Raw genomic sequence first — 288,358 nt, forward strand, 5'->3', positions numbered from 1 at the left:
TAGGAACGCGTGGCACTGCGCCGTCACCATTGGCGGCTATGCAGTGTTTGCGAACTTCCGCGCAAAGAATGAACATATTCTTTCTTTGCGCGTAACAATTTCAGCGGCAGAATTGTCCGCCAATGAAATTCCACAGTGTGAACAGGCTAGGTTCAAACTACGGAACCTGCGGGCAGAAAATTTTCGCCTGGAGATTCCGAGTGCGGCCAGCGCTGACTGAATCAGTTTTTTCCGCCTGAAGAAAGAGCAATGCCATTCTTCAGGCAGAAATTTCCAAGCGGATTTTCCGTTCACAAATTCCACTTCACAAATTCCGAAGTGTGAATTTGGTAGACAGATAAAACAGGAAAAAGCCGGTTTTGCGGAGGCGCTGCACAAGAACATGAAGCGAGGACTCGAGCAGCACAGGACAATAAAATGTTTTTATTGGCGTATTGGGGACAACGCATTTCGGCATGAACTCATGCCTTTTACAGTGCTAAAAGGGTACAGACATGTATACAAATAAATATAGAAAAGAAAACATTTTTGTACGGAATAAAAACTAAAAATCCGAATGATGCTGGATAAGGAGGTTTGTTTGTATATAGATGGTGGTATATATAGATAATTAGGCACAGTCATTTTGACAGATGGAGCGGAATTACATAGTGCTGGATGTTCTTAATGATATATATATATAGATTGTTGCAGGGAAAATGTATGGGTAGGAATATTAAAAACGTTACCCTAATGATAATTGGGGGGGTGGGTCCCTAGTTAGAGAGTGGGGGGATGCATAAAATTGCTTGTAAAAACAATAACAACAATAGTAGGATTCTTACTGGTCTTATTAAAATATATGGATAAATTCTCCATGTGACAGTTGTACTGGTAGGGGGTTACATTGGTATTAGTGAACAAATGGTACTTACCCCAAGGGAATGCTTGTTGTGGTACTGTAGAGCTATGGGGTGGATAGAGTGAGGTTTAGTATGTAAAGATTAGTGGGCAGGGGATGGAGGATTCTGCTCGTTTCTAAGGGTAGTACTTTACCTGGGTAGAGGTCCTGTATGCGTCTGTGCTGCCGCCGGACTGGGGCAGCTAGCCTGGAGTGCGCGTATTTGGCCGGGAGAACAGCCGATACGTCATTTCCGGCGGATATCGACATGGTAACCGAGGACTCCGCGGAGGTGGCGTGTAGGCCATGTGTATGGGCGGCGCGTTGTAGCGATGGTTGAATTTTGAATTCAAGTGAATGGAAGTGTGAATTTGTGAATGGAAACCCATTCACTACACTATACATTTTAGCAAACGGAATTTCCGCCTGCAATTTCAAAGCAGAATTGCAGGCGGAAATTCCGTAGTCTCAACCTAGGGGTATGTTCACACTGGTTAAGGTGTGAGCGGAATGTTCGCTTAAAAAATCAGCTCAAAAACGCAATTTTTTTTCTGCGCGGAATGCGCGCGGAATTCGTGCGGAATTCACGCTGAATTCCGCGCAGAATTCCACTTTGATTTCCTTGCGGAAATGAAAGAGGATAGGACACATAGTAATGCGTGAATTCTGCGCAAATTTCAAACAAATTCTGTGCAAATTCTGCGCGAAAGCGTGGCAGACTGCCAAAAATGTTTACATTGACTTCTATGGAATTACGAGCCGAATTCCGAATGAAAAAAGAACATGTTCATTCTTCAGCGGAATTTCCTCAGTGTGAACTGAGGAGAGGAAAGTTAACTAAATATTATGGGGTATGGCACTGCTGAATGAACTGGAGAGGAATAAGCGAGCAGAATTAGGCTAGGTTCAGACTGCGGAATTTCCGCCGGAATTTTAGCTTTGAAATTTCCGGCAGAAATTCCGCTTACTATAATGCATAGTGTAGTGAATGGTTTTCCGTTCACAAATTCACACTTTGGGAATTTGTGAAGCGGAAAATCCGGATGAAAAATCAGCTAGAAAATTTCCACCTGAAGAAAGGGGTTGCTCTTTCTTCAGGCGGAAATCCTAGCGGAACACATAGCAGTCTATTGGAGACTGCAGTGTCCGCACGGTCCTAGCGCCGACTAATTCAGCCGGCGCAGGCGGAACTTGGAATCTCCGGGCGGAAATGTTCTGCCCGAGAGATTCCGTAGTCTGAACCTAGCCTTACTCGTGGAAATTCCTCTCCAATTCCACAGTGTGAACTAGAGATGAGCGAACTTACAGTAAATTCGATTCGTCACAAACTTCTCGGCTCGGCAGTTGATGACTTTTCCTGCGTAAATTAGTTCAGCCTTCAGGTGCTCCGGTGGGCTGGAAAAGGTGGATACAGTCCTAGGAAAGAGTCTCCTAGCACTGTATCCACCTTTTCCAGCCCACCGGAGCACCGGAAAGCTGAACTAATGTATGCAGGAAAAGCCATCAACTGCCGAGCCGAGAAGTTCGTGACGAATCGAATTTACTGTAAGTTCGCTCATCTCTAGTGTGAACATACCCTAAATAGCCTCCTCCTTCATTCCGCATGGAAATTCCGCTTGTGTAGAAGGCAACAATTTTCTGACCGAAATTATTCCTCATGAATTTCTCAGTGTGAACGCACCCTAAACCAGAGTTTCCCAATAAGGGTGCCTCCAGCTGTTACTAAACTACAACTCCCAGCATGCCCGGACAGCCTTCGGCTGTCCGGGCATGCTGGGAGTTGTAGTTTTGCAACAGCTGGAGGCACCCTGGTTGATAAACACTGCTGCACACAATAGAGCGCTCTAACCTGGGGTGACAGGTCCCATCACTAATGACAAGTTCCCCAGCAATCTTCCATGTAAACCAATGAGAGCAGAGTAGGCGTGGCCTGTGCTGTAGCCCCGCCTCCTTCTCCCGGCCGCGCTGGGATCCCCGTTCTCTATGTTGTAGCTGCTCCCGTGTCGCCACATCCCGGTCGGGCACCCTGGCATACAGTGAGCGGGCGCAGGTGGCATGGCTGGAGGCGGGCAGGAGCAGTGACACGGCTGTGCTGCGGCGTCTCGGTGCGGATCCTTCCCAGTCCATGGGAGTGCGGAGGACATCTTCTCTGTACAGTCACCAGCACAAGGCGAATTAGCTATTACCGACAGCGGCTCCAGCGAGAAGAAGGCGGCAGCCATGCCCGCAGTGAGCACCGAGCCCGAGTGTGCCCTCAGCTACCAGGTAACTAGCCTCCGGTGCCACGCTGACCCCCCTGCCAGGATGCCCTCCTCTGTAGCAGACGAGCTGGAGGGGTGGAACCAGGGAGAGATGCTGCCAATGTGTCCCCAGCCCATGCATCATCCTGCCTGGCACTAATAGATGGGGCATGTTGGCACGGCTGGTAAATGCCAATGCCACGGCAGGTGATGCTGATCCTGTATTGAGCAGCAGTAACTTACTGCAGTGCAGACACGGTGTGTGGCCATGACAAGTGCAGATGCAATGGTGTGGGACCTTTTCAGATGGCATCAGAGATGCCAACCAGCTTGACCCATTCCTGCCAGTGCAATCCATTTATCTTTTTGCTTCCAGCCTTGGGAAAGTGATGTAGAGCAGCTCTATGGAAAGCATAGCCTGGTTTCCTAATGGTCATGTTTGTAGATGGGTTTGCTGAAAGGACATGGCACATATTGTGTAGCTGCAATGGGTATGATGCCAGGGATGAGCTTGGGTGGCATGCTGTTGTGTACATGGCAGCCTGTGTGTGTCCCCCTATGTAATGTCACCTTGTGTGGAGGTCATTGGAGAGCTGCTATCTTGAAGCTCCATGGAGCGTGCTGGATGAGACGTTTCTTTACAGACGGAGACTTTAGGTGCTGGGCATTGGCATTTAGTATTTGTATGCTAGATAGTCCAGGGTTTATCATGATGGTGGTGGTAGTCCTTTTAGGCCAGATTGTTTATCTCATATACCATGCCACATGTATCCGTGCTTTAGTCAAGTGTTTCTTAACCAGCGTGCCCCCAGCTGTTGCAAAACGACAACTCCCAGCATGCCCGGACAGCATTCGGCTGTCCGGGTATGCTGGGAGTTGTCGTTTTGCAACAGCTGGAGGCACACTGGTTGTAAAACACTGCTTTAGTCTGCTGTTATGCTGTATACTCCGATCCATTGTGTTCTGTATATAAGATCATGGTGGCACAGGGCACATGAAAAAGGCTTCTTGTTTCTATCGGCTTTGTTTATTGGCCACTTCAGGAATCTTATGCCTTTCTTTTATTTCTCCATTTCCAGTTACAAGGTAACAATGACAATTGTCTTAATTTGCTTTAGTTGGAATAAAATACATAGTGCACAGAGTCAGCTACAGAGCGATGAAAAAGTGAATAATATCTCCAGGTGATACATAGTGCTCAGGGTCATCTACAGAGCGATGAAATAGTGAGTAATAGTTCTCAGGGTCAGCTACAGAGCGATGAAATAGTGAGTAATAGTGCTCAGGGTCAGCTACAGAGCGATGAAATAGTGAATAATCTCTCCAGGTGATACATAGTGCTCAGGGTCAGCTACAGAGCGATGAAATAGTGAATAATCTCTCCAGGTGATACATAGTGCTCAGGGTCAGCTACAGAGCGATGAAATAGTGAGTAATAGTGCTCAGGGTCAGCTACAGAGCAATGAAATAGTGAGTAATAATGCTCAGGGTCAGCTACAGAGCGATGAAATAGTGAGTAATAGTGCTCAGGGTCAGCCACAGAGCGATGAAATAGGGAATATTATCTCTAGGTGATAAATAGTGCCCAGGGTCAGCCACAGAGCGATGAAATAGTGAATATTATCTCCAGGTGATAAATAGTGCTCAGGGTCAGTCACAGAGCGATGAAATATTGAATATTATCTCCAGGTGATCAGGGCTGTGGAGTCGGACAAAATTTTGGGTACCTGGAGTCGGGAAACAATGCACCTACTCCGACTCCTACAAAATTTAGATTGGAATAAAATAAAAAAAAGCAAGTTTAAATGTCCCAATTCACAAAAAGTTATAATTAATGACTTCTCTACTTTAAGAATAAAGACCAATGCATGCAGTGCCTCATGTAACCGCAAAACAAACACGTTAAGTGACCGTGAAGAAGCATGCTTTTCATGTGCTTTACTATATGGCACGCAACGCACAATTAGGAACCGGCAATACTTATACTTTCCATAGTGTTGTGTTCTGCTGTTACAGGGAACCCATGGGTAACCTAGCCTCTCACTGATAAGGGGTTAAGGAAATATGTTTTTGCAGGACTAGAGACACTTGTATAAGTGAAGGGAATGGAGGGTCAATAGTTCAAGACTGAAGCTGTAAACCATTGGAAAAACTGCTGCCATTCAGCTAAGGCTATAAAAACTTGTTAACTCGATTGTTAGCTTAAAGGGGTACTCTACCCCTAGACATCTTATCCCCTATCCTTTGGATAGGGGATAAGATGTCAGATTGCCGGGGTCCCGCTGCTGGGGACCCCCGGGATTGCCGCTGCTGCACCGCGCTATCATTACTGCACAGAGTGAGTTCGCTCTGTGCGTAATGACGGGTGATACAGGGGCTGGAGCATCGTTACATCACGGCTCCGCCCCTCGTGATGTCACGGCCAGCCCCCTCAATACAAGTCTATGGGAGGGGGCGTGGTGGTTGTTACGCCCCCTGCCATAGACTTGCATTAAGGGGGTGGGCCATGATGTCATGAGGGGCGGAGCCATGACATAACGCCGCTCCGTCCCCTGTATCGCCCGTCATTACGCACAGACCGAACTTGCTCTGTGTAGTAATGACAGCGGGGTGCTGCAGCGGCGATCCTGGGGGTCCCCAGCAGTGGGACCCCGGCGATCTCACATCTTATCCCCAATCCTTTGGATAGGGGATAAGATGTCTAGGGGCGGAGTACCCCTTTAAACATGACTATGGGGTTCTACTAAGGAAATCATGTTTTATAATAAATGCCCCTTCCTGGATCCTCCCACTGCCCTATCTTCAGCAGCAGATCAGCACACAAACTGTTCAATACAGTAGACTGTTGGCTTCCCAGCCAGTAGTCTTGTGGTAATGACAGGTATGTTGCCTTTCTTTCCTTTCTTCCTATAAAATACATTCGCATATTAATACAGAGGAGTCAAAGTCGGAGTTGGAAGTACAGAAAACTCCGGAGTCGGAGTCAGAACATTTATCTACCGACTTCACAGCCCTGCAGGTGATACATAGTGCTCAGGGTCAGCCACAGAGCGATTTAATAGTGAATATTATCTCCAGGTTATAGATAGTGCTCAGGGTCAGCCACAGAGCGATGAAATAGTGAATAATATCTCCAGGTTATAGATAGTTCTAAGGGTCAGCCACAGAGCGATGAAATAGTGAATAATATCTCCAGGTTATAGATAGTTCTAAGGGTCAGCCACAGAGCGATGAAATAGTGAATAATATCTCCAGGTTATAGATAGTTCTAAGGGTCAGCCACAGAGCGATGAAATAGTGAATAATATCTCCAGGTTATAGATAGTTCTAAGGGTCAGCCACAGAGCGATGAAATAGTGAATAATATCTCCAGGTTATAGATAGTTCTAAGGGTCAGCCACAGAGCGATGAAATAGTGAATAATATCTCCAGGTTATACATAGTGCTCAGGGTCAGCCACAGTGCGATTAAGTAATGAATAATATCTCCAGGTGATACATAGTGCTCAGGGTCAGCCACAGAGCGATGAAATAGTGAATATTATCTCCAGGTGATACATAGTGCTCAGGGTCAGCCACAGAGCGATGAAATAGTGAATAATATCTCCAGGTGATACATAGTGCTCAGGGTCAGCCACAGAGCGATGAAATAGTGAATAATATCTCCAAGTGATACATAGTGCTCAGGGTCAGCCACAGAGCGATGAAATAGTGAATATTATCTCTAGGTGATAAATAGTGCTCAGGGTCAGCTACAGAGCGATGAAATAGTGAATAATATCTCCAGGTGATACATAATGCTCAGGGTCAGCCACAGAGCGGCGATGACACTACGCGTGAACTATTTTCTCTTTTCGGACCCTTTATGTTAACCGATGGACAAAATACTCTGTGTTTCTGATGTCAAATGGCAATAAAATGTCTTTGCAGTGGCGCCAATGTTTGTTTACTTGCTGCAAAATGCAATAATTTGGTGCATAGAGTCATGTGACCTCAGCTCTGTTAAATGGTGTACAGAAAGGGTATATACTGTATAACTAAGCTATTTTAAAGCCTGGACAGCGTAACGAAAGCCAACAATCCGCCAATTCTGGCCCGGTACTACTGACTCAAATATGAGAGTTATAACACTATACAAATATAAACTGATCTGGGCAATGATGATCCCACTATGGATCTTTTCTGTGACCGCTCATAGACATCGTTAAAGCTTATAGACCAGTGTTTTGCCAACCAGGGTGCCTCCAACTGTTGCAAAACTGCAACTCCCAGCATACCCGGCATGCTGGGGGTTGTAGTTTTGCAACAGCTGGAGGCACCCTGGTTGGGAAACACTGTCATAGACCATAGTTTTGTGACTTCCATGACACTAAAACACTATCAAACACATTTTACACCCTGGTGGGGTGTCCGACTGCTGGGACTCCCCGCAATCTTCTGTATGTGGCCCTGGCTCTTTCTGCACAAAGCAGCGGTCGACATGCCCCCCTCCATATATCTCTTTGTGATAGTCCAATGGCTCTGCCATGGCGATATATGGAGGGGGTGTGTTGGCCGCCACTTTGTGCGGGGGAGTCGGCACACTCCATTCCTGGGAGAAGCAGGAGGCCTGTGCATGAGATCAAGGGGGTTCCCAGTGGTTGGACCCCCCGGGATCTAAAACGTATCCCCTATCCTGAGGATAGGGGACAAGTTTTTGGGTATAATGGGGGAGATTTATCAAAACCTGTCCAGAGGAAAAGTTGCCCATAGCAACCAATCAGGTCGCTTCTTTCATTTTGTAAAGGCCTTGTTAAAAATGAAAGAAGCGATCTGATTGGTTGCTATGGGCAACTCAGCAACTTTTCCTCTGGACATATTTTGATGAATCTCCCCCAATATGTATTTCCTTTAGGGTCTATTCACACTTACAGTATTCTGCGCAGATTTTATGTGCAGGATTTGATGCAGGGATTTTCTGCTGCAGATTCCAATGCAAACTAAATGACTGAGCACAGCTTCTAATCTGCAGTTACAAATCCTACGCATCAAATCTGCGCAGGATCCTGTACGTGTGAACGTACCCTAAAGGGTAAAGGGGGGGCAATAGTTCTTGAAGAAAGGGACTCCTTGGGGAAACTTTGATCAGAAGGTGAAGAAGGGGTGGGGGTCAGCTGATGTCTAGTAACATGATTGTTTATGCTGTTTGCACAAGGTGACATGTATGGCTCACGTGTCTGGCTCAGTGAACCCCAGCCTAAACTCGCTGTGAATGATGCTACAAATGTGGATGAGTTGTTTATTGCTGGACAGGCGAATGCAAGATGTGTTCCCTTATCCGGCGCCCATGCGGTGCATTCCTCTGTTCTTCGGTCCCTATAAACAATATGATCATTTGATAAACAAGCATTTTTGCATAGACTTCTATGCAGAGAAATGTATGAATCTCCCAGCCATGTTGCCCTCTTCCCTGGCTAATAACAATTGCAGCAGGTCTCAGGAGTGAGACCCGATGTGATCATCAACTTTTGACATGTATGATCAACATGTCAAAAGTTGTTTTTAATGGCAGTAACACTTTAAGAGATGCTCAGGCACATAAATTACAGGCCCAGGCAGACACAACCCTTTTACATTTATTAAAAAAGACATTGGGGGAGATTTATCAAAACCTGTACAAAGGAAAAGTTGCCCAGTTGCCCATAGCAACCAATCAGATGGCTTCTTTCATTTTTCAGAGGCCTTGTTAAAAATGAAAGAAGCAAGCTGATTGGTTGCTATGGGCAACTTTTCCTATGGACAGGTTTTGAGAAATCTCCCCCAGTATGACCACTGGATGAGATTAAACTTTTTTGTTGTCTTTCAAGGCAGTGTGAAGCCGTTATTTTAGGATCGAGAAAAGCTGGGGGAAAAATTTGCTTGCACCGTCTTTTTCTCTGGTTTTTCTTTCCAAAAATAACGGCTGCTTTTGAATACAATGGGGTCAAATGGGACCCATTATTTGCTGGTATGCTCCAGCAAAATTACAGCTGGCAAAAATGAAAAAAATATATATATATAAAGAGGGAGTCTGACGACCAAATTTACCGGAGCATACTGACAGTGTGAAAGGGGCCTAACATGGAGACACAAATTTCCAGGAGAGCTGTAGACAAAAATGGCAAACGTTTAGTAGATACTATTTCCAAAGTTTTTTTTTTTTTTTAAATAGTCTTCGCCGCAACACATCTGGATTATTTATAGAAAGTAACTGCTGCCTAAAATAATGACACTGTACTCTCACTACTCACCAATGCTCCGCCCTGCACTGGTCCTTGCGGTGACTTCACCTGATGAAGTGCTGTCCCACCTCTCCTGAAGACTTCCCAAACACGTAGCCACCAATATCTAAGGCCAGTCATCGAGACTAATGTGGGTTCAGATTCTCACCAGCAGTAACCACAGGGATTAGGGTTGGCAGTATAGTTTAGTCTGTTGCTTTATAGCCCTAGTAGTTAGATTTTAATAAAGTTGGTTGGTTAACCTCTTTAACACTCTTTGCTCTGTTGCAACATGCATCACCCAGAACATTTTTTTCACAGATTTTGTATTGATGGAATGATAAATGCGTCCAAAATGTCTCTGTCCACCTGTGCATTTACTATTGAGGTAGTGATTGTCATCTCCTCCTGTGACCAAATGACGCCTGAAAAAAGTTATTACCGTATATACTTGAGTATAAGCCGACCCGAATAGAAGCCGAGGCCCCTAATTTCACCCCAGGAAAAGTTATTGACCCGACTATTAGCCTAGGGTGGGAAATAAATCATCCCCCCCATGTCATCATTCCCCCATGTCATCATCCAGACCCCCGTCATCATCCCCCCCCCCCCCCCCTTCATCATCACCGCCTGTCAATCCCTTCATCAGTGGTCTTCAACCTGCGGACCTCCAGATGTTGCAAAACTACAACTCCCAGCATGCCTGGACAGCCATCGGCTGTCCGGGCATGCTGCGAGTTGTAGTTTTGAAATCTCTGGAGGTCCACTTGTTGAAGACCACTGCGGCCTTCGTCATCATCCAGATCCCCTTCCCTTTAGTTTTCTACTCGCCTCCCCTCGGTGGGAAGGGTGAGCTGGTCCGTGCCATCTATGCTGCTGGGACTGTCCGGTGGGGAGGGTTAGTCGTTCCGCAGGGAGGCTGAGTCCCTGTGCGGTGTCGTCAAGGCAACATCACTAGTCCTGGGCAGGCCCGGAGCATGGAGAAGAGGGACCCCCCGGTGAAAATGGACAGTCCAGAACGACTATCCCTCCCCATCGGACGGTCCCTGCAGCATAGATGGCCCGGACCAGCTCACCCTTCCTTCCCACCGAGGGGAGGTGAGTAGAAAACTAAAAGGGGGGGGGGGGGGGTCTGGATGATGACGAAGGCCGCAGTGGACTTCAACCTGCGGACCTCCAGAGGTTTCTAAACTACAACTCCCAGGATGCATGGACAGCCAATGGCTGTCCGGGCATGCTGGGAGTTGTAATTTTGCAACATCTGGAGGTCCGCAGGTTGAAGACCACTGAGAAGGGATTGATAGGCGGAGTGTTCACTCCTGCTGAAAAATTCGGCTTATACTCGAGTATATACGGTATTTCTTTATGATACAGTAATATTATTTTTTAAAAAAAGTGTTCAAACCATTACTTTATATGTTTATTAGAACTGCTACAAACAATCCTCTTCTTGGCCTATTCAGATTTGTGATTCATCGCTGAAAATACCGTAATTTTTCATCCCTTCCACCGCACTCCATTATCTCTTCTCTTTAACACACTGTAACCTTGTTTTTCTTCTGTTCATGTGTAAGCGCTCGTTCTAATTTTGCTTTTCTCTATAGAAATGCCATTTCATTAATATGAAGGGCCCATTCTCACTACAGAATTTTCTTCAATTCTGTCTTCAGTGGGCGCCACTGAAATCAGTTGGCACTATGACTACGTGAAATTCCCCTGAAAGAATGAACATATTCACTCTTTCAACAGAGTCCAGAATCTGGAATTCCCACTGCAAAAATTCTACTGTGCAGCAGGATCCAATCGAAAGCAATCGGAGGCTGCTGCTTCAGAATTTTCGAGTGGAATATCTGAGCTGAATTCCATTAAAAAATTTGGTATAGTTCTGTCATTTAATTTCTCGTTTATTTAGGTGGTGCATTTTCTATTATCAAAGCATAGAGGGTGAAATAAATAAAACTGCCTGCACTACCTGCCAAAACTGACATCAAATTTCAATATGTTTAAAGGAAATTTCTTATAATCGAAAACTTATCCCCTATCCGTCTGAACGTTAGATCGCGAGTGGTCTGAACGATGGGGCCCCCCGCTATCTTCTGTTTGGAGTCCCGGTGCACCTGCCTGAAGCGGAGGCAGCCACACCCCCTCCATATAGCTCTATGGGAGAGCCTAAGATTGCCGAATGGCTCTCCCATAGAACTATGCGGAGGGGGCGTGGCGGCCTCTGCTTCAGGTTGGGGTTGTGACGCGCTCCTGTGCTAGTGCATCGGGGCTCCGTTCCTTTGGATAGGGGATACGTTTTTGTCCATGAGACTTGTCCTTTAACACACTTTTGTGCCTCTCTCAAAATGTAGGTGTGACCGGAAAGTGGGCCCGACCTCACTAAAAGGGGGTGTCTTAGATACAGCATATTGTGGTGCACATTTTATTAGACATCTTTTATTTATCTCTTGCAGTGTCTTATGTTTTCTTCTCCCTTGGTCTACCTGTTTGTTTTTCATTAATAACCTTTTAATTTTGCTCATACTCTCACCAAATTGTACATCCATCTGACTGGGAACAACCAACATCTCTTTTTTCACAATCTTTGATGGATTTCAATCTTGAAGGAGTTTTTTTTTTTTAATCCTTTCTGTTTTTTGTTTATTTAACCTGACAGCTTTCTTATTGTGGCTGTATTTTCTTTCCATCCCTCTAGTCTACAGCTTGGTAAGATCTGTCAACACTTATTTTTCCTTCAACTGCAGAACAATTTCCATCAACAAATTATAAGGGGGAGGCGTTGCGTTTTCCCCCTCTTTGTACAAATATACTGTTACCTCAAGCAAATGAAAGTAAATTATTTTTATGTTTCAAGAAGCCAGAATGTTCCGCTATTAAAAGCCAATATCTCGTATTGTATCTGTGATTTGTGTATTTTCTATACACAAATAAAAAGGTGAGATAACAGCCTGGATGTTATCATTTTATACGTGTATAATAAATGTAGTAACCTTTATTTTATTTTCTTACATTTACCGTCTGTTTTGTGAATTTATTAGCATGTATGTAGTATGACAGGCACCTTCCATGTGTTGCCATGATGCTGTGAAGAGATGGGAACCCAGGGATCTCCATCAGAAATGTGACCTTCCTTTACCCTGGGATGATAGCTTACTTGCTTAGAATAATAAGTATGATGAATATATTCTAATACATTCCCATGAGCTGCTTTTTAGATGTCACTTACAGATACATTATCAGTTTCCCCGCTTACTGTAAATCATTGTTAACCCACTAAGTGTAGCCATAGAAGCCGGATCACAACAAAGCTGCCTGGCTTATTGTACAATATGGAGGGAAGGATTATACTGTATGTGTATCAAGTAACACTGTTAGGTGTTAGAGGAGACACATATAATGCAAGCTTTGGCTATTTTGTAGTGTTGTATTGCATACTGTATAGCTTAGGGGTTTGACTAGTAATTCCTCTTAAAGGGGTTCTCCACCATAAGGTGATTTTTAGTACGTACCTGGCAGGCAGTAACGGACATGCTTAGGAAGGATCTGCGCTTGTCTTGGGGCTAAATGGCAATGTCATGAGATTACCATAACACTGTGGCTAGCTGTTTTTGAACTAGTAATTCCTGTTTGACTTTTTTTTTTTTTTACTACAAATCCCACAATTCCATTTTCCTCCCTCCCACACCAGCCACCCCACCCATTGAAACATAAATGACCCATTGATTCAAAAGACCTGTGCTTTTCAATCAGGGTGCCTACAGCTGTTGCATTAGTTGCAGATTGATCTTTCCCACCAAGTGATCCCTCCACCCATTGAAGCAGACAGGCTCCCTGTCATCAGCTGACTAGTGAGTCAGGTCTCGGCCGCATTGCAAGCTGGGAAAAATCTGAGACAACAGTCATTTTGTATGCTGGTAAAAATAAATATTGGAGTGAAAATCACAGAAGAATTGTGAGGAAACTGTCAAACACAGGAACAGACACTATATTATGAACTACACTAACTTTACAGCCCCTGTAGCATAGTCAAATAAAAAAAAAATCCTGGAATACCCCTTTAATTCTTTTTTTTTTTTTTTCCCTATAGTGTTTGTTTTTGTGCTGAAGGTTCACAGTTACATTAGGTTCTTTTCAGCCAAGGAGATGTTACAAAGCAGATCATAACAAATAAGTCATATTCATACTATGATGCTAGTGGCATCGTAATCTTGGGCCCTATTTACATGCTTCTCTCAACCAGTCACAGCTCAGCTTTCATTTTACCAGAGTTTGTTAACATATGAAAGCTGAGCTGTGATTGGTTGCTGTGGGCAAAACCAGACAGTTTTGTGTTTTTTTTTTTTCTTCTGACAAACGGATTACTACTTTAAGGCTACATTCACACTACCTAGTCTGCCGCTTTTTTTTTGGGGCTGGTAAAATATAACTGATATGGTGCAAAAATGAGCCGACTGGAGGCACAATCTGATTCTGGCCGGGCTCATTTAAGTGAATGGGATGCGCTGGGCCGGTGGGGATATGGCAATGTCCGGTTTTAAAATTTTTCCCTGTCAGGTCCTGCAGCTGTATGCCCAAAACATAGTGTAAATGCAATAATATGAAAGAGAAAGTAGAGGGAGGCACTCACCAGGCTTCGATAAAAGATGAGCTTTATTTTTCATATTTGCAAATACAGCAGCATGGTCAGAAGCAGACGCCGGGGCGTCTGCTTCTGAACATGCTGCTGTATTTGCACGTATGAAAAATAAAGCTCATCTTTTATCGAAGCCTGGTGAGTGCCTCCCGCTACTTTCTCTTTCATATTTTTGGATTTCTTTGCCTCTGGGGATATGAGCACCACTGTTCAGCTTCAAACACCTGCCTGCCACAAATCCTCCTAGGTATTTTCCTGGCTCATATACAGGACTATATTGCAGCTAGTGCCGATACCTGTTTCTAATCATATGATAGTGTGAATGCACCCTTACAAATAAGTAAAACACATTTTTGTCATGGGTCAGGTGAGGGAGTCATACCCAGCTGGTACTGGCTGATACCTGCCCAGAAAGACAGACATCAGGGATCACTCAGGCCATTATTTAACTGTTGCATTTAAATGGAACAAGTACCTGGTGGTCCATTGGTCTATTCCCCCCCGCCCTGTGATGTAATCACGGGATGCCGATTGGTTGTCAGGCTAGCCTGAGGCCTGTATCAGGCCGCATTGTAGGCTGTGTCTTAGTTCTTGATACAACCTGACTATGTAAGGCAGTATTAATGGAGCGCCGATCTCCTAGATCAATGTAAATCTTATGCATTGCATTGGTCTATGTAAGTAACCCAATCATTGCTTAAAATAGGCTCCTAGAAAGGCCAAAAAAGTGTTACAATAAAAAAAAAAAAAAAATCCCATTTAATAAAACTCGCCCCTGCTTTTCCCAAATAAAAAATAAATAAATAAACATATTTGGTATTCCCATGTGCAGAATTGCTTAAACTACCATAATAAATGATCACATTCCTGATTCTGCACAGTCATCTGTGAAAATTTCTAAAAAATGTAATTGGTTCAGATTTTTTATTAATATTATTATTTTTTTTTTTTTGTAAAAATTTTATATACTTTTATTTTAAATCCATACATACTTATGTGGCTCCAAGATTCAAAACACATCTTTCAAGTCCTGTACTAAAAAAAGTATATTTGATCTCTGTGTTACTGATGCATTATTTCTGTAAAAAAAATAAAGTAAAAAGTAAAGTACTCCCCGAGCATGTCAAGTAACTAAAATTTTTAGCCTTAACTCATTTGATTATTCTTAACAAAAAGTGACATCTTTGTGGAACTTTAAAAAAATAATACTGTAAATACCTATATTGATCCATTTATGGGCCATTCTCTTTTATTCCCATAAAATGAAAGCTAACCAACTACTTCAGCACTGAGATGTACAGTATATCAGTTTCAATGAAGCCCACACATCAGAAAATGCCATGCACTGCTCACTGGGTCAGACTGGGCAACTAGGGCATCTACCAGTGGACCTATGGGCTTATTTACACTAATGATTTATGACTGTGATATGGTAGCTATAGTGCTGCCATACAATTCTGTATACTATAGGAAGAATGTGTCTACACAATGGTTCCACCAGAGCTTGTAGTTCACAGAGGCTGTATTGCCTAATGGTCTTTGCATACAGGATGTCTGAACATGTCCTAAAACTGCACCTATTGTATAGCTGTAACCTAACGCTGGAATGCTCATGTCCAAAACTGTGTGTATCCTCAAAGGGACCTCAGGTGTAAACCCCTTTTTATTATAACCCCCCTTAAAAAATATTATTTATTGATATTCCTATAAAAAAATATCTTGGTTTCCTAAATAGATACTTAAACTATATAGGCGCTACAGGGCTACATTTTATTGAAATCCTTTACTCAATTAGATGTGCTTGTATAGGTGCACGTACAGCACCCACTCAATCAGGAATTTAGAAAAAATTACACGTTAGCCTTCCCTACATGTTTCATGGCACCAGCCTTGTCATCAGGGGTAGGAGACTTACTGATTTTCAGGATCCACACTAATCCTGGAATCACACATGTAATTGTTCTGGTGTAGTGTTTTTTCATTTTTTTAATCTTTTTAAAGGTAAAGCTACGAGGGCATTCAAAAGGAATAAGAAATATAAAGAAAGGACTTGTACTTATTTTTCTTCTTTGATCCACCCCTGGAGTTGGCTTAAAAAAAACTAAAAAAAAAAAAAAAAACTTGAAAGATTACACCTTAAAATGACATGTATGTTTCCAACCTAAGGCTCGTTTCACACTAGCGACGTTTTTTGTGCCTCCAGCTGTTGCAAAACTACAACTCCCAGCCGTCCGTTGTAGTTTTGCAACAGCTGGAGGCACCCTGGGTGGGAAACACTGGCCTACTCTCTAGTAGAGTGTACCAGTGCATGCACTGCAGATAACCATTAAAAGGGTACTCCGGTGGAAAACTTTTTTTTTTTTTTTTTAAATGAACTGGTGCCAGAAAGTTAAACAGATTTGTAAATTACTTCTATTAAAAATCTTAATCCTTTTAGTACTTTTAAGCAGCTGTATGATACAGAGGAAATTCTTTACTTTTTGAATTTCTTTTTGTCTTGTCCACAGTGCTCTCTGCTGACACCTCTGTCTGTGTCAGGAACTATCCAGAGTAGCATAGGTTTGCTATGGGGATTTTCTCCTGCTCTGGACAGTTCCTTATACGGGCATCAGGTGTCAGCAGAGAGCACTGTGGACAACACAAAAAAGAAATAAGAAAAAATATTTTCATCTGTAGCAAACAGCTGCTAAAAGGTCCTGAAAGGATTAAGATTTTTTAATAGAAGTAATTTACAAATCTGTTTAACTTTCTGTCACCAGTTCATTTAAAAAAAAAGTTTTCCACCGGAGTATCCCTTTAATCTGGAGCCACTAAAGACATCCAACCCCCCCTCCCCTCCTCCACCAAGGGCATGCTGGGAGTTGTCGTTTTGCAACAGCTGGAGGAACCCTGGTTGGGAAACACTGCACTAGCGTAACACACACGCATTTTATGTGCCCATAATATAGCAGGGTCTGATGACGCAAGTTGTTTGATGACTGCTGTCCGTTCTGGTCTTCACACCAGCAGTCAGGCTGGGGCTTGCGGCTGTAATACAGATTTAAAAAAATGTGTACGTATTATGCTAGTATGAAAACAGCCCAAAGCTGGGTTATTTTTTCGATAAGTCATACACCATTCACATCTGCACTTTCTCTTCTCTAGGCTGAAGATAATCGGTTAAAGGGGTTGTCCAGAAATAGAAAACCAGAACTAATTTCTATCAAAAACAGCGCCACCCCTGTCCTCAGGTTGTGTGTGGTATGACAGTATGTCTCTATTCAATGGAACTGAGCTGTAATACCACACACAACCTGAGGACAGGTGTGGTGCTGTTTTTGAAAAAATTTGCTCTGGTTTTCTATTCCTGGACAATTCCATTGAAGGAAATCTGTCATCTGTGTCACCTGCAGTTACCTGTCATTACAGACAGGTAATACAGGGGACACTGAAGACAACCATACTTACCTGGTCCCCTTCAGTATCCTCTTCAGTATCTTCCGCTCCGAGCCCGTCATGGATCAGGGGCGGAGCTTAGTGACATCATAGCTGCTGGTTGCTAGCAGTGGGACCCCGCAGAGAACAGCAACGGTGATGTCACTAAGTTCCGCCCATGCTCCAAGTCGGGCCCGGAAAGGAAGATACCAAAGAGGATAGCCGGAGAACTATAGCACAGAACGGGACCAGGTAAGTATGGTTGTCATCAGTGTCGCCTGCACTACCTGTCTGTACTGACAGGTTAGTGCAGGTGACACTGATGACAGATTTCCTTTAAACCTTTTGCAGCCCAAAACAAATCTACTAAATAGTGTAGGAGAAAGGTGCTACCGCCCTCTGCCAGGAGCATGGTTACAGTGAAATGGGAGGAGGGACATAAAACATAAAGGAGTACTGTGGTGCCGTACAACTTTTCTCCTATCCAAAGGGGGGTCCGACTGCTCTGACTCCTGCATGGCTCTCCCCAGGAACTGAGCGTGGATTAAGATTTTTTTTTTTTTATAAAAGTAATTTACAAATCTATTTAACTTTTCTGTCATCAGTTGATTAAAAAAAAAAAAAAAAAAAAAAATGATTTCCAGTGTAGTACCTTTAAGATAGGGGAAAAATTGTACGGCACCACAGTACTCCTTTAAGACCTTTACTGATTCTCTTCTCTTTGTAGAATTGTCACTTTATGTTGAAGGGCAGGGATTCTTTACTTGAGATAAAGTGAACAGCCACAGAAGCTTCTGAAAAGGACACACAGGAGCTACAGCCATATCTGGAATGATTAGTCAGCGAGAATGTCACTTTTCAGCTCTACTGTCTGTTTCTTGTCATAGCTAAGAACCAAATATAGTAAAGGCCCTTTATCCCTGAAAGACATGGAATCCTAGTAAGATTACCTGATAGTGTTCCAGTTGTCACCCCCTTGGTGGAGGGGGGGCTTTGGATGTCTTAAAGGGGTAGTCCAGTGCTGAAAAACTAAGCTAAGGATAGGGGATAAGTTTCAGATCGCGGGGGTCCGACCGCTGGGGCCCCCCCTGCGATCTCCTGTACAGGGCCCTGGCAGCCCGCAGGAAGGGCCGTGTTGACCACCACACAAAGCGGAAGCTGACGTGCCCCCTCAATACATCGCTATGGCAGAGCCGGAGATTGCCGAAGGCAGTGCTCCGGCTCTGCCTTAGAGTTGTATTGAGGGGGCGTGTCAGCCGCCGCTTTGTGCGGTGGTCAACACTCCCCTTCCTGCGGGCTGCCGGGGCCCTGTACAGGAGATCGCAGGGGGGGCCCTAGCGGTCAGACCCCCTCGCGATCTGAAACTCGCCCCCTATCCTTAGGAAAGGGGATACATTTTTCACCACTGGATATCTCCTTTAAGTGGCTCCAGAAGATTAATGGTTATCTCCAGTGCACGCATTGGTACGCTCTACTAGGGAGTAGGCCAATGTTTTCCAACCAGGGTGCCTCCAGCTGTTGCAAAACGACAACTTCCAGCATGTTGGCTGTCCGGGCAGGCTGGGAGTTGTAGTTTTGCAACAGCTGGAGGCACCCTGGTTGGGAAACAATGGAGTTAGTAAAATATGGACCCAATTCTCCATCCTGTTTAAGATAGAGCAAACAAAGCAGCATTCATATTTTAAACAGGGTTTTACTTACCGTACCATTGACTACAATGCACATCTGTCTGCTAAGTGATCGCAGCAGCTATTGCTTTACTTATATACAGATGAGCACTTGTGATGAGTTATCTGATGACAGTGCCCACCTAGTGCCCATATAGTACCCACAATGCATTAATCACTCTATGCAGTATATATGTTCACAGTGTGCCACATGAGCAGCCCTCCATGTCTACTTAACCAATCGGATTACTGGTATAGATAATGAAATAAAGGCCATCATTACACTGGATTTCCAGGCTTTCCTTTCACTTCACTGATCATAGCTGGGTTCTCTAATGGACACAGAGCTAAAAAAGTGATCCGCAGCTGTCACTGAAGAAAATTGCATTTAAGCTTCCCCTCCCCCCCAATGCTAGAGAGTTCTGGATGAAATATTTAAGTTAGTGTAGTTCATACTATAGTGTCTTTACCTGTGTTTCATGATGGTCTCTGAATTCTTATGTGATCTTTGCCCCGATATTTATTTTTAGCAGAATATAAAATGAGTGTCGTCCCAGGTTTTCCCAGGTTGCAGTGTGGCCTGAGACATTACATCACTAGTCAGGTGTTCAGAGCTAGCCTGTCTTTGCTTCAATGGGTGGAGCGACTGCTGGCTGGGAGGGGGCGAGGGCTATCATTCTCCACAGCTTTTCAGGGAATTGTAGCTCAGATGTGCTGCAAAGGGTGTGGTGTCTGATGTGTGGGAGGGAGAAAAGTGACCTCACACTTACAAACAAGGAAACCTGGGACTTGTAGTTTGAGGGAGAGAACTCCAACAGGAAATAGCCTTTTGACAAAAAGAAAGCAGCAGTGTCTGGCAGATAAGTACTAACATCACATTATGGTGGATAACCCCTTTAACCCCTTCCCGACCCATCACATATGTACGTCATGGGTCTGTGGGCGGATATGACGGGGGCCCGCTTGTCGGGTCCGCGTCATGACTGGGAGACATCTGCCAGTAATGACTGACATTGGAGATCGCTCCAATGTCCGTCATTTAACTGGTTAAATACCTTGATCTAGATCTTGGCATTTAAACATTAACCCCTTAAGGACTCAGCCCATTTTGGCCTTAAGGACTCAGACAATTTAATTTTTACGTTTTCATTTTTTCCTCCTCGCCTTCTAAAAATCATAACTCTTTTATATTTTCATCCACAGACTAGTATGAGGGCTTGTTTTTTGCGCGACCAGTTGTCCTTTGTAATGACATCACTCATTATATCATAAAATGTATGGCGCAACCAAAAAACACTATTTTTGTGGGGAAATTAAAACGAAAAACGCAATTTTGCTAATTTTGGAAGGTTTTGTTTTCACGCCGTACAATTTCTGGTAAAAATGACATGTGTTCTTTATTCTGAGGGTCAATATGATTAAAATGATACCCATTATTATATACTTTTATATTATTGTTGCGCTTAAAAAAAATCACAAACTTTTTAACCGAATTAGTACGTTTATAATCCCTTTATTTTGATGACCTATAACTTTTTTATTTTTCCGTATAAGCGGCGGTATGGGGGCTCATTTTTTGCGCCATGATCTGTACTTTTTTTTTGATACCACATTTGTATATAAAAAACTTTTAATACATTTTTTATAATTTTTTTTTTAATAAAATGTATTAAAAAAGTAGGAATTTTGGACTTTTTAAATTTTTTTTCGTTCACGCCGTTCACCGTACGGGATCATTAACATTTTATTTTAATAGTTCGGACATTTACGCACGCGGCGATACCAAATATGTCTATAAAAAATGTTTTTTACGCTTTTTGGGGGTAAAATAGGAAAAAACGGACGTTTTACTTTTTTATTGGGGGAGGGGATTTTTCACTTTTTTTTTACTTTTACTTTTACATTTTTTTACATTTTTTTACATTTTTTTTTACACTTGAATAGTCCCCATAGGGGACTATTCATAGCAATACCATGATTGCTAATACTGATCTGTTCTATGTATAGGACATAGAACAGATCAGTATTATCGGTCATCTTCTGCTCTGGTCTGCTCGATCACAGACCAGAGCAGGAGACGCCGGGAGCCGCACGGAGGAAGGAGAGGGGACCTCCGTGCGGCGTTATGAATGATCGGATCCCCGCAGCAGCGCTGCGGGCGATCCGATCGTTCATTTTAATCGCGAACTGACGCAGATGCCGGGATCTGTATTGATCCCGGCACCTGAGGGGTTAATGGCGGACGCCCGCGAGATCGCGGGCGTCGGCCATTGCCGGCGGGTCCCTGGCTGCGATCAGCAGCCGGGATCAGCCGCGCATGACACGGGCATCGCTCCGATGCCCGCGGTTATGCTTAGGACGTAAATGTACGTCCTGGTGCGTTAAGTACCACCTCACCAGGACGTACATTTACGTCCTGCGTCCTTAAGGGGTTAAAGGGATACTCCGGTGGGAAACCTTTTTTTGTTTTAAATGAACTGGTGCCAGAAAGTTAAACAGATTTGTAAATTACTTCTATTAAAAAATCTTAATCCTTTCAGTACTTTTTAGCAGCTGTTTGCTACAGAGGAAAATCTTTATTTTTTTTATTTATTTTTTGTGTTGTCCACAGTGCTCTCTGCTGACGCCTGATTGCCCGTATCAGGAACTGTCCAGAGCAGGAGGAAATCCCCATAGCAAACCTATGCTGCTCTGGACAGTTCCTGACACTGACAGAGGTGTCAGCAGAGAGAAATGTGGACAAGACAAAAAAGAAATTCAAAAAGTAAGGAATTTCCTCTGTAGCATACAGCTGCTAAAAAGTACTCAAAGGATTAAGATTTTTTAATAGAAGTAATTTACAAATCTCGAAGCTCGAGCACCGAGCGAAACAGAGTCTGTCGCCAGACAGTGAATACCCCCCACTGTGATCCCTCTCTCCCACCTTTTGTATCAACTTTTTTATATGTGAGTATGCAATAAAGAAATTACCCTGGAAAAGAAGTTTATGGTGAGTCTGCCGACTTTTTCTACCATTCCTCTTTGCTTCATAATTTACAAATCTGTTTAACTTTCTGGCACCAGTTAATAAAAAAAAAAAAGGTTTTCCACCGGAGTACCCCTTTAAATGCCGCTATTTTCTGGTGTCTAGTGGTCCCATAGCCCCCCCCCCGCGATGTAAGCCCCGGGAAGCCTGAGGCCTTACCATGTCCTCGGTGTCTTTCCTGGCTCTGATATTGCTTAGGGCTCCCTTTGGCAGCCCTAAGCAATCGAGCACAGATTTCATATCAATGTAATGCAATAGCATTACGTTGATCTATGTAAGGCAAAAGTAAAAAAACTATTTTTAAAAATGTGTTAAAAATCCCTACCCTAATAAAAATTCAAATCATCCCCCTTTTTCAATTTTTTTTTAAATATAAAACACTGTACAAACAAACAAAAATACATAAATTTGGTATTGCCACGTGCGTGATTGTCCAAACTATTAAATTATTATGTTTCTGATCCTGCATGGTGAACGGCGTAAACGCAAAAAATTCCAAACACCAAAATTGCTGATTTTTGGTTACATTACATCCCTCAAAAAAATTTACTGAAAAAGTGATCGCAACGCCATAACTACACAAATGTCCCCTCCCATACACTTGCATTGAGGGGGCGAGGCGGGACGTCACATGGGGGCGGAGTCATGACGTCACAACACTCCGGCCCCGTGGCCGTCACGCTACACACTCGGAGCCTCCAGCTCTGCGGAGAGCTCACAAAGGTGGGCGCGCAATGACAGATTGCAGGGGCCCCCAGCGGTGGGACCCCGGCAATATGTATTCGGGCCGGAGTACCCTTTTTAAGCAGGATAAGTCCTCCAGAGTTAGCAATGTTTTTTGTGAACACTCTCAACTGCGGCCAAAGGATGAGGATTCACATGTCAGTAAATGTAATTGTAACATTGTCTCTATCCAGCTATATTTTGGTATAATATGTTTTGTTTTTCTATGATTTCGTTGTTCAGAACATATCAACATGGCCTTGATGGTTACACAAGGTAACTTGTTTGTGTCCGTACACAATATATTCTGATTGTTTTCTCTGTAAAACTGAAGTAATTGCAAAGTTGGGGCCGTAAACATCAGTAGGTGCTATCATTTTTCTCATAAACATTTTTCAACAAGGGAAATAATTACCGTTTGTAATATAAACCATTCATTATTAATAAAGGGGTTATCCAGGGTTATAAAACGTACAGTTATGGCCGTAAATGTTGGCACCCCTGAAATTAAAGTTTTTATCACAGAAAAGGATTGCAGTAACACATGTTTTGGCCAATCTAGATCTCTGGAGATGGACTTGTAACCTTGACATTGTTGATATTTTTCCACAAATTTGGTTCTCAAGTCCTCAGACAGTTTTCTCCTCTTTTTGTTGCCCATGCTTAGTGTTGCACACACAGACACACAGTGCAAAGACTAAGTGAACTTCTCTCCTTTTTATCTGCTTTCAGATGGGATTTTTATATTGCCCACACCTCTTACTTTCCCCAGGTGAGTATAAAGGAGCATCACATGCTTGAAACAATCTTATTTTTCTACAATTTTGAAAGGGTGCCAATAATTTTGTCCAGCCCATTTTTGGAGTTTGGTGTGACATTATGTCCAATTTGCTTTTTTTCCTCCCTTTTTTGGTCTAGTTCCAATACATACAAAGGGAATAAACATGTGTATGGCAAAACATGTCTTCAAAAATGTCTTCAAGGGTGCCAACATTTATGGTCATGACTGAAGCTAGTTTAATCAACAAACCTTGTCACTAGTCCTCAGATTGTGTGCAACATTGTAGCTCAATTTCATTGAAGTGAATGGAGCCAAGCTGTAATACAACACACAACCTAATGACAGGTGTGCTGCTGTTTCTGGGGGAAAGCAACTATGTTTTTCTAATCTTGAATAACCCTAAACAACTAGAAAGGTTTGCCTACTGCCTTCCGATGCATTAAAACAATAAGAGTGCATACTAACCTCCCTTGCCCCCCTACTTCTTTTGGTCCCAGCTGCGCTCCAATTCTGCCAGCTTTTGATGGTGTCCCACTTTCTATAGTAAATAGCATAGTAAAAAGTGATTCAGCACCCAGTTAATGCATCTTGCAGTTTATATAAGCCTCACACTTGTTTCACAGGTTAAAACATTGCCATTTTTTATATGTTGCTTATGTAAGTGCAAGATGCATTGACTGGGTGCTGGATCACTTTTTTATTATGCAATCAAGTCTGCTGGAAGAAAGCCCATCTGGTGATAGGATATATTAGGCAGCAAGTCAGCCAGTGGTTAAAATGTACCATGCTGTTATTTGTGTAACATTTCGGTGTCTAGATTTGCACAATCATAGTATATCCTGATAACCCAGTTTTTAGTGCCACCGTTTCTTACTGTTCACCGGTTTTGCTTGGTCATGAGCCAGTCTGAGAAGCTGCCAGCACTGCTCCATCTTGTACTTCCTTGCCCTCACTTTCCTTATTGTATAGTCTTTGTAGCTTACAAAGTATAGCCCCAAAGTAAAGCATTCAATAAGTGTATAATCATGCTAAAAACTATGGCAAAGACACATGACACATAACATACTTTACAGAATAAAAAAGTCAATTTTAGGACAAGTGAAAAGTCTATTGAACAGATACACTGATAAAGTCTAACCCACGTATTAAGGTCTAATGCTGCAGGGATCAATCCAGAAGAAGCCATTACAGTTTGCTAACAAATACAGTTATGTCACCATGCAATTAGAATACATACAGTAATATCGCGGACAAGCTGCAAATAACAGGCGCTGGCAGAAAATGCATACTGGCGCTAAGACCACTCAGAAATATGCAGTCTTCATACACAGCAATACATTTCTGAGCAGATTCTGCCAAAAGAATTGGCATGTCAATTTTTTTTCGAAGGGGCCGGAATCAGGATTTCGGGAAACATCTGCTGCAGAAATTCCGGCGTGTGCACAGCTCAGCAGAATCCCATTGAAAGCAGTGGGACTTTGCTGCAACAGAATTTCCAAGCTGAATTTTTCCTCCAGATTCTGCTAGGAAATTGTGAACTTGGCCTAATTCATACGCTGCATGTGTGCAGTGCAGGAATAATAAGCACAGTGATTTCTCTGACATACATACAGTGATGTCAGAGTAATGCATGCAGTGATATCACACTATAGGTAAATAGACAGTGATATCACATAAATCCATATATTGATGTCACAGTACATGAATGATGCACACAGTGATATCACAGTAACACATACAATATTGTCACAGTACATGAATGATGCACACAGTGATATCACAGTAACACACACAATATTGTCACAGTGCAGGTATTATACACACAGTGATATCACAGTAATGCATCCAGTATTGTCACAGTACAGGTATTATACACAGTGATATCACAATAACACATACAATATTGTCACAGTACAGGTATTATACGCACAGTGATATCACAGTAACACATACAATATTGTCACAGTACAGGTATTATACACACAGTGATATCACAGTAACACATACAATATTGTCACAGTACAGGTATTATACACAGTGATATCACAGTAACACATACAATATTGTCACAGTACAGGTATTATACACACAGTGATATCACAGTAACACATACAATATTGTCACAGTACAGGTATTATACACACAGTGATATCACAGTAACACATACAATATTGTCACAGTGCAGGTATTATACACAGTGATATCACAGTAACACATACAATATTGTCACAGTACAGGTATTATACACAGTGATATCACAGTAACACATACAATATTGTAACAGTACAGGTATTATACACAGTGATATCACAGTAACACATATAATATTGTCACAGTACAGGTATTATACACACAGTGATATCACAGTAACACATACAATATTGTCACAGTACAGGTATTATACACAGTGATATCACAGTAACACATACAATAGTGTCACAGTACAGGTATTATACACACAGTGATATCACAGTAACACATACAATATTGTCACAGTACAGGTATTATACACACAGTGATATCACAGTAACACATACAATATTGTCACAGTACAGGTATTATACACAGTGATATCACAGTAACACATACAATATTGTCACAGTACAGGTATTATACACAGTGATATCACAGTAACACATACAATATTGTCACAGTACAGGTATTATACACAGTGATATCACAGTAACACTTACAATATTGTCACAGTACAGGTATTATACACACAGTGATATCACAGTAACACATACAATATTGTCACAGTACAGGTATTATACACAGTGATATCACAGTACCTCATACAATATTGTCACAGTACAGGTATTATACACAGTGATATCACAGTAACACATACAATATTGTCACAGTGCAGGTATTATACACACAGTGATATCACAGTAACACATACAATATTGTCACATTACAGGTATTATACACAGTGATATCACAGTACCTCATACAATATTGTCACAGTGCAGGTATTATACACAGTGATATCACAGTAACACATACAATATTGTCACATTACAGGTATTATACACAGTGATATCACAGTAACACATACAATATTGTCACAGTGCAGGTATTATACACAGTGATATCACAGTAATGCATACAATATTGTCACAGTGCAGGTATTATACACAGTGATATCACAGTAACATACAATATTGTCACAGTGCAGGTATTATACACAGTGATATCACAGTACCTCATACAATATTGTCACAGTGCAGGTATTATACACACAGTGATATCACAGTACCTCATACAATATTGTCACAGTGCAGGTATTATACACAGTGATATCACAGTAATGCATACAATATTGTCACAGTGCAGGTATTATACACAGTGATATCACAGTACCTCATACAATATTGTCACAGTGCAGGTATTATACACAGTGATATCACAGTAACACATACAATATTGTCACAGTGCAGGTATTATACACACAGTGATATCACAGTAACACATACAATATTGTCACAGTACAGGTATTATACACAGTGATATCACAGTAACACATCCAATATTGTCACAGTACAGGTATTATACACACAGTGATATCACAGTAACACATACAATATTGTCACAGTACAGGTATTATACACACAGTGATATCACAGTAACACATACAATATTGTCACATTACAGGTATTATACACAGTGATATCACAGTAACACATACAATATTGTCACAGTACAGGTATTATACACAGTGATATCACAGTAACACATACAATATTGTCACAGTACAGGTATTATACACAGTGATATCACAGTAACACATACAATATTGTCACATTACAGGTATTATACACAGTGATATCACAGTACCTCATACAATATTGTCACAGTGCAGGTATTATACACAGTGATATCACAGTAATGCATACAATATTGTCACAGTGCAGGTATTATACACAGTGATATCACAGTAACATACAATATTGTCACAGTGCAGGTATTATACACAGTGATATCACAGTACCTCATACAATATTGTCACAGTGCAGGTATTATACACACAGTGATATCACAGTACCTCATACAATATTGTCACAGTGCAGGTATTATACACAGTGATATCACAGTACCTCATACAATATTGTCACAGTGCAGGTATTATACACAGTGATATCACAGTTATGCATCCGATATTGTCCCAGTTCAGAAATAGTACACACAGTAATGCATAAACTAATGTTACAATGTAGGTATAATACACACAGGAATAATACATACGGTAAGTTTACAGCAAAGGTTTAATACACACAGCAATATCCCATATAGCTTTCCCCCAAAAATGACAGATTTTCTTTAAAAGTCAGGCATCAGTGTCACCCGCACTTACCTGTTGGTACGGACAGGTAGTGTTGGTGACACTGATGACAAGGATACCTGGTCCCGTTCCATGCTGTGGTTCTCAGTCTATCCTCTTCGGTATCTTCTGGGCCCGACTTGGAGCATGGGCGGAGCTTAGCGATGTCACCACTGCTGTTTGCTTACAGTGGGACCCAGCAGACAACAGCAGGGGTGATGTCATGGAGCTCTGCCCATGCTCCAAGTTGGGCCCGGAGCTGAAAATACCACAGAGGATAGACTGAGAACCACAGCACGGAATGGGACCAGGTAAGTACCGTTGTCATCAGTGTCACCTGCACTACCTCTCTGTTTTGACAGGTAAGTGCGGGTGACACTGAAGTAAGATTTCCTTAAAGAAAAAGCAAACTCTGTATGCATCTTTCCTTTAATCTTTAATGATTAACACATACTATAAAAGTACCCCCTTACTCCACCCCCTTATGTTATTTTTTTTTTCCTACTGACTTAGGACAGGTGGATGCCATAGACCAGGGGTACTCAACTACTTTTAGTAGGGGTCCGCTTTTCCACGTCTGCCATCCAGTGAAGGTCTGAGCTAAACGCTAAGATCTGGTTCACACCCAGTGGCCACAGTGCCATGCCAGAAATAGGCGCTGCCTGTTGTAGAACATAATGAGAACTTAATAAGTCATAATTGTTCCCCAACTGCCACACACTTGGCCCCTGGCATAATACTGCTGCAAACACTGTGCCCCTGGTATAATACTGCCACACACTGTGCCCCTGAATATATTACTGCCACACACTGTGCCCCTGAATATATAACTGCCACATACTGTGCCCCTTGTATAATACTGTCACATGCTGTATACCTAAATAGAATGCTGCCAAAAACTGTGCCCCACATGATAATGCTGCCTCACACTGTGCCCTCCCCCCCAAATATTATATTGCCACTGTGCCCTGAAGCAAATTATACCTCTGTGTCTCTTTAAAACAATGAATAAGGTTCCCCCCCCCCTCCATATGAACTCTCCAGCTGTTGCAAAACTAAAACTGCCATCATGCAGACAGAAGAGCACAATGGCAGTTTTAGTTTTGAAACAACTGTAGAGTTAAAGGTTGGAAAATTCCTGTTCTACACATACTTCCAGGGCCGGACTGGGAGCAAAAATAGGTCCGAGCATATTAGACTATGCAGCCCATTTTATTATTTTTTTTTTTACGGTTGGTGTTGCAGAAGTCAGACACCCATTAAAATAAAATAGGCTGCATACTCTAAAATCACCTCAGTTTAACCCCTTAAGGACCGGGGTTTTTTCCGTTTTTGCATTTTCGTTTTTTGCTCCTTGCCTTTAAAAAATCATAACTCTTTCAATTTTGCACCTAAAAATCCATATGATGGCTTATTTTTTGCGCCACCAATTCTAATTTGTAATGACGTCAGTCATTTTGCCCAAAAATCTACGGTGAAACGGAAAAAAAAATCATTGTGCGACAAAATTGAAAAAAAAACGCAGTTTTGTAACTTTTGGGGGCTTCCGTTTCTACGTAGTACATTTTTCGGTAAAAATGACACCTTATCTTTATTCTGTAGGTCCATACGATTAAAATGATACCCTACTTATATAGGTTTGATTTTGTCGGACTTCTGGAAAAAATCATAACTACATGCAGGAAAATTAATACGTTTAAAATTGTCATCTTCTGACCCCTATAACTTTTTTATTTTTCCGTGTATGGGGCGGTATGAGGGCTCATTTTTTGCGCCGTGATCTGAAGTTTTTAACGGTACAATTTTTGCATTGATAGGACTTATTGATCGCTTTTTATTCATTTTTAAATTATATAAAAAGTGACCAAAAAAGCACTATTTTGGACTTTGGAATTTTTTTGCGCGCACGCCATTGACCGAGCGGTTTAATTAATGATATATTTTTATAATTCGGACATTTCCGCACGCGGTGATACCATATATGTTCATTTTTCTTTTTATTTACACTGTGTTTTTTTTTTTATTGGAAAAGGGGGGTGATTCAAACTTTTAATAGGGGAGGAGTTAAATGATATTTATTCACTTTTTTTTTTCACTTTTTTTTGCAGTGTTATAGGTCCCATAGGGACCTATAACACTGCACACACTGATCTTCTATGCTGATCACTGGTTTCTCATAAGAAACCAGTGATCAACGATTCTGCCGCATGACTGCTCATGCCTGGATCTCAGGCACTGAGCAGTCATTCGGCGATCGGACAGCGAGGAGGCAGGTAGGGGCCCTCCCGCTGTCCTGTCAGCTGTTCGGGATGCCGCGATTAGCCGCGGCTATCCCGAACAGCCCGACTGAGCTAGCCGGGAACTTTCGGTTTCACTTTTAGCCGCGCGGCTCAGCTCTGAGCGCGCGGCTAAAGGGTTAATAGCGCGCGGTGCCGCGATCGGCACTGCGCGCTATTAGAGGCGGGTCCCGGCTTCACTATGACGCCGGGCCCGCCGCGATATGACGCGGGGTTACTGTGTAACCCCGCGTTATATCAGGAGAGCAGGACCAAGGGCGTACCTGTACGCCCTTGGTCCTTAAGGGGTTAAGTTGCTCTCCAGCTGTTGCAAAGCCTCAGACATTGTGGGAGTTGTACTTTTGTAACAGTTGGACAACCACAGATTGGGGTACAGTGTCACCCATCATCACTGCAGAAATTGACTACAGCTCTGATGGGACAGTCAGGAGAATACACAATTGTATAATCACTCACAGGAGACATCTTCTCTGTTGTCTTTCCTTTTCTTCTTCATCTGGTCCTTGTCTTCTTTCAGCTCCATCTTCTCTGGTTTGACACCCTCACATCATTGGTTACTTTATTAGTAGATCCTCATCCTCTCTATAAAGGCAATAATCATTATAACCCTGCCAGACATCATGACCCCTAAAATAATACTGCCAGAAACTGTTTCTTCTGTTTGTCAGAATCCCAACCTAGTACTCCCCCAGACCCATTTTTCCCCTCCTCCTGCAGACCCCTAAGGGATTCTACACACTGTGGACATTAAGGGTATGTTCACACTGCGGAATTCCCGCAGAATTCCGTGAGCGGAATTTGCGAGTAGAATTCTGTGCTGTGAACATTATCATCAGTGTGAATGGGTTTTGCGCGAGACATGGCTTAGTCTTCTTCTGATGAGGAAGACAGCACCAGATACAGCCTTTAACATTGAGAAGGCACAAAGCCCTTTCTTTTAACCCGGTCAGAGGACCTGTAGAATGCCATGAGGGACACTGACAAGTCGACTGTAGCAGGTCGTCATGAACCTCATTCCTTGGCAAGTTCATTTTTCCTCTTATGAGAAAGAGCACCAGACTTAGCCTTTAACATTGAGAAAGTACCAAGCTCGTTCAAACTATCTTGTCACAAAACCTGTAGACCGCCCATAAGCATCTTGACAAGACCACTTTTAGGGGATCTAGGGCTTTCTAAGTAGACGTATCTATGATAGCTCTGATGCCCTCAAAATACAAGGCTCCTGTCATTAGGAGATAGTTTGAGCAAGAACTTCCTGGCAAGTGTCCCCAAAGTGGATGTGGCCATAGCCAACCTGTCTAAAAGGTCCATCCTATAATCTCAAGGTTCTCATGGACAAAAAAGGCCAAATTTGCCTTTCTGAGCGGTTACCAAACAGCTAGGTCAACCCAGCGTTTTGGCACACTGCCTTTGAGCATTACTTAAAGGGATACTCCCCTGGAAAACATTTTTTTTTTAAAGTCAACTGATGCCGGAAAGTTGAACAGATTTGTAAATTACATCTTAACCCTTCCAGCACTTATCAGCTGCTGTATGTTCCAGAGGAAGTTCTTTTCTTTTTGAATTTCCTTTCTGTCTGACCACAGTGCTCTCTACAGTAGCTGATAAGTACTGGAAGGATTAAGATTATAAGTAATTTACAAATCTGTTTAACTCTCTGGCACCCATTGATTTAAAAAAAGAAAATGTTTTCTTCTGACCACAGACCACAGACCACAGCGCAAAAATGAGCCCTCAAACATCACCGTATTCGAGAAAAAAAAAGTTATAGGGATCAGAAAAGGACAATTTTAAGCATACTTATTTTCGTACAAAAAGTTAAAAATTTTTTAAGGTTACATAGTTAGTACGGTCGAAAAAAGACATATGTCCATCAAGTTCAACCAGGGAATTAAGGGGTAGGGGTGTGGTGCGATATTGGGGAAGGGATGGGATTTTATATTTCTTCATAAGCATTAATGTTATTTTGTTCCAGGAATGTATCTAATCCTGTTTTAAAGCTGTTAATTTTTCCTGCTGTGACCAGTTCCTGAGGTAGACTGTTCCATAAGTTCACAGTTCTCATGGTAAAGAAGGCGTGTCGCCCCTTGAGACTAAACTTTTTCTTCTCCAGACGGAGGGAGTGCCCCCTCGTCCTTTGGGGGGGTTAACCTGGAACAGTTTTTCTCCATATTTTTTGTATGGGCCATTAATATACTTATATACGTTTATCATATCCCCCCTTAAACGTCTCTTCTCAAGACTAAACAATTGTAACTCCTTTAATCGCTCCTCATAGCTAAGATGTTCCATGCCTCATATTAGTTTAGTCGCACGTCTCTGCACCCTTTCCAACTCCGCAGTGTCCCTTTTATGTACAGGAGACCAAAACTGAACAGCATATTCCAGGTGAGGCCGTACCAATGCTTTATAAAGGGGGAGTATTATGTCCCTGCCCCTCGAGTCCATGCCTCTTTTTATACATGACAATATCCTGCCGGCTTTGGAAGCAGCAGCCTGACATTGCATGCTATTCTGTAGTCTGTGATCTACAAGTACACCCAGATCCTTCTCTACCAGTGACTCTGCCAGTTTAATCCCCCCTAAGACATACGATGCATGCATGTTCTTAGTACCCAGATGCATAACTTTACATTTATCCACATTGAACCTCATTTGCCAAGTGGATGCCCAGACACTTAGTCTATCCAAGTCATCTTGTAACTTATACACATCCTGTATAGACTGTACCGTGCTACAAAGCTTGGTGTCATCTGCAAAGATAGAAACAGAGCTGTTAATACCATCCTCTATATCATTGATAAATAATTTAAACAACAGCGGTCCCAGTACAGAACCTTGGGGTACACCACTAATTACCGGGGACCAATCAGAGTACGAATCATTGACCACCACTCTCTGGGTACGATCCATGAGCCAGTGTTCAATCCAGTTACAAACTAAAATTTCCAAAGCCAAAGACCTTAACTTACTTGTCAGACGTCTATGAGGGACAGTATCAAACGCTTTAGCAAAATCCAGAAACACTATATCCACAGCCATTCCTCTGTCAAGGCCTCTACTCACCTCTTCATAAAAGCAAATTAGATTGGTTTGACAACTTCTATCCTTAGTAAACCCATGCTGGCTATCACTCATAATACAATTATCCCCTATGTATTCCTGTATGTAATCCCTTATAAGTCCTTCAAACAATTTACCCACAATGCACGTTAAAATCAAATTAAAAATGTGTATTTCTGGACCATTTAAAGGTGTACCCCTTTAAGCCCACAGTGACTTTCCATTTGACCCCACGCCTTGTTGCTAGCAAGGTGCAAAAGTGTCTAAAAAGTCTCTCAGGGTGCGTTCCCACACGGAGTATATGCAACGTATTTCACGCTGCGCAAAATTTACGGCAGCAGCAGGAAATACGCTGCGTATTCCTCGCTCACTATACACACAGGGCTTTCCGGCGGCAGCCCTATGTGTGCAGTGAGTTTTGGAGGCGGAGCCACGCGTCACAGTAACGCCAGCACACAGCCCCGCCTCTAAAACTCACTACACACATAGAGCTGCCGCCGCAAAGCCCTATGTGTATAGTGAGCGAGGAATACGCAGTGTATTTCCCACTGCTGCCGTAAATTTTGTGCAGCGTGAAATACGCTGCGTATACGCCAGGTGGGAAAGCACCCTCAAACACATAAAGAAACCTGGTGCAAGTCATGGAAATCCAGTTTTATGGTGCAGGCAGTTTTATTTACGGCCCCCAGAATGCCTCTTCATCTTCTGTTGGCTTGACTTAAGATTTTTTCTTTAGGCTCCTTAACTTTTGTAAATTTTTATACCTGCAAATAGAATGCAGATTGTGCGAACTACAACTCCCAGCATAAGTGCACAATTGCAAGTCAGTCCCGGATGGATTGTATCCCTCCAGCATTAATCCTGGCTGTCACTGTAGAGTAAATATTGTTGTAGCAATGCATACGTGATCGCACGCAGAGCCGCAGCGTGCCATATGCTGTGCTCCGCCAGTGCAGCCTAGCTGTTTAACATTCTCTAGCTGCATCAGAATTATGGTAATGTGAGGACGCATTGTACGACTACTCTTAGTATCCATTATTGTGGGCCATTAATTGGCTGTCAGGATAAGGAGCAGAAAGCGTTCTTCGTGAGCAGAAGTGACTATAACAGCTGGCCGCACGTCTTTATTGGCGGAGGGTGTTGCTAGGCAGAACTGCATCTTACTTGGAAGAATTCTACAGTAGATCCACCTTGTGGTGTATTTTAGGTGAGCGTTGAATAATTGTACGATACGCATATGTTTTTCTTTCCCTTGTAGTAGTTGCCGCACACTATGATTAAATATTTTATTATTCTGCTATACCTTTTATATTCTCTGTAGGGTTGGGCCATGTAGCAGGATGTGCAGCGTTTGTATATCTGGGGATCAGGGCAGCAAAAAATAAAGGTATTAATGACTTAATAAAATATCCAGGTGAAAACTATATTAATATACAAGGAGGGCAGCATAGCTTTCAACTGGAACATTCTTTACTGTAGCTGGATTCTTTTACAGTCAAAGTTATATGATCACAATCACTGTAAATAAAGTTTATTTTTTGTCGTTTTACAGTTTTCCATTCAGCTCAGGTCAAAAGTTTTGATCGACCAGGGTTTCAGTGTTGCGACCTCCTCCTCCGTCACGCACCTGGGACTATAAAGCGAGCTCAGGAGCTGATTTCACTGATCAATGCTATGAGTATAAGCAATCAAAGTATTCCCTATTAAAGGGGTATTCCGGGTTTATACATCTTATCCCCTATCCAAAGGATGGGGGATAAGATGTATGATCGCAAGGGTACCGCTGCTGGGGACCCCCACCATCTCAGTGCAGCCCCTGGAATTCTGTGTCGGGTGCTGCTTCCAAGACGGGGATGTCACATTCACACCCCCTCATGATGTCACGCCATGCCCCCTCCATTCATGACTATGGGAGGGGGCATGACGGCCACCACGCCCCCTCCCATAGACATGGCATTACATCACGAGGGGGCGTGACTCTGACATCACTTCCCCATCTCAGAAGCAGCACCCGACACAGAATGCCGGGGGCTGCACTGAGATCGTGGGGGTCCCCAGCGCCGGGACCCCCACGATCATACATCTTATCCCCTATCCTTTTGGATAGGGGATAAGATGATTCAACTTGGAATACCCCTTTAATGCCCCCTAGAGGACTTAAAATGTGAAAATAAAATAAATAAATAGTCCCCTCCCCTATTGAATATTAAAATCACCCCCTTCCTATTTTTCAAAGAAAAGAATGTAAACAAAAAAATAAACATATTTGGTATCACAATGTGGGGAATTATCTGAACTATTAAAATATCAAGCTTATGATGTATTATGTGATATGGTTAGATACATTATTTTACATGCTATACAGTACACAAATGCTTTCTTCTCAACATTTCCATAAATCAGTTTGCTAGTTTCTCAGGGTCATTTGAAGGACATGATTTGTTTTTTTTCTCTGTTTATTAAAGTTTACAAATTTTTCCATAACAAAATACGGTGCACTTCAGTCGAAAAAAGGAGAATGAAGGACATTATTTATAGGTGCTCTACATCATTGTGCCGTATAGTAATGGCTGCTCCATTAGACATGAAAATGAAGCGTTGGTTATGTGGTTTTTTCACTATACTGCAGACTGAAGGCTGTGATTCAGAGAACAAGTATTTGTATTAATTTATATTTTATTTATTTTTTAGTGTTAAAGGGGTACTCCGGTGGAAAACTTTTTTTTTTTTTTTCTTTATCAACTGGTGCCAGAAAGTTAAACAGATTTGTAAATTACTTCTGTTAAAAAATCTTATTCCTTCCAGTACTTATTAGCTGCTGAATACTACAGAGGAAATTCTTTTCTTTTTGGAACACAGAGCTGTCTGCTGACATCACGAGCACAGTGCTCTCTGCTGACATCTCTGTCCATTTTAAGAACTGTCCAGAGCAGCATATGTTTTCTATGAGGATTTTCTCCTACTCTGGACAGTTCTTAAAATGGACAGAGGTGTCAGCAGAGAGCACTGTGGTCATGATGTTAGCAAAGAACTCTGTGTTCCAAAAAGAAAATAATTTTTCTCTGTAGTATTCAGCAGTTAATAAGTACTGGAAGGATTAAGATTTTATAATAGAAGTAATGTTCAAATCTTTTTTAATAGAAGTCATTTTCAAATCTGTTTAACTTTAAAGTTTTCCACCAGAGTACCCCTTTAAATCATTTTAGTGACACAGGGCGAGATTTATCCAGAGGAAAAGTTGCCCAGTCACCCATAGCAACCAATCAGATCGCTTCTTTCATTTTGCAGAGGCCTTGTTAAAAATGAAAGAAGTGATCTGATTGGTTGTTATGGGCAACTGGGCAACTTTTCCTCTGGACAGGTTTTGATAAATCTCCCCCAGAATGCTCTCTAACAATGTGTCACTGTTGCCCATAGTAACCATTGTCACATGACTGGTATGAGTTTTAGATATATTATTGAATGAAATGGTAGAATGTGTCTGTATTGTGGGCATCACGTCTGTGTACGCAGAAGTCAAAGCCTTTTTTCAAGATCCTGAAGCACTTGGCAATAGGGCAGCTGGGGTTAAAAAGGAATGCCCCATTATTAGATATATTTATTGTAAAAAACATAAGAAATAAGCAGTTTGCCATTTACTTGCTATGAAAAATTGTCCATGTGAAGAGTTACGCCATTTATTGCTCCCTCTGATGTTCAAAGTGTATAACAATCTGCAAATCTGCTTGATGGGCTGAGTGCTCACTCACTCCTCCACTCACTCCTCCACTCAGATCTCTGCATACAGATCATCGGTCACTGGTGTTTGTCAGGGAAGGACCAGAACCCCTGCAGTAGCATTGCAGTATAGCTGAGAAGACTGCTACTCCGGGGAAAATAGGAAGGGACTATATTGTAAGCCAGTGTTTCCTAACCAGGGTGCCTCCAGCTGTTGCAAAACTACAATTCCCAGCATGCCCGGACAGCCGCTGGCTGTCTGTCTGTATTGTTTGTCTGTATTGGAACTAAACCAAAAAAAGAAAAAAAGCAAATTGGACATAATGTCACATCAAACTCCAAAATGGTCTGGACACCCTTTGGAAAAAAATAACTGAAATCAGTCTCTTCCTATAACCATCAATAAGCTTCTTACACCTCTCAGTCGGAATGTTGGACCTCTCTCCCTTTGCAAACTGCTCCAGGGCTCTCTTATTGGAAGGGCGCCTTTTCCCAACAGCAATTATAAAATCTCTCCACAGGTGTTCAATGGGATTTAGATCTGGACTCATTGCTGGCCACATCAGAAATCTCCAGCACTTTGTTGCCATCCATTTCTGGGTGCTTTTTGATGTATGTTTGGGGTCATTGTCCTGCTGGAAGACCCAAGTTCTGGGACACAAACCCAGCTTTCTGACACTGGGCTGTACATTGCGACCCAAAATCCATTGGTAATCCTCAGATTTCACGATACATGGAACACATTCAAAGCACCCAGTGCCAGAGGCAGCAAAACAACCCCAAAACATCATTGACCCTCCACCATATTTCACTATAGGTACTGTGTTCTTTTCTTTGTAGGTCTCATTCCATTTTCGGTAAACAGTAGAGTTATGTGCTTTACCAAAAAGCTCTATCTTAGTCTCATCTGTCCACAAGACGTTTTTCCAGAAGGATTTTGGCTTACTCAAGTTCATTTTGGCAAAATGTAGTCTTGCTTTTTTATGTCTATGTGTCAGCAGTGGGGTCCTCCTGGGTCTCCTGCCATAGCGTTTCATTTCATTTAAATGTCGACAGATAGTTCGTGCTGACACTGATGCTCCCCTGAGCGGGCAGGACAGCTTGAATATCTTTGGAACTTGTTTGGGGCTGCTTATCCACCATCCGCTTGCGTTGACACCTTTCATCAATTTTTCTCTTCAGTCCATGCCCAGGTAGATTAGCTACAGTGCCATGAGTTGCAAACTTCTTGATAATGTTACACACTGTGGACAAAGGCAAATCTAGATCTCTGGAGATGGTCTTGTAACCTTGAGATTGTTGATATGTTTTCCCAATTTTGGTTCTCAAGTCCTCAGACAGTTCTTTTCTGCTCTTTCTGTTGTCCATGCTTAGTGTGGCACACACAGACACACAATGCAAAGACTAAGTGAACTTCTCTCCTTTTTATCTGCTTTTAGGTGTGACTTTTATATTGCCCACACCGGTTACTTGCCCCAGGTGAGTATAAAGGAGCATCACATGCTCAAAATAATCTTGTTTTTCCACAATTTTGGAAGAGTGGCAATAATTTTGTCCAGACCTTTTTCGGAGTTTGGTGTGACATTATGTCCAATTAGCTTTTTTTCCTCCCTTTTTTGGTCTAGTTCCAATATACACAAAGGGAATAAACATGTGTATAGCAAAACATGTGTTACTGCAATCCTTTTCTGTGAGAAATACTTAATTTTCCTGAAAAATGTCAGGGGTGCCAACATTTACGGCCATGACTGTATACTTTCTTTAATGAGAAAGTGTTTTTTATGTTGGGTGGTCTTGAAGACCCTAAATGAATCTTCTCCTTTTAACACCATATAATTGTCCACTGATTAACATGTCAATATGTGTTAAAAGTGTCAGAATACTGTGCATAGAGATACAGTTCAATAGATACATTCAGAAATTGGGTTCACTCTAGGGCGAGCTTGCTGCATACAGTTTTGGCTTTAATGAATAGACAGTAAGGGCTTAAAGGGGTATTCCGGGCAAAAACATTTTATCCCCTATCGGCCGTCACGCCCCCTCCCATAGACACGTCACGTCCCCAGTCCTGGAAACCCGGAGGTTTCCGAGACTGGAGATTGAGCACCTGCATAGAATGCGGGTGCTGCAGGGAGATCGCGGGGGGGGGGTCTCAGCAGCGGGCCCCCCGCTATCAGCCATTTTATCCCCTATCCTTTGGATAGGGGATAAAATGTTTTTGCCCGGAATACCCCTTTAAGCTCCTTCTAATGTGGAAAACATGGTAAAATGGTGTGGAAACTGATTAGATGGTAGTAATGCATAAAATTCCTAAATTAAAGAGGTTATATATCTATGTGATGTGTATGGCCTGTACTCTGAATAGGTCATGAGTATTAGATCAGCCAGGGTCTGACTCCAGGTACCCCGCCAATCAGTTTGTAGAGGCCATAGTTACTATGGTAATGTTATAGGCTCTTAAAGGGACACTGGCAAACAACGCACTTTACCTGGTAAAAAGCAACGGAAGCGGCCTCCTGCCTTCTGAACAATACCCCGGCATTGCCGAAGAATGAGAAGACTCCTCCATTGCTCAGAATTTTTTTTTTGCATAGGAACAGCTGAATGGATTTTTTCCAGGTAAAGTGCTTTTTAATTATCATCACTCGCACTATTAACCAGTGTATTCAGATTAGTACGGTACTGCAGTGTGGTCCAGTTCACTTGAATAGGACAATTACTGTATATACTCGAGTATAAGCCGAGTTTTTCAGCACTATTTTTTGTGCTGAAAACACCCCCCTCGGCTTATACTCGAGTGAACTCTCCGCCCTCAGTGGTCTTCAACCTGCGGACCTCCAGATGTTTCAAAACTACAAGGCTGTCCGGGCATGCTGGGAGTTGTAGTTTTGAAACATCTGGAGGTCCGCAGGTTGAAGACCACTGCGACCTTCGTCATCATCCAGACCAGACCATCCATCCAGACCATCCATCCAGATGACGGGGATGATGACAGGCGGTGATGATGAAGGGGGGATGATGACAGGGTAATGATGAAGGGGGGGGATGATGACAGGGTAATGATGAAGGGGGGATAATGACAGGGTGATGATGATGAGGGTGTTAATGACGGGGGTCTGGATGATGACAGGGGGGATGATGTATTTCCCACCCTAGGCTTATAGTCAATAACTTTTCCTGGTTTTTTGGTGTGAAATTAGGGGCTTTGGCTTATATTCGGGTCGGCTTATACGAGTATATACGGTACTAAACGTATGGAAATGCAAGTACAAGCAACAGTAAGTAATAATGATGCTCCTGTGAGTGCCAGGGCCCCTCTAAAGAGCTGACCAGCAGGGATACCAGTAGTACAGTATATATTATATAATATACAGTAGATGGCCTAGGACACGGGTGTCAAACACAAGGCCCGCGGGCCCGCCAGACCTCGTCATGTGACCCGCGTAGCCACCGTCGGCCGCCAGTCTTCACCTTTTTTTCTCGTTTTTTGTTTTTTTTTTAAGTTTTTTTTTTTTTTTTTTGACACAAGAAAGCCGCTTCTTCAGCGCATGTGCGTCAGCCTACAAGCCAGAGAACGTCTGCCCTCTAGCGATCCTCCTTCGGTCCTCCTGGTCCTCCGCCTCTATGGTTGTACGCACGGGACGTCAGTGACGTCCCGTGCGTACAACCATAGAGAGTATGGTGTACAACCATACAACCGCCTCTTCAGCGCATGTGCGTCAGCCTACAAGCCAGAGAACGTCTGCCCTCTAGCGATCCTCCTTCGGTCCTCCTGGTCCTCCGCCTATATGGTTGTACGCACGGGACGTCAGTGACGTCCCGTGCGTACAACCATAGAGAGTGACGTCCCGTGCGTACAACCATAGGGAGGACCAGGAGGACGGCACGATCATCGCAGGATGCGCGTCGGCCGGGGCCTGTTAAGTGACCGGCGGCGCGTTATCTTCTTCAGTGTTCCGATCATCGCTCGACCGGTCCTGGCACCTACTGCTATGGTCCATAGGCCATAGCAGTAGATTGTGACCCCGGGCCGGAGGAGCGGTGACCGGATCACAGTGGGGGCAGCACACAGACATACAGCCTCCAGCCATACACTGTATATGGCTGGAGGCTGTATGTCTGTGGGGAGGGAGGGAGGGGGGGTGCTGCCAACCTAATGTGGGGGGAACTATACTGCCAACTAATGTGGGGGAACATGCTGCCTATCTAATGTGGGGGGGAACTATACTGCCTACCTAATGTGGGGGGAACTATACTGCCAACCTAATGTGGGGGAACATGCTGCCTACTAATGTGGGGGAACATGCTGCCTACCTAATGTGGGGGGGAACTATACTGCCTACCTAATGTGGGGGGAACTATACTGCCAACCCTATGTGGGGGAACATGCTGCCAACTAATGTTGGGGAACATGCTGCCTACCTAATGTGGGGGGAACTATACTGCCTACCTAATGTGGGGGGAACTATACTGCCAACCTAATGTGGGGGAACATGCTGCCTACTAATGTGGGGGAACATGCTGCCTACCTAATGTGGGGGGAACTATATCGCCTACCTAATGTGGGGGGAACTATACTGCCAACCTAATGTGGGGGGAATTATACTGCCAACCTAATGTGGGGGGAACTATACTGCCAACCTAATGTGGGGGGGGAACTATACTGCCAACCTAATGTGGGGGAACATGCTGCCTACCTAATGTGGGGGGAACTATACTGCCAACCTAATGTGGGGGAACATGCTGCCTACTAATGTGGGTGGAACATGCTACCTACCTAATGTGGGGGGGAACTACAAGGTACTGTACATTGCGGTAGGAGGGGTAGTCTTATATGGCGAGTATATCCCAAACTCTACATTTTAACTTTAAAAGTTGGGGGTCGTCTTATACACCCAGTCATCTTATACGCCGGCATATACGGTATGTGTGGTGGGGGGGGGGGGGGGTGAGGGGTCCTACAGATACAAACGGCCCTTTGAGGGTGACCAAACTGCTGATGCGGCCCCCGATGAATTTGAGTTTGACACCCCTGGCCTAGGATAAGTCATCCATTTAAATTGGCTACATGTTTTGGTACTGGATCAGTGCCGGCTCAAGGCCATAATACATGTATAGCAAACATCAGGGATTTAAATGCATAATAGGACAGAGGAAATGACATTGTAAGATGGGGTCACAGGTCATAACATTGCAGAATGGGAAAAAAAATGATGTGTAGTAGACAAACAGTACATGCAACCAGAATGCTAATAGGGAAGCTACGGAAGCTGTAGTGGACCTAAATTGAGCAACTGTCAGAGCAAATAAGGACAGTTCTGGTATGCGCTGAAGGAGATAGCCGTTTGGTAACTATGACAACCGGAACACTTGTGAGCAAAGAACAGAAGCCAGAATGGAACTACTGCGGAGTTGTCTGAAGCTGAAAATAGATATGGGGACAAAATAGGGCAACGAGCAAGAAATTTGTGGTGACTGTACCTAAGACTGTAGTGGCAGGGCTCCAAAAGGGGGTTATTAGACATCACTACACGCAGATAGCATTATAGAACATGAACACTGTAGTAATTCATTGTGCATTACATATACAATGCACAGGTTATTGAGAAAGCAGTTTCTATTGCCTGGTTTAGTCCATGAGGGTGACAGCATGGTATTAAAAAAAAAAACAAAGGCCACCTGCTCTTTCAGATTTTTGAATCTGCTCTGAGCCTCTACGGGAATTTGTTTTATTGGTAAATGGGTATGAAGTCACATATTAGTTACTGCTGTACAGTACAATGTAATGATGAAGATGGATGATATATTTGGAGCTGGATTCTATCGAGAAACAAAATAAATGTCCCGGTCTTATGTATTATATTGTGGCAACAGTTGCAGCATCCCTTTCCTTACTTATAGAATCCAGGTAATAAAGGAACCATATTTAGAGGTTTTACAATATGATCCTTGAACAATGAGCATGTTTCGCATTATATGTGGTTATTTTAAATTATACCGTATGCCATCATTACATTGATAAGTTTGGCGCATTCACAGAATGACCAGACAGGGCAAACTTGGACAAAGTTTAGACCAGCTGTCAATTGGCTTGGTTATTGGACAAATGCCGCTTCCAGATGTTAGCTTTGGCATTTTTCCTCTTTTAGACTTCTGTTGGGTGAAATAAAAGTCAGGAAAAACACATGTATGATTTGTGACGGATGCTAGAGTCACCCTACCTACTTGGATGGACTTTAGGATATCACGATTTGTACCCCTCAGTTTTTGTTGTCCAGTGACATAAAGCCGAGAGTTAAAATACTTTTATTTACTGTTTTCATACACTTTCTGTGCACAATACACCTTTTGCACTCAAGGCACTGAATAGGGAGAGCCAATTACCTTTGTTGGATTATCTCCCAGACTATCTGTCACCTGTATTTCCTTTATTGGATTATCTCCCAGACTACCTGTCACCTGTATTACCTTTGTTGGATTATCTCACAGACTACCTGTCACCTGTATTGTATTTACTGACCCTTCCCCTGTGATGTCCTTCCTATAAAAGAAGACACTTGTTCCACAATAAACAGTTCTGATTTTATACCTTAAGACTGGTGTTGCCTGGTTCTTTGGGTACAAGGATGCAATAATCTCTAGTTCTGCCTGGGAATATTGCCTGGGTTAGGCTGGGGCTTGTCATCCGGAAGGAGAAGTCACTTTTGGCAGAGTCAGTCCATCACAAGTGGTGGCAACGGTGGGATCTGACTTCTCCAGGATCGACACTGAGACCAGCCCAGCTGGGGGAGATACAGCCGCTGGCTTGACCCCGGTCTCAGCAACTTACCCTGGCGAGGAAGAGCCTGTAAGGATGGAGGATTTCCGAAGAGAGGTGCAATGGTTCCTGGGCCTCTTCAAAGATCCTCCACGAGAGAGTGTGAACAGGGTCCTTACCCAGCTGACACAACTCCGTATAGCGAAGCTGCAGTATGCCATGGAAGAGATGTCCATGCAAGAGAGAGAGCCTTAATTTGCTTGCAGATTTGGGAAGTTGTTCTTGAGGAGTTGGTGGGAAGCCGAGCACAAGTCCTGCCCACCCCAGAACAGCGCTTCAGGGAACAGGTCCACTTGCGGTTTCGCTACCTCAGAGAGCAACCCACGGGCAGTGAAATGGTTGAGTTGCACAGATTGGTGCCGAAAGAAATGGAGCTCGAGGCTCATTACCGTGCCCTGTACTGGTGGGCAAGCTGCAGGCAGTCGGAGCTAAACACAGCCTGTTCTCCGGAAGGGACAGACTTCGGTTGGCCTGGTCTATTGTGGGATGCATTCGAGGAGCGGTACGACTTTGGCCGTACCGAGGCATACAGACTCTGGGACATCCAGGACAAGCGGAGAGAGATGCTGCCGCAGTCGGAGGTGCCAGACCTGGAACCAGATCTATCTTGGCTGACGTATCAGGAATGGTACCTCGAGGAAGACTACCTGTCCTTGTTTGAGGGGGATTTCTACGATCACGAGCCATGTACAGCAGAGGAAACCAGCACAGATGAGATGGCTGGTCTCTGTCTTCCCCTTCCCCTGGATTGCACACCGGACCGTGACGCTCTAGCAGTATCCGGTTAGGACACCAGGGTGGAAGCCCTGGCATTATAGCGGAGTTCTGCTACACTATGTCCAGCATCAGACACCAGTGCCAGCTCTACAGCTACAGAGGGGTCAGTGATCCCTGTACCAGTCCGCCCTGGATCGCAGGCAGTTGGCCTGGATCCACAGAGACTGTTTAACAGCACAGGAGCAAGCACAGACGGTGCGGCTCCCCAGATGGAGAATTTTACGCCAGGAGATGGAGCGGTCTGCTCATCTCCCCAGCGCAAGAGGTTGCAACCAGATGAGGAGGCAGTTGACCTCCCTCTCCACCTACTGAGCACAGCCCCGGCTGAAGCGCCGGCTTCAGGGCAGAGTCCTACTATACTCTGCTCAACAACGAATACTGCAGCTACAGAGGGAACCGTGATCCCTACACTGGTACAGCCGGGATCGCAGGCAGTCGGCCTGGATCCCCAGCGGCTGTTTAACGGTACTGGTGAAAGCACAGTTGGTGCAGCTCCCCCGCTGCAGAATTCCATATTGGGAGATGGAGTGGTCGGTTTACCTCCCCAGTGCCAGACATTGCAAACAGGTGAGAAGGCAGTCGACCTTCCTCTCCACCTAGTGATCACTTCTCCGGCTGAAGTGCCAGCATCAAGGCAGAGTTTTGCTACAATCTGCCTAGCACTGAAGACTGCCAGCAGGTCTGCAGTTACAGATGGGACTGTGGCCCCTGCATCGGTCCAGTCAGGATCCCAGACGGTTGATCCGGATCCCCAGCGGCTGTGGAACAGTACAGGGGTTGGCACAGTTGGTGCGGCTCCTCAGTGGCAGATATTGCAACCGAGTGAGGAAGCAGTCAGCCCCCTGCCCCTTCAACTGGTGACAGATGGAGTTTTCCTTTGGGAAATGTTGCTTGGGAGGGGCTCGGAAGCTAGCCTCCTTCCCACAGACTACAGGCCAGGCCAGGCCTTCCACCTCCCCTGGCCGGGGAGGGGGGGGAAGTCAGAAACATTTTCTGAGGGGAGCCCCAGTAAGCTTCATACAGGGTTTGCTGGTGTTGGATTACATTGTTGCCGCACACCCCAAACAAGAAGAGGACCAGGACAACTGGGTCTGGTGGTTGAAGCCCGGACAGCCCCAAGTGAATCCGTTGGGATCGCACCGGGTCTGCTGTTTTAAAAGGGGGAGCACTGTGACGGATCCTAGAGTCACCCTACCTACTTGGATGGACTTTAGGACATCACTATTTGTACCCCCCAGTTTATGTTGTCCAGTGACATAAAGCTCAGAGTTAAAATACTTTTATTTACTGTTTTCATACACTTTCTGTGCACAATACACCTTTTGCACTCAAGGCACTGAATAGGGAGAGCCAATTACCTTTGTTGGATAATCTCCCAGACTGTCACCTGTATTGCCTTTATTGGATTATCTCCCAGACTACCAGTCACCTGTATTACCTTTGTTGGATTATCTCCCAGACTACTTGTCACCTGTATTGTCTTTACTGACCCTTCCCCTGTGATGTCCTTCCTATAAAAGAAGACACTTGTTCCACAATAAACAGTTCTGATTTTATACCTGAAGACTGGTGTTGCCTGGTTCTTTAGGTACAAGGATGCAATAATCTCTAGTTCTGCCTGGGGATATTGCCTGGGATATGCTGGGGCTTGTCATCCGGAAGGAGAAGTCACTTTTGGCGGAGTCAGTCCGTCACATGGCTGATATGTGGGAGGGAGAAAAGTGTCCTCACACTTGCAAACAAGGAATCATGGGACTTGTAGTTGGAGAGAGGGAACTCCAAAAGGAAGTAGCCATTTCACAAATAGATAGTAGCAATGTTATGGGAGACTCAGAATACAGCCACTTAGCTTCAAGACAAGCACAGATCCTACCTAAGCATGTCCATTACTGTCTGGCAGGTCAGTTCTGTTAACCCATTTACACCACACCATGTTTATATTGGTCACCAGGGATGGCCTGTCACACTCTGTGACTGATTTACATGTACACAGGAGCATGACTGATATACAGTACACAGCAGTCTATCCCTGAAGTTTAACCCCTTACATAGAACAAGCATAATACACTGTTATACAAAAGTATTACGTGACCTGCAACAAAATGTTAAAATTTTTTAAGTGCTGTTTTACTATGCTGTTACATAAGTATTGCTGTGTGTTATGGGAGCAATAACATAACTGCACAGTTAATTCCCCTAGAAAAGGAATAATAAATAATAATAATAATAATAATAAAGGAAATGTGAACAAAGTTAAATAAAATGTTCAAAAATATAATTATGTAATAAAAAATGTGGTCATTTAATCTGTTCCAGAAATGCTGTTTTAAAAAAAAGCCACATTTGTTTTGCTTGTTCTTTAAAAAGTTGCAATAAAAATTGCAATAAAAATAGCAAAAAACTATCAAAAAGTCATATGTAATCCAAAATACTATGGCACCAAAGAAAATGTTAACTAATCCTGAAAAGAATCAAGGCCCAGAATATGATGACATAAAAACAAAATGATTCAAAAAGTTTTTCTAGTACTGTAGTAAAAACTAAGTAGTAAGTAGTAAAACAAAACTCATACAGAATTTATATTGGCATAATCCTACTGATCCTTGGAATAAAGATGACTTGCCATTTATGTTGCACAGTGAATACAATAAAAACAAGACCAAAAAATTGCAAGGAGTATTTGATTTTTTTTTTCTTGAACTGTGCTTAGAGCGCAGTTTAATAGAAAAAAATACCTATACTTACCCCCCTCACTGCCCCGCCACACTCCACTTTTATGTGTTTGTGTCACACTAGGACCTGCAGTGTTCCATCTCAGCCTTGACTGGCTGATCAGGACGGCATAGTGTTGTGGGGCATCGATGCTGATATAGCAGGCGTGGCAGGGGAGGTAAGGAGGTAAGTATAGGGTTTTTCAATTTAACTGTACCCTAAGCCCAGTAAAATAGAAAAAAAAAACTCACTGAAATATGCCTTTATTGTTTTCAGAGAGCAGAGAAAAAGACGTATAGATAGGATTGCTGTTACAGGAAGAACGAGACATTGAAATTTCCTTGCTGTAAATATAGTGAATGCTTTGAAGATCCCAGCGCCAGATTCCTCATTATCAATATTTAACCATAAAAGCAGAAAATTGTGTCATCCAAGCCTCGCAGCCATCTCATAATACTGTTGCGTGGCTGAGCTCTTTGGAAACTGAAAGGTCTTCTTCAAAGAATTTTGAAGACAATTGCGGTGTGTTCTAGCTCTCTGGTGTGCACAATGCAGATTGGGGAATTTAAAGGCTCATGTTGCTTGGAGTTGACGTCTGGTCTATATGCAGGCTGTGTTCGCTAAGGATAATAATTGTCTTGCGTAGGACGAATTCCTAATCTTCTTAGTGACCAACTGCTTAACACTTAAATGTGAATGTGTCATGAGACTTGTTCCGTATGGTTTAATGACATCTTTTAGATGCCCTTTAGTAGTACTTATAATATTAAGATTATCAAAAGCATATAATGGGAGTACAGAAGTCATTTGGCTTCTGTGTGCTCACTGAGGATTCATTGCAGCATTGTTAAAAGACTTAACCAGCACAGTTTTTACACCTCTGTACCAATATTCCCCCCGAAAAAATCACATTTGCAATATTCTTGTCTTACTACCATATATACTCGAGTATAAGCTGACCCGAATATAAGCCGAGGCCCCTAATTTCACCCCAAAAACCTAGGAAAGGTTATTGACTCGACTATAAGCCTAGGATGGGAAATACATCATCCCCCCCATGTCATCATCCACACCCCCGTCATCATCACCCCCATCATCATCACCCCCATCATCATCACCCCCGTCATCATCACCCCCGTCATCATCACCCCCCGTCATCATCACCCCCCGTCATCATCACCCCCCGTCATCATCACCCCCCGTCATCATCACCCCCCGTCATCATCACCCCCCGTCATCATCACCCCCGTCATCATCACCCCCGTCATCATCACCCCCGTCATCATCACCCCCGTCATCATCACCCCCGTCATCATCACCCCCGTCATCATCACCCCCGTCATCATCACCCCCGTCATCATCACCCCCGTCATCATCACCCCCGTCATCATCACCCCCCTTCATCATCACCCCCCTTCATCATCACCGCCTGTCAATCCCTTCTTCAGTGGTCTTCAACCTGTGGACCACTGCGGCCTTCGTCATCATCCAGAACCCATTTTAGTTTTCTACTCACCTCCCCTCGGTGGGAAGGAAGGGTGAGCTGGTCCGGGCCATCTATGCTGCAGGGGCCGTCCAGTGGGGAGGGTTAGTGGTTCCGGGCTGTCCATTTTCACCGGGGGGCCCTCTTCTCCGCTCCGCTGACGTTGCCTTGATGACGACGCACAGGGACATTCATGCGCAGGGACGTCCCTGTGCGTCGTCGTCAAGGCAACGTCACTAGGCCGGGGCCTGCCCGGAGCGGAGAAGAGGGCCTCCCGGTGAAAATGGATAGCCTGGAACAACTAACCCTCCCCACCGGATGGTCCCTGCAGCATAAATGGCCCGGACCAACTCACCCTTCCTTCCCAATGAGGGGAGGTGAGTAGAAAACTAAAGGGGGGTCTGGATGATGACGAAGGCCGCAGTGGTCTTCAACCTGCGGACCTCCAGATGTTTAAAAACTACAACTCCCAGCATGCCCGGACAGCCAATGGCTGTCCGGGCATGCTGGGAGTTGTAGTTTTGCAACATCTGGAGGTCCGCAGGTTGAAGACTACTGAGAAGGGATTGACAGGCAGAGATTACACTCGAGTATAAGCCGAGGGGGGCGTTTTCAGCACGAAAAATCGTGCTGAAAAACTCGGCTTATACTCGAGTATATACGGTAATACTTTACGGATTTTCAGTGTGTCTGCTGCAGTGATGGAGGTCATGTGATGTTCAGCAGTGTGTTGTCCCTCCCATAGTGTGCATTGGTCCCTTGGTAAGCTTTCTTCATTCCACAGCCCCTATGTGACAAAATAGCAAGAACACCCAGTTTATTTAGTTTTTGAACCTGACAGATTTCCAAAGGGGAGTTATTATTTGTGTACGCCTAATAGGGGTGTCTAGCACCCGAGTTAATGGGTGTGTGAAGGTCTACGGTATCATTGGTCACATATCAGAATACTTGCACAAAACACCTGGAGTGAGAAGTTGCTGTGGTTAAAAGTCAAAGTTTGATGCTTGGGACACAAGCCCCTTATTAACCCTTTCATTGATAATGGTGCCCTTATACTTGCATTTAACAGTCATTGGAGGGGCCATGTGTTTTGTTGTCTGCAGTTCGATGAAGTGCTGTTCTGTTCCTTACATCAAGCTTCAGCTTTTGACCGCAGCTGCTTCTGTCTGGAGATGTCTGGCTGGTCCTTGCATATGGAGATTCTATCAAGAAAACAGTAGACCTTAAAGGGGTAATCCGGTGGAAAACCTATTTTTTTTATGCTGCTAAAGGCAGCATAAATGCTCTAGGCAGCCGTCACAATGCCCCCCTCCCCCAGCTACTTAAAACCACCCACCCATCTATGACTGTGCAGTTAATTTTAACAATTTGGTCAAACTGTGCCTTATTGCATTATGCTTCCTGCCTAAGGGGGTTTAAAGGGGTACACCACTGGAAAACATTTTTTTTTTAAATCAACTGGTTCCAGAACATTAATCAGATTTGTAAAATACTTCTATTTAAATATCTGAATCCTTCCAGTACTTAACAGCTGTCTGGTTTCAGGGGTCCTGCTGCTGGGTCTCCCCCAGCACCCGGCATTCTGAACAAATGCCGGGTTCCTGTGGCAGTGGTTGTGACGGCACGGCCACGCCCCCTTCGTGATTCATGACATCACGATCACAGCCTCTGGCTCTGGAGCACTGGAGTACCCCTTTAACTCTACTGTAAATTAACTTGGAAAATCTCTTTTCTAAAATAATGAATAAAGTTTCTTAAAATGTTGTTTGGGCTTGTATCATTCTCTCTGTCTCACAAACACATAGTAACAGTTGCCTTGGCATCCCCTACACCAGTTAACAAGTTGCTTACTCGCCTTCACACATTACACTTTTAAGCAATAAAAATGTCACGTAGTACATTAAGATCTCAGTAATAGGACTATCTATACACATTTGCATCTTCAGCAGCAGAAACAAGAAGGATGTACCTAATGGAATAACAGTACTGCAAAATGTATATAGCTTCCCCTCCATTGATTCCGATTCCACCACATCCTCCCATTTCAAAATAGAAAGACTCAGCACAGATTTCTCTCTCCTTTTTTTTTTCCAATGTTTTTTTTTATTAAAAATATCTGTACGTTTTCCAAACAAATATAGAAGTATCACACAATGAAGATATGGGGCGGAACTGCTATATGAATGTCCACCATCTGTTACCTGCTAATTGTAGAGGTGCCGGGTTATTAGAGCTGTTGCAACCCCAAATCCAGTCTTTCGGTGCTCAGTGGCCCTAGCACAAGATCCACGTGTCAAACAATTGAAAGAAGAAATGCTCACGGCACTCGATGCGCTGCCATAAAAGGTGCTTCTTAAAGGGGTATTCCAGGCAAAAACATTTTTTTATATATCAACTGGCTCCAGAAAGTTAAACAGATTTGTAAATTACTTCTATTAAGAAATCTTAATCCTTCTAATAGTTATTAGCTTCTGAAGTTGAGTTGTTGTTTTCTGTCTAACTGTTCTCTGATGACTCACGTCCCAGGAGCTGTGCAATTCCTATGGGGATATTCTCCCATCATGCACAGCTCCCGGGATGTGACATCATCATTGAGCAGTTAGACAGAAAACTTCAGAAGCTAATAACTATTGGAAGGATTAAGATTTTTTAATAGAAGTAATTTACAAATCTGTTTAACTTTCCGGAGCCAGTTGAGATATATATATAAAAAAAGGTTTTGCCTGGAATACCCCTTTAATTTCAAACCAAAGGATTCACAAACATCGGGAGTGGAGACAAGAGGGACAGGTCAACGACTGTTCCACCGCTCCTGCGGCTTCTACTGGACCAAATATAGAAGTATAAAATTAAAAAGTATAAAACAATAAAAAAGTATAGAAGTAAAAAACAATCAAAGGGGTCATCCTAAGATTAAAGCTTATCACTAATCCCTTTTCTTATAATCATAGGGGGCCCAGTGGTTGGAACACTACCAATCTAAGTAATATCTCAATTGTTTATATTATTATTATAATAGGTCCTCTTAAATCTTAGGTAGCCATGTCATTGAGCCTAACAAATGTGATAATGTGTGATATTGACAGTAGGTGAATTGTACAAAATGACTGAAAAGTGAAGAGGATATCTTTCTTTTTCTTTTTATGCCGTTTATACCGAATACCGAAATTTTTGTGCTGCACGATATGAATTTTAACCCATACCGCAATACCGGTTGGGCCCCTCCCCCTCAGGAATGAATGAATCAGCCCAGCGCTGCGCTGTCCCCTACATCACTGAACTAATCCTATGTGACCTGCGAGCGCTGTTCTGCCCCCCCCCCCCCCCCCCCAATTAGTTATTAGCCCAGCCCAGCGCTGTCCCCATCAGGGTACTACTCACATGTCACCCGCATGCGCTGCCCTCCTTATCCTGTTTGTTGCGGCCGCCAGCGTTGACACTCTATACCAGTGGTCTCCAACCTGCGGACCTCCAGATGTTGCAAAACTACAACTCCCAGCATGCCCTGACAGCCGTTGGCTGTCCGGGCATGCTGGGAGTTGTAGTTTTGCAACATCTGGAGGTCCACAGGTTGAAGACCACTGCTCTATACTGTGCGGTATCCCTATGCTCTGGCTGCAAAAAATAAACAAAATAAACTTTTACTCAGCTCCTGTTGGTCCGGTACCGGCCTCACTTGTTTCCTGGAGACGGGAACGCCGGACAGCCGTCAGCCTATCACCGGCCGCAGCCATGTTCCGCCTCGGCTGGTGTTAGGCTGAGCCCAATGTCATGTAAGAAGCCGGCGGAACATCGCTGCGGCCAGTGATAGGCTGACGGCTGTCCGACGTTCCCGTCCCCAGCGTAAGGCTGACGTAGGTGAGTTAAAGTTTATTTTGTTTACCTTTTGCAGCCCGGGCATAGGGATACCGCACAGTATAGAGTGTCAGCACCGGCGGCCACAACAAACAGGACGAGGAGGGCAGCGCTTGCGGGTGACATGTGAGTATTTTCCCCCGATGGGGATGTGGGCTGATAATTAATATGGGGGGGGGGGGGGGGGGCTAGGAAATACCGTTATATACCGTGGAACCGCCAAAAGTTTAAAAAATACTGTGATACACACATTTGGTCATACCGCCCAGCCCTACATTTGTATATATTTTATCGTGGAACAGAAAAGTAAAGCTTATTCTCTCTCTTTTCCAGTGTTTTGGACCCTGATGAGTTTCAGAACACTGCTTAGTTATATACTGTACCAGTATATATCAGTGTAATGGCTGCCTCCCTTGTACACGTCATCATGTGTAAAAATGGCTGTGAGTAATAGTAAATGGTAGAAGGAATTAGATTCACCTAACAAAATGACAATGTGTATAGCTAAATGTGCTAGTCCAGATCAAATCAGAGAAGCCATATTAATGGTGTGTAGGGCCCCCGCAGGAAATATTGACTGACTTTTATTTTAAACAAAAATTGACTGACTGTCCTTTGGTGAACCTTGTCCCTTTATTTCACCTTTTAGAGCTGTTATATCATTTTTAAGAGCCCTTATGGTTTGGACCATTCCACCTCACTTTCTCTTTGTGATAAGTGGAGCTTAAACTGCTGGATAGCAAATCATGAAAAATGTTGACTTTATTATCAAACGTATCAAGTTTAATAGAAAAATAAAAAACAACATATACAACTAACATAAAGCAAATGGGGTCTCCAAACAGGGATATCATAGACAATAGTGGTAAAAACATAGTACAAATAGTACAAATCAAGAACAATAAGAAACAAAATGCAAGGGGGGGGGGGGGGGGGGGGGCAGGGGATAGGTGGTATAGTCTAAAGTACCCTACATACAACACATTATCATCATGTAGAAAAATATACAGTAAAGAAGACAATATACAATTACAAAGATAGGTAATAAGTCATTTCTGTATCATGGGGCGAGTCTAACCACGGGCACCAGACTTTGTAGAAAAGGTCCATGGCGTCTTCTCTGATGGCTGAAATCTTTTTGGCTAAAAATGTTGACTTTAAGATGGTCGTGAAAGGCACACTTCCATCTACTATCCGTCTGTTCTCCAGTCATACAATACAATTAGATCTTGCTCTTTATTCACTCTAAGCTAATGGTGAGAATTTAGCTAAATAGAGTTGTATATTGTGTGTGTGTGTATATATATATATATATATATATATATATATATATATATATATATATATAAAACGAATAGGCAACAGCACTCCTGTATAGTGCAAATAAAATGGTCCTTTATTCACAACAACGTGGTGGCAACGTTTCGGCTGGCTCACCCAGCCATTGTCAAGCAACAAAATGTGCATACATGTGAGAATATATGGCCACGCAGGGCCCATCAATTAGTGACATCACAGTGCATATTTAAAACAAACATATAATATTCTGCATGTACTAAAGTGCTCAATATCCATATAGACATTTATACGGCGTCCCCCTATAGGGATGCAAGGTGCGATTGCATGTACATACAGTAAAGTGCATACTAAAGTTAAAATTCGTTAAGTAGTGTCCATGTGCAAGTGGTGTTTACTAATTACCTGGGCGGAGACACGGGCACTCTATAGGTTGGTATGGGAGACAGCAAGGTAAACAAAGTCCATGTGTATTCAGTTCCGCAACGCCCCTCTCCTCAGTGCGTAGTCCGGATGCCAGAAGTGGCGTCATAGTCGGTCACGAATATATAGAAACTATGACGCCACTTCCGGCATCCGGACTGCGCGCCGAGCAGAGGGGCGTTGCGGAACTGAATACACGTGGACTTTGTTTACCTTGCTGTTTCCCATACCAACCTATAGAGCGCCCGTGTCTCCCCCTAGGTATTAGTAAACGCCACTTGCACATGGACACTAATTAACGAATTTTAACTTTAGTATGCACTTTACTGTATGTACATGCAATCGCACCTTGCATCCCTATAGGGGGATGCCGTATAAATGTCTATATGGATATTGAGTACATGCAGAATATTATATGTTTGTTTTAAATATGCACTGTGATGTCACTAATTGATGGGGCCTGCGTGGCCATATATTCTCACATGTATGCACATTGTGTTGCTTGACAATGGCTGGGTGAGCCAGCCGAAACGTTGCCACCACGTTGTTGTGAATAAAGGACCATTTTATTTGCACTATACGGGAGTGCTGTTGCCTATTCGTTTACTGTTGGGAAGGATCTGTTACCAAGATTTTATGCAACTGTTTGCACCCCATCATCTATTCATTGCTATATAGGAGTGCTGCTCTCTTGGGATCTTGTGTGTGTGTGTGTGTATATATATATATATATATATATATATATATATATATATATATAGACCAGAATTACCTTTTATAGGGGGTCTTTGAAACACTGTACACTGAATCTGTGCCCTGTTCAATTAGGGCAAATTGAGTCATTCTCAAACTATATTTCCCTTCTTTTTTGGAATGTTTGGCTATTTTTTCCTCTAGTATGCTAAGAATTGTTTTCCATTGGGTAATGTACAGTACACAATGTACGATGAGTGGCAGCAGTACTGTGTTCTAAATGTTTGGACCAATAAATAATGTATTAAAGGTCTCTGCTGGCACACTGTAGGACACAGTCAGATTTTATGAGGGCAGCATTATGCCCGGGGGGCTTTTCATCATCATTTTGGCAGACGGATTTGTTTACCGAGCGGTTTCTGCAGCTTTGTTAGATGAAGACTTGAGGGTGAGTTGTCTTTGTTAGAGCACAATGTTCAATGTATCTGTGGAATCACAGTCGTGTGAAAATGTTAGGACAGCCCATTTTTATTTCTTAAGGTTATGTAACTTTTTATTGTTAAAATAGTTTTAGTTTTTTTTTTGCCAACTAATAAGATTATCCATTTTCATATTCTGACTACTGGAATACCACATGGAAATAATGGCCCTAATGTACTAAGAGTGTCGGGTTTTTACTAGTGTGAAATGTTGTTTCTGACTTGCAGGATTCCTCTTTATTTACTATGGCGATTCATAGATTTACAAGCTGGGAAAATTTTCTGACCATCTTTTTCAGCCATTTATTCACAGAATTTTCTGTGAATTCAATAGTAAATAGAACAAGTCCACAAAAGAAATACAGTTGGCACTGCCTCTCTTGCTCTATGACATGCAGGATGGACGCAGGCTTGCCAGTGCTCATAAGTTCCTTGCTCCTGTCGGTGCTCAGTGGTGAAAAGACATAGCTTCAAGTATATATCTTGTGTAGAAAGAAACCACGGCACTCTATCCGGATGCAATTAAAAGTCTTTATTCCCGCTGGAGGTACATAGACATGTCAGGAGGGGGAGAAGAGACGGGACTACGTCCGTTTCCCAGATCACTCTGCTTCTACCGGTCCCTGTAGGGACCGGTAGAAGCAGAGTGATCTGTGAAACGGACGTGGTCACGTCTCTTCTCCCCCTCCTGACATGTCTATGTACCTCCAGCGGGAATAAAGACTTTTAATTGCATCCGGATCGAGTGCCTGGTCAATAATAAATAGGTTGGGTTGTGAAAACAACCACTCCCCTTTAAGACAGACCAAGCCCCCATTTCATCTTTTCACAATGCATTATCGGGTATGTTGGATTTTACCAATGCAGACATGTTGCAGGCACTATGCACCAAAATAACCCAACAAAAACTAGTAGTTTTAGCTTAGTAAATGCCCCATGATAATGACAAGGTCTTGTGAGGTGTTCCTGGTAGGCAATGGTTGGTACCTAACAAAAGTGGTTCAAGGTGGGACAAACTGTGAACTGTCATAAGTATCATGGGTGCCGAAGTCTCCTTGGGGAGTGAAGGCCGACTCTTTGAGTGTGATTCCTCCGAATCGTTACACATTTATGTGTCAGTATTACTTTCAAAGGTCCCAGCCTTACTGCAAGACCGGCAACCCAAATGGACTGCTGTACAAATGAGACCGGGACTTGTGATGGTAGCGCAGAGGCAAAAATATGGCTGTATTATGCCTGTGTGATAGGGCTATAAGCAACTTTATTCTAGTGCACTGCAGCTGTCACGCCATATTGAAAATGAATCAGTAGTGCTAACAAAATCTACACTACAGCCCTGACCTAAAATCAATTCATTCTGATGTTGGCCTATTTTTACTCCATGCAGAATTATCAGGGTTACCAGAGCATAAAGTGCCAAGCTAAATGCATTTTACTGCATTACAATTTGTATAAAGCAGTGACAGATTCTTTATTATAGTATTATTATTATTATTATTTTATTGCAGGCTCAATTTGTTTCCCTGCAGTTAATATACAAAATGAATAATGAGGAGTCACACTGATGTAAAGGTTTGTTAGGCGTAGAAATTCCCTAATTCTAATTGTAGGCTGAAAAGTGGTTTCAGTGCCCCCCCTATTTAGATGCTGCATGGTTAGCTTCTTATTGTACCAAAAGAAGCTATAGTAAAATGTCAATGATCTCCTAAGGTATTATCCTGGATGAGCTGCACTACCTGAGCCATTTGTGTGGGTTGTAGACTCCTTCTCATGCTACCACTTGAGTGAAAGCACCGCCAGCATTCAAAAGTGACCAAAACATCAGCCAGGAAGTATAGGAACTGAGAAGTGGTCTGTGGTCACCACTTGCAGAACCACTCCTTTATTGGGGGTGTCTTTCTAATTGCCTATAATTTCCACCTGTTGTCTGTTCCATTTACACAACAGCATGTGAAATTGATTGTCAATCAGTGTTGCTTCCTGAGTGGACAGGGAGATTTCACAGAAGTGTGATTGACTTGGAGTTACATTGTGTTGTTTAACCCCTTAAGGACCAAGGACGTATGAGTACTTCCTTGGTCCCGCTCCCGTGATATAACGCGGGGTCCCACGGTGACCCCGCATCATATCACGGCGGGCCCGGCGTCCTAGTGAAGCCGGGACCCGCCGCTAATAGCGCGCGGCACTGATCGCGGTGCCACGCGCTATTAACCCTTTAGCGCTCACGCGCTCAAAGCTGAGCCACGCAGCTAAAAGTGAAAGTAAAAAGTGCCGGTTAGCTCAGTGGGCTGTTCGTGATAGCCGCGGTGAAATCGCGGCATCCCGAACAGTTTACAGGACAGTCGGAGGGTCCCTACCTGCCTCCTCGCTGTCCGATCGCCGAATGACTGCTCAGTGCCTGAAATCCAGGCATGAGCAGTCAAGCGGCAGAATCATCGATCACTGGTTTCCTATGAGAAACCAGTGATCAATGATAAAGATCAGTGTGTGCAGTGTTATAGGTCCCTATGGGAGCTATATGACTGCAAAAAAAAAAGTGAATAAAGATCATTTAACCCCTCCCCTATTAAAAGTTTGATTCACCCCCCTTTTCCCATAAAAAAAAAAAAAACAGTGTAAATAAAAATAAACATATATGGTATCACCGCGTACGGAAATGTCCGAATTATAAAAATATATCCTTAATTAAACCGCACGGTCAATGGCGTACGCGCAAAAAATTCCAAAGTCCAAAATAGTGCATTTTTGGTCACTTTTTATATCAGGAAAAAATGAATAAAAAGCTATCAATAAGTCCTATCAATGCAAAATGGTACCGTTAAAAACTTCAGATCACGGCACAAAAAATGAGCCCTCATACCGCCCCATACGTGGAAAAATAAATAAGTTATAGGGGTCAGAAGATGACAATTTTAAACGTATTAAATTTCCTGCATGAAGTTATGATTTTTTCCAGAAGTACGACAAAATCAAACCTATATAAGTAGGGTATCATTTTAATCGTATGAACCTACAGAATAAAGATAAGGTGTCATTTCTACAGACAAATGTACTACGTAGAAACGGAAGCCCCCAAAAGTTACAAAACAGCAGGGTTTTTTTTTTCAATTTTGTCTCACAATGATTTTTTTTTCCATTTCACCGTAGATTTTTGGGCAAAATGACTGACGTTATTACAAAGTAGAATTGGTGGCGCAAAAAATAAGCAAGCATATGGATTTTTAGGTGCAAAATTGAAAGAGTTGTGATTTTTTAAAGGCAAGGAGCAAAAAAACGAAAGTGCAAAAACGGAAACCCCCCCCCCGGTTCTTAAGGGGTTAAGTGTTCCCTTTGCTGCAGCGGAATGTCCGTGCGGAACACTGAGGGTATGTTCACATGGGGGAATGTCCGTTCCCTGCATCACCTTCACATAGGCCAAACTTTTAAAATTGATGGCTTTTCCTTAGGAAAGACCATAAGTTATAAGTCTCACACAAGAAAAGAAGCTGTGATTTTAACACTTACCATAGAATGCAGTCCAAATAATCTGAAACTGGCTGCTCCCATACTGATGGTGCACTTTTAGATTACAAAAGAAGCATACAATGTATTCAAATAGAAAATGGCAAAATTTGCAGCACTCACCATGCGATGTTTGTTTATTCATAAAATCAGGACAGAGGAATGGAGTCAACAACTGTTTGAGAAGGCCTGATGAAGCTCTGAGTAGTGAAACGGCTGTTGCCTTAATTTCTCTGCCCTGATTTTATGAATAAAGATACACTGTATGGTGAGTGCCATCAATAATAAGTCCTGGCACCACCACTGATCAGTGGATAGAATAGGCTGTGGCACATGTGCAATCCCTTCAGCCACATCAATCTCTACATTGGCTTCAATCAAGTATTGCAGTGTTGACCCAATTAATTGGGAACGTTTTGAAATATAGTACCCTGCGCCCCCATTTAGTATATTACAGTGCCTATTGAAAGCAGTAGTAGGAATTTATGATCGCGAAACTCACACTTTTTTCCTCAGCTGTTCTGTTCCCTGCGCAAGTCAAACAGTTTAGTCTCCTCCCGGCCTGGCAGGAGACCAAACTCAGGAAATGTGTGCGGGGCATGACGGGGCACAGCTCTCGCAGGCTTCAGTGACGTTGCGCCTACTGGGGAAAGTCCACTTTCTCCTAGAGGTCACACAATGTGAGTGAGGGGAAAGGTATGATACAGAGCTTTTTAAAGCTCGGAAAAACATTTTAAGGGAGCGGAGTAAGGAGGGGTGTAAGGAGTAGTTAGGGAATATAATCTGAGTAAAGGTGGGTTCACACTACGTTTTCCCCCATACGGGAGCGCATACGGCAGGGGGGAGCTAAAACCTCGCGCTCCCGTATGCCTTCGTATGCGCTCCCGTATGTCATTCATTTCAATGAGCCGGCCGGAGTGAAACGTTTGGTCCGGTCGGCTCATTTTTGCGCCGTATGCGCTTTTACAACCGGACCTAAAACCGTGGTTGACCACAGTTTTAGGTCCGGTTGTAAAAGCGCATACGGCGCAAAAATGAGCCGACCGGACCGAATGTTTCACTCCGGCCGGCTCATTGAAATGAATTACATACGTATGGGAGAAAACGTAGTGTGAACCCACCCTTAGTTTAGAAAATATGGTTTGATGACAGGTACTCTTTAAAATCCAGTATACTGAGGCATGTTTTCTCTATGACCCAGGACCAATAGGGTTTTCCATGTAGACTTTGAATTGTCATAAGTCCCTGTTGACATCAGTTTGAAATGCCAAAATTCTATTATGTTTCTGTGTACTGTAGATTGAACGTGCGTTATGTAATATTTTTTTTGTCCATCGGACTTCACCTACCTTGATCCATCTTTGAAAGCTGATCTTATTTGACATCATATTAATTCATGGATATACATGCAAAATATCTGTTATAAATTTCCAGATCTGTAATTTATTATTTAATATCCTGTGAATCTTACTAGTTTTTTTTTGTATCAGAGCTGTTACGTAGAATAGTATTTTCTAGAGGTCACAAGAGCCGCATTACATAATGGGAATTGTATAGGGGACATTATTCAATCCTTTCTTCCTTCAGTTCAGATCTCTGTTCTTTTCAAAGCGTCTCCAGTTACATTTGTTTCCTTGAGTAAATAATACATGAACAAATTGTTCTTCTGTGCCCATCTAAATCTGAGCCCACTTCTTGGTCATGAGGAGGTAGGGTAATGTTACTTTAAGACATGCTCTCAAGATGCGTCTTTTGACCTGTTGCATCAATGTTTTATAAAATAACCACTCTCCTGTGATGGTGTTGCTATAACATGGAGGTTTCTAGGTGTTGTTTTTGTAGTATTTTCCCTGTAAAGTTGAGTGGAAATATAAAGAAAACTTAACTGGATGCTGATATTTTATTTTATGATTTTATATTTGTAGATTCAGACAGTGTAATACCTTGAAGTGACCATTTCTAGTCAAGACGTAGCATCCATGAAGATTTGTGTACAATATAGATTGTTTGCTTCTAAACACTGTTGACACTACATCCTTTCTTATGGGGTGGGGAGATTGAGTTAACTCTGGGCATTTATTTTTTATTTCACTGAAAACTACAGTCATTTTGTCTTCCTTGACTTATATATATTTTTATGTATCTTCAGCCCTGCAACAATGTATAACACAATTCCTATGATGATATTATACAGCCTCACAACAATTCTGTAACACCATTTATTTCAAATATATGCTGGAAGACCCAGTACCCTATTTTTACATTTCTGAATGGCATAGACAGTGTATTTTTTTTTACACACCGGATCCTTTTACGAATCTGCAGTTGTAGAATTCACAGTTCACAGATGTTACAATTTCAAATCCCCAACAGATTTTGTATGGGTAAATAAACCCTAAAGGAGTTATCCAGCCTCTGCATAGGTCATTGATATGTGGTTTCTGCCCTGCACTTTAAAATTATGCTTTCTTTAGTGCTGAGCACTGGGAGGTGTGTGCAACCGTAGCCAATCAGACACTGAACCTATCTCTGCTGATCAGAGCTGGAGGGTGGGGGCTGCTCTCAGAGTGAGCTGGCTGGCAGAGCAGAGCTGCACTGATTGCCGGGAGATGTAGGAAAGGAAAGGATGGCAAAGAATATCAGTCAGCCAGAAAAAAACAACCACAGGCCACAGGAGCCATGGATATCAGGAAGGATGGTTTTCAGTGAACATATCCACGTAGTGTGATGGCTTTGGGGCTTTTTTGTATATGTGTGTGTGTGTGTGTGTATATATATATATATATATATATATATATATATATATATATATATATATATCACACTTCCCTGGGGTACCCCTTTCCCAGTGGTGGCAACATGCTGAGGTTCCTATGGCTGGGGTGCCTTTGGATCGGATTGCAGAAGTTAGACACATGGCATTTCTTATTATTTGTGTTGAACATTGTATAGAATGCTTTTGTGCCATATGGCAACCTTGGAAAGAACACTTAGAGGGGTTTCCTAGGCATGTGCCTTCGTTTTGGGTTGGAAGTATGGTTTAAGCAAGAGTTTCTTCTTATCTTTTTGTCCTTTTTCTTTTCTTTCCTTGTCTCTCTGTGTTTTGTCTTATTTTTGTCGGAACCCGTGTGGTTAAACGGTTCTGACAGCTCTCTCTGTTTTGTTTTGATTTGGGCTAAGCCCAGCTGTCTGGGCTGGTCAGCAGACCTTTTGTGAGCGCCTGGTATAAGCTATATAAGCTGGCAATCTACTCCCAATCCTTGCCTGCTATAGAGCTTTGTGTACTCCTAGCTAGCATTTATATTGTATCAATTATATCTGGCATTTTGACCCTTTGGCTCCGCTCTCTGACTCTTGGTTTCAACTCAGACTGTGGACAGTGACTTATTATGTTTATGATTTAGTTATTTTTCTGTTAGTCTGAGTGATTCCATTCTGTGTCCCGACCTCCATCTGCATTATAGTTTATTATTTTGACTGGACTGCCCTCACTTATTTTAAGTAGGGACTGTCACTGTGGTTATGGACCTGCTAGCTAGGGGAAGTAGGCAGGGATAGGGGGGAGTGGGCGAGAATAGTTTGCACTCCTTCCCTGCCCAGACATGACACTTTTATTTTATATTCACTTCTGTGTCAACTGATTATTGCTAATTGACTTTTGTTTACTGTTTTTGAGTATTATGAGACAGGGATGTGTAAATCTTACCGCCCGACACCCGGGACAGTTCCAGGCGCCGGACAGCTGAATTTTGATGACATCTAGCCCTGCTTCGGGCCAGCATAGCCGGACAGACAACTCAGCGGCGCTCAGGGTGTATGAAGCAGGCTCCTGATTTCAGTAGCTGGGGATGCCGCTAGTAGCCCAGCATTCAGTGATTGCCCCAGCCGGCTATTAGCCCTTTAGGTCGCCGCTGTCAAAGTTGACAGCGGCGTCTAAAGGGACTTTTTAACCGACCAACCATGTTTAAAAAACACACACCATTTTCCATACAAAAAACATGTAAACATAATAAAAATAAACATATTTGGTATTGGCGCCTGTGTAATTGTCCCAACTATTAAAATATAACATTATATATCCCGTAGGTCAATGGTGTTATATACCAAACCACAGAATTCAGAATTGTGTTTTTTTTCATAACATCATATCCCCCCCAAAAAAACAAGTAAAAAGCGATCAAAAAGTCAGTAAAATACCAAAATTGTACCGATTCAAACAGCAGATTATGGGACAAAAAATATCCCTCATACAGCCCGGGATACAAAAAAAATTAAAATGTTATAGGGGTCAGAAAAGGGCAATTTAAAAGAAAAAATTTAAAAAGTTTAGAATTTTTTTATTTTATTTTTTTTATTTAAAGGTTTTTTATTTTCAAAGAATAAAAGGAACCGTACATCAGGGTACAACAAGCAGATGAGATAACACTTTTGTACAATAAGTAGAAGCCAGCGGTGCTGGGGATTGAGATCTGGTATCAACAAAAAGTCCAAAGTGAGCAGAAACGTTAAATGCTCAAGACATAACTAAAACTAAACATAATGGAGAGCGATTCCCCATTCGATAATAATGTGATGTAGCAATGCAAGTAGGCTAATATAAGTGTATAAATGGCATAATGGGAGATCAGCAGAAGAAAGTGTAGTAGAGAAAAAGAAGAGCAGAGGAACAAAAGAGGGAAAGAGGTAATAGAAAGAGGAGAAGAGAGGGAGGAAGAGGGGCAAAGAAAACAGAAGGGTGAAGAGGACAGGGTAAAGGCCAAGGAGAAAGACAGACAAAGTACACAAGAGGACAAACGGGGGAGCAACATAACAGACAAGCGCGTGTAAGACAGACATATGAGGGGAGGGTCCGACAGGGTGGGATGGAGGAAGGGGGCCCTAGTGGGAAAGAGGGTAGGGGGGGGGGGGGACCAGCCTAAGGGTCAGGTAGATCTCCAGGGGCGAGTAAACCTCGGAATCCAGGGGAAGACTGAAATGTCAACCAATCAAACCATGTCTTGATATATCGGTCGTGCTCTGCAGGCGTCAAAGCAAGCAATTCTTCCATGCGTTGAGTAAGAGCTATTTCCCCCATCCATTCACTAATAGGAGGAGGTGTTGTAGAATGCCACCTGTGGGGGACGACCGTGCATGAAAAAGTTTAGAATTTTAAATGAGTAAACCATGACAGAAACTTAACAAATTTGGTATTACTGTAATCAGGCCGACCTAAAGTATCAAAATACCATGTAAATCAGACCACAAGGTGAATTACGTCAAAAATAAAAAAAACAAATTTGCAAAATAGTTTTTTTTTTTTAACCTCACAAAATGTTTTTCTTTGTTTTGGAGCATATGTTATGGAAAAATGAAAGGTGTCATTACAAAGTACAATTGGTTCAGTAGAAAACAAGCCTTCATATGGGTCTTTAGATGGGAAAAATAAGGGTTATGGCTATTATAGGGCGAGGAGGAAAAAACGAACGTGCAAAACCAAATAAACTAATAAAGACCTCTTTTACAAACTATTTTGGTTAAAATTATTTTGTGTACCAGCACAAGTGGATCGTCTTGAGGGACAAGTAGATTTTGCTCCGTTTTAGTCCCTTGGACAAGAAGTTTTTTATAAAATTTCCACACCCCTGATGAGAGCTATAACCTTGGAGATTCACCTGGCAAGGTTTAAGGCTTGTTCATGTTGTACTGCCGCTCACTTCCAAGTTCTTCTGTGGTGACTATATGGGGTAATTTTGTGTGTTTGTGTGTACATGTATTTTTTTTGTTCTTTTCTTTTCCTACACCACCCAGCCAGTCACCTTCATTATTGCCATTTTTCTAGTGTGCCTTAAAGGGGTATTCTGGCTTTAGACTTTTTATCCCCATCCAAAGGTTATTCCCCCTCCCATAGACATGAAGGGAGGGGGCGTAATGTTATGTGGAGTTAAGTCACGTCTCCAGTCCCGAAAACTACTGGTTTCCGAGCCTGGAGATGCAGCTCCTCACATAATTGGGTGCTGCAGGGAGATCGTGGGGGGTCCCAGCAGCGGGCCCCCCTTTAATATCAGGTTCATGTGACCTGTGAGTGGACCTTGCTGTACAACTCATTACTATGTACCTGTAATTTGGGCTTCGCCTCTTCAGTGTTTTATTACTGCATATTTTTTATTGTGCAATAATGTCATATTGCTTTTTCTATATTTGTATGTTTATATTGGGAACTCTTTAAACAGTTTTACAAAGAATAGGACAATGCTAAAGTTCCTTGCACCACCGCTACACATAGTATTGGTTTTGCAAGGACAACTGCAAGTAAACATTAAGGAGGCTTAAGCGCTCATAGGCCAGTTGAACAACAAAGGTCTTCCAGGGTCAAAGGTGTTTCTTCATAGGCCAGTTGTGCACCTCTCATTAGTGTTAATGGAGGTTACGCAAATTGCCAAGCATCTTTGCAGCAGCAAACAGGCTGGAAGACTATCAACTCTGCAAAAAACTATTTTTTGGTGGCCATAGCTATGTATTTGAGGTTTTCATTTTCTAATTTTAGGTTGTATCGCCTAGTCCTACTCTGAAATTGTAGCTGCTTTTGGCTGCACCACAGTATTTCCTAATAGTGTACTTATTTGAGTTGTTTAACTCAGGAAATTATTTGAAGATCGCATGTATCCCATATCCATGGATGAAGATCCACGATGCCAATGGTGAATCCTGTACCATTTTGTATATTCCCCACTTATACCAGGTTCTCGCCTTGTGCTTTACAAACTATAGCGCAGATGAAGCTAAGTCATGTTTCACCCTCTATGCCTCCAACCTATGAGGCAAACAAGAAAACATATTGATCCTGATCATTGTTTTGTTGAGAGCAGAATTCTTATATTGTACATCCATTCTGCATATCCGCAAACACACTGGGTCTAAGAAAAAAACAAGTGTTTTCCCCCCAGCATCCATAGCTGGTTGCTATAGAAAGTACTGACACTTTTTGTCAGCCAGATGTTAGCTAAAAGTCAATAGGAATTGATGCAATGCTAAACGACCTGGCATTTTCCCCCTCGTCTTTGGTGTTTTTTTCTGTGATTTTGTGCTCAGTTGCAGTTTTCCAAAATCCCAGTATGGTGAGAATAAGGTGTTTTTTTTTTTTTCTGGCGAAAAGGCCATAGTTTCAGCATCTACAAAGATAAGTAGTATTGCACAGCATTGACTGGCCACACAGCAGAGCACTGTATTCTGTCCATGCTCTCAGCAGGTCTAAGCTGAGCTGAAGCTATACAGCCGCAGGTACAGCTGATGCCGGGCAGGAGATATTCATTGTATATCTCATGTCCAACAGAAATATACAGTAATCCTATATAGAGCGATGGTTTACTGTAATCCCTTACTGTAATCCCTTGCTATGCGCACGCAGGTGTGGGTTGGAGGGGGGGGGGTATCGAGGTTTGGGTTAGGGGGATACAGTATACATATATACAGTCATGGGTGTAAATGTTGGCACTACTGAAGTATTTCTCACAGAAAAGGATTGCAGTAACACATGTTTTGCTATACTTTGTGTGTATTGTTTATTCACTTTGTGGGTATTGGAACTAAACCAAAAAAGGGAGGAAAAAAAGCAAATTTGACATAACATCACAACAAACTCCAAAAATGGGCTGGACAAAATTATTGGCACCCATAACTTAATATTTGGTTGCACACCCTTTGGAAAAAATAACTGAAATAAGTTGCTTCCTATAACCATCAATAAGCTTCTTACACCTCTCAGCCGCAATGTTGGACCACTCTTACTTTGCAAACTGTTCCAGGTCTCTCTTATTGGAAGGGCGCCTTTTCCCAACAGCAATTTTATGATCTCTCCACAGGTGTTCAATGGAATTTAGATCTGGACTCATTGCTGGCCACTTCAGAGCTCTCCAGCGCTTTGTTGCCATCCATTTCTTGTGCTTTTTGACATATGTTTGGGGTCATTGTCCTGCTGGAAGACCCAAGATCTCGGACGCAAACCCAGCTTTCTGACACTGGGCTGTACAGTGCGACCTAAAATCCATTGGTAATCCTCCAATTAAATTATGCCTTGCACACATTCAAGGCACCCTGTCCCAGAGGCAGCAAAACATCCCCAAAACTTCATTGAACCTCCACCATATTTCACTGTAGGTACTGTGTTCTTTTCTTTGTAGGCCTCATTCCGTTTTCGGTAAACAGGAGAATGATGTGCTTTACCAAAAAGCTCTATCTTGGTCTCATCTGTCCATAAGACGTTTTTCCCAGAAGGAATTTGGTGTACTCAAGTTCATTTTGGCAAAATGTAGTCTTGCTTTTTTATGTCTCTGTGTCGGCAGTGGGGTCCTCCTGGGTCTCCTGCCATAGCATTTCATTTCATTTAAATGTCGACGGATAGTTTGCGCTGACACTGATGCTCCCTGAGCCTATAGGACAGCTTGAATATCTTTGAAACTTGTTTGGGGCTGCTTATCCACCATCAGGACTATCCTGCGTGGACACCTTTCATGAATTTTTCTCTTCCGTCCATGCCCAGGAAGATAAGCTACAGTGCCATGGGTTGCAAACTTCTTGATAATGTTGTGCACTGTGGACAAAGGCAAATCTAGATCTCTGGAGATGGACTTGTAACCTTGAGATTGTTGATATTTTTCCACAATTTTGGTTCTCAAGTCCTCAGACAGTTCTCTTTTCCTCTTTCTGTTGTCCATGCTTAGTGTGGCCCACACAGACACACAATACAAAGACTAAGAGAACTTCTCTCCTTTTTATCTGCATTCAGGTGTGATTTTTATGTTGCCCACACCTGTTACTTGCTCCAGGGGAGTTTAAAGGAGCATCACATGCTTGAAACAATCTTATTTTTCCACAATTTTGAAAGGGTGCCAATCATTTTGTCCAGCTTATTTTTGGAGTTTGGTGTGACATTATGTCCAATTTGCTTTTTTTCCTCCCTTTTTTGGTTTAGTTCCAATACACACAAAGGGAATAAACATGTGTATAGCAAAACATGTGTTACTGCAATCCTTTTCTGTGAGAAATACTTAATTTTCTGGAAAAATTTCAGGGGTGCCAACATTTACGGCCATGACTGTGTATGTGTGTATATCAGCCAGGCGGTGCTCTGAGTGTAGCATAACCACAATAGGTACAAGTAAAGCGGAATAAAGACTCAGTAACTCACCACTGCTGATCAACGTGTGGACTTTAATCCAAGAAGCAAATCATGACACAGTCCATGGCGGTGGAGGGAAGAGATGGAGGCTGGTGGTACAGGTGGAACAGCACGGTTTTGAACAGGCACTTCTTCAAGCGCCACAGACGTTCGCTCCACCTATACACCTAGCTAATAAGCCAGGTGAGTGGAAGGGCCGGAGCAGGGAGGGGGCAGGGCTACATACAATGTGAATACAACAAAGACATATAATAATACAATGAAAAGTGCAACAAAACATTACAGAAAGATACTCAAATCTTGTCTGTCATTGAGACCAGCTGGTCCCAAGGAAATAATCTTAATAATCCAGCGGGATTCTTTTTGTAACAATATGCAATGTCTATCTCCTCCCTTTTTCTGAACTTTCACAGCTTCTAGTCCAGCAAATCTGATACACCGGCCATTGCTCCTGTGGGCCTCTTGCATATGGGATATAAATCTTGGACCATGTCCCGTGACAAGGGAATGAAGGTTCTCTCTTACTCTTACATAAAGGCTTCTTTTTGTTTTCCCTATGTAAAAGAGTCCACAGGGGCAAATGAGGGCATATATAACATATGCTGTGCGGCAGGTGATAAAATAGATCAGCTGTTCATGACCACCAATGACTGTAACTCTACTATTAATATTTAGGGAGCAGAAGGAACAATGGCCACATGGTTTATTGCCTTTTGGAGCTGATTGGGTTAACCAGTTTTATTTTTTGTCAACACAAGAATCTGCCATTTTTAGTCTATCACCCAAAGTTATGTTCTTCCTGTAGGCTATAATAGGTTTGGTGGTTCCTAAATCCTTTAAATCAGGATCTGATTCCAAAATGAACCAGCTTTTTGAAAATGGCAGATTTTTTATAGTTTGATTCATGTTGGAATTAGAAAAGGAAAACATCAAACGATTATTACTTGTAGTGGGTTTTGCTTGTTTATATGAGAGATTACTGTGATCTACCTTCTTGGCTTTGCAAAAGGCTCTATCCACCACGTTATTAGGGTAACCACCTATCTTTAAATCTGTTTTTAATTAATCAGCCTGTTCTAAGTAATTAGTTTCATTACTGTTGTTATGTTTGAGTCTTACAAATTGAGAATAAGGGATACTGTTTTTACACTGCATAGGGTGGGAGCTAGAATAATGTAGGAGGGCATTTTTAGCTGTACTCTTTTGGTAATCGGATGTAGTGGTAGTAGTCTTGACAATGGAAATTCTAATGTCAAGGAATTCTAGGACGGGACCCCCAAAACTGTATGTAAACAACATGTTCTCTTTATTAATGGTGTTGAGGTGTGCAAAAAATTCTTTAAAGGTGCTCTCGGAACCCTCCCACACAGCATGCACCTCATCTACGTAACAAATAAATAATTTGATGTTTTTGGTAAAGGGGTTGGATTCCGAGAACACCCATCTCCTCTCAAAGGTTGCGAGGAACAGGTTGGCATAGGTGCAGGAGACCGGCGTGCCCATGGCTGTGCCGGTCTCCTGCCCATAACATCTGTCCTTGAATCTAAAAGCATTGTGGGTTAGAATTAAACGCAAGGAGTGAGAGATGAAACTGACAAAGTCAGCCGACTTGTCTGTACTGGCGAGAACCTCCATGACAGCCTGTACATCCGCATCGTGTGTGATGCAGGTGTACAGGCTCTCAATATCTATGGAGGCCAAGCTATACGACTCCTGCCAGTGGAAGTCGCCTAGATGATGTAAAAGATTACCAATATCTTTAATGTAGATAGGTGTACATTTAAGTATGGGGCAAAGTAACCATTCAGTATACTTAGAGCCATATAGATGGCTGTATACTGTATATATATATATATATATATATATATATATATAGTGAGCAACTGTTCACTTACCCACTTACCATTCCTGAGTCGACTTGGTCTGGTGTAGCCACACCTCACTAGAGGTGGAGCTACAGACAGAAACAAGGCTCTGTTCATATTGTGCATTTTTAGCATGCCCTTTTGTTCAGCAGGGAGCGTTTCCCACACAGGCAGCACCCAGCCATCCTAAATGACAACTCCCAGCATTCCTATACAACCAAACTATGGGGGTTATAGCTTAGCATCAGCTGGAGGCTCCCTGTTTGGAAAACACTGTTTTATGCACTTTATGGGTTCTCTCTTATGGGCACTTTATGAGCACCCAAAATATACTAACCAATTTTTTTGTGGTTTTCTTTTCTCCTTGTTACAGATACATGTGTACAGTGCATCATGCCCAGTATGGTTGTATTCTGAATACCCCCCCCCCCAAGGAGTTATTTAGCGCTGCTCAGTAGCACAAGTAATTCTATCCTCGTTGGGCCGAAGCATATTGCCCAACCCAGCAAGTGATTACAGTAAACCAGCAATCTATACAGATGTACACATTACTGTATATTGTTTCTGAGAAGTCAGTATAGTGACAGGAGTTGAGGCTCCTGTATAGTATACCGTGGTGCGCTATTTACCGCTTATACTATACAGCCTGTGGAGGTAAGTGGTGATCCTATGCTTCTCTACTTACCTCCTTCACTCCATGGGCTGGGCGCTCTGCATCTGACTCACAAAGTGGTACCCTCAAGGCACTAAAAAACTGCCACAGGTAAAAAAAAAAAACACCTAAAAAACAAGTGAAAACCTAGCTTTAAATCTGTGTCATAAATAAGTTATCTAGAGTTTATTTTTAATTCAGAAATAGAACATGTTTTAAGTGTTTTGATGAGTCAAACAGTTCTCGGAAAACAAGAAAAAAAAAGACTGTATCATATCCTGATACTACATCATTTCAAATTTATTTGTTTACCTTATTGATCTTTACCTTCGTATTCTAATCCTCTGTTCCTCTTTCGTTTATTAATCTACTGCTCAGTAAATTGTCCTGGGAATTTGTACTTTAATTTTGAAGGAAGTTTTTAAGGGCTAAATACAAGGAATGTGTAGGTGAAATCTGACCCTTATTTAAACCTAATTATTTTATAGTTGTCAGTTATTTATTAATTAAGCTTATCAATCTGTTTTTTATAACTATGGTTTTCATACTGGCCAATAGAGCCCACGCACTATGTGGTTATTTTTTACTTTCTGTTTTTTTTTGTCCTTTTTAGCTTTGCAATATAATATTGGACAGAATTGTGAAGTTTGAGGGGATATTTCCATTATAGATATTTGTTGCATTTCCACAAGGTAAGGTGTGAGCTGTAGATATGCTGAAGACCACCTCTCCATTTATTCTACTTACCCCCCCCCCCCCCCCCCACATGCAGCCCCTTTAGTAAGGCACTGGTGTTTCACCAAACTTTGCATAAATCAATAGTACAAATGAATATTTGAAAGTATATGTATATATATATATATATATATATATATATATATATCTTAAAGTATATGTATATGTATCTTAATTGGGGGAAAAAAAGCTTTTTTCTCCTCTTAGCCCAGGACTTGATTTACAATTGTGCTGCTCAGTACTGGTCTATAATGACCTTCATGCTGCTGCTTTTAAAGTGGTATTTCGAGCAAAAACATTTTATCCCCTATCCAAAGGGAGCTGCATCTTCAGTTTCGGAAACCTCCGGGTTTCGGGGACTGGGGACGTGATGTCAGGCCACTCCCCCTCCATTCATGTCTATGGGAGTGGGCGTGACGGCCATCGCCCCCCTCCCATAGACATGAATGGAGGGGGCATGGTGTGACGTCACGTCCCCAGTCCCAGAAACCCGGAGGTTTCCGAAACGGAAGATGCAGCTCCCGCATAGAGTGCGGGTGCTGCAGGGAGATCGCAGGGGTTCCCAGCGACTTGCCCCCCGTGATCAGACATCTTATTCTCTATCCTTTGGATAGGGGGTAAAATGTTTTTGCCCAAAATACCCCTTTAAGTCTTAAGGTATGCTATAGAGAAATAGGAAAGCAAGATGTCCTTTTTTTGTGTGCAGTCTATAGGAGCAATCAGAGGGGTTGAGCTTCACCCTATAGCTCAGGGACCATTAAAATTACAGATAGAGTCTGCAGAGCAGAAATATGGTAAATTACCATATAAAAGTTATATAATTGCCAGAAATAAAACTTCTCACATGAATGCTTATTCTTAAAAGTTACTTGAAACGACAGATATGCTTTAATGCCAGCTTTGTTGTACTGATGAAAGTGTAGACAAGATAGAATAGCAGTAATATACATACAATTAAGGGTTTGTATGCAGCTCCCCTGTCTCTTCTATTTATCACTTTCAGGAAACTATAATAATGTATTAAAGATTTCTTATTTTCTTTGCAAATTTATCACACTTAAATGTTTCAAATCAAACAAATTTTAGTATTACACAAAGATAAATCATGAACACTAAAGTTTACAGTCTAATTTTTTTATGGGAAAATAAGCCATCTGAACCTTCAAAAGTAATTGCCCCCTCCCTTTTCCCATTACATTGTTTGGAAAGCGGAGTACAACTTTACTAGCCATGCCTAGGTCTGACTACTGGTCACTTAAAGGGGTAGTATGGTGGAAAACTTTTTTATTTTTTATTTTTTTTTATCAACTGGTGCCAGAAAGTTAAACATATTTGTAAATTACAGTACTTCTATTAAAAAATCTTAATCCTGTCCAGAGTAGGAGAAAATCCCCATAGCAAACATATGCTGCTCTGGACAGTTCCTAAAACACAGAAGCTCCAAGCTTCCGCCACTGCTACCGGCCCAGAGATTGCTGGGGTCCTGGGGTCCCCAATGATGGGACCCCCGTGATCAGACAGTTTGTCCCCTACCCTTTGGATAGGGGATAAGATGTTTGTCAGCGGAGTACTCCTTTCATGGTTTATGACTAAATGATAAGAAAGGTACTTTGCAAAAATGGCAAACTGTAACACAGCATTTCAGAAACATGAATTCTGCTCACTACCAAAAAAATCCTGAAGTAGAATGTCTGACCATAAGGGAGTGACCTAAGGCTAAGGTCACTCTAGCAAGTCCACCTCTGAGGACTAATAAAAAGGTTTTGTAGTGGCCTAGTCACTGGAGTCCAGGCTGGAATCCGATTTAGATGCTGTGGTATGACCTTAAAGAGGTACTCCGCCCCTAGACATCTTATCCTCTATCCAAAGGATAGGGGACAAGATGTCTGATTGAAGGGGGTTCAAGAGCAACGTCAAGGCTCATGACATCACGGCCATGCCCCCTCAATGCAAGTCTATGGGAGGGGGCATGACGGCCGTGACGTCAGGAGCCTACGCCACTGCAGCCAACTCTCTAAACGAACACCTGGTGCAGCAAGGAGTAATCAGACATCTTATCCCCTATGCTTTGGTTAGGGGATAAGACCTTGGATGTAAACGTACATCCTGGTGCAGCGGTACTTACGTTGTGTGTATGACCGCAAGCATCGGAGCGGTGCTCGCGTTATACTCTGCAGGTCCCAGCTACTATGTAATTGCCCACATCCGCGATTGTGCAGATGTCCACCATAAACCCCTCAGATGCCATGATCAATAAAGATCATGGCATCTGCGGCAATGCGCATGTTAAAATAGATGATCGGATCGCTCACAGCGCTGCCGCGGGGATCCCATCATCTGTAATGTCGGCCTTGAGGTCCCCTCACCAGCCTCTGGCTGTCTCCCGGCGTCTTCTGCACTGGTCTGAGATCGAGCAGACCAGAGCAGAAGATGACCAATAATACTGATCAGTGCTATGCCCTATGCATAGCACTGAACAGCATTAGCAATCAACGCATTGCTATTGATAGTCCCCTATGGGGACATAAAGTGTAAAAAAAAAAAAAGTTGAAAAATTTAAAAATAAAAAGTAAAAAGAAGGGAAAATCCCCTCCCCAAATAAAAACGAAAAGTGTCAGTTTTTCCCATTTTACCTCCAAAAAGCATAAAAAATATGCACAAAAATATAAAAGTATCTAGCCATGGGTATCATTTTAATCACATTGACCCACAGAATAAAGAACTCATGGCATGTTTACTGTAAAGTGTACAGTGCGAAAAAAGAAACCCTCCAAAGTGTGCAAAATTGTGGTTTTCATTTCAATTTCCTCCCTAAAAAAAGGATTCTTAAAATGAGAGGTTTCATTACAAAGCCCTTATATGGGTCTGTAGATGGAAATATAAAAGAGTTATGGATTTTAGAAGAGAAGGAAAAAACGAAAACTCAAAAATTTAATTGGCCTGGTCCTTAAATGGGCACTGTCCGATACAAAAACTTTTGATATGTTGTAAAGCATGCAAAACCAATAGGTTTTGCAATTGCTTTCATTAGAAAATTTTCAGTATTTCATACTGAACAAGCCAGTCAAACAACTGTCCCCCCAGCCTGCTTGAAAATAAACTTTTCCTGCTGTGTCCATGTGTCATCACCTATGTCATGGACACACTTCCTTGATTGAAAGCTGGAGGAAAAATCCTCCCACTGTCAGCTTGTGTCCCGCTACGGTCAGTGAGGACAAGCTGTGAGTTGTAGTTTTGCTAATGCTAGGGGAGATGTGAGCAGACCGCATACTGAGAGAGGGGGTGGAGACCTGCACAGTGAGGCCACGCCCCCTCCCTTTAAGAGGAATTCATAATAGTGAGCTAAATTTAAAGTGTAATAAAAAATAAAGGTGCTAGACACATACAAATTAGATGTATATGATCAGGATTACGTACTGAGTGATATAAAAAAATGTTTTTTGTTGGATCTGACGGGTACAGGTCAAAATGGGCTTGATCCTTAAGGGGGTAAAGAAGAGTGGGACAAGATCCTTCCACAGCGATGTAAAAGATTTATTATAGCAAACACTTGAAATTATTCTCTCTATAATAAATGAAATAATGACATGAAAACTGTATTGATGTTTACTTGGGTTATCTTTGTGTAATACTAAAGTTTGTTTGATGATCCGAAACATTTAAGTGTGACAAATGTCTCCCCCCAAAAAACAAGATAAGAAACCAGAAAGGGGCAAATCTTTTTTCACAGCATTGAACATTATTTCTACTGAGTTTCTTTATATTAACCCCTTAAGGACCGGAGGTTTTTCCGTTTTTGCATTTTCGTTTTTTGCTCCTTGCCTTTAAAAAATCATAACTCTTTCAAATTTACACCTAAAAATCCATATCATGACTTATTTTTTGCGCCACCAATTCTACTTTGTAATGACGTCAGTCATTTTGCCCAAAAATCTATGGTGAAGCGGGAAAAAAATCATTGTGCGACAAAATTGAAAAAAAAAACGCTGTTTTGTAACTTTTGGGGGCTTCCGTTTCTACGTAGTACATTTTTCGGTAAAAATGACACCTGATATGTATTCTGTAGGTCCATACGATTAAAATGATACCCTACTTATGTAGGTTTGATTTTGTCGGACTTTTGGAAAAAATCATAACTACATGCAGGAAAATTAATACGTTTAAAATTGTCATCTTCTGACCCCTATAACTTTTTTATTTTTCCGTGTATGGGGCGGTATGAGGGCTCATTTTTTGCGCCGTGATCTGAAGTTTTTAACGGTACCATTTTTGCATTGATAGGACTTATTGATCACTTTTTATTCATTTTTAAATGATATAAAAAGTGACCAAAAATGCACTATTTTGGACTTTGGAATTTTTTTGCGCGCACGCCATTGACCGAGCGGTTTAATTAATGATATATTTTTATAATTCGGACATTTCCGCACGCGGTGATACCACATATGTTTATTTTTATTTTTATTTACACTGTGTTTTTTTTTTTTATTGGAAAAGGGGGGTGATTCAAACTTTTAATAGGGGAGGAGTTAAATGATCTTTATTCACTTTTTTTTTTCACTTTTTTTTTGCAGTGTTATAGGTCCCATAGGGACCTATAACACTGCACACACTGATCTTCTATGTTGATCACTGGTTTCTCATAAGAAACCAGTGATCAACGATTCTGCCGCATGACTGCTCATGCCTGGATCTCAGGCACTGAGCAGTCATTCGGCGATCGGACAGCGAGGAGGCAGGAAGGGGCCCTCCCGCTGTCCTGTCAGCTGTTCGGGATGCCGCGATTAGCCGCGGCTATCCCGAACAGCCCGACTGAGCTAGCCGGGAACTTTCACTTTCACTTTTAGCCGCGCGGCTCAGCTTTGAGCGCGCGGCTAAAGGGTTAATAGCGCGCGGCGCCGCGATCGGCGCTGCGCGCTATTAGAGGCGGGTCCCGGCTTCACTATGACGCCGGGCCCGCCATGATATGACGCGGGGTTACTGTGTAACCCCGCGTTATATCAGAAGAGAAGGACCAATGACGTACCGGTACGTCCTTGGTCCTTAAGGGGTTAATGTAACTTTAATGAGATCCATGAGGCACCCCCTCTAAATGCTGATGTTTCTGGATTGTAGGTGGTTAATAAGGCAAAGCTTGAAGGAAAACCGGCAACACGATTCAGAATGTGACTTTAAATAAGATGAACGCATTTAGGAAATCATGTTCTGTAAACCATTTCAACATGCCCGAGATCTATCCCCAAGCTTATGGTGTGCAATACTAACTGTATTTCAGTAATATCCCTGCTAATCCCCACATTTAATCCACAGTGGCTCTTTTAGCTTAACAAAGAAGAAAAACTGATTAAAATACAGTTTTCTGATATTCATAAATGCATGTTGACCAAATCGGTAATCTCCCATTTTCTCTTTAATGGATAGATTGTCTTTAGGCAGTATGTTGCTGGATGTAAAACAGATGTTGTCATTTCCATGACTAGTAGAGAACAAAGATCTTGGGGACTGTATGTGACTGCCTCTATTTTATATGCAGCATTTTACCAAGATTCATAGACATCTTATCCCCTATTCAAAGGATAGGGAATAAGATGTTTGATCGCGGGAGTCCCGCCGCTGGGCACCCCAGACATCCGGTGCAGGGAGCGAACTTCACTCCTTGCCGGAGGACTGGCAATGTGGTGGTGGAGGTTTGTGACGTGATGGTCATGCCCCGCTCATGATGTCACGGCCACGCCCCCTCAATGCAAGTCTATGGGAGGGGGCATAGACTTGCATTGAGGGGGTGTGGCCGTGAAGTCACAAGCGGGGCACGGCCTGTTTGAGCCAAGGTCAGACACAAGATATCTGGCTAAATCATCAGACCTGAAACGGTAATACATTGGAGACTTTTTGAGATGATTCGGTAATCAAACACCTAGGTCTGAACTTTGGAGAACGAATGATGGTCCAGCACCCACCTGATCAATTCCGGGGGGAGGGAGTTAGACCCTCTGGACACAGCTTTATAATATAGATGCTGAGGAAATTTCTTTGTTACATCTTGGAAATATCTTGAGGAGATCTTTTTACCGACTGCAGAGAACTACTCCAACAAAGATCTCTCGTGTGGACCTTTATGCATTGCTGATCATATGTAAGGACTTTCTTGTGTTTGTTCCATATCATTTACTAAACTGTCTTGTTGCACTTATTATCTTTTTATAACCTGTATGTCATTTGTTCCTGTATTTATATGTTTACAAAAGGGTTAATTTAGTGATTTGCTGGGGCTAGCAGTAGGTACCCAGAGGTCTGGTGGCATTAACCCTTGCACTACCACTCTCTTCAGTGGCTGAGCTGGGTGTGATCATGACAGTTCCAATCATACTCGCTCAGTAAATGTATGTGGACACTGCTGGTGTAAACTCGCATGGACAGCTATTGCATGCTTTTGATGCCTTAAAGGGGTACTCCCCTGGAATACATTTTTTTTAAATCAACTGCTGCCAGAAAGTTAAACAGATTTTTAAAGTACTTCAATAAAAAAAATCCTAATCCTTCCAGTACTTACTGTTTCAGCTGCTTTATGCTCCACAGGAAGTAGGAAGTTCTTTTCTTTTTGAATTTCCTTTCTGTCTGACCACAGTGCTCTCTGCTGACACCTCTGTCCATTTTAGGAACTGTCCGGAGCAGGAGTGGCTTGCTATGGGGGTTTGCCTAAAATGGACAGAGGTGTCAGCAGAGAGCACTGTGGTAAGGCAGAAAGGAAATTCAAAAAGAAAAAAACTTCCTCTGCAACATACAGTAGCTGATAAGTACTGAAAGGATTAAGATTTTTAAATAGAAGTAATTTACAAATCTGTTTAACTTTATGGCACCAGTAGATTTAAAAAAAAAAAAATTAAAAAAATTCCAGTGGAGTACCCCTTTAACCCTTATACATGTATTGAGAGGCAGCTGTTCTCTGTGATTGCAGAAGACTAGTCCCAAAGTAGGTAATGGTAGAGAAGTCATACACTAATACGTGGAAAGAATGCTATGATCACTTACCGATCAAGGACATCGAATAGACAAGTATAGCAGCCCTAATTGCTAAGAGCAGAGCTTTAAACACTGGCCAAATACAATGCGAAAGTGTTTGAAATTACCTTGGCATATCAGTCCTGGACTTTTAGACGTACTGTTAAACAGAAAGTCACAATATAAAAGAGTGTTTTACTGAATAAAGAGGATTTTTATTTTACCACGTTTCTCTTAGGCCTGTGAACACAACATATTTCCATTCTGTATACCACTTTGGGATTTTCCACAGTTTTAGATGTGCACTAGCACCATACAGCGGGGCTAATCTGCACCCATGCTACCTGACACAGCTTTTGTAAACATTTTTGTGCTGTTCTATGTACAAGACCAAAATTAAAAGCAACAAAAAAAAAATAAATATTCAAAGGTGTCCAAGGTGTGTATATACTTTTTTTATGCTTTATTCTGTAAACATAAAAAAAACCTTTATTTTTGCTATGAAAAAGATAGCTAAAGTAAAAAAAAAATTAATAAATGAATTTGATACATATTTGCCATATCTGAAATATAGTATTGTGCAAAAGTTTTAGGCAGGTGTGGGAAAAATTTTAAATAGAATTATGAGTTTATTTTTTATCAATTCAGGCTACTTTCACACTGCCGCTGGGCTTTTTTTTTTTTTTTTTTTTATGCTGTTAGTGTGATGGAGCTCAATGGGAGGCATAATCGGCACAGAGGATCCCATTCACTTGAATGGTATTCTCTGATGTCTGTTATTGCGGCTGTTGTTCCACCGGAAGATAGCGGGAGAAAAAGACGTCACAAGCACAATTTTTTTTCCCGCCATCTTCTAACGGACCCGCTAATGACGGGCAGTAGCGGTAGTGTGAAAGGAGCCTAACAAGATGCAAAGGAGCCTAACAAAATGCAAATACAGTGATCCCTCAACTTACAATGGCCTCAACATACAATAGTTTCAACATACAATGTTTTTTTCTGGACCATTGTAACTTGATACCAGACTCAACATACAATGCTACAGACAGTCAAGATCTGTGAAATGTGTCACAACTGGAGGAACTGACCAATCAGAATGGGCATTTTACTGGTAAATCACCTGTATTACTAAGGTGCATGCACTGACTTGCTGTCTGGTAGCGCCCCCTACAGTACAGGGAGGAACTACAAGTTCTGTACTACTCCTTACCTGTGCCAGGGTTAGCTGCTCCTTTGGACACCAAGTAAGGGTGGCTCCATTTGGGACACTGTGTGTACTGTATAGGACCCTGAAGAAGCTCCTGTCCTCTACTTAAACCATTGTTTCCCAACCAGGGTGCCTCCAGCTGTTGCAAAACTACAACTCCCAGCATGCCCGGACAGCCAACGGCTGTCCGGGCATGCTGGGAGTTGTAGTTTTGCAACAGCTGGAGGCACCCTTATTGGGAAACACTGACATAGACAGTGATTTACAGTTCCCAGCAGATCTTTCTTACTTTTATATGTAAGGATTTGCTTTATCTATATTAGTTATTTACTTGTTTTTCTTTAATCCTCACTTTCTCCTATTTTTGGATGACATTTTGGTGGCTTCAGAACCAATTACCAGGTTTCCATAGAGTTATGGCCTCAACATACAATGGTTTCAACATACAATGGTCGCCCTGGAACCAATTAATATTGTAACTTGAGGGACCACTGTAGAACGCAAACCTAAATACAATTAATATTTGCCATTCACCTTTAAACCAGTATCAATTGTAATAGGCAATAGGAGTTAATTATCATTTTTATATGTTATAACTAAGGATGCACCGAAATTTCGGGCACCTAACATTATCGTCCGAAAATGCACTCAGGTAATAGCACTGCAGCCAGATGAACTGTAGGGGGCGATAGGACTGATCAGTGTTTCTCAACCAGGGTGCCTCCAGCTGTTGCAAAACTACAACTTCCAGTTTTGCAACAGCAAAACTGGGAGTTGTAGTTTTGCAACAGCTAGAGGCACCCTGTTTGAGAAACACTGCACTAAAATATCAGGGTCCAGTCTAATAGGCTTACTTCAAAATCAGAAGTTGTCCAGCAGTGCCATGAGCTCAAGAAAGTAGTGAAACCCAGGAACACCCATCTACTGTTTGAGAAGTATAGCCAGAAGTGGTCTTTATTGAAGTATTAAGCCAAAAGGCAATACCTTTAATATAAAACAAGGCCAAGCTATTCGACTATGGACTACAATATAGGAACAAAAAAAATATGTAACAAATGCTCTGGACTAATGAGTCAAAATTTTAAATATTTGGTTGTAAGTCTAGGATTTATTCAAGATTGATGGTGTCCTCAATTCTAAGAAATACAGCCAGATACTTATCCATCATGCAGGACCATTAAAGGACAACTGCACAACTAACAACTTATCCCCTATCCTGTAAATAGGGGATAAGTGTTTGATTGCGGGGGTTCCGACCGATCTCCCAAATGGGCCCCGGCATTTCCGCTCTGTGAGAGCGGCTAATGCGCGTAGCATTGACCTCAGTGAGGTCTACTGTACGCCTCCTCCCCATAAAGCTCTATGGGAGAGGCGGAGAGGCGGATGAGGCGTGTCGGCCGCGGCAAAGCCTGATTAGCTTCCAGTTTATTCTGCAGCAGAACAACGACCCCGAACTTATGGCCAAGGTCATTAAAAACTATCTTCTACATAAAGAACAAGGAGTCCTGGAAGTAATTATATGCCCCCCTAAAGAGCCCTGATCTCAACATCATCGAGTCTCTCTGGGATTACATGAAGAGACAGAAGGATCTGAACAAGCCTACATCCACTGAAGATCTGTGGTTGGCTCTCCAAGAGGTTTGGAATAACCTCTCTGAAGAGTTCCTTTAAACAATGTGTACAAGTCTACGTAGAAGAATTGATGGTGATTTGAATGCAAAGGGTGATCACACCAAATATTCATTTGATATAGATTTCTCTTTGGTTCATTTCCTTTGCATTTTGTTTATTGATAAAAATTAATTATTAATACTTAAATTTTTTTAAACATACTTATTTTGCAGCATTTTTCCCACTACTGTCTTAAACTTTTGCTTTTTTTTTATTCAAAAGCATGATACTTTATTATATTGTTCCACCAGTTTCCCCTAATTGGTTGTTTGTATAGTTTATAGTCATGGTTTCATATCCGTTAGAAGTTGTAGTTTATTTAGCACTATTTAAACTTATATACCGTGTAAATTTTACATGTGCTAATGGTTTCGCTAGGAGTCGTTGATCACCATTGAAATAAAGGGCGTAGAAAATAGTGTTGGGCTGGGGATTCCTAAAATTACTTACCATAACCAAATTATTCTTCACTAAGTGGAACTGCCTCTTCATTTTAGTTTTCAGTTAGTGTACCCGACCTTCACCATTGTAATCTTCTGAAAAGTCAGAAATATTTCATGTCATAAATCAACTTAAAGGACAACTGCAGCGGTATGACACTTATCCGACCGCTGGGACCCCCCGCCATCTCCCTAACGGGGCGCTGCCATTAGCGCTCATGGTGAGTGCTAAGGCGCGTAGCGTCGACCTAGAGGTCGACGGTGACGCCCCATCTCCTCCCCGTTCCCATACAGTTCTATGGGGGAGACGGGAAGGCACGAACGCTGCCTCCCCGCCTCTCCCATAGAGATGTATGGAGGAGGCGTGCCTGCTGCAACGTCATGCTGCGGCCGGCACGCCCCCTGCACGGGACAGCCGCAACCCCGTACAGGAGATCACAGGGGGTCCCAGCGGTCGGACCCCCCCACGATCAAACACTTATCCCCTATTCTGTGGATAGGGGATACGTGTTAATCACGCTGCAGATGTCCTTTAAAGAGAAACTTACAGTTTACCCACACTAAACCCAGTATACTGAGTTATAATATGGCTGAACTGCTTTAAAATAAATTGTCACTAACTTAAATCCGTTCGGGAACTGCAGAGTTATGTTGATAAATACCTTTATTCCTAATGCGCCACAGCGCACATTCGAGGCGGTGATCTGGCTGGCTGGGGCTCCCCTGCCTCATCTATATTCTGCCTGTGGTCCACCCCTGGCTTCATTATTCAAATTGTTTGCTCTCACGTCACTAGGACGTGAGAGCAGAGCACAGGCGCCAAAGCCTTGCTACACCCAGAAGTTAGAAATCAAATTCAGCTCTGAGCAGAGCGCTCACCTCCCCCTGATGGCACTCACATCTTAGTAACAAAAGAGCGAACAACTTGAATAATGAAGCAAGGGGTGGGCCTTGGGTAGAATATAGATGAGGCAGGGGAGCCCTGGCCAGCCGGCTCCCTTCCTCCAATGCACTCTGGGGCGCTTTCCAAATAAAGGTATTTACCAACATAACACTGCACATCCCGAACAGATTTAAGTGCGTGACCCATAATTTTAAAGTGGTTCACCTGCACTATAACCCAGTATTCTGGGTTTAGTGGAGGTGAACTTTTTGTCAATTTCTCTTTAAAGCGTAAGCGTCATTTAAAAAACTTTTGCCATGTTGTCCAGATATGTCAAAAGTTTAGATCACGCCTGGTCTCAATTCTGAGATCCTCTATGATTGTGAGTTGCAGTAAAGGAAAAAATAATTTTACCCCTGCTAATATTTTCCGTTTTTCCACTGACAAAGAAATGAGCAGTCTATAATTTTAATGGTAGGTATATTTGAACAGTGAGAGACAGAATAACAACAAAAAATCCAGAAAAAGCATTTCAAATAAGTTATGAATTGTTTTGCAATTTACTCAGTGATATTTGAAGTATTTGATTCGCTTTCAATCAGCAAGATTTCTAGATCACAGGTGTCTTTTAAACAGGTAACAAGCTGAGATTAGGAGCACTCCCTTTAAGAAAGTGTTCCTTAGCTCGGCTGTCCACTTAAGCAATGAATCCATCATGTTCCAAACTCTTCACCATGGCCAAGACCAAAAAGATGTTAAGTGAGCTACAAAATGATTGCCAAGCAGCTTGGTGAGAAGATTACAATAGTTGGTGCGATTATTCGCAAATGGAAGTAACACAAAATAACTGGCAATCTCCCTCTATTGGGGGCTCCATGCAAGATCTCACCTTGTAGAGTTTCAATGATCATGAGATTGGTGACAAATCAGTCCAGAACTACACGGGAGAATCTTGTCAATGATCTCAAGGCAGATTGGAAGTTTTTCAGTGTACCTCTAAATGATTCAGAGGAGAACAGGGTGAAAGTGTTGTGGTCAGATAAGACCATAATTGAGCCCTTTAGCATCAGCTCAACTCACAATGTTTGGAGGAGGAGGAGGAATACTGACCCCAAGAACACCATCCACACCATCAAACTTGGAGGTGAAAACATTATGCTTTAGGGGTGTTTTTCTGCTAAGGGGGCTGGACAACTTCTCCACATCAAAGAGACCATGGATAGGGCCATGAACTGTCAAATCTTAGGTGAGAATCTCCTTCCCTCAACCAGGGAATTGAAAATGGGTCTCCGATGGGTATTCTAGCATGACAATGACCCAAAACCTGTTGGCCATCTACAAGAAACATCTGACCTCTGTGATTGTGACAAGAGTTTCCCCACCAAGTACTAAGTCATGCGAAGGGGTCAAATACTTATTTTACTGAGTTAAATGCAAATCAATTTATACATTATTTGAAATGCATTTTTCTGGATATTTTTGTTATTTTACCATTAAAATTATACACTGACCATTCTTTGACAGTGGCAAACAAACAAAATAAAAATCAAATAGTTTTTTCCTTGACTTTATAAGCTTCTTGGCAATGCTCTTAACTTACCGGCGGTCAGTCAAATCCGACTCTTTCACTGCACTTGTCTATCCAGTCAGACAAAGTGGCCGGCCGCAAAGTGAAGAGATTTTCTGTGCACTTCAGGTTATACCTTGGGATTGCAGTGGGTCTCAGGACTGAGACCCGGTTCAATCTAAACTTTGGACAACATCAAATCTTTTTTTCTTCTTCAAATAACAGGAACACTTTAAGCTATAGGAAATATTAAGCTATTAATAAAGAAAAATATAGTTACTCTGCTGTAGATGGCAGCACTGAGATATAAGAAGCCTTCCCTTTATCATGTGAAAAGCAAAACGTACGTAAATGAAGATTTATGCATAAAAATAGAAAAATAAGTCTTTTTTTTTTTTTGGGGGGGGGGGTTTAAAATGGTTTTATTATATTTTTTATAAGCAAAAACATGAATAAACAACTGACAAGAACAGTATGGGAATAGACACATAAATACAGAAGGTATACAAAGTTTTATAAGCGTGGTAGAAGTAAAATGACATACATAGGTAATTTAGCTGTCTTGCCTAGCCATCAAGAATCTGATTGACCCTGGAACCCTAAACATGGAAAAAAAAAGTGATCTGGCATCTTGTAGACTGCAGCAGTCACTAACTAGTGGAAATCAATCAGTAACATTTAACAAGTCTTTATGTAACCCAGGCCTAAACTTGTTCACCAATCAAATTCTTTGCAGAGCTCTTAAGTCGGGTTCACACAACGGAATCTCTGGCAGGAATTTCTTCCGGAGATCCCATGGGCAGTGCTAGAACCGCAAGGACTGCATTGTATTTTTGAGCAGAGCCGCCAAAAGAATGTGTGTACCTGAACTTTCTTTTGCCGGATCAGCTCAGAAATGCATTGTTGTCTATGGGCGACGGTAATGCAGTCCTAGTGGCGTCCTGGAAATCTCAACCAGAAATTTCAGCTGGAAGTCCACACTGTCCACACTGCAAAAAATTCTGCCGCAGAATTCCGCTTGAAACTGAATTTTTGCCTAGGTGGAAATTCAGCAGTGAGGACAAATAATAGTGGATAAGATGTCTGATCGCGGGGGTCCAGCTGCTGGGGCAGTGGTCCCGCAGTACCTGGGTTCCTGCAGAAGTGGTTGTGACGTCACAGCCACGCCCTCTCGTGACATCACACCACACCCCCTCCATTCATGTCCATAGGAGGGGGCGTGTCGGTGATACACCCCCTCCCATAGACATAAAGGGAGAGGGCGTGGCATGACGACACGAGAGGCGTGGCCGTGACGGCTCGATCCCTGCCTCCTGCTCCGAGCGTTCAGAACAAAATGTTCAGAAATCTGGAGCACCGGAGTACCCCTTTAACACACCAATCTCCTACACACTATAATAGGTTTACGACTAAGGGATGACGGCTGTACTTTTTCAGTCTTTTCTCGCTAATAATGTAAAATGCCAAAATAGAGAATAAATAATCCCAGCTCTAATGTATTGATTTATAAGGCTGAACACTGTAATGTATGATTTTGCAGCTCGTCCCTAGAATTACTCAGATTAATCTTTTTTAAGTGCTTTTCATTAATTCAAAAACCTTCAAGGCTAAATGCTATAATAAAATCTGGGAGCCCGGCCAGATAGCCTATTAAATGAGTTAGTCATATATTGTAATTAAAGATCCATTTTGTTTTCAATTTTTTGGTTGTATTGTTTGTTGTTTTTTTTGTACTTTAATTGTCCTGTACCGTATGCGCTGACTGGAAACAGCAAAACAGAAATACTGCTCCATAAACCATCGCTTTTCTGTTTCATAGCTCAGTGCTAAATAACTAAAAAAAAATTCCACCTTTATACATCAATACTAATAAATGGACGGATTATGTAAAAACTGCATTCTGTGTTTACTTCTGTTGTTTTTTTCTTTTTAAAAGTGGATAATGTGTAACATTTATATGGGACAAAGTTGCAAAAATCTTAAGAAAATATTGGGGGGGGGGGGGGGGGGGGGCAAATACTTTTTTTTTTTTTTATGGCACAGTATATGTGTGTTCTTTTTTACCCAGTGAACAACAATTGCATCAATAAATACATGTCCCTTACTGATTATATGTCTGTCTAAAGGTCCCCAAGTGACCATCTTCAGTATCTGCTTATTTCAGAATTAGAAGCATTCTGGGATTTTTGTTTGCTCATTTACCGTATTTTTTGCCGTATAAGACGCACTTTTTCTTCCCCAAAACTGGGGGGAAAAAGTTGGTGCGTCTTATAAGGCGAATACACACCTATCGGGTCGGTCCCTGCGGCGATCAACGGCTGGGACCCTCGGCTAATACAGGACATCACCGATCGCGGTGATGCCCTGTATTAACCCTTCAGACGCGGCGATCAAAGCTGACCGCCGCGTCTGAAGCGAAAGTGACACTAATCCGGCTGCTCAGTCGGGCTGTTCGGGACCGCCGCGGTGAAATTGCGGCGTCCCGAACAGCTTACAGGACACCGGGAGGGACCTTACCTGCCTCCTCGGTGTCTGCTCCGTGCCGGGATCCCCTGGATGGCCGGCTCTCACCTTCGACGTCATCACGTCGTCGCGCACGCCGTCCCGTCATCCAATAGGAGCGGCGTGCGTAGCGACGTGATGATGGCAACGGAGAGCGTGGATCCCAGGGAAGAAGACGTCCGGAGCATCAGGGACACCATGGGGACGCGGCGACAGCGATGGAGCGACATCCAGGGCAGTGGTGACATGTGAGTACTACCTCCTATACCAGTGGTCTTCAACCTGCGGACCTCCAGATGTTGCAAAACTACATCTCCTAGCATGCCTGGACAGCCAAAGGCTGTCCGGGCATGCTGGGAGTTGTAGTTTTGCAACATCTGGAGGTCCGCAGGTTGAAGATCACTGTTGGGTTCAGAATCTTTTTTTTCTAGATTTTGCACCTTTAAAATTGGGTGCGTCTTATATGCCGGTGCGTCCTATAGGGCGAAAACTACGGTAGGTCATCATAAGCTATTATTAGAGAATAATGTAGAGGTTCCTGTGTATGCATTGTGCTTACCTGTTTTAGCCGATGTGACATGGGATTTCAGCCATATTGATTTCAAGTTTCCCACTGAAATAATTTTCTACTGTTGCCTACATTTCCCATGATGCATCAGGCTTAGCAGAGAGAGGGGTGGAGTCTCTTCACTGCAGTTCATCTAATCAGACCAACCTTATTAGGCTGCTGGGGTTGGAGTTCACTTAAGTGGATTGGCAGGTCAATTCACATTATGTGCAGTTTGAAATTACCGATAATCAAAATTGAGGTGTTTCATAAAGATTTGAAGTTTTTAGGCTGTGTTCACCTGTTAAAAATGTTTGTTTAGCTGTTTAGCCTTTTAGTTGTGTTTGAGCTACATATTTAATTTGTGCTTTTAAAAATTATGCATTTTTACAACAGTTTGTGCAATTGCGGTAAAATAATAGTTGATGATGTCATCCAGTAGTTCACAAAAAGCAGGCTAACCCAGGACAGACCACTTTCTTTGAAGCATAAATAGCAGCTGTAGTAATGAAACGTATTGATGCAGCTGTGCTGGAATGAAACAGATAGAGCTATTGGACTAGTAATGGTGTGTGAGTGATATGGACAAACACACCCTGAAGACCTAGAGTGCTTCTTTAAATCTGTTTCAGGTAAACTTGTGTTAAAATCATGAGACCAATAATACTGCGCGTACAGCTTCACACTTCTTTTATAGAAGTGGGAAAAAAAAGTTCTTCCCACAGTTTTTAATGGGCTTTTTTGTCAATGGAAGTTATTGCTTAGATGTACTTTGATTGTTCCCTCTTCTCTAGTTTTGCTGCCATAACAGGATACTATGCAAAGAACTGCCGCTTACTCCCTTTCAATGAATAGGGCGGAGTTGCAAAACTTGCATTGTGCCATGTTGATATTAAAGCTGTACAGAGTCAAAATTCTTGTTTACCCAGCTATCCCCGCCGCACCTATAATGAAGGGTTAAAGTGCCATTTGGATGAAATTTTGACTTTTTGCTGAGCTTTGTGAAAAGTTTACATTGCATGGGGTCTTAGCCCTAAGACCTGCTGCGATCACGAGTTATAAGCCTAGGAAGGGGACAGCAGCACGCTCTACTGCCTCCCTGGACTCCAAATCCGCTTTAAAATTTCCGCCTGAAGAATGGCGTTGCCCATTCTTCAGGTGGAAATACTTGCGGAACACATTGCAGTCTATTGGGGACTGTATTGTCCGTGCGGTTCTATCACACCGGCTGATTCAATCGGCGCTGGCAGCACTCGGAATATCTAGACGGAAATTTTCCATCTGGAGATTCCGCAGTGTGAACCTAGCCTAAAGGTCTATTCACAGGGCAGAATTTCAGCTAGCCGAAATTCAGAAGTGTGGATGGGAGTGCAGAATCCCATAGAAGTCTATGTGAATAGAAAGTGCGGCAAAAAAGAACCCTTGAAGCCGCCGCTGCGACTATTAGAAGTGGTAATGCTGTAATCCAGGTTATGGAGGAAGCAATAATGAAGTACAGGTAATAGTAAAGATCCTCAGCAGGATCATTTATTGAAAAAAACAATAAAGATAAAAGATTACGCTTTTCGGGAGGAGCCCTCCCTTCCTTCGATCAGGGTACACAAACAATGACATGCAGCGTTTATATAAGACACAAAATGGTTGCCAGGGTCAAGGGGAGTGCTTCACAGGTAAAAGACAGTTCTCATAATTTTACAAAAAATCATGTTAAAACCTTATAATACCATAGATATATGTATTACATAGTATCATATTGACTATCCTATAGAAATTAACCACTCTATATGATAGTCAATATGATATAAACTCTGCATGTCATTGTTTGTGTACCCTGATCTGAGGAAGGGAGGGCTCCTCACGAAACGCGTAATCTTTCATCTTTATTGGTTTTTTTCAATAAATGATCCTGCTGAGTTTCTTTACTATTACCTGGACTTCATTATTGCTTTCTCCATAACCTGGATTACAGCATTACCACTTCTAATAGTCGCAGTGCCGGGTTCAAGGGTTCTTTTTTGCCACACCTTCTACTCACATATCTACAGGATGACTTTGGTCGACTCCTGCAACCCACTGGCTTGATTAGTGGTACCCCATGCTTTTGGGGTTACATGCCTATTACTACGATCTTGAGGTGAGCGGCCATCTATAAGCCCTGTGGGATCATTCCCATCTCCCCCCACCTCCAACACATATATTGGGGTAATACACAAGGCGCCGCTCGTCGGTCCTTCTCTTTTTTTCTTTTTTTATACAGGTTCATAGAAGTCGATGAGCTGGAATTCCGCAAGCTGAAAATTCTGGTATGTGAACCTTAGGGGGAGATTTTTAATTGCTTTTAGAGCATTTTTTTTTGTCTATGTTTTGGCGCAGTTCAGGCGCAAGCAGCGACTATAATGCATCATTTGAAATAGACAGTTTCACTATTTTTCCCTACCCGTAGAACTTTTTCTTTTTGACCATGTAGGCGTGATAATCACTTCTACCTTCCGCAATTCAACCTTTAACCTCTTGTGGACGACAGCGCCCCACTCCCCTTCTATGACATGTGCTCAGGAGCTGAGCGCGGGTCATAGCTGGGTGGTCCTGGCGGCTGTCACTAGGACCCATCTCTAATGCCAAACATCACAGATCACGTTGATGACCGGCTTTAACTCCTTAGACACCGCAATCAAATTTGATTGTAGCGTCTAAAATGCAAGTAAAAATATCCTGGCAGCTCTGTGAAAGTAAGTAAAAACACCTAACCTACCAAATTCAGGACCCCGGATATTGTCTACTTCCCTCCCTCACAGGTGTCTAGAATAAGTGTATGTAGTATAGCTTTTCCCACCACAGCAGAGCTGTGCAAAATTCATCATCCTGCTGCACCTTCTTGATAAATAAGATGTGCGCTAGTCAAACCCACCACTCAAATAAACGTGGGAAAATAGCTCTACCGTAGGCATTCTTTGATAAATCTGGGCCATAGTTTTTCGTGAGATACCTGAAGTGCCTGGAGAAATTAGGTCTGTCTTGAATAAGTCGAGTTTCAGTGACAGCCAGGGAGTGAGCCATGAACTTCACCTACCTGGGATCTAAACTTTTGATATGTCTGGGCAACATATGAAAAGTTGTTACACATGACAGTAATACTTTAAAGTTGTATTCTCATAAAGACAACACATTTTTATATGGAAGCCGACCAGATGATCACGTTGTGTATGGCTACTCTAACCCCTATGTTGTATATGGCTTCTCGAACCCCCATGTTTTGTATGGCTTCTCTGACCCCCATGTTGTGTATGGTTTCTCTGACCCCCATGTTGTGTATGGTTTCTCTGACCCCCATGTTGTGTATGGTTTCTCTGACCCCCATGTTGTGTATGGTTTCTCTGACCCCCATGTTGTGTATGGTTTCTCTGACCCCATGTTGTGTATGGCTTCTCTGACCCCCATGTTTTGTATTGCTTCTCTGACCCCCATGTTGTGTATGGCTTCTCTGACCCTGTGTTGTGTATGGCTTCTCTGACCCTCATGTTGTGTATGGCTTCTCTGACCCTCATGTTGTGTATGGCTTCTCTGACCCCCATGTTGTGTATGGCTTCCCTGTCCCCCATGTTGTGTATGGCTTCTCTGACCCCCATGTTGTGTATGGCTTCTCTGACCCCCATGTTGTGTATGGCTTCTCTGACCCCCATGTTGTGTATGGCTTCTCTGACCCCCATGTTGTGTATGGCTTCTCAGACCCCCATGTTGTGTATGGCTTCTCTTACCCCCATGTTGTGTATGGCTTCTCTGACCCCCATGTTTTGTATGGCTTCTCTGACCCCCATGTTGTATATGGCTTCTCTGACCCCCGTGATGTATATGGCTTCTCTGACCCCCATGTTGTGTATGGCTTCTCCAACCCCCATGTTGTGTATGGCTTCTCTAACCCCCATGTTGTGTATGGCTTCTCTAATCCCCATGTTGTGTATGGCTTCTCTAATCCCCATGTTGTGTATGGCTTCTCTAATCCCCATGTTGTGTATGGCTTCTCCAACCCCCATGTTGTGTATGGCTTCTCCAACCCCTATGTTGTGTATGGCTTCTCTAATCCCCATGTTGTGTATGGCTTCTCCAACCCCCATGTTGTGTATGGCTTTTCTAACCCCCTTGGTTGTCAGCCGGTATCTCTAGGAACCCATGCCACACTTTATTTTACTGTAGCACCCTAATTAGAATATTCAGCCCTTCTTGCTTGCCTGCTTGTTCATTTTCCCAATAATTCACTGCCATACATTCACATACCTGGAATGTATCGCCAGCTACATCTATGTGTAATGTACAGAGACACAATAAGTGATCATTTGTCATGTGTCTGGTGACAGATGCTGTAGTCATTTTAGAAGGCAATCCTTGCTGTAGAACTCAATTACCAAACATGCGGCCATATTTGATGCTAAGCAGGCCTTGCCTTTTCCTGGACTGTTAGTTTTTTTTTTTTTTTTTTTTTTAAGCTCTTTTACGTCATACTCTCTCATGCTGCTAAAAACAGAGACCATTTAAGACATGTCTCTTTTTATTATTAATGGTGTAATGCCTGCCAATATGACAGCTAGTCCCCTGGGAAGGGAAGAAGATATCATTTCTGCATGATATTAGGCGCAGCAGAGACCAGTTTGTATATTGTTTGTATATACGGTAGTTTTTATGCATACACATCTTTTTGAGCAGTGGCTTACCTATAACTCTATAGAAAACCATATCTCAAGGATTTTTTTTTCTCTTTGACATTTTATACTACACATGATGGTGGTAAAGATTCCCTTTAACTAGTGAACTTCCATGCTAGTCTCGTGGAGAATACCCAATGTAATTGCTGTAATTATCGGAGTGCTGCATCCTTGCATGCTATTAGAGCGTCTTTTTTTGGCGATCATTGTACTATATCTAAATTTACTTTAGGGATAATTATGTAGCGCTCCCCGGGGTTACAGCAAATCCTTCTTGCTATCAGGAACGCTGTCAAATTGTCTGCTGCTCCTGATCATTAAGCAAACCTTATATTTACTCTTTGACAAATTACTTAGCGTCTTGCTGTGTCTTTTAGTGCATTTCCCAAATGTTCAGTAATCCAGCTTTTGCTTTCAGCCTGAAAGGAAAGAAAATCTTTGCAGTGGCATGCTGTGCATTGTTGCTCAAGATGTACCGCTAAATCTGTCACTCTGTGCTGGTACAAATACAAAGCTGATTTTCATTGTTTGTGCAGTAATCATATGCTTATGGCTTTATAATGGAATATGGTTTGCTATTGGTCGGCAGGAATGAAATAGCGTATAGCTCGGCATAGATTTCATACCCAAAGGGCAGAGCCATGAGTGATCACATGTGTATACAGATTCATTACGGTTCTGTAATAAAGATCTGTAGGTACTGCTGTATGTTACTCTGTATGGCACAACATTAAAGGTTATTGCCCCCCCCCCCCATTAAATATCATAATCATATTCAGGGCATAGATTATAAATCTTAACAATGTCTACCAATGAGGCTCCATTCACACTACAGAGAATCCATGCAGAATGTACTCGTGGAAATTCTGTGCGGGTTCCGACTTGCACAACATGCCCTTAGATTTTAATAGGTTTTGTGGTACTCATTTGGTACAAGGATTTTGATTTTGGCAGAAGATTGAAAATGTTTTTACCAAAGTCCATCAGGATTGCCTTGTTTGTCAATGAGATACCGTATATATTCGAGTATAAGCCGACCTGCATATAAGCAGAGGCCCCTAATTTCACCCCAGAAAACAAGGAACAGTTATTGACTCGACTATAAGCCTAGGGTGGGAAATAAATCTTCCCCCCCATTTCATCATCCAGACCCCCGTCATTAACACCCCCATCGTTATCACCCCCTGTCATCATCACCCTGTCATCATCACCCTGTCATCATCACCCTGTCATCATCACCCCCGTCATCATCACCCCCGTCATCATCACCCCCGTCATCATCACCCCCGTCATCATCACCCCCGTCATCATCACCCCCGTCATCATCACCCCGTCATCATCACCCCGTCATCATCACCCCGGTCAATCATCACCCTGTCATCATCCCCCTCGTTATCATCCCCCCCCCTTCATCATCACCGCCTGTCAATCCCTTCAGTGGTCTTCAACCTGCGGACCTCCAGATGTTGCAAAACTACAACTCCCAGCATGCTGGGAGTTGTAGTTTTTAAACATCTGGAGGTCCGCAGGTTGAAGACCACTGCGGCCTTCGTCATCATCCAGACCCCCTTTTAGTTTTCTACTCACCTCCCCTCGGTGGGAAGGAAGGGTGAGCGGGTCATCTATGCTGCAGGGACCGTCCGGTGGGGAGGGTTAGTTGTTCCGGGCTGTCCATTTTCACCGGGAGGCTCTCTTTTCCACTCTGGGCCCGGCCCTGGACTAGTGACGTTGCCTTAACGACGATGGACATGGACGTCCCTGTGCGTCGACATCAAGGCAACGTCACTAGTCCGGGCCCGGAGCGGAAAAGAGGGCCTCCCAGTGAAAATGGACAGCCCAGAACAACTAACCCTCCCACCGGACGGTCCCTGCAGCATAGATGGCCCGGACCAGCTCACCCTTCCTTCCCACCGAGGGGAGGTGAGTAGAAAACTAAAGGGGGTCTGGATGATGACAAAGGCCGCAGTGGTCTTCAACCTGCAGACCTCCAAATGTTTCTAAACTACAACTCCCAGTATGCCCGGACAGTCGATGGCTGTCCGAGCAGTCTGGGAGTTGTAGTTTTGCAACATCTGGAGGTCAGCAGGTTGAAGACTACTGAAAGGGATTGACAGGCTGAGAGTTCACTCGAGTATAAGCCGAGGGGGCGTTTTCGGCACAAAAAATTGTGCTGAAAAACTCTGTTTATACTCGAGTATATACGGTAGCACTTTTGTCTGCTGAAAATTGTCGCAGACATGGGTGCGGTTTCCGGATAATTTCTGCTCCATGCAGAACATTGCTGATCTGAGGAAATTCACTGATGAAACTTTGGTACTAAACAGTAAGGGTCTAAATGGGAGTGCAGAATCCAAAAGAAGTCTATGGTCTTTAATTTGAGGCGAAATTCCGCAAACTGAAATTCTGCTGTGTGAATAGACCCTTAGTTTTTTTCTGAGGTACCTGAAGTGCCTAGAGAAACTAGGTCTGTGCATCTTTACCACAGAGTGCATTACCGGGCAGGCTACACGCACAGGCTACATGGTGGGTGTGCAGCTATAACTGTGAGGAACCATAGCGGGAGCTCTTGAGTTGTGCAGAACTTTAGCCCTGACCGAAAATCTTAGTTTCTGCACCTGACTCCTAGATTCTATTGCATCTGTTTGTCCTCACACATAACAGTATTAATCTTACAGCCCTAAGTTTTATTGTTTTGCCCATATTTCAGCAGTTTATGGTCTAAATTTTTGGATTTTTTTTTTAGCATGTATTTTTGGCTGAAAATACAGCCGACAAAGGGTCGTAAAAGTGCTGGAGAAACAAACATCTCAAATGGTAAAAGTGGCTAAAGGCTAAAAATAACTTTGCAATTTCAGCAATTTAAAAAAAAAAAAATTTTTGTAAAAATTAAAACATACATTTTTTGAGAGGTAATATTACTGCCTTAGTCTTATTAAGTGCTGCCAGGAAGCTAAATTTCATAAAATAAAAATCCTTTATTGAATAAGTATAAAAATTGCAAGCAGGCAGTAGCTGTATACCATCTTAGTCATAGTCTGGTATAACCTCATACATCCAAAACTTTTAAACAGCTAGCTGACCATTTGCAAGTGCTGCCATAGTTTTGCCAGCCACGGTTAGTGGCCCTTTAAGTTTACCAACTGCTGTTAAGGACCTTATTACTCTGTTTGTGTCCACTTGAAATTGCTCCCTGTTATCGGCATCAACATAACATTGCCAGCCATTGTAGGGTCCTTACAGGATAATGGGTCAATAGAAATGTTTAATTGTCCTCATAGTTACAGTTAAATACATAAAGGGAATCAACACGGTAAAGGAGGAGAGCATATTTAAAAGAAGAAAAACTACCACAAGAGGACATAGTTTTAAATTAGAGGGCAAAGGTTTAAAAGCAATATCAGGAAGTATTACTTTACTGAGAGAGTAGTGGATGCATGGAATACCTTCCTGCAGAAGTGGTAGCTGCAAATACAGTGAAGGAGTTTAAACATGCATGGGATAAGCATAAGGCTATCCTCCATATAAGATAGGGCCAGGACTCTTCATAGTATTCAGATTATTGGGCAGACTAGATGGGCCAAATGGTTCTTATCTGCCGACACATTCTATGTTTCTATGGTCTCTCCAAAAAGCAATAAAAGACAATCAGTCTCAGACAACGTGCCTATATTTGGGCCTATATTTGCCTGTTGGTTTGGATCCTGTTCTTTATCCATTTCAATATCAATACAGTGATCCCTCAACTTACAATGGCCTCAACATACAGTAGTTTCAACATACAATGGTCTTTTCTGGACCATTGTAACTTGAAACCAGACTCAACATACAATGCTATGGAATCTGCGAAACATGTCAATGGCTGGAAGAACTGACCAATCAGAATGGACATTTCACTGGTAAAACCCCTGTATTCCTAAAGTGCATGCACTGACTGGGAGGTATTACATGGTCTGTACTCTTTACCTGGGCCAGGGTTAGCTGCTCCTTTGAAAAAATTACCAAAAAATGCCCAGAGTAGGGAGGGGTTAATAAACAACAAACAAACACCAAACCCCAGTCACCAACAGGTGATGGGGTATGAAACCCCAAACCAAAATATCCCTCTCTTTTAATAGTATTAGTGTGATTCTTAAAACTTTACTTTTATTAGGTATGCTTTAAAGGTCCCAAAAAAAAGAGTGTATTTAAAAACACTCAGCACTGTCCCTATTATCACCAAATTAGGTTATCCTATATGGAGTAACAATGGATATATGAACATCTGCAGAAAATTTTAGAAGGGATCAAAGCTGAAGTTAAAATCACAAAACTATGTCTCCCCTGCATGTTTCGTGGTACCAACCACGTCTTCAGGGGCTTATGAGACATATGACCTCATAAGTCCCTGAAGACGTGGTTGGTACCACGAAACATGTAGGGGAGACATAGTTTTGTGATTTTAACTTCAGCTTTGATCCCTTCTAAAACGTTCTGCAGACATTCATATATCCATTGTTACTCCATGTAGGAGAACCTAATTTGGTGATAATAGGGACAGTGCTGAGTGTTTTTAAATGCACTCTTTTTTTTTTTTTTTTTTGGACCTTTTAAGCATACCTAATAAAAGTAAAGTTTTAAAAATCACACTAATACTATTAAAAGAGAGGGATATTTTGGTTTGGGGTTTCATATCCCGTCACCTGTTGGTGACTGGGGTTTAGTGTTTGTTAGCTGCTCCTTTTGACACCAGGTGAGGGCGGCTCCATTTTCCCTTTTTTTAGGACATTGCGTGTTCTGTACAGGACCCTGAAGAAGCTTCTGTCCTCTACATAGACCAGTGTTTCACAAAGAGGGTGTCTCCAGTTGTTGCAAAACTACAATTCCCAGCATGCCCGGACAGCCGAAGGCTGTCCGGGCATGCTGGGAGTTGTAGTTTTGCAACAGCTGGAGGCACCCTTTTTGGGAAACACTTAAATAGACAGTGATTTACAACTCCCAGCAGATATTTCTTACTTTTATATGTAAGGATTTGCTTTATCTGTATTAGTTATCTACTTATTTTTCTTTAATCCTCACTTTTTCCTATTTTTGGATTACATTTTGGGGCTTCAGAACCAATTACCAGGTTTCCATAGAATTATGGTCTCAACATACGATGGTTTCAACATACAATGGTCGTCCTGGAACGAATTAAAGGGGTTATCCAGGAATTTTTTTTTTATATATATCAACTGGCTCCAGAAAGGTAAACAGATTTGTAAATTACTTCTATTAAAAAATCTTAATCCTTTCAGTACTTATGAGCTTCTGAAGTTGAGTTGTTCTGTTCTGTCTAAGTGCTCTCTGATGACACGTGTCTCGGGAACCGCCCAGTTTAGAAGCAAATCCCCATAGCAAACCTCTTCTAAACTGGACGGTTCCCGAGACACGTGTCATCAGAGAGCACTTAGACAGAAAAGAACAACTCAACTTCAGAAGCTCATAAATACTGAAAGGATTAAGATTTTTTTTTTATAGGAGTAATTTACAAATCTGTTTAACTTTCTGGAGCCAGTTGATATATATAAAAAAATTTTTTTTCCTGGATAACCCCTTTAATATTTTAAGTTGAGGGACCACTGTACATGACTTGTTCTTCTCTTGTGTAGGTGAGTCCCATTGATGGTAATGTAGTTCAGACCCTGGAGGAACACTCTTGTAGGTGGTATCACACAATTAATTAGTTATTCTATTCCCAAGTATTTCATCAGCCACGAATGGTACATGAAGCCAGGTTCTACTGACTGGGATGACTCATTTCCATTGAGAAAAACATGATTTATATCGGCTTCACTCCTGCTGACGTATTCCATTTTATTTTTCTCAAAGTATGTATTATTAGAAGTAAGGATTGGTGAAACAGACATACAATAGAAGGAGCCCACGTCCTTATGGTGTCTGTCCCTACTTGTCTACATGACGACAATGAAAACAAATGGAAAAAGCTGTTTCTCGTCTCTCCTCTAAGGAACACTTTGTACTTCTTTAATCAGTTTGTTGTGCTCAGTACTTTAGCTAAGGACTTCTGGGGTTTAGTGCAAGGGATGGCATCAGGTCCTATAAATAACTTTCTTTATCAATGTGTTATTCAAATGTCTTTTTATTACTGAGAGTAGCACCTCTCAACCAACTAATGTTCATGATGGTTGTTTGATGATCCTATCCAGCCAAAAAAAAGGTGGAGAGGCGGCTATACATTACTCTGTGGGTGCGATAAAGGGTTAGACAGGATCTGGCTCCCAGAGATGAGATGGAGATTCCTAACAGGATCTGGGTCCCAGAGGTGGGATTGAGAACCCCAACAGAATCTGTGTTCCAAAGGTGGGATTGAGAACCCCAACAGGATTTAGGTTCCAGAGGTAGGAAGTAGAACCCTAACAGGATCTGGGTCCCAGAGGTGGGATTGATAACCCCAACAGAATCTGTCTCCCAAAGGTGGGATTGAGAATCCCAACAGGATTTCGGTTCCAGAGGTAGGAAGTAGAATCCTAATAGGATCTGGGTCGCAGAGGTGGGATTGAGAACCCCAACAGAGTCTGTGTTCCAAAGGTGGGATTGAGAATCCCAACAGGATCTAGGTTCCAGAGGTAGGAAGTAGAACCCTAACAGGATCTGGGTCCCAAAGTTGGGATTGAGAACCCCAACAGAATCTGTGTCCCAAAGGTGGGATTGAGAACCCCCAACAGGATTTAGGTTCCAGAGGTAGGAAGTAAAACCCTAACAGGATCTGGGTCCCAGAGATGGGATTGAGAAAATTAACAGAATCTGGGTCCCAGAGGGGGTATTGAGAACCCCAACAGGATTTAGGTTCCAGAGGTAGGAAGTAGAACCCTAACAGGATCTGGGTCCCAGAGGTGGGATTGAGAACCCCAACATAATCTGTGTCCCAAAGGTGGGATTGAGAACTCCAACAGGATTTAGGTTCCAGAGGTAGGAAGTAGAACCCTAACAGGATCTGGGTCCCAGAGGTGGGATTGAGAACCCCAACAGAATCTGTGTCCCAAAGGTGGAATTGAGACTCCCAACAAGATTTCGGTTCCAGAGATACAAAGTAGAACCCTAACAGGATCTGGGTCCCAGAAATGGGATTGAGAACCTTAACAGAATCTGGGTCCCAGAGGTGGTATTAAGAACCCCAACAGGATTTAGGTCCCAGAGGTAGGAAGGAAAACCCCAACAGAATCTGTGTCCCAGAGTTGGGATTGAGAACCCACACATTTTTATCGCAATGGGCTGCCACCAGTCCTGACTAAGAGTCTACATAAAGTGACTAAGGGGGGAATTTATCATTAGTGGTGGAAGCTTTTTCTTTTCTATATGTAGTGTAAATTTTGGCGCAGTGAATTATTTTGCATCTTTTTTGTGCGTCTTTTTTGATAGAGAAAAAGCATGTAGTCTATTTTTTTTGTGTATTGTGGAATGCATTTTGCAGTTGGTTCTAATTTAGCATGTGTTTTTTTTTTTGTTTAGATGCATTTTTTTTCCTGCAAATACATTTTTGTTAACACAAAAAACACCATCAAAAAGGACACGGAAAGTGTCCTACCGAGACAGCCGGCGGATGCAGGAGCCGTCCCTCAACACTGCTAAACTACAACTACTCCCATCATGGGATAGAGTCTGTCCCATGATGGGAGTAGTTGTAGTACCGCAGCGCTGAGGGACGGCACTTGCACATCCCCCGGCTGCGGGACCCTTTTGGGACAGTTAGGACTACTATTCCCATCATGGACAGACTCTGCTCATGATGGGTGTTATAGTCCAGGGGCAGGAGCCTGGAGCCGGTGGGGAGCGCAGTGAGGCCGCATGTGCCACCGGCTTGTACAGTTAATAAATGCGGATCACAGCTGGTCTCTGGAGAATGACCTGCTGCGATCTTCCCCCTCAGCCCCTGGACTATAACTCCCATCATGGGCAGAGTCTGTCCATGATGGGACTAGTAGGTCTAACTGTCCCAAAAGACAGTTTTTGTTTCTGTTTTTCTTCCCATTTCAGATACGTGAATGCGGAGGACTACATCAGATTCGGTGGATTGCGATGATGACCAGTGGTTTTTTAATTTCAATGAGGGCTGTGGGGGAGTGTTTTTTTAATGTGTTGGAATGGACGGAATCCATTACTAAGCCGGGGCTTAGTGTTAGCCCCAGTAACAGCTAGCGCTAACCTTTAATTATTACCCTGGTACCCACCGCCCCAGGGATGTCAGGAAGAGCCGGTACCAACAGGCCCGGAGCGTCAAATATGGCGCTTCTGGGCCTAGGCGGTAACAGGCATGTGTTATTTAGGCTGGGGAGGGCCGGTAACAATAGTCCTCGCCCACCCTGGTATTGTAAGGCTGTTGCTGCTTGGTTGGTATCTGGCTTATAATGAAAATAGGGGGAATCCTATGCATTTTTTTATATATAAATAAATGTGTAGTTCCCCATATTTTCGGTATCAGCCAGATACCAAACAAGCAGCAACAGCCTGATGTTAACACGGTGGGTGAGGACCATTGTTACTGGCCTAAATAATGCCAGCCTGTTACCGCCTAGGCCAGGAGCGTCATATTTGACGCTACGGGCCTGTTGGTACCTGCTCTTCACCGTACCCCTGTGGAGGTGGGTACCGGAGTAATAATTAGGGATTGACGCTAGCTGTTTATGGGGTTAACGCTAAGCAGTAATGGCTTAGTAATGGATTCCATCTACAAGACGGCTTCCACTAATAAGCCTAACAATTCAATTATAAAAAACACGACACATTGAAAAAAAAATTTAATTTAAAAAACACTCCCCCACAGCCATCATTAACCCTTTTATTGAAATTTAAAAAAAAAATGCTGGCCATTGTCGCAATCCACCGAATCTGACAATTTTGCTACAGGGTACAAAAATGCAAGAAAGACTGACAAAACGCAGGAAAAAGCTGTGACCGTTTTTCTGCCGTTTTTGGTGGTGGGCAAAAAACCTCAATGGAGTGCGAGCCTTAAAGCAATAGAACAAAATCCCTGTATCCATTTTTCCTGTGAGGTGCAGCTCAGGTGTACAAATAGAACTGTGAGGAGATTTAGAACTTTGCACAACATTTATCATGTGGCTTGCACAAGTATGGTACATTTGGTCCAATTGCTCCAAATTTAGACCAACCAAAAGACCAAATCTACAAAAAACATCTACCCACACCAACGTTGATAAATGTCCCCCTAAGAGTCTACTCTAAGTATCTAGTTTGTGCCACCTGATGTCTGGTCTGATCTTTATTATCTACTTTTATGATAATAATAATAATTGTTTTCTTATGAAATATCAAATTCATTTGGCAGTAAGAAATAGAAAAAAAAAATGGGACAAACATCAGTGTCCTTTATTTTCCATCTGTAAACTGCAAATTTAACAGACTAGTTTTAGGTTCATAGGGGGAGATTCATTAAAACTTGTGCAGGGGAAAAATCGACCAATCAGATTGCTTCTTTATTTATTTATTTGTTTTTTTAAATGAAAGAAGCAATCTGGTTGCTATGGGCAACTGGTCAACTTTTCCTCAGAACAGGTTTTGATGAATCTTTCCCTTACTACCTGACAACTTTTGCAGCTTTTTGGTTTCTCTAAATGGACAGTCTGACTCCAAAACTAGGATGACCTAAAAACTAGGGATCGACCGATATCGTTTTTTTAGGGCCGATACGATAATCGGTGGAGGTTAGGGCCGATAGCCGATAACTTATACCGATATTCCGGTATAAGTTATCGGCTATTTATCCCCCTGCGACACCGCTGCAGATCATTGATTTAAAGCGGGCGCTTTAAATCAATGCACTGCAGTGGCTTTTGCTGTGCCATAGGCCGCCGCCGCCACCACCCGCTTCTCTCCCCCTACCTGTCAGGGTGGTCCGGGCCATCCATCCTTCCTGTTGTTTCCGGCGGCATTCCGGGTGGAGGGTGAACCGGTCCGGGCTGTACTTCTTCTCCGGGGGTCATGGGCAAAAATCCATACTGTGGGGGGAAAAAAAACGGTGCGGGGGCGGGGCATTATTGGCTTATCGGCAAGGTAATTGCCGATACCAATAATGCCCAAAATCGTGATTATCGGCCGATAATATTGGCCATACCGATAATCGGTCGATCCCTACTCCAAGGCCCACATTTATCATTGTAAGTGTAGCCTTTTTTTTTACACCTTTTTTTTGTGTGCTGGTAATGTGTAGGAGCACCAAATTTATTAAATGTTCACAGAGCATTTGATACATTTTGTGCAGGTCACATTTTCTCAAATTTCTCTCTTCACATACACTAAAAAGCTACGCCAGGTCTGGGATGGTGTCGTTTTAGAGACTTTTCAGTGGCTTTGCTCTTTTTTTGCGCCTTTTTACAAAAAGGCGCAGTTCATAAATCCCTTCTATATCATGTGTATTGTCAAAATCAGTGGATTGCAACTCAAAATCAGCAGAAATGTGTAAACAAAAAGGCGCAAATAAACCCTGCTTGCGCCTTTTTGTGCCTTTTGTAGACACAAAAAACTGTCTAAAAACAATGATAAATGTCGGCCCATATGAATGAGCTAACTATTGGCATGTACAGACAGTAAAAGAGAGGGAAAAAACATGTAATGTACACAGTAATAGGTACCTATTACTGAAAAGATAAAGTTCCAATCCCTCATTAGGGTCTACAGGGTCTACAGTATTCTGCGCAGATTTGATGTGCAGATTTTATGCGCAGGATTTCAAGCTGTGTTAAGTCATTCAGTTTACATTGAGATCTGCAGCAGAAAATCCTGTGCATCAAATCTGTGCAGAATACTGTACGTGTGAATAGACCATTAAAGGGGTACTCTGGCACCAAGACATCTTATGCCCTATCCAACAGATAGCAATAACAGACGTTATTTTGTGATGGAAGAAAGTAATGGGAGGAATAGTGCATGCATAGACTTGTTGAGGCAGCATGTATCTGATCCCAGCATGTATCTGATCCCTTGTAAAGACTAGCGTCTGGGCTAATCTAAACTTATACTTACCTTCCCCGATCCACCACTATATTAGTCAAACATCAGTATTGAGGACTGATAGATTTTCCAATTCAGTACCAATGTCTAAATTTAAAATAATTTAAAATACGATTTTACAAAAATTGCCTTATTAAACTAGCATTGTGTAATCATTGTATCTTTTTAATGGACATCTATTTGATGACATTGACAGTTTATGCTAATTCCCGGTTGCTGTTGACATCACCGCCTGTTCTTGACACCATTGTTTGCTATTGATTGTTTGTTGTTGACGCTATGTGTAATAACCTACTGGCTTGAAATGCGTAAGCACTGTGTCTCATCTGGGTTTTGTCCCGCGTGAAAAAAAAAATCTGTTTTTAAAAACTAAGAATATTGAATTTGCAACGGGACTATAAATATGTTGGAGTTTGTGGTATTGAAATTTAGCTTTATTCACTTGAAGAGAGCTGAACTGCAACACCAGATACAGCCTATAGACAGGTGTGGTGTTGTTTCTGGAAGAAAGCAGCCATGTTTTTTAATTCGGCCCAACCCTTTAAATCTGTTCCAGAGTAGTCATTGCTGTGCGCCCTAGAGGGACCTGACTACATACAGTCATAAGTGCTTATATGGCCCAATAATATAATATAAATCTTTGTTTTGTTTCATTTTGAGTTATACTTATGCAGAGAACCAGGAATGCATTAAGTGGGGATGTCAAGTGTTATGTATCCACATGTAAAATAAAATCTATAAACTACCGTAGTGCACAGGAGATATTTAATACTTACCTGAAAATCAATGTATGTGTTTTGATACAGCTGATGCTCCTTGTCTGTGCTCTCAGACTGAACTAAAAATACACGTTATAGAACATGCCCTTGAGAAATCTTGAGAATATAGGCAAAGTAAATGTTTTCAATTACAAGTTTAACCATTAAAGAGGCACTGTCATTGTTAAAAACTTTTCATATATTGCAGGACTCATTCTAATATGACATTTCACAATATACACCTGTTAAAAACAAATTAAATTTTCACCTGAAATTCAAGCTCAAAATAACCACCACTAGGGGTCGCCTGTCTTTTAGCCAGACAGACTAGTCTAGATTTTACAGCATACTGGATACCGGCCGTAAAGCATACCGGTATCCAGTATAGGAGATTTCTATTGTGTATGCAAAACTACAGATAAAGGATGTGTGGACATGCTGGGAGCTGTAGTTTTAAAACAGCTGGAGGCAACACTGCTCTAACACAGTTATTTACAAACATTGCAGCTTCAGTTGTTACTAAACTACAACTCCCAGCATGCTGAAATAGTCAAAGCTTTCTTGGACTCCTGAATGACAAAGAAGTTGATCAGACATTCAGGAGTCTGTGAAAGATGAATGACACACATAGTGACAGCTATGCTGATTAGCATCCAACTTTACTAGGAGAAGATAAAACAGATAGAACATGTATTCATAAAAATGCTGTACTTTTATCTAAAAAATCCTTGCACTAATTTTATAAAGATCTATTCTTATATTTATAAATTTTATCCTGTTATGAATTCACCATAATGTCTTCTGATTACTGCAGGCAAGCTCCAAGCATCTTCCTCTGACACATGACACAGCATAAAACCAGAGAGGAAAGGGTTACAGAGTAGAGAGTACTGATTGGCTGACTGCCCAGGCTTGCTCCTGTGAGGGACACAGACTGACACGCCCCCTTCAGCCTGCAGAATGAAAAAGTAACTCACCAGCAGATAAATGCTTATATCTCTGGATATATAGGTCCGAGACACATAAAAATTATATGCACATGATCAAGATTGGGTCCTGAGTAACATATCACTTTTTTTCTTTTTTTTGCACTATGACAGGTACACTTTAAAGGGGTACACCGGTGGAATTTTTTTCTTTTAAATCAACTGGTGCCAGAAAGTTAAGCAGATTTGTAAATTACTTCTATTTAAAAATCGTAATCCTTCCAGTGTTTATCAGCTGCTGTATTCTCCACAGGAATTTCTTTTCTTTTTGAATTTCTTTTCTGTCTGACCACAGTGCTCTCTGCTGACCATTTCAGGAACTATCAAGAGTAGGAGCATTTCCCATATGAAATCTACCCTGCTCTGGACAGTTCCTGACATGGACAGAGGTGTTAGCAGAGAGCACTGTGGTCAGACAGAAAATAAATGCAAAAAAGAAAAGAACTTCCTGTGGAGCATACAGCAGCTGATAAGTACTGGAAATATTTTTTTAACATAAGTAATTTAAAAATCTGTTTAACTTTCTGGCACCAGTTAATTTAATAAAAAATGTTTTGCACTGGAGTACCCCTTTGATAGGTTTACATTATTACTTCATCACATGTTTATATATAATGTTGCTGTAAGAAGACAACCTTCTCTTATTTGTGAGTTCTTACACAGTGGATCCCTTTCCCTCACAATAACAGCTGATTTCCATGGTTCTTTTTCAGACCCCTTTAGGGCAGTTTCACACATTGAGTTTCATGCAAACCCTGGCATTCAGTGCGTCAAATAGGTGGTGACTGCCTCAGTGTCTGTGATTTTTTATATTTTTTTTATCATTCCCTTACACTATATTGGGACACCTATAGGTTAAACCTACAAGAGCTTTTAGTATAATCCATCTTAAACCCAAAGGCAATGTGTTGATCCTCTTTTTGGAGCTATAGGAAGTTTATTTCTTCTGGAAAGACTAAGATTTTGGCGATATCTGTGGGAATTTTTGCTTATTTATCCAGAAGAGCATTTGGCAGGTTAGATACAGATGTTGGTAAAAGGGCCTGGCTCACAATTTACTTTCTTGTTTCTCCCAAAGGTGTATAAAGAGGTTAAAGTCCGGGAGCTGTGTGGGCCAGTCAAGTTCTTCAATGCCAAACTCACCCTAAAATGCCTTTATGGACCTTGCTTTGTGCACTAGGGCACAGTTGAGCTGGAACAGAAAAGGGCTGATCGCAAACTGTTCCTTCCAAATTGGAAGCATACAATTGTCCAAAATGTCTTGGCATGCTGAAGCTCTAAGATTTACCTTCACTGGAACTTAGGAGCCAGGCCAACCTCTGAAGAGCAATCCCATAACTTCCCCCACCAAACCTTGCCATTGGCACAGTGCAGTTATGCAGGTAATGTTCTCCTGGCATTCACCAAACCCAGACTAATTTATCAGTGTCACGATTCGGCTTACGGGTTGTGGATCCGCTGTGTCAGCGAGGGATTGGCGTGGACCGTGCTAGTGGACCGGTTCTAAGAGGCTATTGGTTTTCACCAGAGCCCGCCGCAAAGCGGGATGGTCTTGCTGCGGCAGTAGCAACCAGGTCGTATCCACTAGCAACGGCTCAACCTCGCTGACTGCTGAGAAGGCGTGGGACAGAAGGACTAGGCAGAGGCAAGGTCAGACGTAGCAGAAGGTCGGGGGCAGGCGGCAAGATTCGTAGTCAGGATGGATAGCAGAAGTTCAGGTAACACAGGCTTTGGACACACTAAACGCTTTCACTGGCACAAGGCAACAAGATCCGGCAAGGGAGTGCAAGGGAGGAGATCAGATATAGCCAGGGAGCAGGTGGAAGCCAATTAAACTAATTGGGCCAGGCACCAATCATTGGTGCACTGGCCCTTTAAGTCTCAGAGAGCTGGCGCGCGCGCGCCCTAGAGAGCGGAGCCGCGCGCGCCAGCACATGACAGCAGGAGACCGGGACGGGTAAGTGACCTGTGATGCGATTCGCGAGCGGGCGCGTCCCGCTGTGCGAATCGCATCCCCGACGGCCATGACAGTGCAGCGCTCCCGGTCAGCGGGACTGACCGGGGCGCTGCAGGGAGAAAGACGCCGTGAGCGCTCCGGGGAGGAGCGGGGACCCGGAGCGCTAGGCGTAACAGTACCCCCCCCCCTTAGGTCTCCCCTTTTTTTTGTCCGGAAACTGCCTCCCCTGGGATGAGGACACCGGGAAAGAATAGAGGTTTTCCTCAACGGCAGGCAGTACAGCAGGAGTTGGAATGGGGAGGGAGGGCAGAGGGTGAAGCTTGGCACGGGGCAGGGAGACACAAGGACGGGAGCCATGGGGAGGCACAGAGGCTTGCCTGACGGGACTGGGAGGGGGGGAGAGGCACTTCCTGTGGCAGGCAGAGTCCCAGTTCTTGATCTCCCCGGTGGTCCAATCAAGGGTGGGAGAATGAAGCCGGAGCCATGGCAGACCGAGGAGGACCTCAGAGGTACAGTTGGGGAGAACGAAGAGCTCAATCCTTTCGTGGTGGGGTCCAATAGACATCAGGAGGGGTTCTGTGCGATAAGGCACGGTGCAATCCAATCTGACTCCGTTGACCGCGGAAATGTAGAGCGGCTTGACGAGACGGGTCACCGGGATGCTGAATTTATTCACAAAGGACTCCAAAATAAAATTCCCAGAGGCACCAGAGTCCAAGCAGGCCACGGCTGAGAGGGAGGAGTTGGCTGAAGGAGAAATCCGCACGGGCACCGTGAGACGTGGAGAAGTGGACTTAGAACCAAGAGACGCCACACCCACGTGAGCTGGGTGCGTGCGTGCGTTTCCCAGACGTGGAGGACGGATAGGGCAATCCACCAAGAAATGCTCAGTACTGGCACAGTACAGACAAAGATTTTCTTCTCTACGGCGATTCCTCTCTTCCTGGGTCAGGCGAGACCGATCCACTTGCATGGCCTCCTCGGCGGGAGGCCCAGGCGTAGACTGCAAAGGATGCTGCGGGAGAGGTGCCCAGAGATCTAAGTCTTTTTCCTGGCGGAGCTCTTGGTGTCGCTCAGAAAAACGCATGTCAATGCGGGTAGCCAAATGGATGAGTTCTTGGAGGTTGGCAGGAATCTCTCGTGCGGCCAGCACATCCTTGATGCGACTGGATAGGCCTTTTTTAAAGGTCGCGCAGAGAGCCTCGTTATTCCATGATAACTCGGAAGCAAGAGTACGAAATTGGATGGCGTACTCGCCCACTGAAGAATTACCCTGGACCAGGTTCAACAGGGCAGTCTCGGCAGAAGAAGCTCGGGCTGGCTCCTCGAAGACACTCCGGACTTCAGCGAAGAAGGACTGGACTGTGGCTGTGGCAGGATCATTGCGGTCCCAGAGCGGTGTGGCCCAAGACAAGGCCTTTCCTGAAAGAAGGCTTACTACGAACGCCACCTTAGACCGTTCTGTAGGAAACAAGTCCGACAACATCTCCATATGCAGGGAACACTGAGACAAAAATCCACGGCAGAGTCTGGAGTCCCCATCAAATTTGTCCGGCAGGGACAAGCGGAGGCTAGGGGCGGCCACTCGCTGCGGAGGAGGTGCAGGAGCTGGCGGAGGAGATGGTTGCTGCTGTAGCAGAGGCAGAAGTTGCTGTAACGTGGCGGTCAACTGCGACAGCTGCTGTCCTTGTTGGGCAATTTGCTGCGATTGCTGAGCGACCACCGTGGTAAGGTCAGCGAGACTTGGCAGCGGCACCTCAGCGGGATCCATGGCCGGATCTACTGTCACGATTCGGCTTACGGGTTGTGGATCCGCTGTGTCAGCGAGGGATTGGCGTGGACCGTGCTAGTGGACCGGTTCTAAGAGGCTACTGGTTTTCACCAGAGCCCGCCGCAAAGCGGGATGGTCTTGCTGCGGCAGTAGCAACCAGGTCGTATCCACTAGCAACGGCTCAACCTCGCTGACTGCTGAGAAGGCGTGGGACAGAAGGACTAGGCAGAGGCAAGGTCAGACGTAGCAGAAGGTCGGGGGCAGGCGGCAAGATTCGTAGTCAGGATGGATAGCAGAAGTTCAGGTAACACAGGCTTTGGACACACTAAAAGCTTTCACTGGCACAAGGCAACAAGATCCGGCAAGGGAGTGCAAGGGAGGAGATCAGATATAGCCAGGGAGCAGGTGGAAGCCAATTAAGCTAATTGGGCCAGGCACCAATCATTGGTGCACTGGCCCTTTAAGTCTCAGAGAGCTGGCGCGCGCGCGCCCTAGAGAGCGGAGCCGCGCGCCAGCACATGACAGCAGGAGACCGGGACGGGTAAGTGACCTGGGATGCGATTCGCGAGCGGGCGCGTCCCGCTGTGCGAATCGCATCCCCGACGGCCATGACAGTGCAGCGCTCCCGGTCAGCGGGACTGACCGGGGCGCTGCAGGGAGAAAGACGCCGTGAGCGCTCCGGGGAGGAGCGGGGACCCGGAGCGCTAGGCGTAACAATCAGATTGCCAGATAGAGAAGAAGAATCAATCGGTGGTGTGCCTTAGACCAATCATCTGACACTTGGCCTTGCGGTTGGTTATATAAGGCTTGCAGCTGCTCTTCCATTGAAGCCCGTACAATGAAGCTGTTTGTGCACAGTTTCTGTACTGAATTTAAAGGCAAATGAGGTATAGCTTGGATGCTACCAGTCCCTTAGACTGGCCGTAGGCCTCCATATGGCTCCTAAGATATTTGCTATAGAGTACTTCAGAAAATTCTCTCCACAGACTAGGTTCAGAAATGTAGTTGATGCCTTTCTTCAGGAACTGGACTAGGGTTCAAGCTTTAGAATGGGTTTTACTCTTACTTGGAAGCCATAGGCCTCACATGATCACACGAGTCACAATGGCCTAACTAGGCTTGATCCCCAGAGGTAAAAGCGGCTACTCAACTCATACTACTCACTAATTCTCAGTTGTGTTGGGTATATATATATATATATATATATATATATATATACAGAATCTTCCATGAAATGCACATTGTGAACAATACCAAGAAATGTAAATAGATGGCAGCGTTGTCTAATTTATGGAGGCCAAATTAAGTGTGTGTGGGTGGTAACTGCTTTGTAACCCTTTTAGAACCATCTGCAGCCCAGCCACGAGATCTCGCTTTGGGGCACTACAGTACAAATTTGATAAGATTATTTGGTGACAAGATGATATGGTCTAATAGTAAAGGCATTCTTTTGAGATAAAAGGGATGCTTTGGAAACCTTCCTATATGAACATTCCAGTCGGGCCCATTTCACACTGTAGCTGCCTGGCCTTGATCTCCGCACAGGGCAGCTATAATTGGAAATGATTTGCATAAAAGGCTGTTACAATTGATTTCCTCCTTTTTGCGTTGCGGTGAGTTGAAGGTCGAGTTAGGAATGTGGCAAAGCAAAGAAATGTGTAAAAGGATCCTTGTTGGGTCTGCTAAAACTGAAAGTTATGCTTTTGCATTCTTCCCTTGCCCAATTATTAAGTTTTTATATCTACTGAAATGAATGATGTTTACTGAAACCAAAGTATTATAAGTATTCTAATATTAAACTTACCTTTAGTAGCAAATAAAGTAAGTTTATCTCTTAAGGGTCTATTCACACGTACAGTATCTTGCGCATATTTAATGCGCAGGATTTGAAGTTGAAGATTTTGATGTAAACTAAATGACTGAACACAGCTTCAGATATGCACAGGATACTTTACGTGTGAGATACTAAAGAGGCACTTCAGCAGAAAGTTTTTTTTTTTTTTTTACCTAAAGGGGCTTTCAAAAAAATAAACCTGTACATACCTTCCTCACTTCCTTTATCACTACTTCAGGCCTCCATTGCTTTCCTCTTCCAGGTGCTGGGGGGGGGGGGGGGGGGGAATATGTGAATTGCTTCTCGGCCAATCACTGTTCGTGATGGTGTCCCAACTCAGACAGTAATTGGCTGAGTAGCAATGTGATGTATTGGGTCCTAGCCTGCTAAGCCAATTACTGCAGCCAGTGATTGGCTGAGCGGAAAGTGAGATGTGTATATATATATATATATATATATATATATATATATATATATATATAAAAATATAATACATGTGTATAAACACTTTCTGGCAGAGTACCCCTTTAAATTGGGCTACTAAAGAGACAATGGCAGAGCTTTATCATCCCATTCTGACAGTTTAGTGTTGGCTTTTGCGACATAGTTTTGGCATTATTCCATGCAGACTCTGCAGTTGTAAACTTCCAACAAAAGGTCCCCAAATGTCGCATGAACCTGCTGTTTTTGGCAGACCAACTAACTTGTCTGTGTATAGGGGCCCATGATGTAAGGGGAGAAAAGGATCGGGCATGTTGGATTTTAACTGCCGGATCTTTTTGTTCTTGGAGAGATAACCCACTGTCAAAACTGTCTGGCATTGTCTTACCTCTCCTCTACCCATTCAGAACACACATACACATATTAGTGTTCAGCCAAAAGCTCAGTTCCCAAATGCTAACACTCACCTCCTCTAGCTATATAAGAATAGTGAACATCTATCATCCCGGTAGTGACAATGGGGAAGATTTATCAAAACCAGTGGACAGGCAATGTTGTCCAGTTGCCCATAGCAACCAATCAGATTGCTTCTTTCATTTTTCACAGGCCTTGTTAAGAATGAAAGAAGCGATCTGATTGGTTGCTCCCCCAATATATCCTAAAGGTGCATTTATGCCATCTTTTGGGGATATAGCAACCGGATCCGATGAGAGAATTTAAAAACTGCCCGCTGCCGTATGCCCACCGGACCAGTGCCGCACCCCATTTATTTAAATGAGCTGGAGGAAGTCAGCTAGTGACTCTGATTGGCTCATTATTGTCTCAGTTTTGTTGTCGAATTGAAAACCGTGGTTCAGAAATGAGCCGACCTTAGTCACTAGCGTCTCTCCAAAATGTGGTATCAAGGCACCCTTAATAGGCTTCACTTGATAGAGGTTATAGCAAAGATAGTAGACTTAATAAAATTGATGTAGTGGTGAGAAAAACTTAGCCAAAAAGGGTCTCTAGTTATATCATTACCATCATTATTATAATGAAGTGTTCTTACCATCTCTATAGCTGACGATTCTCCATTGCACCCTTTGACGAATATTAAAATGTATGTAGGGGTACAGTGAAGCGTTGGCAGCTATAGAACCGGTAAGTGGGTAGTGACTATGCATCCAGATCCCGTTTGAACTCTTTTATTGAGTTCTCTATGACCACTTCCACTGGCAGAGAGATCCATAGTCTCACTGCTTTTACAGTAAAGAACCCCTGTCTGTGCTGGTGTAGAAACCTTCTTTTCTCTAGATGTAGTTGATGCCCACTTGTTATAGATCCAGTCCTGGGTATAAATAGATCACGGGAAAGATCTCTCAACACCCCCCCTGTATATTTATACAAGGTTTTTAGGTCACCCCTCAGTTGTCTTTTTTTCTAAACCATTTCGGATCCCAGTATAAAAATAGCTGCAGAACAATAAGTGAACAGAGGGCTTTTTATCCTCCTGCCAATAACCGTAGAACTTCTGCTGCCATTATTGTATTTTTTTATGGTTGTGAAAGCTTCGGTCTCATTAGTGTGGATTGTGGCTCGGATGTATTATCTGTGCGGCAGACTTTAGGAGAGATTAACAATTACTAGAACAGTAATGAGACAAAACAAGGTTATTATGTAACTCCTGCAACTAGGAAGGTCTAGAGAAGGTTAAATACAGTATAGTGTTGTATTTGAAGGCCTGTATAGGGTGGAAAATGTTCATGTTAATATTGCTCTATAAAACTTCACGAAAAGAATAGTATGATGGTGGTTTACGTAGAGCAGTGTGTCCCAACCACGGTGCCTCCGGTTGTTGCAAAACTACAACTGCTAGCATGCCCGGACAGCCTCTGGCTGTCTGGGCATGCTAGAAGTTGTAGTTTTGCAACAGCCAGAGGCATTTTGGTTGAGAAACGCTAATATAGAGGATGAGGGACACCATACTTAATAACCACTAGTGAAAAAAAAACTTATAATTTTAGTATCCCTTAACCCATATTTTGTGATATGGCATGAATCTCTGAAGACTTCTCTGTACAGATTAGGTAGGCAACCAATCATTTGGGATCTACTGGAAGATCTCTGACTGGTCTGGAGTAGATCACAATGCCCCCAAGGCACCTATATACATTAGATATGTTTTGGCCAAACCTGCTGATTTTGACGAGACTAGCTGACTATCTAATGTGTATGAGGGGTCCTTTTGTTCTTGGGGAGATAAGCCACCACCCTAGGAGTCTGGCAGTAACTTACCCCTACATAGCCCCCACCCATTCAGAACACATGGACACTTCTCTAAACAAAGCAATCATGTGTATGGAGGGATTGGGAGTGGTAGCTTGTTCATTCAACAGCTATGGTATGCTTATGGATAGCTTTAAAGAGTACCTGTCATATCCCACAAAAAAAATATGTTATTTTTACCTAATTCTGATCACATACATACAATTTTCATGTGTCTAGCACCTATATTTCTCTCACAAATACCTTCTATCTGTTGCTGACTTGGTTTGTCATTGTGTGCTTTGTTGGAGACGTGTCCTCACTCTGCATGAATCTTCCTCCTTGATTCTGCTGTGCTGTGCTGGGTCTCTTCATTCAATCACTGAAGGCTGCTCTAAACCCCTACCTCTCTGTTTTCATGCTGCAGTCTGATAGGACAGGAGTGAGCAAAGAGGAGTACTAGCCCCACACTTACTCACTGGACTTTGTCTCTGCCTGTGCTTTAGCTTTAGCTGTGATGCTGCAGACAGACAGTATTATGTGCGGGATGGTATGGGGACCCCCAGTGGTGTTTTTTTTATTAGCCTTAAAGGAGATATCCACTGCTGAAAAACGTATCCCCTATCCTAAGGATAGGGGATACGTTTAAGATTGTGGGGGGTACGACCGCTTGGGCCTCCCGCGATCTCCTGTACGGGGCCCCTGTAGCCTGCGGGAAGGGGTCGTGTTGACCACTGCACAAAGCGGCGGCTGACACGCCCCCTCAATACAAGTCTATGGCAGAGCCGGAGCGCTGCCTTAGGCAATCTCCGGCTCTGCCATAGCGATGTATTGAGGGTGTGTGTCAGCTGCCGCTTCGTGTGGTGGTCGACACCCTCTATCTGGCCAGCGAGCCAGGACCCCATACAGGAGATTGCGGGGGGCCCCAGCAGTTGGCCCCCCCGCGATCTGAAACTTATCCGCTATCCTTAGAGTAGGGGATAAGTTTTTCAGCACTGGACTACCTCTTTAATTTCTATTAAATGGAAATAAACCTTTCTTATGAAGTATATTAGAAAAGTTAATGGTTTGCCAAGATGTACAATGTATAAAAAGTTTTTAATCTAACAGTCCCCATTTAAGATCGCTACGTACTAAATATTTCACTTTCAAGTGTTAAACAAAAAAAGTCCAATATGCCAGAGGAGATTTTCCTGTGTAGATGGTAAACTATCATCTATTAACTGGCTCAACCATCAACCTACTTGTATACAATGTGTATGGCTAGTGTTGCCTTTAGTTTGTCGGTGATAAGACATCGGGGATAAGCCTATTTAAAGGGGTACTCCGGTGGAAAACTATTTTTTCAAAATCAACTGGTGCCAGAAAGTTAAACAGATTTGTAAATTAGCAAAATCCAGAGCAACCCTGCAGGTCTGTGCGCTCTGTAGATCACTCGTGCCTGTGTCTGAAGTGCAGTATATGCATATATTCCACAAAAGAAAGTAACGTAACGGCACCCAAAATTCTACTAGAACTTCGGGAGCCGTGTCATTACTTTCTTTTGTGGAATAGATTTGTAAATTACTTCCATTTAAAAATTTTAATCCTTTCAGTACTTGTCAGCTGCTGTATACTCCAATGGAAGTTGAGTTGTTCTTTTCTCTCTGACCACAGTGCTCTCTGCAGACACCTCTGTCCATGTCAGTAACTGTCCCGAGCAGGAAAAAATCCCCATAGCAAACCTCTCCTACTCTGAACAGATCCTGACATGGACAGAGGTGTCAGCAGAGAGCACTGTGGTCAGACAGGAAAGAGATTCAAAAAGAAAATAACTTACTCTATACTAGCATACAGCAGCTGATAAGTACTGGGAGGATTAAGAATTTTTAAATAGAAGTAATTTACAAATCTGTTTAACTTTCTGGCAAAAGTTGATAAAAAAAATTTTTTTTTCACCGGAGTACCCCTATAAGTATGTCTTCTACACCACGGAGATCCGAGCGTTATATTTACTGCTTTCTATTTCATAGAGCTCTAATCATATCTGAGTACTTCTGGATTTAATATTATTGCACAGAAGTCAGCTTTGCTATGGGACGATTATACCTGTCACGATTCGGCTTACAGGTAGTGGATCCTCTGTGTCAGCGAGGGATTGGCGTGGACCGTGCTAGTGGACCGGTTCTAAGAGGCTACTGGTGTTCACCAGAGCCCGCCGCAAAGCGGGATGGTCTTGCTGCGGCAGTAGCAACCAGGTCGTATCCACTAGCAACGGCTCAACCTCGCTGACTGCTGAGAAGGCGTGGGACAGAAGGACTAGGCAGAGGCAAGGTCAGACGTAGCAGAAGGACGGGGCAGGCGGCAAGGTTCGTAGTCAAGATGGATAGCAGAAGTTCAGGTAACACAGGCTAGGACAACACTAAACGCTTTCACTGGCACAAGGCAACAAGATCCGGCAAGGGAGTGCAGGGGCAGTGAGCAGATATAGTCTGGGAGCAGGTGGAAGCCAATTAAGCTAATTGGGCCAGGCACCAATCATTGGTGCACTGGCCCTTTAAGTCTCAGAGAGCTGGCGCGCGCGCGCCCTAGAGAGCGGAGCCGCGCGCGCCAGCGCATGACAGCAGGGGACCGGGACGGGTAAGTGACCTGGGATGCGATTCGCGAGCGGGCGCGTCCCGCTGTGCGAATCGCATCCCCGACGGCCATGACAGTGCAGCGCTCCCGGACAGCGGGACTGACCGGGGCGCTGCAGGGAGAGAGACGCCGTGAGCGCTCCGGGGAGGAGCGGGGACCCGGAGCGCTAGGCGTAACAGTACCCCCCCCCTTAGGTCTCCCCTTTTCTTTGTCCGGTAACTGCCTCCCCTGGGATGAGGACACCGGGAAAGAATGGAGGGTTTCCTCAACGGCAGGCAGTACAGCAGGAGTGGGAATGGGGAGGGAGGGCAGAGGGCGAAGCCTGGCACGGGGCAGTGTGTCACCAGGACGGGGGCCATGAGGAGGCACTGAGGCTTGCCTGACGGGACTGGAAGGGGGGGAGAGGCACTTCCTATGGCAGGCAGAGTCCCAGTTCTTGATCTCCCCGGTGGTCCAATCAAGGGTGGGAGAATGAAGCCGGAGCCATGGCAGACCGAGGAGGACCTCAGAGGTACAGTTGGGAAGGACGAATAACTCAATCCTTTCGTGGTGGGGTCCAATACACATCAGGAGGGGTTCTGTGCGGTAACGCACGGTGCAATCCAATCTGACTCCGTTGACCGCGGAAATGTAGAGCGGCTTGACGAGACGGGTCACCGGGATGCGGAATTTATTCACAAAAGACTCCAAAATAAAATTCCCAGAGGCACCAGAATCCAAGCAGGCCACGGCTGAGAGGGAGGAGTTGGCTGAAGGAGAAATCCGCACGGGCACCGTGAGACGTGGAGAAGCAGACTTAGAACCAAGAGACGCCACACCCACGTGAGCTGGGTGCGTGCGTGCGTTTCCCAGACGTGGAGGACGGATAGGGCAATCCACCAAGAAATGCTCGGTACTGGCACAGTACAGACAGAGATTTTCTTCCCTACGGCGATTCCTCTCTTCCTGGGTCAGGCGAGACCGATCCACTTGCATGGCCTCCTCGGCGGGAGGCCCAGGCGTAGACTGCAAAGGATGCTGTGGGAGAGGTGCCCAGAGATCTAAGTCTTTTTCCTGGCGGAGCTCCTGATGTCTCTCAGAAAAACGCATGTCAATGCGGGTGGCCAAATGGATAAGTTCTTGCAGGTTGGCAGGAATCTCTCGTGCGGCCAGCACATCCTTGATGCGACTGGATAGGCCTTTTTTAAAGGTCGCGCAGAGAGCCTCGTTATTCCATGATAATTCGGAAGCAAGAGTACGAAATTGGATGGCGTACTCGCCCACTGAAGAATTACCCTGGACCAGGTTCAGCAGGGCAGTCTCGGCAGAAGAAGCTCGGGCTGGCTCCTCGAAGACACTACGGACCTCAGCGAAGAAGGACTGGACTGTGGCTGTGGCAGGATCATTGCGGTCCCAGAGCGGTGTGGCCCAAGACAAGGCCTTTCCTGAAAGAAGGCTCACTACGAACGCCACCTTAGACCGTTCTGTAGGAAACAAGTCCGACAACATCTCCATATGCAGGGAACACTGAGACAAAAATCCACGGCAGAGTCTGGAGTCCCCATCAAATTTGTCCGGCAGGGACAAGCGGAGGCTAGGAGCGGCCACTCGCTGCGGAGGAGGTGCAGGAGCTGGCGGAGGAGATGGTTGCTGCTGTAGCAGAGGCAGAAGTTGCTGTAACGTGGCGGTCAACTGCGACAGCTGCTGTCCTTGTTGGGCAATTTGCTGCGATTGCTGAGCGACCACCGTGGTAAGGTCAGCGAGACTTGGCAGCGGCACCTCAGCGGGATCCATGGCCGGATCTACTGTCACGATTCGGCTTACAGGTAGTGGATCCTCTGTGTCAGCGAGGGATTGGCGTGGACCGTGCTAGTGGACCGGTTCTAAGAGGCTACTGGTGTTCACCAGAGCCCGCCGCAAAGCGGGATGGTCTTGCTGCGGCAGTAGCAACCAGGTCGTATCCACTAGCAACGGCTCAACCTCGCTGACTGCTGAGAAGGCGTGGGACAGAAGGACTAGGCAGAGGCAAGGTCAGACGTAGCAGAAGGACGGGGCAGGCGGCAAGGTTCGTAGTCAAGATGGATAGCAGAAGTTCAGGTAACACAGGCTAGGACAACACTAAACGCTTTCACTGGCACAAGGCAACAAGATCCGGCAAGGGAGTGCAGGGGCAGTGAGCAGATATAGTCTGGGAGCAGGTGGAAGCCAATTAAGCTAATTGGGCCAGGCACCAATCATTGGTGCACTGGCCCTTTAAGTCTCAGAGAGCTGGCGCGCGCGCGCCCTAGAGAGCGGAGCCGCGCGCGCCAGCGCATGACAGCAGGGGACCGGGACGGGTAAGTGACCTGGGATGCGATTCGCGAGCGGGCGCGTCCCGCTGTGCGAATCGCATCCCCGACGGCCATGACAGTGCAGCGCTCCCGGACAGCGGGACTGACCGGGGCGCTGCAGGGAGAGAGACGCCGTGAGCGCTCCGGGGAGGAGCGGGGACCCGGAGCGCTAGGCGTAACAATACCATTGTCTGAATTACATTCATTTTCCATGAAACACTTAAAAAATAAAAATAAATTAAAATATACATGTATTTTTTTATGTGTTGAAAGCCTTCTGTCAGCTATACTGACTGAAAACGGTGTGTACTGTGAAATTTGTTAATCTACTATGATAATTTGGTTGGAACCAGGGTCTATAATAAATATAAAGTCTACCCTTCCATGCTAAAAAATGTATTTATAGCCGACACCATGTCCCGACCCTGAGGACTGAAAGCTGTTCATCCCCAGCTATGTAACTTATTTGACTAGGTTTATATTGCTTTAATGCAGTTATATGTTGCCATCTGTTAATAAAAAGACATGCCAGTGTACATGTGGATCCATTCTCTCAATGGCCTGAACATAGTCGGCTAGTGAATATATTCCCGATATACATTAATCTTGGGGGACATAATAGTGCTATCCCTCTAAATAAATGTATATGTACAGGAAGTGACATAAAAGTAGTCACTAAGGGGGAGATTTATCAAAACCTGTCCAGAGGAAAAGTCAACCTGTTTCCCATAGCAACCAATCAGATTCCTTTAAAGGGGTACTCCGGTGAAAACCTTTTTTCTTTTAAATCAACTGGTGGCAGAAAGTTAAACATATTTGTAAATTACTTCTATTAAAAAATCTTAATCCTTCCTGTACTTATTAGCTACTGAATACTACAGAGGAAATGATTTTCTTTTTGGAATGCTCTCTGATGACATCACGACCACAGTTCTCTCTGCTGACGTTATTATAATAATAATAACACTTTATTTAATGTTGTCCTTAGGGGGATTTGAACCCAAGTCCCCAGCACTGCAAGGCAGCAGTGCTAACCACTGAGCCACCATACTGCCCTTAGCATACATCTGCTATGCATGGTTGCTAAAATGGACAGAGATGTCAGCAGAGAGCACTATGCTCGTGATGTCATCAGTGCTCCAAAAAGAAAGGAATTTTCTCTGTAGCATTCAGCAGATAATAAGTACTGGAAAGATTAAGATTTTTTAATAGAAGTAATTTACAAATATGTTTAACTTTCTGCCACCAGTTGATTTAAAAGAAAAAAGGTTTTCACCGGCGTTCCCCTTTAACACAAGCTACCTTGTAATGAGAGTAAATACATCTGAAAAATAAATCTAATATATCCAATGTGTAACCACTCAAATAACAGTCAACTATTATCATAACACGTTTACCTATGACATTGCTTTGTTGTTTGTTATTCTGACATATTGTTATATTGTTTAACAGAGATCTGATGAAGAGGCTGTTGTAGACCAAGGTGGAACCAGCTCCGTCCTTAATATTCATTATGAAAAAGAAGAGCTCGAAGGTAAGAGAGAGAATGTGACCTGAGGACCAGAATGTGATTTAAGTGTGTTATGCAGATGGCGGTTTTGTTACATTCTTCTTGTGTACAGTAGATTTCCATTTAAAGACCATTGAGACCCTTTTAACTTCATGTGTCCTCGTGTTAACATTGTGCATACTGACTGAGTTAATACTTTATATATACTTTATAAGCTGGAAATCTGTGTGGGAGTACATTAAACTAAATGAGGACCATACACTATTATAGTAATCTTCAGGAATTAATTTACCACTTTGCACTGTAGGCCCATAGGTGCCCCTGTTGGAATATGTAAATCGAGTTAATCAACTTGTTAAGAATTGTATTAATATTTTACTTACAAACTTATTCTGGTAAAAGAAGGACACTGGTGGGATGTCAATATTTTTACATATTTAAGGTAATCACTAAGTTTGCAATCTCTATTCCGTTCAGATTTTCTCCTTTCTACACTTGTACACAGCCCATGTGATTGTTCCCTGCAAACTGCCTTTTGTGTGCTCTTCTCCGTATCTACAGTCTGCGTGAGCTGCTGCCTTCTATGTATTCTCTTTCTTACATCGACACTCTCAGCTGCTGTGTACAACTCTATCTAGCTCCCAGCTTTTCTCTCAGTGAGAGAGGGGATAGGGAGAGTCGTCCTTTGCACAATAGATTTGGAGCCATCATACAAAGCTTCCCTGCCTCCTTCCCCTCTGCTCCGATATGCCCGCCCACAGTGTGCTCACATGGGTGAAGGGTGAGCATAGGGGGCAGAGGCAGGGAATTTCTGTATGCTGGCACCTTCCTCTATTGCACAAAGCAGGCTATTACAATGGGTATCTCCATAACCGGACCACAGATCCAGGTAAGTGATACCTCATTGTAATCCTGTTCACTTGCACTATAACCCTGTATATTGGGTTTAGTGCTGGTGAATTGGTTGTCCATTTCCTTTTAGCAAAGAGCAATTAGAAAATATTTTTATTGCAAAAAAAGTACAATGCAGTATTTTAAAAAATGTATTTAATGGTGTTAATTGTTTTTAATAGTTATAAAAGTATGGTTGGTTGTTTGACTAGCTCGAATGTGAGATTGACCAAAGTCAACTCTTCATAGTTGTCAAAAGGATTATCTAGTTTAGAGCTCTGGTGAACCCAGATGTCTATGCATACCACAGATACGGCATTCTTTTCAACAGGAACAGTGTTATACCTAATTTCACCTACTATGATTAAATATTTGCTGCCAAGTAGATCCCTGCGAGGGATTGTTTTTTTTTAATCCCACCTGCTCCCGCAAACAATTTGTCACAGCTTTTAGAGATGGTACCCCCATGACATTTCATTACCCTCTTGTGCCATTTCATCACTCCCTTGTGACATTTAATCACCTCTTGTGACATTTCATCAGCCACCTGTGGCATTTCAAAGGGATTTTGCAGGCCCTGCTGTATGTTCTGTGACCGCCCCCCCCCCCCCCAACTGCAACAACCTTATTACTGCCCACGCCTGCAAGTTTTTTATTAGGTCCTGCGGGACCCACAGTATTCCAATCCTGATGCAGGGCTCTACTGCCAGGTTCCTTTACAATAAGGAGCCTAGCACTAGGGCACCCAGAGATTGACTTATCATCATGGGATTGTTGACCAACAAGGGTTGTCCACAGTAGAACACCATTCTGACCATAGTGTGAATTACCATTCTTCTCTTTAGTGTCTTCTCCTGGAGGTAGCTAAAGAGAGAGGGCATTAAAACTGCAGTATAAAAGGGGCCTTGGCATCTCAGAAGTACCACATATGGAATAGTTTCAAATGCTTTTAAAACAGAGAAGTTGACCCTTAGCGTTTAACTTTAAAGCACACCTATCATTTCGGTAACTTTTAAGGATAAGTTGATGTGTGAGTACCTCTATTTCTGGCCATTATATAACTTGTATATGGTATTTTTTCACCAGTTTTAATCTCTGAAGGCTCCATTTCTGATTTTCCATTGTCCCTAAACTAACAGTTGGAAAGTAGCTTCAATGATGTCTCCTATACATAGTAGTCACAGAAGAGGGTAGCATTTCCCCTGTCATAAAGGAAATTATATAGCAGTACTGTGTAGTGTAAGGGCTGTATTAGATGGACTGATGCTTTATTTACAGAGCCTGTTCACGACTCAAACATTGGGCTGGGAGGGTGACACAAATGATTGGCAGCAGCCCTTTTTTGCTATCAGCTGTTGGCCGCCTATTACGTGGCCAACATCTGATAATTTTTTGATGGATCCCTAGCCTTATTACACAGGGCGACAGCAGCCTATTTGGCCAATAAGCGCCCCATGTAATAGGGCCCTAAACTGGGAAGACAGCACTGAAGTGAGGTATATTGTTTGCTAAAGCTTTCCGTAGCTTCTCTGTGCCTGTCTCTCTGCTTCTATCTGAACACCCAACTCCTCAACTCCATAGACTTCAATGAACAGTATGTAACATGATCCCTAAGTGAGCTGATTTGTCATGAGATGTTTTTCAAAGTAAGCGAATAGTTTTCTTTAATGAACAATGTACAATATATATGTGTGTATATATATATATATATATATATATATATATATATATATATATTCATATTCACTTGTACAATTGATTTATGCAAAGTTTATTGAAAGCTTAGTGGCCATTGAAAACAAGCCCAATATGATGTTCTTTCTTAAATTTTGCAGATTAATTTAAATATTTTTTTAAAGAAAATCCAAGCAACCATCACATTTACATAACAGCATTTTAGGAAGTGGTATTGTTTTTTTTTTTATTGTTTTTTTTGTTTCTGACATCTTATTATATTACATACGAAGAAATGTAAAAAGTAAACCTTTCAGAAAATCAGCGTGCCATTGTTGTAATTTGCATTATTGTTTACTGATGTTTCTATGGCAACACAGCTTGAAACTGTGCCAAGCAATTTGCCCAAAATAAATAATGCATAGCTGCAGAAAGCCTATTACAATTTCAGATGGTGCTGCTTTTGTCAGTGCTCAGTAATAGTCAGCTGGGGTCCATGATTATCGTGGCAGGGTTGTCCCCGTCCATCATGTATATTGAGGTAAATGAGTAAACATTATTAGTTACTATCAGCGTGGCAGAAATGGTTGATATTTACTTTAAAAGTTATAAAAATCCCAAACCTCATCTGCCCAACACGCCAACCCAGATGATAATAGTAGGATGGAAAGGACACTTAAGATAATTAATTGAATGACAACACAATATGTAGGTAGTAACAGAAGTCGTTACAGAAAATATAAGAAAACAAACCTACAAACTCCCAAAAAATACAAAAATGTCAACGTTTTTACAATATAATACTTTTAAACAAATAACATGTTTGAAAACAATTTAAATTGGCACAATGCGTTGTATGTACAAGCCGCGGTGCCTAAAAAATTAATGGAACCTCCTTTCTTCACTGTGTTGATTGGTGTCAATCCCCAGAGGTTTTGCTTGAACCATTCAAATATTTATCCAAAGGATAGGCCATCAAGGTTATAGTCCTGGAGAACCCCTTCTTCATTGGTCCATTTTTTTGTAACTTTTTGTAAATTCATGTACTTATTTAAAAGGTCAGCAGGAAATACACTCACCTGAGTGAGTTCTGCAAAGAAAAGGCACTACACTCTTAGATATTGTATCCAGACTAAAGGTACAGCTGCTGCAGCTTCCCACGCTATCTTCCAAGTGTGCCCATATCGAGAATAATCAAAGAGAGGTAGAGATTGATCTTGAGCTTGATCACGCTGCCGGTATTCAGAATTTAGTACAATCTGAACAAACTACTATTTTATTAAATTAAATACAGGCAACGCGGATATACTTCAGTGTTATAACAACTCTAAGGGTTCTCTACAGCAATATCCAGATCCCTGTATGGGGGCTAAAGGGTTAAAACAAGAGGGTCCCTTAGACCTACACCAAATCTGGAGCAACTCAGCTGACCTAAACCTGTTGCCAAGTAGACTTTTTAACACTATAAATAATTATTTTATTCCATCTATTATGTTATCTAAATAACTTTCCGCTGCTGAATTTATCCACAGAATGAACTTTGTAATTCTTTTGGCGGAATACCACACAGAATACTTTGTAATTGGGGATCAGCAATTGCCACACGTTCCTATTGCTGACTGATTTCAGTCGGAATCTTTGGATTAAATATTACTTATTATCAAAAGGGATGGTTTTTGGAAATGTAAACCGTATCCACAGGATAATGGATATCTAGTGGATCGGTTGGTGTCCTACTGCTGGGGCCCTACCAATCCTGAAAATGAAAAGCAAACATCCTCTGAATGAATGGAGCTGCAGTGCACATGTGCAACCAGCACTCCCCTCTTTCTTTATTTCTTTATACAGTAAAATCTCCCGAAGTGGACACCTCCCAATAGCCGACAGTTTTTAATTCCCCGGCAGAGTCCCAGAAGACTTAATGTATTTGCACCCTCCGAAAAGGGGACACTCCCAATAACGGTTGTGGACACACCTGAAAGGGGACAAAACACTCCCAATAGGGGACAACCAGGCTTATGTGCCTGCCCTACCTTGTACACAGGGCCGCCATCAGGGGGTATGCCCTATACCAATGTAAGGGGTCCAGGCCCCCGCTGCACCCTCCTGCAGAAGCTCCAGCACAGAAGCAGAAGACCAATGTTTAAACAGTGGTCTCCTGCTTCTGTATGTCCACTGGCCACATCATTCACCCTCCTTCTTCCCTGATCCCCCCCATGCCACTCTATTTCCCCTGTGCCAAATCATCCTCCACCCCCTTTATTATCCTCTGTGCCACATCATTTCCTCGTGATCTCCCCTCGTGCCATTTTATCCCCCCTTTATCCCCCTGTTCCACTTCATAAAGAGGGGGGTAATGAATTTACACAGAGGATAATAAAGAGGGAATGAAATGACACAGGGGGATCAAGGGGAAATAATGTGACACAGGGGGTAAGGGGGGGGGGGGATAATTTGGCAAATGGGAATGAGGTGGCACAGGGTATAAAGGGAGATGAAGTGTTACGGTGGAGGGATAAGGGACTGGGAGATTCTACTGTGATTGCTTTTTATCATGTTTTATAGGTATACTTACACTCTGGAGTGAGTACAGTACAGTATTCCGTCATTTAGAAAGATTTTTGAGCCCTTTTTCCAATAAGGGACATCACTCAATAGTGGACAATTTTTTATTCCCAGCGAGTGTCCGATATTGGGAGATTTTACTGAAGAACTTACAAAGATTTCCGTGCTTATTGCTCGACAGTCGTCACACTTGCAGTGTACTCCCTTTATTCAGGTGCACAGTTGTCCTGATTGAAGAGGATCCTGGCAGATGGACCTCCACCGATCCACTAGTTATCTGCTATCATGTGAATAGGGAATACCTTTCCCAAATGACAATACCCTTGGAAGGTCTAGTGACACATACAGTATCCGGCGCATATTTGATGTGCAGGATTTGGTGCTGCAGATTTAAATGTATACTAAATAACTGAACACAGCTTCAGATCTGCAGCTTCAAATCCTGTTCATCAAATATGCACAGGATACTGTACATGTAAATAGACCTTTAATGGATTTATAGTAAACATCCTTTCAACTTACTTATCAAATTACTATGCAATCTCTGGTGGTATAGGGTGAAGAAGAAGTTAATCACACAATATCTGTATGGATGGATGGATGTTAGATCTATGCCATCTATGCCACAACACTATTAACCAGATGACTCCTGCCCATGTGCCACCCCTATAATATGTTTCCCATGTGGCGGCTATTACAGCTTTTGCCAGCGATAGCAGCCAGTGCTTCAGAAGTAGGGCCTACAACAATTTGCATTAAGCTTTCTATTATGTCTTTTACTTTTACTTTTAATCCATAGTGATTACTTATCTCTGCATATATAGGAGCCCTCTTAGCTGTAGGACCCTATTGCAGACATTATGCCTGATATCCTGGTAGGTAGATACAGGACTGAAAGACTAACATTACTATATTAGTTAAATCCTGAACTCGTGTGTATATGGCCTGTACAGCCTCATGTACTTTGCATGTTATTACTGTGGGCTGCGTGTGACGTTGAGTGTATATTACTCCTACGTCTTGTATAACTAATTCAAGTGTCACTTTATTCTATTTTCCAAGTCTCCAAGCTATTGAGTTCCCTGTGTATAGACTTGTCTCTAATAATATCTGCCTCCCCTGGAAAGAACACGTAAACATTTTCATATATCCCATAATATCAAGGAGATGGATGACAAAGTGGTAAGTGGAGGAGATATCTTTAGATGGGTATAGACTTTCAATGACACATTTTTATTCCGGTCCTTCTGACAGATCATTATTCTTCAGCTCTGACTGTTTTAAAAACCTACGCAGAAGAAAAGCGGCAATAAAATGAACATTTGGTCATTTCCTGCAGCACGGAGCTTTCAACAAGCTTTTTATTGCTAAGAGGTTTTTATTCAGATTTATTCCACTATTTATGGCGGCATATTAGATGTAATTGATATTTCCACGCTCTGCAGTATTTCCCTATTAAACTGCACAATAAGTATCACCCTGATCTTGTAGATGCATTTTTTTTCTTAAAAATGTTAAAGCTTTATTAAACATTATTATCCCTATTATATTTCTTTTCCACAGTAGAGGTTTTTGTTTTGGATTTAACTTAAGTTGCAGTATTATCAATCCCCCAATTCACCATTTGAAGGTTGTATGATGTATTAAGATATCACTTAATATGATGGAAAGCATGTAATTGTAGGATCATTTCTACATGGTTGTCCTCAATTCCCAGCTTAGATCCGGGCTATATAATGGCAGTTACCAATTGTTGATAAGTAGATTATGATCACTGGCCAGGCATTGCTGTAGTAAGTGATACCCACTGGTAGGAGAATGTGGCTAGCAGGATTGTAATTGGGATCTGTGGTCAGCAGTGTTGTGAAGTATGTTTAGTAATCATATTGTTTCGGAAGTATTCATGGTGAACATTACAGGAACCATAAAGAAGAGGAAAGCAGAATGAGCTGGGCACCGGCAGAACTACAGTGATGGGGGATCAGGGTAAGTGAGTATAGGGAGTTAAAGGGGTTGTCCCTTCTTGTTATAGGGATCTCTGCATGATAAGCAACATATTGGCCCTCATTTACTAAGAAAATCGGGTTGTAAGTCTATCTTGCTTTCTTACCCGACTGCTTTTTTCCCCTGGTATTTATTATTATGTTGCATCCTGTTTGTCGCACGTGGGTTTTGTTGGTTTTGGTTTCCAACTCCTCTGAGCTGTCGGGAAAAAATCCACAACAATTCAACAAATTCGGGTTGGAAACCTTAATAAATACGTGGGAAAGCTCAGAAATGTCGGGTTACGCCCCTTTTTCGGGTTTGGGAGAATCCACATCGGGTCCGTCGGGAAAAATGTCGCATCGTGTCGCAGACTGGCGCAGGATGTCTGCGACATGGCGCAGACAAAGATGCGACAAAAAAACCCGACAAAAGAGGTCGGGTTTAGAATAGTAAATGAGGGCCATTGTTTCCAATCTTTAAGGGAATTGTTTACTTTTTACATAGTTATCAAATGCAGACAACTAATACATGCCCTTTTTTGTTTGGCACATGAAATCTTTCAACCATTGAGCCACTATTGTGAGATGACTCTAGGTTCAGCCTATCAATATGCAGTAGCCGAAAGGGAATACATATGGTAAAATGGAGAGAGACCTGTTGGAATGTTGAGGATAGTAGTCCTCACATTGGTCACTGTATGGTCACAGAGGCTAAATAGCTTCCAACGAACTACTTATACTTCTTGAACTGGCACAGTGACGGTGATTTCACTGAACATGGTGGTACCTGTAGTTTCTGCAGGGCACTCCCTGTTTGTATGTGTCCTGGCTGATGGTGTTTGGGTGCCCCTGATGGTCTTGTGTGGTCTTTCTAACAACCAATAAAGTGCAAACACTTTACTTATTGTCAGAAAAAAAAATCATCCAAAATTTAGGCACAGCCTGGCTCTAAATGTTGTAGTAGGTAAGAAAGCACATCTACTTGTCTCACTGGTACTTTAGTTCTCAATGACATGGTGTAGATGTAAGCATCCTAAAGCCACAGTGCACTAGACCTGGCCAGATGCCCACTTTGGTCCAGTTAAGATACTATGGGGCCCTTGCTCAATGTCTTTCCACAATTTTAACTTTTCATTTCATCTTGCAATGATATAAAGACTAGACTAGGACTAAGCTTCCTTGCCCCATACTGCACTGTCCGGCTTTCTTTAAAGAGTACCTGTTATGATCTTGTAAAATGTTATAGTGAGACAGTTCACTGCCCCATCTGATAAACCACCCCCTGCCTTTATTTTTATTATTTTTTAGTTTTCTACCTTGATATTACTCTGTGTTTTCTGCTTAGTCTCAGTCAGATTCACAGACTGGGAAGGGGCATTCCCCAGCAGGTGTGACATCATCTGAAGCCAAACAGGGGAGAACTCCCTCCCTCACACTGCTACACACAGCCCAGAGCAGTTCAGTGTGAGATAAGCTATAATTGGCTAAGGCTGCTCAACACTCCAGAATGCATTTCCTGATTTTGGACTTCTGCCAGGCCAGCAGGAGTCCAAAGTCTGTGCAAGAGAGAGGTAAATGTGCTCTGGACAAGTAGGGAGACACCTAGTGGCAGCTTTTTTAAACACAAATAAAACATAGAAAACTTCATTTTTTAAACAAAGTACAATAGAAAGATTTTGTATTTACCATAAGGAGTGCAATTTAAAAAACTAGTTTTAATGACAGTGTCCATTTAATGGAGAGAGGTTGGATTGCCGCCCTCTCAGTAGAGAGGCTACTCTCCAACTATCAACTAAACTTCCTCTTCTTTTTACTAGAGTGAGATGGTAAAGTTCCTCTCTCCCTTCTGGAAGGTTCCTAGCTTTTTGTATGTTATCCCATACAGTCCTCTCATCAGTTAGAATGGCTTAAAAGTATACAACATTAAAAAAAAAAAAGTGCAAATCAGTCTAAAACATTATTAACATCAAAGATACATCTGATGTGTGTCTTCTAAGGCACCCAACCACAGACCTCACAGGGATGCTATTAGGACACTGCAAATACTTGAAAAAAAAGATACATGAAAAGTTGCCAATACTGTATGTCAGTGTGTCAGCTGTCATGATGTAGTTACTATGAACACTGTTAAAGCCTGTGGGCAGCCCTGCCTAAAATCTCATTTGTCATTCATTCACTTAGCTGTTTGGGTAAATCCCTTTGCTGGGACAAACATCCTGCTCTGGTCGTTACCTAATGTTATGTTCCAGCCGCTCTCAAATTAACAAACAACTTAAAAAACAATTAACCTTGAAAAGCTCCTCTTGTAATTTTTGGGCAGATGGAAAATGTTCCATTACCGACAGCTCTGTGTTTTCTGTCCTTCCTTTACTTTGTATATTCTTTGGCATCCTCTGCCTCATGGTGAGTCTCACTCATGATAGAAAACAAATTCATGTCAAGCTAATTAAGTCAAAATGGACAGTTGAAAGTGAAAGGAACTGGCAAATGCTGGATTTTAAAGGGACATTGTTGTATCAGAAAATTGTATAGGGTAACTCTCATTAAAACTAATTTTTGCTATTGCACTCCTTATGGTAAATAAAAAATATTTCTAATATACTTTGTTTAAATAAAATGAAGTTTTCGATGTTTTATTTGTGCTTAAAAAAGCTCAAGAGCACATTTTCCCCCATCTCATACACAGACTTTGGACCGAAGCCCAAACACAGGAAGTGCAGCCTGGAGTGCTGAGAGGGGTGTGTCCAGCCTCATCCAATCACAGCTCCTCTCACACTTAACTGCCATATGCTGTTGGCTGGACACCCCCCCCCCCCCCCCCCCGTGAGATGGGGGAAAATGTGCTCTTGAGCTTTTTTAAGCACAAATAAAACATAGAAAACTTCATTTTTTTTTAAACAAAGTATATTAGAAATATTTTTTATTTACCATGAGGAGTGCAATTGCAAAAATTAGTTTTAATGAGTTCCCATTTAAATAAAAATTCATCCCAAGATATATACTTACTAATATAGTGTTAGCACAAATTGTACTGGCGTCAGCATGCTTTTGCTTTAAAGGGGTACTCTGGCGCTAAGACATCTTATCCCCTATCCAAAGGATAGGGGATAAGATGCCTGACCGCGAAGGTCCCGCCGCTGGAGACCCCCGTGATCTTCCACGCCGCACCCCGTTAGAATCAGCCCTGATTACTAGCGATCACAGGGACGGAGCATAGTGATGTCACGGCTCCGCCTCCATGTGACATCACGGCTCCGCCCCCTCAATGCAAGCCTATAGGAGGGGGCGTGACAGCTGTTACTTGATGTCTGGGGAAAACCTTTTAATGATAAAATGCAGCAGCCATTGGCAAGATTTTTCCCCCCTTTGGGCAGTCTGTGGTGGTTGATTTTTAGTCAGATTGTAAGAATCTGTAAATATTTCTTTTTTTATTGTAAAATAAAAAATATTTCTACATGAAGAATTCCTCATGGTCGAGGCTTCTTACTATGGACCTGTAGGCACTGCATGTGCTGCTGTATGGTGCTCCATAGTACAACATATTACTGGCTTCATAATAAGACCTCTACTGGAACGTACTACATTTTTTCTCTGTCTGAATAAAAACTTCTGTATTACCCTTGTTGAAATAAGTACTGGAAGGTTTAAGATTTTTAAATGGAAGTAAGTTACAAATCCCAATAACTTTCTGCCACCAGTTGATTTGAAAGCATTGTTTTTCCTCCGGAGTACCCCTTCAATGGGACCATGTGTTTTCTTGTCCTACCAGCTATTTAACAATGTCAGCAGTTTGTAATGTGAATTGAAATTGACAGATTCCATTTAATGTGCTTTGTTTTTGTTTTGGGAGGTGGAGAAAATGGGGAAAGATATGTGTGATAATAAATGCATAGCAATTGTTTATTAATTGTTATTGCCCATTCCGGTTCTAGGGCACAGAACATTGTATGTTGGCGTTCGGATGCCACTGGGTCGACAAAGCCATAGACATCATCGAACTCATGGACAGAAGCACAGAAAACGAGACCGCATGAAGGGAGTTATACAAGAGGAAGGACATGATGAGTCTTTAGCACATGGTATGTAGACAGCATGCATTCATATAGACAAGTTCGCTGCTTCTGAGCTGGTTGATCCTGTCAAATAAAGATGCAGCATACTGTACAAGTTCCCCCTAAATATCTTTAAACTCCTAATTCAACCTAATATCTTTTCATTGTCCAGAGATACAAGCTGTTATATCCATTTCCATAAAGAAAAACAAGGCCATTTAGTAACATGCCTCCGTAATACAGACATATGTGATGTTATTACTATGCTGCCTTGCAGTAATGCTGCATTCCTCTCAATCTCTTATAAACTCCAGGTAAACCTCCTGCATTATTGTAATCCATTGGGATTTACAGAAATGTCGGCATTTATACACAGAAATGACAATATTAGCTATGTTACATATGTGTATGGATGTTGCAGCAAGGAACTGGCATAACACCCTCCATATACTGTATGTTGCCACTATATAAGTAATGACAAAAAAAAAGTCTGTATGCACATTTTTTTTTTATAGACACACCATCCCAGAGAGTGCAGTTTATTCTTGGAACAGAAGAGGATGAAGAACATGTGCCCCATGAGCTGTTTACAGAGCTAGATGAAATCTGTGTCAAAGAGGGAGAAGATGCAGAATGGAAAGAGACAGCGAGGTAAAAGCAATAGCTAAGAAACTCTACCACATAAGTAAATAATGAGTTATTTGACAACAGATATTAGTACCATGTATCCATATATAGTAGAGTGTTACATTGGCACAAAATAGCATGATATGACAACATAAGGGGATGTTCATATTCACTATCATCAGTTTGGCACCTGTGCCTGGAAAGCTTCCGGTACGTCGGCTAAGTATATTCATAGTAACATAGTTTGTAAGGTTGAAAAAAGACCAGAGTCCATCAAGTTCAACCTATATCCATAATGAGTCCCTACTGAGTTGATCCAGGGGAAGGCAAAAAACCCTCATACTAGAGGTAAAAATTCCTTCCTGACTCCAAATATGGCATCAGAATAAATCCCTGGATCAATGTTCTGTCCCTAAATATCTAGTATACATAACCAGCGATGTTATTATTCTCCAAAAAATGCATCCAGACCCCTTTTGAACTCTTTTACAGAGTTCACCATGACCACCTCCTCCGGGAGAGAATTCCACAGTCTCACTGCTCTTATAGTAAAGCACCCCCATCTGTGCTGGTGTAGAAACCTTCTTTCCTCTAAATGTAGAGGATACCCCATTGTTATAGATACAGTCCTGGGTATAAATAGATCATGGGAGAGATCTCTGGATGGCCCCCTGATATATTTATACATAGTTATTAGGTCTCCCCTAAGCCTTCTTTTTTCTAAACTAAATAACCCCAATTCTGATAATCTTTCTGGGTACTGTAGTCCTCCCATTCCCCGTATTACTCTGGTTGCCCGTCTTTGAACCCTCTCCAGCTCCCCTATATCTTTCTTGTACACTGGTGCCCAGTACTGTACACAGTATTCTATGTGTGGTCTGACTAGTGATTTGTACAGCGGTAGAATTATTTCTTTGTTGTGGGCATCTATGCCCCTTATTGATGCACCCCATGATTTTATTTGCCTTGGCAGTAGCTGCCCGACACTACAGCTAAGTTTACTATTAACTAAGACTCCTAAGTCCTTTTCCACGTCAGTCGTCCCAAGTGTTCTCCCATTTAATATATAACCCCGTTCCAGATTTTTCCTCCCCATGTGCACAGGGGTGTGGAAATAAAAAAAAAAAAAATACTTGTCCAAGGGACTAAAATGGAGCCCAATCTACTTGTCCCTTGTGTCAATCTACTTGTCCTGCACCGCAAAAATAATTTCAACCAAAATAGTATATAAATGAGGTCTTTTATTAATAGAAACTTAAAACAGACCTAAAAAACACTTTAATGCACTCAAATTTGAAACAAATAAAATATTAACACTCAACCTCATAATGCCATTTTTTTTCTTGGACCTGCTTGGTTTTATTAGATAACTAACACACAGGTACAGGGGAAAGTGCTTTAACAGACGCTTCTTCTGCTCTTCAAGGATATGATGCTGCTGTCATAACAGGTTGACTTCAATCAGTGTCAACCTCATGAGGTCTCTTATGTCCACCCACATGCCTGGTTCCACCACATGTTAGCTAGTACTGAATAGCTCTGCTGGGGTCATATTCCTCAAATTCAGGTCCTCCCATTTTAATGAGCATTAAGTCCTGCAATATACCCTGCTGAAGTCTTGTTCGAAGTGGATTTTTAACTACCGTATATACTCGAGTATAAGCCGAGTTTTTCAGCACGATTTTTCGTGCTGAAAACACCCCCCTCGGCTTATACTCGAGTGAACTCTCCACCCGCAGTGGTCTTCAACTTGCGGACCTCCAGAGGTTTCAAAACTACAACTCCCAGCAAGCCCGGGCAGCCATCGGCTGTCCGGGCTTGCTGGGAGTTGTAGTTTTGAAACCTCCGGAGGTCCGCAGGTTGAAGACCACTGCGGCCTTCGACATCATCCAGCCCCCTCTCACCCCCCTTTAGTTCTGTACAGTACTCGCCTCCGCTCGGCGCTGGTCCGGTCCTGCAGGACTGTCCGGTGAGGAGGTGGTCCGGTGGGATAGTGGTTCCGGGCTGCTATCTTCACCGGGGAGGCCTCTTCTAAGCGCTTCGGGCCCGGCCTCAGAATAGTCACGTTGCCTTGACAACGACGCAGAGGTGCGTTCATTGCCAACGTACTTCTGCGTCGTTGTCAAGGCAACGCCTCTATTCCGGGCTGGAAGCGCGGAGAAGAGGCGCCCCCGGTGAAGATAGCAGCCCGGAACCACTATCCCACCGGACCACCTCCTCACCAGACAGCCCTGCAGGACCGGACCAGCGCCGAGCGGAGGTGAGTACTCAGAACTAAAGGGGGTGAGAGGGGGCTGGATGATGTTGAAGGCCGCAGTGGTCTTCAACCTGCGGACCTCCGGAGGTTTCAAAACTACAACTCCCAGCAAGCCCGGACAGCCGATGGCTGCCCGGGCTTGCTGGGAGTTGTAGTTTTGAAACCTCTGGAGGTCCGCAGGTTGAAGACCACTGAAGGCGGATGATGACAAGGGGATGATGAAAGGGGGTGGGGATGATGACAAGAGGATGATGAAGGGGGGGTGTGTGGGATGATGAAGGGGGGTGGGGATGATGAAGGGGGGTGTGTGGGATGATTACAAGGGGATGATGAAGGGGGGATGTGTGGGATGATGACAAGGGGATGATGAAGGGGGGATGTGTGGGATGATGACAAGGGGATGATGACAGGTGATGATGATGAGGGTCTGGATGATGACAGGCGGTGATGATGATGAAGATGTTAATGACCGGTCTGGATGATGACAGGGGGAGATGATGTATTTCCCACCCTAGGCTTATACTCGAGTCAATAACTTTTCCTGGGATTTTGGGTTGAAATTAGGGGTCTCGGCTTATACTCGGGTCGGCTTATACTCGAGTATATACGGTATAGTCATAGCAGAAAACACCCATTCTGCCTCTGCTGTTGAAACACTTATTGTAAACATCATCTCCACAACTTTCAATATATTACACAGGGTCTATGGCTTTGTTGATAACACAGAGGAGTATGCAGGCAAAATGGTTATATTTTTATCTCTGAAATTTTTCATGTGTGTCTTAAGTCCACAAAACTCATTAAGAATAGCTGCCTTTTCCTCAGATGAGAAAATAAAACTGAAATAACTAATCAATTCCTCAAGGTCAGCTCTGCCATATGCATATAGTTCCTCTCTGCCTTCTGGCCATGTTGTGTAGTCAAAGACTTGGAATCCACGGGATGGCATAGAATCAAAAGACTGAGAATCTTTCATCAATGTAACGAATAATGTTTGCAATGAGCTGTACATTACATACGCTAGCAGCTGGTGGGCAATGGCCTGACAATTCAATCTCCCACCCTTCAGTAGTTAGATCTCCAAATTTCCTCTCCTCAGGGTGGTACAGTATAAAAAACTTCTTCATGTTTTCACCCCGCTCCAACTTCAAACCCACTAGTCTTAACACACATCTTTCAACAGCAGGCTTAACGTCTAGTAACAAAAGGTCATTAGATTGAAAAAATTCTGACAGCTGAGATACAGGCTCAAGAATATCTCTCAAAACATATAGGGTAGAGAGAAAATTTACATTTGTGATGGATTTCAAATATTTTCTTGCTTTAGCTGAAGACTCACCTGTCCCAGCACCAACCTGACCAAGATGCAAAACAACAGTTTGCAAGTTTTGCTGCATTGCTTTTAGGGCTCTTCTTTTACTAGAAACCCATCTCACTTGCTTAATGTCACTAAAGTGAGCAAAACTTTCTTCAATAACATTTGCGATTTCTTTTGCATCTCTTCTCCTTTTAGGGCTATTCCAATAAAATTTAAAAACCCATTTTAAAGTTTCTTCAAAACAAATAATATAAGGAGTATTCTTTACAGCATCTAGAATCCCCAGCTGAAGCTTATGTGCTACACAGTGTACAGGCAGCAAAAATGGAATGTCGTTTTTTATAAGTGCTGCTACGCCACCCTTTGAACCCATCATTACAGCTGCACCATCAAAGTTTACCGATATAAGTGTTGGTCCAGGCTGTTCTGGAGACCTCAGATGCAGCATATTTAAAGACAACTTATTTATACCCTTAACAATTGCATTCAGCACACCTGTAGCGTGTGCATGCTCCACTGGTACAAGGTCTATAAATGCTGTATAAGGTTTCCCTTCATTAACAACCCTGATCAGCACACTTTCCTGTTCAATGATGGCATTATCTGTGCTGCCATCTGCAACAATACAGATAAACCTTGAATTCTGGACTATCTTTTTGATGTCCTGTCGAATTACTTCCGCCTCACATCTAATGAATTCTGAAGCCTTCTCACGGTTAGTGTAGTTTTTTCCTAGGCCCACACCAGCCTTTTTCATTGCTCGGCACAGCATATCCATATCTGAAAGAGGCTTTCCTAGTTTTGCAATTAGGTATGCATTATTAAATAAAATCATTAGCCTATTCCTTTCTACCTCCTTGAGTTTTTGTAAGGTTGTAATAATATTGGGCACGGACTGAACTGCAGAACTGGTACTAGATGCTGTACTTGTTGATGCCTCAGACTGCACAAGTGCTTTTTTATTTTCTTGCTTAAACCAGGAACAGCATTCCAAGTGAGCTTTGCTTGTTTCATGTGCCTTGATTGGCTCAACACAAAATTTATCACAGCCAGTTACAAATGCATTCCTTCCTGATCCAGAGCATCTCATTGCTATAGTAGGGTATTTTAGGCAATTTTCACAGTACATTTTTTCTTCCCCTTGGATCTCCTTTAAAACAAGCCATGGCCAGGAATCTTTCCAGTGAGATTTAAAAGCTCTCTTTCTCTTGTCTGTGTCATACTTTTTGTCTTTTGACACAGAACTAGGAGTAGGAGTAGAATCTTGGCTTCTGCTCTCACAGGGACTGGGGCTTTGAGACACATTGCCTGCATCTTGTTTATTTGTTCTTTTGAATCCAAAATTAAGAAGACTTTTGTCACGATTCGGCTAGCTGGATGTGGATCCTCTGTGTCAGCGAGGGATTGGCGTGGACCGTGTCGGTGGACCGGTTCTAAGATGCTACTGGTATTCACCAGAGCCCGCCGCAAAGCGGGATGGCCTTGCTGCGGCGGTAGCAACCAGGTCGTATCCACCGGCAATGGCTCAAACTCGCTGACTGCTGAGAAGGCGTAGGACAGAAGGACTAGGCAGAGGCAAGGTCAGACGTAGCAGAAGGTCGGGGCAGGTGGCAAGGTTCGTAGTCAATATGGATAGCAGAAGATCTGGAAACACAGGCTTTGGACAACACTAAACGCTTTCACTGGCACAAGGCAACAAGATCCGGCAAGGGAGTGCAGGGGAAGTGAGGTATTATAGCCAGGGAGCAGGTGGAAGCTAATTAGGCTAATTGGGCCAGGCACCAATCATTGGTGCACTGGCCCTTTAAATCTTAGAGAGCTGGCGCGCGCGCGCCCTAAGGAGCAGAGCCGCGCGCGCCAGGACATGACAGCCGGAGGCCGGGACAGGTAAGTGACTTGGGATGCGATTCGCGAGCGGGCGCGAATCGCATCCCCGCCGGCAATGTCAGTGTAGCGCTCCCGGTCAGCGGGTCTGACCGGGGCGCTGCAGAGAGAGGAACGCCGCGAGCGCTCCGGGGAGGAGCAGGGACCCGGAGCGCTCGGCGTAACAACTTTGAGATGACATAATCAATCAGCGGTCACCAAAGCTGTTGTTAAAACCTGTACTGCTGAAGACCTGGATTTCTATCTGCTTATATCTACTCAATATTCCTGACCTTTTCCTTCCCTGAAAAAATGACAAAAAATAAATAAAATAAAAAAACACCACTTACCCCTCCATCGTTCCCCTTCAGCTTCATACGCTCCTTCTTCTGTAATTTCTGTCTGTGCAACATTATGCAGACGCTGCACGCACAGGAAGTTTTATACTAAGTGTGACCCTAAGCAAAATTAAAAGTGGGGTCCCAAATGCTAAATGTCATATATCATACCGTTACAACAGGCACATACTGTATATTTTGGTTAGTCATTATACAAAGACTAATATTACCAAATGTTACCAAAGCCCAAATTATACAGCTACACCAGAAACCCTACCATTACCAACAAACTGTGACTAATGCTGGATTATGAAAAGAAAGCTAGGCAGGCATCACTGTGACAAATAAATGACAACACATTTCAAATAAATCTTCCAAACAGGTAGAATAATTGCGGCACTCACCGTTTTTTTTCAGGCTTCTTTATTCAAGTGTGGGTGCATCAGCAGGTACACATACAGAGCAGAGCTCTGTATGTGTACCTGCTGATGCACCCACACTTGAATAAAGAAGCCTGAAAAAAAACGGTGAGTGCCGCAATTATTCTACCTGTTTGGAAGATTTGAAGTGCAACTACACTATTGTGCTGAGCACCATCAGTAAGAGGCTAGCTAAAGCAGCTGTACTGCATTCTGCTGACGGTAACAAAGAATATGAAAAAAAAAAAAGGAAACCGCACTTACCAATGTAAAATCTTTATTGTTGCTTAGGTTAACACAAATTCCTATGCACAAAGTTCGTGTTCAGCATAAAAGCTGGCTGACCTGCAAGGAGAGGCTGATGAATCATTTCGCAAGTTACCCACTTTCTCTAATGTTAAACAATCTAAAACTTGCATTTTCAGAATCTGCCACACAAATATTTAGGCTCTTTTTTGTATCTTCCCCAACCTACACAAATTTCCCATACATAAAGCCCAAAATGGTAATGTGGCCCATGATGTCCCATAAAGTAGAGTACCCCCTTTTGTGCCCATTACAGTTATAGTGTAGGTTATATTCCTCAATTAGATAGGTAGGTTGTCCCCCTAGGAAGTAGGAAGGTAAATAATGTCCTAGATAATGTTTCTCCCCTATACGAAGACAGACATATTGGGAACCCCCTATCTGATCATCAGGTAGGGCTCCCTAGTACATATATAGGCCTTAGATATATATATATATGACCCCCATCAGGTAGGGCTCCCCAGTAAATCTATAGGCCCCAGATATATCTGATGGGGGTCATATCTATCGGGGGCCTGTCTATCTACTGGGGAGCCCCACCTGATGATGAGATAGGGGTTCCCAATAGGTGTACAGGTCCCCAGATATATATGACCCCTAGGGCTGGGCGGTATACCTGTTCATACTGAATAATGGTAATTTTATATATAAAATTTTCACCGCCCGCACATAAGGATAATAGGGCATCTTCTCTGTGCTGGGACCTGTGTGTCACAGTGGGGGAGTGAGCTGTGACACTCTGTGCAACCAGTATACTGCTGTTTCTCCAACCAGGGAGCCTCCAGTTGTTGCAAAACTACAACTCCCAGCATGCCCAGACAGCCATTGGCTGTCCGAGCATGCTGGGAGTTGTAGTTTTGCAACAGCTGGAGGCACCACCTGGTTGGGAAACACTGTGCAGCCAGTATACCGCTGTTTCTCCAACCAGGAAGCCTCCAGCTGTTGCAAAACTACAACTCCCAGCATGCCCAGACAGCCATTGGCTGTCTGAGCATGCTGGGAGTTGTAGTTTTGCAACAGCTGGAGGCACCACCTGATTGGGAAACACTGTGCAGCCAGTATACCGCTGTTTCTCCAACCAGGGAGCCTCTAGCTGTTGCAAAACTACAACTCCCAGCATGCCCAGACAGCCACTGGCTGTCTGAGCATGCTGGGAGTTGTAGTTTTGCAACCGCTGGAGGCACCACCTGGTTGGGAAACACTGTGCAGACAGTATACCGCTGTTTCTCCAACCAGGAAGCCTCCAGCTGTTGTAAAACTACAACTCCCAGCATGCTCGGACAGCCAATGGCTGTCTGGGCATGCTGGGAGTTGTAGTTTTGCAACAGCTGGAGACCCACCTGATAAAGAGATAGAGGCTCCCAATTGGTGTACAGGCCCCCAGATATACATGATCACCCAGGTAGGGTTCCTCTTTAAACCATTATACCCCCTTAAAAATATCTCTATGGACGTTTTTACACTTACTGCTGCCTGTAAAGTTCGCAGGACCTTGCTTTCGGGCCGGGGGATGCACGATGCGCGGGCCGGGGGATGCGCGATGCACGATGCGCGGGCCGGGGGATGCACAATGCGCGCGTCAAGTGACGTCATCCCAGGCGCCGCACGGGACGTCAGCGTCATGCCGCTGCCTATGCGTCCCAGCGTCCTGCGCTTCCCCTGACGTCACGGATAGTGCGCACCGCTTTAGGAAGGAGGCCGCAGGTACAATACACATGCTGCGCACACATTTAAAATTCTTCCGGCATTTAGCGCTGCTTGCCCAAAGCCGGGCTAAATGCTGGAAGAATCCACCTGCCCGGTGCTCAAAACTGCGTGTCCCGGGCGTCGGGCTATATAATTTCCACATCCCTGGTGCATTACCTTACATTTATCAGTGTTGAACCTCATCTGCCACTTCTCAGCCCAAACCCCTAAACTATCCAGATCCATTTGTAACAGTGCACTGTCCTCTATTGTGTTTACCGCTTTACAGAGTTTAGTATCATCTGCAAAGATTGCTACTTTACTATTCAACCCATCTACAAGGTCATTAATAAATATATTAAATAGAACACCACCCAAGACTGACCCCTGTGGTACCCCACTAGTAACAGTCATCCAATCAGAATAAGTACAATTAATAACCACCCTCTGTTTCATATTGCTGAGCCAGTTACTTACCCACTTACACACATTCTCCCCCAGCCCGTTCCTTCTCATTTTATGCACCAATCTTTTATGTGGCACCGTATCAAATGCTTTGGAAAAATCCATATATATGACATCCAGCGATTGCCCCTGGTCCAGTCTGGAGCTCACCTCCTCATAAAAGCTGATCAGGTTAGTTTTACAGGACCGATCCCTCATAAAGCCATGCTGATATGTGGTCATACATTTATTTTTTATCAATATACTCCAAAATAGCACCTCTTAGAAAATCATCAAACAATTTACATACAATGGAGGTTAAACTAACAGGTCTGTAATTCCCGGGGTCACCTTTTGTCCCCTTTTTAAATATTGGCACCACATTTGCCATGTGCCAGTCCTGGGGAACAGTCTCTGTTACTATAGAGTCCCTGAATATTAAAAATAGAGGTCTGTCTATTACATTACTTACAATACTTACAATTCATTTAGAACTCGGGGATGAATACCATCTGGACCTGGTGATTTGTCTATTTTGATTTTTTGTATGCGGCACTGTACTTCTTCCTGGGTTAGACGGGTGACCTGTACTGGGGAGTTTACCTATCACTGTATTTCACCTGCCATTTCATTTTCCTTGGTGAATACAGTGGAGAAGAATTTGTTTAATATACTTGCTTTTTCCTGATCCCCGTTTATAATTTCTTCCTCATCATTTTTTTAAAGGGTCAACACTTTCATTTTTGACCATTTTGCTATTTATATAGTTAAAGAACATTTTGGGTTAGTTTTACTCTCTTATAACTCTATAAAATAGAGTTCTTTTAAACACTTGACTGCACTTTTTTATACAGAGGCATCCTGCAAAATATATGTAGGGGTGATTTATTTTCTTGTATGCTTATACAGTGAATACATCAGAGCCTATAAATTGTCCCGGATTACACCTCTTAGGAAAGGCTTAGGAACAGAACCTAAGATCATGTAAAACTATTGCATCATAAAAGGGTTTACTGACAACCAACATTTATTATGTATCCTATAGAATACAATGTTCCTTCAGGTTACAATATTAATTGGTTCCTGGACAACCATTGTATGTTGAAACCATTGTATGTTGAGACCATAACTCTATGGAAACCTGGTAATTGGCTCAGAAGCCACCAAAATGTCATCCAAAAATAGGAAAAAGTGAGGATTAAAGAAAAATAAGTAGATAACTAATACAGATAAAGCAAATCCTTACATATAAAAGTAATAAAGATCTGCTGGGAGCTGTAAATCACTGTCTATGTAGAGGACAGGAGCTTCTTCAGGGTCATGTACAGTACACAATGTCCTAAAAAGTAAAATGGAGCCGCCCCCACCTGGTGTCAGAAGGAGCAGCCATCCCTGGCACAGGTAAAGAGTAGTACAGAACATGTAATACCTCCCTGTACTGTAGGGTGCGCTACCAGACAGGAATTCAGTGTACACACTTCAGTAATACAGGGTATTTACCAGTGAATGCCCATTCTGATTGGTTGGTTCTTCCAGTCATTGACACGTTTCATAGATCTGGACTGTCCATAACATTGTATGTTGAGTCTGGTTTTAAGTTACAATGGTCCATAAAAGACCCTTATAGGTTGAAAATATTGTAAGTTGAAGGAACCACTGTATATAAATAAAAATGTTCTCTAGCTAATAATTAGAACCAAGGCCTTTAAGTTTTTTCTGATGCCTTTTTTACTTGCAGCCATGACCTCTGTATATGTAACATTCAGTGTGATATCATATTTTCTCCAGTAAGTTTTTGTAGTAAAGCACAAAAGTAATCAGCTCACCCCTCGCCAATCTCCTCCATGTCGCGGACGGTGCTAAATGGCACCTTGACACAACTTAGAAAGGAGAATATTCAACGCATAAGATGCAGAAAAGCACCCAGATTTATTAGTCTTAAACACAGGTGATATGAGCATAGTCAAGAGTGTTTTGGGTGTTGCCACCCCTAATCATATACCCAGCGCTAGACATTTTTTTTATTTTTCCCAAGAATTTTTTTTATTGTATATTAGATTACTTGTTACTTGTGTAATGCTTAATTTCCCCTGCAGCAGAGCTGAAGGAAAACCAAACACTTGCTGTAGGGTTCTCCCGAATATTAAGATTTATTGCTAGGGGTTTCTGCACAGGGACACCATATGATCATATAATCATGGGGAGGCCTTTTAACAAAAAAAGGTTGCCAAATGCGGACAACCCCTTTATAGTCAGTAATTAACAGATAATTTCACAGATAAATCTGGCCCAATGATCGCTAGCCAATTTCTTAAATCACTCTCTCCTAACATCAGAATAAAAGGATTACAACCAGAGATTTATAAGAAATTTCAGCCACTTTATTTAAAGGAGTACTCAGACATATGTATTGGGTTCCACAAATTTAAGCAATGTAGATAGTCTATTTCAGTGGTCTCCAGACTGTGGTCCTCTAGATGTTGCAAAACTACAACTTCCAGCATGCTTGGACATCCAACAATTGTCTATACCAAAATATAGTTTGGACACCATGGGTCCATATGTGATATATATATATGCATTGAGTGTACAGCTCTGTGGAATATTTTGGCACTTTATAAACGGGATAATATCGCAGTTATGATTTAGTATAAAGGACCCTTGGGGATAGACATCAGTTGTAGTATCAGTTCCTGTTGATAAATACACTGCTCAAAAAAATAAAGGGAACACTTAAACTACACAATGTAACTCCAAGTCAATCACTTCTGTGAAATCACACTGTCCACTCAAGAAGCAACACTGATTGACAATCAATTTCACATGCTGTTGTGCAAATGGAACAGACAACAGATGGAAATTATAGGCAGTTAGCAAGACACCCAATAAAGGAGAGGTTCTGCAGGTGGTAACCACAGACCACTTCTCAATTCCTATGCTTCCTGGCTGATGTTTTGGTCACTTTTGAATACTGGCGGTGCTTTCACTCTAGTGGTAGCATGAGATGGAGTCTACAACCCACACAAGTGGCTCATGTATTGGAGCTCATCCAGGATGGCACATCAATGCAAGCTGTGACAAGAAGGTTTGATTTGTCTGTCAGCGTAGTTTCCAGAGCATGGAGGCACTATCAGGAGACAGGCCAGTACATCAGGAGACGTGGAGGAGGCCGTAGGAGGACAAAAACCCAGCAGTAGGACCGCTACCTCCGCCTTTGTGCAAGGAGGAGCAGGAGGAGCACCGACAGAGCCCTGCAAAATGACCTCCAGCAGGCCACAAATGTGCATGTGTCAGCTCAAACGGTCAGAAACAGACTCCATCAGAATGATATGAGAGCCTGACGTCCACAGGTGGAGGTCGTGCTTACAGCCCAACACTGTGCAGGACGTTTGACATTTGCCAGAGAACACAAAGATTGGAAAATTCGCCACTGGCGCCCTGTGCTCTTCAGAGATGAAAGCAGGTTTACCCTGAGCACATGTGACAGAAATGTGACAGAGTCTGCAGACGGCGTGGAGAACGTTCTGCTGCCTGCAACATCCTCCAGCACAACTGCTTTGGCGGTGGGTCAGTAATGGTGTGGTGTGGCATTTCTTTGGGGGGCCGCACAGCCCTCCATGTGCTTGCCAGAGGTAGCCTGACTGCCATTAGGTACCAAGATGAGATCCTCAGACCCCTTGTGAGACCATATGTTGGTGCGATTGGCCCTGCGTTTCTCCTAATGCAAGACAATGCTAGACCTCATGTGGCTGGAGTGTGTGAGCAGTTCCTGCAAGAGGAAGGCATTGATGCTATGGACTGGCCGCCCGTTTCGCAGACCTGTATCCGATTGAGCACATCTGGGACATCATGCCTCGCTCCATCCACAATTGCCACGTTGCAACACAGACTGTCCAGGATTTGGCAGATGCTTTAGTCCAGGTCTGGGAGGACATCCCTCAGGAGACCATCCGCCACCTCATTAGGAGCATGCCCAGGCATTGTAGGGAGGTCATACGGGCACGTGGAAGCCACATACACTACTGAGCCTCATTTTGACTGGTTTTAAGGACATCAAAGTTGGATCAGCCTGTAGTGTGGTTTTCCACTTTGATTTTGAGTGTGACTCCATATCCAGACCTCCATGGGTTGATAAATTTGATTTCCATTGATAATGTTTGTGTGATTTTGTTGTCAGCACATTCAACTATGTAAAGACGAAAGTATTTCATATGATTAGTTCATTCATTCAGATCTAGGATGTGTTATCTTAGTGTTCCCTTTATTTTTTTGAGCAGTGTTTTATACTTAACACCTGCTATGAGAATCTGCTCATTAAAGCCTAAACGATAGCGACGATAGTTCACTACACAATTCACCATTGTAACCACCCGGCACTGACACCGTTTTTATTAGATCCTACTTAACAGCGGTATCATTGACACATACACACACATTCCACACGGTTTTATGAGAACGAGAACACTTAAAGCTCTGCAGAATTCCATTGTCACAAACAATTATCATTTTATTTTATATATTTTTTTGCCTCATTAAGACGAAAACTCCTGAACTCCCGGGAAAAAAAAGGAAATTAATAATCCTGCGCCAACCCGTAAGAGAACAATGGTGCAAAAATAGATTCACGAAGGCGATGGTTATAAGTGTAACATATGGATAGGACTCTCTGCTCCAGAACACTGAACTAGTCACTCTCCCCAAAAGCCTGACTTAGAACTCGCTTACCAAGGAATATGGCAAACATTTTAGTTATTATTAGCTGCAGAATAAAGTGGGTGTTATTTTGGATGAAAATGTTCGCTCTTAGAATGTATGTTCACCTTTGATCATCATTTTACAAAACTGAATAAGGCTCTGTTCACATTGCATTTTGGCATTATTATTATTAATAATACATCACAATAATATAACTTTAATTATAAATTAATTTATTTATTTATATAGCACCCTATTGTTCCAGGATGCTCTAACATATGATAAGGATTAAAATACTTAACACATAACACAGTCATGTGATACAAAGTAATGAGATGGGTCAAAAGTTGAACATAGAGGATGGGTGGAGGGATGGCATTTTGAGAATGGGTGTGATGGTTGCATGAGAATTGTTTAATGGGATTCTGCACTGTGGCTTTCCACTGCAAAAATTCTGTTTTCAGTGTCTGCCAAAAATTTAACATTTTCATTATTTTGGCAGAATCTATTCACAACGGCATTGCTGTCTATGGAGACAGTGTATTTCCAAGCGGTCCTAGCGCCAGCAGTAAATGCTACTTGTGGAATGTCCGTCCATGTTTTTCCGGGCAGACATTCCGCAAATTATCCTCTGTGTGAACGTAATCATAGAGTGAAGAGATGGGTTATGGTTGTAGTCATATTGGGGATAAGGTGGGATTGGATTGGGTTAAGTGTACAGGTGGTGAGGTACGATGTGGAAAGTAGAGTGAGTTATGGGGGAAGGCACTAGGTGGGTGTGGAGATCGGTTGTGGAGTCTGTAAGTTAAAGGTGTCGATCTTGTGTTTAAAGTATTTTACAAAGTCGTGTGCTGAGATGAGAGATGTGGTGGCAGTAGGGAAGGGAGAATGAAGTTAAAGGTGTTATATATTTGCCTAGGGTTGTAGGATAGAGAGGATACAACAGCAGTGACGTGGTACTGTTTAGTAGGCTTTACACAATATATATATATATATATATATATGCTTGGCGGATATATATGGACAGATTAGTTGTATGCATTGGGACCATTTCCCGGGCTGCACACTGAACATACACAAAAATATTAAAAACCAAATAAGGATTTGTTCACGTTGCCTTTTGGCATTCTTATTGTAATAATAATAATAAAAGAATGAATTAATGAATTGTGAACATAGCCTTTATAAATATGTGATTTAATACATCAGCATTTAATTTCCAATTTTACATTTTTTAGAGTTGAAGTCTCTCTGCTAGTTCAATATGTGTATGAAGTAGACTGAGTTGTTGAGTGGTTCTTTGACTTTAGTTTGGGACTGTATTATAGCATTACTGAGCACTTAGAATTAGTGATGTGTTTGTTCTTTTGTTCATTGTAGTAAATTGATATTTTATTAATGTGTATGAATCTTCTGTTTGCCTATGACTTCAGGTGGTTAAAGTTTGAAGAAGACGTAGAAGATGGAGGAGAGCGCTGGAGTAAACCATATGTCGCTACACTCTCTCTTCATAGTCTGTTTGAACTGAGGAGCTGCATTATAAATGGAATTGTTCAGCTGGATATGCGTGCAAACACCATAGAAGAAATAGCAGGTATAATGATCATCTCATGTCGAAAATCCCTGTCAGAGTCACCAGTAAGCAATTACTTCTTATTTTTTATGGCAAAAAGAGAATCTGTCGCCATCTCATCTGTTAAAGGGGTACTCCGCCCCTGGGGACCCCATAATCTCTCCTGCAGCACCCACTTGTCATTAGCTGCACAAGGCAAAGATCGCTCTGTGTCTGATGACTCACGATACAGGGGCCGGAGTATCGTGACATCACGGCTCAGCCCCCTTGTGATGTCACGCCCCACCCCCTCAATGCAAGCCTATGGGAGAGGGCGTGGTGGCCACGCCCCCTCCCATAGACTAGCATTGAGTGGACGGGGTGTGACATCACGATACTCCAGCCCCTGTATTGTGAGTCTTCAGACACAGAGCGATCTTCGCTTCATGCAGCTAATGACAAGTGGGTGCTGCAGGAGAGATTGTGGGGATCCCCAGCAGCGGGACTCCCGCGATTAGACATCTTATCCTTATGCACTAATACTTTGCACTTTTTTTTAGTGCATTGGTTATACACACAAGTAAAAAGAAGTTCAGATAATGTATTTATTTTTTTATGAATAAGGCTAGGTGAACTGGCCGAAATGCGTCACCTTTTTATCCTGTCTCTGTTGGTACCTAAATTTAAGTTTTTCTACTGCACGAGGACCGCGCTGGATTCCTTTTCTTCTTCACTGTATCGTCAGGTGTTTTGGGTACACCTATCCGAGTGCAGACAACTGGCAATCCATAGGGGTGAGCTGATGAACTTTGTTTCTCCTCTATGGAGATGCCGTATTTCCAAACAGTCCTGACGCCAGCTTGTTTTGCCGATTCCTGCGGAATGTCCACCCTGAAATTTTCCAGACGGCATTCCTCCATGTGAATGGAGCCGTAGAATGAAATCCAATATGCAATGGAAAAATGTTCATTGGCACTGCTACTCCACATACACTCATTCATATGGGTCCACAATGTCACAGTCCTCTGTCCAGTATAGTATGGTATAGATCCTTATAAGAACAGAAGATGGCACTCACCATGTGGCGTAGAAAATATTTGTTTTATTCAGACAGCGTGCGTACAAGATACAAATGGCCGACGGGCCTTTCACACCGCCTACAGGTTCTTAATCGTGACCTCTGAGCCTTAGAGTGAACTAACACCTTTTCTGCAGGTACTGCTGTGTGCCATTTCTATGTTATTCCTTGTGAAAATATGTGAATAAATTGACAACTGGGTGTTATCAATCTTCTTGTCAGTAGAGTGTGTACCTACACGGTGTGGTGCTTCAGCAGTGATATGACAGTGTCATCAGGGCTGCCATCAGAAATGTTGGGGCCCCATAAACAGCTTTTCTCTTTCTTCTTCATCTGTCCTGGGTCATCATGAAGATTTCTCCCGATCACAACTCGTCACAAACATTTTAGCTTCTTACTGCAAAGTCCTCACCTCTATACACTGCCCCATATAGTAGTCCCTCTGAGCCCCTGTATAGTATTAGGCCCCAACATTGTGCTCATACATTATAATGCCCTTGTACTTTGCCCCCATACATTATAATGCCCCCGTACAATATAATGCCCCCGTATCTTCCTCTGATATATTATAATGCCCCCTCATATTTCCCCCATACATTATAATACCCCCTTACATTATAATTCTCCCTCACATTGCCCCCATATAATATAATGGCCGCGTACATTGCCCTCATATATAGTAATGCCCCCTCACATTGCCCCCATAAATAATAATGTCCCCGTACACATCCCCCATACATAATAATGCCCCCATACATTATTATGCCTCTTTACATTGCCCCATACATTATAATGTCCCCTCACATGGCCCCCATATATAATCATGCCCTCTCACATTGCCCCATATATAATAATTCCCCCTCACATGGCCCCCCATACATAATAATGCCCCCTCACATGGTCCCATATATATAGTAATGCCCCTTCAGATGGCCCCCATACATAATAATGCCCCCTCACATTGCCCCCATATGTAGTAATGCCCCCTCACATTGCCCCCATATATAGTAATGCCCCCTCACATTGCCTCCATATATAGTAATGCCCCCTCACATTGCCCCCATATATAGTAATGCCCCCTCACATTGCCCCCATATATAGTAATGCCCCCTCACATTGCCCCCATATATAGTAATGCCCCCTCACATTGCCCCCATATATAGTAATGCCCCCTCACATTGCCCCCATATATAGTAATGCCCCCTCACATTGCCCCCATATATAGTAATGCCCCCTCACATTGCCCCCTTACATAAAAATGCTCCCTCGATCCGCGAATGCCCCCCCTTCACCTGCAGGCCCAGTCGCAGGGGGTAACATGGGGCCCGCAGGTGAAGGGTCCAGTTATGCACATGCAGGGACCATGCCAGCCCCTGACTGGGGTGTCGGCTGTACCCCCCTGATGGCGGCCCAGGGTGTCATACTCTGCAGGAACACACCCTATTGATAAGGGGAATGGTAAAATCCAGTTGTCAGTTTATTCGTACATTTCCAGGAGGAATGACAGAGGAAAGGTGAGGTATTATTCTATGAAAAGATGCTTTAGAATTGTTATTTTCTGGGGAATACAGTAATTTACTAGAACGGACATGTAAAAAGAAGTGACAGGTGTCATATTGAAGTAAGATTAGTGAAATTTGTGAGATGACATCGCAGATATGAGATGGTGATCTTGTTTATGGGTTTTATAGTGAAACATCATGTAAAGAGGCCCATTTTGATGTTTCTTTGAGGAGGAGGCGATATGGTTGGTGTTTTGAGCGCAGAATAGAAAAACACATTTATCAAAGCAAAACAACTGATAGCTTCTTTCTAGTCCCGGAGACATTAATAAGTGGCCTTGGGGAGATTAGCCAAATCCTTTAATGTGAGGCGGCATCTTCTTTGAAGATTCACTTGTGTATTGCGATGTGAAGTTTAGTCATAAAGCTCATGTTGTCCCCACGTTTCATGTAAATGCATTTCAAGTGAATGAATATTGGTTAGTCAGTCAGAAGTAATGCGAAAGGCACAGAGTAAAGTTTGGTAATAATAATACATAAAACGGCCATGTATAAAATATACAAAATGGGAAGGAATATGAAAGAACTGATTATTATACTTATGTGGGTCAAGTAGAAAAAAGAACTGCATTAAAATAATATCATCAAAATAGTGTATCTCTGCAAAACATTTTTTTTTGGGGGATGCACACATGTCTGTATTAATAATGGGGGACATTTGTTATGTGGGGCGTTTTCACCGCAAAGATTCACCCATTTTTGGTTCACTGGATTTAGTGCGAAGTGCACTGCTCTTATTAAATCCAGCGGCTCTAAGGCTGCCCATTGTGCCCTTCGTAGAAGCCTAGTTAGCCTACTCTAGTGCTGAAATGGTGTGCATGCACATAAATATATATATATATATATATATATATATATAAAGTATCTAGCATCTAGATTTCTCTCACAACCCGACCCCCATAGAAATGATTGGTTGACTACCATATGTGCAATTACAATCTCATTAACGAATGTCCAGACTCTATAGAAATACAGTCACTTCCTCTATTCTTCATTCAGTGCAGTTTCTGATCTATGGCACCCTGGCAGTAAAGAAGATGGAAATAGGAATTGTATTCCTCTACTACCAGTCATGGATAGATCTGACATTTCAGTGTAAACTACTGTTATGTGTCTGCACTGACGCTGGGTAACCAACAAGCAAATGTTGGTGTGTGAACGACAAACATATGCAGTTGTGCTTAATATTTAATTGGATTTGTAGCCGAATGTTAATTTCTAATGATATCGTCATAATGATAATGTGTAAGATGCGCTGTTACCATCTTCATTCACAAATTCAGGTGGCTTAAAACATGGAAAAGCAAATGACTTTCTTGCTGTAATTAGCCAAGTAAATGCAAGACTACCCAGGATAACCCTGGAGATCTCCGCTCTGCCATCCATAACAAGCTGTGTCTGAGCTGTCAGCCACAGGACACAGTTAATAAGGAATAGCTGAAGGAGTTTTGTTTACTGTCAGTAAATGGCTTAATTAAATGCGTAACTTGAAGATGCAGAACTCTAATGCAAAATCTGTAACAGGGCGCCCAACTATAATGCTTTATTTATAGTACTGGTCTGCTCATATAGGAAAGAGAAACCTAATGAGACCTCCAGCTCCAGGACCTCTGTTTCCCCTATACTTATTCCCCTGGGCTTAAAGTGTCCCTGTAATGAGTAGGATCTGGTTTGGACCTAATGGTTAATATTCCTGTGTTTGGCTTAAAGCGAAACTATCACCAAGAATATGCTTTTGAAGCTGCAACACCATGCACTTAGGGTTGCCACCTTTCTTGCCCAAAAATACCTGCCATTCTAATTTGCATAATTAATTATATATGCGTAAAATCACATTATCCCCTCTCTGATCCTCTTGTGCCATATTCATTCCAGTTGATTCCCCCCGTGCCATACTCTTTTACTCCTTTCAATTGATCCCCCCCTCTGAGACCTGTTCCATTCCAATTGATTCATCCCCCTTTCCATTGATCCTCTTGTGACATAACCACTCCAGTTTATTTATCCCCTCCTCCCACCGATCCCCCTGTGCCATAAACATTTCAATTGATACCCCCCTGCCCCCATGCCATACTCTTTTGACCAGGGAAGCGGGGCTAAGGGTGCATCATTTCATTCTTTCCGCAGTGGCCGGAGGCTCTTTATAAAAAAAAAAAAAAAAAAAATCCGCCTTTTGCATATTTTTTTCTACAAAATTACTGGCAGAGGCACATTAAAATACCGGCTGTGCCAGTAAAATGCCGTCTAGGTGGCAACCTAAGCATATTCTAGGCATACCTTTAGTGGCACATTAGGCTAGTTCATACTTACACAATCAAGCTTTATAATCTCCTGTGAAGTCAGACTCACAGTCAAGAAAGCGGAACCTGGGGTCCGCTCTGTTCCCGGCCACACCGCCTCTTTCTGCCTACGTCCTGCAGTTGATTAACAGGCAGAGCTTGCCTGCTTGCAGCGGCCCTGTGTAGCTCTGCTGCCCGCGTGCCCTACCTGTCAATTAACTGCATGGCGTAGGCAGAAAGAGGCGGTGCCCCGGGCTCCACCTCACCGACTGTCAGCCTGACTCCCAAGGGGATTATAAAGCTTGATTGTGTAAGTATAAACTCGCCTATGGTGCCACTAAAGATGTGCCTAGAATATGCTTGTGAAGTGCACCTAGTGCACCGTGTGTGCAGCTTCTCAAGCATATTCTTTGTGAAAGTTTCGCTTTAAGTATCATGCGTTCCTGTGATGAAGCCCGGGCCTATCAGTGAGCTTGGACATCGAGCCAATTACATCTGGTCTCTGTGTCCAAACCCTTCTCAGCTGCACATAAATACCCGCCAGTTTTTATCTCAAGTTGCTTGTGTTCAGTTCCTCTGCACTCAGCATGTAAAATTTCTATTTTTTGCTTATTGATTTGGTACCTTTGCTGCTATCTCGGTTTGGACCTGGTTTGTTTTACTTTGTCAAACAAATCTGTTGGTGTGTTTATCCCTTGAGTTTTGTTTCTTAAACTTTGCCTCTGTACAATGTTCTTTATTGTTTTTTGACTTACTGAGAACAGAGATCACCGTCCAGTTTAGGATCCATTGTTTAGGGCAGATACTCAAGTAGGCAGGGAAAGTGACTGTGTGTGAGCTCAGGTCTGCCCGATTTAACTCTCCCTGTCATAAAAAAAAACTTTTGACAAGTTGCTGAGACATGTCAAAGTTTTGATCAGTTTGGGTGTCAGTGCTGAGACCCCCACATTCATAAGAACGAACAGAGAGAAGTGCATGTTTATGTGCCTCACTCCCCCAGCTTGCTGCAATCTCCGTCCATTTGCATTAGGCAGCTTTATTAAAGAGTACCTCTCATTAACTTGATACATTTTATAATCCTCCCAATTCACTGTCCCCATCATGAGAAACCACCCCGTGCCTTTATTATTATTATTATTATTTTTTTTTTAGTTTTCTACCTTGATATTGCTCTGCATTTTCTGCTCAGCCTCAGGATAGGTTCAGGTTCACAGACTAAGAAAGGGCGTTACCTAGCAGGTGTGACATCATCTGAAGCCATACAGGGGAGAACTTCCTCCCTTACTCTGCAACCAACAGCAAACGGCAGTTAAGTGTGAGAGGAGCTATGATTGGATAAGACTGGACCCCCCCTCTCAGCACTCCAGACTGCATTTCCTGATTTTGGACTTCTGCCAGGCCAGCAGGAGTCCGAAGTATGTGCAAAAGATTGGGGGAAATGTGCTCTAGACAAGTAGGGAGGCATCTAGTGGCAGCTTTTTTTTTTTTTTTTTTTTTAAATGAAAACATAGAAAACTTCATTTTTTTAAACAAAGTACATTAGAAAGATTTTTTCATTTACCATAAGGAGTGCCATAGCAAAAATTAGTTTTAACCTGTTAAGGACGTAGGGCATACCTGTACGCCTTATGCCCGGTCCCGGTTTTTAAAACGGGGTCATACTGTGATCCCACATCACACCAGGTCGGTCCCGGCTGCCGGAACCCTGGGCTAACAGCGTGCGGCACCGATCGTTGTGCCGCGCGCTATTAACCCTTCAGACGTGGCGATCAAAGTTGCCACATGCGGAAATGTCCGAACTATAAAAATATAGTGTTAATTAAACCGCACGGTCAATTGCGTACGCGCAAAAAAATTCCAACGTCCAACATAGCGTATTTTTGGTCACTTTTTATATCATGAAAAAATGAATAAAAACCGATCAAAAAGTCAGATCAATACAAAAATGGCACCGATACAAACTTCAGAACACGGCACAAAAAATTAGCCCTCATACTGGCCCTTACGCGGAAAAATAAAAAAAGTTATAGGGGTTAGAAGATGAGAATTTTTAACATATACATTTTCCTGCATGTAGTTATGATTTTTTTCCAAAGTACGACAAAATCCAACCTATATAAGTAGGGTTTCATTTTAACCGTATGGACCTACAGAATAAAGAGAAGGTGTCATTTTTACTGAAAAATGCACTGCGTAGAAACGGAAGCCCCCAAAAGTTACAAAATTACATTTTTTCTTCAATTTTGTCGCACAATGAATGTTTTTTCCGTTTTGCTGTGGATTTTTTGGTAAAATGACTGCAAAGTAGAATTGGTGGCGCAAAAAATAAGCCATCATATGGAATTTTATGTGCAAAATTGAAAGCATTATGATTTTTAGAAGGTGATGAGGAAAAAATGAAAATGCAGAAACGGAAAAACCCTGCGTGCTTAAGGGGTTAATGAGAGTGCCCATTTAAAAGCCTCTGGAGCTTAAGGTTAAGGTCTGGTAGGACTTGTACTTCTATGCTTGTTAAAGGGGTACTCTGCTGCTCAGCGTTTGGAACAAACTGTTCCGAACACTGGAGCTGGCGTCGGGAGCTTGTGACATCATAGCCCCGACCGTCATGATGCCACGCCCCACCCCCTCAATGCAAGTCCATGGGAGTATTTGTTCCAAACGCTTAGCAGCGGAGTACCTCTTTATCTTACCTGTCCGGACCAAGAGCAACACAGTAAATTACAAGATTCTATTGAGGCTGGTTTGTATGCTTATTCAACCTGCCATGCAAGCGTTGGCCTTTGGTTGACAGAAGATATTCTCCTTGTGTCTTCTGTCAATTTGACATTGTTCCAAAAAGGGTAAGTATTGTCACTTCCTATGCCCATGTTACACAGTTTGTCCTTTGTTGCAGTATATGCAATAACTACTTTGATCTTATCCGTATGGTTTGGGATGCCATTGCCAGTGAGATTTAGAATTTTTGCACAACTCCTTTGTGGCATGATGTGGTGTTTTGACTATGGGAAAATACAAAGGTCTCCATCGTGGTGTTGTCTGGTTCAAAGATAATCTATTTTAGGGTGCATGCACACCAAATTTTTGCAATACAGTTCCCGTATCAGGTTTTTTGATGAAAAACGGATTCCTCAAAAACCTGACTAAACTGTATCAAAACGTGTGTACAAATTTTAACCCGTATACGGTTTAAAAAATGATGTCCGGTTGCATCCATTTTTTTAAGAATAAAACTTATACATTTTAAGAAAAAAACTGCAAAACTGCAAAGTCAAAAACCTTATGGAGAAAACCGGATGGAACCGTACGCACATACGATTCTGTACAGTTCATATTGACTCCCATGTTTTTTCACCTGGACCAAAAGACGTGGTAGACTAAGGTTTTGGGTACGGGAAAAAAACCATATAAGATGCAAAACGGACTAAACTGGATGATGCGTTTGACATACAGTTTACAATGTTAAGTCAATGCATACTGTTTTCTATACTGTTCCATACGGTTTATAACTTGAAACAGTATATGTGAACCTTATAGCAAAAATGTGGTGTGCATGCAGCCTTACTAATACCCTATTAAGGAATTCCAAGATAGCAGAAGAGTGTCTCTAGTTCAGGATCCTCCTGCATGTCTGTGCCTTACTTTTATTTCAATAAGTTGTGCGTAATGCTTCATTTTCCCTGTGGTGGAGTTTTAATTAAACACTTCTGATGTGTCTCCCCCCCCCGCAAAAGATTATTGGGGGTCTGGAAGTTATGGAGTTTATCATCAAGAGACCAAGCTAACAAAAGAAAGTAATTGTCTACTAAAATGTTGTCATTCATGCACATGTGCAGATCTGTATTAGAAATATTATGTAGCATGCTGATTTTGTTTTTTATTTTTAATAATTTATGTTAGATATGATCTTGGATCAGCATGATTCGTCTGGGGAATTAGGAGATAATATTAGGGTAAAAGTAAAAGAAGCACTTTTAAAAAAACATCACCATCAAATTGAGAAGAAACGCAACAATCTCATCCCTATGGTGCGCTCTTTCGCCGAAGTTGGAAAGAAGCAGTCCGAGCCTCATTTACTAGACAAAAATAGTAAGTATTTTTCTTGTTACAAACTAGTTATTGTACTTTACTCAGATCATTTACCGTATGTCTGGATGGATTTTAACATGTATCGGTCATTTCAGAAAATGAGTCTGGATTTTACGGTAAATAAAACATGGGATAGTCTGTCAGCATGTAGCTGTTAACTGACAGGGTAGACGTTTTCTCTCTGAATAATGTATGATGCTTAGAGTTTTCAAGGCGCACTGAAGACTTTGTTACAAGATGGGCCTTATGCACACAGCCGGGTTATGACTCTTGAGTTGTATGAAGCGATTTATTGGGCACCTGTATTCTGTCTGATTCTCTATTCATCTGAAAAAAGGTGTCATTATCACATGTATTGGAGATTCTCCCCTAAATCATTGTCACAGAAGATTCCTAGTGCATGTCTTAGGTGCACATACATGTCAAACCTCTGGATTTTGGTGGGCGCACAGGACTATCCTTTGTTTAAGGCAGTTTGCCTAATATCCCCAACAAAAACTGTTAGGATTGTACAGATGAGGGTTAAAGTGGTATTCTGAGACTTAAAAAAAAATAGCCAGACTTACTCACACAGTCTCTTCAGGTTCCCCGGCACTTGTCCCTTCACCTGTTCCTGAGTCGATGTATTTGGTGTAGGACCTGCCTGAATTGGCTGAGCAGGCAGGTCATGCTTTAGTGTGCCTTTCAGAAGCAGGCAGAATAAAAGAATGTCATGGAACTGGAAGTGACTGTATTGGGACATGTGGAGTAATAGGGCAGCTTTTCTTTTTCTTTTTTACAATATCACCATCATTATATAGAAAAAATAATTAATCTCGTTATACCCCTTTTAAGGCAAATTGATAATTTTTTTATTAAGGGAGATAAGCTGCCACATGTGTCTGGCAGCAGCTTATTATCATCTCTCTGTTAAGGACACATGCATGCATTTATGTGTATGAAAAAGAATGGAGGAATAGTTGTTGGCCAAGGAAGTCATTTGATTTTTCAAAAATAGAGAAACAGAAACACAGCCGCACATTCACAATTTGTATTTTGATCTACTTGCTTCTCAGCATTCAGAGTGGGTCCCTAACCTAACACTGGCGTAGTGCCAGGCGGCGACCCCCGCCTCCGCGACACCAAGCCCACAGGGGGGAATGACCAAGTGGCCAGGCAGCTCCACTGCTGCCCAACCAAGCCCCTGACTCCTGGCCAGACCACCCCACAGACAAAGCATCACAGAAACAATGGCCGCCACAGAGAACCACACCAGTGTGAATAACTACCATGTTCTCTCTGCCGGAGGGCTGGGAGAATGCTAGGAGGAAACCCATATGCAGTTTCCTGCTAATTAAAAATGCCTCGGCCGAAAGGTTGGAGCAGAGTGTTGGCTATGAAAGAGAGGAGAGACTACAATTGTAAAACAAAAATAGAGAAACCGAAACATAGCCGCACATCCACATTTTGATCTACTTTTTGATCTCAACCCATTTGGACCATGCGTTTTTAATTGGAAGGAGACTACATATGGGTTTCCTCCTAGCATTCTCCCAGCCCTCTGGTAGGGAGCACATGGTAGGTGTTCACACTGGTGTGGTGCTCTGTGGCAGCCATTGTTTCTTTGATGCTTTATCTGTGGGGTGGTGTGGCCTGGAGCCAGGGGCTTGGTTGGGCAGCAGTGAGGCTGCCTGGCGACTGGGTTGTTCCTCCCTGTGGGCATGGTGTCTCAGAGGCAGTGGTCACCGCCGGGCTCTACGCCAGTGTTAGGTTAGGGAACAACTCTGACTAGGTGGCCTTGACGTGGTGAGTGGGCTTGTACTTTTTGATCAAAATGTATACTATCAACCTGTTAGTTTTTGAATGTAGGCTGAGAAACAAGTAGATCAAAATACAAAGTGAAGATGTGCGGCTGTGTTTCTGTTTCTCTATTTTTGTTTTTAATTTGGTTTATGGTTCTTAAGGGTGTATGGCCACCTTTAGTCTGATTGCCATAGAGACATAGCATAGCAGAGTATAGGTGCAGCATGGGAGAAGTTTTGGTGGTGTTAGATAAGAGAGAATGATCCTTGTTTTTTGTCATTGGCACATTATAGTTGTTATGGCAGTTAGAGAGATGAGACGTAAGGACAAAGAAGCATTGTTCATCGCTATATACCTGAGAACCACAAACTCATTGCATAGGACGCAGGCAGCAGTGTAGACATGCGGCTGCAGTGTTCACAGTGGAAAGAAGCCATTCTAACAGGAGATGGCAGATGCTGGTTATTCCTGCTACAAATAAATGAAAATGTGTATTCACAACTATTAATGCATTTCCTATGTCCTTCGTCCATGTCGATATTTTTAACATTACTATTATTGCCCCACAGCTCTGTCAGTTTCTCCACAGCCCACCCCCTCGACTTTAGAAGTTAAAAATGGTGCAAACCATGACAACAGCAGTGCTGTTGATCTTAGCAAGGTGGGTATCCTTTATTACAGGTCAAAGATTACTTGTAAATCCATATCATGTATCATTTCCTAATGTATATTGAACTGGTAAAGGTTGAACAACACTTTTGGTTATACATACACGAGCATTATTACCACAAACCAAAAACGGCACCAAAAGCAAATTCTAACCTTGTGATGGACTTGTAGTCACGAGTCACGACATATTGTTAAGCATTGTTAATGGCCACGTGGTATCGTGGGTAAAATTAGTGTTGCTGCAGTTTTTATCACTCTGTGGCAGTTCTGCCCTATTAAAATGTAGACTTATGATTGATTGATTTAGGACTGGTTTATCTACAGTCCATAAGCGAACATACCCTATATGTCATTTTTGCAGCTGCTTTGAGCCCACCCCTTCCACTCAAAAAAACAAGGTCTTCATTAACATTACTGCACACAATCGCAGTCACTTGAATGGCAAAGAAGTGACAGCGCTAGTAAATTTCACGTCTCAAAATTACAGGTGGTTTGTTAGAGAATAATAAGGGCATGTTCTATGAGAAGCTTGTGTAAAACAAGGGGCCCTTATACTGTACGTGCACTGGGGCTGCCTGCTGTCACTATCTTCCCCTGCTACAATCTGTATAGCATATATCTTCTCTAATAAACTGTTTTATTGTATGTATGTATGATATTTTATCATATAATGTATTAAGCTATGTGGTTAGCAGTGGAGCCAGAAGGCTGCACTGCTAACCACATAGCTTAACACATTATATGATAAAATATAATACATAATACGAATTCAAGTAGAGAAAACAGACATGGTCGCACATCTACATATTGTATTTTGATCTAATTGCTTCTCAGCATAAATTCTAAAACTAACAGGTTGTTAGTATACATTTTGATCGAAAAGTACAAGCCCAATTGCCACGTCAAGGCCACCTATTTAGAGTGGGTCCCTAACGTCACTAGCATAAAGTGGCGTAGCACTGGGCGGCGACCACCACCGCCGCGACACCAGTGCCTACAGGGGGAAAGACCCACTGGCAGAGCGGTCCCAATGGGCCACACCTCCCCACAGACACGGTGCCACGGCAGCAATGGACGCAGCACAGCACCACACCAGTAGGAACAAGGTGTAAAATCTCACTTACCATGTGCTCCCAGTCAGACTGGGAGGCTGCCAGAAATGAGAGGGCTCTGTATAGCTACCTGCTACTTCATATAGGGTTGGGCTGAGGGGGGTGGGGCAGAGTGCAGACCAAGTAAAAGCAACAAAAAAAGGAGGGGATAGAAAACACAATGTGAATTCAAGTAGAGAAAACAGACATGGTGGCACATCTACATATTGTATTTTGATCTTATTGCTTCTCAGCATAAAACAGGTTGTTAGTATACATTTTGATCAAAAGGTACAAGCCCACTCAAGGACGTCATAATACATACCACTTAAAGGAGAACTCTGGCAAAAATATTCTGCCACTCCCCTAGTATAACTGTGCTGTATAGGAGCAGGGTGATCAGCATGGTTATATGTATTATCAGAATAGCATGGTACATAAACTTAGGAACTGGAAATGTAAAAGAGGAATAGAGAAAAAAAAAAAGGGAGGATGGGGAGCAGAGCACAGTTATACAGAAAATATTTATTTTATTTATTTTAGAAAAGAGTATCTTTAATATGAAGGTTAGTGTAAGACTGAGAGACTTAAAAGGGTACTCCCGTGCCCCAGCCTTCTGAACATCGGGTTCAGAAGGCTTGGAGCACTGTGGTGTGCTCTCTTTACAGTAATTTATCTTTTGGTGTAGTAATAGTGTTTTTTTACTGAGTAGTAGCACCCACCACACATATATATCTTGGTTAGCCCCCCTTTTGTTTACAATAGTGTCCGTGGTCGCAACATCATGGCCACGCCCCCTCCATTGAGGTCTATGGGAGGGGGCGTCACGCTCCCTCCCATAGACATCAATGGAGGAGGCGTGACTGTGACCGTTGCTCCAAGCCTTCTTAACCGGATGTTCAGAAGGCTGGGGCACAGGAGTACCCCTTTGAGCAAACAAAAGTGTAAAAGAATATATTACGCCTAACTTCCTACAGAACGCATTGCTTTTCTATCATGGGTAAAAATGCATAATCTGAAGTAAAATGAAGAATAGCTATGTGTTTGTGTCTATATTTGACATGTTGGCATGTATTTTATGTATAAGTATATATTTATGCAGAGCTATATTTTATACATACAATTAAAGTGATTATTGATCTTTCATTAATTTAATACATTTTGAAGGTGGATCTTCATTTCATGAAGAAAATACCTACAGGAGCAGAAGCCTCCAATGTCCTAGTTGGAGAACTGGATTTCCTAGAGCGACCGATCGTAGCCTTTGTCCGTCTGTCCCCAGCAGTTCTTCTTACTGGACTGACAGAAGTCCCTATCCCCACGAGGTAAGGGGGACATTATTTGTCCCAGCAAATAACCAATGGCATAGTAGTCAGGGTGTTATTGAGCATACAGTAATGTTTAGGAGTGGCTTTACATTTTGTATGTGTATAGATGTCACATGCATAGTCATTACATTTGTGTGGGTGCTGTTGTCCCAGAGGATTACCTTGTGTTGCCATAGTGTAGGGCGTCTCCACCTGTTCTTCTCCATAGATAAGTAGCAAGTAAGAACTTGTCACTTTCTGTTTATTAGCCAAAGCTAAACTAACACAGCACTGTCCCCACCCCAGTGATCCGCTTTCCTATATATATATATATATATATATATATATATATGACATGGGTGTAATTCAGATATAGACTTTGATTGTTTGAGTGTTGGGAGTTTTTATTCTATATACATTGGGGCAAAAAAGTATTTAGTCAGCCACCAATTGTGCATGTTCTCCCACTTAAAAAGATGAGAGAGGTCTGTAATTTTCATCATAGGTATACCTCAACTATGAGAGATAGAATGAGAAAAAAAAATCCATAAAATCACATTGTCTGATTTTTAAATAATTTATTTGCAAATTATGGTGGAAAATAAGTATTTGGTCACCTACAAACAAGAAAGATTTCTGTCTCTCACAGATCTTTAACTTCTTCTTTAAGAGTTTCCTCTGTCCTCCACTTGTTACCTGTATTAATGGCACCTGTTTGAACTTATCAGTATAAAAGACACCTGTCCACAGCCTCAAATAGTCACACTCCAAACTCTATTATGGCCAAGACCAAAGAGCTGTCAAAGGAGAACAGAAACAAAATTGTAGACCTGCACAAGGCTGGGAAGACTGAATCTGCAATAGGCACGCAGCTTGGTGTAAAGAAATCAACTGTGGGAGCAATTATTAGAAAATGGAAGACATACAAGACTACTGATAATCTCCTTCGATCATGGGCTCCATGCAAGATCTCACCCCATGGTGTCAAAATGATTACAAGAACAGTGATCAAAAATCCCAGAACCACACGGGCGGACCTGGTGAATGACTTGCCGAGAGCTTGGACCAAAGTAACAAAGGCTACCATCAGTAACACACTTCGCCACCAGGGACTCAAATCGTGCAGTGCCAGACGTGTCCTCCTGCTTAAGCCAGTACATGTCCAGGCTTGTCTGAAGTTTGCTAGAAAGCATTTGGATGATCCAGAAGAGTATTGGGAGAATGTCAAATGGTCAGATGAAATAGGTATACCTTAACCTTTTTGGTAAAAACTCAACTCGTCATGTTTAGAGGAGAAAGAATGCTGAGTTGCATCCAAAGAACACCATACCTACTGTGAAGCATAGGGGTGGAAATATCATGCTTTGGGGCTGTGTTTCTGCTAAGGGACCAGGAAAGAATGAAAGGGGCCATGTATCGTGAGATTTTTTTGTGAAAACCTCCTTCCATCAAAAAGGGCATTGAAGATGAAACGTGGCTGGGTCTTTCAGCATGACAGTGATTCCAAACACCCCGCCTGGCAACGAAGGGGTGGCATTGTAAGAAGCATTTCAAGGTCCTGGAGTGGCCTAGCCAGTCTCTAGATCTCAACCCCATAGAAAACCTTTGGAGGGAGTTGAAAGTCTGTGTTGCCCAGTGACAGCCCCAAAACATCACTGCTCTAGAGGAGATCTGCATGGAAGGATGGGCCAAAATACCAGCAGCAGTGTGTGAAAACCTTGTGAAGACTTACAGAAAACGTTTGACCTCTGTCATTGCCAACAAAGGGTATATAACAAAGTATTGAGATTGACTTTTGTTATTGACCAAATAGTTATTTCCCACCTATAATGAAATTGACAGGCCTCTCTTATCTTTTTAAGTGGGAGAACTTGAACAATTGATGGATGACTAAATACTTTTTTGCCCCACTGTATGTGTCTGTCTATGACATATGTTATGTACATAGATGACTTGCTGGCAGGTTCACCACAATTATCACAATTGCATTTGCATTTCACTACATCTGTTGTGTGCCAGCTCCTGACTGACTGAGTTTATTTTGTTAGCTTTTTGTTAGGCTATCTCAGCTGAGATCTCGTTCCACTTCCACTGCATTTTTCAGCCAAATATTCTCATTACTTCATAGCAAGCTGCCAAATTACCCTTTGATTTCTGACATAATTACGTACATATTGAGACTGGAAGATAAATTCTGTTTAGTTACGTTTATTTTGTTCCAAAATTGTTGTTTTAGTTTAGAAGTTGCATAGGAATAGTCAGTATAGTCATGAATTAGTGGAGCACGCGTCCTATCTTGAGATGCTGGCATGTGAACTTTAAGTTGCTTTATAAGGGAGCTGCAGGCTTTTTAGTACTGAAATGTTCCCAGCCCTGGCTCCCAGCTACCTCTGTACTCTCCATAATATATATATACTAGCTGAGTACCCGGCATTGCCCGGTTTTTCCTTCCTCATACTTGTTGGGGAGGAAAATCAACAAAGGAGGAAGCTTTTGACTTCAAATCCCATCCCCATATATTGTTGTCATATCCCAACCCCATATCCCGTCGTCCTATCCCGACCTCCTATCCCGTCCTCCTATCTCAACCTCCTATCCCGTCCTCCTATCCCGACCTCCTATCCCGACCTCCTATCCCGACCTCCTATCCCCACCTCCTATCCCCACCTCCTATCCCCACCTCCTATCCCCACCTCCTATCCCCACCTCCTATCCCCACCTCCTATCCCCACCTCCTATCCCCACCTCCTATCCCCACCTCCTATCCCCACCTCCTATCCCCACCTCCTATCCCCACCTCCTATCTCCACCTCCTATCCTGTCCTCCTATCCCGTCCTCATATCCCGACCATCCTGTCCTCCTATCTTGACCTCCTATCTTGACCTCCTATCTCGACCTCCTATCCCGTCCTCCTATCTCAACCTCCTATCCAGTCCTCCTATCCTGTCCTCCTATCTCAACCCCCTATCCCATCCTCCTATCTCAACCCCCTATCCCGTCCTCCTATCTCCACCTCCTATCTCAACCCCCTATCCCGTCCTCCTATCTCCACCTCCTATCTCAACCTCCTATCCCATCCTCCTATCTCGACCTCCTATCCCGGCCTCCTATCCCAGCCTCCTATCTCCACCTCCTATCTCCACCTCCTATCTCCACCTCCTATCTCCACCTCCTATCTCCACCTCCTATCCCGGCCTCCTATCCCGGCCTCCTATCCCGGCCTCCTATCCCGACCTCCTATCCCGTCCTCCTATCCCGTCCTCCTATCCCGTCCTCCTATCCCGTCCTCCTATCCCGTCCTCCTATCTCGACCTCCTATCCCGTCCTTCTATTCCGTCCTCCTATCCCGTCCTCCTATCCCGACCATCCCGTCCTCCTATCTTGACCTCCTATCTTGACCTCCTATCTTGACCTCCTATCTCGACCTCCTATCTCGACCTCCTATCTCGACCTCCCATCCCGTCCTCATATCCCGACCTGTAATATGTGTACCAGATATTGAAATATCTCCAGCTGTACGGAAGTTATGCTGGAACATACATTTCCCATTGATTTGCATGGGACTTTAAACAAAAACCCAGACCCTCACAAATGTGGGTAGTTAAGGGTTAAATTAACTATCCTATATTTTAAGGGGACATATAAGTAACATGTAACCAAGTATTATCGAAATATCTCCAGCCGTTTGGAAGTTATGCAGTAACATATATTTTCCATAGACTTGTATGGGACTTTAAACATAAACCTCGCCCCTGGCCAATGGGAGTGAGTAAGGTTTAAATCACCTATGCTATGTTTGTTGCTGACATATAAGTAACATGTGTGCCAATTTTCATTATAATATCTTTAGCCGTTTGGAAGTTTTTGTGGAACATACACACACACACACGTTGAGTTTTATATATATATATATATATATATATATATATATATATATATATATATATATATATATATATATATATATATATAGATAGCATATTATTGTATACAGACAATAGTAGGTGTAAAGTTCCAAAGTGCACTTTAATGTTTTTTTTTTTTTAAATAAGATATATTTTATTATTAACTTTTTTTCATTCATATACACAAAAGTGCAAGTTAGGAAAAGCATTTAGATACAAAAGCATAGTATTTCAAGAACATCAAACAGATAAATGGGTTAACATTTCAACCCCCCATAACCCATCTACCCAGAGGCGTAACTTGTAGCTTCTGGGCCCCAATGCAAAATCTGCAACAGGGCCCCATGTGTCAATTAAAATACTGGATTCTTATGGGGCAGATGTGCTTTGGGCCCCCCTTACACACCAGGGCCCCGGTGCGACTGCTACCTCTGCACCCCCTATAGCTACGCCCCTGCACCCACCTCGGCTGACAGACAAAAAACATGAACCACTAACGGAAAAGAGCAAACAACAGTGCTCTCTTCTGACCTCTGCTGTCCATTTTAGGAACTGTCCAGAGCAGCATATGTTTGCTATGGGGATTTTTTCCTGCTCTGTACAGTTCCTAAAATGGTCAGCAGAGAGCACTGTGGTCATGACATCAGAGGAAATGCATTTCTTTTTTGGATTTCTCTTTAGTATACAGCCCCTAAAAAGTACTGGAAGGATTAAGTGATTAAGTAATTTACAAATCTGTTTAACTTTCTGATAAAAAAAAAAAAAAAAAGTTTTCCACGGAGTACCCCTTTAAGCTTGTCAAGTACATTAGATAGTAAGATTAACCTAGGTCATTTAGGGGACATAGCTGTAAATTGTCCAGTCCCCAAGATGTGACCAGATCATGGGTCCACAAAAAAATTAGCAAGAATCCGGACAGTTATATCTCGAAAGATGTCTCAACCCACACAGCTTGTGTCAAATATAAGACTATGAATATGATCAGCATGTGAGCTTACCCAATTCTTTTCTGCTTTACGATTTATGAACTAAAAAAAAAGAAATTGAAATTTTTGCATGCACAATATAAATGCCTTTATGTGCTTTTATTCTTTAGTACATCTTATAATTTATTAAGGAAAAGGGAAATGGTTACTCTTTTTCAGGTAAGTCCATTCATTATAATTGGTCTTTTCTCTTTCAGGTTTTTATTTATCTTACTGGGGCCAGTAGGAAAAGCACAACAGTATCATGAGATTGGCCGATCAATGGCCACCATAATGACAGATGAGGTATGGTATACAGTAGGTTAAACTAACCTTATGTGTGGATAGAATCAAGATTTAGCTTATCTGGATTATATTGCATATGTTTCCTATGTTATTGCCTTTTTTTATTTACCATTTTTTGATTGTTTTTACTTTCTTTGACTGAGAGGGCCTAGGAACTAAAATGGTTTTATTGTTCTCGATCAATATTTAATACACAGTCTATTCTAAGCATCGGAGTGATTCACCATGAACCATAGCGTTTTGTGGAGGCTGCTAAGCAAAGGGCATCTTGAATGGCAGGGATCTCAATTTGTCAATTTCAGAGCAGCCTGTATGATTAAGTATTAATATTAACTTTAAAAAGCCAAATCTGACCCTAGTGACAGGATTGTGTATAATGTCATTGCCGTCCTTACCAGTTACTATAATAAGCTAATAATGCTTTTAAAGATTTTCCATGATGTTGCTTACAAAGCAAAAGACAGAGGAGACCTGTTAGCTGGGATTGACGAATTCTTGGATCAAGTGACGGTGCTCCCACCGGGAGAATGGGACCCATCGATCAGAATTGAGCCACCAAAGAATGTTCCTTCTCAAGTGAGTGTCAGATATAAGAGAAAAAAAAAGGGGGGGGGGGGGGAGACAGCGCCTTGTGTAATTCTGTGTGGTAGGGTCCCAAAGTTCCTTTTGTGTAGGTGTTGCGCTTACCTGAGGCGAACCTTGGGTTCATGCATATAACCCCTCCATATGGGGTACAGACGTTGGATCTCGAGCTGCAGCCTGCAAATTTCTGGACTGGTCTCCTCACGGGGGGCGGGGTCCGGTATAGCGTGAAGACAATTTGTATAGCAGGAAAAAATTATTTGCACTGGCGCTTCTCTCCAACGATCACTTTCAGGCATCAGTCCGATATTTATGTGTCAAGCAGATTTTATTGACACATTAAAACATTCAAAGTCATTTTTGAATATCATAGGCCCCAGTGCAATATCTGTAACAAGGCTCCATGCCTGTGTTGTGTCATGTATAATATTGGTGCCTTCTTATGGGGCAGAGGAGTTTTTGGCCTCCTTAGTCATCAGGGTGTAGCTGCATCTACTGTTTCTGCACCCCCTATAGCTTTATCCCTGATCACATACATGCATGCACTCTGTTCTGTTGGATACATATTGGAAGATGTATCTCCGAAGACCCTTAATTTATGTGTTCTAAATATTTGGTGTGACAGCTGTGGGGGGGGGGGGGGGGGGGGGGGGGGGGAATTAAATGGTGAAAAACCCATGACATTTGCATTGATATCTAAGATGCATGGTGAATAATAGCTTAACATCCTGATTACATTCATTTGCCATATTTTATAACTATTGGGTTGATTATTTATCGATGTAATGAACTGGAGATAAGTTGGAGTCATGAACATCACGATGCCCATATCATATGGTTAAGCAGTTATGTATTTCCTATATAATTGCCATGTACAGTACTGTAACGTTTTGTTACATAATCATCCCACAGGAGAAAAGGAAGATGCCGGGAGTCCCCAATGGAAATGTCTGTCATGTGGATCCTGAGCCGGAGCCAGAGCAGAGTGGACCTGAACTGCAGCGCACAGGGAGGTCAGTGAATGTGACTCGTAATTATGTGAACTATCAGAGCAATGGAAGCTCAGGAAAAAGGTGTGAAATGCCGGGATTATTCTGATTACCGCAGTCTCAGAGATAGCAAACTATACACAGGACAGTCATCGGATGCCATATTGTACAAAAGAGATATGATCAGTGCAATGAGAATAAATTGTCTATAATATGTGCCATTTATCAGATCACGTACATGCACATTTAAATTTTAAAGCAATTTCTATGCAATATTTTCTATGTATCATTTTTTTTTTAACTATCGCAAAGAGCTATGTCCCCTCTGATATAGTTGTCAACCATTTGAAATATCACCTGATAATGTGGAGGGACCATGTTTACAATCTCAATAAATGATTTCTAGTAAACACTTGCATTCTTCGATCTCTGCATTGTGCCATTCCTCCATTATTCCATTTGGTATTGTGTGAATTAATTGACAAAGAGTTATGCATTATGACACTATCCAGTCAGTGACCACAGTGTGGAAACACACCTTACTGACAAGGTAAAGGCTCAGTTACACATTTATTCATACATTTCGTGGAGGACTAACCGAGAAATGGCATAATACCAAATCCTAAGAAAAGGTGCCCCAATAAGTTATTACATGGTTAATAAAACCTTCCCATTATTCTTTTTAGTTTCATGGGATGGTTAAACAACATTATCTGATTGGTCCGGAAATAAACTTTGTCTAAATGAAAACACAAGGTCAAGCATTATTTTTACATTTTGAGTAAAGATGACTGGGGACTCAGACAACCCTATCTCCCTTCCACTGCAATTTCTTAAGTATAACCATTCCCACATGGTTGGAGGGAGATATAGTTGGCTGAATTCCCAGCTATAGTGTACACAGAAACAGAAAGATGTACGCTAGACAGGATGTGGGGCAGTGAAGACAACAGAGTAGACCGTCTGCATCAAAAGGAAAGCGCAAAAGATCACAGAAGAGTAGTAAAATTACTTTAACAATACATGTTAGTTTAACAGTTTAAAATAGGTTTAATTTTAACTTACATTAACTTAACTTCCATTAACTTAACTTCATTAACTACATCATTGATGTTACAACAGATATGTACATTGACTATCAAGGATCTGTACATATGCACTCAGCAAAGTTCCATATCAACATGAACACATGGCATTCCCTTTGTACATTTTGTCTAATAGTGCCTACTCTAACAGTGGGCGGCCTGCTGTGATGGAGTTATCACTGTGTGAGTAAGGAAGAAGCACCGATAGCAGCATTACTCCTGAGTCATATGAACATTTTTTAGTGTTTTTGTTAGATTTCACCAATTCTCAGTCCTGAGACCTGCTGTGATTGCGAATTATAAGCCAATGAAGTAAGTGACAGCATGCGCTTCACTCCCCTGCTGTCAATGAAATCTGACTTTTTCACTGTATTAGTCTATGAATTGAAAGGGATGGATCAGGTAAACGGTAAGGCAGTGCTGCTGCACACTTCACTGGCTTATAACTCTCGATCCCAGCTGGTCTCAGTACTGATAGTAGACAAGTGTTAGCACAATTACGATGGTGATGCATGTGGTGGCATCAAAGCCAATAATAACATTAGTAGGAAAATCTTAGCACTAACCAAGTTGAATGCGATAACTGAAGTGTTTATTCACATCTGGTCACAGTACTGGTACAGACAGTACATGTTTTAGTGCCGCAGCTGAGGAAGACCTGCTGCGCGGATAGGTGTAGGTGACCTTCCTTTTACCCCATTAATTCATGTGGTGGAAACTGTGTACCTGCATCACATTTATTACATGGCGCAGGGCATGTGATAAATCTAGTGCTGATCAAATTTCTTACTTCAGTACTCCACTTTGTATGGTATCCCTCTGCAAATTTTTGTGCACATTTTTATCCTGTGCAACAAAATGAGTCTTTATAATAATGCTGTTTGCAGTTAGTTTTGTAATCCATGTCAGGGCTGGTGTAGATTTGCGCCTAAGTTAGCGCAGCTGCGACAAAAGATGCAACAAACTGGAAAGTTGCACATCATAAATTTCTGAGCACTGCATAATATCACCACTTGGTATGTTTCTTTTTAAAAACCTTTTATGAGTAGGGTCGCATGGGCGGATCCGCCAACGATGGACCCTACAGTGTGCCCCCAGCTGTGCCAACTCGTAGCAGCAATCCGGCCCTACGAGCAGACACACTGCGATGTGTGAGTCGCTGAAGATGTTTGAGTCGCTGAAGATGTTTGAGTCGCTGAAGATGTTTGAGTCGCTGAAGATGTGTGAGTCGCTGAAGACGCACGAGTCGCTGAAGACGTATGTCAGGGCTGGTGTAGATTTGCGCCTAAGTTAGCGCAGTTGTGACAAGAGATGCAACAAACTGGAAAGTTGCACATCATAAATTTCTGGGCACTGCATGATATCACCACTTGGTATGTTCCTTTTGAAAAACCTTTTATGAGTAGGGTCACCCGGGTGGATCCGCCAACGATGGACCCTACAGTGTGCCCCCAGCTGTGCCAGCTCGTAGCAGCAATCCGGCCCTACGAGCAGACACACTGCGGTGTGTGAGTCGCTGAAGACGTGTGAGTCGCTGAAGACATGTTAGTCGCTGAAGACGTGTGGGTCGCTGAAGACGTGTGGGTCGCTGAAGACGTGTGGGTCGCTGAAGACGTGTGGGTCGCTGAAGACGTGTGAGTCGCTGAAGACGTGTGAGTCGCTGAAGACGTGTGAGTCGCTGAAGACGTGTGAGTCGCTGAAGACGTGTGAGTCGCTGAAGACGTGTGAGTCGCTGAAGACGTGTGAGTCGCTGAAGATGTGTGAGTCACTGAAGACTCGCGAGTCGCTGAAGTTATTGGATGCAATAACTTCAGTTATTGCACCCAACTTGGTGAGTGCTGGGATATTCTCACTACGGTTTTAGGACTGAGGCCCAGTGTGATCGCAATTTTTGACATGTCTGGACGACATATGTTGAATTTTCTTAAAACGACAGTAACTCTTTCATTTCCATGATTTCTTACTTTCGGATATCTTTGTCTTTAAAGGAGTCGCGGCTGCTCTCGGCCTAGCTCAGGGAGCAGGGGGAGTGGCCACGATGTGTGCGAGTACACCGCGCATGCGCTACGATTTGCTTATCCAATGTGTCTGCTCGTACCACAAAACCAGGGTAAAACCAATGAGAAGTCCCCCCCCCATAATGTCTCTATCACAACTATGACCAGAAAAAACACTTCAGTTATTGCATCCAACTTGGTGAGTGCTGGGATGTTCTCGCTACGGTTTTAGGACTGAGACCCAGTGCAATTGCAATTTTTAACATATTTGGAAGACATATGAAGAGTTTTCCTCAAATGACAGTAACTCTTTCATTTCCATGATTTCTTACTTTCGGATCTTTGTCTTTAAAGGAGTAGTATAAAATGTGTAACAGCAGTCGGATCTGACACTTATCCCTTATCCTGCAGAAAGTAAAATTATTTTCAATCATTTGGTGATTATTAATTATTTAGAATTCAGATTATTTGATCATCTAAAATGAATAAAGAATAATCTTAGCAAAACTGATACCCCCCCCCTGGTTTCATATACTGTCCCCACAGGCTGTGCGTTAGGTATAATGCACTGTAGATGTTTTGCCCAAAAGTCTATTTTTATTAAACTAGTGTTTGAACTATTTAAAAAAATTCTCAGTTAGCCCTTACGTTTAACAGTACACCAAAAGGAACCACATAACCCCAGTATTGCACTACCTTAATGTACCGTGTTTACACTGAGATATAGGGAATGATAGGCATCCAACATCATGCTACAGCAGTGTTTTCCAACCAGTGTGCCTCCAGCCGTTGGCTGTCCGGACATGCTAAGAGTTGTAGTTTTGCAACAGCTGGAGGCGCACTGGTTGGGAAATACAATGCTAGAGAGCAGGTTACTTGTGATTTTCCTCCCTGCCGCACTATATTGGCTCTGAATGGTGAATAAAACATGATAATGCAGCATTAAATTGTACAGACTTGCTTAATGATATAAGTCACTTACATATATGTTCTGCCTACAGCTGCAGGGAAGGTTTTGTTCTCTTTAGGGCTGCATATTTTATATGTGATATCACAGAGATGCCCCAGTCGACTACATATGTACAAAGGTTATATACTGATGTTGATATGATATGTGTATGATTTATTACCCAGAGAACCAAATAATGTGTTAAAAAAGTCTGTATTTGACAACATATAAGTGCTATGTCTATAAGTAGAAATGTATACTGTGTTATAATTATAACATATACAGGGTGATTCAAAAAGGATGGTGCAAAGTGATAGAAAATTTTATTTAAAGTGATTTCCATTGGTGACACGGCATTGTCTAGACTTTCTGTTCCTGTGTACGCTGTAGCTGGGAATTCAGTCAACTACAATAGCCACAGTATTTATGACCAAGACAACATTACAGGAATGTGTTAACATGAAATGATGCACTATCAATTCAGGTTTTATTCAAAGTGATTTCCATTGCTGGCAGATATCTAGGTGTCATCCAGTTCTGTCCAGTCACAGCAAGCAAATCCTCAGACTCCACAGTTTCAGTGATTCGTTGTTTCAAGTCGTTCAGACCCTGTGGCTGGGGAGGGGGGGGGCACATACACTGAGTCTTTGATGTAACCCCACATAAAGAAGATGCAGGGCTTTAGTTCTAGTGAGCAATCACAGACTTTTACCTGTGATTTTAGTTGAAAGGGGTAGTCTGGTAGTCTGGCGAAAAACAATGTATCCCCTATCTACAAGATAGGGGATAAGTGTCTGATCATGCGGGGTCTCACTGTTGATACCCCACAGTCTTCTGCTTGGCTCGCTGGCTCTCTCAGAGATGCTACAGACGGCATGCGCTCCATTCATTCTCTATTGGAATGCCAAAGAGAACAGAGTGCTGTACTAGGGCATCTCCTCCCCTCCCATAGAAATGAATGGAAAAGTGCTGTCTGTAGCACGTGCTCCTCTCAGACAGCAGGGGTTCCGGGCAGGAGATCGAGAAGGGTCCCGGTGTTCGGTCACCCACCCAACCGCAATCAGACACTTATCCCCTATCCTGTGGATAGAGGATGAGTTTTTTTTTCACCAGACTACCCCTTTAGAATCACCCTGTATATAGGAAGTGCAGAAAGCCTATGTGATAGTTTACAGTCGCCTACACTGTACGCTTTAGGTCCACACAGTGCATCTGATCAGAGCCATTGTGCATGTTGTCAGTCAGCGGCTGGCCAACGTGACAGTAGAGTTCTTCTCAGAGGACAGCTGTGGATACACGACTTCCAGACTTCCCAGAGTATAGCTTTGCCTGTGGTGTTCTGCTTGGCAGTGAAGCACACTTTCTTCTTCTTATTCATTGCAGGCTGTTTGGCGGTCTGGTGGTAGACATAAAAAGAAAAGCTCCTTGGTACTGGAGTGACTACAGGGACGCGCTGAGCTTGCAGTGTGTGGCTTCTTTCCTCTTCTTATACTGTGCTTGCATGTCTCCGGTCATCACATTTGGGGGTTTGCTTGGAGAAGCTACCGAAGGTCGAATAGTAAGGAAATTACATGTGCCTTATTCTGACTAGCTCCATCCTCACCTATCTTCTTGTTGGTTACAAGTCAGCATAGAAAGCCTCATTAGATTACTCGGCCATAATTGGCATCATTTACCTCTAATCGGGATAATCTCGATCTCTGGCTTTATTGGAGCTCTGAACGTGTCTGCTATCGCCTGTGTAATAACCAATTTATGGCTTTACAGCTCAGCTGCTTCCTCGATCCTAGTTATTGTAATGTACAGATCAGTATATATTTTCAAATACGCGCCTCCGAGCCTGTTACATAACAATGGAAATTTACCAGGTCATAAATGTAATACTGTAATTGAATCCCTTCTGTGGAAGGGCTAGTCACATCCAGGCTGCTTCCATTGAAGTGCATGTTGTCTTCTTAATAAGATTTCTATTGATGTGTTGTCTTCCATGAGATGCACATTGAATAAACTAATGTCTGTGCCCCTACAGAGTGCAATAGAATCCCTGTTTGGTGCTTCTATGACAGGAATTGCTTATTCCTTGTTTGCTGGACAACCTCTTACCATTTTGGGAAGTACAGGACCTGTGTTGGTTTTTGAGAAAATTCTTTTCAAGTTTTGCAAGTAAGTCAAATGTTCTCTCAAAGTATGATTTTCAAATAAATTTGTTCCAACTTCTTCGAGTATACCCAATTCAAAACAAAAACATAACATTAATAAATAAAAATTAAAATAAAAAAATTTCAGTCCACATACTTGGACACGATTTAGAGATTTTAGCCTCTGTATACCACCACAGTGGACTTGACAAGGTTCAAGTACATGATTGATTTGTAGACTTTAAACTGTAAATCAAGGGGTTTAACAAAAGTATAGCAAAAGTCTATTAGGAATTACAGCTATTCGTTACACAGGATGAAAAGTAATTGGATAATTTTATCGAAGGATTATTGTTCTAACCTGGAGGCAAATACTTCGCAATGACTGCCTAGAATGCTTAGACTTCCCCAGATTCTAAAAGGGGATTTTTCTAAGACAGATGTATCACACACTGCTCTTAATAATACCCCCCACTGCTGTTCATCTTAAAAGATTTATTAGTGCACTGGTGTAAATCATAGTAAATTTGATTTGTCCCACCTTTTACACCACAACACGCTAGTGCAGTGTAAATCCACCAAAAAAGTAAAAATATTTGCACAAAAATTTGCGGAAAATCTGGCATAAATTTCTGATAAATTCCCCCTTAAGTGTCCTCCCCTAAAGGCTCATGCTGCCTTTGGTTGCTGCTTGTGATAGTTTCTGCTTTGGTTTTATTTTCAGCAAGAGAAAAGCTGATCAGGTTGAGTTAAAGGGGTATTCTGGGCAAAAACATTTTATCCCCTATCCAAAGGATAGGGGATAGGATGTCTTATCGCGGGGGGCCCGCTACTGAGACCCGCGATCTCCCTGCAGCACCCGCATTCTATGCAGGTGCTGCATCTCCAGTTTTGGAGACCTCCGGGACTGGGGACGTGACGTCACACCACGCCCCCTCCATTCATTTCTATGACGGCCATCACGCCCCCTGCCATAGACATGAATGGAGGGGGCGTGGTGTGACGCCACGTCCCCAGTCCCGGAAACCCGGAGGTTTCCAAAACTGGAGATTCAGCACCCGCATAGAATGCGGGTGCTGCAGGGAGATCACGGGGGGTCTCAGTAGCGGGGCCCCCGCGATCAGACTTCTTATCCCCTATCCTTTGTAAAGGAGATAAAATGTTTTTGCCCGGAATACCCCTTTAAGACAACTAAATCAGCCACTTAACAATATATTCCCTTTTTGTGCCTTAACCCCTTAATGTTCTGCACCATGTTTACGACATAGCAGCAGGAATGTTTTGAGCATGCTCGGGCGAGGAGTCTCTATACCTGGCAGCTAATATCCGAGGTCAATGACCAGTATAGGAGCTAGCTTTGATGTTGGTCATGTAACCATCTAGATTTTGCTGTCTGGCAACGGCGGCATCTAGTCAGTTGGCCAGCACATGCCGATAACCTCTATGAGTGGCTACCTGCAACACAATCATGCAGTACCGATCAGTTGCTCTAGCAGCCTTCTGAAAGCCTCCTTGGCTGCCATGATAAGAATCCTTCACTAGGATTCATACTAAAGTGTCCTAGGAAAAAAAAAATTTCCAATGTAGATCACCCCCTTTTCCCATTTTTGAAGTAAAAAATCTAAACAAACAAAATGGAATAATATTTGACAAATTTTACAATTGACGCAGAAACAAGCAGAGACTATTTAAATATATTGGTAATGATCCCGTCTGGTGAACACCGATATATAATAATAATAAATAATTGTTCTATTCTGGTCAAATCAAAGCGATCAAATAATCCCATCTACTATAAGATGCTAGCAATAAAAACTACAGATAACTGTGTGAAAAAAGCAAATCAATACACAGCTCTGTGAATAAAAAAAAAAAAAGATTATAGATATCAGGTTATGGCAATATAAAGCATTTCTGTAAAATATATATTTATTTATAGTAAAAAACTGTATATTGTAATTGGACACTTATCAGCTGGGGACCTGCTGCTAATGGCTGACATTATCTCTTAAGATACAGTGATCAATACTGTTCACGGCATTCTAAGAATAACAGAGGTCTCCTCACCGGCCTCCTGCCACACTGCTGCAGTCTTCTTCTCTGGTCTGCCAGAAGGAAGACCAGAGAAGTCGATTGAAGATAGTACTAATCGGTGCTGTGACTATGCATAAAAATGCATAGATCATATTATGCCCCAACTGATGGGTCCTGCACCTCCATACCTCATACAGAGGTGAAAGTTTTGCATAAAAATGATAAGACAGTGTTTTCCAACCAGGGTGCCACCATTTGTTGCAAAACTACACCTCCCACAATTCCCAGACAGCCAAAAGCTACTGTACATATTTTTAAAATAATAAAATGGAAGTCGTTCAGCTCACCACCACAGCCTTCGTGCGCGGACTCGTGCGGACACCACGAGACGAGGTAATAGGAGAAAGGAATGTCCAGCACGTAAGCACGATGCAAAAAGATGATTTATTTGGAATTCACACAGCAAACAGCAACAGGGATCACAGAGTACAGTGACGCGTTTCAGCAACCTTGGTCGCCTTAGCCGTAAGGCGACTGAGGCGACCAAGGTTGCTGAAACGCGTCACTCTACTCTGTGATCCCTGTTGCTGTTTGCTGTGTGAATTCCAAATAAATCATCTTTTTGCATTGTGCTTACGTGCTGGACATTCCTTTCACCTATTTTTAAAATAAGCACAAAAAAACCCCTCTTTTGGTAATTTTGCCGTTTTTCCCCGATTCATCAATTAATTTATTGCCAACGAAACGATTGTGCAATTAATGGTTTGTTGCAGCTCTAGTTGGATCGCATAAAAAGTCCCTGCAAATTTAAGAGCTCTAGTGGACCTTTCTCCCAGCATTCTTACCTGATTCATAGGTCCTGTTTGTCTTTTAATATTATGTTCACGCTTTTATGCAAGCACTGCCTGCCTCTTTCCATTATATTAACTTTTGTCCGTCTGGCTTCATTTCTAGAGAAAACGAGCTGTCATATCTATCGCTGAGAGCGTGCATCGGACTCTGGACAGCTTTCCTCTGCCTTGTTCTGGTTGCCACTGATGCCAGCTCTTTGGTTTGTTACATCACACGTTTTACAGAGGAAGCATTCGCCTCGCTGATTTGTATTATTTTTATCTATGAAGCCATAGAGAAGCTGATACATTTGGGAGAGACATATCCTGTTCACATGCACAGTCAGCTGGACAAGCTAACTCTTTATTAGTAAGTGTTGTACTTTACTGGCAATGTTTGTATCACATGATGTGCAATGGAGAATTATAGCACAAAGTAAGCTATGGACAGAAGGTTGGGCAGTAAAATTATCCGTCTGTAGCATTGAATTGACATGTGTGCAGAACATGGTCAAAAATTCTGCTTCTCACTGCCAAATGAACTGCTTGACCATTTTTGGGGCCAAGACCTCATATCTGTTTTCCAATTTAACAAAAGAAAACATTATAGGGAAAGGTGGAGAAGAGTTTATGATTCTCATTAAGGGTAAGGTCACACATAACGGGTCCGCAGCATATTTTACGCTGCAGATCTGCCGATGACGACCCTATATTGTGCCTCCAGCTGTTCCCCCACGTTTCCTGCTCACAGCGGCAATGCGCCACTCCGAGCAGCCACACAGGCCTGCGAGTCACTGCGTCCATGTGCAGTGTAATCAGACATCGCGGAGCGGCTGCGATGTCTGTGAGTACACAGGGCAACTCGCATGCTTGTGTGGCTGCTCGGAGCTGTGCATTCCCGCTGTGAGCAGGACACAGGGGGAACAGCTGGAGGCACAATATAGGGTCGGGTCATTGGTGGATCCGCAGCGTATTTTAAATGTGACCCGACCCTAGGGAAGAGCCATCCAGCTACTTCTGGAGTATTGCTCCTCTTTGGTACAGAGCAGACTGCTGATTGACTAGAAAGATGCTTTAGAAACAGGCAAGTGGGAATAACATATTCTCATTGAGGAGCCCAAGTGGTATACAGCTAGTATTGAACTGAAAAAGAGCTGTATAAAACTATGTTCACTGAGTTTCCACTGCGGACGGTGTTATGGCATGGTATGAACTCTGCTCCTTTTCTGCCCCCTCCTCCTTCCTAAAATCATCTTTTACTCTGAAGAATTTGTAGCAAATTGTTAGTTCATTAAGGTATCAGGTCACAAGTGCCCATAGATGTTGAAGTAGAGGGAAGAGGACTAAAGAGAAAGGCGAGGAAGAGGCTGGAGAGAAGAAGAAGCAGAATGAGGCTACAGAGGCACTGCAAGAGTTAGTTGTAGTTAGTATTAGATTCCACAACAATGCTGGAATGTAATGCTCAGTACTGCTCTAAAATGTCCTCCCTGCTGCTGTTACTTCTAGGGGTGTGCTGTAGAGATACAGGGGAGCAGGATTCTTTTTTCTGCTTGTGCAATGTAAAGGAGACATCATGGATATAATGCTCCACCCTTTAGCTCAAGAAGAACAGAAAATTAGAAATGAAGAGTTGAAATTTAATGAAAAATGCCATATACAAGTTATAGAATGGTGCTCTCTGCTGACCTCTGCTGTCCATTTTTGGAACTGTCCAGAGATGGAGAAAATCCCCATAGCAAACAAATGCTGCTCTGGACAGTTCCTAAAATGGACAGCAGAGGTCAGCAGACAGCACTGTGGTCATGACATCAGAGAAAACTAAAAAGTAAAGCATTTCCTCTGTAGTATACAGCCTATAAACTGTATTGGAAGGATTAAGATTTTTTAATAGGAGTATTTTACAAATCTGTTTAACTTTCTGGTACCAATTGATTAAAAAAAATAAAAATTCCACGGGAGTACCCCTTTAAAGGGGTACTCCGGCGCGTAGACATCTTATCCCCTATCCAAAGGATAGGGGATAAGATGCCTGATCGCGGGGGTCCCACCGCTGGGGACCCCCGTGATCTTGCACGCAGCACCCCAGTTAAAATCAGTCCCCGGAGCATATTCGCTCCGGGTCTGAATACCGGCGGCCACGGGGCAGGCGGCGTGTGACGTCACGCCTCCGCCTCTGTGTTATGTCACGCTCTGCCCCTCAATGCAAGCCTATGGGAGGGGGCGTGACAGCCTGCGATCAGGCATCTTATCCCCTATCCTTTGGATAGGGGATAAGATGTCTAAGCACCGGAGTACCTCTTTAATAAAGCCCCACTAAAGTTCTGAAAAAATTAAATGGGTCTGCAAATTTGGAAGATGTCATTGATGGGTTAATGCACACCATTTCATCTACGTGCTTGAAGAGCTACAAACTGATCTCCTCTGCAGAAGTCTGGTATTTGCATACTGCGCTTGTGGATACCTGTATAGGGAGTGATGCCAGCATTATGCACTGCTATATTCACCTGTGTGCTAGGGAAACTGGTTGGTTTACCTTAGGTGTAGGTGCTGTGGGAGCTAAAGGTAAACAATCCTTTGAGAGTAAGATCTGAATGAGTTTTTGAGGTTTTTTAAAGTATTGACAGTTATTACCAAGTTTATACAGAAAGCCAACAAATGCATTCTATTTATTCTGTTTAGCTGTAAATGTGCAGCTCCAGATGTTCCATCCAATAACACATTGCAGTACTGGAAGGATAATAACATCAGCCTTTCTGAAGATGAATGGGCCAACCTCACAGTCAGTGTAAGTATATGAAATAACATCACACTGGACTTCAGCTTATGATGAGTTATATGACGTTACAGAAACACTTCAATTCTATACCTACAAAAAGACAGACACAATGACATCTTTTATGTACATAAGTTGGTGTATATTAAATACATTTGGTTTTCCCAGTCGTTATCTGATCATTTACTGGCTGACCCTATGACCCAGAATTGCTACATTTTTAGAGATGCCGGTGTCCATTTTGTTTTTGTAACAATTTATCATAGTTAATTCATACAACCCATAAGAATATAAATAACACATCTAAAATGTTTGAAGAACTGGTTTATCTATGTGTAGTTTGCACCTTTTGTTTGTGATAAAAAGGTAGCGCTCTTTCTTGGACTATCTACACTGACCTGATGAAAAGACCGGATTGGTCTCAAAACGTGTTGTCCTAATAAAGAGAAATCTGTGTTCAGTGCTTCTGTGATCATTGAGCCTTCTGGTATAATGGCTCAACATGATGGGGATCTACACAATATTATACGGGTGGTTTCAATCTTGTCAATCAATAGTAAAACACACCCCCTAAGGAAGGTGGATGTACGAAATGTACGTTGAGGTGTTTTCAGGGGCCCCACATGATCTGGCATGGATGACATCCCCCAGGTAATGTACTGAGTATCATACAATCTGTAATGGCACCTGAATTTTATTAATATGTTTGTACTTAAAAGAGCGAGGAATCAGCTATGTGCCATATCTAGTTAGCTATACTGAGATGGGACTCCATTTACAATTCTGGGTATAGATTGCATGTAGTAGTTTGTAGATACTGGGGTTTATTTTCTTACATGATCCCGACTCTTTTTTGTCAGGTTTTGCACCCAAATTGTGTCGGACGTCCCTTGCGACACAATTTGCGACCCAAAAAAACCCACAACCCTCCATTTTACAAGAAAAAAACAAAAAAGGGGCGTGGTCACGGCATAAAATGGGCGTGGCCCTGACAGTTTTGAAAAATACCAACATATTTACTATGGTTTCCACAGAAAATGTGGTGGATTTGAGCTGAGGAAAACCCGACGGATCAGAACAGTTGTAAAAAAAAAAAGCAAAATGTAGGGAAAAGTGCAAAATGTAGGGAAACCTTAGTAAATACCTTGGGAAAATACCAGTCGGAAATCAAAACCCACAAAGAAACCTCCACTCTTAGTAAATAAACCCCATTGCATTTTTGCCTGATGTGTGGTGCAATCTTTGCTATATGCTAGCAACATTTACAGCAAGGGTGGGATACCTTTGTTTTTTTAGGGATATATGTATTTTTAAGAAGGGCATTCAGGGAGGGGGTTGTCCCTGTCTTATCATTTTTTATGAATGTATATATTTTGTAAAGATTATAGAATAAATATTTATGGTTACAGTGACCCCCCAACCTACGATGGCCCTGACATACGATAATTTCAAAATACGATGGCCTCTCAGAGGCATGTTGAAGGCAGCATCAACATACGATGCTTTTGTATGTCGGGGCCATCGCATAAACGGCTATCCGGCAGCGCAGACTGCTTCAGCTGACGCCGGATAGCCGTTTACGGTGCCCCGTGTGGTCCGCTGACGATCACTTACCAGTCCTCGGGGCTCCGGAGCTTCCTCTTCGGGATCCTCTGCATCGTCGGCGCTCCCCATCGTCGTCATCACGTCGCAGCGCACGCCGTCCCGTCATCCAATAGGAGCGGCGTGCATAGGGACGTGATGGCGGCGATGGAGAGCAAAGATTCCGGGAAAGCAGAGGCCTTGCCGGATGCGGCGACAGCGATGGAAAGCGACATCCAGGGCAGTGGTGACGGTCGGGAGCGGCGGGGACAGGTGAGTACAACTTCCTCTACCAGTGGTCTTCAACCTGCGGACCTACAGATGTTGCAAAACTACAACTCCCAGCATGCCCGGACAGCCGTTGGCTGTCCGGGCATGCTGGGTGTTGTAGTTTTGCAACATCTGGAGGTCCGGAGGTTGTAGACCACTGTCCTATACTTTATATTGCACGGATCCCTCAACATACGATGGTTTCAACAAACGATGGTCCATTTGGAACGGATTACCATCGTATGTTGAGGGACCACTGTATGTTGACATTATGTGTGGATTTAGGATTGAGCATATGGGTTGTGTATCTATTCATATACTATATTTGAATGTGAGGAAATGATTGGTCACATATTTTATTTTTTAGAATTGTAAAATGATGCAGGGAGAGTTTGTAGGACCTGCCTGCGGACACCATGGGCCGTACACTCCAGATGTCCTCTTCTGGTCCAGCATCTTGTTTTTTACCACATTTGCACTGTCCGGCACGTTGAAAACGTTTAAAACAAGTCGCTACTTTCCTACCAAGGTAGGTCATGTGGAACTTGTGCTCTCTTATACTGTGTAAGATACAAGAGTTAATATTTACAAGCGAGAATTTCCTTATTATAGATGACGAAATATGGAGCCTATTGTTATTTGGCAGTGAGCTACATTGTCCAACAATCTCACAAACCCTCCAACACATTGGGGGAGATTTATCAAAACCTGTGCAGAGGAAAACTCGCCCAGTTGCCCATAGCAACCAATCAGCTTGCTGCTTTCATTTTTATGAAGGCCTATGAAAAATGAAAGAAGCAATCTGATTGGTTGCTATGGTCAACTGGGCAAGTTTTCCGCTGCACAGGTTTTGATAAATCTCCCCCATTGTGCACAACCAAGTTGTAGCAAGAGACAGAGGTTTACCATCTCCATTGACTTTGTAGGTCTTTATTTTATTATTCAAAACATGCTCCGATATAGGTGAACACCCACAAAAACCCACTTGTTTAACAGAAGACGAGGACCTGGGCTCCTTTCTTGCAATTGTTAGTTCCTTTGGTCATTTAAGACTAAATCAAAACATAGGGGGAGATTTATAAAAACCTGTCAAAGGAAAAGTTGCCCAGTTGCCCATAGCAACCAATCAGATTGCTTCTTTCATTTTGCAGAGGCCTTGTTAAAAATGAAAGAAGCAATCTGATTGGTTGCTATGGGCAACTTGGCAACTTTTCCTCTGGACTAGTTTTGATAAATCTCCCCCATAGGGTTTCCCATTAGTTGAAAGACAAAGCTGTTATATGCGACTTCTGTTTTTTGGCTGTTGTTCAATACCCATAGTAGTTTCACACAAACATCTCTATTGGTCCATGTTTCAGAGCACCAGAATAATGCTGATGATGGTGTCTTTCACTTTTATACACTCTTGAAGGCCTTCTCAAATCTTTCAAAAAAACATTATACTACTCCAAACCCCCCCACCACCACTTTTCCACTTATATTTCCAATTCACAGGTGTGAAAATAGTCATTTTAGCACCCTGCCTGGTAACCACCAGATTAGATTTAAGTTAGCATTGTTATGTATGTCTAATGGACTCCCAGTCTTGTGAGGCATGTGTATATAAGTGGCTGGCTTAAAAGAAAAAGTTCACCCGCACTATAACCCGATACATCGGGTTATTGTGCGGGTGAACAGGAGACCGATGCGGGGTCTCGGACTGCTATACCTACCTGCAGTCCAGAACCCTGATCCCCCAAAGGTCCCCCTCTTTTCAGCGCTGTCTTGCATTCTGGAGGCAGGCCCGCTGGATTTCAATATTCCTAAGCACTGGTCACGTGAGCGCTCGTGCCTACTGAGCGCTCACATGACCAACGCTTATGAATATTTAAATCCTGCTGGCGGGCCCTCCTCCAGAGTGCAGGTCAACGCTAAAAGGGGGGACCTTTGGGGGATCAGGGTTCCGGACTGCAGGTAGGTATAGCAGTCCGAGATCCCGCATCCGTCTCCGGTTCACCCGCACTATAACCTGGTGTATCGGGTTTTAATGCAGGTGAATGGGTGACCGGTTTACTTTAATAGATATATTTTCTAAAAGCCCTAAAAAGGGCATATGATCACTCAATCTCAGCCCTTACTATTAGTTATAGAGCATACATACGTAGGGCGAATAGTTTTACCAATATAATATAGGCCATAACTGTAAACTACCACATGTAAGACACACAATGCCCTACCTGTCATAAAATGGTTCATCACTTAATCACAGACCCCTAAATGAACAAATCGGGAGTTCAAAGATGACCACAAATATTACTGTGGCCACGTCTAAAGTTGCCCTTGAGTGCCTACACACATATAGTAATTCTGCATCATAAGAGCCATGGATGTACCAACCATACATAGTAAATGTCATGCTGTGTTCTTTGGTACCTTATTGCAAATAGCTCTGCTATATCTGTAGAAAAAGCTTTGTAATGTTATCTTTCTAATAATTGTCATATTTGTCCTCAGGTCCGATCGATGGTCAGTGACTTTGCAGTGTTCCTCACCATCCTGAGCATGGTGATACTGGATTATTTGATCGGAGTGCCCTCACCAAAGCTTCAAGTTCCTAATGAATTTAAGGTAACTGTGGAAGGAGACTCCATTTTTTTCACATCTGCCCCTTTTTCTCTAGCATTGTGGTTAATGTTACAACTACATCTGTTTAGAGAATTTAAACAAAAGTGTAGTCTAGTTGCTTAATGGCATAGAAAAGCCTGCCACGTCATTCGTCTTGTGGAGAAAAAGTACACATTTAGTTGCATCTGTTCTTCTATTTTATATACTTTTCCATGATCCAGGTTCATCTGTGTAAACTCCTTTCAGGCTATAGATGTTTTCATCATTGCTCTTACATCATATGCATGTATTTCTGACACTAATGCGAACAATGTGCTATTGAAAGAAATAGTTTGAGATTAGAAAAAAGAATTTTCTAATTTCAGACTATATTGGTTCATTTTAGCTTCCCCTAAACTGTGTTTAAAATGACTACCTGGAAATCCCCCCAGTATTATGCATTTATTCCCTAGTAGATTGAAAGCACTCTCAGGCAGGGTGCTCTCTCCCTCTATACAATTTTTAAGTACTCTAGCTCCAATGTTTGTCGAGCAGCAGGATACCTGTATAAATCTCCTGGCAACTTAGTAGCCCGAGACTTGGCTGCTGCTAGAGTGATTAGGATGCGTATTTACCTAAGGTCCCATGCAAGTCTAGGGGATTTCCGAAAAATCTGTAACCTCATTGCTTTAGCCTTGAACTATGAAGTTGCCGGGAGAGTTAAACACTTGTCGTACTTACAGTGCCCTAGAATTATTGGGCCTTTTAAATTAATAATGACAATAAAAATAAATAATAACAATAACTCATTTGTACTTTTCATGTAAAGAGCAACAGTAGATAACAATGAGAAACATATGTTTATTGTTTTAAATATATATATTTTTTTTTTATTAAAGCCAACCAGAGATGACAGAGGTTGGTTTGTAAATCCTATTGGACCAAACCCTTGGTGGACCGTGTTCCCTACAGTAATCCCTGCTCTCTTATGCACCATTTTAATATTTATGGACCAGCAGATTACTGCTGTTATTATCAACAGGAAGGAGCATAAACTTAAGGTAAGGCTTTTGTCCTTTAATTATGGTGCAGTCGTAAACACCTCAGGATCTTATGTTTTGTATGTGTCATACTATATAAAGTGACATTGGTATACTATATAAAGGGACATTGGTATACTATATAAAGGAACATTGGTATACTATATAAAGGGACATTGGTATACTATATAAAGGGACATTGGTATACTATATAAAGTGACATTGGTATACTATATAAAGGGACATTGGTATACTATATAAAGGGACATCGATATACTATATAAAGGGACATTGGTATACTATATAAAGGGACATTGGTATACTGTATAAAGGGACATAGGTATACTGTATAAAGTGACATTGGTATACTATATAAAGGGACATTGGTATACTATATAAATGGACATTGGTATACTATATAAAGGGACATTGGTATACTATATAAAGGGGCATTGGTATACTATATAAAGGGACATTGGTATACTATATAAAGGGACATTGGTATACTATATAAAGGGACATTGGTATATTATATAAAGGGACATTGGTATACTATATAAAGGGACATTGGTATATTATATAAAGTGACATTGGTATACTATATAAAGGGACATTGGTATACTATATAAAGGGACATTGGTATAGTATATAAAGGGACATTGGTATAGTATATAAAGGGACATTGGTATAGTATATAAATTGACATTGGTATACTATATAAATGGACATTGGTATACTATATAAAGGGACATTGGTATACTATATAAATTGACATTGGTATACTATATAAATGGACATTGGTATACTATATAAAGGGACATTGGTATACTATATAAAGGGACATTGGTATACTATATAAAGGGACATTGGTATACTATATAAAGGGACATTGGTATACTATATAAAGGGACATTGGTATATTATATAAAGGGACATTGGTATACTATATAAAGGGACATTGGTATATTATATAAAGTGACATTGGTATACTATATAAAGGGACATTGGTATACTATATAAAGGAACATTGGTATACTATATAAAGGGACATCGGTATACTATATAAATGAACATTGGTATACTATATAAAGGGACATTGGTATACTATATAAAGGGACATTGGTATATTATATAAAGTGACATTGGTATACTATATAAAGGGACATTGGTATACTATATAAAGGGACATTGGTATACTATATAAAGGGACATCGGTATACTATATAAATGAACATTGGTATACTATATAAAGGGACATTGGTATACTATATAAAGGGACATCGGTATACTATATAAAGGGACATTGGTATACTATATAAAGGGACATTGGTATACTGTATAAAGGGACATAGGTATACTATATAAAGGGACATTGGTATACTATATAAAGGGACATTGGTATACTATATAAAGGGACATTGGTATACTATATAAATGGACATTGGTATACTGTATAAAGGGACATCGGTATACTATATAAATGGACATTGGTATACTGTATAAAGGGACATTGGTATACTATATAAAGGGACATTGGTATACTATATAAAGGGACATTGGTATACTATATAAATTGACATTGGTATACTATATAAGTGGACATTGGTATACTATATAAAGGGACATTGGTATACTATATAAAGGGACATTGGTATACTATATAAAGGGACATTGGTATACTATATAAAGGGACATTGGTATACTATATAAAGGGACATTGGTATACTATATAAAGGGACATCGGTATACTATATAAAGGGACATTGGTATAGTATATAAAGGGACATTGGTATAGTATATAAAGGGACATTGGTATACTATATAAAGGGACATCGGTATACTATATAAAGGGACATTGGTATACTATATAAAGGGACATCGGTATACTATATAAAGAGACATCGATATACTATATAAAGGGACATTGGTATACTATATAAATTGACATTGGTATACTATATAAATGGACATTGGTATACTATATAAAGGGACATTGGTATACTATATAAAGGGACATTGGTATACTGTTTAAAGGGACATTGGTATACTATATAAAGGGACATTGGTATACTATATAAAGGGACAGTGGTATACTATATAAAGGGACAGTGGTATACTATATAAAGGGACATTGGTATACTATATAAAGGGACATTGGTATACTATATAAAGGGACATTGGTATACTATATAAAGGGACATTGGTATACTATATAAAGGGACATCGGTATACTATATAAATGGACATCGGTATACTATATAAAGGGACATTGGTATACTATATAAAGGGACATCGGTATACTATATAAATGGACATTGGTATACTGTATAAAGGGACATCGGTATACTATATAAAGGGACATTGGTATACTATATAAAGGGACATTGGTATACTATATAAAGGGACATTGGTATACTATATAAAGGGACATAGGTATGCTAGATAAAGGGACATTATTATACTATATAAATGGACATTGGTATACTATATAAAGGGACATTGGTATACTGTATAAAGGGACATAGGTATACTATATAAAGGGACATTGGTATACTATATAAAGGGACATTGGTATACTATATAAAGGGACATCGGTATACTATATAAATGAACATTGGTATACTATATAAAGGGACATTGGTATACTATATAAAGGGACATCGGTATACTATATAAAGGGACATTGGTATACTATATAAAGGGACATTGGTATACTGTATAAAGGGACATAGGTATACTATATAAAGGGACATTGGTATACTATATAAAGGGACATTGGTATACTATATAAAGGGACATTGGTATACTATATAAATGGACATTGGTATACTGTATAAAGGGACATCGGTATACTATATAAATGGACATTGGTATACTGTATAAAGGGACATTGGTATACTATATAAAGGGACATCGGTATACTATATAAAGGGACATTGGTATACTATATAAAGGGACATTGGTATACTATATAAAGGGACATTGGTATACTATATAAAGGGACATAGGTATGCTAGATAAAGGGACATTATTATACTATATAAATGGACATTGGTATACTATATAAAGGGACATAGGTATACTATATAAATGGACATTGGTATACTATATAAAGGGACATTGATACACTATATAAATGGACATTGGTATACTATATAAAGGGACATTGGTATACTATATAAAGGGACATAGGTATACTAGATAAAGGGACATAGGTATACTAGATAAAGGGACATTGGTATACTATATAAAGGGACATTGGTATACTATATAAAGGGACATTGGTATACTATATAAAGGGACATTGGTATACTATATAAAGGGACATTGGTATACTATATAAAGGGACATTGGTATACTGTTTAAAGGGACATTGGTATACTATATAAAGGGACATCGGTATACTATATAAAGGGACATTGGTATACTATATAAAGGGACATCGGTATACTATATAAATGAACATTGGTATACTATATAAAGGGACATTGGTATACTATATAAAGGGACATCGGTATACTATATAAAGGGACATTGGTATACTATATAAAGGGACATTGGTATACTGTATAAAGGGACATAGGTATACTATATAAAGGGACATTGGTATACTATATAAAGGGACATTGGTATACTATATAAAGGGACATTGGTATACTATATAAATGGACATTGGTATACTGTATAAAGGGACATCGGTATACTATATAAATGGACATTGGTATACTGTATAAAGGGACATTGGTATACTATATAAAGGGACATCGGTATACTATATAAAGGGACATTGGTATACTATATAAAGGGACATTGGTATACTATATAAAGGGACATTGGTATACTATATAAAGGGACATAGGTATGCTAGATAAAGGGACATTATTATACTATATAAATGGACATTGGTATACTATATAAAGGGACATAGGTATACTATATAAATGGACATTGGTATACTATATAAAGGGACATTGATACACTATATAAATGGACATTGGTATACTATATAAAGGGACATTGGTATACTATATAAAGGGACATAGGTATACTAGATAAAGGGACATTGGTATACTATATAAATGGACATTGGTATACTATATAAAGGGACATTGGTATACTATATAAAGGGACATTGGTATACTATATAAAGGGACATTGGTATACTATATAAAGGGACATTGGTATACTATATAAAGGGACATTGGTATACTGTTTAAAGGGACATTGGTATACTATATAAAGGGACATCGGTATACTATATAAAGGGACATTGGTATACTATATAAAGGGACATTGGTATACTATATAAAGGGACATTGGTATACTATATAAATGGACATTGGTATACTATATAAAGGGACATTGGTATACTATATAAATGGACATTGGTATACTATATAAAGGGACATAGGTATACTAGATAAAGGGACATTGGTATACTGTATAAAGGGACATATGTATACTATATAAAGGGACATTGGTATACTATATAAAGGGACATTGGTATACTATATAAATGGACATTGGTATACTATATAAAGGGACATTGGTATACTATATAAAGGGACATTGGTATACTATATAAAGGGACATTGGTATACTATATAAAGGGACATTGGTATACTATATAAAGGGACATTGGTATACTATATAAATGGACATTGGTATACTATATAAATGGACATTGGTATACTATATAAAGGGACATTGGTATACTGTATAAAGGGACATATGTATACTATATAAAGGGACATTGGTATACTATATAAAGGGACATTGGCATACTACAGTCATGGCTGTAAATGTTGTCACCCCTGAAATTTTTCAAGAAGTATTTCTCACAGAAAAGGATTGCAGTAACACATGTTTTGCTATACACTAGACAAAATTATTGGCACCCTTAACTTAATATTTGGTTGCATACCCTTTGGAAAAAATAACTGAAATCAGTCGCAAACCCAGCTTTCTGACACTGGGCTGTACAGTGCGACCCAAAATCCATTGGTAATCCTCAGATTTCATGATGCCTTCCACACATTCAAGGCACCCAGTGCCAGAGGCATCAAAATGACCCCAAAACATCATTGAACCTCCACTATATTTCACTGTAGGTACTGTGTTCTTTTCTTTGTAGGCCTCATTCCATTTTTGGTAAACGGTAGAATGATGTGCTTTACCAAAAAGCTCTATCTTGGACTCATCTGTCCACAAGACGTTTTCCCAGAAGGATTTTGGCTTACTCAAGTTCATTTTGGCAAAATCTTGCTTTTTTTATGTCTCTGTGTTAGCAGTGGGGTCCCCCTGGGTCTCCTGCCATAGCGTTGCATTTCATTTAAATGTCGACTGATAGTTCGCGCTGACACTGATGCTTCCCTTTGGAACTTGTTTGGGGCTGCTTATCCACCATCCGGACTATCCTGCATTGACACCTTTCATCAATTTTTCTCTTCCATCCACACCCAGGGAGATTAGCTACAGTGCCTTGGGTTGCAAATTTCTTGATAATGTTGCACACTATGGACAAAGGCTAATCTAGATCTATGGAGATGGACTTTTAACCTTGAGATTGTTGATATTTTTCCACAGTTTTGGTTCTCAAGTCCTCAGACAGTTCTCTTCTCCTCTTGTCCATGCTTAGTGTGGCACACACAGACACACAGACACACACACAGACACACAAGACTAAGTGAACTTCTCTCCTTTTTATCTGCTTTCAGGTTTGATTTGTATATTGCCCACACCTGTTACTTGCCTCAGGTGAGTTTAAAGGAGCATCACATGCTTGAAACAGTCTTATTTTTCCATAATTTTTAAAGGGTGCCAATAATTTTGTCCAGCCCATTTTTGGAGTTTGGTGTGACATTATGTCCAATTTGCTTTTTTTCCTTCAATTTTTGGTTTAGTTCAATACACACAAAGGGAATAAACATGTGTATAGCAAAACATGTGTTACTGCAATCCTTTTCTGTGAGAAATACTTCATTTTCTTGAAAAATTTCAGGGGTGCCAACATTTACGACCATGACTGTATATAAAAGGATATTGGTATACTATATAAAGGCACATTGATTAACTAGATTTTTAATTACACTACTAAAAACTAATACTATTTCCACCCCAACAGAAAGGATGTGGCTACCACTTGGATCTGCTGATGGTGGGGCTGATGCTGGGAATCTGCTCTATCATGGGATTACCATGGTTTGTTGCTGCTACTGTCCTCTCCATTACCCATGTAAATAGTCTTAAATTGGAATCGGAATGTTCAGCTCCAGGAGAACAGCCCAAATTTCTTGGCATCAGAGAACAGAGAGTGACCGGCTTGATGATCTTTGTGCTTATGGGCTGCTCTGTGTTTATGACTACTGTGTTGAAGGTATGTAACTGCGTAGATTTGTGTCTTTTAATAGTCTGTTAATTCTTACATGGGTTTCCCCCATGTTCTTTGGGTAATGTGTAAAATGTAGTGATGGTCTCTGAGCATAGTGATGGTGTAGTGATGGTCTCTGAGCATATTTGTATACATCCGTAATACAGATTTGTGTACAATAAACACTATTAGGCTGTGTTATATGGCAGTATTTGGCATCAGTATAAACTTACATGGAAAAGATACAAATCTTTCCATTACGTTTTTTTTTTTTCTGTGATGCTAAATACCGAGCTAAATACTGCCATGTGAAACCAGCTTTAGGGTACGTTCAGATGAGCGGATCCACAGCGTTTTTTACGCTGTGGATCTTCCACCAAAGGACCCCTACAGGTTGCCTTTAGATGCGCACTGCTGCGATGTGCGAGTCCCGCGCATGCGCGATGTACTCGCACACATCGCGTCCGCTCCCCCTGCTCCCTGAGCTAGGCCGAGAGCAGCCGCGATGTGCGAGTATAGTGTGCATGCGTGATGCAACTCGCACATCACAGTGTGTCTGCTCGTCAGCGCATACTGCCGCTCCGAGCAGGCACATCTAAAGGCACCCTGTAGAGGTCCTCCGGCAGCGGATCCGCAGCGTTAAATCTGCTGGTCAGAATGTGCCCTAAGGAATGAAAGTGAACTACACTTTGAAAAACACATGAAGTACTAAAGCTATACCGAAGGCATACCGATGCAGTATGGATAGAATACGGAACACACATGGATGCATCTGTATTTTAACCTCTCTTCATAAATCTTAATGGTTCATATTACATTCTGCTAAAAAAAAAAAAAGTGATGTGTGAAACCAGCCCTAGCACGTATGTATAGATGTTATTGCTGCTGCTCCAATTGGAATACCCCTTAAAAAATTAGACATATACCATATATACTCGAGTATAAGCCTAGTTTTTCAGCACGATATTTCGTGCTGAAAACTCCCCCCTCGGCTTATACTCGAGTGAACTCTCCGCCTGTCAATCCCTTCTCAGTGGTCTTCAACCTGCGGACCTCCAGATGTTGCAAAACTACAGCTCCCAGCATGCCCGGACAGCCATCGGCATGCTGGGAGTTGTAGTTTTGAAACATCTGGAGGTCCGCAGGTTGTAGACCATTTCGGCCTTCGTCATCATCCAGACCCCCCTTTAGTTTTCTACTCGCCTCCCCTCGGAGGGAAGGAAGGGTGAGCTGGTTTGTGACGTCCCTGCGCAATAACGTCCCGGGGCCGGCCCGGAGCGGAGAAGAGGGCATCCCGGTGAAGATGGACAGCCTGGAACGACTAACCCTCTCCACCGGACGGTCCCTGCAGCATAGATGGCCCGGAACAGCTCACCCTTCCTTCCCACTGAGGGGAGGTGAGTAGAAAACTAAAGGGGGGTCTGGATGATAATGAAGGCCGCAGTGGTCTTCAACCTGCGGACCTCCAGAGGTTTCAAAACTACAACTCCCAGCATGCCCGGACAGCCATCGGCTGTCCGGGCATGCTGGGAGTTGTAGTTTTCCAACATCTGGAGGTCCGCAGATGTTGACGACCACTGATGAAGGGATTAACAGGCGGTGATGATGTATTTCCCACCCTAGGCTTATAGTCGAGTCAATAACTTTTCCTGGGTTTTTGGGGTGAAATTAGGGGTCTCGGCTTATATTCGGGTCGGCTTATACTCGAGTATATACAGTAATTAAATAAGTAAACTACATAAAATGCCCTACAGTCAATTTACTAGTTAAAATATACATTGAATTTGGCATTATAATACTCCTCATTTTATGTTTTCTTTTGTATGGTAAATAACATTCGCTTGCATCACAACCCAGTTTAGTATCTAGTATTCACCTTAGCTGGCACCAGGTCTAAAGGAATTAAACTCAAACACAAACAATTAACATAGGCTTGTTGTGTGGACCTCTCCCTTATTGTCACTGACCTACATAGCCAGAGATGTGTTTGCACTATAAAGTCTCATGGAAGATATGTGTTGCATATGAACCCACTGTGTAAGATTAGTCGTAGAACCAGTCTAGTTAGCGTACCTTCCTACATGGAAAATCCACAGCAGATTATGTTTGTGTGAACATACCCTAATATCAGTAAAGTAGCAGTCAGAGACGCACATTTAAACAAGGTTCTTAAGTCTTTATTTTTAGTAACAAAACTAACTACACAAATTTGTCCAGCGTTAACTACACAAAATCTTTCCTATCTGTATAGGTGGCTTACTAGTCTCACCAGAGATTTTAAAGGGGTACTCTGCTGCTCAGCGTTTGGAACAAACTGTTCCGAACGCTGGAGCCGGCGCCGGGTGAGGTCATGGCCTCACCCCCTCATGATGTCACGCCCCATCCCCTCAATGCAAGTCTATGGGAGGGGGCGTGACGGCTGTCACGCCCCCTCCCATAGACTTGCATTGAGGGGGTGGGGCGTGATGTCATGAAAGGGCGGGGCCATGATGTCACGAGCTCCCGGCGCCAACTCCAGCGTTCGGAACAGTTTGCTCCAAACGCTGAGCAGCGGAATACCCCTTTAAATATTTCATAGATTTTCCATATCTCATACAGCTTTCCCTGGATGGGATATGCACTTCCTGAAACCTAGTGTCTATGTAATCAAGATACCTTGAAGAAATATAGTGATCCCCAAAAACTATTCCTTTCACTGTTTCATACTATATACAGTGATCCCTCAACTTACAATGGCCTCAACATACAATAGTTTCAACATACAATGGTCTTTTCTGGACCATCGTAAGTTGAAACCAGACTCAACATACAATGTACAGACCCCTGTATTACTGAAGCGTATGCACTGACTGGTGTCTGGTAGCGCCCTCTACAGTACAGGGAGGTATTACATGTTCTGTACACTTTACCTGTACCAGGGTTAGCTGCTCCTTTGGACACCAGGTGAGGGCGACTCCATTACTTTTTTAGGACATTGCCTGTACTATACAGGACCCTGAAGAAGCTCCTGTCTTCTACATAGACCAGTGTTTCCCAAGCAGGGTGGCCCCAGCTGTTGCAAAACTACAACTCCCAGCATGCCCGGACAGCCTTTGTCCAGGCATGCTGGGAGTTGTAGTTTTGCAACAGCTGGAGGCTCACTGCTTGAGAAACACTGACCTAGACAGTGATTTACAGCTCCCAGCAGATCTGTCTTACTTTATGTAAGGATTTGCTTTATCTATATTAGTTATCTACTTATTTTTATTTAATTCTCACTCTTTTCTATTTTTGGATGACATTTTGGTGCCTTTAGAATCAATTACCAGGTTTCCATAGAGTTATGGTCTCAACATACAATGGTTTCAACATACAATGGTCATCCCAGAACCAATTAATATTGTAACTTGAGGGACCACTGTACAGTACTTGTGAGTGTGTGTGTGATTTTTGTGTGGCTAACACAGGGTTATCATATGCTCATAAAACTGCCCATACACATGGTTTGACAGAAACGTCACCATTTCAAGGTGAACAGTTACAATCTAAGCATTTTATAGAAAACAGTACTGTGTGAATACAGTCTAATAGCTTGCAAAGAAAAAGAGATGTCCAGCGCACACACGTGTGAAAAGGAACTTCTTTTAATCGGTTGCCATAGGATACATCAGGCACTCAAGTAACGTGACGCGTTTCGGCCCGCAGGGCCTTAAGTCACGTTACTTGAATTGCGGGCCGAAACGTGTCACGTTACTTGAGTGCCTGATGTATCCTATGGCATCCGATTAAAATAAGTTCCTTTTTACACGTGTGTGCGCTGGACATCTCTCTTTCTTTGCATATATTTGGACTAGTCCTGGTCCTGTCCGTGCGCACAACCTCCTGGGGTGAGCTGGATCTACTTGGCTTTGCTTTAGTCTAATAGCTTGTTATAGGAAAATAGACACATATTTTTGATACTGTTTATACTACGGACTAATAAAATACTAATAAAAGTATGACAAGAAGACAGTCCATGCTCACATCATATTGAACACATGGACATAATGGAGGAAGGTGACTTGGCTCGGGACTCCCCATTATTTGCCATTGCAGATAGCCACTAAATAAGACTTGGCTCGGCTGTGTATTAGATGGTCACCCAGATATTTGTAATATTTGGCGGTAGCAGGGAAAATAAGTGGCCTGGTGGGCTGAACAGTTGTGTTTTTAGTCTTAATATCTGCTTATTGGAAATATCTAATAATCAAGCTATTATTTGTCAGTGGTTGGAAAGTATTACATAATGCATACTTTTTTTTATAATATGTCTCTTCTGTTTCAGTTCATACCGATGCCAGTACTCTATGGAGTATTCCTGTATATGGGGGTCTCTTCATTAAGAGGCATTCAGGTAAATATGCTCTATGTATACCTGGCTTTTTGAGTGTTTTCAGCAGATGTTCCAGGACACAGATTATACTAGCAAAAACTTTGTTTAACATTAGTGGTAGTACATAACTCTAACAGCGATTTTCCGAGTTCAGAAAATATTGTGCCAAGATGGTGGTGGTGGGGTTACACCATAAAATAATAAAACACCCATCACTGGCATGATAAATCTCTTGCATCTCCCCATCCTTCTTTGTTTCCTGTGCTACACCAGTACCTACCCCACTAGCCTCAGTAGTCACAAGGAAGTCGGACACAGAATCACTGCAGCACTTTAAACAGAGTGCAGGGGAGTACCAGAGCTACAATGCTAAAAAGGACGGGGGAATTATTAGATGAGTACGGTGTCCATTTTAGGACATTGTCAGTCGTCAGCCGTTCCTCCGTCCTCAGTCAGGCAAAACAGTGTACCGCCTCCTCCCTCGGACCAATCTCCATCAGGCGTCAGCCGCAACTCCCTCCTCCCTCCTTTGTCATCCTAAAGTCTCTCATCCAAAACGCTGTCATCCTAAAGTCTCTCATCCAAAACGCCGTCATCCCTCAAACGAAAAACCTTCCTGCCGTGTAGCAGAGCTGAGTCAGTGTCGGCTCTCTGCTATACGGGTTCTGTTGTACATGCTATTCAATGTCGGCTCTGCTATACAGTGCTGTGCAGCGTCTGCTCTGCTATGCGGCAGGAAGTTGCGTCTGAGGGAGAATCGTCTGAGGCATCACAGCGTTTTGGATGAGGGACTTTCGGATGAGGGAGTTGTGGCTGAAGGATGACAGCGATTGGTGAGAGGGAGGAGGTGGGAAGCCATTTCGCCTGACGGAGGATGGAGTAGCGGCTGCCGACTGACGGCGATTGGTCCGAGGGAGGAGGTGGGGCGCTGTTTTGCCTGACTGAGGATGGAGTTGCGGCTGACGACTGATGGCGATTGGTCCGAGGCAGGACGCTGTTTTTCCTGACGGGGAGGACGTAGTTGCGGCTGACTACTGGTGGCGATTGGTCCGAGGGAGGAGGTGGGGCGCTGTTTTGCCTGACTGAGGATGGAGTTGCGGCTGACGACTGATGGCGATTGGTCCGAGGCAGGACGCTGTTTTTCCTGACGGGGAGGACGTAGTTGCGGCTGACTACTGGTGGCGATTGGTCCGAGGGAGGAGGCGGGACGCTGTTTTGCTTGACGGAGGTACTGCTAATGACTGACGATGTCCTGAAATGGACACAGTAGATGAGTAATGGGTCTTTTTATGGCACCACAACCTTCCCCTCTTTTTTTCCTAATCTCTGAAAACCACTTTAAAAATATGGTAAATTAGATTAGAGGTCTTTTTTTTGTTAGTATCCTTTGCGGTCACAGCAGCAGGGACTCTATATAAAAAGGTCAGTAGACATTGGGGGAGATTTATCAAAACCTGTCCAGAGGAAAAGTTGCTGAGTTGCCCATAGCAACCAATCAGCTCGCTTCTTTCATTTTTAACAAGGCCTCTGCAAAATGAAAGAAGCGAGCTGATTGGTTGCTATGGGCAACTCAGCAACTTTTCCTCTGGACAGGTTTTGATAAATCTCCCCCATTGACTATTGATAAACTAAGCTTCCAGGATGTTAAATGGGCACTGTCTGATTCAAAAACTTTATATGTTGTACATCTTGGCAAAACATTAACCTTTCTAATATACTTCATAGGAATTTTTTTTCTTCCCTTTTATAGAAATCATGGCTTATAAAATAATGGCTTTGTCCAAGCTGAAGCACAGGCATGGGTGGGCTAGCACTCCTCTGTACTCTCTCCTGTCTGATAGTACTCCTCTGTGCTCTCTCCTGTCTGATAGCACTCCTCTGTGCTCTCTCCTGTCTGATAGTACTCCTCTGTGCTCTCTCCTGTCTGATAGTACTCCTCTGTGCTCTCTCCTGTCTGATAGCACTCCTCTGTGCTCTCTCCTGTCTGATAGCACTCCTCTGTGCTCTCTCCTGTCTGATAGCACTCCTCTGTGCTCTCTCCTGTCTGATAGTACTCCTCTGTGCTCTCTCCTGTCTGATAGCACTCCTCTGTGCTCTCTCCTGTCTGATAGTACTCCTCTGTGCTCTCTCCTGTCTGATAGTACTCCTCTGTGCTCTCTCCTGTCTGATAGCACTCCTCTGTGCTCTCTCCTGTCTGATAGCACTCCTCTTCGCTCTCCTGTCTGATAGTACTTCTCTGTGCTCTCTCCTGTCTGATAGTACTCCTCTGTGCTCTCTCCTGTCTGATAGCACTCCTCTGTGCTCTCTCCTGTCTGATAGCACTCCTCTGTGCTCTCTCCTGTCTGATAGTACTCCTCTGTGCTCTCTCCTGTCTGATAGTACTCCTCTGTGCTCTCTCCTGTCTGATAGTACTCCTCTGTACTCTCTCCTGTCTGATAGCACTCCTCTGTGCTCTCTCCTGTCTGATAGCACTACTCTATGCTCTCTCCTGTCTGATAGCACTCCTCTGTGCTCTCTCCTGTCTGATAGCACTCCTCTGTGCTCTCTCCTGTCTGATAGTACTCCTCTGTGCCCTCTCCTGTCTGAAAGTACTCCTCTGTGCTCTCAACTGTCTGATAGTACTCCTCTGTGCTCTCTCCTGTCTGATCCTCTTTGCTCTCCTGTCTGATAGCACTACTCTGTGCTCTCTCCTGTCTTCGCTCTCCTGTCTGATAGCACTCCTCTGTGCTCTCTCCTGTCTGATAGCACTCCTCTGTGCTCTTTCCTGTCTGATAGCACTCCTCTGTGCTCTCTCCTGTCTGATAGCACTCCTCTTCGCTCTCTCCTGTCTGATTGCACTCCTCTGTGCTCTCCCTGTCTGGTAGTACTCCTCTGTGCCCTCTCCTGTCTGAAAGTACTCCTCTGTGCTCTCTCCTGTCTGATAGTACTCCTCTGTGCTCTCTCCTGTATGATCCTCTTCGCTCTCCTGTCTGATAGCACTCCTCTGTGCTCTCTCCTGTCTTCGCTCTCCTGTCTGATAGCACTACTCTGTGCTCTCTCCTGTCTGATAGCACTCATATGTGCTCTCTCCTGTCTGATAGGACTCCTCTGTGCTCTCTCCTGTCTGATAGGACTCCTCTGTGCTCTCTCCTGTCTGATAGGACTCCTCTGTGCTCTCTCCTGTCTGATAGCACTCCTCTGTGCTCTCTCCTGTCTGATAGCACTCCTCTGTGCTCTCTACTGTCTGATAGCACTCCGCTGTGCTCTCTCCTGTCTGATAGTACTCCTCTGTGCACTCTCCCGTCTGACAGCACTCCTCTGTGCTCTTGATAGTACTCCTCTGTGCTCTCTCCTGTCTGATAGTACTCCTCTGTACTCTCTCCTGTCTGATAGCACTCCTCTTCACTCTCTCCTGTCTGATAGCACTCCTCTGTGCTCTCCCTGTCTGATAGTACTCCTCTGTGCTCTCTCCTGTCTGATAGCACTGCTCTTTGCTCTCTCCTGTCTGATAGCACTCCTCTTCGCTCTCCTGTCTGATAGTACTCCTCTGTGCTCTCTCCTGTCTGATAGCACTCCTCTGTGCTCTCTCCTGTCTGATAGCACTTCTTGGTGCTCTTTCCTGTCTGATAGGACTCCTCTTCGCTCTCTCCTGTCTGATAGCACTCCTCTGTGCTCTCTCCTGTCTGATAGCACTCCTGTGCTCTCTCCTGTCTGATAGGACTCCTCTGTGCTCTCTCCTGTCTGATAGCACTCCTCTGTGCTCTCTCCTGTCTGATAGCACTCCTCTGTGCTCTCTCCTGTCTGATAGTATTCCTCTGTGCTCTCTCCTGTGTGATAGCACTCCTCTGTGCTCTCTCCTGACTGATAGTACTCCTCTTTGCTCTCTCCTGTCTGATAGCACTTCTCGGTGCTCTCTCCTGTCTGATAGAACTCCTCTTCGCTCTCTCCTGTCTGTTAGCACTCCTCTGTGCTCTCTCCTGTCTGATAGCACTCCTCTGTGCTCTCTCCTGTCTGATAGTACTCCTCTGTGCTCTCTCCTGTCTGATAGTATTCCTCTGTGCTCTCTCCGGTCTGATAGCACTTCTCTGTGCTCTCTCCTGACTGATAGTACTCCTCTTTGCTCTCTCCTGTCTGATAGGACTCCTCTGTGCTCTCTCCTGTCTGATAGCACTCATCTGTGCTCTCTCCTGTCTGATAGCACTCCTCTGTGCTCTCTCCTGTCTGATAGTACTCCTCTGTGCTCTCTCTTGTCTGATAGCACTCCTCTGTGCTCTCTCCTGTCTGATAGCACTCCTCTGTGCTCTCTCCTGTCTGCTAGCACTCCTCTGTGCTCTCTCCTGTCCTATCAGACAGTACTAGCCCACCCTCACTTACTGGACTTTGTCCATGCCTGTGCTTCAACTTGGACAAAGCCATAATTTTATAAGTCATGATTTCTATAAAAAGGAAATAAAATTTTCTTAGGAAGTATATTGGAATGCTTAAATGGGCACTATAATTAAAACTTAATATAAAAATTATAATGAAAAATTTTTGCTATTGTACTCCTTATGTTAAATAAAAAATCTTTCTTATGTACTTTGATAGATAAAAAAAAAAGTTTTCTATGTTTTATTTGTGTTTAAAATAAATTACAAATCGCTCTACCTAGCACCATATTCCCGGCAACTAGCCGAGTTTTCACGCTTCATACCTCCGCAGCAATCTATCTCTGAGGAAGGTCAGACATCAGGATCAAAACATCAGCTATTGTATATAAGATTGCAAATAAAAAATCGTTCACATCATTTATTTGAGTGCCAAGTTTTCTTCTTCAATTTAAAATAAGCTGCAACTAGGTGTCTCCCTACTTGTCAAGAGCACATTTCCTCCCATCTCTTGCACAGACTTTGGACTCCTGCTGGCCTGGCAGAGGTCCAAAATCAGGAAATGCAGTCTGGAGTGCTGAGGGTGTGTGTGCAGGCTTATCCAAACATAGCTCATCGCACACTGAACTGCTCTGAGCTGTGTGTAGCAGAGTGAGGAAGTTCTCCCCTATGTGGCCTCAGATGATGTCACGACTGCTGGGGAACGCCCCTTCCCAGTCTGTGAATCGGATGCAGACTGAACAGAAAATAAGGAGCAATATCAAGGTAGAAAACTAAAAAATAATAAAAATAAAGGCAGGGGGTTGTTTATCATGATGAGGGCAGTGAACTGGGAGGTCTATAAAATTTAACAAGATCATGACAAGCACTCTTTAATGTTTTGCCAAGATGTACAACATATAAAAAGTTGCCCTTTTAAAGTGAAAGGACTATGGTCCATGTGTTTCAATGTTTCACTTGGTCTTAAAGGGGTACTCCAGTGCTAAGGCATCTTATCCCCGTGACAAAAATAAATGGCAGCTTTAAACCAAAAGTTTTTTTTGAAAGGCATAACACAAAACTGTAGATTGAATTATAAATGTAACTGAATTGTATAGAACTGTAATACAACGCCCATAAAAGTCTATGGATTTCTCATGGAATTCTACTATGTGAATGAAGCCTGAAGGAAAATTTTGGCATGCTCCACTAGATGTCTTATTACAGTATCACAATACAGGGCCAACACATTAAGTTTTTATGGCCGCATAGAGTTGCAAGGGGCACATGGCTTATATCATGCGCATCATGACTTATAGCGGTATATTTGTATAGGGCTTTTAAGTCTACGCTTTCCTCAAACAAACAACATTTTTTTAATATTAAATAGTTCTATCAGTAGAGAGAACCACTTAGGCTGTGTTCACACGACGGAATGTCCATGCGGAATTCCGTCAGAATGTTCACACAGTGGAATTTCCAAAGCAGATGTTTTTGGTGCAGAAATACCGATTCCGGCATCTATTCTTTTTTGCGGATTTATCTCGGAAATGCATTACCATCTATTAGACGGAACATTTCTGAACGCCCGCCTGTCCTAGCGCCCGCCGGATCATTTAAATGTGCTAACTTTATGACACGTGAACATGGCCTTAGGCTTACAATAGAGAGATCCACTTTAAGTATAATTTATCTGAGATTACTTATGTGGAAAATTGTCGTTTTCAATGTCTGAGGGTGGGCATCATGGTCTCACATAAATATGCAAGAACCATATCCTACAAAGCTTCATGAAGAAGCATAGTTCAACAGAGGGTACGCTGTGAATCTCTTTATAGGGTATCAGTTTTAATAATAAACCCAGCTGGCATTTCTGCCAGCTTTCTGTAATGTGCTTCATCCTGCTGTGCCCTGCCAGGCTGCGTGCCAGCACACATACATTAGTACAATACACAGAACGTCAGGTAACGAGGCAGCGCGTTCTGTCTACTGGAGGAGAGACAGATTATGTCTACTGTAGCTCAGGAAGATTGGCACACTATTATTCTCTTGTGGCTAAATGCTCCCAGTGTGCCCCCATAATTGCTCCTAGGAAATCTCTGGTAAGATACTTTATATTCTACCTATCTGTGGCAGATGCTTAGTACCTCTATAGCTGCCAGGGTAACCAGTGTTGAGTGGCATGTAACAATCACAGCCCCGGGCAGCTGATTGCGGTGGGTTCACGATTAGGTGACATTATTTATATGATGTATAGTGCAGTGTTTCCCAGCCAGGGTGCCTCCAGCTGTAGCAAAACGACAACTCCCAGCATGCCCAGACAGCCAAAGGCTGTCTGGGCATGCTGGGAGTTGTCGTTTTGCTACAGCTGGTGGCACCCTGGTTGGAAAACACTGGTATATTATAATAAAGTTCTTATATATGGTAAAATCATCTTCTTCACCATGCCCAGGAGACGTTATTGCCGGCAGTAATGGTAAAGATTAGGGATCGACCGATATCGAGTTTTTATTAGGGCCGATACGGATAATCTGTGACCTTTCAGGCCAATAGGCGATAATTTATACTGATATTCCGGTATAAGTTATCGGCTATTTCCACCCCCCACCCCCCAGAAGCCGCTGCAGATCAATGATTTAAAGCGGGTGCTTTAAATCAATGAACTGCAGCAGCTTTTGCAGGGCCAGAGACCTTCGCTGCCGCCCGCTTCTCTCCCCCTGCCTGCCCTCTGGCCAGAGTCCGCCGCCGCCCGCTTCTCTCCCACTGCCTGTCCTGGGGTAGTCCAACCTCCCCCTGCCAGTCCTAGTCCAACCACCGCCGCCGCTGCCCCATTGCTTCCCCCATCCCCGGTTTAATAATTACCTGTTCCTGGGGTCCACGCTACTTCTGGCTCCGGCGGCATCCTGAGCTGTCACTGTGCGCACTGACGGTGGCGTCGCATTGAGGACGTCAGTCATCGCTGTGCAGCACTCAAGACGTCGCAGAAGCTAGAAGTAGCGCGGGCCCCGGGAACAGGTAATTATAAAACCGGGGATGGTGGAGGCAATGCGGCGGAGGTGTTCTCAGGGAGGGGAGGCAGGGCATTATCGGCATATCGGCAATGTAATTGCCGATACCGATAATGTCCAAAATCGTGAATATCGGCCGATAATATTGGCCAAACCGATAATCGGTTGATCCTTAGGAAAGATATGAACTTTGAAAGGTTTCCCATGCCGGCCTGTAAAGAACCATCCTCCTCTAGTGCCATCTTCTCTCAGACATACATTGGTTTCTTTTGTATTTGGGGATCTTTTATTTATGTATTGTGTAAGAATAAATTGAGCATTTTGTATTAGTGTATTAATTTATGTATTGTAGACAAGAGGAGGTGTGAAAGTAACCATGGCAACCCTAATGATAACATCCATTGTTTACTTTGAAGGATGCACAGAGAGAACTGTAAACAAATGCGTATAGGGAATGTGTCATCGGAAAATCACCTGTTGTTTAAATCAAGTTCTAATGTTTAGCATATTTTTTTTATATATTTTTTATTTTACTGTCTATATTATAAAATAATCCTGAAATTTTGCAGTTTTTAGTTCGGTTTTTAGGTGTAAAAATAAGCTGAAACTTTCTGTTTTGTACGGATCACTTTTCAGCAGTTTGCTTATCACAGGCAGGAATACAGTAAAAGGTGGTAGCAGTATGTAGATAAGATGAGATCAGGACATTCACAATAGGTGATGGTCATAGCTCCCCTCCTCCCCCTCCCGGTACATTGACCTCTACACAAGTCACAGAGCATGCCTAGGAAACCCTTTTATTATAATGAATAGGGTTTTCTCCAGACTATTGTGCCTTTGTCTATGGGGCTTGCTATAAAGCAGATGGCTGCCCCATTATAATGTAGTAAAAACAGAATAAGGGTGAATGCACACCACGTTTTTGCTATACAGTTCCCGTATACGGTTTCAAGTAAAAAAAAAAGTACAGAACCGTATAGAAAACCGTATGCATTGACTTAACATTGTAAACCGTATGTCAAATGCATCATCCGGTTTAGTCCATTTTGCGTCTTTTACCCTTACCCAAAACCGTAGTCTACCACGTTTTTTTGGTCCGAGTGAAAAACCGTATTAAACTGTATATGTTTTTTTTTTACATGGGTGTCAATGGGAATTGTACAGAACCGTATGTGCGTACGGTTCCATACAGTTTTCACCATACGGTTTTTGACTTTGCACAGCTTTTTTCTTGGAATTTCAATCAAACAAGTGAAACTTTATTCAAAATGGAGTGTATACATTTTTTTCTTAAAAAACTGATGCAACCAGACATAATTTTTCAAACCGTATACGGGTTGAAATTTGTACACACGTTTTGATACAGTTTAGTCAGGTTTTGAGGAATCCCTTTTTCATCCAAAACCTGATACGGGAACTGTATTGCAAAATCGTGGTGTGAATGCACCCTAAGAAAAATTACAATCAGAAAATAGAAAAAAGATGCCTTATTATTATTTTTTTATTTTTTATTTGGATACATGGATACATAGCTCTTTATAATACATTAGAGAAAAGTAGAGATTAGAAAAAAATAACATCTTTCAGTATCTGGCTCTACTCAGTAAAATCTAGGTGATGCATTAACATTATTAAAAGCTTTGCTGTCCATAGCAACCAATTACAGTGCAGCTTTAATTTCTCCACAAAAGTTTAAGAAATGAAAGATGAGCTCTGATTGGTTGCTATGGTATGGTTGCTATGTGTTTTTTTTTTGTTCTAATGCAAGCTTATATACAGTATGTATATATATAATATACAGTACAGACCAAAAGTTTGGACACACCTCATTCAGAGTTTTCTTTATTTTCATGACTATGAAAATTTTAGATTCACACTGAAGGCATCAAAACTATGAATTAACACATGTGGAATTATAGACATAACAAAAAAAAGTGTGAAAATATGTAATATTCTAGGTTCTAGCCACCTTATGCTTTGATTACTGCTTTGCACACTCATTCTCTTGATGAGCTTCAAGAGGTAGTCACCTGAAATGGTCTTCCAACAGTCTTGAGTTCCCAGAGATGCTTAGCACTTGTTGGCCCTTTTTGCCTTCGCTCTGCGGTCCAGCTCACCCCAAACCATCTTGATGGGGGTTCAGGTCTGGTGACTGTGGAGGCCAGGTCATCTGGTGTAGCACCCCATCACTTTCCTTCTTGGTCAAATAGCCCTTACACAGCCTGGAGGTGTGTTTGGGGTCATTGTCCTGTTGAAAAATAAATGATGGTCCAACTAAATGCAAACCGGATGGAATAGCGTTCCGCTGCAAGATGATGTGGTAGCCATGCTGGTTCAGTATGCCTTCAATTTTTAATAAATCCCCAACAGTGTCACCAGCAAAGCACCCCCACACCATCACACCTCCTCCTCCACACCAGCACACCTGTGAAGTGAAAACCATTTCAGGTGACTACCCCTTGAAGCTCAACAAGAGAATGCCAAGAGTGTGCAAAGCAGTAATCAAAGCAAAAGGTGGCTACTTTGAAGAACCTAGAATAGGACATATTTTCAGTTGTTTCACACTTTTTTGTTATGTATATAATTCCACATGTGTTAATGCATAGTTTTAATGCCTTCAATGTGAATCTACAATTTTCATAGTCATGATAATAAAGAAAACTCTGAATGAGAAGGTGTGCAACCATTTCAGATGTCAATGTTCAAAATGCATGTATGTTGCATGTTTATACAATAGCGAACTCTCCATTGCGTAAACATGCGACATACATACATTTTGGACTACTGCTGACAGGCACCATAAAATGACTAAAGTATGGTGCAAAAAGTAACCAAACCAGACACTGCATAGAGGATAGAGATGAGTGAATTTACAGTAAATTCGATTCGTCACAAACTCCTCGACTCGGCAGTTGATGACTTATCCTGCATAAATGAGTTCAGCTTTCAGGTGCTCCGGTGGGCTGGAAAAGGTGGATACAGTCCTAGGAGACTCTTTCCTAGGACTGTATCCACCTTTTCCAGCCCACGGGAGCACCTGAAAGCTGAACTAATTTATGCAGGATAAGTTATCAACTGCCGAGCCGAGAAGTTCCTGACGAATCGAATTTACTGTAAATTCGCTCATCTCTAATAGAGGAGACAACAGCAATACAGTATATAAACACACCCAAATAAAAGAAGGATCCAGTATAAATCAATCTATATGTATATAAAACACAATTGGCCTCATTTACAAAGCCTTTTGTAGGGTGATTGTGTCGCATGTATTGTGTGCCAGAATTGGTGACAAAATATAGAAAAAGCCCTACTAATTCTCTACTTTACTTAGAAAACCCAAAAAAGGGGCGTGATTGCCAGGCAAAAGGGGCATGTCCCCCACATTTCCGAAAATTTTTTTGTTTGTTTTTTGCTCAAGGCTTAAATCACCAGACACTATACACTCACATTGTCTTCATCACAGCTCAGCCCCACCTTAGGCCCCTTTCACACTAGAAAATTACTCAGTTTTAAAGATCCGTACGAAGTTCCGTCTGAAAATCAGCTGTAAAACGGCAGTTACAAAATCCTATACGGACGTTAGAAAATCCCATTATAGTCAATGGGATTTTTCTAATGGCCGTTATTTTGTGAGGGAAGATAGTAAGGGGAGAAATAGCCAGGTTTCTTTAGTGTAGTGGTTATCATGTTTGCCTCACACGCGAAAGGTCCCTGGTTCGAAACTGGGCTGAAACAGGGAGTTTGAGACATAGAATCTAGAGAAAAGTAAGAGTTTCAAATCTCACACAGCCCCCCTTATGTTGTAGACCGGGTTCACATGAGCATAATAAGGGTACATTCCCACACGGCGTATTTGCTGCGTATTTTATTTTCTGTGTTGAAGTCAATGGGTAGGAAAATACGCAGCACCAAATACGCAGCAAATACGCAGCAAAATACGCCATGTGGGAATGCACCCTTATGGTGCATTTATGCGATCCTATTTGGTTAAAAATCCCGTCTCAACTACAGAAGTAAAAGAAGAAGCACTCCATAGGGTAATACTGATAATACCCGTGTGAGAGAAGGAATAATGACTGCTCACCCTGGGTGGTTGTATAGAATCATACACAACAATGATGAAAGCACAATAGATAACAGGTCGTCTACTGCCCTCCGATGAAAAATATCAGGTGAATAAAACAAACTGACTTCAATGAAGAAAAACAGCTCACACAGTGCTGACCGACCAGGACACGTTAAGGAAGATAAAAGTGGACTTTAATGACCAGGATGCAATGTGTTTCGCTGCGCATGCGCAGCGAAACGCATTGCATCCTGGTCATTAAAGGGGTACTCCCATGGAAAACTTTTTTTTTTAATCAACTGGTGCCAGAAAATTAAACAGATTTGTAAATTACTTCTATTAAAAAATCTTAATCCTTCCAGTACTTTTTAGGGGCTGTATACTACAGAGGAAATGCTTTACTTTTTAGACTTCTCTGATGTCATGACCACAGTGCTCTCTGCTGACCTCTGCTTTACATTTTAGGAACTGTCCAGAGAATGACAAAATCCCCATAGCAAATAGATGCTGCTCTGGACAGTTCCTAAAATGGACAGCAGAGGTCAGCAGAGAGCACTGTGGTCGTGACATCAGAGAAATCTAAAAAGTAAAGCATTTCCTCTGTAGTATACAGCCCCTAAAAAATACTGGAAGGATTAAGATTGTTTAATAGAAGTAATTTACAAATCTGTTTGTTTAACTTTCTGGCACCAGTTGATTTAAAAAAAAAAAGTTTTCCACGTGAGTACCCCTTTAAAGTACACTTTTATCCTCCTTACCGTGTCCTGGTCGTTCAGCGCCGTGTGAACCGGTTTTCTTCATTGAAGCCAGTTTGTTTTATTCGTCTCAACTACAGGGCTAATATCATGAACTGAGAGCATCATAAAAACAGAGAATGTGTCAGCAGATTAAAGGGGTACTCCGCCCCTAGACATTTTATCCCCTATCCAAAGGATAGGGGATAAGATGTCAGATCGCCGCGGTCCTGCTGCTGGGGAGCCCCGGGAACCCCGCTGCGGCACCGCGCTATCATTACAGCACAGAGCGAGTTCGCTCTGTACGTAATGACGGGGGCGATACAGGGGCCGGAGCATCGTTACGTCACGGCTCCGCCCCTCGTGACATCACGGCCCGTCCCCTTAATGCAAGTCTATGGGAGGGGGCGTGACGACCGCCACGCCCCCTCCCATAGACTTGTATTGAAAGGGGTGGGCCGTGATGTCACGAGGGGCGGAGCCGTGACGTAACGATGCTCCGGCCCCTGTATCGCCCCCGTCATTACGTACAGAGCGAACTCGCTCTGTGCTGTAATGATAGCGCGGTGCCGCAGCGGGGTTCCCGGGGCTCCCCAGCAGCAGGACCGCGGCGATCTGACATCTTATCCCCTATCCTTTGGATAGGGGATAAGATGTCTAGGGGCGGAGTACCCCTTTAAAACCATTCGGCCCATCTAGTCTGCCCAATAGATCACTATCATGGTGTCAGTTCAGGTCTTTAGGTCGACGGTCAGGCAGGGACTTGTGGCCATTATAGGGATGCAGAAATATGTCCATATTATGCTTGTATGAATCCAGCCATACACTCGTAGAAAATATAATTGGTAAAAACAGATACATCGCAATCATTTAGATTTCTAAAACATTTAATCCCAATGATCAAAGCTAATATATGCATTGGCGCAGCTGCTGAATCCAAGGAAAATATGTTTATTCTCTATGTGTATTATGTTATACAGTGTTTACACCAGACTGATATACAATTAGCATAATCTAAAACCAAATGAAGCTAATTTGTCTCTTTAAAGAACGGTTCATGTTTGAGTTTTCTGTTTTCTATTTGCAGTTCTTCGACCGTCTCCTTCTGTTTGCAATGCCGGCCAAACATCAACCTGACTTCATCTACCTGCGGCATGTTCCTCTGCGCAAAGTCCATCTTTTCACTATAATTCAGCTCACTTGTCTGGTTCTCCTTTGGGTTATTAAGGCATCTCCAGCTGCAATTGTGTTCCCTATGATGGTAAAATATTTATCGATATTCTGGTATTCTCGTCAGAGAATTTATCTGCTTGCAACTGTTTTCCTTTTTTTAAATCTGAGTCTTAGAACATAGGTAAAATGTCACCCATCCATACCTCTGCATCACCGTAAGATAGCCCAAATGTACATATGGCCCTGAGAAATGGCACGGTTCCAAATTCTGGTGCCACATCATCTGCACACAATACCTACTGTCTGGCTCATACATATGAAGGTACTCGGGTAGCTTCAGTTTTCACTGGAGTTTCTCTGACTACTGTTTTAGAGGGAAGTCAGTATTTCATTCTAACTACAGAGTTTTAGAAATTGATTGGGATTTATTTCAAAGCCAGAAGGAAAGAGGATCAATCTGAAGACTTGCACTCAGGATTTGTTGCCCCTATCCTTTCCAAAGGATAGGGGAGAAGATGTCTGATCGCGGGGGTCACGCTGCTGGGGACCCCCGCGATCTCGAATGTGGCACCCTAGCCATCCGGTACTCAGAGCAAACTTCGTTCGGTGCTGGATGACTGGCGATGCTGGGCAGAGGCTCATGACGTCATGGCCGCGTCCTGCTCGTGATGCCGAAGATGACTGACGTCATGACCCCTCCCGTAGACTTGCATTGAGGGGGCGTGGCCTTGACGTCACGAGCATCAAGCGATCCAGCGCTGCGCCCGACGCGCTAAACAAACGCTGGGTGCAGCAGTGAGAGATCGCGGGGGTCCCCAGCAGCGGGACTCCTGCGATCAGACATCTTATACCCTATACTTAAGATGTCTAGGGGCAGTGTACCCCTTTAAGAGGGTTAGAGTTCTTCTTGAGGATCCTCTTTACACTTTCCCTAGAAAGAGAAGCATCATTTTTATTTGTGAGTCTCTCCTATTGAGAACCTCATAACCACTATGCTCGGAAAATGTTACATATATTTAGTTAATGCGCACAAAATATGACACTCCCTCTTAATAGGTGCCCAAGTAGGAATCCCAATCCTCTTAAACTATTATTCCTCATAATAATACAGGACTGGTGTGGAGCAGAGTATAGTGAAAGACGGCCAAGTGCCGTGCAATGGAGGTACTGTAGCGTGTAGCGGCTTCTGTGGCTTCGGTCATGCTACACAGTACCTCCATTGCACGGCACTTTGCCATCTTTCACTATACTCTCCTCTGCACCAGTCCTGTATTATTCTGAGGAAGGTCCTGGTGGGACAGAAACATCAATTTATTGAATACAATGCATGGACTGTGATGATAAAAAACCCTTTGCATCATAGCTTGATTGCCAAGTTTATCTTATATATTTAGTTAATGATACATTAAAGAAGCACTCAATCTCTTGACCCTATAAAACACACTATCCACCACTATTCCTACAGTTTCATCTGTTTCATTCTAGCTCAGTTGCATCCATAAATTCCATTGCTGTAACTGGGTCATGTGGCCACTACACCAGAACATCACATGGCTTTATATGTCACAAGAACAAGTCTGTCCAGGATTAGCTCAATTCCTGTGCACTGCAGGATTATATAAACACCTAAAAGATCCCTTCTGGCAGTTCTCAGATTCTCCTAATCTCCTCCCTACCCAGCACTATCTGTATTTCTCCTGTTGTAATCCTGCTGCTGCTATCTTTATGGGACCAGGATATATAGTAGGAAGTAGGTGCATAGACTGATTACTCCAGAGGTATAGAGTTACACACCTTACTTTATGGCACTGCCTATCTCTGCTATGTGATGTGAGTAGATAATTTAGTGTGTCCTGTGTGTGGTGGAGCCTGACACTGCTGTAACAGCTGCAGTAACAGGAAGAAAAGTAGACAGACTAAAGTTGTGCTCATCAAGTATAATATTCTATAGTAGCAGTCCAGATACTGCCAATTGTCCAGACCCCCAGACGGTTCAGGGAACTGGCCAGAGAATGGATTTGCTCTCCCCACATTTATTTGTATCTGTGTGTTTTAAGGCACCAATACAAATGAATAGCCAAGCGTGGCCCAAGACAAGGGAACACTGCTCCCTCCCCTGACGGCGCTTCCTCTATGATGCAGACAATGCAATTAGCGCTGCCTGCATCGTTCTGCTCTGGAGAAGCGGACACTTGCTTACTAAAAGTTGTTAAAGGGTACTCCCTTGGAAAACTTTTTTTTTTTTAAATCAACTGGTGCCAGAAAGTTAAACAGATTTGTAAATCACTTCAATTAAAAAATCTTAATCCTTCCAGTACTTTTTAGGGGCTGTATACTAAAGAGAAATCCAAAAAAAGAAATGCATTTCCTCTGATGTCATGACCACAGTGCTCTCTGCTGACCTCTGCTGTCCATTTTAGGAACTGTCCAGAACAGGAGAAAATCCCCATAGCAAACATATGCTGCTCTGGACAGTTCCTAAAATGGTCATCTGAGGCATATGCCATTTGCCTCAGATACCCCCTGATGACGTGACTGAGGTCACAAAAACATGTAGGGGAGGCAATGAATTTACAGTTTTAATAACAGCAGTGTATCCACCATTTGCCTCAGATACCCCTGATGACATGACTGAGGTCATAAAAACATGTAGGGGAGGCAGTGCATTTACAGTTTTAATAACAGCAGTGTATCCACCAATGAGGCCCTGTAGCGCTGCAGGTACAGGGCACTGATATACTCTTGAATGAGAGTGTGTGTACATTTACAGTGGTGAACCTGCTGGGCTTTTAACTATTAGGTTTCCTTAGAAGTTACATTTTATACTAATGAAATAAATGCTAAGTTTTAAGGGAAGGTGCACTTAGAGGGGTCTTGCATCCCTACCTGGAACTGGTCCTAGGTGTGGGGTTTGTTTTTTTGTTATATGGTTTAACCCCAGGACCATCTCCTGGGCATTTGGTTCTACAAATATTTTGGCGGCTTGAATAGTCCTGCGGACTGTGCTATTCTTGCTGTCAAAGTACAGAAAACCTGAAGATCTGATAAATGATTGAGCCACATAAAGGCTTCCCATAAAACCCAAGCTAAAAATGAACCATGTGTCACAGAGGGAGGTGAAGAGATGAATGGGTATAAGGTGTGAGCGTTCTGATCTTGTGAAACCCGTAGTGATAATGAGCTGTTGTGCAATGTATATAAGACACCCTGTTTGCCTAGAAGATATCATGTATAGAATTATATCACTCTTGCCTTGTGCTCCTCCTTATGGTAACACTACGGACTTATCTGCCCGTGATAGGTCCTGGCTCTGGTGTTTGTCCGCAAAGTCATGGATTTTTTTTTCACAAGCCGGGAGCTGAGCTGGCTGGATGACCTGATGCCGGAGAGTAAGAAGAAGAAGCTGGAGGATGCGAAGAACAAAGCCAAGGAAATGGAGGTGAGGGCTGGAGGCATGCAGAACAAAAGACGTGCGGCTGTGCGTCCTTCTAAAACCCATTCACCCAATGTGAACCTTTAAAAGATAGATTTATTATACAATAATATGACTTAAGCGACATAGGTTGGATGCAAGACTGATATTTTGTCATCCTGCAAATTTCTATTTAGTCGGTTACATTTACATATGAAGCATTTTATATTAAAGGGGTACTCCAGTTGAAAACCATTTTTTTTTTTTTTTTTAAATCAACTAGTGCCAGAAAGTTAAACTGATTTGTGAATTACTACTATTTAAAAATCTTAATCCTTCTAGTACTTATTAGCAGCTGTATGCTACAGAGGAAGTTCTTTTCTTTTTGAATTTCTTCTCTGTCTTGTCCGCAATGCTCTCTGCTGACACCTCTGTCCGTGTCAGGAACTGTCCAGAGCAGGAGAGGTTTGCTGTGGGAATTTGCTCCTACTCTGGACAGTTCCTGACATGGACAGAGGTGTCAGCAGAGAGCACTGTGGTCAGACAGGAAAATTCAAAAAGAAAAGAACTTCCTCTGCATTATAAAGCAGCTAATAAGTACTGGAAGGATTATGATTTTTAAATGGAAGTAATTTTCAAATCTGCTTAACTTTCTGACACCAGTTGATTAATTTAGTTTTCCACTGGAGTACCCCTTTAAGCTTTAGCTTATTGAATAAGCTGCTATTTAAACACATGACATGTGGTTGTGTTGTAAAGCAGTGGTCTCCAAAAACTGGACCTCCAGCTGTTGCAAAACAACAACTCCCAGCATGTACAGTCTGTCAGTGCATTCTGGAAGTTGTAGTTTTACAACAGCTTGAGGCACACGGGTTGTAATCACTGAGTTAGGAAACAGACTCTAGCTCAGTGTTTCCCAACCAGTGTGCCTACAGCTGTTGCAAAGCTATAACTCCCAGCATGCACTGACAGCCGAAAGGCATGCTAAGAGTTGTAGTTATGCAACAACTGGGGAAGAACAGTTTGGAGACCGCTAAGTATGTGGTTTCCAAACTGAAGACCTCCAGATGTTGCAAAACTACAACTCTCAGCATGCCCAGACTGTCCTGACATGCTGGGAGTTGTAGTTCTGCAACATCTGAAGGGCCAGATGTTGCAGCACTACAACACTAAGCATGCTTGACTGTCTGAGCATGCTGGGGATTGAAGTTTTGCAACATCTGGAGGTCTACAGTTTGGATATCACTGTATAGTGGTCTACAAACTGTGCCCCTCCAGATGTTGCAAAACTACAACTCCCAGCATTCCAAAACTGTACGGGCATGCTGGGAGTTGTAGCACTGCAACATCTGAAGTGCCAGATATTACAGAACTATAACTCCCAGCATGCTTGGACTGTCTGGGCATGCTGAGAGTTGTAGTTTTGCAACAGCTGGAGGTCCACAAATTGTAGACCACTGGCCTAGATAATATGTGACCACTGTTATTTATAGTGGTACTTTGTCTTACACTTCCGCTTTATTCTTAGTTAGGTTGGTTGTCGTTGTCCTTAATAGCACTGTTGTAATAATAGTGGTGATGGTGGTGACAACTGCAAGTCTTCCCTTTTTATAGTGCTTTTGATACATCCGATGTACAGTAGTGGGATTCCATTCCTCACTCAGTATGACAATGCACGATGCACATGACCAGATTACTACAAATTGGTCCTGGAACACAGTGAGCTAGATATCCACTTCCAATGCTTACACTAGGTATCAGTGTAAATTCTGGTCTTTGCAAATCTGTATTTCCCATTGCTACCACCAGATGGCACTACAATGCTGTATAAAGATGCATGTAATGTTTTTTTTTATAACTGCTGTTATGATATAGTTAATAGAGTGGTCACTCAAGTTGCAATATTATTCGGTTCCAGAATGACCATTGTATGTTGAGACCATAACTGGTTATTGGTTCTGAAGCCCCAAAATGTCATCCAAAAATAGTAAAAATTGAGGATTAAAGACAAAACAGGTAGTATATGTGATATGTGTGTATATATATATATATATATATATATATATATATATATATATATATATAGCAAATCTGTACATATAAAGTAAGAAGCAGCTGCTGGGAGCTGTAAATCACTATCTATTACAGAGGACAAGAGATTTTTCAGGGTCCTGTGCAGTATACACAGTATCCTAAAAAAAAGTCAATTAAAGGCATCTTTGCCTGGTGTCCATAGGAGCAGCAAACCCTGGCGCAGGTGAAGATTAGTATAGAACATGTAATACCTCCCTGTACTGTAGGGGGCGCTACCAGACAGGAATTTAAAGCATGCACTTCAGTAATACAGGGTTTTACCAGTGAATGCCCATTCTGATTGGTCGGTTCTTCCAGACAGTTACACGTTTTGCAGATCTGGACTGTCCATAACATTGTATGTTTAGTCTGGTTTCAAGTTACAATGGTCCATAATATGCTAAAAATATTTTAACCTGTGGCCATTGTAAGTTGAGGGACTACTGTACTTTTAAAAAGCTACATATGACTTCTAGCCCGATTTGTCTGCAGAGTCTAATACCCTTACCAATACCAAAAAGTGATCCCTCAACTTACAATGGCCTCAACATACAATAGTTTCAACATACAATGGTCTTTTCTGGACCATTGTAACTTGAAACCAGACTCAACATACAATGCTACGGACAGTCCAGATCTGTGAAATGTGTCAATGGCTGGAAAAATCGACCAATAAGAATGGGCATTTACTGGTAAAACACCTGTATTACTGAAGTGCATGCACTGAATTCCTGTCTGGTAGCGCCCCCTACAGTACAGGGAGGTATTACATGTTCTGTACTCTTTACCTGTGCCAGGGATAGCTGCTCCAGGTGAGGGCGGCTTCATTTTACTTTTTTGGGACACTGTGTGTACTGTACATGACCCTGAAGAAGCTCCTGTCCTCTACATAGACAGTGATTACAGCTCCCAGCAGATCTTTATTACTTTTATATGTAAGGATTTGCTTTATCTCTATTACTTATCTACTTATTTTTCTTTAATCCTCACTTTTTCCTATTTTTGGATGACATTTTGGTGGCTTCAGAACCAATTACCAGGTTTCCATAGAGTTATGGTCTCAACATACAATGGTTTCAACATACAATGGTCGTCCTGGAACCAATTAATATTGTAACTTGAGGGACCACTGTAATAGCTTTGCCTTAATTGTATTAATGTTACACATTGAATATATGTCTTATAAACAAAGAGCAGAAATATTACATTTCAGTAACTACTGGAAACTTGTTCTAGGAGGCAGAAAAAATGCTCCAGGCTTCAGATGACAAAGGAGTCCAGCTTCCCTTAGAAACTAGGAAATTACTGGGCAGCCCTGGGAAAAACAATAATTCAAGGTAAGGCTAGATCAATAGATATCTACACTCAATATATTATGCATGGTGGCTTCTTTTTTCTTGCTATTTGATTTCTTCCTTAGTTTATTTATTATGAATGACTATATGGAAATCTCTGGGCTGCCTTTGTAAAGTCCCCATGGAGGGGGCAGGCAGAGGGTTCTATATCTGTGATGGGAAAAGTAAAACATATTCATGAAGTTCCCTTTCTTTACTATGATGCTCATGTTTTTCAGATGCGATCCTTCTGACATTAATATCTCAGATGAAATGCCTAAAACTACTGTGTGGAAAGCACTCAGCATGAACAACGAAAGCTCAAAAAAGGACAGAAGGTAGATAAACCGTGGGGCCCTTGGCCTTCAAGCACCATCCGGCCTCTTGCAGTCCATGTGGACACATTACTAGTTAGATAAGTCTTATGTATTAGGGGGTACTCCGCTACTAGACATCTTATCCCCTATCCAAGGGAGAGGGGATAAGATGTCTGATCGTGGGGGGCCCGCTGCTGGGGCCCCCCACGAACTCCCACACCCGGTGTTCTACACAAACTCTGTGTTCCTGCAGCAGTGGTAGTGACATCACACCGCACCCCCTCCATTCATGTCTATGAGAGGGGGCCTGTCAGCTGACCTGCCCCCCCCTTCCATACACATTAATAGAGGTGACGTGGTGTGACATCACGAGGGGACGCGTTCTAAACAAAATTTTCAGATCACTGGAACACCGGAGTACCCCTTTAAAGCATGTCAGGCTTGCATGTCCTCTCCAGTATTGGTGGTCACATATCTCTTATCATCTTTTAGCTGCACAAAGAAACATAATGTGAATGTACTTTAAACAAATGGGACAAAGGGGCCCTGTAGTCAGTGGGTGTCTTTAGTGACTATGGATTCCAATGAGGAATCCTTTGCTTTATCGTAATGGGTTTACTCAAGCCACCTATGAGCTAAGTGTCCGACTGGGCCAAATGAAAAGAGTTTGTCTTGACCAAAACCCCCTTCAGAAGGTGAAGCAATAATGGTTAATTTTACATGGAGCTGCACTTCCTTCTGGAGGACGACTTCCATTAAAACTCTTCTATTGTATAATCACAATTCATTATTACCGGATGCCATGCGGCCTTGTAATGTTAGTCAAGCATGGGGTGTCAGTACCTTTATGTTGTGTGCTTGGAAGGTGCCTGCTTGTTCTCTTAGTATGGGATTATTAATAGACGGTAACTCAGCATGATACACTACATTCTATAGAAGTCTTATCTACATTTAAGTATAATTCATATCATCCACCTGCCCCATGAATAGTCAATAAATGGCCGCTCACCAGTGTTATGCTCCTGTGTAACCTCCTCCATATAACACTGTGGTTTGTCTTTATCCTTGTCTTTTTTTTGTGTGCGTGTTATCAGTAAATATTATGGACAATTTATGTAGCATTATACAAATCTTTTTTTGTGTAAAAAAAGGTGCAAATTTGGCGTATCAATGCTTTTGCGACTTTTTGTGAATGATTGGCAGCTTTTACTGCATGAGACTGTATACGGAGGGAGCTATCAGTGACTGTGTGTGAGTGCGGGAAACAATAATTGCTTCCTCTATGGGTCCTAGCAACATTTGCAAACCTTTTTACCTAAAAAATACCAAACCGAAGCATAAAAAATGTATCTCTTTCTATTCTATGTTGTCCTCATATTGGAGACATGATTGATTGACTTTAAAGGGAATCTGTCAGCTGTATTTGCTGCTAAGAGCTGCAGACACCATTAGATAGCTGTTAAGGTATAAAAGTAACCCGCACCTTTCCTGGAGCTGGTGTTGGCTGCCAAAATTGTAAAATCTCCTTTATTTCTCAGCCAAGTGTCATGGAGGCGGATTCAAGCTGCTCAGGTGCCACAGCATGGCATGCCCCCTCACCCACCTTCACCTCACAGTCCCTCCTTGATGTTAAGAGCCCTATTCATCAACAAAGGAGGCGCTAAGGGCGGGCAAGGAAGTGCGCCAGGACCTTAAAGGGGTACTCCATCCCTAGACATCTTATCCCCTATCCAAAGGATAGGGGATAAGATGTCTGATCGCGGGGGTCCCGCGGTCAGACATCTTATCCCCTATCCTTTGATAGGGGATAAGATGTCTAGGGATGGAGTTCCCCTTTAAGCAGCTTAGTCTCGCCTTCTTGACACTTGGCTGATAAATAGAAAGGAGATTTTATAAGTCTGGAAACCACTATCCGCTCCAGAAAAGGTACAGTTTGCTTTTCTACCCTAACAGCTTATCAAGCAATGTGAGCAGCTCTTAGCCAGAAAAGGAGCTGGGACATTCTCTTTAAAGGGGTATTCCAGGCCAAAACTTTTTTTTATGTAAACAGATTTGTAAATTACTTCTGTTAAAAAATCTTAATCCTTCCAATAGTTATTAGCTTCTGAAGTTAAGTTGTTTTCTGTCTAACTGCTCAATGATGACTCACGTCCCAGGAGCTGTGCAGTTCCTATGGGGATATTCTCCCATCATGCACAGCTCCCGGGATGTGACATCATCATTGAGCAGTTAGACAGAAAACTTCAGAAGCTAATAACTATTGGAAGGATTAAGATTTTTTAATAGAAGTAATTTACAAATCTGTTTAACTTTCCGGAGCCCGTTGATATATATCAAAAAAGGTTTTGCCTGGAATACCCCTTTAAGCACATTTGATGCTGAAGTATTGCAGCCAAATATTTTTAGTCTATTTGCCCATCATAGTTAATCTGCTTATTTACAACAATTTTATCCCCATTTCTTGCAGCTTTTTTTAAATAGGCGTCTTGGCATATGAAGGACAGCGCGATGACTCAGGGAAAGGCCAAGACCCAAATGTGGCATACAGTTTTTGAAGGGAGATCCCCGTATTTACTTCACACGAAGGATCCATGTTAAAGCCATCAGAAATTTTTTTCTTATATAAATATATATAATTTTTCTATTTCATTTTCAGTGTGTGCTTTAACAAGCTGGTATCATCCAGCGTCATCGATGCACATAGAAAAGAGGGAGTCTCCACCAAGGCAAAGCAGGACTGGGACTTTACATGGATTCAGTGAAAGCATGTCAAGAAAGATTCTGAGAATCTCATAAGATCCCCTTACCCCAGTGCGGGGTACATTCAGACTGCATATTACCACTTCTAGTGTTTGCCATCCAAAAGACAAGCATTACTGTATACTCCTAGTACATGAGTATAGTCTAGGCTTTTGTTACACGTGCGGTAGAAAACAGAGTATTCTGAGAGGGGCATTTGGTGGTGACGGGCCGGTCGTCTTGCAGAATCCAAGTTTACAACATCTAAACTTCTGACAGTGCCCTGAGCTTAGTTTGTGCATTCTGCTATTCTGTAAGATGTATTACAATCAGCAGTCATAATATGGATGTCTAGAATTTCTATCCCTTTCTCCATACAGATGTAGTCTAAGGCCAGAGCACTATGTAGATACAGCAGTGTTGAGTTTGTCATTTAGCATGTTGTGCCATGATATCAGAATGTTTTACCTGTGGTTTTACATAGGACTGCAGGTAAACTTGCTATATACCAGCCAACATTTTTTTTTTTTTTTAAATCAAACTGTCCCACAAACTGGTCTGTGATAGGTTATGGCTTATAAGGAATAAAAGAGAAATGTCTGTGCACTTTGGAGGGCAAAATGTTCCACAATTTTGAATTTGAAGCATTACTGTGATTAATATTACTTATTAAAATTTTGCACAGACATATCAAATGTTAAAGAGGTAGTCCATCAAAAAAACTAATAAGTGTCAGATAACGGGGAGTCCGACCACTGGGGCCCCCCGCGATCTCCCGCTCGGCACCCCGCCCATTTCTATGGGAGCGCCGGAGATGCCTGTGTTCAGAAAGAATGGATCATGTGCCAACCTCAGCACACACTCCTGTCAGAGAGCCAGACCCGTTCAGGAGATCGTGGGGTCCCAGCAGACTGACACTTATCCCCTATCCTGTGGATGGGGGATAAGTTGCTTTTCTCTGCAGTACCACTTTAACTTTTGATATGCCTGTGCGACATGTCAATAGTTAATATCAATGACAGTAACACTTTAAAGCTGTGTTTCCCAGTCAGTTTGCTGGCTGTTGCAAAACTACAACTTCTAGCATTCCCATTCGCTGTCCGGGCATGCTGGGAGTTGTAGTTTTGCTATAGCAGGAGGCACACTGGTTGGGAAACGATGCTTTAAAGTTTATTATCTTGCCATTCTCACATTACATAAAGAAAAATAAATGACAGTTCAAGCTCTGCTACATCTAAACCTAAAGGCTATTTACACCTGTGCATCCAAAATTTTTTATTCCTCCAATGCACCTAAAATGTAAAAAAAGATGCAGTTTAAAAAAAAAAAAGAAAAAAGTCTTTATTAAAATCTGCCTTTTTTTTCTGTCCACAGCTACTATGCAAAACTATGTGGCTCCATTGCTACAGACTACAAGCAAACCCTGGGTAGTCTGGTCCTGCAGTCCTATTCCTTTTTACCTGCTGCCTACTTTACGCTAACCTACTGAATGTACAAATGTAGCTGCTGCTAAACACATCATGCTAGCACAGTCCACCAGCATCCTTCAACCTTTACACATGCCTGGTACATCTTGGCATTGGGCAGGTGTGATATCTATACATGTACGAAAGTGGCAATGCATACAGTACTGTGAGCATCACCTCTTTCTGCATTCACCAAACCAATTGCTGGTGAATGCACAGTGAGTGTTTATGCATACAGTACTATGTGCATCACCGCTCAATACACTACTGTGTGCATTACCGCTTAATACAGTACTGTGTGCATCACCGCTCAATACAGTACTGTGAGCATCCCCTCTTTCTGCATTCACCAAACCAATTGCTGGTGAATGCACAGTGAGTGTTTATGCATACAGTACTATGTGCATCACCGCTCAATACAGTACTGTGTGCATCACCGCTTAATACAGTACTGTGTGCATCACCGCTCAATACAGTACTGTGAGCATCGCCTCTTTCTGCATTCACCAAACCAATTGCTGGTGAATGCACAGTGAGTGTTTATGCATACAGTACTGTGTGCATCACCGCTCAATACAGTACTGTGTGCATCACCGCTCAATACAGTACTGTGTGCATCACCGCTCAATACAGTACTGTGTGCATCACCGCTCAATACAGTACTGTGTGCATCACCGCTCAATACAGTACTGTACCCACAGGAGTAGGGAGTCCTGCTATAGACAGAAGTCCCTGCTTCTATACATACTTTCCATGGCACGTACACAATATACCGCACCATAAAAAAAAAGATTAGTGCGCCGCTGATGTGTTTGGCAGTGGCTACATCTGTATTCTAACAAAAAGTAGGGGGTCAAAAGGCAAGGAGTACAATATTGGAGTTTGTAGTCTGTAACCACTGCAGATGGTAAAAAAAAAAAAATTTTAGCAACGCATTGGCACAATACAAAAATGGTTGCAATAAAAAAATCGGTCATAGCTTTTATATTGCTGGTAAGCGGCTTTTATTTTAAAATGGTGTAGAAAATTATTTATTTTGGCCTTATTGGAAAGTAATAGATTTTCTGTATATTTCCCTTTTAATTTAGCATCTTTTATGACATGGCAATAAGAGTGCAGAGACCAATGTTGTTTTTTGTTGTATATTTTATGTTCCTTTATCTTTTCCAAACATTCTAGGCATGTGACATGGGTTTCTTGTAAATAAATGTCCTATGGCCAGCATCAGCTGAGGGATTCTAGATAGAGATGAATATATATAATTAACAAATATTTCTCACAGGCTCTTGATGTTGTCTATGGCACATGCTTATGTGAATATCTGTGCATCTGTAGACCTTGTATAAATTGGACATCTGGCATATAGTGTATCACTGTGGGTGAGTTTCAACCTAAAGTTGTAGGCAAATGTGGCAGATGTTTAGCACTCACACAAGATGTTGTGATTACAATTTCAGTGAAATCTAGAAATCTTTTTTTTTTAGACAAATCTTTAGTAACATTTCTTCGATTTTCACTGTATTTTTCTGTATTTAATAAGAGTATATATCTTTGTAGAAATCATTTTGAACAAATTCAGGTGATCAGTACAGCTAAACTGGTACTCCTGCCATCATATGCCATAACTTCACGGAGTTAAAAAAAAAAAAAAAAAAAAAGATTAATTAAAACACAAATATCAATCAATAAATAAATGGCTACTACAAGCCAACACCACTCTGACCAAAGTGTATGCCTGATCCCCCCCCAACAACAAGTCCTAGAAATTAAAGCTCCACCTACTGGACATGCAAGGTAGTAGAGTAACAGAATGTAAAACCAAAAAATGAGTAACATCAGTATTAAATAACTATGATGAACTTTGTTCATAGATCATTATCCCAAATTGTATCTTGTAAGCTGACAGCTTTTTTTTATGTTTGTTTTATTTTTATGCCATTTGCATATGTCTTGGTGAATATGTATGTGTATTTTTATTACTAAAATTGGTTTGCGACAGTTTACTGCTGTTATATTTTTATTTGATGTTCAAAGTAAATTAAGGTGAAATTGCTGTACCTGCACATGGTGAAAACGTGTCTGTGTTTGTTAACTATTCATTGTTTGTACATTAACATCTCACACCTTCCCACCTCCTGATACCTCCCTTCTTTTGGGGACTGTTCTGTGAACTGGAAAAAAAAAACCTGTAGAAAATGGAGAGTCGTCTTCTACTAATGCATTTGAATGTGCCTAAAAGTGCATACAATGCTGAAGTGGATGGAAACATGAGAAAGTCTTCAGATCCATCCATTATAATGAGCCAAAAGTTATGTTGTACAGAATTATGGACCCACAAATATAAATCCTTTGGCCTCTTTTACATGGTGAAATTTCCAAGCGGAATCCAGCAGAAAAATTCTGCTCGGAAATTCCATTTTCAATCACCGTGCGTATGGCTGATGTTTCTGCTGCGGAAATTCAGATTTTGGCCTCTGCAGAAAGAATTCACATGCCAATTCTTCCTGCGGAATCTGCTCGGCAATGCATTGTCCTCTGTGGAGAGGGTCCATGTTCTGCCGGTTTCCCCTGTCTGTGGAATGTCTGCCGCAAATTTTCTGGATGGACATTACACATATTTTACGCCATGTGAACATAGCCTTAGAGGATTCTGTAACTACACTTTACTGTTTTGTGGCATTTGAGTCTTGGATTTGACCACCGTTCAGTATCTGCATCAAGTCTGTTGTTGCTACTACAATTTAGAATTTTCAGGCCCAAGAATTGGGCGGAGCTCTACAAATATACATAAGAAAACAAAGTAATCCATTTTGGGGGTGTAGTTCAAACATAACAGGAAGTAGGGCTTAAAATTTCACACAATTTTGGAATACGAGATGCAGTCTGAGACTCTTGTTTTTAAAAGGAATCTGTCATAATGAAAATGGGAGGTATGTTAACATAATTAACCGTTGTGCTGTCAGGACTATTTTTAGACATTTTACATGTTCAAATGAAACCTCCGTATGCCACTCAGCACTTTATTGGCGCTGTCAAGCCATTTTGCATTAGCGTGTAATTTTTCACTAGAATAAAAATGCACAAAAATCATTATTAATGCTGAAGGTGTGATTGAACAGCATGTTTGATGAACCACAACCCTTAAAGGGGTACTCCACCCCTAGACATCTTATCCCCTTTCCAAAGAATAGGGGATAAGATGTCTGATCGCGGGGGTCCCGCCGCTGGGATATAGCATGCGGCACCCACCTGTTTCTGCTCCGGAAGCTCTGGAGGGTCTGGGTCCCGACCACCGGAACGGAGGTCTGTGACGTCATGACTCCACCCCGATGTGACGTCCAGCCCCGTCCGCTCAATGCAAGTCTATGGGAGGGGGCGTGACGGCCGTATCTGTCCAGCCTGTCAGAAGTGTCAAATAATATTTCTTTCTACTTTTCTTTTTTCTTTTTGCTTGTTTATAAAATTAAAGGTGTCATTACAAAGTACAATGAGTTCCACCAAAAACAAGCCCTCATATGGCCCCATTGGTGTAAAATTTAGAGTTTTGACTCTTAGAAGATGAAATGGAAAAAAAAAAAAAAGTAGAAGTAGGATACTTAAATGAGCAGAGATTTACATGAATGAATGATTAGTTATACTAGAATTTTTACTATGAAACTATATATCAATCTGCTCAGCTTCTTGTGAAATCTATTATGCTCCCTGCAGATTGGACTGCATTTTCAACATGACAGGTTCCCTGTAAAAATAAATTGCCAATATGTTGTGTGTTTCTGTGTATTTAAAATACTGTGCAGCAGATTTACTACACCAAATGTGATAGAATTCTGGCTTAATTTGCCCCCCCCCCCCCCCCCCCCCCCAAAGAAAAAAAAACTGCCTTACCTGGCATGCAGTACATTCATTGTTGTTGCTTGCTCAACAAACAGCAAGGCTTAACTTAAATTTGATGTTTCTAGGTGAAAAGGGGCTGTGACTTGAAATGCAATAGGGGATTTTGACACAAAATATTGGCGTGAAGGAAGCAAACTAATAGGAAGTATAAAGTTATAAGAACATCAACAAGCATGCCATGTATACATACAAATGTCTAGTTTAGAATGGACTAATCCAAAGATACTGCATAACTAGTAGCCTTTTCCTACTATGGCAAAACAAACAAACAAACAGTGTTTTAAAAGTAAATACGTGTCATCATTTTCATGCTATGAAAACCAAAAGTCATTGGGGTGATCCCTGGAGGCTTTTCCCCGCCATACGGGCCATGATTGGATTGGATTGTTGATATACCCATAAAGGGATAGATCTATCAATCAAGACTGGTGGGGCAGATAGAAGCCACCGGGGACTATGACAATGACTTGTGGTTTGGGGAACATGAAAGTTATAACAGGTTCCCTTTTCCCCCTAGAATAGCCTTCGATGTGTTGGTTATTATCTAAATAAGCTTAGTTTCTTTGAAATAGGTGACTATATTACATTACAGCAAATTTGAAGCATAGTTCTTTCCCTTCCATTATATTAATTGTAGATGGATTGGGCTGATGGTTAGTGATACGTTAATATATGTGGCATACATTAGATAATACATTACACTATGTAGATTATCACTAGTGTTCCCACAGCTATTATTTCTTTTCATATGATATATTTCAGATTTTTTATAGGTTTAATGAGAATGGATCAAACTTTGGACTGGTAATTGATGGATATTGTTTAGAAAGTTTATCAGACCAATAAAATATAGGACACTGAATGATGAGGAACCTTGCCTTTCCATTGATGGCTGCTCTGTTACCCCTTGGCTTTATCAGTTAGGTGTCATTATACACTGAATTGCCTCCACAGTGGTAGAAACCACTCTACTATGTTCCTGAGCTGAGCTCTTTAAAGTACCCGCGAGGCACTCTGCCTACCAAAGCCACTGTCGAATACAAAACCTTCTTGCTCAACGTTAGATATCCATGTCAAGGCAGGTCTTTGTCCCTCTTCCCACCAGATTACCTCTTCACTTGAGTAGGTTGGTGGTCCCTTAATAAGGAAGGAATACAAATACGGTGCTGGCACAATGAACATTTCTTCCTTAACAGCTAGTAGAAATATTATAGATTATTTTGTTTTAGAGATACTGAAATATATTTATTTTGTTTTAAAGAATGTAGAAACAATTCTTGTTGTGAGTGATGTAAAAAAAAAAAAGCAATGTGTTTTTTACTTTTCTTATTATTATTATTTTCCCATGAGGTGTTGGTAAGACGCAGATATGTGCTTCTTATCCATTTTTCTCCAAACACTGTGTCTTCTCATAGTTGAACAACCAGGTAACATTATGAGGCATCATATAATACAATTATGTCCGATCATAGATATTGTAGATAGACCGTTGCGCTATGATCTTTAAATTTTGTCCAACGTGATGACTTATGTAGAGCAGGTTGGACTTCCGTTGTTCATGTAGAGATTAGCATCTGGTCTACAGGTCAGCTGAAGAGTTGGAAGTGTTCTCAATTTTTGAATAGCATCTAAAATTTAGCTAAAATACTACCAGAGAACCTTCTACATGATGTCTCTAGAAAACCTAACCTTACATTGGATTTTTGACTTAAAATAGATGTTCTTCAAGTTCTTCTAGATCTGTTCTGAACCTGGTTCCTCTTCTGTTTCCATCATTCTTAAGAAGTGATTATGGTTGTGCGTTCAAATGTCTAAGTTTTGTCGGTCTTGGGTATATCTGTTGTTTTTCTTGAGTAAAAAAAAATAAAACTGTATGTAATGTACCATCTGGTTTAAGAGACAAATCCTTAACAAAATATGACAGTGATTTTCACGTGAACAAGTATTGCAGTAGTTGTCTCCATTTCTGCAGAACTTAATACCAATAAAATAATATGCTATAGACTTGTTTTCTATGTGTGTGACAATCAGAAATGTCAATTCACTCTGTGTAGGTCGAAGGCTACCAGCAAAGCACACAGGCAATATTTGTGTATATACTTGACATGCTTTGAAGTAATTGTATAGTAGAGTATAGTAGACTGTCTCCATTTGTTCTGTGTATTGTTCTTGGTGAAATGAAGACACAAAATTGTCTACAAGAGTTTATTATCTCAGCTAATACAAAAGGAGCTTATGTGGATGGTCACTTTTGCTAATTTCAGTAGAGTTGTGACATTTTTTAAAGTAATGTGTGACACTGATTTCTATTGTTTAATACTTATTTGATGGAGGCCGTGACGACAGCCACCACCTGACCCCACTGTATCATGAAAATCCATAGATATTACTCACAAAGGACATCAGCCTTGTGCCAGCTGAGCAGTAGACTGCATAAAATACATTGTTCCCCTTGGTGGGTTGTTTTGTGACATTGACCTTCACAATGACGACTTCCTTGGGGTTATGTGGCAGACCAAATGATGATTTGTATATATAAATGTTAGGGATTTGTCTCTTTAACACTAGTTTCATACACTGTGTACTTTAGTTGAGGGTACATATTATAAAATTATTGGCAAAGTTTAATAAAGCGACAAAACTTGCAAGTGTGTGTGTTTGTCTTTATTTGTCCAAAAACACAGTTATTCACTACCTGAACTTATCAGCAGTGATGCCGTCATAGCCACAGAGAAAGTACTGCCACAAGAGGGATAAAATCTATTGGAAAGACTTGTGGGAAACTTATTTCTCACAGGACCTCAAATCCATTTCTATTATTGTACTGTATAAATGTTCTGCCATAGTAGGTAAAAGGAGATGGAGAAACTCTCAAGCTGGAAGTGGAGCAGAGTTTGTTAAAAACTGTGCACAAAAAAGTTCACGCTCATGTCAGTGCTGGTTAAGCCGGCTAAAAATGAGTTTTTACTTTTAATGTAAGGCTATTGAGATGCTCATTTATCTTCAATAACAGCTCTGTGGTGGCTTATAGCTAAGAAATTCTGCTCAGACATTCTGGTGCATCAGGCTCCTATTGCTTCAATGGCATTCTGCTGGACTGTGCACACTTTGGCGTTTAAGGGTCTATTCACACTACAGTATTCTGTGCAAATTTGATGCGCAGGATTTTCTGCTGCAGATGACTGAATGACTGAACACAACTTGAAATCCAGCATCAAATCTGCGCAGAATACTGTACGGGTGAATAGACCCTAAGGGTGTACTTACACGTACATTATCCAGCACATATTTGATGCACAGAATTTGAAGCTGCATATTTAAAGCTGTGTTTAGTCATTTAGTTTACATTGAAATCTCCAGCTTCAAATCCTGCGCATCAAATATGCGCAGGATACTGTACGTGTGAAAGCACTCTTAAAATTCAAATTCCAGACTCCGCCAAAAGAATGAACAAGTTTATTATTTTGGTGGAATCCGCTCAGTGCCTACTACACAGGCATTTTCCACCCAAAATGTCTGCATATTGTAAATAGGCCCTATCTCTCCCAAAATAAAGGGTTGGCAAGCTAAAATCCGTGGGGGGTGTGGAGAAGTAGGGAGGCGCTCATAAGGATTACATTGTCGGACAGTGTTGCCAAAATCAGCGGCATTAAAGGGTGTAAAGGGGGACCCAAGTGAGGATATATGAAGAAAGAGAAGGGGTAACTTGGAGCACAATGAACAGGTATGTTTTATCTACTGTATAAGTTGGTGATTACTAGGGCAGGAAGGCCTAAAAATAAAATGTATGTATTTAAAATGTTTGTATTAAAAAAAAAAAATCATTAAAATGCATACTGATTTTGAAATACTTATTTGGATGTTTTATGCTCCTAAGTTGATAGATACCAAAAAACTTTGTTAGTGTCAGATGAAAAAAAAAAAAACTGCATTTAGTTAATGTTATAATAAAAATACTTGCTGTATGCACTGCCCAAAGGGGCCTCTTCCTATTGATATTGTAGGAATCGCAAATGCAATATTGTGCCGCTATATTACCAGTGTTATAGTCTCACTGTGCTTCTGTATTACTGATAGTGGTTGTTATGGCCATTACCGATGCTATAATAAGTAGCAGTAATACTGCAAATCAGGGAAATATTTGGGGTAGATTGGGGGAGATTTAGTAAAACCTGTGCAGAGGAAAAGTTCACCATTTGCCCATAGCAACCAGATTGCTTCTCTTATTTTTCAGAGGCCTTTTCAAAAGTGAAAGAAGTGATCCGATTGCTATGGATAACTGGTGTTGGGACACTACATGGAGATAGAGACCTCGGGCAGCTGCTCTATACATAACCAGCAATGATGTTCCTGTTGTCCTTATGTTGCTGACATTGAACATGGTGGCCTGGCATGGATATCATGGGGAATAATAGGCTATTAAAGGGTTGGGGGGATGGAGGTGTTTTGGATGCGTTCCAAGTGACCGCTCTAGGTTGATGTCCTGCTCCAAATTAGGTAATATGTGCACGGAGAAAACATACGCTGACTCTCTCATTGGGTCAAAGCAATTCTCCGGTTTATTGTATAGCGTACATACAATATACTTTTTTCAGTAGGGCGTAGCACATTGTGTAAGCATTCTAATTGGTTAGCAGACTACATTATGTAAGCATTGCATCATATTTTATGTGCCAAGCAGGGTGGTCACACAGGACGTAGTACAGGATGTAACCACCATCTTAGAAGAATGATCTTCATTTTATATCTATTGTCCATAACAGACATATTTGTCACCTACAAAGTTGACATTGTGTGGCTGTGAGATCCTGTTACAGACACACTTACAGACACACTGGCCCTGCCAGACCTCCCTGTTTAATTCTATGTTGGTATTGTAACTTATTAGTTATAAAGACATTTTATAACACATATTGTTAAAACTGCTAAGCACTATTAAGTCTAACTTTAAATTGTGTGACTAGTTTTATTATTGGGGGAGGGATTGGAAAAAAGCACACAGGTGAAATGAACTGAGCAGTACCCTAGTCAAGTATATATATCCATAGAGGCAGTGAAGGTGAGAGTTTTTATCATAATCAACATTGCCTAGTTAGGAAGAACACCTACATAGTTATTACTGTACATACTCCTTTTCTGTTTTAAGTCCTAGAAATATCTGTTGCCCATCTCACTCTACAATCCATGGTAAGTTTGATGGCACCAACCAAGATCTGTAGGTTAAAGGGGTTATCCAGCCTAACACTAAATTCACTAAGGAAAGTCAAACCGGAAACAGCAAGATCCGAAACACAAGCACCGGGAAAAAGAGAGTAAAAGCAACTGAGCCACTCAAAAAAGAAAAATGCAGCCTTCACAGACCATTCCATTCCTGATTGGCAGGTAGGTACTAAAAACACAGTACCCAGTGGCTTCTGTTGGCCCTGCTGGCCTTAATTTCTCACAGTGTTTTTAGTACCTACCTGCCAATCAGGAATGGACTTGTCTGTGAAGGCTGCATTTTTCTTTTTTGAGTGGCTCAGTTGCTTTTACGCTCTTTTTCCCGGTGCTTGTGTTTCGGACCTTGCTGTTTCCGGTTTGACTTTCCTTAGTGAATTCCTTGTTTTGTTGGGGGGGGGGGGGACTTGGCTTCCTCACACATATCTGTCTCTCCACCCTTTGGAGTCCGTTCCAGTATAATTGTGTGCATGCCTTTTTTTGAAACTACAGGTCCCAGCATGCCGGTGCCAATCCTCTCCTTCCCACACCTCCTTAGTTACACCTCTTGTAGTGCTATCCCACCCCTAACGTGCCACACATCTTTATTCCTACATTTCCCATCATTCCACTTCTTTTTGTTCCTCTCACTCTGCGTTCTTACGTCCCTCTGCCCCTTTCTCTTCCTGGTTTCTGTCTCTTACCTGCGTCAGGTGCTGTTTTTTTAATAATCATGTGACGGTAAAAATGCCATGACACAATCACGCAGTGCTGCACCAAGAACATGATAAGGGGCCGGATTCCCGCAGGAAAAAGCAAAAAGCCAAGCCCCCGGACCAAAGAAAAGCAGTGACGCTGTGTCTCGACCCGCACAGAAACATGGGAAACAGGCGAGACAGATGTAATATGGTAGGCAGAATAAAAACAACTTCCAGTCTAAAGAACTAGAAACAATGGGCTGGAAAGAAAAAATATAAGGTAAAAATACATATTTAGAAAAAGCATGATCTGGACAACCCCTACACCCTCAACAGATAAATATAATTCCCAGAATACCTCTTTATGTCAAGGCTTTATTCCAGGAGTAGCACCAAGCCAAACACTGCCAGACAAGATCATGCTTACTGTACATGACAGTGATAGTCACATTGTTTCTCCATAACAGTAACAGCAATTGTAGTCATTTAACGATGTTAACATTAGTATAAAGATGTACTTAGGGGGAGCCTGTCATTATTTTCCATGCTGCCTGAGCCACAAGACATTTTTACAGTACCCAGTGGCTTCTGTTGGCCCTGCTGGCCTTAATTTCTCACTGATGGACCTTGCCCTTGATCTCAGGTGCATTACCTGCTTGGTACATTGGCACTTGTCATAATTTCTTGGTTTCAGAAAGAGGTAGATACATATACAGCCAACTAGAAACGTCAGACTGATTGTTCTGCTGCTCCTGGCTGTTACATGCTAAAAAAATGAAATGTTTTCAAATAGACTGGTGCCAAAAAATTATACAGATTTGTAAATTACTTCTATTTAAAAATAGTATCAGTACTTATCACCTGCTGTATGCTCCAGAGGAAGTTGAGTAGTTTTCTTCATTCTGACAACAGTTCTCTCTGCTGCCACATCTGTCCGTGCCAGGAACTGTCCAGAGCAGAAAAAGTTTGCAATGGGCATTTGTTTCTACCTAGCACATCTCCTGACATGGACAGAGGTGTCAGCAGAGAGCACTGTTTTCAGACTGGAAATATCTACACAACTTCCTTTGTAGTCTACAGCAGCTGATAAGTACTGGAAGGATTAAGATTTTTCAATAGAAGTACTTTACAAATCTGTTTAACTACCTGGCACCCGTTGAATTGAAAACATTTGTTTTCCATTGGAGGACCCCTTTAAAATAAACAAGGTCTACTGTCTAAGAATCCAGATTGAACAGTGCAGGTGCCTGCAGCTATGATGGAAATCCAAGTCTGCATTATGGTATCATGATGGTTTTACTTTGGTCTTCTTGGTGGTACTGCTTTCTGATTTGAGATGCCTGATCAGCCAATCACTGGCTGCAGAGATGACCCCCCTTAATCAACGATTGAGTGTGCACTTACTTTCAAACTGGCTGCTAGGAAGGGCTGAACGGTGGGACTAGACACCAGCAGAACAGTAGCAGTGGAGGATTACGACAAGTGAGTACACTTGGATGGAATGCAAAAGGAAACCATATTCTGCTCTATTATTGTAGATGAAACATTAAAGGAGTTATCCGGCCAAAGAGCAGCATCCGCATTCAATGCAGGGCTGCGTCTCCAGTCTCAGAAAGCTCTTTGATTACGGGACTGGGGACGTGACGTAACACCATGCCCTCTTGTGATGCCACGTCCCCTCCTATAGACATGAATGGAGGGGGCTTGATGTGACATCACAATTGGGCAAGGCGTGATGCCACGAGGGGGCATTGTGTTACGTCACGTCCCCAGTCTCGGAAACAAAGAGCTTTCTGAGATTGGAGATGCAGCCCCGCATAGAATGAAGGTGCTGCACGGAGATCATGGGGGTCCTCCTTTAATGCTCTTAATCTGCTGTAATATATCTTTGCCGGAGGTACAATATACCAGGTCACTGGATTAATATTTTTATCCCTTACAATTTTGACTGTGATTTTTGGTCATTTTTTCTTACTTTTCTTCTCATGTTGTTATAGTTGAGCCCTATTTTGTCCTATGTTTCTAGTGTTCACATCATGTAACTTATACATACTGGGTTATGTTTTGATTTAGAATTTGCATCTTTTGTGTTCAGATGTTTACTGTATTATAAATTATCTTGTTTTCATTGCCATTGTTGTTGAACTTCATAATTATTTGTTTTTTTTTCGGGTGTGCACAGTTATATATTGTGTTGAGATGAAGAATTTGTAAGTTGTGATGTGAACACAATTGCCCGTTCTCCACTGGACCATTGCCTACACATATTAAGCCCAGCTAGTATCCTTATCCTTCCCTAGCTATTCAGTTTTGAACCTAAGTTGGTAAACTAAGAACGTGTGCCGTGATGTGCAGTAAGTTTACATTGTAGAAGACAAGGTCTTTTATTACACATTAAACAAGGTTAGTATCAATATGTTCAAATATATACAATACACAAACTTCAGTAGTCAAAAAGTTGTAGGAAGAGGGGGTTAATAATATGCTGATATCCGTAATACATACTGTGACCCTGAATAGAGGTGAAGAGTAATAATCGGAGGTTATAAAAACATACAATATTAAGAATTGATATGATATACAGCACTGGGGGCTGTAAGAGTGGGAGTGCTATTCCCTTAGTTGCTTATAAAGGTTGTATTGTTTAGGACTTTTAGAAGTGAGAAGTTGATCAGTCTCTGGAGCAGGCTGATATCAGTCATACCTGGAAAATAGACCATATATTCCATATTATTACTTTTTCGATTACATATAAAAGCGAAATTGATTTACATAATGTATAATAGCATTTTAAAAGCACAACATGACGGCCATCCTATTTATACACATTTTTATAGGAGATACCTGGCAAGAGATAATGGAAACTGTTTCCAAAAACATATTACAGATGCAGTATTGAGGCTGTCTTGTGCTCCTACCTTCTCTTTACACTGAGCCCTATATATATATATATATATATATATATATATATAGTATTGAGGATGTCTTGTGCTCCTACCTTCTTTTTACATTGGGTACTAAGGGGAGATTTATCAAAACCTGTGCAGAGGTAAAGTTGCCCATAGCAACCAATCAGCGCGCTTCTTACATTTTTCAGATGCCTTGTTAAGAAAGTAAGAAGCGAGCTGATTGGTTGCTATGGGCAACTTTGCCTCTGCACAGGTTTTGATAAATCTCCCCCTATACATTCATTATTGAGGTTGTCTTGTGCTCCTACCTTCTATTTACACTGGGTACTATATATATATATATATATGTGTGTGTGTACATAGTATTGAGGATGTCTTGGCCTCCTACCTTCTCTTTACATTGGGTACTATATATATTTATACTAGCTGAGTACCCGGCGTTGCCCAGTTTTGCCTTCCTAGTCCTTGTTGTGGAGGAAAATCAACAGAGGAAGCTTTTGACTTCATATCCCGTCCTCATATATTGTTGTCACATCCCAACCCCATATCTCATCCTCATATCCCGACCTCCTATCCCGACCTCCTATCCCGTCCTTCTATCCCGTCCTCCTATCCCGTCCTCCTATTCCGACTTCCTATCCCGACCTCCTATTCCTTCCTCATATCCCTACCTCCTATCCCATCTTCCTATACCGACCTCCTATCCAGTCCTCGTATCCCGACCTCCTATCCCGTCCTCCTTTCCCGTCCTCATATCTCGACCTCCTATCTCGACATCCTAACCTTACCTCCTATCCCGACCTCCTATCCCATCCTCATATCCCATCCTCCTATCCCGACCTCCTATCCCGTCCTCCTTTCCCGTCCTCCTATCCCGACCTCCTATCCCGACCTCCTATCCCATCCTCCTATCCCGTCCTCCTATCCCGTCCTCCTATCCCGTCCTCCTTTCCTGTCCTCCTATCTCGACCTCCTATCCCGACCCGTAATATGTTTACCAGGTATCTACGGAAGTTATGTGGGAACATACATTTCCCATTGATTTGCATGGGACTTTAAACGAAAACCCAGACCCTCACAAATGGGGGTAGTTAAGGGTTAAATTAACTATCCTATATTTTAAGTGGACATATAAGTAACATGTGACCAAGTATTATCAAAATATCTCCAGCCGTTTGGAAGTTAAGCAGTAAAATATATTTCCCATAGACTTGTATGGGACTTTAAACAAAAACCTGACCCTGGCAAATGGGGGTGAGTAAGGGTTAAATCACCTATCCTATGTTTGTTGTTGACATATAAGTAACATGTGTGCCAAGTTTCATGTTAATATCTTTAGCCGTTTAACATATACATATTGAGTTTTTTATATATATATATATATATATATAAAATAGTATTGAGAATGTCTTGTGCTCCTACCTTCTCTTTACATTGGGTACTATATATTCAGTATTGAGGATGTCTTGCGCTCCTACCTTCTATTTACACTGGGTACTATATATTCAGTATTGAGGATGTCTTGCGCTCCTACCTTCTATTTACACTGGGTACTATATATTCAGTATTGAGGTTGTCTTGCGCTCCTACCTTCTATTTACACTGGGTACTATATATTCAGTATTGAGGATGTCTTGCGCTCCTACCTTCTATTTACATTGGGTACTATATATTCAGTATTGAGGATGTCTTGCGCTCCTACCTTCTATTTACACTGTGTACTATATATTCAGTATTGAGGTTGTCTTGCACTCCTACTTTCTATTTACACTGGGTACTATATATTCAGTATTGAGGTTGTCTTGTTCTCTTACCTTCTCTTTACATTAGGTACTATGGATTCAGTATTGAGGATGTTTTGTTCTCCTATCTTCTCTTCACCTTGGGCCCTTCATATATATCAATATCTTGAATGTAGACAAGTTTCTAAGTGTGGTGGGGGCTGGTGGGAGATTGCACAAAAATGTGAGGGTTTGTGCACACATTTGGAGACAATTTGAACCCCTAGAGGACCCAGGGCGTACATGTGCTCCCTGCGCCTACTAGTGGACTTTGAAGTGAGCTGAGGAGTTAAGCTTGCTTCAAAGCCGTCGAAAAATGGCTTCTATTAGCAGCCAGTACTCACTGCAAATACCAGGCATCAGCAATCACATCGATGCCTGGCATTAACCCTATAGATTCTGCCACTGAGATCAAAAATTGATTGCAAGATCTAAATTTGGTAAAATACAGTTATCAAACCTTCAGGGAAGCTGATCAGGATCTCAGCAGTGCAATTGCAGAGTTACGATCAGCTGAGACAATGGTCGGAGGTCCCTTACCCTGCTTCGTACTGTTGGATTGAAGTCGTGGAAAATTCCGATGAAAAAGAGAGGACTTCCTGACTGGCGCATCCCCCTCCAGAAAAATTGTGGCGACCGTGGCTCAAAGTAAGGAGATGGATTTTATTGATGCCATAGAAAAGTTTCGAGCCCGCACCGGACTCTTCATCAGGCATAACACAAGGATGCACGAACAAAGTTTAAAAGACCCAGGGTCAAACTTCAACCGGGTCACAGTAAAAAAGTACAAAATATTTAGAACCATGCATAATATAGATAATATAAAACAAAATTGCTTTGAAGTTAAAAACTAATTCATAATTGGAATACATAGTTAAAAAACCCAGTGGTGCTGTATAATATCAATTTTCGGCAGCGCTGAGGTCTCATTGTTCACTGCCCACAGTTTACAACGAGACATGAATGCAGTACTATGAAGAAAAAAAGGCAGAGCCTCCCATGGCACAGTACGTCTGATAAAGTGTGAATTTGCAAGGTGGTGACATATTTACTCACCTCTCCGGTTGTGTTGGCACTTTGCAGAGCCTTGTGTAGGATTTGCGGTGCAGCCACCCAGGGATCAGGTCCTGGATGATCCAGCTGATTGTGGTAGATAGATGTGGGGATAGCAGTGCTATCTGAAAAATGCTGGGATGAAGAGGCGCAATCCACTTGAATGTATGGCAATACAAGTGTGGTATTGTACAAAGATTTCTTTATTGAGCCAGTATCGGACACGTTTCGGGAAAGCCATTTTTTCATTGAGAAAGGTATGTGCAATCCCAAAACGCATCTGATACTGGCTCAATAAAGAAATCTTTGTACAATACCACACTTGTATTGTCATACGTTCAAGCGGATTACGCCTCTTCATCCCGGCATTTTTCAGATAGCACTGCTATCCCCACATCTAACGAGACATGAATGAAATCCAAAATGAGGCTTTTGGATTTCATTCATGTCTCGTTGTAAACTGTGGGCAGTGAACAATGAGACCTCAGCGCTGCCGAAAATGTATATTATACAGCACCACTGGGTTTTTTAACTATGTATTCTAATTATGTATTAGTTTTTAACTTCAAAAGCAATTTAGTTTTATATTATCTATATTATGCATGGTTCTAAATACTTTGTACTTTTTTACTGTGACCCAGATAAAGTTTGACCCTGGGTCTTTTAAACTGTGTTTGTGCATTCTTCCTTGTGTTATGCCTGATGAAGAGTCCGGTGCGGGTTCAAAACATTTATGTTGCATCAATAAAATCCATCTCCTTACTGTGAGCCACGGTCGCCCCAATTTTTCTGGAGGGGGGAAATTTGTACTGTCGGATTGGCACTCCAAGTATACAGGCAGCCCTGGCATCCTGAATAAAGCACTGATAACACTGATCATTGCTATGCTATTGCATAGCACTGTTTGCAATTGAAAGTTTACATGTAATAGTCCCCTATGGGAACTAAATAATAGTTAGTAAAATAAAAAGTGTGAATAAATGTGAATAAGCCCCTTCCCTAATAAGCCCCTTCTGAACTATAAAAATAAAATATTAGAAAACAGCATGGTGAATGGTTTAAATGCTAAAAAAAAAAATATACCAATGGCAAAAAAATGTTGTGACTTTTTCACCTATTGCACAAAAATTCTGCAGCCTTAAACACCAGGAAGGATAAAAAGAATGATAAATCCCCCCCCTTTTTGTATAGATCCAGATACACCAAGAACAGAAAATGGAGAACAGAAAACAAGATCATGATTTTTAACTCGCCATGTGATCTTGAGACCATGATAGACAAGTACAGTAATTTCCTTTTATTACATGTGACACACCAGACCTTTGTTACTTACGGAGACCGTTCCTCGATCATCTGGGATTTCAAACTCAATAGCTACAGTTTTATAACTAGAGCTCTTACCCCTAAGGGGACCAAGTATACACAACCTTTGCACTAACATTTGTAGCTGATAAAATATAATGTTCTATGTTTTATTGTATTCCGTGAGATTAGGACCCGTTTCATTTGGCTGTAATAGGACTGTATTTTAATGTATAACCCGGGCTCCATTGCGGTTCTCCTAGGTCAGCGGTTTGGAGCTAAGATAGAATATCAGACACAGCTTATGAACAAGAGTGGTGTTGTTTCTAGAAGACAACAGACCTGTTTCATAACCTCATATAATCTTTTTAGGTTGGTATCACTGTATTTTTTAAAAACTGCCACTCCAGGTTTTTTTGCACTTTTTTTTTAACCAAAAAGCATTAGTTAAAAAAAGGAACAAAAAAACTACCACAAACAAATGCATAATTTCCCCCCAGAAATTGCTGCGTGACACCAACCTTTTAAGAAGTTTTCCATTTGCATATAAATGACATACAACCAATGTATACATGAAAAGTTATACACCTTTTTAATACAGTGGTCCACTGACATACAATGGCCCCGACATTCGATAGTTTCAACATACGATGGCCTCTCAGAGCCCATTGTATGTTGAAGGTAGCATCAACATACGATGCTGCTGTGTGCCGGGGCCATTGCTTAAACAGCTATCTAACAACATCTAAAGGGACCTTAAAACACTCCCTGGTGGTCCAGTGGGTTCGATCGTGTGGGGGGGTGGGCGCTCCACTGTGGAGGGCTTACCTCTCCATTAGTCCGGTCCGTGGCTCTTCATTTGAGTGAGCCTGGCTGGACCAGGCTCAGCCAAATGAGCACCAAGCACACAGGTCAATGGAGTTCTATGGAACTCTGTTGATCTGTATGAAGAACATAATGATTCCTCCTAAAATAAAGTTTAAAAATAAAAGTTTAATAAAAGTTTAAAATAACACAATCCTTTTCCCAAATTCCATATAAAAATATGTAAACATTATAAAAATAAACATATGTGGTATCGCCGCGTGTGCAAATGTCCGAACTATTAAAATAAAACGTTAATTAAACCACACAGTCAATGGCATATGCATAAAAAAATACCAAAGTCCAAAATTGCGTATTTTTGGTCACTTTGCTTTTTATAAAAAATTTTACAGTACGCAATCAAAAAGTCCCACCAAAACAAAAATGGTACTGATAAAAACTACAGACCACGGCACAAAAAATGAACCCTCACCCATCCCTGTATATGGAAAAAAAATAAAGTGTTAGGGGTCAGAAAAGGACATTTTTTAACTTACAAATTTTCGTGCAAACTGTTATAATTTATTTAACAAAAGTAAATAAAATCAAACCTATTTAAGTTGTATATCAATTTAATCATATGGACCCACACACAATCAACACACAATGGTCTGCCTGGAACCAATTATCAGTTTTTCATAGACACATGTACTCAACACAGAGCCGTAGCTGCCATGAGGCAACTGAGGCCTTCGCCTCAGGGGCCGCTACGGCCTCTGTAAAGGGGGTGCAGATGTACTGCCCCCCTTTTTTTTTCCCCCAGGACCCAGGCGGCCGCTGCAGTGTGCGGGCCGGGTCGCCTCAGGCGCAACTGCGCCTCTGTAAAGGAGCGGAGGCGCAGATTTGCTTACCTCCCAGATGGCGTGCGGCCCTTTAAGAGTACCGCAGTGGCCGCCTGGGAGTAGAGTGGGACATCACGTCAGTGATGACGTGTTCCCGGCATAGAGGAGCGTGCGACAGATGCGCAAGCGCCCTCCTCAGAGCCTCATCCAGCCCTGGCCCCATCTGAGCTGTCACTGCTGCTGAATGTCACAGCGCAAGGCGACAGGCCTCATGTTGAAAACACCTGCCACTGCTGTCAGGGCCAACCACCATACAGGTAATCCCCCCCACCGGCCTGACCCTACAGGGTGCCTTTAGATGTGCCTGCTCGGAGCAGCACTACGCTGCTACGAGCAGACACACTGCTGCGATGTGCGGGTCGCTGCGCATGCGCGGTGTACTCACACTCATCGTGGCCACTCCCCCTGCTCCGTAAGCTACGCTGAGGGTAGCCACAATGTGCGAGTATACTGCACATGTGCGTGGCGATTCATACATAGCAGTGTGTCTGCTCATAGTGGTGTATTGCCGCTCCGAGCAGGCATATCTAAAGGCATCCTGTAGCGGTCATTCAGCGGCAGATCCGCAGTGTAATATATACTGTGGATCCGCTCATCTGAACATACTGAATACCGAAAGGGGTATTTCGGGTTAGGAAAATGTATTCCTTATCCATAGAATAGGACTGGAGAGGAGATACCAGGGCACCAAGGAAGGTGTGGCAGGTGAGTGTCATATGTTGTTTTAGATGCTGACCACCAATTGTACTTTGTAATGAAATCACTCATTATACCACAAAATCTACAGTGAAAAGTAAAATTATTTGGAGGGGGAAAAAAAATTGCAAAAAGCCATTTTGTAAGTTGTGGGAACTTTCTTTTCTACACACTACACTTTTCAGTAAAAAAATATAACACTATCTTTATTCTATAGGTCCATATGATTACAACGATACACAATTTGTATAGGTTTTGTTATATTATACTACGTATAAAAATTATAACTTTTTGTATAAAAATCAGTATGCCTAATATTGTCCTCTTCTGATCCCTATAACTATTCTATTTTTCCATATACAGGGATGTATGAGGGCTCACCTTCAGCGCTCCCTGCATGCCCTTCTCCAGTCCCAGGGTGCAATCCTTTTCCTGAGCTGCAGTGTGACACTTGGGCCCGGAGTGACATTGGGCCCCAGTGTGTCATGCTGCTGCTTAGCTGGCCGAAGTGGGACATCATTACAGTCAGTGGTTGGCTTAGCAGAAGTATGACACACTGGGCCAAGATGTCACTCCAGGCCAAAAACATGCTGCAGCTCATGAAGAGTATTGCACTCCGGGACCGGAACAGGGCACAGCGGGAGCGCTGGAGGTTAGTAGAATTTTTTTTCCTTTGATAATGTATTATGTGCATTCTTCTAATTCTTCCACATTGCGCTCCAGCCGCATGTGCTGGCTGTGAGCGCATTGTCTCTCCTGCTGTCGGCGGGGCTGGGATTCGCAATGCTGGACGCGCCCGCATGCGAATCCCAGCCCGTCACTTACCACGGTCTTCTGCTGCCTCCTCCACTGCCTCTCAGCTCTGGCACGCGTGCCCCTGTCTCCTAGGGTGCGCGCGCCAGAGCTCTGAAATTTAAAGGGCCAGTATGCCCATAATTATGTGCAACACCTGACACTACTCTATAAGTCCCTGCAGCTCCCACTCTTCCCTGCCAGATCTTCAGTGCCCCTAACCTGAGATTAAAGGGGTACTCAGGTGGAAAACTTTTTTTTTTTTTTTTTTAAATCAACTGGTGCCAGAAAGTTAAACAGATTTGTAAATTACTTCTATTAAAAAATCTTAATCCTTCCAGTACTTATTAGCTGCAGAATACTACAGAGGAAATTATTTTCTTTTTGGAACACAGAGCTCTCTGCTGACATCATGAGCATAGTGCTCTCTGCTGACATCTCTGTCCATTTTAAGAACTGTCCAGAGTAGGAGAAAATCCCCATAGCAAACATATGCTGCTCTGTGCAGTTCCTAAAATGGACAGAGATGTCAGCAGATAACACTGTGCTCGTGATGTCAGCAGAGAGCAATGTGTCCCAAAAAGAAAATAATTTCCTCTGTAGTATTCATCAGTTAATAAATACTGGAAGGATTAAGACTTTTTAATTGAAGTAATTTACAAATCTGTTTAACTTTCTGGCACCAGTTGTTTAAAAAAAAAAATAAAAATAAAAATAAAGGTTTTCCACCGGAGTACCCCTTTAAGCATTTCCTATTGTCTATTTGCCTTGCCCGTGTATTTTGACCCTTCCGCTACGTTATTTCACTACCTTTGCCTCCTGCCTTGACCTTCTGCTAAGTCCAACTACGCCTCTGTCTCATCCTTCTGTACCTCGTCTTGCCTAGTTACCTATGTGGTCAATTCGTATCGGGGGTAGCGACTTGGGTGTCACCTGCCGGAGCAAACCCATCCTGCCTTGCGGTGGGCTCTGGTACCTTAGATTCCGATACGGCCTGTTTTATCTGCCACACAGAGGATCCACATCCAGCAGTGTTACACTAATGCTTCCCTGTTACATCCTCATCCTGTATTATACTCCCAGAGCTGTACTCACCATTCTGCTGGTGAGGTCACTGTATACATTCATTACATTACTTATCCGGTACTGATCCTGAGTTATATCCTGTAAATCTTTTATTAGAAAAATATAAATCATAACAAACACAGAACCAGCACAACTTTGCCATAATGGAAAACAACAAAATGAAATAACATAAACCCATACTTTTCAAGAACAAAAATCCTGCCTAAACGGCCAGCCCAGCTTTTCCTAAAAATACTAATACTACACCAAACATAACCAAACCCACTCACATGCATGCATACCTAATGTGCAAAAACCAAAAATAAAATTGCATATTTAGCTTCAACAAAAAAATAAAAATAAAAAAAAATAAAAAAATAAATAAATAAATAAAAAAAATAAAAAAAAATTAATAAATATTATATATATTGCAAACATAAAACAACCCAAAAAAGTCCACAACAGATACAAAAATACAACAACAAAAAAAAAAAAAAAAGAAAAAAAAAATGGTTCGACTGCCATCTATCACTACTATAAACACTATATAATACACAAACCAAGATATAAAACAAACAAAATTATAATATTTACTATATATACTATATACATACTATATACATATAACCCACATACACCTATAAATATACAGAAAACACACCTACAAATATAATAAAACAACCTACTCTAAACTGTCCCTTCACCCGCACCACCCATCCTCCTGTGCATGGGTCAGAGTCCATAGAGTCCATAGTCCTCAATGTCCAGTCCATAACTGACCCATGCCAGGTCCACCAAAACAAACAACCACCACCACCCACAAAAACACCCTCCCAACCTAGAACTCCTCCCAACCAACTTTACCATAACCAGCTTTATAATATACAAAAACAAACAATACAAACCACTTTAGGCCCAAGTTCGGTGCCTGTAAGCCCTACATAACTTTAGCGTCTGAAAACAAAACAAAAAGCTATGGTGCACATGCATTAGCCCACCACCAGGAAGAAGGATGGCAATCCTGATACATACAAAATATTTACATTCTTTCCATAACTGCACCCTACCTCTCACCCTACCATTATCCCTAAAAATAAACTGACCCTACTATCACCTTAACCCTGTCCCTACATCACTGTCCCTAACCAAAACCAGGGTACTCTACCCAAAAGGTCTAGTACCTAGGGCACATCAAAACAAAACCCTCTCCATAGGAGAGAAGCCCTACTGGTACCAAGACTGCCATACTCCAAAGACCTGATCTTCCCAAGGTCACCGGTGATGTTCCTACAGACCTCCACCTCGGAGAGGACTTTCCGCTGTGTAGACACTAAACACCATGCATTCCACGTGTAGTACCTAACCACTAAACTGACTAAGAAAAAAGTGCCCCGATCACGGCCACCCAGGGTCCTGAATGCCCCATAAGCCCATTCCGGATAGGTAAGGCCGGCAAGTTGACTCCAGCCGATGGAAGCACCCACCCGGTTGTAGACCCCTATATTAAAGGGACAATGAAGCAGGAAATGGTCCATGCTTTCCAGCATGTCCCTGCACTCTTCTCGGGGACACCCCCGGTCATCAGATCTCCTACACTTCAAATTGTCCCTCACATATAGCTTCCCCTGAAAGCAGCGCCAGGCCAAGTCCCAAAACTTCTGGGGGATCCTTTTCATGTTTAAAAGATACAACCCCACCCTCAGATCCCGACCTGGGCAGTCCCTGAGCGCCAGAGGCTTCTGGAAGTGGGTCAACAGAACCCGTTTGTCAAGGAACTGCCTTGACTGGGTCCTGATCTCCCACACTCCCAGACCCCACCGACGTATTGCCTTCAGAGTCGGGGTAGCGTAAGCCGGAAGGTATCCATGGGGCGTACGGAGGTCCTTCACTTGCCCTCCTGTCTCCCATTCCTGGAAGAAAGGCCGAAACCACTCCCTGCAGGAGAATACCCACGGAGGAGCCCTCTCTGACCAAAGGTTTGAGATGTTGGCTTTTAAGAAGGTGTTCGTTAAGAACACCACGGGGTTTACCATAGATAAACCCCCTAGTCTCCTCGTGCGGTACGTAACCTCCCTCTTGACTAGGTTCAACCTGTTCCCCCATAACAGATGGAAAAACAGGCTGTAGATCCTAGTGTAGTAAGCCTCTGGCAAGATACATACACTGCCCAGATAGATAAACAAGGGAAGCAGGTACGATTTGATCAGGTGTACCCTTTCCCTGAGGGTCATAGACCAACCCTTCCACTGATTCACCTTCTGAGTGGCATCCTGGAGCTTACCATCCCAGTTTTTGGTGGGATAATCATCCTGGCCGAATGTGATGCCCAGAAGTTTTACTGACTCTTGGGGCCCTGGAAGGGTGTCCGGGAGATCAAACGTGGGATCTCCCCCTCCCAGCCAGAGACTTTCACACTTATCCTGGTTGATCTTAGACCCGGATGCCTCCGAGTAGCGGTCCACTTCCGACATCACCACATCGACCTCCTCTCTCGAGGACACGAAGATGGTGACATCATCAGCGTACGCCACCACTCTCTGGGCGACATCCAGCTCCGCCAGACTCATCCCGACTCCCGCCAACGGCCCACAATCTACCCTCCGGATGAAGGGATCGATTGCGAACACGTATAAAAGCGGGCTCAAGGGACAACCCTGACGGACTCCGGACCCCACCTCAAAAGAGCGGCCAGACCAACCGTTCACCAGTGGGAAACTCTCTGCCCCTGCATACAAGATCTTAAGCCAATTAACAAAAGTACTCGGTAAGCCATATCTCAGGAGGACGGACCAGAGGTACTCGTGGTTCACCCGATCAAATGCTTTGGCCTGATCCAGGGACAGCAAGTACCCCTTCCAGAGACCTGCACTACTCCGCTCCACTGCCTCCCTGACACTAAGGACAGCACTTAAGGTGCTTCGGCCTGGAACAGAGCAGTGCTGGGCCCCCGAAAGGAGCCGGGGTGCAAACTTCACCAGCCGATTAAACAGTATCTTGGCCAGAAGTTTCCTGTCTGCATTGAGAAGAGCAATGGGTCTCCAATTCTCAATACGGCTGGGATCTTGACCCTTTGAGAGAAGAATCAGGGCTGACCTCCTCATTGACTTCGGCAGAGTGCCCGAGGAGAGACACTCATTGAATACCTCAGTCAAGAGGGGAGCTAAAGACTCCTTAAAGGTCCTGTACCACTCGGATGTTAAGCCATCCGGACCTGGCGACTTCTTAGGGGCGAGCCCCTCGATCGCCAGTCTCACTTCCTCTTCCCTGATTTCTTCTGCCAAAACATCAAGAGAGGGGTCTACCCCTGGCTCAGGAATGGTTTCAGCCAGGAAAGCCGACATCCTGTCTCGATCTAGATCCTTCCTTCCCAAGAGGTGTGAGTAGAAGGATATGACGACCTCCAAAATCCCTGATCTGGACCGATTCAGAGATCCCGTACTATCAATCAGTCCTGAGACCACTTTACTACTCACTGACATCTTACAGTTTCTGTAAGGGTCGGGCGAGCGGTACTTCCCGAAATCCCTCTCAAAAACCAAAGATGCGTGCCTATCGTACTGACACCTCATCAGCAAGGACTTCACTCTGGAGATATCCTCACGGCTATCTCCAGTCGAGACGAGAAGCTCGAGTTTCCTTCTCAGACCCTGATACAGGCGATACCTGTTCAGGGACCTGAGGCTCGAGAGCTGGCGGAAGAACCCCGCAACCCGCTTCTTGAATATCTCCCACCACTCTGACTTACTACTACATAGGTCCAGTAAAGGTACCTGACTCTGAAGAAAATCCTCAAAGGACTGTCTTATCTCCGCTTCCTCCAGGAGGGACGAATTCAGCTTCCAATAACCTTTACCCATCCGGGGGGTCTCTGAAACATTCAAGGAAAAAGAAATCATACAGTGATCGGAGAACTCCACCTCAACCACGGACACTGCGGAAGAGACGGCTTCCTCCTTTAAATAAAACCTGTCTATTCTAGACCTGCAGCTACCTCGATGATAGGTGAAACCCGCGTGGCCTGAGGGGCTCCGGATGTGAGCATCCTCTAGGCGAGCTTCCCTAACTATACTATTGAGGGCTATGCTATCATAAGCCAACCGATCATTGGAGCCTCTCCTATCTTGGGATCTCGTGACAGTATTGAAACCCCCTCCAAAGATCACCTGTCGGCTTGTAAAAAGAAAGGGCTTAATCCTCATAAAGAGATCTTTTCGTCCCCACTTTGTTTGTGGGGCGTAGATGTTAATAAGCCGAAGCTCTTGCCCCTTCATGAGGACATCTAAGATCAGGCACCTCCCCATTTCTAACTCAATAACCCGTCTGCATTCAACAGGAGCGGTAAAAAGGACCGCCACCCCACTATACGGCTCAGCCGCAAGAGACCAGTGGGAGGGCCCGCGCCTCCACTCTCTCCTGGCTTTTACCAGGGAGGCTAGATCTAACAACCTGGTCTCCTGTAAAAAGAAAATGTCGGCATCAACACGGCCGAGAAAATCAAAGGCTGCGAATCTAGCCGTATCAGACTTTATGCTGGCACAGTTAATAGATGCCAGCGTCAATGGGGTGAGTGCCGCCATCATGGGTGATTGAGTTAGATGGCCCTAACCCCCATTATCTCTGTTTTTTCTTCACCCCCTCATCCCCAGATGAGGAGGCTTCTTTCTCTTTGGACCGTTTTTTGGATTCTGATTGGTCCATTTTTGAATCCCCATTTCCACCTGGCTCCGGTTTGGCCCCATCCCCTGAGGAAATTGCCCCATCAGGACAGGGCCCAGTTCCCCCCGGAGGCTCCCCCACTTCAGGCACCCCATCCTCGACCCCCCCCCCTCCATGGAGGGGGAGGAGATGTCATCAAGGACAGAGTACCGGTTAGACAGATCAATCAGAGGGGGGGCAGGTAAGCTTCCGCTTGGGACCTGGTCAATAGGACGAGGACTAGAGGGCTCCGACCTCTTCTTTCTCCCTTTACTGCCCTTTTTTTTTTTGGCCTCTCTTCACCTTCCTCATCCACACTTTCATAGTGGGAGGAATCGGAAAGATCGGCCTTGCTGCCCTCTTCTTTACAGATTCTCCCCATTTCCTCATCCAGCACATTCTCCCCCAGGGCCTCAGCAGTTTCAGGACTAACCTCTGGAGCAGGGCCAGAAGCTACCCCTGCCACATGGGAACTCTCCAGTTCCCTGCTCCTTCTCCGATTAGCCTCCCGCCTCAGCTTGGCGGGACTTTTCCTCTTCACTGACCCTGTTGCACCTTCTCCCGCACTCGTGCCCTCCCCAGCTGAGGCAACATTATTGCTCTCCCCAGCCAAGGTGACCGTCGCACGGCAAAGGCGCTAGGACAACGGCTGAAAGGGTGTCCTAAGACACCACACAGATGACACCTGATCTGCCTACAGGATGCGGCAAGATGACCTACCCCACCACACAGAGCACAGACCTGCACGGTACAGGCTGCGCTAAAGTGAGTGGGGCTGCCACACCTGTGACAGACCTTGGGCTGCCCCTGGTAGAAAATTTGGATTCTGTCTCTCCCAAGAAAAGCAGCTGATGGGATGTGGGCAACAGTGCACCCCGAACGCTTAAGTTTGACGGAAAACGTCCAGGCCCCAGACCAGATCCCATGTTCGTCATAGTTCTTTTTCGGCATGTCCGTCACCTCACCATATCTGCTGAGCCAGGTCATGATGTCATAGCAAGATAGTGACTCGTTACGTGTCAATACGGTCACTTTCTTGGCCAGATTCTGACGGGATATCGCCTTTACGGCGAAATCCCGCCAGCCGGGCTCGCTTTTCACCACCTCATAGTTCGACCAGAAAAGTTCCAAACCCTCCGGTCGAACGAAGCTGATGTCAAACTCGGAAGTACCATAGGGGTGGATCAGGGCAAAGATGTCACTTGCCCTGAATTCCATCTGGAGGAGGAGCTCAACCACCCTTCCCCGAGGGGGACACGCATTTTCGCCCCTCCACACCAAACGGACCACATTCCTACGGCCACTTTCCTGCCCGGATGTTGGGAGGGACCAGACCACCTCCCCGTTTTGTTCTCGGAAGGCGCCTAAGCCATGTCTTTCTATCCAAAAAGACAGGTCAACCTCACCCCTCCCCTCTACATGGATTGACCTGTCTCCCCTACGTAGAGCCTCCAGGAGGCGCTGTTGCAATTGACCCCCAGAGCCAGATGGAGATGGAGATCCCCCTGATCCCCCGGCAGTGACGCTGGCATAGCTTCTGGGAGAAGCAGCCACTACCGGGGGGGCAGTCGAACCAGAACCAGACCCCAAACCAGGACCCTTGTTCCTAATGTAAGCCTCAGCCATAACACCTCTCTTTTGCATACCACTACCACTCCTCACCTGTATTTCACAAACACCCCTCTCTTGCACCCCACTTGCACCCATCTCTTGCACCCCGCTTGCACCCCTCTCTTGCACCCCGCTTGCACCCCTCTCTTGCACTCCGCTCCCTTCATCCATACTGCTACTACAACTCCTCCCATGCACACTACCATAACTCACATCCTGCACATTACCATTTTTATTCACATTTTTGCTCTCACTTTCACTCTTGCGTACACTCTCGCTTGATGTGTTACAGGCCGGGCTGGCTGGGTCTATTACTCCAGGTATAAGGGTTGCTGGCTTAATGATTGGAGCTGCACGGCTCTTCTGTCCAGTGTCTTGGGTCACAGACACAGGCTCCGCCCCCATCATAGGTGGCCCCGCCCCCTCGCACGCCGCCACAGATTTTGACAGGAGCTGTCCCTCCGGACGCACTCCCGCCCCGCCTACTGCGGCTGACGCGCAGGGAACCTCCTCCTTCACAGTGCCAGGATCGGTACCGACTGCATCACCTAGGGGACCGCCCCCTGAACCAACAAGGTCCGGTGCCCGAACACTCCCCCCCCTCACAGGGGAGTGCCCTGCAGTGCCAGGACCTGTACCGCCCCCCGAACAAGGGAATCTGCCACCATTTTCTGGTGCCTGGGCACCCTCCCGCCTCACAGGAGGGTGCCCTTTTTTTTCTATCGCACCCGCGGCCATTTTGGGTGCACTACTGTATCCCCCATGCTGGCCCCGCTCCACTACAGAAACGGGGTCTGGCAGGTTGGGGGACCCAGCATCCTGAATCGGCTTCTCAGCTGACTCAGACTGCTGGAAAGAAGAAAAGACAAACTTAACTTGTCCTTGCGTTTTCTTCCTCTTCCTGCCCTTCGCTTTTTTATTCCTCCTCTCCTCCTCTGGGCCTAAATCCTCTCCAAAAGAGAAGTTTTCCAGACGGGTGGGGGACTCCTGCATTACAATCGCCCGCAGGAGACCCCCATCTGCCAAGCCGCTGCCTTGACTGCAGTCACTGCCATCATCATTATCATCATCATCCTCACTGGAGGTAGGTAAGGCCACCTGAGCCGGGTTCACACGGTCTTCACTCAGGGTAAGTGGGGGGTCAGGGGTAGCAGTGGTGTCACGCACAGAATTAGTATCCATATCCCCCTCACTCACAATGCTCTCCTCACCTCCTTCACCTTCCTCCATCTCCTCCTCCTCACTCTGGCAATCATCATCATCATCTCTGGAGACCGGCATACCAGAGAAACGAGCACCATGGACAAACTTCTCACGGAAAATGCCGGCACCTTCCACAATGTCAGACCTCATCCGCACAATCTCCTCCACTTTTTTCTTTAATGTTTTTACCTTAGCGGCAAATGCTGCCTTCTTGGCCCTGGATGACTGATCCACTTGGTAGCGGGCAAATTTTAAATCCGCTCTTATTCCTCTGAGCTGCTTCCCAAGCTCCTCATATTGAGCCATCTTGGCCTGCATTCTGGATGTGAATATTGCCAGGGATTCCCTTGGCCCCTTTACCCCCCATTGCTGGGGTTCTGGGGAAACTGATGTAGACGCCTTTACTCCATTCCTCTGCCTGGATGAGCTTCTTGGCCTGGATGAACTTTTGCTAGAAGCTTTGCAGCTCCCAGCTGGGGATGGGGGAGGGGGCCCCACATTGCTGTGGGCCCTGGTCGATCTTCTGACCCCATCCTGGCTACTGGCCGTTGCATGTTCGCGCACACACCCCTTCGGCCTAGAACGGGGAGCGCAAAATGAAGTCCTGGATTCCCGGGGCTCCATAGCAGAGACCCCTACCCAGGAGTCTGCCACACACCTGGGGAGGGGCGGAAGAAAAGTCTGCTTCTCTGGAAGTTTGCTGGAAGTCACAGGAGCACAGACACACCCAACCTTACTCCAGAGCTGGACTCACTATTCTGCTGGTGAGGTCACTGTATACATTCATTACATTACTTATCCTGTACTGATCCTGAGTTATATCCTTTAAATCTTTTATAAAAATTTTAAACATAACAATAAATAAGTACAAAACATACCATATCTGACAGAACATATCAATATAATGAATCATAAAACCAACACCATAGCATAAAATACAACACCGGTCCACCCCACACTCATTCTTCCACGCAAAAAAATATATACAATATTTACAAGACATTTTCCTATAATACCCATACCATACTAATAAACTATATACACTAATATTAAATGTGAATTCCCTGACCCAGTTGCATTACCAAAACCCAAATAATTAAGCAAAACCCAATACCAAAATGAATAATAACAATAATAATAATAATAATAATAATAATAATATATACATACAAACATAATATAAACCAACACAAACCGAATAACACCACTTTTTTTTTTTTTGGCCCTTAGCTGGTCCCGCATCCCATGCCCCCAGTAAATCTTACCAGACGTCCATGAACCAGTCCAGGATTTTCTGTATATATATATATATATATATATATATATATATATATGTATGTATATATATATAAGTCCCATAGAACCCTCCTCCCCCTTTTAACCCGCCACCCAACCTAAACTAAACCCAAACCCAAGGTGGCATCACACAATATATACAGTACTAAAATATACACAGACTAACCATATATACAGTACATAAGTATACATTACAACAATAAATACCATAACAAATACATATAACACTAAAAAACAAAAAACATGGAGGCTTTTCAGCCACACAAACCCGTAAAGCTCAAGTTCAGTGCCTGTAAGCCCTATATTACCGTATATCTACAGCACAAAACAAAAAGACTAATGTGCCAGCATCAGCCCACCACCAGGGGGAGACAACAGGCTAAGGCACTTTAACTCCTTCAGGACATAGGGCGTACCTGTAAGCCCTCCGCCCAGTCCCGGTGTTTAAAATGGGGTCACACCATGACCCTGCATCACACCGGGTCGGTTCCGGCTGCTAACGATAGCTGGGACCCTGGGCTAATAGTGTGCGACACTGATCGTTGTGCGGTGCGCTATTAACCCTTTAGATGCCGCGATCAAAGTTGATCATTGTGTCTAAAAATGAAAGTAAACGCTTCCCGGCAGCTCAGTCGGGCGGATTGGGACATCGCAATAAAATCGCGATGTCACGATCAGTTAGGACGTGAGCAGAGGCCCCCTTACCTTGCTCCGTCGCGTCCGATCGGCGTTTGATTGCTCCAAGCCTGAGCCACAGGCTTGAACAATCGAGTCCCTATCTCGCTGATCAATGCAAAGCCATGGCTTAGCAGGGATCAAGGTAAAAGATCAGTGTGTGCAGTGTTATAGCCCCCTATGGGAGCTATAACACTGCAAAAAAAAAAGTGAAAAAAAAAGTTAACAAAGGTCATTTAACCCCTTCCCTCATAAAAGTTGGAATCACCCCCCTTTTCCCATAAAAAAACTGTGTCAATAAAAATAAACATATGTGGTATTGCCGCGTGCACAAATGTCCGAACTATAAAATATATTGTTAATTAAACCGCACGGTTAATGGCGTACACGCAAAAAAAATTCCAACATAGCGCATTTTTGGTCACTTTTTATATAATGAAAAAATGAATAAAAAGCGATCAAAAAGTCCAATCAATACAAAAATGGTACCAATAAAAACTTCAGAAAACGTCGCAAAAAATGAGTCCTCATACTGGCCCTTACGTAGAAAAATAAAAAAGTTATAAGGGTTGAAAAATGAGAATTTTTAACTTATAAATTTACATGCATGTAGTTATGATTTATTTTCCGAAGTACGACAATATCCAACCTATATAAGTAGGGTATCATTTTAACCATATGGACCTACAGAATAAAGATAAGATATTATTTTCTACCAAATAATGCACTGCGTAAAAACGGAAGCCCCCAAACGTTACAAAATGAAATTTTTTCTTATATTTTGTCGCACAATTAATTATTTTTCCGTTTCATCGTGGATTTTTTGGTAAAATGACTAATGTCACTGCAAAGTAGAATTGGTGGCACAAAAAATAAGCCATCATATGGAATTTTATGTGCAAAATTGAAAGCGTTATGATTTTTAGAAGGTGATGAGGAAAAAATGAAAATGCAAAAATGGAAAAACCCTGCGTCCTTAAGGGGTTAAAGTCAGAGCCCTTCCTGCCAGCACCCAGCCTCTCATACTCCAGAGAATGCACCTTCACCAGGTCACCCAGTATGTTCCTAACCACCTCATCCACAGGGAGGATTTTACGCTGCGTGGACACTAAACTCAGTGCGTTCCACGTGTAGTACCTGAACACTGAGCTAACTAGGAATAAAGTGCTCCGGTCCCAGCCTCCAAGGTTTCTGAAGCACCATAGGCCCATTCCGCATAGGAGAGACTGGCCAGCCTAGGCCAACCAATGGAAGCGCCCACCCTGTTGTAAACCTCTGTGTTAGAGGGACAATGAAGCAGGAAATGCTCCATTCTTTCCAGCATGCCTACACACTCCTCGCAGGGACATCCCCGGTGCTCAGAGCTCCTGCACTTCAGATTGTCCTTCACACACAGTTTCCCATGGAAGTAGCGCCAAGTCAAGTCACAAAACTTCAAGGGGATCCTGATAGAATTCAAAAGCCCTAAACCAACCTCCAGATCCCGACTTGGGCAATCCTTGAGCGCCAATGGCCTGTGGAAATGAGAGGACAGAACCCTCTTGTCAAGGAAGAGGTCCTAATCTCCTACATCCCCAGACCCCACCAACGAATAACCTTCAGAACCGGGGTAGCATAAGCGGGAGATGCCCGTGTTTTGTGTGAAAATCCTTCACTTGCCCTTCTGTCTCCCATTCCTGGAAGAAAGGCCGAAACCATCTCCTAAAGGAGGATACCCACGGAGGAGCCCTCTCTTTCCAGAGGTTTGCAATATTTGTCTTGAGAAAGGTTTTCACTAAGAATACCACAGGGTTGACCATACACAACCCCCCTAGTCTCCTCGTACGGTAAGTAACCTCCCTCTTCACTAGGTTCAGTCTATTCCCCCATAACATTTGGAAGAACACACTGTATACCCAGGTTCAGACAGGTTCTGGCAACAGTGTACACTCCCCAGATATATCAGCAAAGGGAGCAGGAATGTTTTGATGAGGGTCAAAGACCAACCCTTCCATTCATCCACCTTCTGAGCGGCGATCTTAAGCCTGCTATCCCAGTTTTGTTTGGGGTAATCCCTGTGGCCAAATGCGATGCCGAGAACTTTTGCAGATTCATGGGGCTCTGGAAGGGCGTCCGGGAGATCAAAACCAGGATCTTTCCCTCCCAGCGAGACTCTCACACTTATCCCGGTTGATCTTGGACCCGGATGCCAACGGCCCTTCTCTTGTGAGAAGACAAACACGGTGACATCATCAGCATATGCTACCACCTTCAGAGCCGAAATCCGGCACTGCCGAGTCCATTCTCACCCCCGCCAACAGTCCACAATCAATCCTCCTAAGGAAAGGCTCAACTGCAAACACGTACAGCAATGGGCTCAAAGGACAACCCTGACGGACGCCAGACCAAACCTCAAAAGAGAGGCCAATCCAACCATTCACATGGGGGAAACTCTCTGCCCCTACATACAAGGTCTTAAGCCAATCAACAACCCCCCCCCCCCCCCCCCCCGGCAGGCCATATCTCAGAAGAACAGACCAGAGATATTCATGGTTGACCCGATCAAATGCTTTTGCCGGATCCAAGGACAGCAAGTACCCCTCCCAGTTGCCAGCCCTTGCTCCACAGCCTCTCGGACACTGAGAACAGCACTAAATGTACTGCGGCCCGGAACAGAGCAATGCTGAGTCACTGAAAGGAGTCGGGGTGCAAACTCCACCAGCCGATTAAACAGCACTTTTGCCAGAATCTTTCTGTTCGCATTGAGAAGCGCTATGGGACGCCAATTCTCAATGTGGGACGGGTCTTTACCCTTTGACAGGATGATCAGTGCGGACCTCCTCATTGACTTCTCATTAAATACCTCGGATAGACACTCATTAAATACCTCGGCCAAGAGGGGAACCAAAGTGTCCTTAAAGGTCTTATAGAACTCAGATGTTAAGCCATCTGGACCAGGTAACTTCTTGAGGGCAAGCCCATCAATTGCCATCCTCACTTCCTCTTCCCGGATCATCTCTGTTAAAAAGTCAAGAGAGGGGTCTACTCCTGGTACCGGCATGGCTTCAGCCAAGAAAGCTGATACCCCATCTCGATCTAGATCCTTCCTTCCCATGAGGTGCGAGTAAAAGGATCTGACGACCTCCAGGATCCCTGATCTGGACCTTTTCAAGGATCCCGTACTATCAATCAGTCCTGAGACTACTTTACTATTCACTGACATCTTGCAGCTTCTGTAAGGGTCGGGCGAGCAGTACTTCCCATAATCCCTCTCAAAAACCAAAGATGCGTGTCTGTTGTACTGGCACTTCATCAGCAAGGACTTCACTCTCAGCTACCTCCAGTCGAGACAAGGTGCTCAAGTTTCTTCCTCAGGCTCTGGTACAAGCGGTACCTGTGTAGGCTTCTGAGGCCTGAGAGCTGGCGGAAGAATCTCGCAACCCTTTTTTTTGAAGATCTTCCACCACTCTGACTTACTGCTAAAAAGCCCAGCAATGGTACCTGGCTCTGAAGAAAATCTCTGCTTCTTCCAAGAGAGACGAATTGAGCTTCCAATAGCCTCTGCCCATCCGGGGGTCTCTGTAACATTCAGAGAAAACAAAATTAAACAGTGATCGGAGAACTCCACCTCAACAACAGACACTGCTGAAGAGACGGCTTCCTCCTTTAAATAAAACCTGTCTATTCTAGACCTACAATGACCCGTATGATAGGTGAATCCCGCGTGGCCTGGGGTTTGCCGGATGTGGACATCCACCAGGTGAGCCTCACTCTCTATGCTATTAAGGGCGACGCTATCATAAGTCAGCTTGTCTCTGGAACCTCCCCTGTCTTGGGGCCTCGTGACAGCATTAAAGTCCCCTCAAAAGACCACCTGCTGACTTGTAAAAAGATAGGGCTTGATCCTCATAAAGAGACACTTCCGGTCCCACTTAGACTGTTGGCGGTAGATGTTAATAAGGCGCAGTTGTTGTCCTTTCATGAGGACATCTAAAATCAGGCACCTCCCAATTTCTAACTCGATAACCCGTCGGCATTCTACCGCTGCGGTAAAAAGGACCACCACTCCACTTTATGGCTCTGCTGCAAGAGACCAGTAGTAGTGCTCATGCCTCCACTCCCTTCTGGCTTTAAATATAGATTACATATCTGTTAAGCTGGTCTCCTGCAAAAATAAAATGTCGGCATTCATATGGCTAAAAAAATCAAAGGCCACAAATCAAGCCATATCTGACTTAATGCTGGCCACATTAATGGACGCCAGAGTCAAAGGAGAGGGTGCCGCCATCGAGGGTGATTGAGTTAAATGGCTTTCTTTTTCCCACTTCCCTTCTCACCCTCCACATCAGAAGAACTCTTTACCCTAAGAGATACTGATGTAGCCATCACACAAAAACACATTTTTACTTTCCTCGGCTCCGGACTCTAGGCTAGTCCCTTCCCCCGAGGATATAACCTCCCCAGGAGAAGAGGACTCGGCACCCCCTGGAAGCCCCACCGTCACCTTCAGAATCTCACCCTCAGCCTCACCTTCCAAAGAAGAGGAAGAGATGTCCTTGAGGAGTTGGAATCGATCGGAAAGGCCAATCAGAGGGGAGTCAGTTTTGCCTTCCTTTGGCACCTGAACCAGGGTGGGAGAAGATCTTACATTTCCCCTTTTTCTACTTGTACCCCGCTTTTGTGTCTCCTTCTGCCATTCCTCATCATCCTCCTCCACGCTATCTGAGGAGATGGCACCTTCCTAATTCTGGATCCTCCTGACCACCTTATCCAGCTCGTCATTCCTCATTGTATTAGCAGCAAGGTTGGCCTTTGGGACAGGATTAGAGGTCATCTCAGTAACCCAGGCTATCCCCATCACCCTATCCCTTTGGCGTTTATCAAGACGTCTTAGTTGGGCTGGTGTCTTTTTCTTGCTGTTCCTCACTGACCCCTCAGTTCCCTTACCTCTGCCAGCCCCCTCCCCAGCAGATTCCGGCTCGTGATTTTCATCCGCTGGGGCCAAGACCGCATTAGCAAAAGAACGAGGACAACGACTGAATCGGTGACCTAAGTCCCCACACAGGTGACACCTAAGCTCTGCACAAGATGCAGCAAGATGGCCTCCACCCCCACACAAGGCACATTTCTGTACCGTACAGTTTGCACTGAAGTGTGTGGGGTCACCACAACTGTAACAGAGCTTCGGCTGACCCTGGTAGAAAATCTGGATACGATCCCTACCGAGAAAGGCAGAGGATGGAATATGGGTAACTGTATTTCCTGAACGCTTAAGTTTTACCAAAAACGTCCAGGCTCCTGACCAGATGCCAAACTCGTCCCTGTTCTTCTGGGGAACTCCCATGACCTCGCCATACCGTCCTAACCAGGTGATGATGTCTACACAAGAGAGTGATTTGTTGCGGGTTAAAAAGGTCACTATTTTGATTTCGTTTTGATGAGACAATGCCTGCCCAGCAAAGTCTCGCCAGCCAGGCTCATTCTTAACCAATTCATAGTTCGACCAGAAAAGCTCAAGCCCCTCCGGCCGAACAAAACTGATATCGAATTCAGGAGAACCATAGGGATGTATTAAGGCATAGATATCAACTGCCTTGAAGACCATCTTTAGCAAGAGCTCAACCACTTTGGTCCTTGATGGACATATATCTTTGCCCTGCCACCGAAGACGAACAACATTCCTATGGTTACTACCAGGCCCGGCTGTTGGGAGGGAACACACAGTATCTCCCCTCTTTCCTTTTGGAAGGCAGAGAGACCATGCCTCTCTCTCTCCAGAATGACAGATCAACTGCTCTACCCTCTACATTGATTGACCTTTCCCCCTTTTTCAGAGCTTCCAGGATATGTCTTTGCAATAAACCATCCCTAGAGTCAGGAGACGAGGAAAGTATCCTCCTTCCCCCAGCAGTGACATTTGCATAACTCCTAGGGTCTGTAACCACTGGGGGGGGGGGGGGGGGGGGGCAACTGGACAAGACCCGACACCACTAGTTTTAACAATACCCTCATACCCAGTCACATTACCACCACCTCCAATAACATTATCTCTAAGCATATCACCACCCTCAATGACAACATCCCCATCACCCCCAACAACAACATCAGCACCAACTCCAATAACATGGTCCCCAACAACATTTTTTCTAGCCCCATCACCACCACCCCCAACAAGAGCAACACCACCACCTCCCCCAAAAACAACTTTCCCTGGTAATATCAAATTCCATCCTCTCTCCAGTCATACAACCCTATTTACTTTCTCATTCACACTGGCTGGACCAGAAACAGATAAACCTTCAGCAGCAGATGACAATGATGATGAATTTTCAATCTGTTTTGCCTCAGCATCACGAGGCACTAGGGCTGGGACAACCTCCGCTGGCCCTTTAAGGGACCGGGCAACATGCTTACCCAGTCTAGAGGAGGCCCCAGCCCTGTTTTTATTAGTGCCCTCTGCCTCATCAGCAATTTCTCCAGTCCTATCAGGGCGCCACTGCAAAGAAGTATTTTTCCCTCACTCTCTGGCCTTTTGGCAGATGCCTTCTCTGCTTCATCCCTGCTACTGCAAACAGGCATGAAGCTCTGCGCCCTTTTAGTACCTGTACTCTCCCTGCACCTTTGCACCGAGTCCACCACAGAACACGGGCTGGGTAACAATGAGCTGACCCTGCGGCCGACTCAGGATTTACAGGGAGGGGGGTGTAAATGTAACTCACCACTTTTTGCTGCTTTGGTTGGTCTTCTTTTTCTTCTTCTTACCCCCAGGTGTCTCATCTGGGAGTTCATTTCAGAATACCTGGTTCTGAGGACACACTGGGGATTCCAGCATTCTAATCTGGGCCATCAGCGCCCCTCCCTGGCTGCTGCTGTCACTGTCCTCCCCTGAGTTGTCAGGTGACACTGCTGGCTCCTGTGCAGGGGGCCCACTGTACAGGGCCTGCTGGTCTTGCTGCAGGCTACCAGATGGATATGGCTGTTGTTTACTGTCCATCTCCTCTGCATCATCCACCTGGCTCTCAGGTTGCAGCCCCATCAACCTTCTCTCTTTGTTTTCAGCCATCTCCCTGAAGCGGTCTTCATTTTCCAATTTTTCTTTAATCGGCCACTCATTTCCCGTAATATTGCTTCTCTCTCCTCCAAAGCTTCTACTTCAGACATTAGTCTTTTTATCTGTGCCTGGATTTCTGCCTTTTTCCATTTAAGGGCAACTTCGGCCCTGGATCGGGCACATTGCAGTTCCTCTCAGAGTCTCCTGGCAGCTTTACAGGCATCTTCATACTCACAGAGGTGACTTATTACCCGGAATCCATAGGGGAAATAGACTCCCGGCCCTCAGCATTCCCCAGCCTTCCTCACTGAGGTCGGCTTCACCTCTGTGAGCACTCTGCCTTCTTTCTGAAGAACCCAGCTTTCCGCCGGCAGAACTCAGCTTTCCTGAGGTGGATTCCTCCCTGAGGCTTTTCGCCTAAGTGGGGGGAGTCAGAGCCACATTGCTGCAGTTCCGGGTGGAGCGCCTCACCCCCAAATCCTCCAATGTACAGGCCGCTTGCTGGCCTCTCCTGCCCCCCTGCAGCCTATTCCGGGGAGCAGAAGCCTGGGCCTCGCCTCCCTCACTCATCCCTGGAGACCCACTCCATCCCTGGGGAGGATTAAGCAGGCTCCAGGTGGAAAAGATGGTAACTCCCTGGAGCTCAGGAGGCACAGCAGACACAGCTGAACTGGAGCACGACCACACCCAAAACTAATTGGTCAGCACTCCAGAGCTGTATGCACTATTCTGCTGGTGAGGTCATTGTGTACATACATTACATTACTTATCCTGTTCTGATCCTGAGTTATATCCTGTATTATACCCAGAGCTGTACTCACTATTCTACTGGTGAAGTCACTGTGTAGATACATTAAATTACTTATGCTGTACTGATCCTGAGTTATATTTTATTGTAGTCCAGAGCTGCCACAGATAAGAAAAACTGGGGAGCATTACATTAGTTAACTCTGTTTCCTTAGGAAACTAGGTAAGTGACCTGCTGCTCCAACGGAAAGTAATGTAATATGACCTTGCATTTTCTGCAATGGATAGATTTTTCCCAATGGGTGCCACCCATCGGACAAAATTTCACTATTTCAGTGAATGCAAGGTTACTTATCCTGTACTGATCCTGAGGTATATCCTGTAAATGTTTTATTAGAAAAATATATATCATAACAAACACAAAACCAGCACAACTTTGCCATAACTGAAAATAACAACATGAAATAACATAAACCCAAACTTTATATTTAAAATAAAAGAACATAAATCCTGCCTAACCGGCCAGCCCAGTTTTCCTATAAATACAAGAAAAACACCTTACATAACCAAATATCTAACAACACACTCACATGCATACACTCACATGCATACTCAACTTGCATTACCAAAAAAGAAACATAAAAATAGCACTATTTAGTTGTAACTCAAAAACACCCAGACCTGGGAAAACACACATTGCAAACTGAAAACACAACAAGCACTCTCACTACACACCATTATTTAATTTTTTTTCTAATTTTTTTTTTATAATAACAATGACAATAATAATAATAATAACAATAATAATGATAATAATAATACTATGCCACACACATGCACACACATATCCATATATTTACCTAGACAGAAAGAAAATTAAATCTACAACTCAAAACTCAAAACACCCAAACTTGGAATAATCACACACACAAACAGAAAATACAACAAGCACTCCCACTACACACCATTTTTTTCATTAATAACATTAATAATACCATACCATACACACACACACACACACATATACTCATCTTAACTACATTTTACCTACAAGACCTAGACCAAAGAAAACTAAATCCACAACGGGACACACAAATACCAAAGAAAAATGACTACAAAAATAAGAACTGGTTCAACTTCCATAATATAAAATAAACAAAAATATAACATATTATACATACTATATACATATAAACTATATTCACTATAAACACTTATAAATATACAGAAAACCCACCTACAAATACAATATAACAACCTACTCTAAACTGTCCCTTTACCCACACCACCCACTCTCCTGTACATGGGTCAGAGTCCATACATTTCATAGTTTTCAATGTCCAGTTCATAACTGACCCATGCCAGGTCCACCAAAACAACAAACAACCACCATCACCCACAAATGCACCCTCCCAACCTAGAACTCCTCCCAACCAACTTACCATTATCAGCTTTGTAACATACATAAACAAACAATACAACCCACATTAAGCCCAAGTTCGGTGCCTGTAAGCCCTTAATAACCTTAACATCTGAAAACAAAACAAAAAGCTATGGTGCACTTGCATTAGCCCACCACCAGAAAGAAGGATGGCAATCCTGATACATACAAAATTTACATTCTTTCCCTAACTCCACCCTACCTCTCACCCTACCATTATCCCTAAAAATAAACTGACTCTACTATCACCCCAACCCTGTCCCTATATCACTGTCCCTAACCAAAACAAGGGTACTCTACCCAAAAGGTCTAGTACCTGGGGCACATCAAAACAAAACCCTCTCCATAGGAGAGAAGCCCTACTGGTACCAAGATTGTCATACTCCAAAGACCTGATCTTCCCGAGGTCACCGGTGATATTCCTACAGACCTCCACCTCGGAAAGGACTTTCCACTGTGTATACACTAAACACTGTGCGTTCCATGTATAGTATCTAACCACCAAGCTAACTAAGAATAAAGTGCCTTGATCATGGCAACCCAGGTTACTGAATGGCCCATAAGCCCACTCCGGATAGGTAAGGCCGGCAAGTTGACTCCAGCCGATGGAAGTGCCCCCCGCTTGTAAACCCCTATATTAAAGGGATAATGAAGCAGGAAGTGGTCCATGCTTTCCAGCATGTCCAAACACTCTTCTCAGGGACATCCCCGGTCATCAGATCTCCTACACTTCAAATTGTCCCTCACATATAGCTTCCCCTGAAAGCAGCGCCAGGCCAAGTCCCAAAACTTCTGGGGGATCCTTTTCATGTTTAAAAGATACAACCCCACCCTCAGATCCTGACCTGGGCAGTCCCTGAGCACCAGAGGTTTCTGGAAGTGGGTCAACAGAACCCGTTTGTCAAGGAACTGCCTTGACTGGGTCCTGATCTCCCACACTCCCAGACCCCACCAACGTATCGTCTTCAGAGTCGGGGTAGTGTAAGCCGGAAGATATCCATGGGGCGTACGGAGGTCCTTCACTTGCCCTCCTGTCTCCCATTCCTGGAAGAAAGGTCAAAACCACTCCCTGCAGGAGATTACCCACGGAGAAGCCCTCTCTGACCAGAGGTTTGAGATGTTAGCTTTCAAAAAGGTGTTCATTAAGAACACAGGGTTTACCATAGATAAACCCCCTAGTCTCCTTGTGCGGTACGTAACCTCCCTCTTGACTAGGTTTAACCTGTTCCCCCATAACCGTTGGAAAAACAGGCTGTAGATCCTAGTGTAGTAAACCTCTGGCCAGATACATACACTGCCCAGATAGACAAACAAGGGGAGCAGGTACGATTTGATCAGGGTCAAATACCAACATTTCCACTGGTCCATCTTCTGAGTGGCATCCTGGAGCTTACCATCCCAGTTTTTGGTGGGATAATCATCCTGTCCGAATGTGATGCCTAACACTGTTGCTGATTCTTGGGGCCCTGGAAGGGTATCCGGAAGATCAAACGTGGGATCTCCCCCTCCCAGCCAGAGACTCTTATCCCGGTTGATCTTAGACTGGCCAGACCAACTGTTCACCTGAGGGACCTAGACCTGCAGTTACCTCGATGAAAGGTGAAAACTGCGTGGCCTGAGGGGCTCCGGATGTGGGCATCCCCTAGGCAAGCTTCCCTAACTATACTATCGAGAGCTATGCTATCATAAACCAACCGATCATTGGAGCCTCTCCTATCTTGGGATCTCGTGACATTATTGAAATCCCCTCCAAAGATCACCTGTCGGCTTGTAAAAAGAAAGGGCTTAATCCTCATAAAGAGATCTTTATGTCCCCACTTTGTTTGTGGCGCGTAGATGTTAATGAGCCGAAGCTCCTGTCCCTTCATGAGGACATCCAAGTTCAGGCACCTCCCCATTTCCAACTCAATAACCCATCTGCATTCAACAGGAGCGGTAAAAAGGACTGCCACCCCACTATATGGCTCAGCCGCAAGAGACCAGTGGGAGGGACCGAGAGGCTAGAGCTGACAACCTGATCTCGTAAAAAGAAAATGTCGGCTTCAACACGGCCGTGAAAATCAAAGGCTGCAAATCTAGCTGTATCAGACTTTATACTGGCACAGTTAATAGATTCCAGCATCAATGGGGTTAAGTTAGTGACCCTAACCCCCTCTTTTTGTCTCTTCTTTACCCCATCATCCCCAGATGAGGAGGCTTCTTTCTCTTTTAACCTTTTTTGGACTTTGACCGGTCCATTTTTGACTCACCATCTCTGCCTGGCTCTGGTTTGGCCCCATCCCCTGAAGAAACTGCCCCATCAGGACAGGGCCCACTTCCCCCTAAAGGCTCCCCCACTTCAGGCACCCAGTCCTTGACCCCCCCCCCTCCAAGGAGGGGGAGGCGATGTCTTCAAGGATAGAGTACCGGTTAGACAGATCAATCAGAGGGGGGGCAGGTAAGCTTCCGCTTGGGACGTGGTCCGTAGCATGGGGACTAGAGGGCTCCGACCTCTTCTTTACCCCTTTACTGCTCTTCTTTTTTTTGCCTCTCTTCACCCTCCTCATCCACACTTTTATAGTGGGAGGAATCGGAAAGATCGGCCTTGCTACCTTCTTTTCTTCAGATTCTCCTCATTTCCTCATCCAGCACATTCCCCTCCTGCCACCCTGTGCCAGATCTTGGGCTGCCCCTGGTAGAAAACTTTGATTCTGTCTCTCCCAAGAAAAGCAGCTGATGGGATGTGGGCAACAGTGCTCCCCGAACGCTTCAGTTTGATGAAAAACGTCCAGGCCTCAGACCAGATCCCATTGTCACGATTCGGCTTACAGGTAGTGGATCCTCTGTGTCAGCGAGGGATTGGCGTGGACCGTGCTAGTGGACCGGTTCTAAGAGGCTACTGGTGTTCACCAGAGCCCGCCGCAAAGCGGGATGGTCTTGCTGCGGCAGTAGCAACCAGGTCGTATCCACTAGCAACGGCTCAACCTCGCTGACTGCTGAGAAGGCGTGGGACAGAAGGACTAGGCAGAGGCAAGGTCAGACGTAGCAGAAGGTCGGGGCAGGCGGCAAGGTTCGTAGTCAAGATGGATAGCAGAAGTTCAGGTAACACAGGCTTTGGACACACTAAACGCTTTCACTGGCACAAGGCAACAAGATCCGGCCAGGGAGTGCAAGGGAGGAGATCAGATATAGCCAGGGAGCAGGTGGAAGCCAATTAAGCTAATTGGGCCAGGCACCAATCATTGGTGCACTGGCCCTTTAAGTCTCAGAGAGCTGGCGCGCGCGCGCCCTAGAGAGCGGAGACGCGCGCGCCAGCACATGACAGCAGGGGACCGAGACGGGTAAGTGACCTGGGATGCGATTCGCGAGCGGGCGCGTCCCGCTGTGCGAATCGCATCCCCGACGGCCATGACAGTGCAGCGCTCCCGGTCAGCGGGACTGACCGGGGCGCTGCAGGGAGAGAGGCGCCGTGAGCGCTCCGGGGAGGAGCGGGGACCCGGAGCGCTAGGAGTAACACCCATGTTCATCATAGTTCTTTTTTGGCATGTCCGTCACATCCCCATATTGCCTGATACAGGTCATGATGTCATAGCAAGATAGTAACTTGTTACGTGTCAAAACGGTCTCTTGGCCAAATTCTGACGGAATATCGCCTTTACAGTGAAATCCCACCAGCCGGGCTCGCTTTTCACAACCTCCTAGTTCGACCAGAAGAGTTCAAGACTCTCCGGCCGAACGAAGCTGATGTCAAACTTCGAAGTACCGTAGGGGTGGATCAGGGAAAAGATGTCCTTTGCCCTGAATTTCATCTGGAGGAGGAGCTCAACCACCTTACCCCGAGGTGGACACACATCTTTGCCCCTCCACACTAAACAGACCCAATTCTACAGCCACTTTCCTGCCCGGATGTCGGGAGGGACCAGACCACCTCCACGTTATGTTTTCGGAAAGCACCTAGGCCATGTCAATCTATCCAAAAAGACAGGTCAACCTCACCCCTCCCCTCTACCTGGATTGACCTGTCTCCCCTATGTAGAACCTCCAAGAGGCGCTGTTACAAGTGACCCCCGGAGCCAGACGGAGATGGAGATCCCCCTGATTCCTCGGCAGTGACGCTGGCATAGCTTCTGGGAGAAGTAGCCATTACCGGGGGGCAGTCGAACCAGAACCTGACCTAGACCGCAAACCAGGACCCTTATTCTTAACCGAAGTGTCAGCCCCCAAACCTCTCTCTGGCATTCCACTACCACTTCTCACTTGTATTTCACTTGCACCCATCTCATGCATACTGCGAGCACCCCTCTCTTGCACCTCACTTGCCCCCCTCTCATGCACTCCCCTTGCACCCCTCTCTTGCACTCCACTCGCACCCCTCTCTTGCACTCCACAAGAACCCCTCTCTTGCACTCCACAAGCACCCCCCCTCATCCACACTGGTGGGGGACTCCTGCATATCAATTGCCCGCAGGAGACCCCCGTCTGCCAAGCCACTGTCTTCACCGCAGTCACTGCCATCACCGTCCTCATCCTCACTGGAGGGAGGTAAGGCCACTTGAGCCGGGTTTACATGATCTTCACTCAGGGTCAGTGGTAACAAGTGGGGGGTCAGGGGTAACAATGGTGGCACACACGGATCCAGTATCCATTTCCCCCTCACTCACCTCGCCCTCCTTACCTCCGTCTCCTCCTCCTCACTGTGGCAGTCATCTTGGCAACTTTCTTTTTCACCACCTCTGGAGACCCTCATGTTGGAGAACCTCTCTTCATTAACAAGCTACTCACTAAGAAAGCCAGCACCCTCCACAATGTCTGATCGCCTCTGCACAAGCTCCTTCACTTCTTTCCTCAGAGATCTCACCTTAGCCTTGAATGCGTCTCTCTTGGCCTTAGCTGCATGATCCGCTTGGTAGATGGCAAACTTTAGATCTTCTCTAAGACCACGTAGCTGTTTGCCAAGCTACTCATATTCAGCCATCTTGGCCTGGATTCTAGATCTGAAAGTCACCAAGGATTCTCTGGGCCCCTTGACCCCCCCCCATTGCTATGGTTCTGAGGAACCAGAGGTAGAAGCCTTTCCTCCACTCCTTTGCCTGGACAAGCTTCTGCTGGAAACTTAGCAGCTCCCAGCTGAGGTCAGGAGAGGTGCCCCACATTGGTCAAGGCAGAGCCGCCATCAGGGGGGTACAACCCAAACACCTGTATGGGGCCCGGAGCTTCAGGGGGCCTGGACGTCCCTGGACCTTTTTTTTTTCCTTGGCCTGTCAGTGAGTGACTGCGACTGTCCCTCACTGACCGCTGGGTGCCCCCAGGACTATGACCAGGCCTCATAGTCCTGGGGGGCCCACATATTTATATTAAATTACCTTTTTGTAGGGCGCGGGCCCCTTAAGAAATATAGCAGGGCCGGACAGGTCAGGGGCTGATGGAAGTAGAGACGTCACGTGCCCCGCGCAGGCACGCACATCTACTCCAATCACCTGACCTGTCCCTGCCTATGTCCCCACGCGATCTCCAGCATCCTTCTCGTGCAGTGACAGGACTAGGAGCAGCAGCCTCACGTCGTTGTATCGATCCCCGGCAGGGTAAGTAAACTTGCGCGAGGCGCCTGGGGGCAGGGAGGGGGCGTATGGTGGTTAGGGAACTACAATGGTGATGAGAGGTGTGTGTGTGTGTGTGGGGGGGGTGTTATGGGGGTGATAAGAGGTGCAGGGGGGTGTTATGGGGTCATAAGAGGTGCGGGGTGTTATGGGGGTCATAAGAGGTGCAGGGGTTTTATGGGAGTCATAAGAGGTGCAGGGGGGTGTTATGGGGGGTCATAAGAGGTGCAGGGGGGTGTTATGGCGGGTCATAAGAGGTGCAGGGGGGTTTATGGGGGTGATAAGAGATGCAAGGGAAGTGTTATGGGGGTCATAAGAGGTGCAGGGGTGTTATGGTGGGCGATAAGAGGTGCAGGGGGTGTTATGGGGGTGATAAGAGGTGCAGGAGGGGTTATGGGGTGATGACAGGTGCTGGGGGGGGTGATGAGAGGGGGTTGGGGGGGTGATGAGAGGTGCAGGGGGGTTATGGGGGTGATAAGAGGTGCGGGGGTTATGGGGGTGATGAGGAGAGATGCAGTGGGGGTGATGAGAGGTGCAGGGGGTTATGGGGTGATGAGAGATGCAGGGGTGTTATGGGGGTGATAAGAGGTGCAGAGGGGGTGTTATGGGGGTGATAAGAGGTGCAGGGGGGGTTATGAGGGTGATAAGAGTTGTGGGGGTTTATGGAAGTAATAAGAGGTGCAGAGGGGTTATGGGGATGATGAGAGGTGCTGGGGGGGTGATGAGAGGTGCCATGGGAGCTTTGAGGGGATGATGAGAGGTGCAGGGGGGGTTATGGGGGTGATAAGAGGTGCGGGGGGGGGGGGGTTATGGGGTTGATGAGGGGAGGTGCAGGGGGGTTATGGGGGGGATGAGAGGTGCAGGGGGGTTATGGGGGGGATGAGAGGTGCAGGGGGTTATGGAGGTGATGAGAGGTGCAGGGGGGTTATGGGGGTGATAAGAGGTGCAGGGGGGTTATGGAGCGGATGAGAGGTGCAGAGGGGGTTATGGGGGGTGATGTGGAGAGGTGCCACCCCTCATAACCCCCCCTGGTTATAGTAGTGATGAGGAGAGGTGGTGGGTGGGGGAGGGGGGGTAATAGTAGTGATGAGGAGAGGTTTGGCGGGGGTTATGGGGGTGATGAGAAGTGATGAGGACACAGAGGATATATGTATATATGATGTGTATGCATGTGTGACAGTATTATATTCAGTGGATACAGTGCGGGGCAGCATTATATTCAGGGTACAGTGTGTGGCAGGATTATATTTAGTGGGTACAGTGTATAGCAGTATTATATTTAGAGATGAGCGAACTTACAGTAAATTCGATTCGCCACGAACTTCTCGGCTCGGCAGTTGATGACTTTTCCTGCGTAAATTAGTTCAGTCTTCAGGTGCTCCGGTGGGCTGGAAAAGGTGGATACATTCCTAGGAAAGAGTCTCCTAGGACTGTATCCACCTTTTCCAGCCCACCGGAGCACCGGAAAGCTGAACTAATTTATGCAGGAAAATACATCAACTGCCGAGCCGAGAAGTTCGTGACGAATCGAATTTACTGTAAGTTCGTTCATCTCTAATTATATTCATTGGATACAGTGTGGGGTAGTATTATATTCAGTGGATACAGTGCGGGGCAGCATTATATTCAGGGTACAGTGTGTGGCAGTATTATATTTAGTGGGTACAGTATGCGGTAGTATTATATTTAGTGTATACAGTGTGTAGCAGCATTATATTCAGTGGATACAGTGTGTTGAAGGATTATATTTAGTGGTTACAGTGCATGGCAGTATTCTATTTAGTGGGTACAGTGTGTGGTAGTATTATATTTAGTGGATACATTGTGTGGCAGCATTATATTCAGTGGATACAGTGTGTGGCAGTATTATATTTAGTGGGTACAGTGTATGGCAGTATTCTATTCAGGGTACAGTGTGTTGCAGGATTATATTTAGTGGGTACAGTGTATGGCAGTATTATATTCAGGGTACAGTGTGGGGTAATATTTTATTTAGGGTACACTTTCTGGCAAGGATATAATGATTACTGTCTTCATGCAGAGGATGAGGATCTGCTGACAAAGTGAGGAACCAATGATGTCTGGATGTCAGACTCTGCAGAGAAGATGAATCTGGAGGAAGACCTGGTCTCTGGACCAGATGAAGAAGAAAAGATAACAGAGAAGATATCACTCAAGTCAGAAGATGTCACTCAGGTCACCGATATCATTGTGTATTCTCCTGACTGTCCCATCAGAGCTGTAGTCACTTGTAAGTTCTGCAGTGATGATGGGTAAAACTGTGTCCAATCTGTGTCTCTCCAGCTGTTACAAAACTACAACTCCCATTGCCTGAGGCTCTCCAGACATGATGGGAGTTTTAGCTTTCCAACAGCTGGACAGCCACTTCAACCGAGGTGATCGGTGGGGGTCTCAGCAGTCGGACCCCCACCAAAAAAATGGCACTTTTGGGGGGGGGGGGAGTCAGGGGCTATGGGTAGGGAGCCCCGAGGTAATTTTTTTCATCAGGGCCCTGTGGTTTCTAGCTACACCTATGGGGGCAACTATTAACAGAGGGGCCTACCCAAACTATATGGAACCCCCTATATAGTTTGGATAGGCCCCTCTGTTAATAGTTGCTTCCATATAGTTTCGGTGGGCCCAGGCATTGAGCTGTGTGAAGGGCCCCGAAATTTCTGATGGCAGCCCTGGCTCTAGGCCCTGGTGGATCTTCTCACCCAGTCCTGGCCTTTGCATGGACCCTCACACCCCCTGCCGGCCGAGTACGGGGAGTGGAAAATGAAGCCCTGGATTCCAGGAGCTCCATAGCAGGAAAACTTGCCCAGGTGTCTGACAAACCTGCCCAGGTGTCTGAAAAAATGACAGTAAAAGCCCCAAATGCATTAATGAGGGGTAGAGGGGAAAAAGCAGACTTCCAGAGCAAACCACTGTCCTAGTGGTTTGCGCTGGAAGTCTGTTTTTATCCCTCTACCCCTCATTAATGCATTTGTGGCCTTTACTGTCATTTTTTCCAAAATGGATAACCTCTTCATGTAGGGCCATCTGAGAGAGAGAGATTGAAATATTGGAGGTAAAACCAACGCAACTCCAGGCCATACCGCCTCTTCATCTGGTTAAACAGGCTTGCATGCATATACAGTAAAACAGCAGCTTTTCTAAAAGGCTTTTGGCGCCAATTAGTTAAACAGTACCACCCCCCTGGGCATGGGTGCGTGGTCGCTGTACTCGTTAAGTGTTGTTCAGATGTCATTAACATACTTAAAATCGATTATGAAGTTAAGTATTTTGTTAAAACATCATGGTACACAGTGCTTCGTGGAATTAAAATAATATTTGAACAAGCATTTGAGGATCAGTGTTCATACTGGCTGCGCCAGTTATTACTGTTAGGCAGCTGTTTCATTATTGGGCAGCATTGGTGAAGGTGCTGAATGTAATAGGGAGTGTTATGCAAAGTATGCAAAATGAGCCAATGCACCCTGATGGGAATTGGCAGCCAAGTGTATGCATTTATTTGAGGACATTGATATTGTGTAGGACAAATTGAGGGACATAAAATATAGATGGAATAAAGGGTTGGTGCTGTTGCAATACTAAAGCGGAGCCTGTAAGGACCATGGTGATAAAAAAGAAAAAAAATGATGGGAATGATTAATAGTGACAGTAATCACGATTATAAAATAAATTGAAATAACAAGTCAGATTAACATAAAATGGATGCCAGAGATTGATAGAGATCCTTAAAGGGGTACTCCAGTGCTTAGACATCTTATCCCCTATCCAAAGGATAGGGGATAAGATGCCTGACCGCAGAGGTCCCGCCGCTGGGGACCCCCGTGATCTTGCACGCGGCACCCCGTTTGTAATCAGTCCCCGGAGCGTGTTCGCTCCGGGTCTGATTACGGGCGATCACAGGGCGGGCGGCGTGTGACATCACGCCTGCGCCCCCGTGAGATGTCACTCTCCACCCCTCAATGCAAGCCTACGGGAGGGGGCGTGACCGGAGCGAACAAACGGGGTGCCGCGTGAAAGATCACGGGGGTCCCCAGCGGCGGGACTCCCGTGGTCAGGCATCTTATCCCCTATCCTTTGGATAGGGGATAAGATGTCTAAGCACTGGAGTACCCCTTTAAGGATGTAGAGTGGCAACCTGGAAGATATCAGTCCGTGTGTCTTGCAACAGTTGGAGGCACCCTGGTTGGGGGGGGGGGGGAACCGCTGGTTATAAGGGGTACTCCAGAATCAAACTTAAGTTCCTGCAAGCAACTAACTACTACAGTATTCAAAGGGCTGAAAGATATCAGTCCGTGTGTTTTGCAACAGCTGGAGGTACCCTGGTTGGGGACCACTGCTTAAAAGGGGAATTCCGATGGCAAGCTTTTTTTATTCTTTAAAGCAACTAACTACTACAGTATTCAAAGGGCTGAAATATATCAGTCCGTGTGTTTTGCAACAGCTGGAGGCACCCTGATTGGGGACCACTGCATAAAAGGGGAACTCCGCTGGCAAGCTTTTTTTCTTTAAAGCAACTAAATAATACAGTTTTCAAAGGGCTGAAATATATCAGTCTGCGTGTTTTGCAACAGCTGGAGGCACCCTGGTTGGGGACCACTGCTTAAAAAGGGAACTCCGCTGGCAAGCTTTTTTGCTCATTGTCACACTAGTGCAAATCACATTTGGTGTGACAGTTGTGCAAATAAAATAAAAAAAAACTTTTTTGGCTGTTAAATAAAACCAGTCGTCACTGTCAGTTCACGTCACAGTTGCCATTTTTTTTTTGTCTGCAGGGCAAATTGTGTCACCCTAGTGCATATCACATTAGGTGTGACAGTTGTGCAAATTAAAAAAAAAATACCTTTTTTGGCTGTTAAATAAAACCAGTCGTCACTATCACTTCGCATCACAGTTGCCAGTTTTTCTGCCTGCAGGGCAAATTGTGTCACCCTAGTGCAAATCACATTAGGTGTGACAGTTGCGCAAATAAAATAAAAAAAATACCTTTTTTGGCTGTTAAATAAAACCAATCGTCACTGTCAGTTCACTTCACAGTTGCCAGTTTTTTTGCCTGCAGGGCAAATTGTGTCACCCTAGTGCAAATCACATTAGGTGTGACAGTTGTGCAAATTTAACCAAAAAAATTACAGGCAGAGGAAGGCTACCCCACAGGGGCCGTCTTGGTGCTGGGATTCCCTTTGGCCCTAGAATGGCCAGTGTTCAGAGGCCACGTACCCTGAACCCCCAAAGTTCTGAGGACTTAGTTGACTGGTCACAAGACACCCAATCTACTACAGCTTCCGCTTGGAACCTTCACGCACCATCCTTCTCCTCCTCTAGCTTAGCTTCGGGCACCTCTCATGCTACCACTTGCCCGCCTGCCGCCACCACCAACACTAGCACCACAGCAGCTTTACTTGATCCATCAGAGGAGTTATTTACACATTAGTTTGAAGACATGAGTGATGCGCAACCATTATTGCCAGAGGATGCAGTTAACAGGGATATGTCTCAGTCAGGCAGCATTACACACATGGACGTATGGTGTGATGATGATGTTGTACCCGCTGCTACTTTCTTTCTTGAGGTGTCAGATAGTATTATAGAGCATTATATCCTGTATTATAGAGTCTTCTGGACTTCATGATAATTTAAACTTGAATTTTCAAGAGTACTAACCATTACACAAAGGAACGCTTGTTGCGTGTGATTTTTTAACTTAAATTTTCAAAAGTAAAATACAGAGAGGGAAGAACTCTGTTTCTTTATTTGATGAAAAATTTTATTTAGAAAATAATTTCTTTGTGTGTTTCTCCGTCCTGCATTATAGAGTCTTCTGGACTCTTGGATATGCGCTTGTTCTTATATTTCAGCCATGTGTACATGCCTAATTTTTCTGGCCTCTGGTGCTGCACTTTTTCTGCTGCTGCAATTTTTCTGGCCGCTGCTTTCATCTTAATTTGATGAAAAATGTTATTTGGAAAAGGATTTCTCTGTGATTTTCACCGTCCTGCATCATAGAGTCTTCTGGACTTCCTGATAATTTAAACTTGAATTTTCCAGAGTATTAACCATTACACCAAGGAACGCTTGTTGCGTGTGATTTTTAAACTTACAATTTCAAAAATAAAATACAGAAAGGGATGAACTCTGTTTCTTTATTTGATGAAAAATTTTATTTAGAAAATAATTTCTTTTGTGTGTTCTCCGTCCTGCATTATAGAGTCTTCTGGACTCTTGGATATGCGCTTGTTCTTATTTTTCAGCCATGTGTACATGCCTAATTTCTCTGGCCTCTGGTGCTGCACTTTTTATGCTGCTGCAATTTTTCTGGGCGCTGCTACAGCTGCGGCTGCAACAATACCAAATTTTTGAGCCATGTGTACATGCCTAATTTTTCTGATACTCTCTGCTGACATCTCTGTCCATTTTAGCAATCGTGCATATTAGATGTATGGTAAGGGTAGCATGGTGGCTCAGAGGTTAGCACTGCTGACTTGCAGCATTGGGGCCTTGGGCTCAAATCCCACTATGTGCTGCCTAAAGGGGGAGCTCTAACTATGTGCTGCCTAAAGGGGGGATCTAACTATGTGCTGCCTAATATGGGGGAATCTATGTGCTGCCTAAAGGGGGAATCTAACTATGTGATGCCTAAAGGGGGATCTAACTATGTGCTGCCTAAAGGGGACTCTAACTATGTGCTGCCTAATATGGGGGAATCTTTTTGCTGCCTAAAGGGGGGGTCTAACTATATGATGCCTAAAGGGGGGCTCTATGTGCTGCCTAAAGGGGGCTAAAGCACGTTATGCCAAAGAATTTAGGAATAATAGGTGATTTATGCCCTTTATGGATTAAAACCAGACTCTGCATCAACTATGTAATTTTCCATGGGTGTTTTGCCATGGATCCCCCTCCAGCATGCCACAGTCCAGGTATTAGTCCCTTTGAAACAACTTTTAAATCACTATTGTGGCCAGAAAGAGTCCCTGTGGGTTTTAAAATTCGCCTGCCCATTGAAGTCAATGGCGGTTCGCCCGGATCGCGAACATTTGCGGAAGCTCGCGTTCGCCGTTCGCGAACCGAAAATTTTATGTTCGCGACATCACTATTCAAATATTCCCCATGAACAAGGTCTGGGGGTAATAGAAAAAGTTTTAGAGGTGGACTGCTCTATGCCAAATGCACAAAAACAATTCATCATTGACTGCATCAGGTTTATTTTATACCACAACAACTTCACATTTGAGAAAAAAAATTTTTGCATACCCGGGGAACCGCCATGGGCATAGACTTCGCGCCCGCATTTGCCAACTTATTCGTTACTCGTTCGAGCAAGAGTACATCTACAATTTTCATCTATGGACAGATAACATCAAACTATATAAAAGATACATAGATGATTTGCTATTTATTTGGAAGGGAAGAAGAGAGGAATTCACAAATTTTACTGAACAGCTCAACAATAACCGCTAAAATATTCTACTCACCGGCAGATGTGATGACCGCATGGAATATCTGGATTTAGAGTTATCCAATGAAGGAAATAAAATAATTACAAAAAACATTTTTCAAAAAAGTTGACTGTAATAGTCTTTTATCTTACAGTAGTTGCCACTATAGGAAGTGGAAGTTAAATTTACTGTACGGCCAATTTCACCACATACGAAGAAATTGTACCAAAACCAGGGACTATAAATTCAAAGTGGGACTATATCCAATAGACTCATTGAAAAAGGGTACCCCAAGAGTATTGTAAAAGCAGCCTATCAGTGAACCCTGACAACCAGTCAGGCAGGATGCAAACAATATTGGGGAAAGCAATACACAAATCGGAGCGTAACAGACACCGGACAATAAACATGAAAAGAAAACTTCCTCCATAACACAATCAGACGGATTCTAGAAAAAAAATGGGACATTCTGCTAAAGGATCCTGTTTTATGCAAGCATATAAAAAAAAAAACACAACTCACGTTTAGGAGAGCAGCTACCTTAAAAAGTAAATTAGCACCAAGAAGGCTCAAGAATGAACAGCCAACGGCAAGGTCGGTTGAGAAAATGCCCGGCACTTTTAAATGCCTCAGCCACTCCTGTAAATGTCAGAATATCAGACAAGGGATCAACACCTTTAAAAGCAATACTACAGGGGAAATTTTTTAAATCTAAACTAAAATTGATTGTTCATCTTCATATGTGATCTATCTTTTGGAGTGTGAATGCAATCTGCAATATGTAGGACGGACTAAACAGCAATTAAGAGCAAGAATGAACAATCACCGGTCCAATGTACAGAAAGGCTTCATGCTCAATAGCAGGTCTCAATGAATGTATAGACGTAGTATGCTCAACGGGAAAAAAAAACCTCATCTTGTACAATTTTTCATTTGCTCCATACATTGTCAAGTCCCTTTACAGAAGAACACAGAACCTCTATAATACTATATGTAGCAATTCTTCCTGTCCTGATCACCATCATCATTCATTCACCAATATGTTCTGTCCAAGCTCGCTCTGGCATCCTTGTTATGTTAATCTGACCCGTTATTTCAATCTATTTTACAATCGTGATTACTGTCACTATCAATCATTCCCATCCATAGGAGTGCGCAGCCTATTGCATTAGGGTGTGCACCCCAAAGCACAAACTCACGCCGCGCGTGCGTATGTATATATATATACATATATATATATATATATATATATATATATACACACATATATATACAGTATATATATATATGTATATATATATATATATATATATATATATATATACATGCACATACACACACACACACGCACAAATACACTCTTGCTTGCATGCACACATACATAAACAGACCTGAACTCATATAGATGCAGTATAAGTTCCCCCACATTAGCTTGGCAGTACAGTTCCCCCCACATTAGGTTGGCAGTACAGTTCCCCCCACATTAGGTTGGCAGTACAGTTCCCCCCACATTAGGTTGGCAGTACAGTTCCCCCCACATTAGGTTGGCAGTACAGTTCCCCCACATTAGGTTGGCAGTACAGTTCCCCCCACATTAGGTTGGCAGTACAGTTCCCCCCACATTAGGTTGGCAGTACAGTTCCCCCCACATTAGGTTGGCAGTACAGTTCCCCCCACATTAGGTTGGCAGTACAGTTCCCCCACATTAGGTTGGCAGTACAGTTCCCCCCACATTAGGTTGGCAGTACAGTTCCCCCCACATTAGGTTGGCAGTACAGTTCCCCCCACATTAGGTTGACATTACAATTCCCCCCACATTAGGTTGGCAGTACAGTTCCCCCCACATTAGGTTGGCAGTACAGTTCCCCCCACATTAGGTTGGCAGTACAGTTCCCCCACATTAGGTTGGCAGTACAGTTCCCCCCACATTAGGTTGGCAGTACAGTTCCCCCCACATTAGGTTGGCAGTACAGTTCCCCCCACATTAGGTTGGCAGTACAGTTCCCCCCACATTAGGTTGACATTACAATTCCCCCCACATTAGGTTGACAGTACAGTTCCCCCCACATTAGGTGCAGTACAGGTCCCCCACATTAGGTTCAGTACAGGTCCTTCACATTAGGTGCATTACAGTTCCCTCACATTCGGTGCAGTACAGTTCCCCCACATTAGGTGCAGTACAGTTCCCCCACATTAGGTTGGCAGTATAGTTCCCCCACATTGGGTTGGCAGTATAGTTCCCCCACATTAGGTGCAGTACAGTTCCCCACATTAGGTGCAGTATAGTTCCCACACATTAGGTGCAGTATAGTTCCTCCACATTAGGTGCAGTATAGTTCTTCCACATTTGGTGCAGTATAGCTCCCCACATTAGGTGCAGTATAGTTCCCCCACATTAGGTGCAGTATAGTTCCCCTACATTAGGTGCAGTATAGTTCACCACATTAGGTGCAGTATAGTTCCTCCACATTAGGTGCATGACAGTTCCCCTACATTAGGTGCAGTATATTTCCTCCACATTAGGTGCAGTATAGTTCCCCCACATTAGTTGCAGTATAGTTCCCCCACATTACGTGCAGTATAGTTCCCCCACATTAGTTGCAGTATAGTTCCCCCACATTAGGTGCAGTAAGTTCCTCCACATTAGGTGCAGTATAGTTCCTCCACATTAGGTGCAGTATAGCTCCCCACATTAGGTGCAGTATAGCTCCCCACATTAGGGGCAGTATAGTTCCACCTATTAGGTGCAGTATAGTCCCCTCACAGACATACAGCCTTCAGCCATATACAGTGTATGGCTGGAGGCTGTATGTCTGTGTACTGCCCCACTTCAGTGTTTCGACCACCGCTCCTCCAGTCCGGGGTCACGATCTACTGCTATGGCCTATAGACCATAGCAGTAGGTCCTGGGCCCGGAGGAGCGGTGGTCGGAACACTGAAGATGATGTGCTGCCAGCTGGTGCTGGTGACTTACCATGCCGGCCTGCATGTGTCCTCCTCCTCAATGCTCCGCTTCTCTGTTGCTATGAGCACACGCACGGGACGGCAGTGATGTCCCTGAGTTCGCTACCTCCAGGTGACCCCTGTGTTTTTAAAGTTAACACGGGAGCTGCCGCAGAAAGTTAACCGAGACATACTTGTGTCCCGAAAAGATCTTTCGGGACACAGGGATGTCCAGAATGTGACGGGGGTCCCCTGTGGGCTGCTCAGTGGTGACAGGGGATCCCCCCCTGGGCTTAATTAGGGTGTGCCCCGGCACACCCGTGCGCACGCCTATGTTCCCATAATTTTTTTTTTATCACCATGGTCCTTACAGCACCAACCCTTTATTCCATCTATATTTTATGTCCTTCAATTTTTCCTACACAATATCAATGTCATCTAATAAATGCATACACTTGGCTGCCAATTCCCATCAGGGTGCGTTGGCTCATTTTGCATACTTTGCAAAACACTCCCTATTACGTTCAGCACCTTCATCAATGCTGCCCAATAATGAAACAGCTGCCTAACAGTAATAATAACTGTAACACTAATCAATAATTGTATTCATTAATAAGAAGAAGGTATCCCTGTTAATCCCTATACCTTGCTAAGAAGCATCGGCATCATTCTGAACAAGTCACAGCACGCTGATACAGTGCACAGCCCTGTTAGCGCACGGACAACGCCCGCGCAGCCAGTATGAACCCTGATCCTCATATGCTTGTTCAAATATTATTTTAATTCCACGAAGCACTGTGTACCATCATGTTTTAACAAAATGCTTAACTTCATAATCGATTTTAAGTATGTTTATGACATTTGAACAACACCTGGCCATTACAGTGACCGCCCAGGAGGGGGGGGGGGGGGGGGGATACTGTTTAACTCATTGGCGCCAAAAGCCTTTTAGAAACACTGTTGTTTTACTGTATAGGCATGCAAGCCTGTTTAACCTGACGAAGAGGCGGTGTGGCCTCGAAACGCGTTGTTTTATGGCTGAATAAAGAAGCATTTTACCTCCATCATTGTCCTAGTGGTTTGCGCTGGAAGTCCATTTTTTTTCCTCTACCCCTCATCACTGCTATAATTGGCTGGAGATCCCTCCAGGCCGACGCCGGGGAGCTTCACCACTATCTCTTGACTGATGCGCATATAGTAGTTGTGTCTGTAACACAACCCAACCAGGTGAGCATTTTCACTTATGCACTGACGTGTTTACACCTGGCTGTACTGGTGATACAATCCCATGGGAAGCTCTGCCTCTCTTTTATTATAGAATTGCATATTTCCAAATGCATTAAGGCTTTACACTGTTCAGTCTCTACTTTGTTTCAAAATCAATTTACTAATGGGGGGATTTACTTATTTATTTGTTGCACATGCTGGTCTTGCCTGTGACAGCTACTCTAGGTTTATTGGGAAGGGCTGACACTTTAAAAAAAATTTCATGTAAAATGTCATATTTGCCATTTTACAGACATTTTGATTTAGACTGAAGAAGTCTGTGGGGTTTGCCTATTCTAAAAAGTCTAAAGGCTGAAGCTTCAGCCACGCCCAAGTGCAATCACTGTTGTTTAGTGGTGGGTGTGAGGTCACTTGACCTATCGATTGTGAGCATGGATATGAAGTTGCAATATTAAGTATGCTAGGGGGCTTGTGCTTATACATCAATGAAATACAGAAAGTCTACAACAGAGTACCTGTCATGGCAATCTGGGGGTAGGATATGTGTAAACTGGCTGGTATTCTGAAACTTGGCTCTAAATGGCGTAATCAGGAGTCGAAAAGACGAAAATCCCATGGACTTTGCATTGGTCATGTCTCAGGCTTTTAGAATGTCTGGCCAGTTTACGCATATCTTGCTGCCAGATCATCTTGACAGGTACTGTTTAAAGAAAATAATCTAAATTGTGCAAAACATTTCTTATAATATCCTAATATGATTGACCCAACACACACAGACAAATTTAGACTCTTTAATAAGGGCAATGATTGTATGCTATTGATTGAATAACATTTAATAACAAATATATCTTACCCAAAAAATGAAGCATCTGACTTGAGCTTTGGAGGCTTTATGTCATCATCAATGTACCTTTTGCTATCACTGTTAAGAAAACACAGTAGACTGAAGTCAATAGTTGTATACAATGTTGAGATATGTACAATTTACAATTTTGCCTTGTGTAGCCCAGAAATTATTAGGAAATGTATTTCCCCCCTGATAAAAATCAATCAAGGGACAGCATGTTATATACTGTTATTAAAACACCACTTCAGGAAAAAATATTTATTATTGACAAGTAGTAACATGAGACTGTAAGCGGTCATGCTGCTTTTTCTTATACCGGGTGGCGATACAATGCTGTTCCAGTCTCGTTGCTCGCCTACAAGGTGTTGTGATTCTGACACCTACTGCTGCTGTACTGTAAGTCACTTTCTTTATGCCTCTTTGAAAGACTTACATTTTCCAGGTATTACCTCATAGCTAACCGTATAACGCCATGTACAATTAAACAACAAAAGACTATATACTTACCTCACAACACAGAAGTACAGACCAGATGACATGACAGCTGCAGTGCTGGGGGAGCCGGAGAGGTAAGTATGCAATCTTTTGTTATTTTATTGCACAGGGAGTCATAGCGTTAACTATGAGCTTTTCCTGGAAAACCTCTTTAAGTATCTCAATGAAATGCAGATAGAAAGTGACCACCGATTCACATAGTAGTAACTGTGAGAATGAGAATGGGGTAAGTAGCAGGACTGGAATGGGGAACTAAAGCTTTTTGCTAAGAGAAGAAGCATTCCGGCAGTATACCTGTATCATGTTACTGCTGGGCAGTAATAAACGTTTTCTCCCGGATAGGCCATTTAAATGTAGGCATAATATTTCCTCTACCACATCAGTATATCTAAATTGCTGGACACACAACAACCACTGTATGTGTAGGATCCAAATATCTAACCACATAGCCAAGCCAATTCTCATTGTATAATTGTGTCCCCAGTTGTTCTTGTTTTGGACAAAGCAGAAGATGATGACACATGGGACTGTGTGACCAAATTGCACAATCATTTGGTAATATAATAATTCCTAGGGTGTTGAAACAAGACTTATATTATACTTGTGCTGACTGACCCTACCCATTGCTGCCTATGGGAACATGGGGAGGTTCTACCTTATAAGTGTTATAGTAGCCATCAGACAATAGTCAAACAACTGATGTTCTTGAAATGTGACTTGGGGAGACTATATACAGGAGAGCGTTGTTTACAGATAAGGACTATATGTGGTTTTCTTCCTGAAGGTCTAAGAGAACTGAATTGTAAATAAGTTAAACTAGAAATCTTCTAGTGCTATAGAAGGGATAATTCATGAGACCACCAATTTGATGTAAGTTCTCAGGGAGAGAGTGAGAACCTTGCTGTCTGAAATAGCTCTTGACTGCTGTGCAATTTTACAGTTGACTCCAGTTTTGATAAGACATCATTTACCCAATGCATTGTCCATCATATGTAGCATAGCATAATATAAGTACAAAGATATATGGACTACTACGAATCTAAATATTTTTACTATTAGCTGATTTAGGAATCGGCATCAAGAAAGTAAATATATTGTCACCTGAATCGTTTTTTGTTCATCAGCCACTGCACAAAGTCCTTTGCTTTCATCTTGTCCAGGTATCTTGTCAGGTCACTGGAGAAGGTCCCTTCAGAGTGCCGCTTAATGTTTGATGTGAACACCTGGGCCTGGTATTCTTGCCACCTGTGAAAATGACAAAAACATTTTATTAAAAACCATTTACTTATGTAAGTATTTCATGACATGATCTGAGTAGAGAGGGTGGCATTGCGCTCCGGTCCCCAGCCGGCCGAGAGATCTGTACATTTTTCTGCAAAGAAGTCTATGCAGAGAAATGTACAGATTTCTCGGCTAGGAGTTATAGTTTTGCAACAGCTGGAGGCACACTGGCTGGGAAACACTGGTCTAGAGTTCAACGTATTCTGTATTATAATTTAAGTGCTTCAAATCCTGCCTTTAGCAGCCTACGCCTTCTAAGTCAAAGTTGCTTGGTAAGATTATTTAGATTTATTTATTTAAAGTTCCTACTCTTACCTGGTTTCATCTGAAGAATCTCTTACCAAAATCTGCAGACTTTCTGGAGTCATAACCAAGAATATTGCTCCTGTTAGGTACATTAATTGTGCCTTTTTCATTTGGTCAGCTGGAGGAAAACATATAAGGCAGGAGAATAATAAAATGCATTTTATTATATACATTTAATTCAACAGTAAGGATAGATTAATGTAATTTTTTAATGTGTAGATAGTCCTTGTTAAGCAGCATTTACATTATTCATTTATACGTATGTACATTTTCAACAAGTACAAGTGAATACTATACTAGACTACAGTAATATATCTATATATATATATATATCTATATATCTATATATATCTATATATCTCTATATATCTCTATATATCTCTATATATCTATCTATATATATATATATATAAATATATATATATATATATATATATATATATACACTAAAACTGTTCTGGAGGAAAATACTATGGTCTGATAGACTTACCTTGTAAAAAGCTTAATTTCGACCAGTCTGGTTTCCTCTCCGGTAGTTGTGTCTGCTCTAGACCTGCTTTCCATGTGTTGTCCTTTTATGCAGTCACCAAATTCCCAGATGACAGGTAGGTCAACAGAATGTCTCATATTAGACTTAAAGTCATTATAATCTCCACTCCTTCTTCAATGTGTCTTTAACAAGAAGGCGTTACTGTGGCCCTTCACATCATCTACATGGAGCTGCTAGGCTAATCATATTAACTATATATTCTTCTTAGATGTTGGACAAGAGAAAAGGTCATTGGAAGTTGTCAGATGGAATCATAGGTTTGGTATTAAATTCACCGCCATAAGGTAAAATTAAAGTCCTAAATGACTACCAGGAATAAATCCACATTACAAATACATTTATAGGTTCTGTAAGTGCCTAGACAAGCATGATATTCACAAAAAAGGTTGGCGTTTAACCATTCTCTCTTCTATAAAGAGATATAACTAGTGATGAGCAAATCGAATCTGAGGAATCCGAATTCGTTACGAATTTAAGGAAAAATTTGATTGAATGTGAATATTGGCGTGATTCGATCGCGCAAATCGCTTCATTAAACTCCATTTATTGCGGTCCAGGCTCCAGGGCATTTAAAATGGTGGCTCCACAGTGAGGACATGGGGCAAGGAATCCTGGGAAGGCGGGAACAAGGGTAGGCGGGATGACCCTGAATCACATTACAGGATGCGGCCTATCAGCAGCCAGTCACCCCTGTGATGTCACAGCCCTATATAATTGGCAGCTATATTGCGGCCAGTCACTTCAGCCTTTCATTGCAGAGAGAGAGATATGGACAGACGGCGCTGTGTGTTGGCCAGAAAAGCTTTTTTCCAGCAGCGAATCACCTCCCAGTCACATAAGCATTCTGTTGCACAGAGGGACAGAGAGCAGTCTGTGTTGCACAGAAAAGCATTCTTACTGCAGTGATTCACCTCCCAGTCACTACAGCATTCTATTACAGAGAGGGGCAGAGAGAAGTGTGTTGCACAGAACAGCAGCGATTCAGTTCAAGCACAAATCCTTCCTAGAAGCACTGATAGGGAAGGGAGTGAGATTGAGAGAGAAAGTGCAATTTTGGGTGTGTACACAGCGACTGTGTGCTGCAGCACTGATGTGAACTGCTGGTAAGTGCATACCACATACGTACATCTAAGTGGTGTACAATGTTGTTCCTGTTAAAGTCTCAAGGGCCTAGATACTGTGGAAGGCCAGGCAAAAGTGCACACCAGCTGGTGTTGTACACAAATACTTTTTTTTTTTAGCATACTGTAGCGCATTTTCCTCCCCTCATAAGTGCATACCACATACGTACATCTAAGTGGTGTACTATTTTGTTCCTGTTAAAGTCTCAAGGTCCTAGATACTGTGAAAGGCCAGGCAAAAGTACTCACTGGCTGGTGTTGTACGCAAATACTTTTTTAAGCGTACTGTTGCGTATTGTCCTCCCCTCATAAGTGCATACCACATACGTACATCTAAGTGGTGTACTATTTTGTTTCTCTTAAAGTTTCAAGGGCCTAGATACTGTGAAAGGTCAGGCAAAAGTACTCACTGGCAGGTTTTGTACACGAATACTTTTTTAAGCGTAGTGGAGTGTATTGTACTCCCCTCATACACGCACTTAGTATGTCAGGCAGAGAAGTGCCAGGACGTGCACAGAGGAGTGGCCCAGGCCTAAATTCATCAGGCAGAGGTCGCAGCAGACTAGAGGCGAGTGGCAGCAGGAGTCGCAGCAAGAGGCCTGAGCTCCCGGTATCTTCTAGCGGTCGTGTCTCGACCAGCAACCCATCTGCCGTCATCGATTGGTTAACACGGACATCCACTTCATCACAAGTGACATCTGACACCCCCAGTCAACAATTGGGGGATTCCTCAGCCACAACCCTCAGTTGGCATGACCCAGGAGCAGTCCCTGTCCTCCCATTGCCTCTGTCCTATGCTGTTCCCTCCCCTACAGAAGTATCTTATGCTGTGGGTTCAGCTTCACTATTTAGTGAGGATGATCTAGAGGACACTCAGCAGCTACTGCCCTGCCAAGAAGTGGAGTAGACATCCATCGCTTCCTCCGCTAGGTGGGCAAGTAGTGATGAGGAGAGTGGCGTGGGAGGGGGTGTTGTGAGTGTTCAGGCTCCTGAAGCAGACACTGTTGAGGAACCTGAGGAGGACATCAGTGACATGCAGATACAACTCGATGATGATGATGAAGCCGATCGCACTTGGGAGCTGGGTGCAGAAGAGGCTTTATCATCATCAGGAGAAGAGGGTTGCAGGTTGCCTGTGAGGCAGCAGCTGAGCCAGCAAGGTGGTAGCATGGTCAGGGCCAGATTAAGGCTGCCTGGAAGATGGGGCACTTCATTATGATGCCCCCCCCCGACAGTTCCCCCACATTAGGTGCAGTACAGTTCCCCCACATTAGGTGTGCAGTACAGTTCCCCCACATTAGGTGTGCAGTACAGTTCCCCCACATTAGGTGTGCAGTACAGTTCCCCCACATTAGGTGTGCAGTACAGTTCCCCCACATTAGGTGTGCAGTACAGTTCCCCTAAATTAGGTGCAATATAGTTCCTCCACATTAGGTGCAGTATAGTTCCCCACATTAGGTACAGTACAGTTTCCCCACAGACATACAGCTTTCAGCCATATACAGTGTATGGCTGAAGGCTGTATGCCTGTTTACTGCCCCATTTCAGTGTTCCGACCACCGCTCGTCCGGGGTCACAATCTACTGCTATGGCCTATGGACCACAGCAGTAGGTCCCGGGACCGGAGAGGAGCGGGGGTTGGAACACTGAAGATGACGTGCCGCTGGTGACTTACCATGCACGCGCGTCCTCCTCGATGCTCCGCTCCACTCTGCTCTTCTATGGGCGCAGGCATGGGACGTCAGTGACGTCCCTGCGTGCGCTACCTCGTGGTGGCCCCTGCATTTTTAAAGTTAACTCGGGGCCGCAGAGAGGTAACCGGGGCATCCTTGTGTCCTGAAAAGATGTGGCAGGACATATGGATGACCCAAATGTGACGGGGGCCCCCTACGGGCACGGGGCTCGGAGCAGGCGCTCCAGGAGCGCCAATGACGATCTGGCCCTGAGCATGGTTTGCAGTCAACTCGGTGTCAGAAGTGGAAAGTCTGGAGCCAAACGTGCCCGGAGTAGACCACCTGCTTCGTGGCAGCCTACCTTCCCGGGAGGTAGTGGAACAAGGGTCCCTGGAGTCGGCGGCAGTAGCAGTCAATCAGTGTGGAATGTTGGTGGGAAAATCAGCTACTCGCCGGTGTGGCAGTTTTCCATCAAGCATCCGGAGGAGGTTAACATGGCCACATGCAAGATGTGTCGGCAGAAGGTGAAGCGTGGCCAAGGTCCCAATGTTGGCACCATGGCCCTGCGTCAACATATGCAGCATCACCATAAAGCAGTCTTGGAGAACCGTGGCTCCGATGTGGTGGTCCAGCCTGCTGTATCACCCAGTGGCACGCCACTTCAGCCAGCCAAGGCTCCACCACCCCAGCCAAAGGGAGCTGTCTGTCTTACCCATCTTCTGTCGCTCCAGATGCTCCTGCTCCTTTTACTTTGAGTCAGTCATTCTGCCAGCAATCCATTGGAAAAGCCATGTCCAAGAGACAACAGTATGCGCCAACGGCGCAGAAGCTGAATGTGCTCCTGTCTAAGTTGCTGTTGCTGCAGTCTCTCCCTTTTCAAGTGGTGGACTCTGCACCTTTCAGAGAACTGATGGCTTGTGCCGAGCCGAGGGGGAGAGTCCCAAGCCTTCATTTCTTTGCGAAGAAGGCAGTACCAGCCCTTCACAATTTTGTGAAAGAGAAGGTGGGCCAGTCCATGAGCCTGTCGGTGTGTACTAAGGTGCACGGCAGCGCTGACGTCTGGAGCTGTTGGTCAGGGGCAATACATGTCCTTTATGGCTCACTGGTTGTATGTGGTTCCTGCACAGCCACAATAGCAACTTGGACAGGTCACGCCGCTTCCGCCTCCACGCTCTCAGGCCATTGGTCCTGTGACAGTCTGCGACTCCGCCTCCTCCTCCTCCTCCACCATCTCCTCAGCCTCCACTGCACGGACAAATCTCAGTGTCCCTCCAGCATGCCATGTGTGCAGGGCACGGCGGTGTCACACTGTTCTTCACATGGTTTGCCTTGGTGAACGAAGTCACATGGGGGAGGAACTGCTAAAAATCATTCATAAAGAAATCGAATCATGGCATACTCCACGAAAACTGGAAATGGGAACCATGGTGACCGACAACGGGAAGAACATCTTATCTGCGCTGCGTCAAGGATGCCTAAGCCATGCACCCTGCATGGCACACATGTTTAATCTGGTTGTCAAGCGGTTCCTGAAGTGTTCCCCCCATCTGCAACACATCCTCACAATGGGAAGGAAACTTGGCATGCACTTCAGCCACTCGTACACCGTAAAGCACACCCTCCTTGAGCAGCAGCATCAAAATGGCATTACCCAACATAGTCTGATTTGCGAAGTTTCCACACGTTGGAATTCCACCCTCCATATGTGGAACCGACTATACGAACAGAGAAAAGCCATTACCAATTTATTGATGATCCAAGCGGATAGGGGGACTCCCCTGTGTAACCTCAATGTCAACCAGTGGCAGCTCATATGTGACACCAGCCATTTGCTCAGGCCCTTTGAGGAAGCCACATTATTAGTCAGTTGCCAGGATTACGGGATGAACAAAGTCATTCCACTGCTTCATCTACTACAACACGTGTTGGAAACTTTGGCTGGTCAGGGCACTGGAGACATGGCGCCTACATCTCATGGCCACATGAGCCCTGTGTGGGCTGAACTGGAGGAGGGGGAGGGGTACAGTGGAGCAAAGTTTAGGTTTCGCGAGATGGACGGTATCAATAGTCATCTGACAGGTGAGAAGGAGCAGGAGCAGTTAGAGGAGCTAGAGGGTTATGAGAAAGGCGAGACAGGGGACCCAGACACACCGTGGCGGTATGCAGTGGAGATGGAGGCAGGGAGTCGCTCCGAGTCACTTGCTCAAATGGCACAATGCATACTCACTTGCTTGGACAAACTGACCTACTACAGAGACATCCTTCATAGTCAGTTGGCCGATGCCTATCTGCGCAATCGTCCGTCCTCTCGCAGGTCTGACTTGGGGGTGCCCTCTGTGTTCACCTTCCACTGCCATGAGTCTACAGTCGCTAATGAGTAGCTTTCTTCCCCCGCATAGTGAAGCAACTCATTAGCAGCAGGTAGACCTGGAGCAGGACCTGAACCAGCAGGTGATGGCATACCTTGATATAACCATGCCAACACACCTTGAAGATCCCCTGGACCTCTGGGCAGCGAAACTTGATTTGTGGCTGCAACTAGCAGAGTTTGCCCTGGAAAAGCTGTTCTGCCCGACCAGAGCGGGTGTTTAGTGCGGCGGGAGTCATAGTAACCCCAAGGAGAACTCGTCTGTCCATGAAAAATGTGGAGAGACGGACGTTTGTCAAGATGAATCAGGAATGGATCAGCCAGGAATACCACCCATCAATGCCTGATGCATCAGAGTACATTGACCATGGTGCCACACCAACACTTCACAAATATTGATAGTGCATCACCGAAAAACCATAACAGTAACACAGAAATTATGAAAGATATGAAAAACTTTATTGACAATTTGATCAATAAAAAGACATTAAAAGAGGAATGAGCACAAAGCACAGGGCTGGATGGACAGCAAGTGAAATAGACTGAAGTATAATCATAAGCCTAGAGCATCAGCATGTAGGTAAATCATATCACAAATGAAAGCATAAACTGCAAGTATATATAGGCGATGGCCTATAAATAAAAAGATGCAGACAGTATTAAAGAACCTATGTTGGGGTGAGTGCTCATGGTATATGGCTCTCTACTGGTAACTATTCTTTAATACTGTCTGCATCTTTTTATTTATAGGCCATCACCTATATATACCTACAGTTTATGCTTTAATTTTTGATGTGATTTACCTACATGCTGATGCTTATGATTATACTTCAGTCTAGATCACTTGCTGTCCATCCAGCCCTGTGCTTTGTGCTCATTCCTCTCTTAATGTCTTTTTAATGATCAAATTGTCAATAAAGTTTGTCATATCTTTCATAATTTCTGTGTTACTGTTATGGTTTTTCGGTGATGCATTATATTGAAATTCAGTAACTTGTATACTTACACCCTGGGAGTATAGTTGGTGCTAAATATTGATAGTGCCAAACATATTTATGGTGCTGCTCTCCAGTTAAAGACATTCCTCCACATCAGACCTCAAGTAAGTATTGAGGATATGCTAAAATTATATTATGATATTACCTAAAACTTTTCTTAGGATAAAACATATGTACTGAAAATTTTTGGGAAATCGAACAAAAGGGAAGGTGTGCATAAATCATCATGTGCCACCTACACCACCAAGTATTTATGTGATGCAAAGACCTCTAAAAGGTGGAAGGGAACAAACGTATGGTCCATTGTAACCGGTGGGGGTAAAAACTTCCCCTGTAAGGCCCTGCTCTCACCCTGAAAAAGGGTGGCCTCACACAGGAACATCTCCCTATTTCCCCCTACAAACACTGCCATTTCCCAGGGTTTTTAGGTGGAAATAGAGAGTTTTCTGTGTGGGGCCGCCCTTTTTAGGGTGAGTAAGACTTGCCAAGAAGGAAATTAATAGGGCGAGAGTGGGGCCTTACAGGGGAAGTTTTTACCCCCACCTGCTATAATGGACAATACGTGGTTCCCTTCCACCTTTTAGAGGTCTTTGCATCACATCAATCCTTGGTGGTGTAGGTGGCACATGGTGTTTTTTGCCCACCTTTCCTTTTGTTTGATTTAAAAAAAATATATATTTGGGGTCCATATATTTTATCCTAAGCATATTATTAAAAGTTAAGTTTTACATAATGCATATCCTCAACACTAACACTTTTACAAAAGAGACTGTTTTCGTCTGCCTACCTGCCTCAGCTACTATTCTGATCCTTCCACCTGCCTGATGCCACACATCTGATGCCAAGTTCTCCTTTTTTCCCCCACCTTCGTCACCGGGTACTGGTATTGCCACCCACCGCACCACTCTGCCACAGGGTCATTTTCAGGACACCTATTGCTGCTGCCACCTCCAGGCTGTCTCATTTGTTCTTCTCATGCTGATGCAAGCTCCAAGCTGTCTCATACTTCCAACATATGTTCTCCTCATGCTTCCGCCACCTTCACACTGTGTCATTCAGCCACTATATGGTCTCCCCATGCTGCCGCAAACTCCAGGCTGTGTCATTCAGCCACTATATGTTCTCCTCATGCTGCCTCCACCTCCAGGTTATGTCATTCAGCCACTATTTGGTCTCCTCATGCTGCCGCCAACTCCAAGCTGTGTCAATCAGCCACTATAAGATCTTCTCATGCTGTCGCCACCTCCACGCTGTATCTCATTTATTTTATTCACTTTGTAATGCTTTTTAATTCTGTCTGTTATTCGTGTGTATCTATTTAAAATTACCCTGGTTTATAATTCCTTTTTTCTTGTTTTCCAACATTTTTCTTTTTGGTGTTTTGATTTCCGGTGATTATGTCATCTTTTCCTCGTGTATTTAAACCCGCTTTTTGTTTGATTTTACCATGCCTGATGAAACGCATCGCATGAAAGAAAGAAATGTTACATTCCTTTAATCTGACTATGTCCGATTGCCTTGCACTGTTACCATCTAGCAGTGCGACTCCAGCTTCCCGTCCTCTTCTCTATCTGCTTCATTGAACTACTACGCTGAGTTCCTCGGCTTTGGGAATCTGCATCAGCTACATTATATCCACGCCCTTGTAAGTGTTGTGCCTGGAATCTGCACAACCCCACCAGGTGAGCGAATCCACAATTTCAGCTTGAGATTTTATCCTGGTGATCCTGCACAAGGAAGTGCTCTGTGTTTTATGTCACCTCCAAGCTGTGTCATTCAGCCACTATATGGTCTCCTCATGCTGCAGGAAACTCCAGGCTGTTTCATTCAGCCACTATATGCTGCCGCCAACTCCAGGCTGTCTCATTCAGCCATTATATGTTCTCCTCATGCTGCCGCCACCTCCATGCTGTGTCATTCAGCACTATATGGTCTCTTCATGCTGCCGCCACCTCCAGGCTGTGTCATTCGGCCACTATATGGTCTCTTCATGCTGCCGCCAACTCCAGGCTGTGTCATTCAGCCACTATATGGTCTCCTCATGCTGCCGCCACCTCCAAGCTGTGTCATTAAGCCACTATATGTTCTCCCCATGCTGCCTTCACATCCACGCTGTATCATTCAGCCACTATATGCAGCCACCAACTCCAGGCTGTGTCATTCAGCCACTATATGGTCTCTTCACGCTGCCGCCACCTCCAGGCCGTGTCATTTGGCCACAATATGGTCTCCTCATTCTGCCGCCTACTCCAGGTTGTGTCATTCAGCCACTATATGGTCTCCTCATACTGATGCCACCTTCAGGCTGTGTCATTGTGCCGCTCTGCGACAGTGATTCTAATAGCAATGCCTCTAATCTGCATGTCATACTGAATAACAGGATTATTTCACTAACCCAGCACACACCCTATGGGTGTTACAGCAAG

General features: G+C 43.1%; 2 protein-coding genes and 1 long non-coding RNA gene across 4 annotated transcripts in view; 1 reads left to right on the forward strand and 2 right to left on the reverse strand.

The window, feature by feature from the left end:
- The first annotated feature begins 2,818 nt into the window (after nt 1–2,818).
- Nucleotides 2,819–225,854, forward strand: LOC130358828 (electroneutral sodium bicarbonate exchanger 1). The gene is made up of 25 exons (XM_056562680.1): nt 2,819–3,145; nt 119,333–119,414; nt 130,438–130,584; nt 131,073–131,208; nt 145,944–146,104; nt 154,879–155,067; nt 157,419–157,510; nt 159,777–159,934; nt 165,006–165,093; nt 165,523–165,669; nt 166,588–166,688; nt 172,079–172,253; nt 172,725–172,858; nt 175,822–176,067; nt 178,377–178,482; nt 180,689–180,850; nt 182,815–182,928; nt 183,804–183,965; nt 190,069–190,320; nt 194,618–194,686; nt 207,886–208,059; nt 211,273–211,410; nt 214,693–214,793; nt 215,030–215,128; nt 217,575–225,854. Exons 1-25 carry the CDS (start codon nt 3,101–3,103, stop codon nt 217,582–217,584), a joined length of 3,288 nt encoding a protein of 1,095 aa, XP_056418655.1. The 5' UTR covers nt 2,819–3,100; the 3' UTR covers nt 217,585–225,854.
- LOC130358832 (uncharacterized) lies at nt 49,873–174,261 on the reverse strand. Of its 2 annotated transcripts, XR_008889662.1 has the most exons (5): nt 174,146–174,261; nt 170,079–170,151; nt 158,643–158,723; nt 157,205–157,320; nt 155,114–155,748 (listed from the first exon to the last, which is right to left on the reverse strand). It is a non-coding gene; the product is annotated as an uncharacterized LOC130358832 (long non-coding RNA). The 2 variants fall into 2 exon arrangements; XR_008889661.1 differs by lacking the exons at nt 155,114–155,748; nt 157,205–157,320; nt 158,643–158,723 and adding exons at nt 49,873–49,996; nt 137,644–137,724.
- A 50,297-nt stretch (nt 225,855–276,151) lies between the features above and the next one.
- LOC130357389 (uncharacterized) overlaps nt 276,152–288,358 on the reverse strand; it is a 14,138-nt gene continuing 1,931 nt past the window's right edge. The window contains exons 2-6 of the mRNA XM_056560082.1: nt 279,713–279,794; nt 279,232–279,340; nt 278,737–278,880; nt 277,147–277,215; nt 276,152–276,273 (exon numbers count right to left, since the gene is read on the reverse strand). Coding sequence (XP_056416057.1) covers nt 276,174–276,273; nt 277,147–277,215; nt 278,737–278,880; nt 279,232–279,340; nt 279,713–279,794 — 504 coding nt within the window. The 3' untranslated portion in view covers nt 276,152–276,173. The remainder of the gene's footprint in view (nt 276,274–277,146; nt 277,216–278,736; nt 278,881–279,231; nt 279,341–279,712; nt 279,795–288,358) is intronic.

Source organism: Hyla sarda, chromosome 2 (assembly GCF_029499605.1).
Source record: "Hyla sarda isolate aHylSar1 chromosome 2, aHylSar1.hap1, whole genome shotgun sequence".
Classification (NCBI taxonomy): Eukaryota; Metazoa; Chordata; class Amphibia; order Anura; family Hylidae; genus Hyla; species Hyla sarda.

Excerpts from the sequence above, each read along its gene's own strand:
- LOC130358828 (XM_056562680.1), top strand. The coding sequence starts at position 3,101 with ATGCCCGCAGTGAGCACCGAGCCCGAGTGTGCCCTCAGCTACCAG. Across the intron at positions 182,929-183,803 it reads AAGTTCCTAATGAATTTAAG|CCAACCAGAGATGACAGAGG; the intron begins GTAACTGTGGAA and ends TTTTTATTAAAG. Across the intron at positions 214,794-215,029 it reads GGGAAAAACAATAATTCAAG|ATGCGATCCTTCTGACATTA; the intron begins GTAAGGCTAGAT and ends CATGTTTTTCAG.